Below are 288,358 nucleotides of genomic sequence, written 5' to 3'. Positions count from 1 at the left end.
AAAAATGGTCATGAAGAACCTAGGGGCAAGACGGGAATAAAGATGCAGACCTACTAGAGAATGGACTTGAGGATACGGGGAGGGGGAAGGGTAAGCTGGGACAAAGTGAGACAGTGGCATGGACATATATACACTACCAAATGTAAAATAGATAGCTAGTGGGAAGCAGCTGCATCACACAGGGAGATCAGCTCGGTGCTTTGTGGCCACCTAGAGGGGTGGGAGGGAGGGAGATGCAAGAGGGAAGAGATATGGGGATATATGTATATGTATAACTGAATCACTTTGTTATAAAGCAGAAACTAACACACCATTGTAAAGCAATTACACTCCAATAAAGATGTTAAAAAAAAAATGTCAACTATGGAATGACAAAGTGTGTTTGGAAGCCCCATGATAGAACTGTTTAGCAGGTGATAAGGATCCACATAAGAAACTAGTGACATTCTGTTTTGTCTCAGAGCTAAATATTTTTTAAAATTTCATTACAGAAATGGAGGATTAACGTAAACAGTAACTCTTTATGAAGGTGGAATATTTTTTCCTTTCTTCATTGTTGAAGAGAGTTGAAAGTTGTCTTCAGCATAAGTTGAGAATTTCTTCTTAACATGGTCTTCACACAGAGAAAGGAAGGCACATGTTCAACTAGAATAAGCAGAATGAAGACATTTATCCCAGTGGTTCAAGATTCCCCAGGCACGGTTAGTGCATTTGCTTTGGGGGCTAGTGGGGTGGTATTTAGTAGGGCCACAACCACTCCACAAAAGAGCAGTTGTGTGAATGAGAAAAAGACACCCCCTTCATCCAAGCAGATATATTCTCACATAGGCACATAGATTGCTAAGCCAACTGAGAGGTGGATTTAACCCCACTTGCCCCCTTAGCAGGTGCCCTTGGGTAGTGCACACACACGCAAAAAAAGCCAGGCAACCCTCAGGTTCTAGCTACATTTAAAGTGAATTTGGGAGGCTCCATTCCTCTTTGCTGTCTGACTTAGAAATAGATAGACACTTCAGATGACAATTAGTCTGTTTTCTGGCACAAGACATAAACCTGGATTCCCCACTCCCACGCCTATTTTTCCTGCTCTGTCTCTTTGAGATTGCATTACTTGTAGTCTTGAGTGTTGAAAAGGGAAGCTCAAACCCATTTATTTAATGTCACAATCAATATTGATCCCAGGTCTATCTACTGGAATAGATTCTCTGTAGGCAGTGCTTACTGTGGCTCTCAGGAGTTCAGGGAGAATTTATGAGCACAAATCTTTTTTCAGTTAGAGAGGAAGCACATTCAAGATGTACTAAAATAGCTGAAAAGAAGTGTAGTGCCCTACTTTATGAGCACAAGATGAGCTAGTATTTACTAGACAAAGAATTTATAGCTGGGAGAAGTAGATTTCAGCTTATAGGAATTTCTAACTGTCTTTCTCCTTGCTCCAATAGCTCATTGTAGAAAACTGGTTTCTGAGAGACTCTGAAAAATGATAAGGTCATAAACAACTGGATAATAGCATTCAATTACTAGCTTTCTCAATGAATAATATTGCCTTATGGTTTAGTGCAATTGCAATTTATAAATAGCCACTTAAAATACATTCTTCTATTACATATAGTGAAATATAACTTTTTAGATAGGTTATTACAATAGAAAGTAGCTACCTATAAACCATGCTTTTTTTTGAAAGATTTGCTGTAGGAATCTAAAGGAAGTGTGGACTGGAAAGTACTTTTTCAACTTACATAATTGTAAGACAAGATGAAGCATTTTATACTTTATGACATCTTTTAATTAGATGAGAAATTAATACCCTGTTTTGTTGTCTCTGGTATTCATTTGCGATTACATGCAAGGCTAGCCACAATTATTTTTAAGTTATAAAATACGGAAAAGATTCACAGTAGGGCTTTCTGTTTCAAACAACAAATGAACAAAGAAACTAGACAACTGAATCCTACCTTAACATCCTGTAGTATGACATTGAGCATGTCACTTCACATTTTGGCAATTTCATGTTTCAAATAGGTGTTTTAACTCCCATTACCCTAAGATCTACTGTCACAAAGTAAGAGCAATGATCACCTCATAAAGATTAGATAGAGTAAAAGCTCTGCTACTCTCTCCCTAACATAAACCCCTATTCTGCTCTCCTTGTTGTCTTGTAAGAGACAAGGGTCAGTTCTAATGGCAAACTAGTGCTCAAAATATCTCCCATCCCTGAATGTGTGTTTCATTACTTTCTACCTCTCCAAATTCTACTTATAATCCAAAGCCTCTCTAGCAAGCCCTCTCTAATCCATCCTCCCTCCTTTGAGATCTGACATCACTTATACTCATATACTCATCTATCTAATTTTAATGTAATCCTATGCCATCTTACAGTATGTCTGTCTAATATGCATGAGCTTTGTTTCCCTAGCAACACTGTAAGCCTCAGAATAGAAAACAAGATTTATCTCATTTTTGTTCTTGTATAGAGCTTGGTGTAGAGCTGAGCACAGAACTAGTGCTACTCAACTTAATTCAGTAAAATTGATTCAGCTTCCCTCCAACATACAGACTGTGTAAATTCCCAGGATGTTTGTTTTTGTGATCAATGATCACCCCCATATACACCTCCTCACCCACCACTACAAACTGTATATATATATATTTTTTTAACAACCAACACTCACCAGATTTAATCACCATTTAACCATAGTCTACCACTGAATCTCATCTAAAGAACAAGACACATAAAATTAAAATATGTCAAAGTAAATTTACATTAAGATTCACTTCCCTCAAGAGACTTATTAATGGTTTGAAAATTAAAAGTGTTTGAGAAAGCATAATCAGCATCATAATATGTGAACAGAGAATGAATGTGGACTACCTCACCAAATGCATGAAAAGAAGTAAAGAGGAGCTCTTAAAGTTGAAAAGACTGGATAAGGATATATCAAGAACAATACATAGGGGACTTCCCTGGTGGCACAGTGGTTAAGAATCTGCCTGCCAACGCAGGGGACACAGGTTCAATTCCTGGTCTGGGAAGATCACACATGCTGCGGAGCAACTAAGCCCGTGCACCACAACTACTGAGCCTGCGAGCCACAACTACTGAAGACTGCCCACCTAGTGGCCATGCTCTGCAACAAGAGAAGCCACTGCAATGAGAAGCCCATGCACCGCAACGAAGAGTAGCCCCCATTCGCCACAACTAGAGAAAGCCTGTGCACAGGAATGAAGACCCAACACAGCCAAAAATTTAAAAAACCAAATAAAATAAAAATTTTTAAAAAGAAAGTTCTGTTTAAAAAAAATAAAGATCTAAAAAAAAAAGAACAATACACAGGTTTAAGAATAGATTTAGATAAATTCATGAATGAAAGATGCAATATAATCATCCAGAGGGAGAGCAGGAATATAAAATAATGTCTAATGCTTACTGAGCACTTACTGCATATCAGACTCCATTTTAAATGATGTCTCCTTAATCTTCATAATGATCCTTGGTGGGGGGGGTGTACTGTCATCTTCGTTTTGTAGAGGAAGAAACTGAGGCACAGAGAGGTAAAGTTGCACAGTTAATCCATGGCAGAACTGGGATTCAAACCCAGAAAATCTGATATCAGGTCTGGAGTTTGAAAACAGGATACCCATTTAACCATGTGGGTTTACATCTGATGGCAACTACTGCACATTCAACAAGGCCCTGTTCTCTAAAAACCTGGAAGCCACTTTGATCTGAACTTCTTCCAAAGTTGCTCTGAGCACGGACTTTTTGTGGCAGATACAACGTAAGGTGACCCTCAGTGAGTCATACACCCTTGTATAATTTCCTTCCTTTCACTGCAGGATGGAAACTGCAACTTGCTCTAACTAAAAGAATATGGCAAAGATAATAGGATGTCACTCCCATGATTAGATTACATCATATAAGATTCTGTCTTAGTAGACTAGACAAAGATACTCTCTGACTGGTCTTCAAGAAGCAAATAGCCATGTTGTGAACTGCCTATGGAGATGGTTACATGGCAGGGAGCTGTGGGTCACTGCTGGGACCAGTGAGTGACTGTCAGCCAACAACCAACAAAAATCCAAGGTCCTCAATCACACAGTTACAAGTATATGAATTCTGCCAACAACCTGAATCAACTTGGAAGCACTTATTTCCCCAATCAAGCCTCCAGATGAGAACACAGCCTAGCTGACATTTTGATTACAGACTTGTGAGACTGACAAGCAGAATTCTAAGATTGTCCCCAAGACTCCCCACCCCCTGGTATACACACATCTTCCCCCAGTTATTCAATCAAACATTAAGCTAAGTGCTATTGTGAAGGGATTTTGCAGATGCAGTTAAGATCTGAAATCAGGTGACTTTAAAATAGGGAGATTATCCAAGTTTGGCCTAACCTAATTAAGTGAGGCTGAAAGAGGGACTAGGTCCGTCCTTGAGAGATTTGAAGTGTGAGGAGTATTTGACACAAGGGAGATTCTCCATTGGTGGCTTTGAAGAAGGCGAGGGCCACGTGGCAAAGAATGTAGGAGGTCTCTATGAGCTAAGAGAAGCTCCCTCCTGACAGCCAGCAAGGAAGTGCAAGCCTCATTTCTACAGCCAAAGGAACTGAATTCTGCTTGGAAAAAGGATCATGACATCCAGTTGAGAACACAGCCTGGCCAACACCTTGATTTTAGCCATGTGAGACTCTAAGCAGAGAATCCAGGCACACCATGCCCAGACTGTCCAGACTTCGACACAACAATGAGCTAATAAATGGGTGGTATGTGTCGTAATTTGTTTAATTTGTTACACAGCAATAGAAAACTAATATATGTCTCATATTTAGAGTTGACATAAATTGAATTCATAAAATGAATTTCATAAAATGAAATTGAGTCATTTCAATTAAGCAAAAATGAAAATAGCCAGTACAATTGCCTGGAACATAGAAGATGCTAAGCATTTGTGGGACTTTTTTTTCCTAACAAGCCTCTGAAATAGAGAATCTCTTCTATCATTGTCAAAGTGACCAGTAATGTTTGTAAGAAAAAAATGTTCACCATTCAGAACAAGTGAAAACTACTATGCAATAGTCTATGGAAACACAGTGTAGCCAAACTCTCCTTTGGACATCTGTGATTACCCAGGAATCAAAACCAAGAGAATAAAGTCACTAAACTTTACTTGCACATCTCAGAATTGGAATTCAAAGAATTCAAGTTACTATCCTGGTTTTTGAAAGGTAGAATTTTAGGGGGAATTCCCTGGTGGTCCAATGGGTAAGACTCGGCGCTCCCAATGCAGGGGACCCGGGTTCGATCCTTGGTCGGGGAATTAGATCCCACATGCATGCCACAACTGAGAATCCATGGGCTGCAACTAAACATGCCGCATTGAAGATCCCACATGCCACATCTAAGACCCTGCACAGCCAAAATAAGTAAGTAAATAAATAAATATATTTTAAAAAATAGTAGAATTTTAATATTTCATATTTTAAATTATTCCACAACTTACTATTTCTCCAACTTCCCAGCTTTTCACAGTAAAGTCCAAGGATACTGAGATCATGCGGAAAGTTTCAATAAATTGTCTCCTGACTGAATCATAAAACTTGGCGGCTGTGAATTTGTTTGTCATCTACATAAGATGATCTCTGTGCTGAGAATTCAAGTGCTTAAATTCTGGCCTATGTGTCATAGATAATTTGAGTATCAGTTCCAAGGTCTTGGGATACATTCCAATGTAAGTCTGTGTTGTCTGAAATTTGGAAATTCTCCTGCAGCTGAAAGCTTCTCACTTTCTGCTTTAAGAGAAATTACGCACCAATTTAGTTCTATCCGAGACTATGTGGCCTAGAGGTAATTTCACATCACTGGTAAAAATCAGTGATTCTCACATACATGTTTGTTGGCCATTTTAGCCCCTTGGGTTTTGAAACTTGTAAGTGATCTTGACCATTTCAGGATCCCAGGTATTAAGATTGAAATGAGGGCATTTAAATTTTATTCTTTAATAAGCAAGAAAGATTCAGCATGTTGCATGATGACTTCAGGAGGGTTATGACTGATATTTGAGCATTACAGAAAGGTGCCTTGTAAAGGAGTTCTTTTTCATTAGAAACAAGTTTGAATAAGGAACAAGGTACTTTTCAAGTTTGTGCTGGTAAGGGACAGGATTGGGTGCAATCTCCTGAAATTTTAACTCATGTAAAAACTTTATGACTCCCATAAAGATAAATTTATCCTTTAAAAGATAAAGTAAATTTCTTGAGACAGTGAGCTGTTTTATGTTGGTTGTGAGTTTATCATACGTAATGTTTCTCTTTTTTCTGCAGGCACATTTGTGTGTGTGTGTGTGTGTGTGTGTGTGTGTGTTGCTGCACTGTTTGTAGAATCTTAGTTCCCTAATCAGGGATTGAACCCGGGTCCCAGCAGTGAAAGTGCCAAGTCCTAACCACTAGACTGCCAGGGGACTCCCACATTTGCTTTTGAATGGAGAAACAGGTCAATATTCAGTTAAGTAAGAATGTTTTCTTTCTTTCTTTCTTTCCTTTTCTACTTTAAACATCAACTAAATTTGCTATCCAAACCTCTAGTCCTGTCCTTAGAAATAACTCTCTGCTGTGAAAGATAATGTACTGCTTTAGAAATGTAGAGGTTCATTGTTTTTTTCTTTTTTAAGGAGCATGGTGGCATCTTTTGCTTATGAAAATACTATCTTCAGAGATTCTGACTGGTACTTAGGAATTCACAGATTCAATTTTATAAAGCTTTATACTCATGCTCACCAAAAAGTGTGGTTCACAATTTGATACAAAAAAATATAGGAAAAGTGCTACCCATTAAGGATTCTGGAATGTCCAAGATGTTCTCAATATATGTTGAAAAATAATCTCCTGTTAGAATGACCTAGTGGCCTACCAGGGTTTTTTCTAAATTTTATCCTTTGGGTAAAAGGGATGGGGATGGGCTCTATAAGATCAGTAAAACACATGAAACGTACACCAGGTCAAGGAGCCTTTACATATGGGAAAGAATAGAGGATTCTGAAAGCAATCTTCTACACATAATATGAATATTAAGAGATTCTGGAAGCCTGAAAAAATTATTGGAAGGGAAGAATGATAGCCCAAGGTATGGAAAGATAAAGCACGGTTAAGTACAATGTAATAATCAGCTCTCTCTCGGCTCTCTAGCTATCTCTTGAATCACGTTTCTTCGATTGGCTTACAAGCCCCATTATTTCCCCATAACTCAGGTCCCAAAGCAGAATTCATTCTCTCTCCTAAGACGCTGCTGTCACGGATGGCAACACCACCAAATATCTAAGACTCGTCCTCCCACTCTTTCACGGCCTGTGTGCAGTCAATTACAAAGTCCCTTTGCTTAAAGCTTCTAGATATTTATCAGATCCCTTCTACTGCTTCATTCCCATTGCTTTGGCTTTAAGACAAACCCTAACCGTGTCTTGTCTGAAATATTGTAATAGCCTCCTCCTAATTGGTCTCCGTGTCCCCACTGTCACCATGTCTATCCCTTCCCCACACTCCCAGCCAACCTCTGCTCTGCCAGAAAGATCTGTCTAAAAATCTTATCTTTCCATTTCCTTGTATGATTTCCCTTGGCCTAAAGAATACAGTCCAAACTCTTCAGTGTGACATGGGAGGTTTTTGGGATTCGGCTTCTACTTGTTCAGCTGCTTTTCTCACGGTTCCTCCATATACTGAACGGCCTGCTCACACGAGGATGCCTTCCCCACGTGCTCTTCTCAGCCTGTGATTCCCTTTTCTCCCTTGTCTGTCTGATCAACCTCTACTTGTCCTTCTGTTTCTTCTGATTGCCTACTCAGTCGATCTCATTTCTTTCATTCATCCATGAGCAAATAACTATGAAGATGTAAAGCTGAATTAGCACACAGCCTACCCTCAAGAATCCTAGTCCAGTAGAGTTCAGTGTAAATACAGCAGCAGGTTGAAATGGGCACATGTACTGAGAGATGCCTGGCACTGTGCAGTGAGGGTTCAGAAGAGGGAAACAAAACAACGGTTTTTGCATTTGCATCCTATTGCCATCTTTCTTAGCAAAAATTTAAAACCACAGACTGCAGGCTGATCCAATATAGTGTCTCAGTTATTCCCCAAACATTACATATTTAAATTTATTCCTAGCATAAGCCATAGCTAAATGCAGCAATGGTGTTGCTGTAATATTATGTACAAGTGAATGTATTTCCTTTTTTTACTGTTTTTTTGCTAGGTACTAATATTCAACAAACATTTCACGTATAAACACGATATTGAAGTTCGTTCAGCTGTTTTATTGTGGTTTATCTTTTGTTCTGGTTCCTAATCAATGATTTTTTCCTAAATGTACTTCAGCTATCTGTATAATAATTCAGCCACATTTACTTTATATTGTGGCTTGGTATTAGTTAAAGTACTTGCTGAAATACTGTAGTGGCATTTGCTTTACTGTATTATGTGATCTCCAGTTACCAGTAAACTTGCTGTATGGCTGCCTGCTATATGCCAGTATTCCAGGAAATCAAAGCATTTCTTTTGAAATCTGCAATTGCCATCTTTCAGGGGTAAGAGTTCTGCATACCCAGAATTGATGCCTTCCTGCTGGATTACAGTATTAGTATTTGCATGAACCAAATAATACATTTTTCCTCACAAAATCAATTTCAATACATGTTTGATAATGTGCACTCATCCCCACATCCCATAACACAAATTTCTTTATAAACTGGAGGCATATTTTATATACCAGCAAATGTCAGCAGATAGAGCACTTCCAGTTAAGGGATTTGGGGAAAGATCTGTAGAGGAAGTTAACATTTCAGCTGGGCTGTGATGGACAGTTTTGTAGCAACACAGGACTTACTGAGAAAATAAAAGCAAGTCTAGGAGGAAAATTCGTGAAGGTAGAAAAGTTCAGGGTATAATTGTGGCCCCACTGTAACTCAGGAAGACTACGACCAGTGTGTATAAAAGGAATTTTAGGAGGAAAAATTGAAAAGCTAGATCGTGGAGCCAGATCATGGAGGCCCTGAATGAGAGGCTGTGAGTATAGAAGTTCATTCTGTAAGAAATTGGGAGCCATTTAAGGGGCTTTTGTTTTGTTTTCATTGAGCTTTAATTGAAATATAACATCGTGTAAGTTTGAGGTGTACAGTGTGTTGGTTTGATAATTTATATATTGCAATATGATTACCACCATCATGTTAGTTAAAACCTTTATCATGTCAGATACTTATTACTATTTTTTGTGTGTTGAGAACAGTTAAGATTTAGCCTCTTATCAACTCTGAAGTTTATAATACAGTATTGTTGACTATAATCACTATGTTGTGCGTTAGATCGCCAGGATTTATTTATCTACTTGTTTTGGGTTTGTACACTTAAATATCTCCCTACCCCTGGGCCCTGGTAACCAGCATTCTACTCTCTGTTTTTACAAGTTCAGTTTTTTCCTGTTCCACATATGTGAGATCATACAGTATTTATCTTTCTCTGTCTGACATCTCACGTAGCGTAATGCCCTCAAGGTCCATCCATGTTGTTGCACTTGGCAGGATTCCCTTCTTTCTCATGGCTGATTAATATTCCACATCTTCTTTATCCATTCATCTGCTGATGGACACTTAGGTTGCTTCCATATCTTGGCTCTTGTGAGTGATGCTGCAGTGAACATGGGTGTGCAGATATCTCCAAAGGGTTTTTATTTTAATAATGGAAATAGTACAATAGCTGCCCTTTGAAAGAGATTAACCTGGCAGCAGCACTTTAAATGGATTAGAGAGGAGCTCTGGGAGGTGGGGGACACCTGTAGAGAGGCCAGCAGTGCACATAATGTACCATAAATACGATGAAGGTCTAAACCTGAGCAGTAACACTGGGAGCCTGCAGAAAAAAGAAGAGAAAGAAAAATAGGGTAGAGATTGAGAGAATTCATTAGTTATTTGGATGTGGAAGGCAAAGGAAAGAAGAGGTAAAGTTTGCTGTTGGTACTTGGGAGAATGGTGGTATGAGTTAGGACAGAACTAAATGTTCATTTTGGAATGCACTGAATCACTGAATTTGAGGTGTCAGAGGTCATTCAGATGGAGCTTTCCAGCAGACAGTTCACAATTTAGGAGCAAGAAAGAGGCCAGATTTGGAGATGCTGATTTGGTGGTTGTGTCAGCCACCAGTGTCAGGAATGTGCCTGACAAATGTCTTACTATAGGGAAAGTAATTAACTGAAGGTCCCAGCTATTGGACTGTAAACTCACCTCAGTATCTGAGCTGAGGACATACATCTCACAGGTGACTTCCAGACAATGAGTAGATGCAGTAGCAATACTAAGGCAGACCAGCTCAAGAAGACAAAGCATTCTATGTAAATTTGTGCAACTGCTATGGAAAGCAGTATGGAGTTTCCTTGAAAAACTAAGAATAGAGTTACCATATGATCCAGCAATCCCGCTCCTGGGTAGATATCTGGAAAAGATGAAAACCCTAATTTGAAAAGATATATGCACTCCAATATTAATAGCACCACTATTTAAAAAAGCCAGGACATGGGAGCAACCTAAGCATCCACTGAAAGATGAATGGATAAAGATGTGGTACATATATACAATGGAATATTACTCAGTTGTAAAAAAGAATGAAATAATGTCATTTGCAGCAACATGGATGAAGCTAGAGATTATCACACTAAGTGAAGTAAGCCAGACAGAGAAAGAAAAATATTATATGATATCACTTATATGTGGAAACTAAAAAATAATACAAATGAATTTATTTACAAGATAGAAACAGACTCACAGGCACACAAAACAAACTTATGGTTACCAAAGGCAAAAGAGAGGGGTAGGGGTAAATTACAAGTATGGGATTAAGATACACACCACTATATATAAAATAGATAAACAACAAGGATTTACTGCATAGCATAGGGAACTATACTCAATATCTTGTAATAACCTATAATGGAAAAGAATTGGAAAAAATATGTATATGTATATAACTGAATCACTTTGCTGTACACCTGAAACTAACACAATATTATAAATCAACTACACTTCAATTTTAAAAAATAAGAAAGAAAGAAAGAAAGAAAGAAAGAAAGGAAGGAAGGAAGGAAGGAAGAAAGAAAAGGAGAAAGAAAGGCAAAGCATCCCAATGTCGGCCAACTTTGGTTCAAGGACTCACCCATAGCTTTGCTGAACCTTCCATTGACTGTAGTGAAGTCTACAAGGTCCCACCCAAACTTCCTTCTTCCCATTCTTCTTCTCTCTTCCTCATTTGGGATCAGACTTGCATCAGGGTCTGACTTGTCTCCCAGCCATATCTGACCTCTCCCCATTGTTTTTTAGCACAAGCATTTTACGCTGGCCATAATTTCTTCATTTAATGCTGTGTTGGCATCTGCTTCTCAGAGTACCTAGATTAACACAATAGTTATTTGAAAGAGATGATATATATTCCATATGCCATTTTGTTCAATTAGAATTAATGTTCAAAATAGTGATCTTGGGGCTTCCCTGGTGGCGCAGTGGTTGAGAATCTGCCTGCTAATGCAGGGGACACGGGTTCGAGCCCTGGTCTGGGAAGATCCCACATGCCACGGAGCAGCTGGGCCCGTGAGCCACAATTGCTGAGCCTGCGCGTCTGGAGCCTGTGCCCCGCGACGGGAGGGGCCGCGATAGAGAAAGGCCCGCGCACCGCGATGAAGAGCGGTCCCCGCACCGCGATGAAGAGTGGCCCCCGCTTGCCGCAACTGGAGAAAGCCCTCGCACGAACCGAAGACCCAACACAGCCAAAAATAAATAAATAAATAAATAAATAAATAAGAAAATCCTTTAAAAAAAAAAAAATAGTGATCTTAAAATTGTCTAAGATCTTGAATCATTAAAGCAATACAAAAATATCAAATTTAACTCATAAATTATAAAAATATATTTAGTAGGTTATAGCTTTACGTGAGGATATTATGCATTTATATTTAAAAGATTACTTTAAATGAAAAGGGGGAGTCATTATAAGAAATTCAAGCGGCTGGTTGTATTAACCTCCAGTAAATATTCCAGCGTTACAAATCATTGAGTTGGAGTCACAGATAAGAGTGATCTTTGAGGCAATGCAGTATCCCAGGTAATTAATATCTTTATTTTCCAGCTACTCAGAAAGATGAGGATCCATTTATGTTGTTCTTTGGAACACTTTTCCAACTTTTTAAAACTTTTGAGCAACATTACTGCTTCTAATATTAAAAAATAAATTCTGATAATAGATGTATTTTATAAATAAGATGGATAAATACATTAAAAAACTATCTGACTAACCAGTCACTATAGCATATTACAATAAGTTTAGCAAACACTGTAGGTCTTTTTTTTTTTTTTTAAATTATTCTAGGATAAACCCTTTTTTTTTTTTTTCTTTTAATTTTAATTTATTTATTTATGGCTGTGTTGGGTCTTCGTTTCTGTGCGAGGGCTTTCTCCAGTTGCGGCAAGTGGGGGCCACTCTTCATCGCGGTGCGCGGGCCTCTCACTGTCGCGGCCTCTCTTGTTGCGGAGCACAGGCTCCAGACGCGCAGGCTCAGTAGTTGTGGCTCACGGGCCCAGTTGCTCCGCGGCATGTGGGATCTTCCCGGACCAGGGCTCGAACCCGTGTCCCCTGCATTGGCGGGCAGATTCTCAACCACTGCGCCACCAGGGAAGCCCTGTAGGTCTTTTTGATTGCAGGCAGCAAATAATCTAATGTTTCTCCTACACCATTGTTTCAAAAGAAATCCATACTCTCTAAAAAGGAATTACTTAGAATCAATCAAAACAAATGATTTAATCAATGTAATAATTAGGTTAGCAACTGAATCATTCAAGCAGTTATGTATGGTGTTCAGGTTTATTGATGTGAGTATTCTAAAGGCCGGTGTAATTTGAGAATTGTAGCTTTGCTAGAGAATGGCAGTGTATTTCTTTAGAGGTTAGAATTTAACTTTGAAGAAAATGTCGTATGGATAAGCCTTTACTCGAAGGACTTGTGCTTCTCCACATTCTTAGGAATTGTCTACTTTCTCTTTTGCATTAAGCTGTGGTTTAGAATCAAGTTTGCTGTTAATTCTATCTCTGTTGGATGCCTTTTGACTCGGGAGACTAACAGACTCCTAAATGTTAGCAGGAACATCAGTTGAGCTTTTGAAAGGTAACCAATGAATTTGGAGTTTTCTTGGACAGGCAAGTCACAGGATCACAGCCCAGTCCTGAGCTAAACTTAAGGACAATAAGATTAGTTCTGATATCTAGAAAAAGAATGAACGTATGGGAAAGTGCTAGACTTAGAAAAAATAATATTCGCTGATTTTTCTTCACAGTTAAAATTAATGGAAAGTTAGAAAGGCTAGAAACGTTGGAAAAACTTATATATGCACAATTAAAGGGTTGAATAATTACATGGAAAGTTTGGATTATATAAAATTTTGCTATAAAAAAAGACCCAATAGGGCTTCCCTGGTGGCGCAGTGGTTGAGAATCTGCCTGCCAATGCAGGGGACACGGGTTCGAGCCCTGGTCTGGGAAGATCCCACATGCCGCGGAGCAACTGGGCCCGTGAGCCACAACTACTGAGCCTGAGCGTCTGGAGCCTCTGCTCCGCAACAAGAGAGGCCGCGATAGTGACAGGCCCACGCGCCGCGATGAAGAGTGGCCCCCACTCGCCGCAACTGGAGAAAGCCCTCACACAAAAACGAAGACCCAACACAGCCAAAAATAAACATAATAAATAAATAATAAATAAAAATTAAAAAAAAAAAAGACCCAATACAGATCTTTCTTGACTGACCATGAGGTTACATCCCAACAAACCCATCATAAATTGCAAATATGGTAAGTCAAAAATTCATTTAATACACCAAAACTACAAACATCATAGCTTACCCTAGACTACATTAAATGTGTCCAGAACACTTACATTAGTCTACTGTTGGGCAAAATCATCTATCACAAAGCCATTTTATAATAAAGTACTGAATGCCTCATGTGATTTATTGAGCACTGTACTGAAGCTGAAAAACAGAATAGTTGTGCGGGTACAGAATGGTTGTACCTTCAGGATCGTGTGGCTGACTGGGACCTGCAGCTCATTGCCACAGCCCACCACCACAAGAGCGTATCCTACCACCTATGGCTAGCCTGGGAGAAAATCAAAACCCAAAATTCGAAGTATGGTTTCTACTGAATACATATCGCTTTCACACCATTGTAAAATTTAAAAATCGTAAGTCAAACCATCATAAGTCGGGGACAGTCTGTATTTAGTCTAGTACTGCTCAAACTTGTTGGTTCATTAGCAACAGACTTATCAATAAACATATTTGATATTGAAATGCTTAAGAGAACAGTTTCTAGAAATAATGCATCTGTCACTAATGTAGACTACCTTTGGATATTGTGGATTACTTATTTGTAAAATTTCAGGTTTCAATTCTTTCCAGGATTTTTTTTCTTTTTTTTTTTTGGCCGTGCCATGCGGCCTGTGGGGATCTTAGTTCCCTGACAACGGATGCGTGGAGTCTTAACAACTGGACAGCCAGGGAAGTCCCCTGTTTCCAGGATTAAAAAAAAAAAAAATTCTTTAGCTTCTCAACCAGTAGGCTACCATGTTTTCAAAGATCTTCCACTAGGTGACCTCCTACAGGTTCCTCAACTCCCTGCAAATCTTTGTTCCTTGTGCTATTCTATTCATCCCTGGTGATAAAGTTAGCTTTCTCCACTCCAATTGCTATTTTTCAATATGCATTTCATACACACACCCATCCTTCTATCCCTATCCTGCTCTCTTACATTCTACCACGCCTCGAGTCCCACTTCCAACCACCTTACTAAGGTAATTCTTAATTGTTGTTGAACTATCATACATCCCTAAATCTAATTATATTCTCCTCTCTCTTACTGCTGTGCCATTATACATATAGTTTATTTCTCAACTATACTTTAAACTATTAAAAGGCAGGTACATATGCTACTTTTATATATACATAATTTGTAAAATTAACTTGATTTTATCTTGATGCTAATAACATATAACATTTTCTTTTCAACAACTTTATTTTTAATTCTCACTTCTGGCATCAACTCAGACAGATGCCTCCCCCTTAAAACGTTCCCTTCCCTTGGCTTCTTAGTAATCACAAACTCTGCTCATTCTGCAACTTCCCAGACAGCTTCTTTTCTGCCAACTTTTGACTGCTTCTCCTCTATCCAGCCCTAAAATACCATGATTTCCTTGGGACTTTTTATAGGCCTTCTATTCTCACACTTTCCTCTCACTTCAGGTAATTTCTCTTCTTCTGTAAGGCCCATTGTCTTCTCCATGGACGTGGAGGTTTCATTTTTATTTATTTTTTAACATCTTTATTGGAGTATAATTGCTTTACAATGGTGTGTTAGTTTCTGCTTTATAACAAAGTGAATCAGTTACACATATACATATATCCTCATATCTCCTCCCTCTTGCGTCTCCCTCCCACCCTCCCTATCCCACCCCTCTACGTGGTCACAAAGCACCGAGCTGATCTCCCTGTGCAATGCGGCTGCTTCCCACTAGCTATCTATTTCACGTTTGGTAGTGTATATATGTCCATGCCACTGTCTCACTTGTCCCAGCTTACACTTCCCCCTCCCCATATCCTCAAGTCCATTCTCTAGTAGGTCTGCATCTTTATTCCCGTCTTGCCCTTAGGTTCTTCATGACCATTTTTTTTTTTTTTAGATTCCATATATATGTGTTACCATACAGTATTTGTTTTTCTCTTTCTGACTTACTTCACTCTGAATGACAGTCTCTAGGTCCATCCACCTCACTACAAATAACTCACTTTCATTCCTTTTTATGGCTGAGTAATATTCCATTGTATGTATGTGCCACATCTTCTTTATCCATTCATCTGTTGATGGACACTTAGGTGGCTTCCATGTCCTGGCTATTGTACATAGAGCTGCAATGAACATTTTGGTACATGACTCTTTTTGAATTATGGTTTTCTCAGGGTATATGCCCAGTAGTGGGATTGCTGGGTCATATGGTAGTTCTATTTTTAGTTTTTTAAGGAACCTCCATACTGTTCTCCATAGTGGCTGTATCAATTTACATTTCTACCAACAGTGCAAGAGGGTTCCCTTTTCTCCACACCCTCTCCAGCATTTATTGTTTCTAGATTTTTTGATGATGGCCATTCTGACCGGTGTGAGATGATACCTCATTGTAGTTTTGATTGGCATTTCTCTAATGATTAATGATGTTAAGCAGTCTTTCATGTGTTTGTTGGCAATCTATACATCTTCTTTGGAGGAATGTCTATTTAGGCTTTCTTCCCATTTTTGGACTGGGTTGTTCGTTTTCTTTTTTAAAACTGAGCTGCATGAGCTGCTTGTAAATTTTGGATATTAATCCTTTGTCAGTTGCTTCATTTGCAAATATTTTCTCCCATTCTGAGGGATGTCTTTTCGTCATGTTTATGGTTTCCTTTCCTGTGCAAAAGCTTTTAAGTTTCATTAGGTTCCATTTGTTTATTTTTGTTTTTATTTCCATTTCTCTAGGAGGTGGGTCAAAAAGGATACTGCTGTGATTTATGTCATAGAGTGTTCTGCCTATATTTTCCTCTAAGAGTTTGATGGTGTCTGGCCTTACATTTAGGTCTTTAATCCATTTTTTTTTTAAATTTTATTTATTTATTTTTGGCTGTGTTGGGTCTTCGTTTCTGTGCGAGGGCTTTCTCCAGTTGTGGCGAGCGGGGGCCACTCTTCATCGCGGTGCGCGGGCCTCTCACTATCACGGCCTCTCCTGTTGCGGAGCACAGGCTCCAGACGCGCAGGCTCAGTAGTTGTGGCTCACAGGCCCAGCCGCTCAGCGGCATGTGGGATCTTCCCATACCAGGGCTCGAACCCGTGTCCCCTGCATTAGCAGGCAGATTCTCAACCACTGCGCCACCAGGGAAGCCCTTTAATCCATTTTGAGTTTATTTTTTTGTATGGTGTTAGGGAGTGTTCTAATTTCATACTTTTACAGGTACCTGTCCAGTTTTCCCAGCACCACTTATTGAGGAGGCTGTCTTTTCTCCACTCTATGTGCTTGCCTCCTTTATCAAAGATAAGGTGACCATATGTGCATGGGTTTATCTCTGGGCTTTCTATCCTGTTCCATTGATCTATATTTCTGTTTCTGTGCCAGTACCATATTGTCTTGATTACTGTAGCTTTGTAGTATAATCTGAAGTCAGGGAGCCTGATTCCTCCAGCTCCGTTTTTCTTTCTCAAGATTGCTTTGGCTATTCGGGGTCTTTTGTGTTTCCATACAAATTGTGAAATTTTTTCTTCTAGTTCTGTGAAAAATGCCAGTGGTAGCTTGATAGGGATTGCATTGAATCTGTAGATTGCTTTGGGTAGTAGAGTCATTTTCACAATGTTGATTCTTCCAATCCAAAAACATGGTATATCTCTCCATCTATTTATATCATCTTTAATTTCTTTCATCAGTGTCTTATAATTTTCTGCATACAGGTCTTTTGTCTCCTTAGGTAGGTTTATTCCTAGATATTTTATTCTTTTTGTTGCAATGGTAAACGGGAGTGTTTTCTTAATTTCACTTTCAGATTTTTCATCATTAGTGTATAGGAATGCAAGAGATTACTGTGCCTTAATTTTGTATCCTACTACTTTACCAAATTCCTTGATTTGCACTAGTAGTTTTCTGGTAGCATCTTTAGGATTCTCTACGTATAGTATCATGTCACCTGCAAACAGTGACAGCTTTACTTTTTCTTTACCAATTTGGATTCCTTTTATTTCTTTTCCTTCTCTGATTGCTGTGGCTAAAACTTCCAAAACTATGTTGAATAATAGTGGTGTGAGTGGCAACCTTGTCTTGTTCCTGAACTTAGTGGAAATGGTTTCAGTTTTTCACTGTTGAGGACGATGCTGGCTGTGGGTTTGTCATATGTGGCCTTTATTATGTTGAGGTAAGTTCCCTCTATGCCTACTTTCTGGAGGGTTTTAATCATAAATGGGTGTTGAATTTTGTCAAAAACTTTCTCTGCATCTCTTGAGATGATCATATGGTTTTTATTCTTCAATTAATATGGTGTATCACGTTGATTGATTTGCATATATTGAAGAATCCTTGCATTACTGGGATAAACCCCATTTGATCAGAGTGTATGATCCTTTTAATGTGCTGTTGGATTCTGTTTGCTAGTATTTTGTTGAGGATTTTTCATCTATGTTCATCAGTGATATTGGCCTATAGTGTTCTTTCTTTGTGACATCTTTGTCTGGTTTTGGTATCAGAGTGGTGGTGGCCTCGTAGAATGAGTTTGGGAGTGTTCCTCCCTCTGTTATCTTTTGGAAGAGTTTGAGAAGGATAGGTGTTAGCTCTTCTCTAAGTGTTTGATAGAATTCTCCTGTGAAGCCATCTGGTCACGGGCTTTTGTTTGTTGGAAGATTTTTAATCACAGTTTCAGTTTCAGTGCTTGTGATTGGTCTGTTCATATTTTCTATTTCTTCCTGTTTCAGTCTCAGCAGGTTGTACATTTCTAAGTATTTGTCCATTTCTTCCAGGTTGTCCATTTTATTGGCATAGAGTTGCTTGTAGTAATCTCTCATGATCTTTTGTATTTCTGCAGTGTCAGTTGTTACTTCTCCTTTTTCATTTCTAATTCTATTGATTTGAGTCTTCTCCCTTTTTTTCTTGATGAGTCTGGCTAATGGTTTATCAATTTTGTTTATCTTCTCAAAGAACTAGCTTTTAGTTTTTTTGATCTTTGCTATTGTTTCCTTCATTTCTTTTTCATTTATTTCTGATCTGATCTTCAGGATTTCTTTCCTTCTGCTAATTTTGGGGTTTTTTTGTTATTCTTTCTCTAATTGCTTTAGGTGTGAGGTTAGGTTGTTTATCTGAGATGTTTCTTGTTTCTTAAGGTAGGATTGTATTGTTATAAACTTCCCTCTTAGAACTGCTTTTGCTGCATCCCATACGTTTTGGGTCGTGGCGTTTTCATTGTCATTTGTTTCTAGGTATTTTTTGATTTCCTCTTTGATTTCTTCAGTGATCTCTTGGTTATTAAGTAGTGTGTTGTTTAGCCTTAGCCTCCATGTGTTTGTATTTTTTACAGTGTTTTTTTCCTGTAATTGATATCTAGTCTCATAGCGTTGTGGTCGGAAAAGATACTTGATACGATTTCAATTTTCTTAAATTTACCAAGGCTTGATTTGTGACCCAAGTTGTGATCTATCCTTGAGAATGCTCCATGAGCACTTGAGAAGAATGTGTATTCTGTTGTTTTTGGATGGAATGTCCTATAAATATCAATTAAGTCCATCTTGTTTAATGTATCATTTAAAGCTTGTGTTTCCTTATTTATTTTCATTTTGGATGATCTGTCCATTGGTGAAAGTGGGGTCTTAAAGTCCCCTACCATGATTGTGTTACTGTCGATTTCCCCTTTTATGGCTGTTAGTACTTGCCTTATGTATTGAGGTGCTCCTATGTTGGGTGCATAAATATTTACAATTGTTGTATCTTCTTCTTGGATTGATCCCTTGATCATTATGTAGTGTCCTTCTTTGTCTCTTGTAATAGTCTTTGTTTTAAAGTCTATTTTGTCTGATATGAGAATCGCTACTCCAGCTTTGTTTTGATTTCCATTTGCATGGAATATCTTTCTCCATCCCCTCACTTTCAGTCTGTATGTCTCCCTAGGTCTGAAGTGGGTCTCTTGTAGACAGCATATATACGGGTCTCATTTTTGTATCCATTCAGCCAATCTATGTCTTTTGGTTGGAGCATTTAATCCATTTACATTTAAGGTAATTATTGATATGTATGTTCCTATTACCATTTTCTTAATTGTTTTGAGTTTATTATTGTAGGTCTTTTCCTTCTCTTGTGTTTCCTGCCTAGAGAAGTTCCTTTAGCATTTGTTGTAAAGCTGGTTTGGTGGTGCTGAATTCTCTTAGCTTTGGCTTCTCTGTAAAGCTTTTAATTTCTCCGTCAAATCTGAATGAGATCCTTGCTGGGTAGAGTAATCTTTGTTGTAGGTTTTTCTTCTTCATCACTTTAAATATGTCCTGCCACTCCCTTCTGGCTTGCAGAGTTTCTGCTGAAAGATCAGCTGTTAACCTTATGGGGATTCCCTTATGTGTTATTTGTTGTTTTTCCCTTGCTGCTTTTAATATTTGTTCTTTGTATTTAATTTTTGATAGTTTGATTAATATGTGTCTTGGCGTGTTTCTCCTTGGATTTATCCTGTATGGAACTCTCTGTGCTTCCTGGACTTGATTAACTATTTCCTTTCCCATATTTGGGAAGTTTTCGACTATAATCTCTTCAAATAGTTTCTCAGTCCCTTTCTTTTTCTCTTCTTCTTCTGGGACCCCTATAATTCGAATGTTGGTGCGTTTAATGTTGTCCCAGAGTCTCTGAGACTGCCCTCAATTCTTTTCATTCTTTTTTCTTTATTCTGCTCTGCAGTGGTTATTTCCACTATTTTATCTTCCAGGTCACTTATCCGTTCTTCTGCCTCAGTTATTCTGCTATTGATCCCTTCTAGAGAGTTTTTAATTTCATTTATTGTGTTGTTCATCACTGTTTGTTTGCTCTTTAGTTCTTCTAGGTCCTTGCTAAAGGTTTCTTGTATTTTCTCCATTCTATTTCCAAGATTTTGGATCATCTTTACTATCATTATTCTGAATTCTTTTTCAGGTAGACTGCCTATTTCCTCTTCATTTGTTAGGTCTGGTGGGTTTTTGCCTTGCTCCTTCATCTGCTGTGTGCTTCTCTGTCTTCTCATTTTGCTTAACTTACTGTGTTTGTTGTCTCCTTTTCGCAGCCTGCAGGTTCATAGTTTCCGTTGTTTTTGGTGTCTGTCCCCAGTGGCTAAGGTTGGTTCAGTGAGTTATGTAGGCTTCCTGGTGGAGGGGACTGGTGCTTGTGTTCTGGTGGATGAGGCTGGATCTTGTCTTTCTGGTGTGCAGGTCCATGTCTGGTGGTGTGTTTTGGGGTGTCTGTGGCCTTATTATGATTTTAGGCAGCCTCTGTGCTAATGGATGGGGTTGTGTTCCTGTCTTGCTAGTTGTTTGGCATAGGGTATCCAGCACTGTAGCTTGCTGGTCGTTGAGTGGAGTTGGGTCTTGGCATTGAGATGGAGATCTCTGGGAGATTTTTGCTGTTTGATATTACGTGGAGCTGGGAGGTCTCTTGTGGACCAGTGTCCTGAACTTGGCTCTCCCACCTCAGTGGCACAGCCCTGACACCTGGCTGGAGCACCAAGATCCTGTCCTGCACACGGCTCAGAATAAAAGGGAGAAAAGAAAGAAAGAAAGCAAGAAGACAAAATAAAATAAAATAAAATAAAGTTATTAAAAAAACAACTAGTAAGAAAAATTTTTTTAAGTACTAATAATAATAATTTAAAAAAACGGACAGACAGAACCCTAGGGTAAATGGTAAAAGCAAAGCTATACAGACAAAATCACACACAGAAGCATACACATACACACTCACAAAAGGAGAAAAAGAAAAAAAAAATATCGTTGCTCCCAAAGTCCACCTCCTTAATTTGGGATGATTCGTTGTCTATTCAGGTATTCAACAGATGCAGGCACATCAAGTTGTTTGTGGAGCTTTAATCCGCTGCTTCTGAGGCTGCTGGGAGAGATTTCCCTTTCTCTTCTTTGTCCGCACAGTTCCCTGGGTTCAGCTTTGGATTTGGACCCGCCTGTGCATGTAGGTCGCCTGAGGGCATCTGTTCTTTGCTCAGACAGGACTGGGTTAAAGGAGCAGCTGCTTTGGGGGCTGTGGCTCACTCAGGCCGGGGGAGGGAGGGGTACGGAGGAGGCGGGGCGAGCCTGCGGCGGCAGAGGCATCGTGACGTTGCAGCAGCCTGAGGCGCGCTGTGCGTTCTCCCGGGGAAGTTGTCCCCGGATCACGGGACCCTGGCAGTGGCGGGCTGCACAGGCTCCCGGGAGGGGCGGTGTGGAGAGTGACCTGTGCTCGCACACAGGCTTCTTGGTGGCGGTAGCAGCAGCCTTAGCGTCTCATGCCCGTCTCTGGGGTCCGCGCTGATAGCCGCGGCTCGCGCCCGTCTCTGGAGCTCGTTTAAGCGGCGCCCGGAATCCCCTCTCCTCGCGCACCAGGAAACAAAGGGGCAAGAAAAAGTCTCTTGTCTCTTAGGCAGCTCCAGACTTTTTCCCGGACTCCCTCCCGGTTAGCCGTGGCGCACTAGCTCCCTTCTGGCTGTGTTCACGCCGCCAACCCCCGTCCTCTCCCTGCGATCCGACCGAAGCCCGAGCCTCGGCTCCCAGCCCCGCCTGCCCCGGCGGGTGAGCAGACAAGCCTCTCGGGCTGCTGAGTGCTGGTCGGCGCCAAGCCTCTGTGCGGGAATCTCTCCGCTTTGCCCTCCGCACCCCTGTGGCTGCACTCTCCTCCGTGGCTCCGAAGCTCCCCCACTCTGCCACCTGCAGTCTCTGCCCGCGAAGGGGCTTCCTAGTGTGGAAACCTTTCCTGCTTCACAGCTCCCTCCCACTGGTGCAGGTCCCATCCCTATTCTTTTGTCTCTGTTATTTCTTTTTTCTTTTGCCCTACCCAGGTACGTGGGGATTTTCTTGCCTTTTGGGAGGTCTGAGGTCTTCTGCCAGCGTCCAGTAGGTGTTCTGTAGGAGTTGTTCCACGTGTAGATGTATTTTTGATGTATTTGTGGGGAGGAAGGTGATCTCCGCGTCTTACTCTTCCACCATCTTGAAGCTCCTCTGACATGGAGGTTTTAAAATACAGCTGCAAATTCTTTAACACTTCAACACTGTCAAATTATTGGGATTCCAATAATGTTACCTGCATAGAAAATACTTAAATCCTTGATATTCACTGGTTACCACTTTCAGGGATTAAAGCAGAGCTATTTTCCAAAATCATGTTCTAATGTAACTTTTAGGTCACTACATCAGTTATCCAATGCCCCATGACAAACCGTACTAAACCATAGTGACGACAGTCATTTAGTTTGCTCACATATCTGCACACTGGAAAGGGCTCAGCCAGGTGGTTCATCTCTGCTCCATGTGGTGTCAGCTGGGCTGGCATGACACAAGGCTGGAGCATCCAGTTTCAATGTGGTTCAGTCACAAGTTGGTGCTGGCTGTCAGCTAGGAGCTCAGCTGTGGCCAGGGGCCTCCATTCCTCTTCACATGGGTCCCTTCATGGCTTTCTTGGGCCTCTTCATAGCACAGTTATTGCTCCAATAGTGAGAATTCCAAGGAGACAGGTGGAGATGGAAGGCATGTTTATGACCTTACTTTGCTTGAAACAGTCACAGTGGCTTTCCCAGGTTCAAAGGGAAGAGACTTACACGTTTTGGGTAGTGGCAAGGGTCTTGAAGAGCATGTGGATAAGAGATACTATTGTAATTGTCTTTAAAAAATCACAGCCTGCTACAGTGACAAAAGTGCCAGGTCACTATACGTAAGATAATTCTGGATCATTCACATAGTCCAAATGCCAACCCACATGCCTCTCCAATTCTGATTAGTGCAGCTATTTTCTATCTCTCCCCAAATGTTTGAAGGTAGTAGGAATCATACTGTCCAGCTATTTCACTTCTGGGTATTTATCCAAAGAATAAGAAAACACTAATTCAAAAGGATATATGCACTCCAGGGACTTCCCTTGTGGCACAGTGGTTAAGAATCCGCCTGCCAGTGCAGGGGACACGGGTTCGAGCCCTGGCCTGGAAGGATCCCACATGCCACGGAGCAACTAATCCCATCCCCACAACTACTGAAGCCCAAGTGCCCTAGAGCCCACGTGCCGCAACTACTGAGCCCGTGTGCTGCAACTACTGAAGCTTACATGCCTAGAGCCCGTGCTCTGCAACAAGAGAAGCCACCGCAATGAGAAGCCCGCGCACCACAACGAAGAGTAGTCCCCGCTTGCCACAACCAGAGAAAGCCCTCAGGCAGCAACAAAGACCCAATGCAGCCAAAAAAATAAACAAAAAGATATATGCACTCCAATGTTCATAGCCGCATTATTTACAATTGCCAACATATGGAAACAGCCAACCTAGGTCTCCATCTTTGGATGAATGGGTAAAGAAGGTATGGTATATGTACACAGTGGAATACTACTCAGCCATAATAAAAAATGAAATCTTGCCATTTGCAACAACATGGATGGACACTGAAGGTATTATGTTAAGTGAAATAAGTCAGAAGGTGAAAGACAAAAACTGTATGATTTCACTCATATGTGGAATCTAAAAAAACAAAAACAAAAATGAATGAACAAACAAAATAAAACTCATAAACCCAGAGAACAGATTGGTGATTACCAGAGAGGAAGGGGATTGAGAGGTAGGCAAAATGGCTAAAGGGGGGTCAAGTATATGGTGATGAATAGTACCTAGACTTTTGGTGATGATCACTGTGTAATGAACACCAACATCAAATCGTGGTATTGTACACCTGAAACTTACATAACGGTATATACTAATTTTACCTCAACCAAAAAAAGAGATAGTAGGAAATTGCTTTTATGTATTAAAATATCAAATCATTATACATTATATCATATATTATAATAATAATGTATTATTTTATATAATATATGATATACATTAATATGCATTATATTAAATATTATGTGTGTATTACATATAACATAATTATCACATTTTATAAGGTAATAGTGCATAACATGCATATAATTTCATGTATTACAGTATCAAATTAGATTCCATAGCACTATCTAGGTTAAATGCCGATTGATTGTCAAATCTATATTCTGTCAATGTATCATCTTTTTTTCCCAGGTTTTGAAGAGGGAAGAAAGTAAAGCAAGCAAACAAAAAAAATACCCCAACACGTCTTCAAAGAATGTTTCACAAAAGTGAGACAGTCAAATTGACAATCTTATTCAGTTTGTATCTTCTCTGCTGAGACGGCCAATTTTTAGAAATAGGCATCAATTTCCTAGAATACAAACTGTGTTCCTCAATTTACTTATGCTAGAACATAAGTTGTAAAGGGCTGGGGAAAATCACAATCAGCACCTAGGTAAACTTAAACCAGAGACCCTCAAAAGTAATACTCCATGTCTTCTGTTCAAATTTCATACAGTCTTATCTTTAACTCAGCATCACTACCTAGAATATAGCAGAATGTAACTTTTAAGATCATCCATCATCTATCACAGGCAGAAAATAACAAATAAATCAACGTGTGACAACTTTACATCTCCAGGGTCACAAAAATATTATTGTTTCGTAGGTCAGAAGTCTGGGCACTTGTGGCTGGGTTCTCTGCTCAGTCTCACAAGCTAAAACCAAGGGTTGACTGTATTGCACTTTCACCAGTGCTCCAGGGTCCTAATTCAACCTACGTGGTTGTGGGAGAATTCAGTTCCTTGTGGTTGTAGGACTGAGATCCCTGCTCCCTTGCTAGCTATCAGCCAGTGGCCATTCTTTTTTTTTTTTTTTCCACACACACTGTATTTTATTTTTACAAGAGATAAATAGACTGACACCAAGCATTGTACATGGATGACCACAACAAAAGCAACAATGATTGCAATTACCAAACATGAAACACACTCATACTATGTCATAATATTGACATTCAGTCCAGTAATCCTCCACTGTAACAGCTCCTTTATTTTGCAGTGAAAATTGATTTGTATATTCTTTGCCTCTGAGTCCTTGTGGGATTTTTTTTTTTTTAATTCAGACAGAAAGTCACAAAAATTATACTCATCCTCATCAGTTCACTCAGTCCCATGTAATTAATTTTTTTTTTATCTTGATCTTTTGTTAGCACTTTTATGAGTTCATCAGTTTTTCATTAGAGTTCTGAAAATGCTTATTCATTCAGTTCAGCAGTACAGTCAGTTACCAGAAACCTGTACTTGTCAGAGTCTTTTCCATGAATTTCTTGAAGATGAAACCCTTTTATAGGAACATATTTGCAAAATCATCAGAGTACACCCAGAACTGTCTGTAAATGACAAAAGACTTAAAAATGACCATGGTTAAAGATTTGATGAAAGTTCATAATAATGCAGTTGACAAGAAAATTAGTTATTTCTGAGATATACATTTTAAAGTAATAACTAGGATTATTACTTATAACATTATACCAGAACATATAAGATTTTTAGAAGTTTCCTGTAATGTCTGAAACATTTATATTAACATATTTCCATACAAATACAAATATAAGATTTTTAGAAATTTCATGTAATGTCTGAAACATTTATATTAACATATTTCCATACATATTTCCATACAAATACAAATATAAGATTTTTAGAAATTTCATGTAATGTCTGAAACATTTATATTAACATATTTCCATACATATTTCCATACAAATACAAATATAAGATTTTTAGAAATTTCATGTAATGTCTGAAACATTTATATTAACATATTTCCATACAAATAACCCAATGAAAGTTTAGTATTAGTTGTTTTGTTTGTTTGTTTTTTTATACTGCAGGACCTACAGAACAGGGAACTAGTAAATGGGTGTTGTTTTAAGCCACTAAGTTTATGGTAATTTGCTGCGCAGCAATAGAAAATTAATACACCCATTTACTATACTTATGCCAGATGTTATCATCAGGGAAAAGTGGGTGAAAGAGACACAGAATGTCTCTATACTATTTTTTTTACAATTTTCTATGAATCTATAATTATTTCAAATAAAAAAGGTTTTAAAATGGAAGATTGCACATTCTTTTCAAATACATGTAGAACAGTTACAAAAATTGACCATGTGTTAAGCCACAAGAACATTTAAAATTTTTCAGTAAGCAGAAATCATACAGGTCTTAATCACTGACCACAATGCAAAAATTAATCAATTAATAAAATATGGGCAATGAAAAATAACAAGAAAAAATAAATTAGAAAACACCCTTCTCAATAATTCTTGGATTAAGAAAGAAAACAATTACAAGCTACTTAAACAATCATGAGAGGCCCATGATGTAGCTACACAGTGGCATTTGAAAGAAATAGCCTTACCTGCATTTACAAGAAAAGTCTGCAAAGAATTGAGTTATGCTTTCACCTTGAGAAGCTAGAAAAAAATCAAAATAAGCCCAATAACAGAATTAGTAAACATGAAAGCATAAATTATCAAGATCAAAAGCAAACAACAGCAACAAAAATGTAGTTTTGGTGAACAGAGCAAAGATATGTGAGTAACATACAGCATGTCAAAGGACAGGATGTAACTTTAAAGCATTAAAAAGACTATATTAAAACATCCAAAATTTTAAAATCCATATAAAACAGATGACTTCCTCAAAAACTAAAAATGTCCAAAATTAGGGAAAAAAGAAATAGAAACACCATACAGACCAATCTCCATAAAGTATATTGAAAATATTTTCAAAGATCCATATCTGGGGCTTCCCTGGTGGCGCAGTGGTTAAGAATCCACCTGCCAACGCAGGGGATGTGGGTTCGAGCCCTGGTCCAGGAAGATGCCACATGCTGCGGAGCAACTAAGCCTGTGCACCACAACTACTGAGCCTGCGCTCTAGAGACCACGTGCCACAACTATGGAGCCCGGGTGCCACAACTACTGAAGCCCACGCACCTAGAACCCGTGTTCCACAACAAGAGAAGCCAGCACAATGAGAAGCCCGTGCACCACAACGAAGAGTAGCCCCTGCTCGCTGCAGCTAGAGAAAGCTCGCGTGCAGCAAGGAAGACCCAACGCAGCCAAAAATAAAATAAATTAAATAAAATAAATTAAAAAAAAAAGATCTGCACCTGTAAACAACAACAGGTCCAAGAGATTTCATGGCAATGGCAAATTCTATGGACATTTGCAATTTATATAAGCAGTGTCAGAGCATAGTAAAAATACATTTTAAAATCCTAAATAAAATATTTGCATATGAAGTCCTGAATTTATCAAAAGAACATTACATCATAAGCAACTAGAGTTTGTCTTAAGAATGCTAAAAGGGCTCAACATTAGAAAATCTATTAATATATGTTATTACATTAACAGATTAATATAGAAAATTTATATAATCATCTCAATAAATGCCAAAATACCATTTGCTATAATGTCACCTGATACATGAACAATAAGAACTACAACAAAACTCTTCAAATTATTTAATAATCTCAAAAAAAGGAGGTCCTAAGTAAGGCATGATATCCAGAAGCCATTAAATAGGAGACTCATACATTTCACTGCATTATAATATATGCTGGGCTAAAATATGGTATACACCACACCAATGCAAGATGTTAATAACAGGAGAAACTATGGGTGGTGGGAATAGGGGGGAGAGTGGGTATATGAGAACTGTCTGCTTTCTGTTCAATTTTTTATAAACCTAAAAGTGTTCTAAGAAATAAAGTCTATTAACATAAAAATATATATATATTATTGTTTCATAAAAGACAAAAGAAAAGAAATAGATAATATAATATGTGCCAGAGTAATTTTGTTATTTTCTTCCAAATACAAACTATATAAACTACCATCTTGTTTTCCCAAGAAAGCATAACGCAAGTCTAAAGACCACACATTAGGTTTCCAGTAACAGTCCCATTTCTATCCACTGGCATCCTACTCAGGTTATGGATCTTTTGCTGGCTTTGTGCGTTTACAGAATTGCTGTTTGCAGCTTGATGGTCTGCAGAAAGTATTTAAAAAGTGATTAACTTCCCTTTTTGTTTACACATAAGCATTTACTTTAAACATCAATTTCAGGTGAAATAAATAAAATTAAACTCTGTTTAGAAAACAGTAAACCAAGATATTTGTGATGCACTTTATCCTAATAACTTGTGCATTCTTCAGTTTGGGGAGCAATCAACTCTGCCTCATTGTTTGAAATGTTTTTATTATGTTCACGTATTTTGGGAATGATACTATGACTCAGAATTATGTGGTAAGAATTGTTTAGATGATACACAACACAAAAAGAATAAGTTAAGAAGAGAAAAACTTAGCTAACCAACTGATTATCTTATTTAGGTGCATAGTATCTGTATAAGAATGAGCTCTATACTTAGACGAACTGGGTTCAAACCCCATTTCATGTATTTATTGTGAAATGAGGCTGATTAATAGTATCTACCTTTTAGGGTTAGCGAGATTAAGTGGGAGAATTCCTGTAAATCCCATTAGCATAGGGGCTGACACATAGACAGGGCTTGATGACTATGAGCCATATTGTTATTGCCAAGCTCAGCTGTCACCTCATCTGTGAAGCTCATCTCCCAAATCTTCCAAATACTTTAATGAGAACTATCCCTTTCTTTCTGTACTACTTTGGCATTTTGTTTACATCTCTCTTATAGCAATTCTACTGTGAATTATGGTTATTAACATATACTATACCGGTCTTCTGCATTAGATATTAGGCTCCAGATGGCAAGGAGCACGTCTTCTTCATCTTTATATTTTAATCTCAGTACCCCTTTCCCAAGACCTAATACCAGGTTTATGCACACTGGACTTCAAATGACTGTTTATTAAGTTAACATGACATGTTCCTCGTCACCCTTCGGGTCTCATGTCAAATGTCACCTCTCTGTTGACTGATTCCAAGAAGCCTCCCCAGCCCTACCTACCCCCTAACCAAAGTAACTCTATTACATCACGCTGTTTATTTCTTTCACACTCCTTATCATTTGGGGAAATAATGTAATTAACATATATACTTGTTTGTTGTTTGTCTCTCCTGGCAGAATGTAAGCACCATGATAGTGGAGCTCTTGTTCACACTGAATCCTTAACCCCAGGACAGTCAAGAGTCAATTTAAGTACTCAGAAAGTACTTCTTAAATGAATCATTATACCTCCGAGGGCCCAGGTATGACAGTGGCAGTAGAAGTGATGTGTCCCAGTGCCCCTCGTTTAAAGAGTTAGTAAAGTTGCTGATGGCTTTTGAATGTTTAAAAAGGTGACATTCAGGAACAACTGTGATAAGGTGTCAGTCCCCACCTCACTCCCTTTGTCTTTGCCATCCGCAGCTCTCTCTGCTCACAGAGAGGCCCCACCTGCAGGCTTAAGCCCCATTGAATTCCCAAACCAATAATGGACTGAGGAAGGAAAGCCTCAAACAGCTGTTGGAGCCATGACTGAAAAAGTTAATGAGGCCCCAGTCATTCCTGCATGGTTTAGATGAGGTTTGCCTACATGCGAGGGTCTGCCAGATAATACTCCCCAGGCAAGCACTGTCTCTTCATGCAGGTAATGCAAGACTCTGGTTCACTAGAGTCTGGAACATTGCACCATTTGAATGATGCAGCCAAAGTTTTGAATTACTTTTATTAAATGTAGTAGATGAAGATGGTCTTCCACTTGGCTCATTCCCAAATTTGTATCGGGGTCTGGTGAATGACCTGGGGCCTTGAGAACTTATCCAAAAGATCTGGTAGGATCTTCCGTAGAAATAGTGTTGGAGCCTGATCGTCATTACAGAACAAGGGCTTTTTGTTCTTTTTCTGATTGAAGAATACAGGAGTCTTAACCAATTATATGGAGTGTTGTATATATTATGGCTTGGAAAGAAAATAAACCCTTTTTGGCAGAATCTGTGACCTTGGTTCTTTTGTTTTGTTTTTCATTTTTGGCTGCGTCAGGTCTTCGTTGTGGCGTTCGGGATCTTTTTTTTTTTGTTGCGGCGCACAAGCTCTTTGTTGCGGTGCTCAGGCTTCTCTCTAGTTATGCGTGCGGGTTTTCTCTCTCTAGTTGTGGTGCGCAGGCTCCAGGGCGCTGGGCTCTGTGGTTTGCGACAGGCGGGCTCTCTCGTTGAGGCGCGTGGGCTCAGTAGTTGAAGCGCACAGGCTTAGTTGCCCCGTGGCATGTGGGATCTTCGTTTCCAAACCAGGGATCGAACCCGCATCTCCTGCATTGGAAGGCGGATTCTTTACCACTGGACCACCAGGGAAGTCTCTGTGACCTTGGTTTTAAAGAAATTACATGAGCTATGCCATAGTATAAAACTATCAACTCAGCTTCTCATTAACTAAAAAATGGTATTACTTGGACCAGAAATCTTGACTCTGGAGCTTCCAGGTTGGTGACCATGTGGAGGTGCTGGGATAGTGACACTCCCAGAGAGGGCAGGGAAGCACCACATTCCTACCCACATACCTTGCCCTGTGCATCTCTTTTTCCGGTTGTTCCTGTGTTATATCCTTTTATAATAAACCAGAAATAATCTAAAACACAAGACACACCGACAGAACATCACATGGGGACAGAGGCAAGGACTGGAGTGATGCATTTACAGCCAAGGAACACTCAGGGTTGCTGGCAACACCAGAAGCTAAGGAAAAAAATAAAACAGATTCTTCCCTAGAACTTTGAGAGAGAGCACGGCCCTGCCAACACCTTGATTTCGGATGTCTGGCCTCCAGAATTGTGAGAGAATAAATTTCTGTTATTCTAAGCTACCCAGTTTGTGGTACTTTGTTTTGGCAGCCCAGAGAAACTAACACGGGTTCCTCTACATGCTGCCATGCCCATCTATGGATTAACCAAATAGTAACAAAATTTTCCTCTGAGCAAAACATTCACTACATAGGGAAAGAAGCACAAAAATTTTTTGCTTCTCAGAGGGTTTATTATAGTGGCTAGATTGTTGCTTACCGGAGAAGGATTGAATGCATTTTCAGTTGTGATGGATTCCCGTAATAAGATTAAAGAAGGGTACACGTTCTCTTCTGTGAAAATTGTAGCAATAGGCATGAAAAGAGGAGCCTTCAATGTTCATTATATAATGCTGGGTATAAATGAGAAGAGAATTGGTTTATTTGCTTTCCAGAGATAATTTGATGAGTCAGGATTTTAAATTATATTGTCTTTTCAGACAAAAGCTAGATCCCCATGTGCTCAATTGTATTCCATTGGAATTGCAAAGTTTTGCTGTAGGAGGACTTAGCAGGACAAATGAGTGATAAAACCGTAAGAAATTAGGTTTTAGAAAAATGAAAATTAACTTGCGGGAAGTTGCTGGAATAACAGTGGTCAAAGAATAACGGAAGTTGTATTTTACACAACAGAATAGGGGCATTTCATACATGTAAATAGGTCTCATTTTTTTTTTGGCCACACTGCGTGGCTTGCGGGGATCCTGACTAGGGATGGAAACTGTGCCCCCTGAAATGCAAGCGTGGAGTCCTAACCACTGGAGCACCAGGGAATTCCCAATACGTCTTTATTAAAAAACAAAACTTGACTTTCTCTCACAGCCTCCATCCAATCCATCAGCATATTTTGGCTATGTGTCCTTCAAAACATATCTAGACTCTGACCACCTCTTCTCACCCTCACTGTTCCCACTCTAGTACAAGTTTCCATCCTTTTTCCTGGGGGTTATTGCAATATGCTCCTAATTTGTGTCCCTGTGTTACCCCAGATCTTCTCACTCTTTCATTCAAAACTCTCCAGTTGGCTACTCAGTTCATTCTAAGTGACGGCCAAAGTCCTTACAATGCTCACAGAGACCAACGTGGCCTCCCCCGTGCCCCCGCCAGCAACCCGCTACTTCCCTTATGGTTACCTGCTACCGTCTCCACCTTGATCACTCCACTCAAGCCTTGGTGGCCTCCTTGCCCCTCCCACCCCCTGAAATGCTCTTCATGCAGATAGCCACAGGGCTACTCCTTAATTTCCCTCGGGACTTGGCTAAAATGTGACTTTATCAATGACCCTCCCTCTATCCCACTGTTTTTCTCCATATCTCTGATCACCACGTGCCCCACCATACATGTTATTTGGTTAGTCTGCCTCTACATACCCGCAGGTTCTGCATCTGCAGATTCAACCAACCTTGGACGGAAAACATTTGAAAAACAAAATTCCGGGCAAGTTCCAAAAAGCAAACCTTAAATTTGCGTTGCACCAGCAACTATTTACACAGCGTTTACACTGGATTTACAACTATTTATATAGCACTTATATTGTATTAAGTATTACAAGTAATCTAAAGATGATTTAGGGTATACAGGGAAATACGCGCAGGTTATAGGCAAATACCACGCTATTTTATAAAAGGGACTTGAGCATCTGCCGATTTTGGTATCTGTGGTGGGTCCGGGAACCCATCCCCTGCTGACACCAAGGGACCCCTGTATTTATCTACTCTCTGTCTGCCCCCGCTGAAACGTAAGTGCAGTGAAAGCAGAATGTTTGTATGTTTTGTTCACTGCTATACCCCCAATCTTTAAGACATCCCCTGGACCACAGCAGCACTAAACAGATATTTTTTGATATATTTCACTCTACATTTTTCTGACTCCTTCATTAGACTCTAAGTAAAGACTGTGTTTTATTCACCTATCTCTGTGCTCCACATATGTTCTTTGAATGAATTAATATAAAACGTTTTGAAAGAAATTTATAGCTCCATTTATTTTGAAATTCACTTTACACTTACACCAAATAGCAACTAATAGGCACAGATGGTGTTACTTTTAGGTTTGTTTGTTTGAATAAAAGAGGAAAATAATTGAAAGCAACCAATGTTCATTTCGAATATTGATTTCTAATCTTCTTATTTTAAAATTCAAATTATGCTCTGAAATGTCCTAAAGAATTGAAGCAGACATTTTCAATTCCATGGACATTGAATCCATATTTCTTAGGTTGATGCAAAACTGAGGCTCCCTGTTCTCTTATTTTAATTCTCTCTCTTTTACTCCCCATTTCTATACACAGGGGATAAAGGGAAACATTCATCCTCGCAGAATGGCATGGCATGCAGAAGTGATGAGGGTTGCACTCTAAGAGGATTAAGCACACAAAGAAGATAATTAACTTGCTGAGGCCCTACAGAAAATTGTGGAATAGTAAGAACAGCATTCAGGGTTTCTGTTATCCTAAGAAATATCGATTCAAATAGCTACAGTGCCTGCCTCAGAGTTCATTTGTAAGCCCCAAGTGTTAATATAAATGAAGGAGAATATTTAACCTTAAACGTAAGGCAAAGAAAATAAAATGTTAATAATTTAAAAGTGGCTTGTTTTTAAATATTGGCTGCCATCTAGTTTAAGACCAAAACAGACTATATTTTTGTTACTGTCTTTAAAATCATTCACAATAGCCACAGAACTCCACATTATAAAATTCCACTAGGGAAGAATGATGAGAATGCAGAGATATTAGACTTACTTCTCTAAATGCAAACCCTTAGAGGTGGTTTAAATAGCCTCTTATAGAGTACTTTCCCTGGATGGGGAAATTATGAGCAATTTTAATTTTCCTTCTTTGAGCTTTTAGAGTCTTTCAAAAATTTTATAAAGAACGTTTAGTTTTTAATCAGAAAAAATTATGACAATTATAACGTGCTTATATATTTTTTCTAATACATATAATGCTCAGCCCTTAAATTTAGACATTAGAAATGTACTTCACATGTTCAAAAGCAAAACGCCCAGTTGATTGGGCAGAAAAACAGCTCCAAGGCTACCGAATTTGACTCATTCCCGGAGTGTTGTTTATTGTAAATTGAAAATGTAGTGCCAGGCAGATAAGTCATCATCTAAGAAAAGTGAGTCAGAGAGCGGAACCATTTTTGACAAGGAATTGGACTTTGGAAAGAAAGGGCTAGAGAAAGAGAAACTAACTGGAAAGAATTTGAGATTTCTTTGATGCCTGTAATACCCTACATGCAAACATCAGTGAGAAATGGGCAATAGTTAATGTTTTAGATTTTGCCTAAGGCTCTAGTATCCTCTAAAATCTTGGGAATATTCATTAATACCCTTGAATACATTATTTCAGACAAGATTTAAAATCATTCTGACACAGACATGTACCTTCAGGACATTTCCCACAGGAATATCTTTTCTCCTTCCACTCTCTGGCTTTGGGAAGTTTGGCTCAATTTGACCCAACTCTTAGGTCTCTGCCGACGCAGAGTTGCTATACGCAGAAGGTTGGTGGCGGTCTCTTAGCCTTGATAATACCAGCTAGACTAAGTAATTCCTCTGGGTATCATCTGCAAGCCTAAAGGTGTAAATTAAGAAGAAAAAGCAAAAGGAATTCAAGGGTGAAGGGAATTTCTGCCACCTTTTAAGTAGTGAGATGGGGCTAATTGGAGCAGAATTGGTTGGGACAATACAAATAAATGTGAGGTGTTTATAAGGAAATTTATTTAAATTTTAGATAATTAAAAACCACAGTTTTGGGCTTCCCTGGTGGCGCAGTGGTTGAGAATCTGCCTGCCAATGCGGGGGACACGGGTTCGAGCCCTGGTCTGGGAAGATCCCACGTGCCGCGGAGCAACTAGGCCCGTGAGCCACAGCTACTGAGCCTGCGCGTCTGGAGCCTGTGCTCCGCAACAAGAGAGGCCGCGATAGTGAGAGGCCCGCGCACCGCGATGAAGAGTAGCCCCCACTTGCCACAACTAGAGAAAGCCCTCGCGCAGAAACGAAGACCCAACACAGCCAAAAATAATAAAATAAATAAATAAAAAAGGAATTATAAAAAAAAAAACCCACAGTTTTCTTAGTGTGTATTCAAATATCTTATAAATACAAACAATATAGTATAATGTGTCAGTTTAAAAATAAAAGTATTTATGTAAACCATGCACAATCCCTTCAGTTTCTTCGGCATTATAAATGGGGCAACACATGGGAAGAGTGTGCCATCTAGTGGATAAAGGAAAAATACATTTTTGTGTAGGAAGTGGGGGCAGGGTTAGTTAACCCTTTAAGCAAATGTTAGCATTCCTCATTATACTATTTTATTAATCAAACACTTCTTTCGTAATTCAGAATCAAGTCGATTCAGGTATTTTGATATATACAGTGCTTTAAAACACATAAATGATTTTGCCAATACATTTTATTACTTTCATTCTGTTTAAAACTGTTAACACATGCCATTGTAGAAAATTTCTAAACTACAGAAAGGTATAGAGAAGAAAGTAAAACCTATAACCCTGTTGCCTAGAGACAACACAGTTAACATTTTAATGAATGTCTTTCGACTCATTTTCTATGCATTCACAAATTTTCATATAACTGACATCTCAGAAAGTAATGTTTGAAGGGTGCTTTAAAACATTAAAGTTACACTATGTGTTTTTAACCCTGCGATTAAAACTTGCTATTGTTCGGGGAGGTTCCTTTCCTGGAGGGAATAAACTATGCATTGCATGGATAAGTGAGAGAATATCTTATGTTTAGGAAATTGCAAGTGGCTCAATACTGTTGGAAAGTGAAGTTAGAAGTTTAAGTTCAGTGAGAAGAATGAACAAGAGTTGGAGAGGTATGTGGAAACTGGACCAAGAAGAACCATGGGTATGCCAGTTGGATATGTTGTCTGTTGATAGGGATAACTATTGAGGAATTCGGGGTAATGGACTGATGTTATTGGATTTGGATAGCACACAGTAATAAAAAAAATAATTTGATACTAATATGGAGAGCAGACTGAAATAATGGTTCTCCAAGCTGGCTGCACTTTATTTTTTTTTAACTTATTTATTTTATGTATTTATTTTTGGCTGTGTTGGGTCTTCATTGCTGTACGCGGGCTTCTCATTGCAGTGGCTTCTCTTGTTGCGGAGCACGGACTCTAGGCTCGCGGGCTCAGTAGTTGTGGCTCGCGGGTTATAGAGCACAGGCTCAGTAGTTGTGGCGCATGGACTTAGTTGCTCCGCGGCATGTGGGATCTTCCCGGACCAGGGGTCGAACCTGTGTTCCCTGCATTGGCAGGCGGATTCTTAACCACTGTACCACCAGGGAAGCCCTGGCTGCACTTTAGAACTACCTAGGGAGCTTTAAAAATACTGATCCCCAACTCCAGTCCAAACCAATTAAATCAAGATCCTTGGGAATGAGATCTTTTAAATAGTTTCCCAGAAGGTATTATTATACAGCTTGGGGTGAGAATCACTAGACTAAAGAGAGATGAAACCAGAGACAGAAAATACCAGTAAGAAGGGAGTTGCATTAGGTCATGTGAAAAATTATGTGTGCCTAAACTAGGTTAGTGACAGTACAGGCGTGGAGAGGTTGCATAAGTGGTAGAATTAACACAAGTTGATAATTAATTGAACACAAAGTATGAAAAACAAAAGAATCAAAGATTATTCTCTAATGGTATCTTGGTAGACGGTGTCAGCAGGAAATACAGCTGATTGGGCATGTGTGGGGGAATCAGAAAGTGTCTTAAGAAGCAGCTACAGGGACTTCCCTGGTGGCACAGTGGTTGAGAATCTGCCTGCCAATGCAGGGGACGCGGGTTCGAACCCTGGTCCGGGAAGATCCCACATGCCGTGGAGCAACTAAGCCCTTGCACTACAACTACTGAGCCTGTGCTCTAGAGCCCGTGAGCCACAACTACTGAGCCCGCGTGCTGCAACTACTGAATCCCGCGTGCCTAGAGCCTGTGTTCTGCAACAAGAGAAGCCACCACAGTAAGAAGCCTGCGTAACTCAACAAAGAATAGCCCCCGCTCGCTGCAACTAGAGAAAGTCCACGCGCAGCAACGAAGACCCAACGCGGCCAAAAATAAATAAATAAAATTAATAAATTTATTTTTTAAAAAAAAGCAGCTACAATTTTCCTTTAGATTCATCACCAATGACACAAACACACTTAGATATATTTTGTTTGCCTGTTGGGCCAGATGATGTCTCTCAGCTTCACCCCACCCTCTAATTCTCTCCTTCGGTGACCTTGGGACCCAGACTACAAATCACATCTTTCCTCCACCAGGCTCTCCCAGCAGGGGCATGAGAGGAAGACTGCAACACTGGAGAAGAAGAGGGATTTGCTCTTCCCCGTTCGCCTTTTGGCGGCTTCCTGTCTGATAGGGCTTCTACTGAAAATCACTTAGGCCACACGTTTTTCACCCCTGTAGACGTCATGCCTTTCTGTGGCCACCGCTGACTCCAATTAGCAATTTTTTCAGCACTTGTAGAACCAGCCTCATCCTCACCCCACCCCCGCACAGACACCAGCGGCCAACAATCCGGTGTCTCCTCCTCAGAGGTCTGGGTTTCAGCACCCCAGGGACCCCTCTCTAAATTTCTAAGTTTTTCTCTTTGTTCCCTTTGCTCCTTCAGGCCTAGGGATGGTACACGCTTCCAGAAGTTGCTATTTCCACGATTCCTTAGAGTTATCTTTTTACTCATTTAGTTGTTATCACCTTTATATCTATATGACTATTCCTTATATTAAGTTCTTCCTACTCAAATAACTTGTGTAGTTTCTTCACCTTTATATCTATATGACTATTCCTTATATTAAGTTCTTTCTACTCAAATAACTTGTGTAGTTTCTTCACCTTCATATCTATATGACTATTCCTTATATTAAGTTCTTTCTACTCAAATAACTTGTGTAGTTCCTGTCTCCTGACTTGAGCCTAGAGGGCCACGTTGGGTGAAAAGGTGCACCCCCAGCCCTAAGTTGGCCTGAGCCGCTTTCTAAGGGCCACCACTCTATACTCTAGACTAAATAAACACTGAGCTACAATGGCCGTTTCAGCGGCTCTTTTTATAGAAGAGTTAAATAAGCATTTCCAAGCAGTACAAAGTATAAAAACCTAGAAGTTGTGGCTTTACCTAATTCTTTCTCTTGTACCACACAAGGGAGAGAGGAAGAGGGAAAGCCTCAGGGCTTCAGATTGCTGTCCTTTGTTTCTGAACTCTATCTCCCCAAACTCTAACCCTCTTCCTGCAGACCTGGCTCAAGCCTCCACCATCAAGGGTCTCCACCCATTTTCTCAGGGAAATTCAACCTCTCCCCACTTGAGAAAGGAGCCACGTTCTTGTGTGTGGTTAAATACACAGGCTTTGTTCACAGGGTGATGGGGTTTTTCTGGGCCTGAGGTTTCCCAGAGGGACAGAGGAGTTTGCCAGTGGCCCTGCGGGCTCTGGTTTTGTGGGGTAAAGATGGTGAGTGCTCTGATTCCAGATTGGTCTCTTCATCAGTGGGCACTCCTACCATTTTCCACTTGATTTATAAAAGAACAAAGGCAACTCACTTCCATGAGTTTTCTTCCCAAGACAACACAATCTAGCATTATATGAGGAAAGTATAATCTTCATATTGATGTGACTTTGACTCTACTTTTCCATTGATGGGAAACGTCCAGAACAGGCAGATCCACAGACACAGAAGGTGGGTTCCTGGTGGTGGGGCTGGGGGAGGGGATGGGGGTGTGCCTGCTCATGGGGATGAGGTTTCCTTTTGGAGTGATGGAAACGTTCTGAAAGTATTTAATGGTGAAGGTTGTAAAACCCTGTGAATGTATGAAAGATCATTAAATTGTACACTTTAAATGAGTAAACTGTATGGTGTGTGACTTGTATCTCAAGACCCCTGGTATCTGAAGAGAAAGAGAGAGAAACTCTCTTTACTGCACTCCAGGGAGCTGTCCAATGTCCGTATTCTTTTGCTATCTAGGAACTTACGTTAACTTGCTTTCACTCAGGAGTTGAGTGAAAAAGGCCAGAGGGTAAATATTTTAAGCTGGGAAAAAATAACCTTTGAATTCCTAGATATGGATCTTCTGGCTTTTTCCTGAGCATGTCCATGTTACTAGAACCATCGTTTTAGTTTGGAATTGCTCTGTATGAATCATTTAGGGAAAATGCCAGCTTCAAATGGATTCTTTCTGACAATGTAATATTTCCTCTCAGAAAAGTGTAAGTGATGGTGGAGGAAGGGGATCTCTTTTATCCCATCAAACTGTCTCTAACTCTATCTCTATCTCTATCTCCATCACTTTCTATCTCTGTCTCCATCCACAAAACCACCACAGTGGGTGGGATAGGGAGGGTGGGAGGGAGACGCGAGAGGGAGGGGATATGGGGATATATGTATACATAAAGCTGATTCACTTTGTTGTACAACAGAAACTAACACAACATTGTAAAGCAATTATACTCCAATAAAGATGTTATTAAAAAAAAAAAACCCTCCACAGCTGATCTTTTGTCCAAAACACTAAGGTAGAAGCAATATCAAAATTATCCATATTAACTGTCTCCCTTCTCTTCACTCGGAATATAAATTGAGATTTCATACCCTACAAGCAGTGGATTTCATTCTAAAATCATAAACTAAAAAGCTTCTGCACAGTAAAAGAAATAACAAAATGAATAGGAGAAAATATTTGCAAACCATATATCTGATAAGGGGTTAATACCAAAATATATGAAGAACTCATACACCTCAATAGCAAAAACTCAAACAATCTAATTTTAAAATGTGCAGAGGAACTGAATAGACATTTTTCCAACAAAGACATACCATGCCCCACAGGTACATGAAAAGGTACTCAACATCACTAATCATCAAGGAAATGCAAATCAAAACCACAAGGAGATATCACTTTATACCTGTTAGAATGGCTACTATCAAAAAGAAGAGATACAAGTGTTGGTGAAGGTGTGGAGAAAGGGGAACCCACGTGCACTGTTGTTGGGAATGTAAATTGGTGCAGTTACTATGGAAAACAGTACGGAGGTTCCTCAAAAAATTAAAAATAGGACTACCGTATCACCCAGCAGTCCCACCTCTGAGTATATATCCAAAGGAAATGAAATCAGTATTTCAAAGAGATATCTGCCCTCCCATGTTTATTTTAGCATTATTTACAAGTAGCCAACATATGGAAACAACCTAAGTGTCCATTGATGGATGCATGGATAAAGAAAATGTGCCAAATATATATATAAAATGGAAAATTGTTCAGCCATAAAAAAGAATGAAATCCTGCCATTTGTGACAACATAAGTGGACCTTGAGGGCATTATGTTAAATGAAATAAGTCAGATGGAGAAAGACACTGTATGATTTCTCTTAAATGTGGAGTATAAATTTTAAAAAAAAAGCTCATAGATACTGAGAACAGACTGGTAGTTGCCAGAGACGAGGAATGGGGGCAAAAGGTACAAAATTCCACTTATAAAATAAATCAGTGTTGGGGATGTACAGCATGGTAACTATAGCTAATAATACTGTATTGCATATTTGAAAGTTGCTAAGAGAATAAATCTTAAAAGTTCTCATCACAAGAAGAAATATCTGAACTTTGTATGGTGACTAATGTTCACTAGACTTATTAAGGTGATCATTTTACAATATATACAAATATCGAGTCATTATGTTGTACACTTGAAACTAATATAATGTTATATGTCAATTATACCTCAATACCTTAATTTTAAAAAATTAACAGCTTACAACACCACACATTTGTTATCCCAGTTTTTCTGTGTGTCAGGAGTCTAGCGTGTTTTAACTGGACTTCTGCCCAGCATTTTACAAGGCTGAAATCAAGGTGCTGGCCAGCTGTGTCCTCATCTGGAAGCTTAATTAGGGAGATATCCGCCTCCGAGCTCCCTCAGGAGCTTTACTGAAATTATTCTTTTCCAGCTGATCCACAGTGCAGCTTTGCCATTGATTGGATTTCTATCTATATGGACTATTATTTTGTCCCTTTTTTCTTTTCTAAGCCCTGTGCCATTGCCACAGTGTTTATTATAACATCAAAATATCTGTGATATCTAGCTAGAAAAGTCTTCTTTCCTTGTTTTTCTTCTTTTGGGGTGTGTAAAGTAGTTTTGGTCTTTTGCCATTCTATGTAACTATTAACAGGAGCATGTAAAGTTTTATTTTAAACAGTTGGGGCTTTGGTTTGGAATTCTATTGAATCTGTATATCAATTCGGGGATGTGTTAGTTTGCTAGAGCTGCCATAACAAAATACCACAGACTGGGTGGCTTAAGCGACAGAAATGTATTTCTCACCGTTCTGGAGGCTAGAAGTATAAGATCAAGGCGTTGCGGGTTTGAGAATTCCCTGGTGATCCAGTGGTTAGGACTCCATGCTTCCATTGCAGGGGGCACAGGTTCGATCCCTGGTCTGGGAACTAAGATCCTTCAAGCCGTTTGGTGTGGGCAAAAAAAATAAAAAAGTGTTGCAGGTTTGGTTTCTTCTGAGGCCTCTCTCCTTGGCTTGCAGATGGCTGGCTTCTCACTGTGTCCTCATGTGGTCGTCCCGTGGTCTGTGTTGTCTGTGTCTACTTCTAATAAGGCACCAGTTATACTGGATTAGGGCCCACCCATGCGATCTCATTTTGCCTTTATTGCCTCTCTAAAGGCCCTACCTCCAAAAACAGTCACATTCTGAGGTACTGGTGGTTAGTAATTGAACACATGAATCTGGGAGTGGGGGACACAGGCCATAACAGGGGAGCACTGACGTTTTCCCAATATTGAATCTTCCAATACATGAACACAATATAGCCATCTCTTCATTTATTTTCATATTCTTAATGCCTTTCAACAAAATTTATCATGCTCCCTAGAAGCCTTGAAAATGAATTGAATATTCTCACTTGACTTCACCAGATCCTCCCTTTTTCCTTCTGCACTATGGTTCATGTCCTAGAAGGCTGACATTTTTGGACTCCATCAGAGGGCTCCCTTGCCTTCTGGCCTCTGAAAAGGTCTGGCCAATGGGAAGCAGGGGCAGGAGATCTGAGTAGATACACATTCCCGGCCTTCTTGCGCACCACACTGATGATGGTTGGCTGCAGCTATATTCCTCTCTGGGGCCTTGCAGCTCTTGACCACAGCCTTCCCCTGCAGCCAGAGTTCTGCTCCCTTTCAGTTGCCCATTCAGATCTATGGTTAGTACTCCATTTTCTCCCCGGGTTTCCTCACCACTCCTTGTTGGTCAGGATCTTTTGATCCTGACCACTTAGTAAATGATCCGTTCATTAAACTCTCCTCAATTCCCACCTTTAAGTGTGCCAGCTTTTTCCTGCTGGGATACATACTTTGTCAGACTTATTCTCAAGTACTTTTTATCTCTTGATGCTATTTTATATTGCGTATTTTTAAATTACATTTTATGTTTGTTGCTAGTGTATAGAAATGCAATTGCTGTCACTGCACTTTTTAAAAAATCCAGCAACCTTGCTAAACTCTCATTAATTCCAATAATTTATATGAGATCTTTTAAAAAGATCTAAATGTAAAAATATGTATAGGTTTTTCTTTATATGTAATCTCCATAAATAATCTTTAAATAATCAGAGATTTGTAATTTTCTTTGCAACGTTTATGCCTTTTTGGGTTACCTAAACATCTAGTTCAATGCTGCATTGGAGTGATAGTGGTAATCATTCTTATTTTGTACCTGACCTAATAGAGAGTGATTGTTTCATCATTATGTGTGCTGCTTCTTTAGATATTCTATCAGGTTAAGGAGGGCCCCTCTAGTTCTGGTATCTAAGTTTTTATCATGAATGAATGCATATTAAATTCTGTCTAAAATTTTTTATACAATGAAATACATATTGATATCATTTTTCTTTTTTAGTCTTTTAATGTGGTTAATCATATTAATTGCAGTAATCTGTCTTCTAATGTTAAACTGACTTTGAACCCCACACGATTGATCATGATAATAATACTCTTAGAACTTAGAATCCAAATGAGTAGGAACTATACATTCTTTAGAGACAAAGAAGTTTTCAGTTGTAAACTTACCTACACACAACAAGCAACAAATGGACATATATTAATATTTTACTGACTAGTTCTAACTTGAGTTGTGTCTTTATTTACCTCCATCAGTAATGCATCTATTTATTTAATAATAATTTGTTGAGCATTCACTAAATGTCATTCACTCTTCTGGTAATAGAGTACAAAGATGACAAAGACATAACCTTTCCCATTAAGGAGCTCATAATTTAAATGTGAATGGAGTGTGTGTGTGGGCTGGAGCACAGGGTGAGGTTGGCACAGAGAGAACAAAAGATAATGGAAAACATATACAGTAAGTGCTGTACTATAGATGAACAAAATGCTAAGGAAATAAAATGGGGAATTACTTCAAGTCTTCATTCAAGTAATTAGACTTGAATCTTGAATGAAGATACACGTTTATCACGAAAAGACGATGCAGAAGGAAACACTGAGAGACTTTTGTGCGGATTAAATATGTGTTATATGCCAAGACACTATGGCCTGGGGGATAAAGCACTAAATAGGCCACAAAAATCTCTGCTGTTTTCGATTGACTTTCTAACCAACATCAAAGGAAAGAAACAACTTGCCCAGAGAAAGGACCTTTCCTGCTCAGGAAAGCTTTTGTATGAGCACTCCATCAACAGTTCTGGATGCCACACAACGCAGCGATATCCAAAGTGGGCAGCCTGCAGGAAGATAATACCAGTGTTTATATTTAGTTTTTAGATTCTTCTAGTATTTCTATTTTTGTCTATGCACTAACATGTACGTAATTTACAAATTATTATCCATAGACTTGGAGTGCGGACTCAAGTTTTATTGATGTGGGTATTTCATCCAAAACTTTGAGGACCACTGCTCTAGAGTCCTCCGAAGTCCTCAAAACAAAAAGTAATTTGAATTTAACTGTCTTCAAAGTTACATAACACTTCTAAAACACTAGCAATGGAGGAATGTTACACAGCATTAGGGGTGGCTGGGGAAAGCACTTTTCTTAAGGGCCTTGTAGACAATCCCGGAGGAGCTGCCTATATAATTGTCAATAAAGATTGAAAAAAAAGTTCTTAGTGTTCGCAGGTTTGGGCCGCCGCTGGGTACAACTCTGGTTGTTCAACTTAAATATTCTGATACTCAGCACAGTCCAACTGGTTGGACTGCTCGGTGCGTAATCCACATGGGCCGCCAGGTTCAGGGTCTGAGCGGAGAAGAACCCGCTTTCGCCCCCCCGCGAATTCCGCCCGAGAACAGCAAGGCCGCGACTGACCGCTCAGAGTTGGCCGCCGGGACTTTGATTCAGAGCCTAAAGCGCCGGCAGGGGGCCGTGCGTAGCGGGTGCAGGGCCAGCGTCACGTGCTCAACGAACGCTGATCTCGCTCCTGCGCGCTGCCTTCCTTCTGGCTCCACTAAGCCTCTTCTCCCTGGCGAGCCCGCCTTCCCGCCGGATCGTCACTTCCGGCGGACGCTCCGCGTCATTGGTGTCGTCACTTCCTGCCGGTACCGGTGTGGACGGTGTGGGTCGTGGCCGCCGGTTCTGCGGTTCTCCCCCTCCCCTACTCTCCTCCCTCCCTCCCTTTCCCTCCCTCGACGGCGGTCGGTCGTCCGTCGCAGACTCCCTGACCCGTCCCTAACCCCTTTCTGACCTCAGGGCCACCGGATTGGCCTTTTCCCGTTTCCCGGCTCAACCCCAGAGTCAGGGCGGGGGCCTTGAGGAGGCGGAGGCGGTGCCACGGAGGAGAGAAAAGACCAGACGACCCTCGGCTCCCCCGCCGGATCGCACGGCTCGCAGCCGCCATGGCAATGAGGCAGACGCCGCTCACCTGCTCGGGCCACACGCGGCCCGTGGTGGATCTGGCCTTCAGTGGCATCACGCCTTACGGCTACTTCCTGATCAGCGCTTGCAAAGGTGAGCAGGGCCGCTGATCGGGCCCCTGACGGCTGGGACTGGGCGGAAAGGGACTGGGGCCGGCATTCCCCTTTGCCGAGCGGACTGCGGCTCTCGCAGCCTTTGAGGTTAGGGCCCACGGTGGGCTGATGGGGAGAGGAGTAGTGTCAGGGTTTCCTCAGCTGACGCCGAGGGGCTTTGCTAAGTAATGGCCCTAACCAAGGTCTCTCATTTTAGCTTTATTGCTTTTTCTGGAGAAGCTGAACTGTGCACTTGCCTAGACGCCCCGGCCAACAGACACCGTAAATAATCTTTCAAGGATTCGGGGAATTCAGAAACTAGGCCAGGCCTTGTTTTACACCTTAGTTTACAAAGACTCGCTACTCCTATTATCTCATAGGATATTGTTTTGTTGTATGGAATTTTTCATTTCCATTTTTCATTTTTCAAATGGAAGCTGAGGCTTACTGTTAAGAAGTTTGTCCAAAATAAGACGCGAATCTAGATTGTTTTGACGCAGATCAGTAGTCTTCTTACCGAATTACAAATGCTTCCCAAAGAGAATGTCCAGCTCGGTTTTTCAGTTAATTTATTTCTGGACGTTCCTGGACGTCTCCTGTGAGTGAGAATAGACAGACAACAAAAGCAGTTTTCCACTTTGTTTTTCAATATGATCATTTTATGTTTGAATCTTAGATTTTAAGTAATCTAAACTTCTAAATCACATGTCTTCTTAAATATCTTTTAGATGGTAAACCTATGCTACGCCAGGGAGATACAGGAGACTGGATTGGAACGTTTTTGGGTCATAAGGGTGCTGTTTGGGGTGCAACATTAAATAAGGACGCCACCAAAGCAGCTACAGCAGCTGCAGATTTCACAGCGTAAGTGCCGCCAAAAATGGCCACCTTTGGAGTTGTCTGTGGATTGTGTTCAGAAATGATCAAAACTTCAATAAAAGTTATTCATGGAATTCTCACTGCCTGCCATATAGAACACATGGTGTTTGATCTCACCAAAATTCCACCCTGATCCTGCCTGCTTCTTTCTCTTAAATGGTTCTCAAAATGTTCAGAGACTTAAATGACTAAATTCTGTATGTCTGGGTTGGGACCCAGGAATCTGCATTATTAACAGACACTTCAGATAATGAATGTTGGTGGTCATGCTTCCAAATACTGCTCCACATGTGCTGGCTGAGTGGTATCATTAACTCCTATGACTTCCTAGGGCTAATGACCCCACGTTTTTAGCCTAATTTCACTCTCATTTTTGTTAGACATATTTAAAACTCCCCAACTCAATTATTCTTCATTTTTTAAGTTTTTTAAGGCTGAAATCTAAATCATTCTTGATTTTTCCCTTTCATCTAGATTATCATCTTCTTTGTTGATTCTACCAGCAGAATGCTTCCTGACCACATTGTTTCTTATGCCTCGGCCACTGCCGTATTAGTGCAGGTCCCTACCACTTGTCCTTTCCCATGTGTTCATCCTCCCTGGTGCCGCCAGTTGTGTTCCTGAACACAGATACAAATATCATCATGTCACTTCTCTGTCTCATGATCTTCTTGTCTTCCCTGTGCTTTGTCAGTGCTCCATGATCTTGGGTGTACATTAGAAGCTTTTAAAATACTCAGATGCATGCGTCTAGAAATTCTGATTTAGTTGGTCTGGGGGTGCAGTCCCGAACATCAGTTCTTTTCCTTCCTTGAAGTTCTAGGTGATTCTGATGTGCAGCCTTTAACCACTGGCCTAAAGGTTAAATTTCACTTGTTGGCTCTTGAAAATTTGGTCTCATCCTAGTTCATCATTATCGTCGTCTGGCACTGCACGCCGTATGCCCCACAGTCTAGTTATACTAATATTGTTGCAAGAAAGCACCTTACCTATTCTGATTTTTGCGTTTGTGTATGTTATTAAAGTGATTTGCGGTGGCCCACTTTCCCCATCTGAGCATGTGTCATATATAACCTTGGTACCTCTAGTTCCTAATTGTGTTTGTGATTTAGCAGGCACTTAAATGCTTAAACTAAGGAAGGCAATGTCAAGGGCTATTGCACATGTAATACTCTATTAATAGATTTGAGGCTCTGGAGAGTAAAAGTGGTCTTGTTGATTTTTTTTTTTTTTTTCTTTAACAGAATTTCACACTAGGGAGCAATTGTAAATGTGTTTGTTGCTCCTTTGTATTAAGCAAATTAAACATACTAAGTTTATTATGAAAAATGAAGGCAGATTGATTGAGTGGTGGATACATGACTATATATTTGTTGAAACTCGTAGACCTCTATATCATGGAGTTAGTTTTACTATATGTAAGTTTTTAAAAATAAAATTTTTAAAATAAGAAGAGGGAGATGTAATCCCATGCTTATGTGGGATTAAATTTTAGATGATGAGAGAGCAGTAAGAAAAGTTATAAATGTCAGTATGAACTTTTTTCCTGTGCCTTCAATGAATAGATGTTATTATGTTCATGAATAACCATTGTAAGGCTTTGCACCCTGCCCTATTGTGATTGTATGAAATTCTGATAAAATAAGGAACTGCTTGGTTTTATGTCAGTCCGTTAATGTCAACAGCTTCAGGTCAAATGTTGCTGTAGATGTCAGCATGTGTGCTTATAATGTGACAGAGACTCCTTTGATTGTTAATTATGGGAGGTGAAAAATAGGAAGTAAAAGTGATTCTCAGACAAGGAAGACTTGTGGAGTGTTGGAGGGTGAAGGTGCCCATTCCTTCTTTTTGCTCACACTGTTCCCTGTGTTAAACTTCTGGCTCTTACAGTACTTATTGACATCAGTGTCATTGCTTTTTGAGGCCAGGGGCCATGTTTTATATTTTTTTGTATCCCTGGTTTGTTCAGTACTTTATGTTTGTCAAATAAATAACTTAAGGAAGTTTTCTAAAGTAGAAGGATAAAGAATGGGCGAATTATAGATCTTGGTTTTGCTTCTAAGACATTTGTGTCTGCCATGAGTTCAGCTTTTTTTTTTTTTTTTTCCCTTTAACTCCTCCAAAGTTTGTTTTTTGCTCAGTCCAGTAGGAACATTGTCATTGGGAATGAATGTCATTGATTTTATAACAGAGATAGAAAATTGGAATTAAAAGCTCTAGATTTCAGATATTTGGTAAGTGGATTTTAAAAATGTCATTATTGAAACTAGGTCCCAGTTTGGTGGTAAGTTAATAGTTAATAAAGTGGTATTTTGAGTTAAATATAATTAGGTAATAAATGTAACAAGATCTTAGACACTATAGACATTAGCATTAAAAGAGACAAGCTTTTGAATTGTAGTTCTGGACAAATATATTTCTGTTAGTCTCAGTTCTGTGTTATCTGGCCCTAACAATGTTAATTACATGAGCAAAATGCTTTCTCTCCTCCTGCTTGACAGATGGTCTTGTTCTGATCTTTAAGAGACCTGTGCTAAAGCTTGTTAGGAAGGATGCCCATCTCTGTAAAGTCCGTGAAGACTCCTGGTTTGTACATTTAGCCAAATTGTAATGCCAGTCCTCTGGAAAAGAATAAAGTGCATTAGATAGAAATTACTGTTCATGTGATAATTACTCTGAAATGGAGAGAGGAAAGGGTGTGAAAAATATGGCAGTTTAAATACTTAAGAGAGTTCTGAAAAGAGTATTCAGGATTTTATCTTGCTGCCAGAGGCACAGCTATCTTTGTTTAGGTCACTAACAGCATTAATAGCCCAAACCATTCCTTTGAGGACATGTCTGTGTATGGGTATTGAGTGTTGCTTTTGTGCTTTCTTAACGTTTCAGGTCTCAGGGTCTATGTTTACAAGTGGTTATGAAAAGCATGAATGCTGGGGCCATATTGTCTGTGTTTGAACCCTGGCTCCATCCTTTAATAGCTCTGTGACCTTGTGAACTTTATTTAATCTCTTTTTTTTCAGTCTCATCATCTATACTAATGAGAATAGTAATAGTGCCTACCTCTGGTTGTGAATATTAAATAAGTTGATATGTTTCTAATATTTAGAATATTGCCTAAAATCTAATAACTATGTAAGTGTTACATGTGTAAGGTAACACTGGTAGCTACCACCCCTACTAGACCAAAATCATGTGTTGTTTTGGAACTTCTGTGCTGAAGCCATGAAACCTTTTGGTTTCATGCAAGGAAGTTTGAGTAGATTTAAATAACAAGAGGGAGTAGTTCTGGGTTTTTCCCCCTCAGTTAAGGCTCTCAGGTGCCGTCATATAGTGGGAAAGATGTAAGCATTTACATTAGCCAGGCCTGAGTTCCTGTGCTAGCCATGCCGTGTATTTTCAGTTTGATCATGGGATGCTTCTTAAACTTCGGTTTTCACATCTGTAAAATGAGTGTAAGTCTGATTTTGGTGCACATCAGAGAGATCTTTCTCCACTTACATGCCTGGAGTCTAGCGTAGTGTCTGTTACATAGTAGGTACTCGATTAATGGATGCTGAGTCTTACCCTTCAATTGCTCTGTGTCTGTCTGTGAGGTGTGGGAGTGTGTGCATTCTTTGTGTATATTCTTCTCGTTTAATGACTTGTATGGGGTCTGCTGTTATGGAACTTGACCCAACTAAAGAGCTCCCCAGCTTACCTGATTAATCATAGTTGGTATAAATTATTTTTAGGTGATTGTTTTTGTTCCCTCATTCTTAGGTTGCTCAGAAAATTCATTAATTTCATGTTTATCTAAAGGATAATTTTGTTCCTGTTTCTTGTGGAGAAAATACATTCAGCAGAGCCGGTCCGTGGGTCAGTTTAGAATGTTAACTTGAGGTAATTCGGGCAGTCGAGTCAGCTGATGTGTACACTGTCCCTGAAACACCATCCTCTTTATATCTTTTAATTCATAGAGCTAATGTTAGCACTACATCTCCTGATCCTCTTCTCGGTCCCTCTACTGTCTTCATCTGGAGAGTGCCAAACGTAAAGAAGATGCCTGTGCTCTGTCCAGAGAGTGCTTAAGTAGATCTAGTACAAGTGACTAGAACATGCTCTGTCGAGAGCGTCGAACTCAATTTTACTAGTGTTTCCAAATAGGAGGAAAACAGCTAGATACATGGGCCTTCTGGATGATACTACTACAGTCACACCGGTGCTTTCCTCCTCACCAGTGAATGGACATGGTCTAAGCAGCATATTAAGATTTTAAGGAGTTTGGGGAAGATGATTGAATATACTTGAAATTAGTATTTCTAAGGACATTGCCCAGAGTTCCTTTGAGACATGGCATCATGTGAACAGGATAGAGATTTCAGGTATATTTGATGTTTTCTTCACTTTTGACACCTTCTGTTATTGCAGCAGTCTAATCTTTGTGAACTCTTAGCACTGATTTCCCTGTGATTAAGAGTAAGCATATGTAAACAAAAGTAAAAGGAAAAAACAGAAAGGAATGGTTAACGGAGGCGAGATAAATAGAAGGTTTAGTGACAAGATACCATTTGCGATGAACCCTGAGGATGAGTAGAACTGTGATAGCTGAGAATATAAAATACATGCTTAATAGAACAATATGAGCAAAGACAGAGGAGCCTGGAAGAAAATACATGGCTTGTTTGAGGAATGGTCTATAATCTGGTGTGACTAGATAAGGAGAAATAATACAAAATGAGGTTGGGAAAGTAGCGTTGGACCAAGAGAGTTGAATTGGAAGCGGGAGAGATTAGAACAGGTTTCCTGTGCAAAGAGAAATTAATATTTGAGAGTTTAGTAGCAGTACCACTCATAGTTGACATTGTTTCTCTCAGAACATATTTACGCAGCCACTCATGACTCAAGTATATAATTTGCAAGAAATTTACAATTTCTATTGCATCATCAGCATTTATTCCTGTTAGATGGTTCATGTTTCTTTACCGTTGCACATGCTATTAATGCTCATCTACAATGGCCTTTCCCTTTTTTTTCCCCTGGCATATTTCTACGTGCTCTTTAAGGCTACAGGTTTTTATGTTTAGATTTTCTGGACTTTCTGGCGTAATTAGTGGTGTGTTTTTTGTTTGTGTTTCTATAGTCATGTGTGTTTATCATTTAATTATATTTCTTAAATGTATTATGTAATGGATTTTTTTTCATCTCAGCTAAAGCTAATGCTCTACTAAGGCAGGAACTTTCTTTGGGATCATTTTTTTTCTCCCTTTTGTGCCCTAGTACTGAGTCTAGAGTGACATACTTGATGTATTTATTGTGTGTTTAATGAGTAAATGAAGAAAAGATACTCCTTGCTTTTCTCTGTTTCCCACTATTTCATTGTTCACTTCTTTCCTAAAAGTAAATGTCAGTTACGTTAAAATGGAAATCTTTAGGGAGCGTAGCTTGTTCCTCATAACAGTTTCTTTTCCTGCATGGAAAGTTTTCTTGTTTACTTTTCAGTGACCTCTTCTGACCTAAAATGAATTGTTTTTTTTTTCTTCTTCTCTACTGTTTAAGCTTTTTTATTTGGGGAACCCCTTACAGTATTTTTGTGAACTATTATTTCATCATTATCCCCCAACATATATACACACATATGTATGTGTGTGTAATCACATATATATTTTGGGTTGGGATAGGTTAGGGAAAATAAGAGTTGAGAGATTTAAAATCGTCTCAACATTAGCATTATATAATCAAAGGCTGTTACTTTGTGTGGAAGTTAATTGGACTAGGATTTGAGAATTTAAGAGTCACCTTTGAGGAAGAGATGGGGAGAATGTTTTCTTCTCTACTGTCTTGATTTAAAATTTCATGTAACCTCTGTCAAGGCTTTTCATTCTCCTGTAAAATTCTTTTAAAGGATTTCTTGTTTTTCATTTCTTGTTTCTCATGTACATGAGAGTAAAGAATAGAGAAAAAAATGGGAAAGGTGAAACTGAACTGGTTAAAATGTTTACAGTCTTGCTAAAAGGATATTATGGCTACAGGCTAAAATGGAAGTAAGGATGGATTGGTTCATGAAACTTGTTTACTTAAAATTTGATATTTTCCATTGTCAAAATTAGATTGTTATATCGTTTTTACCTTATAATGTAGTTATATAACATTTCAAATATCTAACTTATTTGGTAATTAATTGTCAAAATTACCATGTTTATCTTTTAATTTTACTTTTCATTTTTAGCAAAGTGTGGGATGCTGTCTCAGGAGATGAATTGATGACCCTGGCTCATAAACACATTGTCAAGTCTGTGGATTTTACGCAGGTATCAGAAAATGGAATTTGTTTTAGGAAGTTAAATTGCTGTTATTATAGGATATGACAGTGGTTTTATATTTGATTGGTTTGTATATTTGGTTTTCTGGGGGAGTATTTGGTGTACATTGGCTTATATTTGATTTGACTGTAGATTAAACCGTACACCTTTACAGTTGACTCTTGAATAACACAGGTTTAAACTGTCTAGGTCCACTTAACATGGATTTTTTCACTGATAAATACCACATACTGCAGTATGACATGGTCCACAGTTGTGGAATCTGCGGATGTGGAGGAACTGCACGTGGGAGGAACCACATGTATAGAGGGCTGGCTGTTACTTATACGTGGATTTTCGACTGTGTGGAGGGTGGGTCCCCTGATCCCTTCGTTGTTCAGCTCAACTGTATTTTGTCTTAGTTGATCCTGTGAGGCTTTTAAGAACCCTGGAACTCTTGTATCAGTACTTCAACAATAGCAACAAACATCTAAAAAGCCCAAATAATGTTTCCCAGCCACTTTCAGAAGGGAGAGGATAAATTTGAGATCATCACAGATGTACTCCTCAGTAGGCAGCCGGATCAGGGCCGACTAAGAGAAGCCGTGTGGAGGTGGTATGACATTTGAACTGGGAAGCTTACAGGGCTTTGGCTATTATGAGAAAGATAAATGCTGTACAGTATTTTCTCAGGAGTAATTGGTCTGTATGCATCTCCTTGTGACATCTGTGAGCCTTATTTGGATTCTGTTTGGTGTTGAAGAAGTTTCAAAGAGATGTAGCTTTTAAAATGGTTAATCTAGTAAGATTTTACTTTTGTGTGTTTTCAGGACAGTAATTATTTGTTAACCGGGGGACAGGATAAACTGTTACGCATATATGACTTGAACAAACCTGAAGCAGGTAAGTGTAATTTATACGTATTTGTGGTTTTGTTTTCTTTTAATTTAAGTAACTTTTCCTGATTAAAGGAATTCATATTTAGTACTCAAATTAGGAAAATAAAGATAGTCACGAAGAAAAAAATTAAAATATAATCCATCATCCAGCATTATTAATTGCTGATAACGTCTTTAGCTTTTGGTTCATGTTTTTCCAGTTCTTTTTTTAATGCAGATATCTTTTGAAATATTGATTTATTTACTACATTGTGCTCGTATAGCCTTCCTACAATTTAAAAAATTATCATGGTAAATTTTTATCATGATACTAAGTCTAAAAAGGTGCGTAACAGTGTTAACTACCTTTTGGTTAGGAGTGGTTATTACCTGTAGAAGGTGAGAAGGGTAAGAATTCTCAGTGTGTATGCATACTTAGATTTTTGAACCACATGGGTATATTAGCTATTCAGAAGAATTTTAAAAATCTGTAATAGTTTTTTCATGTCTTTAAATATTCTATTCATTCTTTCTAATGACTGTATGGCTCTCTATTCTGTGGATAAGTGAACTAGCCAGTCTCCTGTTATGGCTTATTTGGTTATTTACAAATTTTAAAGATTATAAGCAGTGTTGTGCTCAACATCCTTATAGTTGCATATACTTCCATAATTGTTTCTGTAGGATACCTACATAGAAATAGAATTGTTGGGGCAGAAAGGAGGTACGCTTGGAAGCCATTGATAGATACTACCAAGGGGCCCTCCAGTGAAGTATAAAAATGTATCTATAGCTAACCTGTTCTAGCAAACACTGATAACTAGCTTTATCTTTGCCAATTTAATAGAAGAAGAATGATTCTGTCTTATTAATGTGCACTTGAAAAGTTATTCATGAGATTAAAATACTGTTGAATACCATTTTAATGTACTACTTCTTTTGTGAACTAAGTACCTGTACATCTTTTTATTACTCGTTTTAAAGTTTCTTTATTGTATTCTCATTAGTCATTTGCTTTTAAATTTTGTCAGTAAGGTTTATGGTATGCACATTTTAAAAAATTGGGTGGTAAAATCTATCATTTCCTTTATGAATTCTCTCATTGCACAGAAGTTGTAAGACATACCTTTTCTTCCCTAGTCAGACATTCACCTCTATTTTGTAGTACTTCAGTGCTTTTCTAGTCACATACTATGTATTTTAAAAGCTACCAAAATATGACAAAAAGAACTTTGTTTTATTTATTATATATTAGTTGGGTTCTTAAATTTTGTATTTTGGGTACTACTGTTTATTCATAACTCAATAAACTTTAGAAGTTTGTAAGAAAGTCAAAGCTACATTGGAAATTAAGCAGTTGTTCTCGAAATATCTTTTCTAAAAGTACTTCTAAGGTGAGGAAACAAACTACCTTTGTGGATTATTATCCTTTGGCACCTGGTAATTATTTTCTTCATTCTCTCTAATAACTTTATGCCAAAACATAGCAAACTACTCTGACCTCACTGAATCAGTGTATCTATCTGACTCAGCAAGATAGTTCAGGGCTCAGGTAGACATATTTCGTCTTTTACCTTTCTCAAAGCTGCCTTTTGAAAGTGGCTCTTCCACTGTCTTGCATTGAAAAGGAGCAATTAACTGAGCTTTTACTGTCTGTCAGAAACCCGATTAGAAACTTTAGATGATGGCTGCTGTAACGTGTGCATGGTTTTCATCTGTGTCTTGATAGCAGTGTCTGTCTGTGTTTTGCATTCAGCTCTTGCTATCCACTCAAACATCATGCAGCCAAAGAGTAAGTTGGGATCATAGTACTGGTGTAGTGTTGTCTCTTTGGACATATCCACCACTAGCCAGCCTCCAAATTCCCACACAGAGAACTTTGGGAATAGAGATATTGTCGCTTGGGGGAATTTAATGTGAAATACCTCTAGTAACTCTGTATTTTTTTTAAAAGGCAAAAAAAAAAAAAGAAACTTTGAATGTATATTCTCATTTGATTCTTATACTCAAATCCAAGGTATAGTAACTGTTGTTAATCCAGTTTCCAAGTGAAGAAATGTAGTCTTCAAAAGGTAAAGTGACTTGCCCAAAGTCAAAGTTGTGTTGAATGGTATTGCCTCCAACTTCTGCTTTTGCCCAGAGGTAACAAGTGGTTTTGTTTTGTTTTTTAAGTGTTTGGAAAGTCTCGAACAGAGACAGGTTCCCACCTTTTTGATGCTTTGCTCTGCCAACAGTGGCTTGGAAGAGGGTCCTAGCATTAGTGATAGCACTTGAATTAGCTCAGGCTGTCTTGTTCCTGGGTCCATATTCTTATTAAATTATGCCACCTTAGTTATTCTTTTATTTCACTGAAGTACAACAGTGCTTTCAAAAGCAGAAAAGTAGGCTGGAGGGAGTGGTGTATTCAGTCCCGTCTGCATGTATAGTTCTTGGGTTCCTTGTCATGCAGATACATTTTTGTTTCAGTATAGAAAAACTGAATGTATCCTAGGTAAACATCAAGTTTAAATTGTGGTGGGCTTTGAAAAGTTGCAGTCTAATTTAAAACATAGTTTTTCTTTTCTTTTTACATAGTTGTTCAAATATTGCTTAGTTTTAAAAATCAAATATTAACAAATGTATTTTAAATTGTTTTATCTTAAGAACCTAAGGAAATCAGTGGTCATACCTCTGGTATTAAAAAGGCTCTGTGGTGCAGTGAGGATCAACAGATCCTTTCAGCTGATGATAAAACTGTTCGGTAAGTAATTTTTCTTTAATAATTTAAAGTTTGAAAAATATTTGACCTTAGAGCTTATATCTGAAAGTTTTTTATAACTACTGTGTAGGAAGCATTGTGTCTGAACATTACAACTTTGACTGTGCAGGGGTCAGATTTTTCTGAAGCTATCCATTTACTGTTATAAACATAGAGCAGAATTCACAAGACAGTTAAGACTACTGACACCTTTATAAGCAGATGCTGTTAACCCGGGTCAGTGGGCAGGCTGGCCATAGGGTGTCCAGTAAACCCCTGAAATTCTATACACAGTTTTTTGAGCTGACACCTAATGTATTTTTCTGTGGAAAGATAACTATCAGACTCACAAAAATCGAGTGTAAGAACCATTATTTAGAACAGCGCTGAAATTGATTAGATTAGGAGTGTCTTAATAGCACAGTTTTGCTGAATCATTTGGGAAGTATATTTAAAGTATTAGTTTTGATTTCACCAACAAGCTACCAAATAATTTGATGTTTTATGGGAACCCAAAGTTTCTCAGTATCATCTGTAATTTATGAGTTGGAGTAGAGGTTGTTTTACAATTGTGGTTATTTCATTGGTTAATCTGCAGGTGTAATTTAAGCTATAAGCATTTTTCTTAAATGAGTAAATACCTCCTTATTGTCCTCTTTTCTTTTTTTTTCTTCAGCCTTTGGGATCATGCTACTATGACAGAAGTGAAATCTCTAAATTTTAATATGTCTGTTAGCAGTATGGAATATATTCCTGAGGGAGAGATGTTGGTAATAACTTATGGACGATCTATTGCTTTTCATAGTGCAGTAAGGTATGTCTAAGAAATACCTTCATTTCCTTTTCTGGTAATACAGGGGCAATTTAAGGTACTTAAAAATTGGAAGGCATATGCTAAGGTATTTAACTCTTTTAAAGGTAAATTTTGGCCTATATTATGTAATATGGAGGGAAGTGTTTCCATACCCAGTAATAATGAGTTTTTTAAGAATTTGGTATGCTTTAATCAGAGGAATTAATCAAATTAATTTCCAGATATTTAGGACACTTATTGGTAAAATTCACCAATTTTTAATCAGTATTTTTCTTAAAAGGATCACTAGACTGGTGCTGTAGTTTATATTGTTCATTACTCTATAAAACCTCTGTGATCTTGATTCTGCTATTTATTTCACTTTAAAATTTCAGAGAAATTAGTGATTTTTTTTTCTGCTTCCAAGTATGGTATAGACCTAATGATTTTTTTAAAAACAGACTTAATTTTTGTGGCTATAAATGTATTAAATGTTGATGTTGAAAATTTGGAAAATATAATTTTTAAAAACCTACAGTCCTACAGCCAGAAGGTTCGTGGTAGCTGTATTTTTTGCTAGTCTTTTTTCTTCGGGGGGGTGTGTGTGTGTGTGTATGTATTAGTGTTGGTTTTTTTCTTTAGTTACTAGTACCCTAATGAGCATAATTTTTATTTTTTTATTCTAAAATACTCTTAGCCATTAAACTTCTTTGCAAACAGTTTTCCTAGGTGTTTTGCATCATAGATTACACTAAATCATGTATCAGTTCCCCTGTTTTAACACTGCAGTGAGATTTGTGGTACATCTCTTGAATGTTTCTTTACAAGAGAATCCTGTAAATAGAATTATCAGTTCAAAGGTTAGGAATGTCATGGCTGGAGCAGTCTGCAGCCTGTGTGCTGCTTTGTTACCTGCCCCATCCTGCCTGCCACGGCCCTGGGTGGGTACCTTCCACACGCTGTGCAGTCTGCTCTCCAGTGGGTAGATTCACAGAGAAACATGACAACAGAAAATGGTGTTGGAACAGTGGGAATCAGCAATTTTTCACAGGAAGCTTTGGGAGATGTTGTTTAGTGTAGTCTGCCTGAAGTTGGAACAAAGTTGAACAAACAAGATGAGTTTGGTGCTTTGGAAAGTGTGAAAACTGCTAGTGAGCTCTGTTCTCCTCTATCAGGAGAAGTAAGTGAAATTAATGAAGCCCTTGCAGAAAAGCCAGGACTTGTCAGTAAATCTTGTTGTGAAGATCAAGACGACACTGAGTAAACCCTTCAGAATTAGATGAACTAATGGGTGAAGAAGCATGTGAGAAATACATAAAATGTATTGAGGAGTGAAAGTGGAACCCCTAAATAAACTAGTTTGAAACAAACAAAACAAAGGGTGGCAATGTGTTTAAAGTTCTTAGGAAACATGCCACTTACTTGATTTCCATAAGGAATATACCACATTATACTCTGACCAGCAGTCCTAACCTTTTCTCTAAAGGGCCACTTGCAGAGCTAAGCTTCACTGAATGGCAGAAGGAAAGAGAAGGCAGTCATAATGGAGACGAGCAATTAAGAATGTAAAAGTTCATACACACACAGTGAATTGATAATAATAGTAATGTTATTGATAATAATAATGTTATTGCTCAGAACCATTAAATTGTACAGCTATGTTCATTGCTTCTGGATTTGGGCAGCGTGCAGCCCTGTTGTAGAACGTTGCCTGAAATGGTGGTGGTGGAGGTTTGCTGGCCTGTTAAATATTCTGACATTTAAGTCAGAAAGTTGCTATTCAGTGATCCTGCATAAGTCAGCCTTAATTTTTCATGCTTTGTAGTGTGTGATGATGGGAGTAGGATGGCAGCATTTCGGAGCTGAAATACTCTAATGTTGTGTGTTGGAAGCCTTTCAGGATTTTTAGGGTTAGACTGGAAAAGAGCCGATGTCCAGACTCATTGATGTTCAGGTGAACCTACTGTTACGCATTGATTTTTGTTATGTAGCTGTAGTCTAAGACTTAGTTATTGTTTTATAACCTGATAGTTAAAAACGGATCCATTTTTAGCAGTTCTATATTTCACAGTTTTAAAGGTTTTTCCTGTTGCAGAAACTTATAAATTCTCAGCAGTTGAAAAATAATAATCCTTTATATTAATTACTTACTGTAAAAACTTTCTGTTTACAAAGATAATGCATGCTTGTCCTAGAAAAATTAGACAATGCAGAATTAAATTTTTTTCAAAGCAAAAATCCCAGTATATTAGCCCTACTGTTGTAATTAGCCAGCCCAGTCATTTTCAGGAAGGTGTTCACTGCACAAAATGTGGATATCCCTTTGTGGAAGTATCTTTGTATTTTGCGGATGAACTCCACTTGGGCATAGTATCCTTCTGAATTTTTTATTTTTTTGCTAGTATTATTTAGAGGGTTTTTTTTTTTTTTGGTGTTTTTACTCTTTTTTAAAAAAACTGAAGTGTAGTTGATTTACAAGGTTGTGTTGATTTCTGCTGTACAGCAAAGTGATTCAGTTATACATATACATATTCTTTCTTTATATTCTTTTCCATGATGGTTTATCACAGAATATTGAATATAGTCCCCTGTGCTCTACAGTAGAACCTTGTTGCTATCCATTCTTTATATAATAATTTGCATCTGCTAATCCCAGACTCCCACTCCATCCCTCCCTCCCTGCCCTGCAACCACCAGTCTGTGCTCTGTGTCTGTGAGTCTGTTTCTGTTTTGTAATTTCATTTGTGTCATATTTTAGATTCCATACGTAAGCGATATCATGTGGTATTTGTCTTTCTCTTTCTGACTTACTATGATAATCTCTAGGTCCATCCATGTAGCTGCAAATAGCATCATTTCATTCTTCTGTATGGCTGAGTAGTATTCCACTGTATATATGTACCACATCTTCTTTATCCATTCATCTGTTGATGGGCATTTACGTTGTTTCCATGTCTTGGCTATTGTGAATAGTGCTACTATGAACATAGGGGTGCATGTAGCTTTTTGAATTATAGTTTTATCTGGATATATGCCAGGAGTGGGATTGCTGGATCATATGGCAACTGTATTTTTAATTTTTTAAGGAACCTCCACACTGTTTTCCATAATGACTGCACCAAGTTACATTCCCACCAACAGTGCAGGAGGGTTCCCTTTTTTGCACACCTAGAGGGTTTTTTTTTTTTTTTTTTTAACATCACTGTGTTTGACCAAATGAATATTGGATTATTCCTTGAGTTTCAGAGTTTAGGAACAGTTTAAATGTATAATTGTTTCCTCGTATTATTTATTAAATATTAAAAATTTATAAATATTATCTAAATTTTTTTCTAGTTTGGACCCAATTAAGTCTTTTGAAGCTCCTGCAACCATCAATTCTGCATCTCTTCATCCTGAGAAAGAATTTCTTGTTGCAGGGGGTGAAGATTTTAAACTTTATAAGTATGATTATAATAGTGGAGAAGAATTAGGTGAGTTGTCCACTTTTTCTTAAAATGATGTAGGTACCTTGATCAAATGTTAGGTTTCAGCGATTAACACCTCAGCCAAGTTTTTAGCTGCTACTTTGTTTTTAGCTGTCTTGCTTTACCATCCAATGAACTTCAGCTTGTTAGAATTATACACAAAGAATAAAAGACAATTTTATGTTTTGTTTCTTTGGGAAAACTGATGGCTTTGGGTTGGGTAAATCGAACCTTGGTGAATAGACTAAATAGAATCTATTTTAATTGTTTATGGTTCATTCTTTATTGCTTGAATGTAAGTTACTTTTTTTTTTTTTTTTTTTTTTAAGGATTTTCTTATTTATTTATTTATTTATTTATTTATTTATTATTTTTGGCTGTGTTGGGTCTTCGGTTCGTGCGAGGGCTTTCTCCAGTTGCGGCAAGCGAGGGCCACTCTTCATCGCGGTGCGGGGACCGCTCTTCATCGCGGTGCGCGGGCCTTTCTCTATCGCGGCCCCTCCCGTCGCGGGGCACAGGCTCCAGACGCGCAGGCTCAGCAATTGTGGCTCACGGGCCCAGCTGCTCCGTGGCATGTGGGATCTTCCCAGACCAGGGCTCGAACCCGTGTCCCCTGCATTAGCAGGCAGATTCTCAACCACTGCGCCACCAGGGAAGCCCTAAGTTACTTTTAAAAATATTTTATTTAATTTTGGCTGCATTGGATCTTCGTTGCTGTGCGTGGGATTTCTCTAGTGGTGGTGAGCTGGGGCTACTCTTCATTGTGGTGCGCGGGCTTCTCATTGCGGTGGCTTTTCTTGTTGCGGAGCACGGGCTCAGTAGTTGTGGCGTGTGGGCTCTAGGGCATGTGGGCTTCAGTAGTTGTGGCACTTGAGCTCAGTAGTTGTGGCTCATGGCTCTTGAGTGCAGGTTCAGTAGTTGTGGTGCACAGACTTAGTTGCTCCGTGGCATGTGGGATCTTCCCAGACAAGGGATTGAACCCATGTCCCCTGCATTGCTAGGTGGATTCTTAACCACTGTGCCACCAGGGAAGTCCCTGTAAGTGACTTTGCCATTGTTTTTATTTAATGTCACTTTTCAGAGTTTTAGAATGTTTTGGCCACATGTTTTATTCTCTGAAAAAGAGAAGTAAATTATTTGCCTGGTATCTGAGGTCACAATTAGTGAATACTGAACCTTGGACCCAGACATTCTTATTCCAAAATCTCATATTCTTTCTATTCTCATGATAATTTTTTACACTCATGATAACATGATCATGATATTCTCTGGGGGAAGCTAATGCGTGAGTGTCCTTGAGTTGAATAGACATGGAGGCAGAACAGGATCACTGGTCTAGTAAACAGCTTTGAAAACTGATAAGGTGATAAGGCATTAGAAAGTAAGCGAGAAAAGTTCATAACTAAGGATATGCCTTAAACAGAACAACACCGCTACTAATCTGTACATTTTCTCTTTAAACTCCATACAGGATCAGCACTGATCCTATATCTTCATGTTCTGTGTGACAGAACGACTAGTGGACTCTAGGTAGACGGCTGGGAAATTAAGAGGCAGAGTGTGTAAAAGAGCTCCATCTGGTGGCTCTCTATAGGCATAATAAGAGTTGGTTCCCTAGTAAACAGACAGTGAGTTTGGGATTTGGAAATGGGGATTGAATTCACAGACTTTAGATCTGCTTTCTGTAGATTTTAGAGGGGTTTTCATTTACTCCCTTTCTTTATTTTTATTGGGACATGACGCCTCAGTTTTTTGTATTTTTTTTTTTTTAGAGACAGTGTGAAACCATAGTGTGTGCTAGGATTGCAAAGGACTGATCTTACAGAGATATTGTAGACATGATGAACCAGTTTGTGATGAGAATCACTTTATTTTTAATTAGGTATAATTCTTTGACTTTGCCGTCATGAATTTCACATCTTCCCAATAATGTAGACAATTATTTTCTCTAGTGTATCAATACTTAAATGTCATGTTTAAGTATTAAATTATCTAAAAGCCCTTCTCTTCTTTTTCAGAATCCTACAAAGGACACTTTGGTCCCATTCACTGTGTGAGGTTTAGTCCTGACGGAGAACTCTATGCTAGTGGTTCTGAAGATGGAACATTGAGACTATGGCAGACTGTGGTAGGAAAAACATACGGCCTTTGGAAATGTGTGCTTCCTGGTAAGAATTTTTATTCATGATTTTGTATCATTTTTCATTGTTAATTTTATTTCAGTATTTCTGTCTTTATAGATTTTAAAGTATATAATATGGTTACAGCAAAGAGAAGCCCGTGACTAATAAATCATCCACTGTGTTCTTTGGTTTAAATTTTTTTGTTGTACAATATATTCTGTTCCTAAATTTTTACCCTAGATCATTTGGTGAATGGAATACACCTAATTCAAAATTTGCTAGAGGACAGTATAAAGAATTTATAAGTAAATGTATTTAATCTCTGAATAATACTACTTAGTGATTCTTACTAGTAGACATGTTTTTTAATAAAAATACTTAGTTATTGATCCCAGAGTAGTTGTAGTATGGATCTAAAAGTATGAATCTAAAAGACATACTTTTTTAGAATCACAATTATTAAGAAAGCTGTTCCTCTCATGCTTTGTAGCTCATCGCTTGGCATAGTCTTGGCGTACTCTTCTTGCTTGTTAAATGCTAGAAATTGCTAGTGATATTATAATTCACATAATCATCATTGCTTTTATTTTCATAGAAGAAGATAGTGGTGAGCTGGCAAAGCCGAAGATCAGTTTTCCAGAGACAGCGGAAGAGGAGCTAGGTAAATGCTAACAATTAACTTCTGTAGAGTCCTGGTGGATTGAAAATTGAAGTGTTAATGTTAGCTTACTCATTGACAAAGGGAATTTATTCAGTATGAACATATACTTAAAGAATAGAAAGTTTAAATATGTGTATATTTATATATACATGTTTACAAGACAAATATTTAAATACCTACTGCATGGTAGTAGCCACGGAGATGTATTACGTATTATGGACGTGACTGATGAGGCTACTGTTACAGGACTTAGTGTCTAACTTAGGAGGCAGATGCCAAAATAAATAAATAGTTACAATTGTAGTTTTTACTTAACGCTTGTTAAGCACTTACTACATACCAAGCGCCCTTCCCCAAATCTAGAATTACAAACTGTAATGCGCTCTGATCATTATAATAATGTTTGAAGTTGGAATAAATAAAGGAGGGAGCCAGATCTTTCAAAGATCTGACTTTAATTCAGTGTTTATTAGGTAGTTGAAGTCACTGAAAATTTAGCCTGGAAGAGGGGGCCCTTGGAGGTTAAGTTATGGTGTGGAAGAGTTTGATGGGAAGTGTGTGAACTCTTTCTTCATTGCTTTTTCAGTGGCCTGAGCTCATCATTAGTGGCATGTGTGCCGTTCTCTTTTGCTTCCCCTCATCAGCATGCTTTAAAAACTTTTTCATTCACAGAAATGTAGAGTTGCTTCTTTCCTTTCTTAAATTGACTATTGTGACTTTTTGTTTTTGAATTGTAGAAGAAATTGCTTCAGAGAATTCAGATTCCATCTATAGTTCAACTCCTGAAGTTAAGGCCTGAGCATCAGGCAGATGTACACAACTTATGGACTAAAACAAACAGAGAAAAGCATCAGCCTCCAGAGTTACTCTCTGCTTAAGGCAAACATGAGCAGTAAATAATGAGGAATATGAATTAGCTCCAGTGCTGGAACTAACCAACTTGGTGATACCTATAAGTGAAAACACAAGAGTATCAGCTGAAGGCAGATGGAGTTATACTCTTGTAGTACGATGGTCTGTTGTCTTTTTAATGAATATGTGCAAACCAACATCCAATTTCTCTTATTACAGGTAGATTTCTTGTAGCTGTTTATGTTATTATGAAGAGGGAAAATATATTGGCTTATTTTTCTGACTTTTCCCTTAAAGCAGAAAGCCATTTTTTTTGCTTTAGTTATAAAGAAGAGGGGGATACATGATAAAGTGACTGGTTTGATTTCTCTTTCATTGTACACTGTTTCTGAACATCTAATTGTTTTTAGTTGTCTAAATAAAATGCCTCTAAAACAAAACTGCATTTGTTTCTTGGGAAAAATTGATAGGTTTGAGTTTTATAAATGGAAATTGCCAGAAAGTTTTTCTACATCATAACTATATGGAAAGACAACCTGGTTGAAGAATCTGTAGTGAACATAAATTGTTTCCTGATTTTGAAATTCAATTACTTGTACTGGAGTTTTGAAATTTTTATGTGCTTTGGTAGGGTTGAATATACCTTTCTTCCTCCTAGATTGGATAGGGATACTTGACCTGCCTTTTAAAAAAAACTTTCAGAATAATGGCTTATTTAAATGATACTTGCTGGTTAAAAGAAAAAAAAAAAAAGCAATTCAGAAATAGCAGAAAGATAGCAGAAAAATCACTCAAAATCCCACTATCCCAAAAAAATCTATTAAAATTGAGTGAACATTAACACACATGAGTGTACCTCTGAATGTGTATATGCAGATAGATAGGAAAGATTTTATAAAAATGGTGTAATTGTAGACCTGCAATGTTTGTTTTACTTTATCCTTTTAAGTTCAGGTGGTATTCAAAAAGCCTTTTTTTTTTACCAACCTTTTAAATGAATCAACTGAGTTTAGATTTGTGATACATTTATTTTTTAATATGGAAGGAATATATTGAACTAGTAGTTTGGAAATACTTTAGAGAAATGAATAACATCTCTGCCAAATTGCTTTTTCTCTATCTTGTGAATGACCCTTGATAACTTTCCTTCAAAGGAATAACCAACCCAAAAATAAGTTTTTGAGGATTTCTGGTAAACTGGCAGAAAGCACAGTAGGCTGTGACTGCCTTAGAGGGCCAAGAGAGGTGTGTTGTGGGGAGAGGCAGCTGATAATTCACACAGGGTCTCACAGTGTGAGGGTGTTTTCTTGTCAACTTGCTACGTGCCTGGTTCTCTGCTTTGCAGCAGCAGTATTGTCAGTGTACCACAGACTCTAATCCTCGTCTGACTTACCTTAAATACAGTTGAGATTTATATGCACCAGATTGGCATTTTGAAATCGCTTGGTATTTATGAAGTTTATGACCAAAGGAAGTTTCTTCTATTCAGGTTTCATGAAAGTCAAAAGAAAATACAGATGCATACTTAACACCATCACTGGGTGGCATATAGCTTGAAATCTGTAAAAGTTGTTTTAAGTTTATGAGTTGAAGAATTTCAGGCCATGGAGCTCTGTCATACCATAGCTTATACTTGCGTGATTAGCGAGTTCATGTTGGTCAGATCTCTGGTTGACCGTACTTTATTAATTGTCAAGTTCTTAGGTTTTTAGATTCTGGTTACCCAGTCAGGTCATTTTAGGTTTTGGCTTTTGCTGTATTAATAAGAGTTGCTTATGATCGTTAGCTAAAATCAAGGTGTTGGCAGAGCTGCATTCCTTCTGGAAACTAGGAGAAAATCTGTTTCCTTTTTCCAGCTTCCAGAGGCCACTGGCATTCCTTGGCTCGTGGTCCTTTTCTCCGTCTTCAAAGCTGGCAACATAGCATCTTCAAATCTCTGAGTCTCCTGCTACCCTCTTTCACTTATTAAAAGGACATTTGTGATTACATTGGACCCACCTGGATACACTCCTCAGTTCAAGATCCTTAATACCATCTGTAAAGTCCCTTTTGCCATGTAAGGCAACATTTGCAGGTTCCAGGGATTAGGATATGGACATTTTTGGGGGGCCATTAGTCTGTTTTCCAGACCTTCTAATGGTAGAATCCTATAGTAGAAATTTAGCAAAAAGTTCAAGTATATATATACGAAAATTGCATTTGTCAAAGTCTCAAGTGTCCTGCGTGTTTCTAACCCAGTGGTCACTTTTCTATTCTCATCTTACTAAACCTTCAGCAGCATTCAGTAGTTGTCTACTTCCTTGTTTTTGAAATACTTAATTTTTTTCACTTCTCTGCAACTTCTATCACACTCCTGGTTTTACTTAAATCTTTCTGGCTGCTTCTGAATTTGCCAATTCCTCCTTTTCTGCTTCAGGTCTGATCTGTAGTTTCTAGCCCTGCTCTCCAAAGGGAAAACTCATTGTGGGATTCAGTGTTTTCTGAAATCTTTCAAATTCGTATATCCAGCCTGCTGCCCTGAGCACCAGAGTTTAATGGCATAGTTGATGTTCTACCTTAACCTTTAGTAAGCATTTAAGACTTACCTGTGGAAAACAAATCTTAATTTCTCAACCAAACCTATTTCCCCCTCAACTTGTTACCCATTCTGATAATGGGCACTGCCTAAACTGAAAGACATAAATCCTTGAGTCTGTTCTCTTATCCCTATTTTTAGTCTACATGTAAGTCCTGTGGGTTCTCCTGAGTCTGTGCTTGCCTCGTGTCCACTGTTACCACCCTAGGCCAGGCTCCCTCATATTTCTCACGTAGACTGCTGCAGTGCCTTCCTAACTGTTCCCTCTTGCCCCTACTCCCTCACCCTGCCCTCATGCCATCCATTTTCTACACAGTAGGAAAGGTAATTGCTTTAGGACTTGAAGAGGCTGAGTGTCTTGTTTAAATCCGTAGTGTCTTCCTATCATACCATGTTTTTACTATTTTCTGACTCTTGCTGCCTTTGTGACTTCATTTTTCCCTTGCTTGTACTGCTCTAGCCTCAGTGGCTGCATTTCACAAGCCCTTTTCACTTGGCTTGCTATTTCTGCTACTTGAGACACTCTTACTTAAATATATGCATGGCTGACCCTTTCTTGTGATTCAGGTATCAAGTCCTGTGACCCTCTTGTCACTTGCTATTTTGCCCTATTTTATTCAGAGTTCTTACCACTGTCTGAAATGACCTTGTATATTTTTTGTCTTCACCAATATTGCTTTGCTTAGAAAGGTGGCTGGTATATCATAAGTGCTCAATAGATGTTGAAACAAGTCCCTAAATGAGCACCAGATCTTACCAGACCAGTAAGATGATTTTTCAGTTATGCAGCAGACCATCCTCTCCACTGAAGAGTCAGACGTGGCCGGAACCTACTCAAAGTACTTGCCTCTCCAGTGAATTCATGTACAGCTTCATCGGACTTGAGATCCAATAAACTAGGAGGACTTCAGCTTGTGTGATACAGTCTCCCCATCTCCACCCTGCTTCCCATTCCATTCTTCCTCTGGCGCTTCCTCTCTATGTCCTAACGTCATGGTAGCTCAAATCCTGCCTAAGTTTTAGTAATTTACCCTAGGAATCATTGCATCTCCGTGTCATCTAGAGGTTTCTTCTAAGAAACCAGGATTGAGTACAGTCAATTCTCGTCAGTAAAGAAAAGTTGAACACATTCGTTTTAATGTCTACGAAATAGTAAAGATGTACCATAATAACTTAAAGGTTACATGTTTTAATAGTTCAAATTCAATGGAATTATTCATTTAGCTGCCTGTTTTTGAGACCAAGGTGGAGGCAAATGGATGTAACTGTTCAGGATGGAGCAACAAAATGGGGAATTGAAAATGCAGACCAAGGGAAAATATTTCTCTTGTAGGAACCTTATGTTTTACACCTGAATATTTTCAGACAAACAGTGATTCTGTTGAGTTACATGTGGGTCTCACACTAGGGGGATTTCTGAAGAAAAAGAATTACTGGAGCAAGGACATTCTCAGACAGGCTTAGCTTTTCTTTGCTTAGCTATAGGAATGCACAATTGCCAGTGTGACAGTGTCACCTAGATCAGTGTGACTTTAAAATCAACAGAGTTCTTGAAGAAACAAATGAGGCATCTAACAAATTTACCTGTGGAAATAAGGCCGGAGTGTGCATCTAAATGATAGCTAATGAACAGTAACCATACTTTATAGGTTGAATCACTTTATGTAATTAATGAGAGAATGGAATTTGGTCAAGTGGAAAATAACTGGTTAAAGTTTACAGATGTCTGTAGAAATAGTATTTATTAAGTGCCTTATGTTAGATTTTCTGCTTGGTTTTAAAGTACTGTTACTTTTTTTAAAAATATATTTTATTTAATCCAGTATATTTTATTTATTTATTTGTTTAAATTTATTTATTTATTTTTGGCTGTGTTGGGTCTTCGTTTCTGTGCGAGGGCTTTCTCTAGTTGCGGCGAGCGGGGGCCACTCTTCATCGCGGTGCGCGGGCCTCTCACTTATCGCAGCCTCTCCTGCTGCGGAGCACAGGCTCCAGACGTGCAGGCTCAGTAGTTGTGGCTCACAGGCCTAGCTGCTCCGCGGCATGTGGGATCTTCCCAGACCAGGGCTCGAACCCGTGCCCCCTGCATTAGCAGGCAGATTCTCAACCACTGTGCCACCAGGGAAGCCCAAAATACTGTTACTTTTTAATCTCTCCAATAACCCAGTGGAGTTAGGTAGTATCTCCATTATACATATGGGAAACTATTTCAGAGGTTAAATGACTTGTCTAATGAGTTTGGCTTCAAAGAAATAGTTGGAACAGTAAGTGTGTGGTCTGTAGGTTATATTGCCTGGGTTTGAACAGATTTGGTGGGGAGGGATCAAATAATTGATGGAATGGGCTTAACTCATACGAAGCACTTAATATTAGCTAGTGTTATGTATTTATCAGTGATTCCCCAACTTTGGGATTTGGTGGAAAAATAGATAAAAAAGGCAGGGGTGGTTAGGTGGAGGTCGGTGGCAAGACTGAGTGGTCTGACTCTAATTTTGCCAAGTGAGGCTATGAAAACATCTACCAGAACAATATTCATAAAAGAAAGGTCATTTTAAAATCCAAGCTGGTAGTGAAGGGCATAGTGTCAGGACTGTTCTTTAAATTGAATAAAACTTCATAAAAGACGCAGTATAATTCTTATTTTTCTTATTTCACCATGAAGTAGGAACTAGATGTTCTAGAAGTCTCTCTGCAGTTCTGAAATATTTTGATTCTAATATTCATACTCTCCCCTAGTCCTCCCTGTTTCTACACTTTCCCCCATCCAATTTAGAAATACTGTTGACAATCCATAATCTAAGTGAATTTTTACCTAAGGAACCTATGAATGACTGCTCTAAGAAGTCGTAAAGACTGCAGTCGAATAAAATTGGACTTGTTAAAACAGTGGGCACTATAAGAAAGCAGCACAAACAGTAATATACGATCATTCATCTAACAAATACTGTAGTAGGCCCTGGGCGTATGACCAAGCGAACACAAGTATTGGGCTGGCCAAAAAGTGCCTTTGGTTTTTAAGTAAAAATAAAAGACACAGTCTTCATTTTCACCAAGAACTTCATTGAACAACGTATTCACCCTTTTGTTCCACTACCTTCTGCCATTTTCCAGGCAACTTTGTAATTCCATCTTCCCAAAACTTTTTATCTTTTTGAGCAAAGAACTGTTCCAGGTGCCTTTTACAGTCTTCCAGGGAATTGGAGTTTTTTCCATTAAGAGAATTTTGTAAACACCGAAATAAATGGAAATCTGAAGATGCAACATCTGGTGAATACGGCAGATGAATCAGAACTTCTCAGCCAAGCTGTAACAGTTTTTGCCTGATCATCAAAGAAACATGCGGTCTTGCATTATCCTGATGGAGGATTATGTGTTTTCTGTTGACTAATTCCAGATGCTTTTCGTCGAGTGCTGCTTTAAGTTGGTCTAACTGGGAGCAGTACTTGTTGGAATTAATTGGTTTTCCGGAAGCAGCTCATAATAGAGGGCTCCCTTCCAATCCCACCATATATGCAATATCACCTTCTTTGGATGAAGACCAGCCTTTGGTGTGGTTGGTGGTGGTTCATTTCGCTTGCCCCACAATCTCTTCCGTTCCACATAATTGTACAGTATCCACTTTTCATCGCCTCTCACAATTTGTTTTAAAAATGGAACATTTTCATTACGTTTAAGTAGAGAATCGCATGCAGAAATATGGTCAAGAAGGTTTTTTTTTGCTTTACGTGGAAACTAAACATCAAAGCGATCAACATAACCAAGCTGATGCAATTGATTTTCAATGCTTGATTTGGATATTTTGAGTATGCCAGCTATCTCCCACATGGTATAACGTTGATTGTTCTCAGTTAATGTCTCGATTTGATCACTATCAACTTCAACTGGTCTACCCAACTGTGGAGCATACACCAGGGAGAAATTCACAAACTACTTTTGACACGTTCCATCAGTCACAGCACCTTCTCCACACACTGCACAAATCTTTTTTTGCATTTCAGTTGCATTTTACCTTTCTTGAAATAATAAAGCATATTATGCCGAAAATGTTACTTTTTTCTTCCATCTTCAATATTAAAATGGGTATACAAAAATTCACCAATTTTGATGTCTTTTTTTAAATGCATGCTGATAGGACAGCTGTCACATACAATCTAACAAAATTGTTTTTTTTTTTAATTTATTTATTTTGGCTGCGTTGGGTCTGTTGCTGTGCACCGGCTTTCTCTAGTTGCGGCGAGCGGGGGTTACTCTTCGTTGCAGCGTGCGGGCTCTAGGCGCGCAGGCTTCAGTAGTTGTGTAGTGCAGGCTTAGTAGTTGTGGCTCACGGGGTCTAGAGCGCAGGCTCAGTAGTTGTGGTGCACGGGCTTAGTTGTTCCACGGCATGTGGGATCTTCCCGGCCCAGGGCTCGCACTCATGTCCCCTGCATTGGCAGGCGGATTCTTAACCACTGCACCACCAGGGAAGTCCCACAGAATTGTTTTGCATGAAGTTAAAGACAACTAAGTGCCACTAGAGCCATCTTACAGAAAAAACTGAATGAACATTTTGGCCAACCCAATAGTTCATGCCCTTTGGCCTTTAACTTTTGGATTATTCCTGTCTCCCAGGCCAGGTATGTTCTTGAGGTTTCAAGATAAATATGACATATTCTTAGAGCTTTAATTTTCACTGAAGGAGAAGTGGGGGTGGGAAGATAAGTAATTTATCTGGTAACTTTTTATTTAAAAACATATCCACAAAAAGGAATGGCATGCAAAATGGGTTAAAAGAATACAATAAAGACAATTTTACTCTTGTAAGAGCCAGTTTGGTCTTTAGCTCCAGATTGCATGCATAGTTTCTCTGCATCTAGGTTAGTGATTCTTTGCATTTAGCTTGCATAAACATCATCTGAGGGAATCTGTTAAGAATACAGATTCCAAGGTCCTAGAGATTCTGATTCAGTAGCGCTGTGGTGAAGCCTAGAATCTGTTTCAGGAAAAAAACTTTTGGGAGATTCCAAGGTAGTAGTGGTCCAAAGAGCTGAGAGGCCTTACCTTAAGGATGGATACTTCAGAAGTTTCAGAAAGCAATACATTTAAAAGGGAAGTCCACAAAGTGAAACTTAGCAACATTTCTTCATTAAAAAAAACCTCACTTTTTGCATTCCATCCCTACTGTCTCTGAATGCTGCCAATTTGACATACGTTCAAACTGTAGAGATTAATTCCAGGTTAGTACTGTGCAACAGGCCAGTTTTAGAAAAAGTCCTTGAGAAATTCTTGTCAGATATATTGCAAAAATGTTTGCTAGAGGAGGCTGTCCTGATTCTGGTTTTCCAACTAAGGATCTCACAGCTTTTTTGGGTTTGTTTTAATACATTTACATTATCCATGAATGCATAATGAATGGCTTGGAATCTGGCTTAGAGTTGTTATCTGCCTCTAAAAAATAGAATTCCATTTATTGTCTTTGTATCTTTTAGGGATTTCAGGCCTCTCCAGCCAAAGATCACCAGGTATAAATTTGGGTTTACTGACTTGCTGCAATAAGGGAGAATACTCACCAGGGGAACTGTGAGGTGTCTCAGTTAGAGGGTGTCAGAAATGACATAGGATTTGGGCTTGTGTTTGGTGATTTGGGGAAAGTTCAAGGAAGTGGGCCATTGCTCTGCATTGATGTTGGCAGGAAGGGGTGATAATTCCGACAGGGCATTTTAATTCTTATCTAAAATACAAGAAGAATGGGGTGAGGCTAAAACTGACAAGTAAAGAAGTGACAGTCACTTATAACAGCCAGGATTAGGGGGTTGTTTGGTCATTTCTGTGGTTTGGACAATGTTCATTTTTTGTGTTCAGACGTGATTACAAGGGGTCTTGCTTCTGTTGATTTATCAGGGGCACAATGGCCTTGCCTGATGTTGGTGTTCTGTGAAACTGTTTTATGTTCTACTGGGGAACACGGTGGTCTAGCTGTGAATGCTAGGCCAGCTCGGGGCTTTCAGGGTGAAGACAGAAATAGGTAAAATGCTATTATATAAATGAATGGGATGTAGACACTTTCAAAATGTTTGACAATAACTTTGTGCTGACAAGGCTGAGAGACAGCTATGTGTGGGGGGGAAAAGACTGGGATTACCTTTCCTATGTAGCCTATAATTGCTGTGTGAAGCTGACAGTAACATTCGTAGCTTCCATTTGTTGAGCACCTACTATGTGCCATGATGTGTGTTGTACTAGATGCTTTACACATGTACAACACCTTTGCAACTCAAATCTATTTTGAACATCCCCATTTTACAGGCAGTAACATTCCTGGAACCAGCTAGTCATTAGGTGGAATTGCTGGTGTATTGAGTTGGACCCGTTTGGAGTCTGCTCCATTACACCAGGATGCCTCTGTTCATAACTTTGGTGTCTGTAGGTAGAGCAATGGACATACAGTACATACTTGGCAGGATTGTTCTGGGATTCGAATGCTATCATCTCTCTGAAAGTACCTAGCGTATTAACTGGCTCATGGTAAACAAGCCATAACTAAGAGATTTCCTTCTTTCAGCAGAGTGGAGCTGTCTCTGACCGTGAGTACAGAGTTGATTAGTAGCCTGTGTTGAGTGACTCCAGATGACTTTAACCTCCTGCTCACAAAAAAAGTCAGGCTGAAAAAATTCTTCGTATCACAGAATCAGAATTTTAGAGCTCCAAGATGTTGTCAAGGGACTTCCCTGGTGGTGCAGTGGTTAAGAATCCGCCTGCCAACGCAGGGGACACAGGTTCGAGCCCTGGTCAGGGAAGATCCCACATGTCGCGGAGCAACTAAGCCCGTGCGCCATAACTACTGAGCCTGCGCTCTAGAGCCCGCGAGCCACAACTACTGAGCCCACGTGCCACAACTACTGAAGCCAGCGCACCTAGAGCCCGTGCTCCGCAACAAGAGAAGCCACCGCAGTGAGAAGCCAGCGCACAGCAACGAACAGCAGCCCCCACTTGCCGCAACTAGAGAAAGCCTGCACGCAGCAACGAAGACCCAATGCAGCCAAAAATAAATAAATAAATAATAATAATAAAAAAAGATGTTGTCAAGGTGCTTTCTTACAGATAAGGAAACTGAAGCTTAGAAAGGCAGTTGATGGCCCAGTGTCACACTTAATCGCTGCCAGAGCAAAGCTGAGACCCCAGTTGTTCCCACTCCTAGGCCCCCTGGTTTTTCAGGCCACAGGGTTGCTTCTCTTCAGGAAGCCAAGCGTAGAAGTCACAGGGCACCGGGCCCCAGTTTGCTGGTTGGCCGCCCTTACCAGGCTAAGGGATCACCGCTCCCGTTTCAGGTGTGTGGTCCTCGAGCTCTGGTCTCAGGCAGTAATTGGAAGGATCCTCTCCCTTCTTGTTCTGTAATCCTACTGTGAAAAGTCTCCAAATGCTTTTATTCAGTACAGTCAGCAACTTAAGGGTTTCACCACGAGTTCTGGCAGCATGATTTGCGGGAGTTAGTACGCGAGTTCCGCACCCGGTGGAGAAAACCGAGTAACGCGCGCATTGGATTTTCCCGGGAGAGAAAAGAACCCGGGATCCCGCCTCCGCGTCCCGGCCGGTGGCTCCGCCCCCAGAGCGGAGAGGGCGGGGCGTGCGGTGCGCGCGCGCGGAAGGAGGAAGGGCAGAGCTAAGGCGGGCGGGCGCGTGGGAGCCGGCGGTGCAGTGGTGGTCCAGCCATGTCGGCGCACCAGCGGGGCACGGAGCTCGGTAAGGGCCCGCGGTCGCTCCCTCTCCTCTCCGTTGCTCCCAGTCCCCTGTCTCTTCGAGCCTCGCGCCGCCCGGTGCCCTGGCCAGGGGTCCCCGTGGCGCGTGCTCCCCAGGGCGGGAGGCGCAGGCTCGGGGGGCCGCACCTGGGAGACACAGCCCTTGCGCACGCGGACCCCGCAAGCCTTGACTCCCAAGCCTTATATTTATAAGCGGAAGGAATAGGAAAAGATTAGACTTTTATCTTCCAACTCATTAGCTCACCTGGTTGCGAAGAACAGCAACAACAAAAAACCCGCAAAGACCCCCAAACAAACCAGATGAAAACCTCCCTTCCACTCTCCTAATAGAATTATCTTGTGCGATTTAATGCCGGGTTTCCATAGGTAATTGTTAACACAGCCGTATCCCCAGAGTGATCGTGCTGTTGGAAAAGTTGTCTCTGGACTATATCACTTAATGTAAATTGTATGATTTTTAGAAGTACAGCGACTTCTAAAAGTGCTTGGATTATTTCGCCATTTATTTCATTTCATTGATGTTCTAAAATATTTCTGGCAAGAAAACTTAGTTTTGATTTCCCAAAATGTGAAAAATTTGTAACTCAAACATAGCAAAACCATGATGGAGCCAAAGGTTAAGGATCTCAGTTTAAGTATTATAGCTTGCATGTCGGTATCCTGGATCTTCAGTTTAGCTCTGTGACTTTGGACAAATAATCACTCTGTGCTTAAATTTCTTAATCTGTAAAATGATTATAATAGTAGCACTTACCTCAAAGTGGTTTGGAGATTAAATGAGAAGATGTTGTTTGGCACATTGTGAGTACGTAGTAAGTATATAATAGTATTTTATATATATATATATATATATATATATATATATATATATAGTAAGTATATAATAGTTTACTAGGTACTCACAATGTACCAAGTAAGTATGTACAGTAATAGTATTAAAAGGAGAGTTCTGTTTTTAGGGGCCAGTTTTGAGAAAATTAGCTATAAATTGTATGTAAGTCATACGGGTACACTTTTTTCTTTAAAAGTGACTGTTTTAATTGGAGTCTAGGCTTCATGAGATGGTCCAGAACTTTTGTCGAATGGTAAGAGCTTGTCTTTATAAAGGCAGGTGATTTCCTCACCAAACTGATTCTCCTTGACTCACTGCCCTTTAGCAGGTTATATTTTAAACTCTAGTTCTATCTTTGGAATGTGGACTTTAGTATAGTAATAAGGGAGTTCCCTAGATTGGAAGATCCAGAAAGATGATGGGCGGGGGATAGGGTTGGGCTGTGGGTCTTAGTCACCTTGGTATCATCAGGGTATGGCTGTGTGACTTTGTTCGCCGTTTGATGCACTGTTATTTCCCCAAAACTTAGCAGTTTATTTTTCTTTCAAGAAACACAAACCTTTTTCTCTTTCTTATTGAGGTATAGTTGACATAGAACTTTTTTTACTTTATTTGCGAGAATTAGAATTACATCCATTCATTTGTTGAAAAGTAACAGTATAGACAAAAATCAATTGCTATGTAGAATAATAGTAAACGTGATTTTTATGCAGCTATTTAAATGATCATAGTTTTGTTTTATTTTCTTTGTTTAAATAACATCAGATATATTTCAAGGGTGTTTTTCCTTCATTGGTATTAATCATTAATCCAGACAGAGATTTGGCCTAAAATGCTAAAATAAATTATTTGAAATATTTATGTACTAGGAAAAAAAATCATTCAGTATTAATTTATGCAGTTTATTAGTTGATGCCTTTTATAGAGTTTTCTAATTAAAAGTCTTTTAAAATAAACACTTTCTTAAAGAAATAAACTTTTATTCCCTTATTACGAAGGAATTCATGTTTATTGTAAAAATTTTAGAAAATACAATTAGAACAAAAAAACTAAAATTATTACTGATACAGTCAATAATTTATATTGTAGTGCATGTATATACTTCTAGTTAATAGACTTTTTTTTTTTTAATAAATAGGTTCATTTGAGACTGAATCTGACCCTCATGATAAAACCTTCAAGGAAAACATTCTTTTATGGACCCATTGGACATGAGAAAGAAAGAACAGACCCTCTAATGTTCATTTTTATGTCAGTGTTTAGTGATCAATCCTATCTGTTTAAGATATTTTCTACTTAAAACATTAATTTCTGATTTTCTCCAACTTATACATAAAGCTAAAAACCTCTTTTTCTTTGGGCAGTGTTTGCCGTTAAGTGGGTAGGTGACAGCTGTGTCCTCCTATGGAGAAGGCTTGACCAGTTTGGAATCAGAAGGAAGAAGAACACTAAATCTGGTCTAGCTCCAGCCTGTGGCTTTGGCCAGGCTACTTGCTTTATTTGAACAGTAGATCAGCGGTTCTCAGAGTGTGGTTCTGGGACCTACAGCATTAACATTAGGTGACAGCTCATTAGAAATGCAAATTCTCAGGCCACACTGACCTCTTAATGAGTCAGAAACTCTGGGGGTGAGGCCTGGCATTCTGGGTGGTTTTGAAGTGGTTCTGAAATGCACTCAGATTTGAGAACCACTGGCTTAAAGATCTTTATGGCTCTATGGAGTGCTTCTGGCCCTTTGCATTCTATTAAGATGGACCGATGATGTTCTTTTCTTTATTCTGCTAGATGCCTGTTAAGTTTTGCCTGAAATGTAGGTGCAGCAGGGGCAGTGATCTTTCTTTTCTTCATTGATGTATCCCAGGCAGTTAGGATAGTGTCTGGCACACGGAAGGCCCACAAACATGCCTGCTGAATGAAGGAGTGAATTTAGAACTACTCCTTGCTTGGGGGCACTGGGGTGTCCACCTGGGCCCTTGTGTGTGGACAGGTGCTGTTCAGTCTCTATCTTCTCCCTCTTTTCTGAATAACGTTACAATTCAATTTTGTTACTTCTGTCTTTAAAGAGACCTCAAGAGGCTTACGAAGGATGTTGGCAGTGTGGCTTCCTTTCAAATGTGATTTTCTTTGGAGGCATCTGGAAAATGGGGGTGTTGTATTAGGTGACTTCTAAGGGTCTCTGCTCTGTATCTGTCTTCATATCTGTAAGGTCTTGTGTACAGAAAGGAAATTTTCAAAGATATCTGAAAAACAGAAAAAAAACTAATTGAAAACTGATTTTTAACTGGGACGGGATGGGGACAATTCTACGAATTTCCTGTGTTGCAGTAAGAAGAGATTGTTTTAGGAATATATCCACAATTGGAATGACCAGGGACCATGATTACTGAGGAATGTTTTGCTCCGTAGGGGCATTTTTTGTAATCCAAGTCGGAACAAACAGAAAGGGCAGTTTATTTGCTTAAAATACAGATAAACGAGATCAGTTTTGGATTAGTTGCCAAACCAAGAAGCAGGACGGGATTTTGTATTTTACGAAGCACTGTTATTCATCCAAAAAATAGTTATTGAGTACCGACTGTGAACTGGGTAGTATTACCCTGGGCTCTGGGGATACAAGACGGACAAGGGTAGTCCCTGCCTTCACAGAGCTATGTCCGATCTCTAGCTGGGCATCGAGCCAAAACTACAATTAAAATAAGTGCAAATGTGATATGCAGTTACTTTCCATTTATTTTTGTCTATTTAAGAAATTAGATAGTTGTGCCTAAACTGTACCTTATATGAGTTGCCATAACAGAGTTCTGGCCCTCTTGGCATTGTAACTTTTATTTTCCCTTTAAGAACTTAGATAAGAATCAAAATGTAAGGAGCTCATTTCTGCCACTTGTGCTAAGGCATAACTTTGGTGTAGAATGCTTCTGATTTTGGTGATGGTGATTTTTCCACTGCAAAGTTATCTTAGAAAAGTTAAAAAAATTTTTTTTGACTGGAATCTTAAACTTTAAAGTTAGGCAAAGCATGGGTTGCTTGCACGATAATTCTTTATTTAACACTAGACACTATGCCTAGGTGCTGGGTATAATGATGGTGGTTACCATAGAGCTTTAGTTTTTATTTATTTATTTATTTATTTATTTATTTATATTTTTTGGCTGTGTTGGGTCTTCGGTTCGTGCGAGGGCTTTCTCTAGTTACGGCAAGTGGGGGCCACTCTTCATCGCGGTGCAGGGACCGCTCTTCATCGCGGTGCGCGGGCCTCTCACTATCGCGGCCCCTCCCGTTGCGGGGCACAGGCTCCAGACGCGCAGGCTCAGTAGCCGTGGCTCACGGGCCCAGCCGCTCCGTGGCATGTGGGATCTTCCCAGACCAGGGCTCGAACCCGCGTCCCCTGCATTAGCAGGCAGATTCTCAACCACTGCGCCACCAGGGAAGCCCCGAGCTTTAGTTTTGTGCCAGGTACTATACTGAGTGCTTTTTGCATTATCTCATTTAGTCTTCACCACAGCCCTGTGAAGATTTTATTATGATCTCTGTTCTACAGATTTGCAAACTGAGGTATAGAGAGTTTGAAGTAACTTGCCAAAAGCCAGTTAGGCAGAGCTAATGTGGCAGAGCCAGAATTCACATCTAGATGGTTTGGTGCTAACACTACGTGCTTCCCCACTGCAGTTGGTCTATTGGTGCTGCCTGGGGCACTCGATCTGTGATGTAAGAGAAGGCAAGTCGATAGCTAGTGAATAATTTTACTGTGACTTTCTTAGCTTTGATTTGCCTATGTCTATGTGAAAGATTTTTGTTTTATTGCCATAACCTACATCTTTTTTTTTTTAACTTTTTATTTTATATTGGAGTATAGTTGGTTAACAATGTTGTGTTAGTTTCAGGTGTACAGCAAAGTGATTCAGTTATATATATATGTGTGTATATATATATATATATATACACACACACACACACACACACATGTATCTATTCTTTTTCAAATTTTTTTCCCATTTAGGTTGTTACATAATATTGAGCAGACTTTTAGGAAAGTTTTAAGTGCAGTAGAAAGAACTTTTTCCTTTGAACCACCTGAGGAATACGGTTGACTGACATGATGCATCACCACCCCTGGATACTTGAATATTTCCTATGGGTAAGGGCAGTTTCCTCAAAGGCTGCAACAACCCTGCAGTCCTCAAAGTGAGACCTTTAACATGGATACATTATTACCATCCAATCCACCAACTTCATTCACGTTTGGCCAGTTGTCCAAACAATGTTTTTTATTTAAAAAGATCCGTTTCACAATCATATGTTGCCTTTAACTGTCGTGTCTTTTTAGTCTTCAGGCTGAAATGATTGCTCAGTGTTTCATTGACTTTTGCAGCATACGGGCCAGTTACTTTATAGGATGTTCCTCCGTTTCTGTTTGCAGTGTTTTTTTCGTGGTTAGATTCAGATTATGCATCTCTGGCAGGAATTTCACAGAAATGATGCTGTGTTCTTCTCATTGCATCCTGTTAGGTAGCACATGATATTGATTTGTCTCATTATTGATGGTGTTCATTTTGATTATTCGATTAAGGTGCTGTCTTCTAGGCTTCACCACTGTAAAGTTACTTTTTAACCTTTGTAATTCATGTGTATTTTGTGTGGTGGTACTTTGAAACTATTTAAGTACCCTGTTTCTCTGCAGATTTTCAATTTATTTATGTTTGTTTATATTAGTATATATTTGAGGTTTCCTATTTTTTCCAAATGGGTTGTAATTGTTACTATTATTATTTAATATTCAAATTGTTTAGATTTTGCTAAGGGGAGCCCCTTCATCCTAGTTTCTCTCTCTTTTTGACGTGTACCATTATTTTTGAAGTACTTCATTCTTTTTTGGCTTAATAAAGTGTCCCAGGCTTATCTTATACTTTCCCTGCCCCAGCACTAGAGTCAGCTCTTTCTCCAAGGAATGTTTCTTTCAGTGGATAATGGTATTTAGATGCCATGATCTGGGCGGTAGGTATGCTCATGGTGACTGGAATGTCTCTGCTCCTAAGCCCCTTACTTGGTAGAGCTAGAGAATGTGTACACACATACACCCACACATTCACTTCTGTTAACGGTCTACTTATCATCTATCTATATCTCTCTATATAGTGAAAACCATGAGTTCAGACTGATTCCTCCAATTCCAGTACAGTACCACGGATTTGTTCCATTTTTCTCTCTTTGCATATTTGAAACCTTTCACAGGCTGGGCTCTACATACTCCACTGCCAGTAGACATTCTTCTTGACTTACTCAGGTTCTGACACTCTGAGCTGGGTACCTTCATCCAGCCTGGGCTCCGCCTGCCTGCATCAGGCTGCTGCCCACATTGATACCCCCCAGCAGGTCTATGGCTCTCTGGACCGGGCTGCGCATCCATGTAGACAGCCTCCTTTTCCTGCTTGTCTCGACTCCCACGTCTGGCTACCCCGTCCCTTCGTGCAGACACCCTCCGTGTTGCGATTGGACTCTGGCCTACCCTCCCGTGCTTAAGTGCCCCCCTAGCTTGTTGGGCTCCCATAGCCCACTCTGGACCATAGTGAGTCCCCCTCCTGACCTGGCTCAAATGACTCCCACCCTCCCGGGGTGGGGGGTTAGGACAATTGTTTAGGAGGGGAGGGGACCAGAATACATTTAAAAAATTTATTCTTATGTATTATAAACTTATACACATTTTAAAAAAACCAAAAAAAAAACAAAGTAGAGTTCCTGCTGTTCCTGGCGCTGGTTACTTGTTGCTCATGGTAATGACTGGGATACCAGAGTGACCATGGCCTGGTCTCTGGTTTCCTGAAGCTCACCGTCAACGCAGGGACACTGTCATGTACGTCATCACAGGAGGATGCAGGTGACCATATAGAAGGAATCAGATTGGAAAGTGATGGAGGAATTTACAGATAGTCCAGGGGAGGTTTTTGGAAAGGATGGCTGTGACAGGGAGTAGTTTCTGCAAAGGAACTTACCCAGAACAGCCTGGCATGTTTCATTAACTATAGGAACCCAATTTTCAGATTTCTAGTGTAATCTTCTCATTCTGTAATGGCTAACAGTAATATTTTAGTGAAGAAAGAAGGAAAAAAAACCCTTCGTATTCTACGTATGAAATTCATCCACAGAGTCAATATAATGATCATGTACGCTTTTAGGTTTTAAATTGGGCATCCTTTTCTGAACTCGAACTTTGATTTTACCTTAGAAGTCTTTTACCATTTGCTTATAAACATGAATGGTGAGGCTGTGTTTTATTGTTCTGATACTGTTTTGGTAAACAGAAAGAACTATAATCATGTGGGTTTGTTGTATAATTAAATAATTAAAAGTTTTCCATGGTGCCTGCTAATTAAAAAAAAAAACATTTTTTTTTTAAAGCATCTGAGCTCTGTGGATTTTAATTGTTAGGAGGGAAGGCGAACTTCAAGCGCTCATTTGTAATGGGATACCTCTGCTGGGAAAGAAAGACTAGTCAACGAGACAGCGGAGAGAGCCCTGGAGGATGCGATTTAGACGTGTCACTAGAAATTGTTTAAGTGGAGAGCGCTGGCCCTTTTAAAACGCTGCCTGTCACTGGAGGATTGGGTCACCTTGAAATGTGTTCATCTTTGAGTTAAAGGCATAAAAAGGCACTTTGAAATTTTTCAGTTAACTTTGGTGTGTGGTGTGTGTGCATCTGTGAATGTACCTCTCCTCTGCCTGCCTCAGCCATTAGTAGTCATTTCCCTGGAAACCAAAGTGGTCGCAGGAGAAGGATAAATGTTTCATCTCCGCTCCAGCAAACTATACAGATTTTTAAGTGTTGAGACTCTCCTGGGCTGCAACTTCTGTCTTTGTAGAGTCAGGCCTACTTCCCCTAAAGCAAAGTCTGAGATAAGAGCAGCCTCTGGTCATTACTTCCTAAAAAGGTGCTGCTTAAGTGGTGCTTTGGTTCTCCTGGAATGTGGTTAATAATGTCAAGATTGTGGTGTTTAATGTCTGGTAAAAATATCCAAATTAACTGCTCTTGTAATTCAGATTCAGGTAAGCTTTGCAACTGAACACCTAGTGGACACAACTCCTGCCCCATGGCCACAAGGCAGGGGTGTGTTTGTGGGTGTGTAAGTGTGTGATTTCATTCAGTGTCTAACATTTGGCATTGAACTAGGTGTCTGGCATGTTTAAGGTCTGCAGACTATTATCTCTGATGTAGAGATCCTTGTATAAACATTACTTAGGAATATGTCAAACACTGTTTCCTAGGGAAATAAATAGTGTCCGCATTTATAAAGCTACCTCTTTTATTTTTTTAAACATGTCACAGTTTCACAGCAGGAAGGCATCTTAGGTATCAGTCTCACAGATAATACCTTGTATTACAGACGAGTAAATGGAGACCTAAGGAAGGTAAAGCTATGGTCACAGGGGCTGGTTAGAGGCAGTACTGGACTTGAGACTCAGGCTCTGTCTTTGCTGATTTATTCCAATACATTGCGTTACCTCCATTTACCGTTAGCTTTGTAGGAGCTCGGCTGGGCTCTGGCCCTGAATCAGGATCACATGAGATGCTTGTTAAAAATGCAGATTCCTGAGCTCCACAATAGCTTTCATTACCCATATGAGAGGAGGAGCCCAGGAATCTACATTTTCACAAGCTCCCCAGGTGGTTCTCATGAACACTGCAGATTTAGAACCCTGCAGTAAGCCAGAGTGACCCAGATCAATTAGAGTTTCAGGGAATCTTCCGTTACTATATTCAGTTGGCTTGTATCTGCGGGTTCCGCATCCCTGAAGGGCTGATTGTACAGTGCCATTTTCTGTAAGATATTTGAGCATCCGTAGATTTTGGTATCCGTGGGACTCCTGTGATGAATCCTGTGGATACTGAGGGACGACTGTATTACTTTTTTGAGAAATCCTTTCTCTGTCACTTTTACCTTTACGTTAATATCTTTTATATGTCATAGTTTTTTGTATTTGGTTACCAAAGCTTCTGCAAGCAAATTTGGGGAGAATTTAGCCTTTTATTTTCTAGTCGAAATATGTCACCAAACGTTCAAAGCATATTGTGAAGGCATATTGGAAAAATCAGGAGTGTAAGGCAGTTACGTAGGTGTATATATCTGAAAAGTGCATTGTATCTGAAATGGAGCATATTTTATTCAAATAATTCCAGTGGCTAAATGGAAAAATATAATCAAACAGTGGTCCTGATGATGATTTTGGAAACTTATCCGAGAGTATCTTCTCCATGGTCTCAGAGACTGGAGGGGGAAGACCCTAAAGATCCCAATACCCGCAGATGTGATATTGTCTACCAGAAAGAGTAATTTAGTTAATTTTCTGGTAGGAGAAAGAACATATTCATATTTCCTTGGAGATTATTAAGTTTGTGTTGTGGACTCAGGGAGGAAGGGGACAATCCTCTATATATTTGTATTTGACAAAGTAGCTCCAGCTCTGTCTATTTTGGCGTTTTGAGGGGAGATTTTTTTTTTTTCTTCAGTATTTAGGGAGAAACTGAAATGCTTCTGATAATTTTCCAAAGAAACAAGAAATGTATTTTAGCCTTGTATCTTTATAAGCAGAGTTTATTTTCCTTTTTCAAAAAGTTTTGACTCTTCAGGAGGTAATTATTACTATACTCTCAAACCCTTCCATCCAGCACGTATATGTAGAGTACCTAGTGCGCACTCAGCACTATCCACATCTTTGTGAAAGAGACGAGGGCCATAGAAGTTGGGAGGCCCCGGCCTTGAGAAACTTCTCTTCATCAAACTTTGAAGTGTCACTGGGAAAGCACAGAGCTTTACTGTTGCCAAGGAAGGCAGACTTTGCTCATCCTTGGGATATGCAGTTGCCCTGTTTCAAACAACGAACCTGTCAACATTGTATTGATATTTATTACTAACCTTTGGATAATCATTTAAAAATACCGTGGGAAATCTCTTTCGTGAGGCAGAGATCTCGTATGGGTTTTATCAGTGAAAACACCTCATGGATCTGGCTCCAGGAAGAAAAAAATCACAGTTTCATTCTGCAGATGAGTATTGTTTGACTGGTTGTAATATTATGCCAGTAATTACATAAAATAGAGAAGCTGTGGGACTTAGTGATTAGCATGTAGAGTCTAGACAATGGGCATTGGTGCTAATAATACGGAAGATGCCTCAGAGAAAAAGCAGACTTCTCTCTGCTTCTGAAAGAGAGTTAAATTGTTTTGGTGCTGACAATAGTACATTTACAGGTCAAGTGAAATCAGGCATCCTGTGGAGTGAATGTCGGGGGATCTGTACTTGGCCATGTATGCTTCACCCAGTGCATTGTGGTTTATCAGGAAAGGATACAGGATTGGGACCCAGGCATTTTGGTCCTTTCTCTGACAGCATCTGACCATGTGACCTTGGGTAGGGGACTCCAGTGCCCTGGCTTGTGCTTTCCAAATCGGTGAAACAGACATATGACAATGTTCGTTGATCTGTTGTAACAAATGTGCCACTCTGGTGGGGGACGTGGATAATGGGGAGGGTATGCCTGTGTGGGGCGGGGGGTAAATGGGAAGTCTCTGTACCTTCCACTCAGTTTTGCTGGGAACCTCAAACTTCTCTAAAGAGTGAAGTCTATTGAGAAAACAAAACAAAATACAGACACATGATCTCTGAGAGTCCTTCTGGTTCTGAAGTTCTTTGAGTCTTCTGGTCATTACTTAGAGTTCCCATTCTGTGGAGCTGTAGGTCTGCGATGGTCTCTGTGCTTGGAATTCATACCTTTCCCTCCTTCTCCAGTCATCACAGTCCTCCCGGGCTTTCAAGGCTCTAAGTTCCAGTGGTCAGTTTTTATCCCCCCCATTCCGTGATGATTGGACATAATGAAATACACTATTATGTATTTTCTTTCTCTCTAGATGTTTCATGAATGTACATCTGGACTTCACAAGTCTTTCATGCAAGCAGAGCCTTTTATTTTGTATTCATTCCTCTGCATGGCAGAGTATTGTTCAGTCTTAGTGTTTCATTCATAAAAAGTACCTTGTAGATTCACCTCTTCCTCTTTTCTTCTATTCCTACACTTTGCTCATTCTATCACAAAGCTAAGTCATGACAGTGGTCTTTCTCATCTGCCCCAGGAAAATCCATATTTGATTAAACTTTTCCTTATAGCTGTTTGTTCAAGTAGAACAAATTACGCTTATCTTCTCATATTTGCTATTTTGATTATTTGGCTCCTTTAGGATGTATTTCCGTTTCATGAAAAATAAAAAATCTGACTTAGTCAAATTAATGTAATTGCGGTCTTTAGTAGAAAGGCGTAATTGAATTGGGGGGACAATCAAATAGTGCTGTCACCTACTGTATGGCTCAGGGAACTCTGCTCAATATTATGTAACAACCTAAATGGGAAAAGAATTTGAAAAAGAATAGATACATGAATATGTATAACTGAATCACTTTGCTGTACACCTGAAACTAACACAACATTGTTAATCAACTATACTCCAATATAAAATAAAAAGTTAAAAAAAAAGAATGAATCCTTTTAAGTAACTGAACCATATATTAAAAAAAAGAAATGGTGCTGTCAGGAGGTGATGAATGCGTTTAGCCACATAGGAATTCTTACAAGACTGGAAGTGGAAATGTCTGTTACAATCTGTTAAAGTTGCATGTCAAATAGTTGAATTAAGTAAATATGCTTTTCACTCTAAAGATTTTATATACGGCATCGTAGAAATAGCTTGAGTTTGGAATCATAGAGACCTGTTTGAATCTTAGCCCTGACATGTGCTGTGTGACCTTGGATAAGTACTTTAATCTCTGAGGTTCAGTTTCCTCATCTATAGAATGGACCTGTTGTCTTCGTGGCAGAATTAGTGTGAATATTCAATGAGAAATATAGTTACATCACGCTTAACTTGATGAGTGACCAATCAATGGTAGCCATTATTCCAGTAATCTTCCGAAAATACAGCTTTCATGATTTCACCTCCTCTGTTAAAGGCTTGCTTCATTTCCTCTGCTGTTCACCACTCATCTCCCGAGGTCCTTTGCCTTGTCTTTTGGCACCTACTGACTTCTGTCCTGTGTTTGCATGTTGTAGTGATGCTTTATATAATAAGCTGCTCGAGGGTAGCATCTGTGTTTGTTGGATCTCTGTGTCCCTCGTGTTACATAGAACAGTAGTTTTCATGGTGCCTGTAATTGTTTTTATTAGTGTTTGTTAAGTGAATGAATAAAGAAGCATTAGTGCCTTTTCTAGCAACTTACAATGCCTGTTGTGCGAAGCCCAGACATTTTGCTCTCTCTTTGAGGATCCTGGATCATTTGGCCTGTTCCTGTTACCCACACTTTCCCCCTTGGAGGTCAAGCTTAAATCCCTCCACTCTCCTGAAACCTTTTCTTATTCTTCTTGTTTAGTAGATGTCTTTTAAATTATTTTGATTTTTTTTTTCTCTGTAACTTTGCTTCTCACCATATTGATTACCTGTTCCTTAACACCAAAGATGATAACTCCTACATAAGAGGCATACCTATCTGAAAACTTTGGAAAATGAATCAGTGTGGAGGTTTTACTCTTTCAAAGTACGAATGAAAAATGTTTAAAATTTATACCATTTAGGATGAAATTTTCCTAAACTTAAGTATCTTTAAAAGATGTTTTTGCCTAATAGGTAGTATATAGTCATCATAGAAATTTAAAAAAATGTATAAATAGAATGATATTAAACTTGCCCAGTATCATACCCGTGGAGAAGCAGAACTCTGAAGGTTTAGTCTCTGTGTGAAGTAGAGTGCACTGGGTAAAATTTAGTTGTTTTTTGGCGACTTGGAGGGTCATCATTACAAGCATGTAAGTCCTTATAAGTACTCTGTATCGTAAGTACTCAGTAAATATTAACTTTTAGAAATAAAAGGAAAAAATGGACTCCTGAGGCTTGTAGAGCCACTTTTCTCTGAAGTGCCTGGGCTGCTCTGCTTTTTTGGTTCGCTGAGTGTATTTTTAATAAAGTGTTTGATTCCTCTCGTGTGATCAGGATGTCAGTCTTCTGCTATGGAGATCTCCACCTTCTGATTTGCTGTTTTGAATATGCACTAGGCGAGAAACAAGAGCATCGAGGTTTCTAGAATTGTGAGAAAACTAAGAGCAAGAGGGTTCTGAGTGGAGGTTCCAGCAGCCTTCCACAGTTGGGGTCTGCAAGAGAATTAAGCCTTAATGCCCTAAGGCATCCATCATGTATAATGAAACAGTTTTTCTCTGATGCATTTGGAAGGGTACTAGTTCTCTCCTGGGAGGAATGAGAAAGTAGTCATTCAGATTTATTATTTGTTCTCTGGTTCAGATGAGGAACTGTGGTTAAGAAAGGCTAAGGCTCTCCAGTGAGTCGGGTGCATAAACGCCATCTGTGATGCTGTGAAATCTCTATTCACAGATCAGAGCCCTTCTCTTTACTTAGCCTGTGCTTCTTGGTGACATGCCAGAAAGGTACAGTTGCTGCTTGCCTGATTTTTTTTTTAAAAACAATAGTTACTTTATCTCATCGCACCAGTTCTGTGTTGGGCTCCTGGAGTGTTCTTAATAAATATCTGTTGACAGACCAATTGATTGTTTTTTACCTTTTTATTATGAAGGTTTTCAAACATTCACAGAGATGGAGAGATGGCGGTAATGAACCATATACCTATCCCGTAGATTCAACAGTCATAGTTTGCCACACTTGCTTTACTAGTCCCCCTTTTTGCTATAGTATTTGAAAGTAAATCCAAAATGACATCATACCATTTTGCCCCTACTACTTTGATATATATCTCTAGAAAACCGCATTGTTACAGAACTACTTGATCATTCTCATGCTGACAAAGTTAAACTTGATTTGCTTAGAATATTTTGAAAGGGAGATGGTCTTGCTTTCATGAATATGGTACTATGAATACCATTACAATAAAAGTTAATATTGATTGAGTCCTTAAAATATACAAAATCATATAGCTAAGTACATGCATTAGCCTGTACTTTCTTCCCCCCAACAATTTTATATAGTCAGTACCATTTTTATCCTGATTTTACAGAGTGAGGGGGCTGGGTTTTGAGAGGTAAGGCATCTTGCCTATAATTGTATAGCTGGCAAGAGTGGTGGGCTGGGACTCAGCCCTAGTCTGTGTGACTTGGAAGACTGCTCTTAACCTGAGAACTACCTTGCCTCTTTATATACTTATTTTTAATATTTCATACTTATGTTTGTTATTCTTCATATAACCTCACATTCCATATATGAACAACTGCTAATTACCAGTCTTAATTGGAAACCAGTGAAGGTAGACAGGAAATCTATAGATAATCTCCAAATGTTATTTTAATTAATAATTTTAAAATTCTTACTCATTATTCCTCTTATATAGGGGTTTAAAAACGAGACAAAAAATGATTACTTTAAAATTCAACTTTTTATATATTTATAATTTGGATTATATGGTGGGCATGCCATGGGCAAGCAATGGGAACAGGAAAAGGCCAGGGGCCTAGAGCAACCTGTTTGGATCATTAACCCCTGGGTAATCAAGAGTCAACTGGTGTTGTGGATACTGCTTATAGAGCAGGGGAAATTCTGCCTCTGGGGCACCTGCCTCTTGCTGTGAGCTTTCCCCTGAGCTGTCTGTTTGGAGGGTGCCTTTCCCCTTGTTTAAGAGCTGTCTGGGAGAAGAACAGAACATTCCCTTCCCACCAACGTGTGAGAGATGGATGGTGTAAAGAGCCACTTTTCCTAGGAAAGTTACCTTTAATAAGTACCAAGGAATGACAGCTGTGCAATTTGAAACATTTAACCAGAGGGAACATTGGGTGGTGGGGGGCCGTCTTGCTATTCCCGACATCTTTCCATTTTGACTTCTGTCCACTCTGCTGGGTATAGTTGACCTTACGTAAGTCTCTCAGTCTTCTAGGGCTGTAGCTGTTAAATCCTCCCCTGCAGACCGGAGTAGCCTTGTCTGTGAAACTTGGACCAGACCCAGCTCCTGTGGAGAGCTGACTCAGTCACGTGACTGCAACAGGTGCTTCCAGTTCTGGAGCAGGTGGGGGGTGGGGGGGTGGATTGGGGAGGGGGTCTGTGTTCCTGGGGTGCACCCCCAGGGGGAATGCTTCCCAAGGAGCGTGGCTGCAGAGATACTCTTGTAGAGCTGACTCAGCCTAACTTCCGAGTTGGCAAGTCTAATCACTTCTTGTTTGAAGTAGGGGTGCTGGTGCTTTCACGTTTTTGATGACTTGTCACAGAGCATCTCAAAGCACCGGCAAAACCAGCCCCCTTGTTAAAAACCTGTGCCACAAAAGAACTTCTTCCCTAAGAGAAATTGCAGAAGGCGATCAGGTGCTGCTGTGGGAAGCAGTGTTTTGAATCAGCACCCAGCACGTGGTGATTGCCACTCGAATTCAGTTTTGAACAGAGGTTCCCAGGCAGTGTTGGCAGTCATGGTGCTTCATAATGTGGTGGGGTTGGTTTGTTGGTTTTGGAAGGCAGTGTCAACTGGAGCCCTGTCTGCTTACAGTCAGGGTGTTTTATTTTATTTTATTTTATTTTTTTAACATCTTTATTGGAGTATAGTTGCTTTACAATGGTGTGTTAGTTTCTGCTGTATAACAAAGTGAATCAGCTATACATATACATATATCCCCATATCTCCTCCTTCTTGTGTCTCCCTCCCACCCTCCCTATCCCACCCCTCTAGGTGGTCACAAAGCACTGAGCTGATCTCCCTGTGCTGTGTGGCTGCTTCCCACTAGCTATCTATTTTACATTTGGTAGTGTATCTATGTCCATGCCACTCTCTCACTTCGTCCCAGCTTACCCTTCCCCCTCCCCGTGTCCTCAAGTCCATTCTTTGGTAGGTCTGCGTCTTTATTCCTGTCCTGCCCCTAGGTTCTTCAGAAGCTTTTTTTTTTTTTGGATTCTGTATATATGTGTTAGCATACGGTATTTGTTTTTCTCTTTCTGACTTACTTCACTCTGTATGACAGACTCTAGGTCCATCCACCTCACTACAAATAACTCAATTTCATTTCTTTTTATGGCTGAGTAATATTCCATTATATATATGTGCTACATCTTCTTTATCCATATTTTAGCACATGTTAGATGCCTGCTGTTTTAGGGGTACACCTACATCCCAAGCTCCTTCTGCATGTGTTTAAATATATGTATTTAAACATAGATAAAGGCATTACTGGAGAGCGGGCGACTGGTGTGTAGGGACATGGCAAGCGTTTGATATTTTCTGCAAATAAGAAGGTAGTGAGAAGGTGATAGAAGGCATGTATGGTACGTACAGTAGCTATGCAATAAATGTTTATTTTTAAAATTTTTATTTTTCTTTCAAAACTTAGTTCACTTTGGGTTCAAAGGTAGATCTCTTGTCCCAGTTTGAGAATTTGGGTATGTAGTTCGAGACCACCCAGATTAAACTTTTCTGCAAATAAATATATATGTTGGGAAGTATAGCCTTTTATTTATTTTTTTTTATTTTTTTCTGGCTACGCCGCACGGCATGTGGGATCTTAGTTCCCCAACCAGTGATCAAACCTGGGCCCCCTGCAGTGGAAGTGTGGAGTCCTAACCACTGGACTGCCAGGGAAGTCCAGTATAGCCACTTTTTTGAAAGGAAATTGGCCTTTGAAGTCAGACTGCCTGGGATTCAAATCCTGATTCTTCTACCCATGATTTTTGAGTTTTCACACCTAAAAAAACGTGGTGAATAAAAGCTAGGCCACAGGGTGAAGATGAAATGAGGCATTACATGTAGAGCAGCAGGCATGGTGCCTGGAACGTTGTGAGCTACAATAAGGATTACTTACCCTTCTCTTTACACAGGATATAATAGGAATGTTGGAAAGTTCTGACCTCAGCGCCGAGGAATAACTGATTGTGAACAAGGATATTTGCCAACCGGAATATAACGTGGGGTTGTGAGGGAGAAGTTCAAAGGGTCTAGGGCAGGTGGAGCCGCAGTGTATGCTAGAGTGTAATGGGGTTGAAGTTTGTGCTCAGTACTACCCTTATAGTGATTTGCTTCCCTTCATATGGAAATATATTAAAGGTAGTTATCATTGGGGGCTTTTCCCCCCAGTGGGAATTTATCCATCCTAAGTTCTTTTATTTTTTTAAATTTTTATTTATTTAGGTGATCAGCGGGGTTGTTTTTGTTTTTAAATTTATTTATTACTTATTTATTATTTATGTTTGGTTGTGTTGGGTCGTCGTTTCTGTGCGAGGGCTTTCTCTAGTTGCTGCGAGTGGGGGCCACTCTTCATCGCGGTGTGCGGGCCTCTCACTATCGCGGCCTCTCTTGTTGCGGAGCACAGGCTCCAGACGCGCAGGCTCAGTAATTGTGGCTCACGGGCCCAGCTGCTCCGCGGCATGTGGGATCTTCCCGGACCAGGGCTCGAACCCGTGTCCCCTGCATTGGCAGGCAGATTCTCAACCACTGCGCCACCAGGGAAGCCCGGTGATCAGCGTTTTTGAAAACTGATAAATAGCCGGACTGTAGAGTGTTTGTTGGCTGAGTCTCATTGGTGCTATCCTATGACTATTTTAGGTAACTCATCACAGACACGTGCTCATACACTGTTACTTGAGAACAGCGATATTTTTTTGGTAAAAGTGGACATTGGTTTCAAAATCGAAATAAACAAATTTTAATAGCAAAATCGTAGTGATTCTTCAGAGGTCATTTAAAAAGTATTTGCCTAAAAAGGTGACGTGTCAGGAATAATATGAACTCACAAACTTCCATTAACATATTTATTCTTTCTTTTTTGGGGGGAGATTAACATACTTCTTTAAATTTAAATGAAGTAGTTTTTATTATTATTTTTAGTTCTATTATGTAGCCTTTAAATTATGCTTATGATATTTTGATAGGATTAGTTGTGTGCAGGTCTGTTCTAGCATGTAAGGATCCTTGCAGACTCTAGCTTGTGTGACTAGCACGACGTCCAGCATGGGTAGCAGCTTTATGAATAATGTTTTCTGTTAAAAAAAATAAAATGCCCAGAGCATTTTGGGATGCTTTCAGATTTTAATTTGGGAAAGTCTGTAATCAAGTCTCTCATCGAGAGGAAAGAGTTAAATAGGTTTTCTCTGAGGCTCTTAGCTCCTAGAGTAATTAATCAAATCTTCTCAAAGGACTGAGAGATGGATCTTTACCAATAGGGGGCCAAAGTTTTCCAGCTGCTTGATGAATTTCTCTGAGGCCTAACGATTGCTTCTGAACACTAGGCACACTTAGGGGCTTGGAGAAACCGTTTAGAAGTTTTCTCAGAGTACATTGAATTGAAAGGCTAAGTATTTGGAAATCCAAATGTGGTTTAGTAAGTTTTATGATGTGTCTTTACGAGAGTGTACAGTAGAGTGGTAAAACCAAGATCTTGGCAATGAAATGTCTTGTAATATGGGACACTATTAACATAGTTATTTAAGATGTTAATTTGTCTGAAAAACATGTGGTTTCCAAATTCGACAAGCATATATGAGCCCATGAAGGTTCCTAACTTGCTTTGCCTGGCAAAGTAACATGTATAGAGACTGAAGAACCAATGCTTGATGTAGGCTGATAGAATGAGTCTGTTTTATAAAGGCAAAAAATAGGCCAGGTAGAGTGTAAAAGAAAATGTAAAGGACTTTTTGTTTTCTTGCTTCTTAGATTTTTTTCTGCTATCCTTATAAAGCAAAGCATCTGGGATATGGTGAAATGTCATTTATATTGTAAGTCCATATGTTAACTCTGAGTCCAGAATGTAAGTTCTGGTGGTCTATAGAAAGGAGATGTTGCGTCTTTTAGGAGTATAATGGTATACTCTCTAATGACATTTCTGAAATAGAGGGAAAATGAAATATAAGTGTTTTATTGCACTTAAGTGTACTTGGCAGAAGTTGTGCTTTTTACAAATTGAAGGTTGTGGCAACCCTGCGTTGAGCAAGTCTATCCTCACCATTTTTCCAACAGCATTTGCTCATTTCTTGTCTCTCTGTCACGTTTTGGTAACCCTCGCAATATTTCAAACTTTTTCATTGTTATTATATTTGTTATGGTAATCTGTGACTTGGGATCTTTGATGTTACTATTGTAATTGTTGTGGGGCACCACGAACCACACTCATATAAGATGGCAAACTTAATCAGTAATCGTTGTGTGTGTTCTGACTGCTCTACCGACCTGCCGTTCCCCCATCTCTTTCCCTCTCCTCAGGCCTTCCTATTCCCTGAGGCTCAACAGTATTGAAATCAGGCCAGTTAATAACTCTACAATGGCCTGTAAGTGTTCAAGAGGAAGGAAGAGTCGCACATCTCTCATTTTAAATCAAAAGCTAGAAATGATTAAGCTTAGTGAGAGAGGAATGCTGATAGGCCTCTTGCACCGAACAATCATCAAGTTGTGAATGCAAAAGAAAAGTTCTTGAAGGAACTTAAAAGTGCTACTCCAGTGAATACACAAATGATAAGACAGCCGAAGCAGCCTTATTGCTGATATGGAGAAGATTGTAGTGGTCTGGATAGAAGATCAAACCAGCCACAACATTGCCTTAAGTGAAATTCTAATCCAGAACTAGGCCCTAGCTCTCTTCAATTCTGTGAAGGCTGAGAGAGGTGAGGAAGCTGCAGAAGAGAAGTTTGAAGCTAGCAAAGGTTGGTTCATGAGGTTTAAGGAAAGAATCCATCTCCAAAACATCAGAGTGCAAGGTGAAGCACCAAGTGCTGATGTAGAAGCTGCAGCAAGTTACCCAGAAGGTCTCGTTCAAATAATGCAGGTGGCTACACTAAACAACAGATTTTCAATGTAGATGAAATAGCCCTATTTTGGAAGAGGATGCCATGTAGGACTTTCATAACTAGAGAGGAAAAGTCAGTGCCTGGCTTCAAAGCTTCAAAGGGCAGGCTAATTAACTCTCTTGTTAGGAGCTAGTGCAGCTGGTGACTTTAGTTTGAAGCCAGTGCTTATTTACCGTTCTGAAATCCTGAGAATTATGCAATATCTGCTCTGCCTGTGCTCTATAAATGAAACAACAAAGCCTGGATGACAGCACGTCTGTTTATAATACGGTTTACTGACTATTTTAAGTCCACAGTGAGACCTACTGCTCAGAAGAAGAAAATATTCCTTTCAAAATATTACTGCTCATTGACAATGCACCTGGTCACCCAAGAGCTCTGATGGAGGCGTACAATGGGATTAATGTTGTTTTCATGCCTGCTGACAACAACATCCATCCTGCAGCACATGGATTAAGGAGTAATTTTGATTTTCAATTCTTATTATTCAAGAAACACATTTTGTAAGGCTGCCACGCGATTCCTATGATGGATCTGGGCAAAGTAAATTGAAAACCTTCTGGAAAGTATTCACCATTCTAGATGTCACTAAGAACATTCATGATTCATGGGAAGAGGTCAAAATATCAACATAAACTGGAGTTTGGAAGAAGATGATTCCAACCCCCATGGATGACTTTGAGGGGTCTGAGACTTTGGGCGGGGGAAGTAACTGCAGATGTGGTGGAAATAGCAAGAGAACTAGAATTAGAAGTGGAGCCTGAAGATGTGACTGAATTGCAGCAATCTCATGATAAAACTTGAATGAATGAGGAGTTGCTTCTTATGGATGAGCAAAGACAGTGGTTTCTTGAGATGGAAACTACTCCTGGTGAATATACTGTGAAGAGTCTTGAAATGACAACAGAAGATCTAGAATATTACATAAGCTTAGTTGATAAAGGCGCAGCAGGGTTTAAGAAGGTTGAGTCCGATTTTGAAAGAAGTTCTTCTGTGGGTAAAATGCTATCAAACAGCATTGCATGCTACAGAGAAATCATTGGTGAAAGGAAGAGTCAACTGATGTGGCAGACTTCATTGTGGTCTTATTTTAAGAAATTCCCACAGCCACTGCAGCCTTCAGCAACCACGACCCTGATCAGTCAGCAGCCGTCAGCTTCACGGCAGGACCCTTTACCAGCAAAAAAGATTACGATTCACTAAAGGCCCAGATGATGGTTAGCATTTTTTAGCAATAATTATTTTTTAATTAAGGCATATACATTTTTTTAAGAAATAATGCTATTGCACACTTAACAGATTACAGTACAGTATAAGCATAACTTTTATATACACTGGGAAACCAAAAAATTGTATGACTTTATCGCGATATTTACTTTATTGCAGTGGTCTGGAACTGCACCTGCAGGATCTCTGAGGTCTGCCTGTAACAGGATGGAACTTAGAGAATTACTATAGAGAATTTAGTCTTATCTAAAGAGAGTTCTGGTTTTTGCCTTTGGCTTTGGAAGGTAATCTCTAAGTCCTTGAAATGTCCTGCCTGATAAGAGTGGTTTTGGGCCACACCAGATGACCTAACGATGTGGTTCATGGTGAATACTTTGGGTCATGGGTATCAGGGGCACGGTGACCATGTCTTTGTGACCAAGTCCTAATAAGAGCTCTGGATGCCGAGGCCCAGATGAGCTTCCTTGGTTGGCAGTACTGTGCATATTACCACGCATTGCTGCCAAGAGGAGTTAAAGCTGTTCATTATTCCACTGAGAGGGGACAGCTGGAATCTCTGTGTTTGGAACTCTCCTGGACTCTGCCTCCTATGTCTCTTCCTTGGCTGATTTTAATCCATATTCTTTTGCTGTGATAAAACATAACTGTGAGTATAATATTGACAGCTTTTTAGCTTTCAGTGAGTTCTAGAAGTTCTTTTAGTAAATTATCAAACCTGAGGGTGGTCTTGGGGGCCTCCCCACCCCACTACTTATAATTGATGTGAGAAATGACTGTTGGCCTGGGAAAATTCCTCCAATTTTTGTATCAGTAAAAAGCTCATTAGGTGCTTTTTGGGCATGAGTGGGGCTTATCAACTATAGGATGATCCTGCTGGGACATTTCATTGAAAGACTCCCAGTTGTTCAATAACTTTGGGTCTTTCTTCTTGGCCTGGTCCGTTTCTGCAGAGTTGAATCCTCCAGTCTTTTGCCTGGGGGAACAGAAGCTAGACTGCTAGTGTTCTCAGGGTAGAGGAAGGGAAGGGAGCTGGTGGTAGCTCTGGATTTCAACTTTCACTGTTCCTTCTGTTTTCTCTATGATAATCTTGATGGCAGAAGTAGTGCAGGGTGTTGAGAGAGCACGTTATTAGGGGCACCTAATGTATATGGGGTGTCAGGGAAAGCTTCAAAGAGAATGATGAAACTGATATCTGAAAGATGAGAAAGGAGCTTGCCAGGTGAGAATGAGGGAATAGTGTTGTAGGCAGAGGGCTTATAAATTGGAGTAGATATGTCAGTATTACTTGGGAAAGGGGAGCAAGTAAGTTGTCAATTTGTTACAACCGTCTATATAATCAGAAAAATAGCACCAGGGATGTAATACCAAAGGCGATTTGTAGATTGAAGGGAATCCCTCTTTTGGTGGTTAGTTATATTAACTAATTAATACCATGTCTTTTTCAGATATGTAAATAAAGGCAGTGAGGTTCTAAATGAAAGTCTTGCTTAGGAGTCAGGATTTAAACTTACCACATTGGGTGTGAGAAGTTGGACTTTGTGAAGAGTTGAATGTTTACATTAGTCATAAGTTTTCTTGTTAATTTGTCTTAAGTTGCTTGTTGACTTTGTCTTCTAGATGTCACTTGAGGTTTGTTTGTTTTTTGTAGTGGTAATATGACCAATTAGAGTAGTTTTAAGTAGATGCTGAAATTTAGATTAGCTGTTACTTGTACCTAAGTATTCAGATGGCAAACTAACGGTTTGCAAGAACTTTTGAATTTGCCTTTAGAATCCTAGGGCAGATTATAATGACACTTCCCAGGTTTAAAACTTTGAAATGTCTCCCGTTTTTCTGTTGAGTTAGATATAATTGTCTCAGTCTGCCAATCTTCATCTTTTAGGCTTTGTTTCTGTTTCTCTCTGATATGTGCTTTTCTTCAGAAAAGAAAAAAAAGTTTGATTTTTCCTGAACTAAATTTGAGTTCTTCCACCTTAGGGTCTTGCTTCGAATGCTGCCCTTTGCCTTCTCAGCTACCCGCCACCTCCATCTCTACCTCTTCATAGCTGTTGGTGCAGTTCTTCCAACATGACTTTTTTTTTAGTTCCCCCACCAGCAAACCCTCACTTTCTCTTAAACTTCCATAGCACCGTGCCCCTTGTTTACTCATTAAAAAGGCAGAATAAGGCTTAAGGTCCTTATTTCTACTCTTATTTTCACATCTCTTGGTTGCAAGTTATCTAACTGATTTTGGCACCTGGTGTGATAGGACTTACTAAATCTGTTTATAGCTGACTTGAATTCAGATTCCTGTTTATTTTCCCGATGATCTGTTTTCAAGTTTTCTCAGTCTGCTTTAGAGAATGCATATGTGTTCTAAGTTATCCTTGCTCTGATTATCTCTTCAGAATATCCCCATTTTATTTACATCTATATTTGACATTGTAATTTGATATCAAAGGCAAAAGAGCCTACCCATTTGGCCCTGTTTTTTTTTCCTTTTAACTATTTCTTTCAACTGTTTTAAACTAACTTATTTTTTTCCTCCCAGATTTTGAAAGAAGTAAATGTTCGTTATACAGAATTGGCAGAAACTGGGCTGTAGTTTACCCCCCTTTCCATTCTATCTTACATACCAACTGATCAAATCAATTAACAGGGGTTCTCCAGTATTTCAAATGTGGGGTCCTCTGTCTAAATTTCAAGATTCTCTGTGACCTGATACCACCTTATCTATGCCACCATATCTTTACTCCCAAACACAACTTTTGGTCATTGTTATTGTTCTGTGAACAGACCATCACCATTCCCATATTGGTCTTTATTCATATTATACCCATTTGAAATGTCTTCCCTCTCCTTGACTTGCAGTTAATTTCTGCTCATCCATCAGGGCAAGTAGGATTGTTGAAAGCTTCCCTGGCTGACCTCGCCTTCTCATAGTGACGGAGTATAGTGACGGAGTTGGAGCCAGAACCCAGTGTCCTGCCTTTTTCTGTACTGTCATGTCCTCTGTTCACCACTCCTGCTCAGATCCATTGAATGATGACTGTCCCACCAAGCTGGCTGGTTCTTTCCTCCTTGTCAGTGATGGCTTTCTAACCTGGTGGGTTAGTTAATCAGCAAAGACCTATATCATCACACCAGCTGTACTATAAAAACATTGTAAAAGTGCCTAGCACAGTCCGTGCTCCATAAACAGTTGTCCGTGGTTTCCCAACTCCAAGTCCAATAATGCCCATATCACAGCACCAGAATGTGGAATTCCTTTCTTCCAGGGCCGTGCCGTGTATCCAGAGCTTGTGCCCCTCATGCTGCTCTGAATCTCCTCACGTGGCAGCCTAGTGTAAGGCCTCAGTGGATGGCCTGTGGGTTCAGTCGTGTTACCACTGCGCTGTTAAAAGTTTTACAGTAAACTCGCTCGGAACTCTAGTAAATTAAAAACGAAATGGGTGGGAACTGTTGGATATTTTAACCACCTCTTTCTTTGACTTCTTGATTCAAGCCAAGAGTACATTTCTCAAACAGCTTTGATAAGTGGACTGCTGAGGAAAACTATACAGTCCCAACCTGGCAGGTTAACAGTTCTTTGAACTAGTTAATGAAATGCTTCCTACTGGAAACCTGGAGAAATAACTTAGTTTTCTGAAAAACCTTTTGATAATGCTTCCCCTAAGAGTTTAATAAAAATGCCAACAGAGTAAAAAGTACTGCTTTTTTCATAGATTTCAACATGTTTAAACAATAGCTGAAAAGAGTGCAAGGGAAATAGCTGCTGTTTGGTCCCCAGGGAGGTCAGTCATTGGTTGACACCAGTTTTATAATGGCAAATAATATTTTCAGTGCTAACAGAACTCTTTGGAGGAGAGCTTAGAAAAACAATTGATGGACATCAAGTTAAAGGTATTTTGAAAAGTGAAAAATATGTTAGCTTTGTAAATAAATTGAGGTGAATTTAAAAACATGGGCACCCATTGCTATGCTATTTTAACCTATAGAGTTTCACTGTAATTTTAAAAAACATTTAATTGAGGTATGTCTTAGTCTATTCAGGCTGCTATAGCAGAAATATCATAGAATGTGCAGCTTATAAGAAACAGAAATTTATTTCTTACAGTTCTGGAGGCTGGCAAGTCCAAGATCAAGGTGCCGGCAGATTCAACATTTGATGAGGACCAGCTTCCTCGTTGGTGGCTGTGTTTTCACTGTAACCTGACAAGGGAAAGGGGCAGGGGATCTCTCTGGGGCCTTTTTTTTTTTTTTTAATAGTCTTATACTTTTTTTTTTTTTTAAGTATTTATTTATTTATTTATGGCTGTGTTGGGTCTTCGTTTCTGTGCAAGGGCTTTCTCTAGTTGTGGCAAGCGGGGGCCACTCTTCATTGCGGTGCGCGGGCCTCTCACTATCGCGGCCTCTCCTGTTGCAGAGCACAGGCTCCAGACGTGCAGGCTCAGTAATTGTGGCTCACGGGCCCAGCTGCTCCGCGGCACGTGGGATCTTCCCAGACCAGGGCTCGAACCCGTGTCCCCTGCATTGGCAGGCAGACTCTCAACCACTGCGCCACCAGGGAAGCCCTGGGGCCTTTTTTATAAGGGCAGTAATCCCATTCATAAGGGCTCCATCCTCATGACCTGTTCACCTCCTAGGGGCCCCAACCTCCAAATACAATTACTTTGGGAATTAGGTTTCAACATATGAATTAGGGTAGAGGGAGGGCACAAACATGCAGAGCTAGCAGGGCATAATATATACAGTAAAGTGTTCTAATCATAAATGTATTGTTTAGTTTTTACATACCTATATAAGTGAGTTTCAGTGTAATTTGATTTACACATTTGTATTAGTGGAATGTCAAATATTTACATTTTAAAGCTTGAGAAGGAAAAAAAATCATTCTTAGTCTGCCATTTTGTACTTGTGAAGCAGTTTGCTATTACAAGCTTTTCATATTGGTTTCTGTATGTTATTTATTGCTATAAAGTAAATTACTGCAAAACTTAATGACCTAAAACAACAATAAACATTCATCATGTCACACAGTTTCTGTGGGTCAGAAATTTGGGCGTGGTTTAGCTGTGTGGTTCTGGCGTGGGGTCTCTCATGAGGTTGCAGTCGAGCTATCAGCCCAGGCTGCAGTCACCTGCAGGTTTGACTGGACCTGGGGATCCACTTCCAAAGCGTCTCCCTCCATTGTTTGCAGTTAGTGTTGGCAGCTGGTGAGAGCCCTCAGTTCTTGGCCATGTGGACCTTTCCCTAGGGCTGCTCGAGTGTCCTTATGACATGGCCTCTGACTTCTCCCAGATCCTAGATAGTAAGGCAAAAGCCTCAATGTGTTTTATTACCAATTGTTGGAAGTCACACACTGATATTTCTACAATATCTTATTGGTCACACAGGTCAGTCCTATTCATTGTGGAAGGAGCGTGAATATCAGGAGATGAGAATCACTGAGGGTGATTTTGGAGGCTGACTACATTGGTTTCCCTTATTCATTGTGTTATTTATTTAGCCTGTGTTTGTATATAGTTTCTTTTTTTTTTTTTTTTAAGATTTCAAACATTCAAAAAAGTAGAAGGCCTGATATAAAGAACACCCATATATACCAGTCACCTAGACTTAAGAGCTGCTAATAATTTGCTGTGTACTTTGGCAGTTCTTTTTCTGAAACATTTTAAATTAAAAGTACAGACATCGTGACATTTCACTTATAGTTTTTGCATCTTTAAGAAATAAAGGTATTTTCTTGCAGTACCATAATACCATTGTGAAAATAACCAAATTTAAAAAAATTTATTTATTTATTTTTATTTTTGGCTACGTTGGGTTTTCGTTGTTGCATGCAGGCTTTCTCTAGTTGTGGCGATCGGAGGCTATCCTTCGTTGCGATGCGCGGGCTTCTCATTGCGGTGGCTTCTCGTTGAGGAGCACGGGCTCTAGGTGCGCGGGCTTCAGTAGTTGTGGCACGTGGGCTCAGTAGTTGGGGCTCGTGGGCTCTAGAGTGCAAGCTCAGTAGTTGTGGCACACGGGCTTAGTTGCTCTGCGGCATGTGGGATCTTCCCAGACCAGGGATCGAACCTGTATCCCCTGCATTGGCAGGCAGATTCTTAATCACTGCACCACCAGGGAAGTCCAGACAATAACCAAATTTAAAATAATTCCTTGATATCCTATAATACCAAGTACACATTTAAATTTCCTTGGTTATCCCCATAGAGTATTTTATAGCTGGTTCGTTCAAGCCAGGATCCAAAGAAGGACCGTGCATTATATTCAATTGTTGTATTTGTCTCCCTTAATCTGGAACACCCCCTTTTTATTTAACTGCCATGAGTTCGATGACACCGGGTTACCTGACCTGTAGATTGCCCCAACTTCTAGATGTATCTGATTATTTCCTCATGATGTCGTTTAACTTATTTCTCTATCTTCTGTATTTTCTTTAATTTGGAAGTTATATCTTGTGTTAATCTGGGTTCTCTAGAAAAAAAGAACCAATAGTAGATAAATGGATAGATATATAGATCGATAGATAGATCGTTATATACATACATACATACACATATATATATATATAGAGAGAGAGAGAGAGAGAGAGAGAGATTGATTGATTTAATATAAGGATTGGCTCATGTGATTTTAGAGGCTGAGAGGTCCACACCTGCAGTTGGCAGCTGGCGACCCAGGAGAGCTTATGGTGTAGTTCCAGTCCAAGTCCAACTCCAGAGCTAGGAGAATCCTGATGTCTCAACTCAAAGACAGGTAGAGAAAGAGAATTCTTTGTTACTCAGCCTTTTATTCTGTTCAGGTCTTCAATAGATTGGATGAGGCCCACCCACCTTGGGGAGGGCAATATGCTTTACTCAGTCTTCAAGTGTCGACCCCATCCATAAACACCCTCACAAGACACGCCCAGAAATAATGTTTAACCACATATCCGGGCACCTTGCAGCCCAGTCAAGTTGACACATAAAATTAACCATCACATATCTAAAACTTGATTAGATTCAGATGAACAGTTCTGATAAGAGTACTGCATAAGTGGTGCTGTTTATTTCATTTTATATCATATCCTGAGGCGCAAAACAAGGCCTGAGTTGGATTTTGATAGGGGTGACCTGGCATTCAAACTAAATACTTTTGATAGTGAAAAGGGGCACTATAAATATTTAAAATGGTATAATTGAAAAATATCTATTGATTGACAAATTGTTTTTATTTTTTGGTGGGCCTTCTATTCAAGAGAAAATAACTATTCAAAAACTTGTCAAAAATTCATCCTAAAAGAAAATATATTCACGTGCATCAAAATAAAAACTGTATTCCTATTAATTTTTCAGCATTATAAAATAACATAAGTTGAATTATTACTCAGCTTTAATTAGTTTCTTAGCTGTATCAATCTCTGATATCATGCCATTGGTAGTTTTTTGAAGAATAGTTTTTTCAATTAAAGTATTAAAATGTTCAGCAATTTTTTCAAACTTTCATTTTATATTTCTTAATTTTGAAAGCCTTGACACCTTCAATTGATTTTTCTCTGTGGAACATAATATTTTTAATTGACAAAATACTTACAAATGCTGAAGGTACTTGGTAAACTTAGAACACATTCTGTAAATGGAGAGTATTCTCAATTCTCATGGGTTTTTGTATTGAAATGTGTAAATATTTCAGCACAAGTAGTTTCACAGTTAATGTATTTTGCTCCATTCTGAGGCAAAATAATATATATTTTTATAAGACAAAACTTGTCAAATAAGATGTCTCAGTTTATGATTCTTTTGAAGGTTTTGTTAAGTTTATATACTGTAACGTCACAGGCCCTCTCAGTTTCATTTCTGTGGCATTGTGATTTATAGTAAGAAATATATATTTAGTGTTCATCCTTCCTCGGCACAGAGCTCCTAAACCCTTCAGATTTCCTATGATGAGAGCTATGAAGGTGTCTGGTTATGTTAATGAGGTGGCTTTTGAGCCTCACCTAAGCATGGGGCCTGGCTGCCTAGAGAACCAGCCACTGATTAGGTTGTTGGAACTTTCTCTGCCACCCCTTAACTGACCTGTGGGTTAGGGAGAGGGGCTGGAGGTCCAGTTCGATCGCATATCATGGCTAGTGATGTAATCAATCATGCCTGTGTAATGAAGCCTCCATAAAACCCAAAAGGGTTAGGGTTTGGAGAACTTCTGGCTTGGTGAACATGTGGTGATTCAGGGAGTCATTCTCTTAGAGAGGACTTGGAAGCTCTTTGCCCTTTCCCCTGCCTTTCCCTTTGCATCTCTTTCATCTAGTTGTTTCAGTTATATCCTTTTATAATAAACTGTTAATCTAGTATTCCTGTGAACCGGTCTAGCAAATTAATCGAATCCAAGGAGGGGGTTGTTGGAACCTCCAGTGGTAGGTCGGAAACACAGGTGGTAACCTGGACTTGCAGCTAGGTCTAAAGTGGAGGGAGGTAGGGGGCTGGGCAGTCTTGTGGGACTGAGCCCTTAACCTGGGGAATCTGATGATAATATCTCTGGGTAGATAGTGTCAGAACTGAGTTGAATTGTAGGACATCCAGCTGGTGTCTGGAGCATTGTGGTAGTGTAGGAAACCCTTTCTCCCCACACTGGAATTAGGTGTAGAACCTTTAAGTTCTTAAGAGTAGCCAGTCTCCAAAGATGGACCAGGTCTCCAGGATTGATGTCTTTGTGTCGTCCTCTGCTGCATTGATTCAGGCTCACCCCGAGACCCACTGTAACCACAGAAGGTGAGAGAAGTGATAATAGCTGCTCTATGATTGGGGAGCCCTGAGCTGCTCTGTGAGAAGTTCAGCTGCCCTGTTGGAAATGGCACGTGGAGAGGGGGGCATTGGGGCCGACATGGAGGTGTCCCGGCAGAGCCCAGCCTCCTGCCGCTCCTCTGAGGCACCGGACACGTGAGTGCAGCCATCTCGCATGTTTCAGACCCATCATCATCTGGCGGCCGCCACACGAGGTCTCAAGTGAGAGCAGTAGAACCGCCCAGCTGAGCCCCAGTCAACCAACAGAATCCGGATAAATAATAGAAGGCTTGGGCTTCCCTGGTGGCGCAGTGGTTGAGAATCTGCCTGCTAATGCAGGGGACGCGGGTTCGAGCCCTGGTCTGGGAAGATCCCACATGCCGCGGAGCAGCTGGGCCCGTGAGCCACAGCTGCTGAGCCTGCGCGTCTGGAGCCTGTGCCCCGCAACGGGAGGGGCCGCGATAGTGAGAGGCCCGCGCACCGCGATGAAGAGCGGTCCCCGCACCGCGATGAAGAGTGGCCCCCACTTGCCGCAACTAGAGAAAGCCCTCGCACGAACCGAAGACCCAGCACAGCCAAAAATAAATAAATAAATAAATAAATAAATAAAAAAAAAAAAAAAAAAAAAATAGAAGGCTTGCTGTTTTTAGGCATGACATTTTGTGGTGGTTTGTTACACAGGGATAGATGGTAATCAAAACAGCTAAGTCGAGATATTCCAAAGTACAATGTTAGAATTTTAAAATTAAGCCTGTATGCTAGCTGAAGTCTCCTCATTTAATTTGGCCAAGTCCTCTCATTTGTAGAGGGATAAATTTCAGTGTCTTCCTGTTTGCAATATTTACAAACAGGTGTCAACAATCGTTGTAGTTCACTAAGTTTCCAAAGCTGGAGGCTTTGGGTGTTTTATTTATTTAATAAGTTTTTTTCAAAAAAGATTTTTCAGCTGATATTGAAAAAAAAAAGTAAAAGCCCACATTTAAAGGTCTCATTTATAAAATAGTTCGAGACCTGTGTATGTCAGCTTAGGCTGATTGACAAAATGGTTCTTCCTCTTCAAAGAGTCAAATGTTCCTAATAATTAACTGGTGATGACCAGCAAAGAGATAGGGCACACTGCCAGCAAGAAGTATTTATCTTTAATTAAACATCAGCTTTCTCTCAAAGATCAGGTAGTTCACTTACTGTGTGTATATATAAAATATTTAAAATTTGACAGCTATAGCTTGTACTTTGATTGTTAGACTATGGAAGCTTATTTGGATGAAATTATAAGTTAGGTGTCTATCACAACCAGATCCAAGTGTATTTCTGCTCCCGGGGTTTCTTAATAAGAACATTGTTTTTATTGTGATGCTATACTCCAACAAAATTTGCATCTGTGTCATCTCTGCAAAATCAAATAATTATTTGTTCAGTGCTAACCTCTTTAACTGAATTTACAGTGGCAGTCATAATAATGTCAGGTGTTTTACCTTCAACACATAGATTTCTGAAATTTTTTTCTTTGATTTAATGTTAGGTTTTTAAAAATGAGCCAATATTTGAATTAATTTAACTCATTTTTCTCTTTAAAGCACCCATGACTTATATAAAACTTATATTTTTTAGTTGTTTGTGAAATTCTTCTGCTTCTGGAGCCAACAGATTAATAACTACTGCTTTACTTCTTGTACATACAGTAGAATTTTGGTTGTGAAAACAAGCACTATTTAGAGTACTCATTTTATCTCAATGAAAAGTCATGCTTCAGAGTTTTATGTAACTGTATCTTCTGAGGCTTCTGTTAAATTGCCATCTTTAAGTACAGGCTTCTTAACTGCTAATTTTTTAAGTAAATATGAATGTTATTTAGCAGATTCGGGTCTTGTAGAGATATGCTGGCCTATGATAAATGTTCAAAAACATTTTGTATAAATTATAGATCATCAACTTTTCCAAGAAATGGAAATTCAGAATTTAATTTTTCATTAAACATTTTTTTTTTTTTTTGGCTGCACCACGCTTGAGGGATCTTAGTTCCCTGACCAGGGATTGAACTCAGGCACTTGGCAGTGAAAACGTGGAGTCCTAGCCACTGGACTGCCAGGGAATTTCCTAAACATACTTTTTTGAGTTCATTGTTGCTGATAGATTTTTTTTTTTTTTAAATAAAAAAGCCTGACCCCAAATACATACTTTCAGGCTTACAGAATATAAAAATGATAAAAGCAATGCTTTCAGTTTGCTGTCCTTCAGGAATCTAGAGGTCCCCTACACATACGCCGTGGTCACCTAACCTACAGGTTCTTTTGCTTCTCATGCTCTGCTGACTGCTGGCATGGTGCGTCTGTGTCTCTTGCAGGCTTGGGCTCAGGCCAGGGCCCTAGCAGCTGGTATGTTCAGAGGCACAACATCATGCGTATTTCTCCCACCACCACCCAAGACTGGAGGGCGCCCCCAGTATTGCAAGTACCTGCCCTCATCAACGTATGTCCAAAATGCTGGTAGTGTTAGTTTTGTAATGGCTGGAGGAATGGTGGGGACAAGAGTGAAGTTTTGGTCTCTACAGAGTGACCCACGTGTCCAGCTGAGATCTCTGTTCACTGCTCTTGTCTCTCACACACTTGTACTGGTGATGGAGGTAGAAGCTGGAGTCTACCAAACCCATGCTGGTTTGTTTTAAGTTTGTTAAAAAACGAAATATACGGGACAAATGCTAAACCAGATGGGACAGGGGGTGTACACTGGGCATGTCCTGGGTGAACTAGGATGATGTGGTCCCCCTAGTGAGGACCGATATGTATGTATATGTTTATCTGTCTCTTCTCATTAGAAGAAGCTCTGTGAGAGTAAGGGTTTGTTTGTTCATCCGCTGCTGAATCCGCAGAGCCTACATCAGTGCGGGCACCATCGTGGGTACTCCTTTGGTGTTAGTTGAATGAATGGATAAATGTAATTCATAGCCAGAATTGCATTTATCAAGCTTCCCAAATGAAGAAAGTCCCTTGTCTGTCTCGTACCTTACGTCTAAGCTGTTGACTTTGGGATGGAGACCCCCGTAGACTCTGTAAGTAGGCCTAGAGCCATTTACTCTGGAAATGCTGGGGTCCTGTGCACCTTGAGCCTGGACCAGAAGGGGAATGTGATCTTGGGGAAAGTCTGTACTCTTGGCGCCACAGACTCCTTACCTACGGGGAAGGGCACTGCTATGGGAGGGCCAGAGCAGAGCAGGCTCTCTAGAGTGTGGGCCCGTCTTGCCCAGGTGTGATGTTGGTATCATATAGGATTCATGTAATAATCAGCTTCTGTCTGGTGGCCCATGGTGCTAAGGTTTTGGTGATCTTTTCTATGGGAGCAGTAACAGTGGCATCTGGTATTATCATTTCTGCCTGGCACTGTGCAGTTGTGTCAGGCTGGCCTTGTGGAAGATCTCTGTGGCCAAGGATTGGTCGTGAAAGGTTTGGTGGGGTGAAATCCCCCAGGGAGACATTGCACATGCCAATGCCTGGGCTACCGCAGCAGCCGTCTTACTGGTCTACCTACTCTTGTCTCCCTCCCTTTCCACCTGTCCTGCACACTGCTACTTGGCAGTGCCTCTTAATTCCAAAGAGTTAAGTATATTTTGTTTTTCCTGCTTGATAAGGTAATGCATGCTCTTTGTAAAAAGTTTAAAGTATTATGTAAATATATAACATGGGAAAGTAGAAATCTTATGTAATTCTACCTTGGGAGAGAAACACTTTTGTCAGTTTGGTATATGTTCTATTATTTTTTTGCACATATGCCAACAGATACATGTTTTATATTTTTGGGTTTTTTTAAACATCTTTAATTTAAAAAATCACTGCTGTGCAGGTTACTTATTTTCACTGAGTAATGAATCATAATCAGTGTTCCGTGACAGTGCTTACTGATCTACCTCATTCTTTTTAATGGCTGGATCATATTCTGTATTATGGATTTGCTGTGTTTCATTGAGCTGATCATGGATCTTGGTGTCATTTGCAACAATACTACCATAAATACCTTTTCATATTTGCATTTGCATACTTGTGTAAGCATTTCTATGGGACATATACTGTATGCTGATTAATTTTTAGTAAATACTTCTTTAATTCTGTTACAGCCCAGTTTGGAAATTTTCAGTGGCTCTGATCACTTTTAGGGTAAAGTCTAGAGCAGTGCTGTCTAACAGAAATATAATGTGCAACACAAAGTAATCTAAAATCTTCTAGTATGCATGTTGTAAAAAGTAGAAACAGGTGAACATACTTTTAATAACACTTTATTTAACCAAATGTGTCCCACATATTATCGTTTCAATGTGTAGTCAGTATCAAAACATAGCTAAAATGATATTTTAGATATTTTACATGCCTTTTTTGTACTAAATCTTTGAAATCTGCTGTGTATTTTGTACGTAAAGCACATCTCAATTTTGATGATCCACATTTCAAGTTCTCGAAGAGTTGCATGTGGCCAGTGGCTACTGATGGGCTAGCACAGATCTAGACTCCTTAGCCTGGTACTTAAGGAGCTTTACACACAAGCCACTGTCAATCAAATAGAGCCAACCTGCATTTGTTCCTGATATTCCTGTTACCCACAAACCTCTTGTACTTCCTCTATATTTTTAGCGAATCCTGCCCATCACTTGGGCAATAAAGATAATTCTTTATTGTGGGAGGTGGTACCATCAGTCCCGTGCATTGTAGGAAGTTTACCAGCATTTCTGGCCTCTGCTCACTAGATGCAAGTGGCAGTTTCCCACCCGAAGCTGTGACAACCAAAAGTGCCTCCAGGTTGAGAGCCATACTTCAGGGTCAATTTCAAATCTCTGCTTATCCATGAAGGGTTTTTTTGGGCCAACTGGATGAGCCTACTCTAACCTACCCTTCCTCTGAACTTGACTTATCATCCAGCCAGTGTGGTATGTTTTAGGGAAAAAACATTTAGTGGTCAAGTTTGAGAAGTGCTGGATTAAAGAAAATTCCAGAGGTTTCTTAAATGTGGGCTTTCTCATAGAGTTTAATAAGCTGCTGTGCCTTCTGCATCTCCAAGAGAAGTTTTCCCATCTAGCATGGCCCGAACTTATTGATCATTGTCATAGACATTTATCCTTTTCTGCTCTTCAGCAACCAACTCACATCCTTAGTGTTGGGAGATCTCCTAGTATGTAGACTCGGTTGGGGCTACTACAGAGGAAGGAGGAGATCTTTCCTCTCCTCCCGGGCCCCGCAGTCACACATGGGTCAAGTACCGGGTGTGTTTATATGGACTTGGGGCCCCGAGTGAGTTAAAGATGGCAGTGGTGTTCAGCAGCAGCTGCTGGTGGCATCTTGGCCAGACTGTTGCTCTTAAACGCTGGCATTATTCTTCCAGCTTTTGGCTCTCTGTTATTATCTTTGGTTCCTGTCTGTTTTCTGAGCTTGTTCTTCTCTTCTCCATTATCTGAGTTCTTAATATCCTTCCTTTTTTGTTTCAGTCAACAAAGTCAGTTTTCATCATTTTTCAACTGAAAGATTCCTAACTGATGGAACCTGTGGAATCAGTTGGGAACCGCTGGTTGAAAGCATTGCTTTTTGCTCTCATGTGTGGGCTTACATTTTGTATTATTCACTTCCTTTCCTCCCCAAGCTTTTTCAGGAGAGGAACAACCTATTTACTGCCATTGCATTCCTCACACCGTTTAGCACAGCGCCTGTACTGAGGAAACGCTAAGTGGAGAGCTTGTAGGACTTGCACGTGGGCACTCCGTTCCACCGAGGAGTTATGTTTATCTAGCTACGTAACTGCAGCCACCAACTGCTGCTAAGCTTTTGAGGCTGATAACCAAGTGATGATGGGCATCCTGGGAACAAGAGGAGCTGAAATAGCCAACTGAGGACTGGACCAAACAGTATTTTAGGTGCCACAATAAACTATTGGGTTCTTCTTTCAGCGTCCAGAGTAACCTGCTGACAATAGCTAGTAAATGGAGGAGTATAATTGACAGAAATAGGCAGCTGATTACTAAAGAGCAGCAATAGTTGAGAAATGGCTGATGTCTCAAGGAGGGATGAAGCATAAAAAGAAAGTGAGGAAGCTTTAGAATCCTGATGTGACACTGCTGTGCAAAGCCAGGTGCAAGAATGCACACGCCTTGTCACATGAACCCGAACTATCTTCCGCTGTGATGATGTATTCTGAAAGAGTGGTATAACCCATGTAGCTGGGGATGCAAGACCGCCTGATGGAAGAGGAGTGTAAGCAGAGAACAGACAAGACTGGTGCAGAGGAAACCAATTGGCAGATCAAGTTGGCCTTCAGCTTGGTGCCAGCAGTCTAACTGAAGTATTTCAGAGGGTGTAGTAAACTCATCACTCACCTGGACTTGGGTTGGTAGCCTGAAGAGTGGTCTGGTTGGTGAATGTATGTGGGTTGGGACTTCGAGATTTAGGAGCAGAGTTGCTGTGGGGAGATATCATAGTAGCAAGGCTTTGTGGGCTGTGACAATAATATGCTGCTAGGTTGCTGGTGTTTTAGTTCCTGGACTGTCCACCTGTGTTCTAAGGACTGGGCTTACACAGAAGACTGTTAGAAGAGTTGGCTAATGTCCAGTGGGGACATGGATGCTCTGGAGGGCTCACCCAGGGTTTATTGCATGCTAGACCACACCTTGGGAAGAAGGCTCATTCCAGACCCCACCTGCTGGAAGGCATGAGGCTCCCAGCACAGTGTCTGTCTTGTATCTTTATGGCTTAGGACCTGGGCAAGGCTGAGTCTCCTTACTTATGTAAATTGAATATCTTCTTAGCTTGGCTGGATCTGGCATATATTGACCTTCAGGGCTCTTTTTTTTTTTAAACATTTTTTTTTCAATTATTAATTAATTTATTTATGGCTGTGTTGGGTCTTCGTTTCTGTGCTAGGGCTTTCTCCAGTTGTGGCAAGCGGGGTCCACTCTTCATCGCGGTGCGCGGGCCTCTCACCATCGCGGCCTCTCTTGTTGCGGAGCACAGGCTCCAGATGCGCAGGCTCAGCAGTTGTGGCTCACGGGCCCAGTTGCTCCGCGGCATGTGGGATCTTCCCAGACCAGGGCTCGAACCCGTGTCCCCTGCATTGGCAGGCAGACTCTCAACCACTGCGCCACCAGGGAAGCCCTCTTTTTTTTTTTTAAACAAAGCTAACCAAGGCTAAGGTTGAAAGACTAGACATGATGAAGTTGATATTTCACCAGTTTCAGTGTCTGAGGTAAAAAATAAATTTCCTGTGATGCAAGGGGTTTATTGAGCACCTATTTCTGTGCTAGGCACTTGTAACTGATTCCTGGGAAGTTGCAAATTAGAATTGAAAATAAACAACACAGAAATAATAGACATCTGGGTGCCTACAATAGGAAGGGGTACTCAGTAATAGACTCTGGGATTAAAAATGTACTGCACAAGAAAGGGGTGGGGTGGGAGGAATTGGGAGACTGGGATTGACACATATACATTATTGATACTATGTATAAAATAGACAACTTATGAGAACATACTGTATAGCACAGGGAACTCTACCTAATGCACTGTGGTAACCTAAACGGGAGGGAAGTCCAAAAGGGAGGGGATATCTGTATGTGTATGGCTGATTCATTTTGTTGTGCAGTGGAGGCTAACACAACCTTGTAAAGCAACCACACTCCAATAAAAATTAATTTAAAAAAAAGTACTGCACAAGTGCATATGAAGAAATGACTGGAGACAACACTAAGGCACAAATTTGGGTGGTACAATTAAATGTAGAAACCCAGAAAGAATGAGGTAAAAACATTGGAAGTTTAATTTTTCTTTTCCAAATTTAGGCAAGTCTCTAATGAATTATCACAATTGATTTTTCTCCATTGGGAACAAAGGTGAAATAAATACAACATAAACCTCCTTTCGTGGAGTTGTCATTGGTGTTACACGTTTTAGGAATATTGTACAGAAGTACAGGCATATCCATGAAGACAAATGGAAGTGATGGAAAGGCTACGAAGTAGATTTGCAGGGAAAATGATCTCTGTCCCCACTGAGACTTAAATAGGAAAAATAATAATAATAAAAAATTGTGAGAGGAGTATTTGAGAACAAATTTATAACGAAAGAAGGGCCTGAAAGCCACCAAAATGGCTTACTAAGAGGAACACTGGGATTTTCTTCACGGGAGAGTTTTCAGAAAGGAGTATCATCACCTTCCAATTGTGGCTTCACGTCTGTTCTCCCCAAAGGCCCGTGTACTTGAAACCCCTCCTGGCCCCATAAGAGAAGCTTCTATGATCCTGATGAGATTGTGTGCCTTAGAATCACTTCTCCTGGAAGAAAAGACGCTAAAGGGTACTCGAATAAAATATTAAAAATGGTGAAGGACATAACAAAGGCCAGTCAGTCCTTTCTTTTCCCCAGACCCCATAATAGGAGAACAAGGGTTATTTGATGAAATTAAGGAGTAGCAAATTAAGTGCTAATAAAATGGGATAGTCACTTATATAATTCATTACCGTGGGAGGTCACAGAGGCAAATTCTGTGGCTGGATTAACTATGGGCTGGATGATTTTACGACCACTAAAGATATTTTTAGCAGTGATACTGTGGGAGAGGTAATCCTATTACATTCTCCCAGAGATGGTTTGCAGGGACCTCTCTGTCAAGTGGTGTCTGAAACGTGTGAGAGCAGGCCTCGTGGATTCTAACCTTTGGTGAGGAGTTGTACTAAAAATTAGTTTTTAAGGGGAATGTCCTCAGGTATTCCATTCGTGTCTCAGTCCCAACTTCTCTTGTGGAGATCCAAAAGCCTTTAATCAGAAGCAGTTGGGGTACAGAGTTTCATTATACAAGATGAGGAATTCCTGGAGATCTTTTGTATAGCAATGTGACTATAGTTAACAGTGCTCTGTTGTGTACTTGAAATTTGCTGAGAGAGTGGATCTTAAATGTTCTCAGCATACATAAAAACAGAAAGAAAAAAGGATATAGTAAATGTGTGAAGCAATAGATAATGTTAATTAGCTTGACTGTGGTGATTATTTCACAGTGTGTACATTTATCAAGACATACACCTTAAATATATACTATTTTTATTTGTCAACTATACTTCAACCAAGCTGGGGGGAAAAAGTAAGCACTACAAAAAACAAAAATAAGAAGAAGCAATTTGGGAAGACATCGCCCAGATCATTTCTGGTCTTCGGGAACCCTTAGTTTATTTCTTGAATGCCATCCGTGTGTCAGGTACCTTGCTTGGAGCTTTAAAAATCTGTTGGGAATACGCACATCTGGACAAATCAGTGCCATTCAGAATGCACTAAAGATGGACTGTAAGTTTTGAAAGCATGGAAGCACAAAGAAGCAAAGGAATAGCTCAGCCTGTGTAGTTCAGGGAAGGTTCACAGAGAGGGCGGCAAATGAACTGCCAAGATAACGGAGGGCATTCTAGGCGGAGGGAGCAAACAGCACACACAGGTCCAGAGACAGAACACGGTGTGATGTGTCAGTGAACTCCCAGGAGTTTAGGAAGGCTGTGCCTCAGGGTTGGGGGGCGTGGAGAGGGAGAAAATGGCACGTGAGGGAGGATGGAGCCCGATGGTGAAGGGTCCTGGGGTGGCCTGAGACCTCCCTCCTGCAGCAGGGCCTGGGGGTGGGGAGGGGAGCTTCTAGGAGGTGTCATGTGACTGATTAAGGACCATCCCTCAAAGCCTTGCCCTACCGCCTAGGCTTCCCTCTTTTGGCCACTGTCAGCAGTGTCTTGGCGGTCAGCCTTGTATTTCACGCCACTCCTTACTTCAGTAATTTTGACTGTTGGAGGGGAAACAATCTTTACCAGAAACCTAATCACCATTATTAGTAGTTAAAAAAAAAAAGAAGCCTCTCCAGCCTTTGGGTAGAGAGGGGTTGTTACAGGTCTTAGGTAAATTGGGGTGAGTCTAGTGTGTCTGCCTGGTCTGACTCTCTTGGGCTCTACCTAGACCCAAATCAGTCTTTGGGTGGAGAAGAGGCAGATTTCATGTCCCTGACCGTAGACTCCCATTTCCTCTGTGAAGCTGGGTCAGCAGACAAGCTGGAAAACATACAATGTCTTCAAGGAACAGATGGATTGAAACATTAAAAGTCTGTTTTGTTACAAGATTTTGACTAACAAAATAACCAGAAAAAAAAGCGCTCAAACTTTGTTCCTTCTTCAGTGATATTTATTAATTTATTTTATTTTTAATTTTTTAAATCCTTTTTTTTTGGCCACACTGCCCAGCTTGTGGGATCTCAGTTCCTTGACCAGGGATTGAACCTGGGCCATGGCAGTGAAAGCTGGGAATCCTAACCACTAGGCCACCGGGGAACTCCCATTATTCAGTGATATAAGAATATCATTATTAATCACTCAGACTCTAATTTGGAATTTCTACACCGTTAATATTGATAAGAAGAATTGAATGAAAATGAGAGAGAATGTCTTTTGTAGAAACTGGTTTTCTTGGTGGTCTTATCTCTGAGGTGGATGCAAATACTTTATTACTATTATGACATATGTTGTTACGTAGTACAGTATGCATTCAGTAGTAGTTTTCTCCATCTCATTATAAAGAATTGTGTAATTGTGACATGTTTCCTAATGAATCACCTTCCCCACAAGTCTTTTTTTTCTTTTTTTAATAAATTATTTATTTATTTTTGGCTGCGTTGGGTCTTCGTTGCTGTGCGCGGGCTTTCTCTAGTTGCGGTGAGCGGGGGCTACTCTTCGCTGTGGTGCGCAGGCTTCTCATTGCGGTGGCTTCTCTTGTTGCGGAGCACGGGCTCTAGGCGCGCGGGCTTCAGTAGTTGTGACTCGTGGGGCTTCAGTAGTTGTGGCTCACAGGCTCTAGAGCGCAGGCTCGGTAGTTGTGGCGCACGGGCTTAGTTGCTCCGTGGCATGTGGGATCTTCCCGGACCAGGGCTCAAACCCGTGTCCCCTGCATTGGCAGGCGGATTCTTTTTTTATTTTTTTAAACATCTTTATTAGAGTATAATTGCTTTACAATGGTGTGTCAGTTTCTGCTTTATAACAAAGTGAATCAGTTATACATATACATATGTTCCCATATCTCTTCCCTCTTGCGTCTCCCTCCCACCCTCCCTATCCCAACCCTCTAGGTGGTCACAAAGCACCGAGCTGATCTTCCTGTGCTATGGCAGGCAGATTCTTAACCACTGCGCCGCCAGGGAAGCCCCAGTGCACTAATTTCTAATACACTTTGAAAAATTCTTCTTTGAGGAAAGAATGGGCTGTATCCTGTCAGCATCTAGTAGTTATTAATTTTATCAGCAAGGAGGTCGTGATCAAGGATTCCTTTAAGCCCCAATATTAATTCATCTATGTGTTTATTAACCATTCATTCTCCTGGACTGGACACTCACAAATAAGTCTCTGCTGGCAGAAGTGAGGCCCGTGGCAATGAGTAGCACATTTTCCTCCATTGTTAGACATATCTGTGTAATGAATCAGTACAGGTTCTCCTAGTTCCAAACGTACTTGATTTTACATGAAGTAGGCCTTTTCATGGCTGGGCTTCCTTCAACGAGGTTAGTTATTTGTAGTTCAGCAAAAAAGAAATATAAGGCTTACAAGAGCTTTGCTACTTAGTGATAAATCTATCCTTTCAAGGACCATGTAAAAGCAGGTGAATATGTTTAATAAAACTTTTAAAGTGTTCTTCTTTTGCCTTTAGACCTTAGCTGGATCTCCAAAATACAAGTGAATCAACCGGCAGTTCTGAGGCGTGCAGAACAAATCCAGGCCCGCAGACCCGTGAAAAAGGAGTGGCAAGTAAGGGCTCTTCTTGAGAATTCTCTCCCTGTAGTTTACAGCCCTGGTCTCTTCCCTCAAGGCCACGAGATTGAATTTTGCTCAAGATGCATCTAAACTTAAAAGATTGCAGCTGTCCATGACTTGTTTTAATAATTCATATATGATGATGATGGGTTGGAGAAAGATAACACATTTATCCAAACAAGTTAAAAATCTTATCACTCTTGAGTGGCAAAGCCACAAATGAATTTGAGGTATCTTTATTCATGAGTGAATTAAATGGCATATTTTCTCAACGTATTTATTCAGTTTCTTAGACATACCTTCTTTGGTTGGCTTCTATTTTAATTTTAAAACTGTAACACCTAAACCTGGTGTGTCCGCTGTTGAGGCCCTGAGGTATGAGTTGACCTTCTTTGACCATCATGTTTACCGTACTAATTAATTTCCCTAAATCATTTTTCAAAATTCAAAAAATGATGTTTCATAGAGTACTTGTGGTCAGCATATTCTTCAGTGTGTACCAACGAAAGACGTGGTATGCATCTCAGGACTAAAAGGAATTCAGAGTTTATTTCACAAGTGATTGAATCCTTTAGGATGACAGGTCACATTTTGCTCATCCTTAGAAATAATCTGATTGAAAAGATAAAAGGAATGCATCAGAATGAGTTGTGAAATATGAATATTGTTTAAAAATTATAATTGGATTAAACTGAAAAGAAACAAAAAACAAAGAAGATGGAGACTCTTTTTACAGTGTCTCATTCCAGACCCCAGGCTGGAGGTAAAATGTACGACAGAAACTCTTGTTCCCAAGTTCTCGCCTAGTGGGTGGCCCTCTGAGGCTCCTTGTGAATGAAATGGAAAAGTCACATGTGGGGAGACTTGATCTATTAGGGATTTCAATTTGTGTTATCTACGGGAGAAAAAGCATTTATAAGCTATTTTCTCCCCTTTTATTCTATGTAACATTCATCTTTTTGGTCACTCTTGAGCATATATCAGAACATATGCCTTAGAACAGCATAGACAAGAGATTTTAGCACCCTTATGTGCCTAATGGTTCTTTACTAACTAACTGGGTTGGAGATTAATTATTTCTTTAAACCTTGTTTTTAACTTTTCTTCAAACCAGGCTGCTTGGCTCCTGAAAGCTGTTACCTTTATAGATCTTACTACACTTTCAGGCGATGACACATCTTCCAACATTCAAAGGCTCTGTTATAAAGCCAAGTATCCAATCCGGGAAGATCTCTTAAAAGCCTTAAATATGCACGATAAAGGTAATGTGTACAGTCTGTCCGGTGTTTACCTTTTTTACAATAACAGTCACTAAATCTAAGAGGACTTAAGATTCAGCTGTTAAAATGATGGTAGCAATAAAATCCATGATAGAATTGTGTACATAGAGAAATAATTGAGATTCTTCTCTGAAAAACAGCAGAAGGAGAATCTGAGTCTCATTTTTAGGTCAGTTCTTTCCCATCATGGATTAGAGTTGCAAGTATTGAGTTTCTTTATTTTTCTTTCTAGTTCTTCAGTTTTGGAAGTTTTCTATCTAGTGACTCTCAAATACTGATTCTGATTCCCTCGCCACATATGAAAAAGCCAGTCTCATTACTTAATAATCACACCTCATACATAAAGTATTTTCTGTGAGTAAGTGAAATGCTTTTGAGAATAAAATACAAATGGGAAATATTGCAAGCTTGTATATTAGGTTAGATCTTTTGAAAAAAAGTTATACTCACTCTCTTCGTATACATGAAAGAAAAGACTTTCTAAAGTTGCCGTTAAGTTTAGAACCTTAACATTTTAGAAATGGAGGAGATTTTAAGAGTCGATGCCCTTGTTTCTAAATGAGGAAACTTGAGACCTGGAAGGCGAAATGGTATTTCCAGGACAATGTGTGTTGTTACTCAATGGGCAGGTTTTAGGAACCAGATCTAAACCATGAAGGGATCCTTCATGGTTCCCAGATGCCTGTCTATAATGGATGCAACAAGAGATGCTGCATTGGCCCAATGCAGGTATTTTATCCAAATAGTTTGTAGATAACTTATAGACCTAAACAAACCTACAGCTTTTGAAAAGTAGTATTTTTCTTTTGAGTTGACAATAAAACACCTACCATTTATAGCACTTAAAAGCAACAGCTTTATATGAGTCTTTTGCTATTGTTTTACAGTGGCTATTTGATTTTTCAATTTAATTTTTTCAATTTAAGATCTTATTCCTCAAAATGAGGGCTTCAGATCCAGATTTTATTATTTTCTGTAAAAGAGGGAATAGTATTCGTTAAATGTTGTTTTGCTAAACAGGTGTAACTTGTTTTATTGCACTTTGCAGATACAATGTGTTTTACAAATTGAAGGTTTGTGGCACCCCTGCATTGAGCAAGTTGATCAGCACTGTTTTTCCAACAGCATTTGCTCACTTCATGTCTCTGTCACATTTTGATAATTCTTGCAGTATTTCAGACTTTTTCATTATTGTTATATTTGTTATGGTGATCTGTGATCAGTGATCTTTGGTGTTACCATTGTAATTCTTTGGCATTTTTTAGCAATAAAATATTTTAAAATTAAGGTATGTACTTTTTATAGACATAATGCTATTGCACAGTTAATAGACTACAGTATAGTATAAATGTAACTTTTATATGCACTAGGAAACCAAAAAATTCCCGTGACTCACTTTATTGCAATATTTGCTTTATTGTGGTGGTCTGGAACTGAACCCGCACTATCTCCAAGGTCTGCCTGTACTACCCTGTAAGATTCACTTACATTTTTCTTCATCTGCTGTCCTGTTTGAATGCAGTAAAAACCTGGATTTTATTATCTGCGTGAAATAAAGCATTTTCATTGGATCAAGGCCACCAAGTTTACTATTTAGGAATTTTTTTTACAAATGGCACTCTTGTTAACCTCCAAGAACAATGTATCAAAAATATTTTATTCTAGTGCTTGCTTTGGCAGCACATGTACTAAAATTGGAACGATACAGAGAAGATTAACATGGCCCCTGTGCAAGGATGACACGCAAATTTGTGAAGCATTCCATATTTTTTTTAAAACAAAGAGTTAAACATAAAACATGACACCATAAAACTCCTAGAAGAGAGCATAGGCAAAATATTCTCTGACATAAATTGTACCAGTGTTTTCTTAGGGCAGTCTCCCAAGGCAATAGAAATAAAAACAAAAATAAACAAATGGTACCTAATCAAACTTGCAGGCTTTTGCATGGCAAAAGAAACCATAAAAACAACAACAACAACAAAAACAAAAAGACAACCTATGGAATGAGAGAAAATATTTGCAAATGATGCAACAGACAAGGGCTTAATCTCCAAGATATACAAACAGCTCATACAACTCAACAACAGAAAAACAAACAACCCCATTGAAAAATGGGCAGAAGACCTTAATAGACATTTCTCCAAAGAAGACATACAGATGGCCAGTAGGCACATGAAAAGATGCACAGCATCACTAATTATTAGAGAAACGCAAATCAGAACTACAGTGAGGTACCACCTCACACCAGTCAGAATGGCCTTCTTTAAAAAGTCTACACATAACAAATGCTAGAGAGAGTGTGGAGAAAAGGGAACGCTCCTAGACTGTTGGTGGGAATGTAAGTTGGTGCAGCCACTATGGAAAACAGTGTGGAGGTTCCTCAGAAAACTAAAAATAGAATTACCGTATGATCCAGCAATCCCACTCCTGGGCATATACCCAGACAAAACTATAATTCAAAAAGGTACATGCACCCCTATGTTCATAGCAGCACTATTCACAATAGCCAAAACATGGAAACAACCTAAATGTCCATCGACAGATGAATGGATAAAGAAGATGTGGTACATATATACAATGGAGCACTACTCAGCCATAAAAAAGAACAAAATAATGCCATTTGCAGCAACATGGATGCAACTAGAGATTATTATTCTAAGTTAGAAAGACAAATATTATGTGACATCACTTATATGTGGAATCTAAAATATTGCACAGATGAACCTATCTACAGAGCAGAAACAGACTCAGAGACCTAGAGAACAGACTTGTGGTTGCCAAGGGGGGGGGATGGGGGAGGGAAGGACTGGGAGTTTGGGGTTAGCAGATGCACACTATTATATATAAGATGGATAAACAACAAGGTCCTACTGTATAACACAGGGAACTATATTTAATATCCTCTGATAAACCATAATGGAAAAGAATATTAAAAAAAGAATGTCTATATGTGTATAACTGAGTCACTTTGCTGTGCAGCAGAGATGGGCACAACATTGTAAGTCAACTATACTTCAATTAAAAAATATAATAAAATTTAAAAAATATATATATTTTATTCTGTAACCGTGATGATGAGAAAATGATCCACGTTGTTAAGAGCCAGAAGGGAATGTGGAAAGTAAAAACCTTTTAATTTGTTGCAGCATCGTAGGGGAATTATTTTTTCTCTCATTTTGATTTCTGCCAATGTTGAAATATAAATAATAATTAAAAGCATATTGTGTGACTTGAACTTCACATAAACTAGGCTGTTATGATTTCTTTCTTCATAGGCATTACTACAGCTGCCGTTTGTGTTTATCCTGCCTGCGTATGTGATGCAGTAAAAGCACTAAAGGCTGCAGGCTGTGATATCCCAGTGGCATCAGGTAAAATTTGTGGCTTCTGTTGTCGTTTTATCAACATGTTTCCAGTTCTTCAACTCAGACACTTTGGGGTATTATCTCTATAGTTTTATACTATGATTTTAATTAGTTTTATATATTTAATTGGTTGTATTTATCTATTATTTTCATATTTATTAATTGCCTGTTGAGTAGCAGACATTATATATATTAATTCCTAAGAGTATAGAACTGTATCTCTGTCCTTAAAGGAAACTTAGCTGTTTAGGAGGAATAGTCAAGTTTAAAAAAAAATTGTAACACAGGACATGTAATATTATTTATATGTAAAATATAACGATAAAGATATGCAGAAGAAGGGCTTCCCTGGTGGCGCAGTGGTTGAGAATCTGCCTGCTAATGCAGGGGACACGGGTTCGAGCCCTGGTCTGGGAAGATCCCACATGCCGCGGAGCAGCTGGGCCCGTGAGCCACAGTTGCTGAGCCTGCGCGTCTGGAGCCTGTGCCCCGCGACGGGAGGGGCCGCGATAGAGAAAGGCCCGCGCACCGCGATGAAGAGCGGTCCCCGCACCGCGATGAAGAGTGGCCCCCGCTTGCCGCAACTGGAGAAAGCCCTCGCACGAACCGAAGACCCAACACAGCCAAAAATAAATAAATAAATAAATAAATAAATAAAAATCAACTAAAACTTTAAAAAAAAAAAAAAAAAAGATATGCAGAAGGTACAGTTGTAACTCTGAGTGGGTAGTGATTTATTCTGCAGAGGTTGATGACACTCACCGGGTAGGGGGATGCTTCATAGAGGAGATAGTAAGACCCCTGCATTGGGTCTTAAGGTTAAGGAAGAGTTTAGAGAGTTGATAAGCTTAGGAATGGCATTTTAGACAGAGGAACTAGCACATGTGAAGGTGCAGAAGCACAGTTCAGGGAACTGAAATGGGTTTGCAACTGTTGGATCCTAAGGTAGGACAAAGGCAGAGCTTGGGAGTTGAAGCTGGAGAGGTAGATTGGGGTCAGATCCCATGGGGAAACCATATCAGGCCGTGGCATCTGGGTTTTATTTTGGTGACGGGGAAGAAACCAAAAGATGTTAAGCAGAGACATACCATGATCCGCTTCATGACGTGGTTAAGTTAGGGGATGGTAGTGGACAAATTATAGAAGGGTGAAATGGAGTTAGTTAGACTAATCACAGGCCGCGTGGGAGATGATGAGAGCCACCCCCAAGCCTGAAAGATAAAGAAAAGAGAGTGTGTTCAAGAGTTTTTGACTTAAGATAGATGTAGGGACTTCCCTGGTGGTCCAGTGCGTAAGAATCCGCACTCCCAATGCAGGGGGCCCGGGTTCGATCCCTGGTTAGGGAACTAGATCCCACATGCTGCAACACAAAGCAGCAAAGATCCGGCGCAGCCAAATAAATAAATAATAAAAAGAAAAGAAGAGTTACTGACTTAAGATAGATGCAGTAGGAGGATGAGGCATGAGGGAGGGAAAAGTCTTACTAAAAGCTTCCCTGTATGTGTGTGTGTGTATTTACATATGGATAGATACATATAAAATTAGATTCTCCTTTTAAAAGGTATTAGAGGAATATCCTGGTGCTTTAAAGAAGGAAGCTAAGAAAATCACTAATTTATTTTATTAGGGATACATCAAAAGAAACAGACTATACAGTATTTATATACAACCCATTTGTGAAGATTCCCAGAGTATTTGGCAGCTAGCTACACCTTTATCAACCTTCATTTTTCATTAGCCCCAGTCAATTCAGCTTTTCCTTTATACAACAGGGAAACATGCTTTCCTCTAAGGCAGCAGACCCAAGGAATTTAATAACATCAAGGAAACATGAAAGGTTATCTTCAGACACAGGAATGGAATTAATGATTCGCATGTTAAAAATGTTAATACTTTTTCCAAAGTGTCATTGTGTTTTTATTTTCCTTTTATTTATGCGTGGCCCTGCTCTTCCCAGTTCACCCCTGCCCCAGTTTTGTGGACGAATTAGGTGCTTTTCCATCGTGCAACATCTCCCCTTTATTCTCATCTGCTTGGCTGTTCATTTTAAAATAGGCAGTGGGAGAAACCTATATTACAGTTTGGTTACAACAGCTATAAATGTGAATGAGTAAATCATGACAGTGATAGCCAACTTGGTCATGAGTAGGATCCAGAATTAACTAGTGTCCATCAAGACAGGGCTGTAGCTACTATCTTATGACTTTCACTTTGACGATGACATATCTTCTTAATTGCTATTTACTTAAAACACCCCCGTGAGCATCTCTGTAGCAACTTAATTTCAGGTCTTCCAAAGGATATAATGCTAATATTTATCCTAACGTCAGTACTATATAAAATTGCATTCAGTTTCTTTACACTTCACTTTGCAAGGTAGGCATGAAGTTCTAAAGTGTCATTCATGCTTTGGTCTAAACGCTCATTTTTTTGGTCTGAAATTCTTTGTTGAGATACTGACCAATTGAAATTTGTCTCCCTCCCTCCCTCTCCCCCTCCCTCCCTCCCTCCCTCCCTACCTTCCTTCCTTTCTTTTTTTTTCCCCTTCTTTCTCTACTAGTGGCCACTGGCTTTCCAGCTGGGCAGACTCATTTAAAAACACGATTAGAAGAGATCAGATTGGCTGTGGAAGATGGAGCTTCAGAAATTGATGTGGTAATTAACAGGACCTTGGTGCTGACAGGCCAATGGGAAGGTAAGTGCACACACATCCTTACCCAAGAGGGAGACTTAGTTCTTCCCTGGTCAGTCAGATGGCAAGGATCTGATAAGAGGCAGCATGGTTTGGAAGTCACTGTTCTAGATTACAAGTCACTAGATCAGAGGGTGAATTGAGGAGAAAACTCGACCAAGATTGCTCATCCTGCCCACCTGCATGAACTTTTTAGATCCCTTTAGGTGATTAGTTATTTCCATGCAGTGGATTATTAACTTTTATTCTATTCTCTACTGTTTTGTTACTCAATACAAAAATCACTCCAGGCAAGTCTTTTATGCAGAGTTTATTTTAATATGATGGAGGAAACTTCCCTTTTTTATGTTAATCTTTGTGGATTTTGAGGATGTGGGATTATTAATTAGTCTGCTAAGTCTGTTTTCACTCCTGTTCTTGAACGTAGCTCCTCTGGGTATTATTACATATTCACCTTCGAGATTTCTGATTTACTATCATGTCAATTACAATAGGACATTTCCCATTCCAGTAACAAGCTATTATTTTTTTGAAGGAATTGATTTTAGCTCTGCCTTAAATGTATTTTGTATCCTTAGAGTTGTTGATAGCTAAAATAAGTACAATTCTGTATTTCAGAAAAATCATTGTAACAAGTAGTTTAACTAAAAATTTTTAACAGTCATAGGATAAAGCCAGAATAATGTGTTGTCTCTTTAGATATGTGAATATCAAATAATTGGCGTATTTTATTCTAATTACAAAGGTTATACCTTCTCACTGTTAAAAACAAAAGTTCTAACCAGTAATAAAGTGGATGTTCTACATAATCTCATCCCCTACAAATAACCCTTGATAACACTGCAGTGCACAACTTTCCAAACTTTTTTCTCTTCGTATACACACATGCAACTCCCATCCTTCTGTTAAGTTTAAAATCAAAATTTTTAGAAAGTGAAAAAATTAAAATTAAAAATAGGATTATATTTAATGTATTTTTTCTTAACCTACCTATTGGTCTTGCCAATATCTCATAGATATCTATGACTCTATCCATCAATCCATCTATCTCATCTTCTGTAAATTATAATTCCATTGTTTATCCATTAAGAATTGCTTTTAGTTATAGAGCAACAAAGATTGAGTCAGTGGTTTAAATGCTCAAGGATTTACTTTCTCACATAAAGTTGGGAAGTAGGTATTTCAGGGGTATTGTGAAATACAAAGTTCTTGGAGACCTGGACTACTTTTATCTTCCACTTCCAAAGAGTGTGGCTTCTGTCCTCATATTCAAGGACACTCCATTGTCTGTGATGGCTTTTGAAGCTCCAGCTTTTACATTCATCTCCCAGACAACACGAAATAGGGGCTTGTCCTGTCCCCAAATCTCACACACCATCTTTGCTTACACCTCATTGGCTCTAAGTGAGTTCCATGGCCAGGCTTGGCTGCAAGTGAAGCTGGAAAAGGTAGTCTTTTGGCTTAGAATATTAGCTACATTCCCATACATTCTTTTTTTTTAAAATTTATTTATTTTTGGCTGCTCTGGGTCTTTGTTGGTGCACGCGGGCTTTCTCTAGTTGCTGCGAGCAGGGGCTACTCTTCGTTGTGGTGCGCGAGCTTCTCACTGTGATGGCTTCTCGTTGCAGAGCACGGGCTCTAGGTGAGCGGGTTTCAGTAGTTGTGGCACGTGGGCTCAGTAATTGTGGCTCGTGGGCTCTAGAGTGCAGGCTCACTAGTTGTGGCGCACGGGCTTAGTTGCTCCACAGCATGTGGGATCTTCCCGGACCAGGGCTCGAACCCGTGTCCCCTGCATTGGCAGGCGGATTCTCGACTACTGTGCCACCAGGGAAGTCCCCCCATACGTTCTTAATATGTTAGATGGTGCACATTTCTGTGCCTTAATAGAAAGGAGTTGGCAGGGAAAGAGAGTGGGCTGCGTGAGCCAAACAGGATGTGATCATAAAAAGCCTCACAGCAAAGGTTGAGGCAAAACAACAATAACAACAATGTTTAAATAAAAAGATTTATGAAGTCAAAAGGCACAGCCGTCTGGACCGTGAGCTATGAGGCAGGTCATCTCAGAGATTCCAGTAGCCCCTGGGAGCCTCCCTGTATTCCAGGAGAATCCAGTCACTAGTACAGCAATTCTGAAGGATCTAGGAACAAAAATGTCAGGCCATTCCCATTGCCTGATACTCCCATCTGTACTTACCAACATTTTTTAAGCCTTGCCAGGTTAAATTCTTGACAGTTCATAAATATCTTTTTGTGCTTTTGATTTTTGATCCTTTTCTTATAGTTCATGTGTGCTTTGGGCAGTTGCAATCATTCTTAAATGGCTTATTTTAAGTAGATGTCCCTTGTCCCTGTATATTAATTCTGCTTGTCTGTTCCTTGTCATAGATTTCAGTTAAGATTTAAGGCCTAGAGTAAGAAAAAAATGAGTAAGCATAATAACTTAAAACAAATCTAGAAATAAACTCTATGTCATTTAGTTGGATAAAAAACTGTATGTCTTTTATCTTTTATTAAGTAGTTACAGACATAGAAGTATAGTTTATATTTTACCTTGTGCTCTTGTCTCTAGAATACTACTAATTGGAAAATAAAATACAATAGAAGATGAGATTTGATGTAATTGCCTTTCCCTTAATGAACTAGGAATGGTTGTTTTTAAGAACTGATAATTTCCCAATAACAGACATTCATGCAAAATATAACACATCTTTGTCCCAGACCATACTTTTCTATTAACTCTTTTTATGGTGTTAATAACCTCTTGACCCAAAACAAATTGAAAAGGAACATTTAATACTAGAAATTTAATTCTAACTAGAAACCTGCAAATGTCTTAGGCCTTTTTTCACTGCAGTGTTTTATCTTAATTTCAGTTCTCAATTTGATTACGTATTGTATTTTTCGGTGTTGTGTTTCAATATTAGCTGTTTACTAAAATATGAGCCTAACATTGATTTCTTGGAATTTGCTGATGGAAGTGCCTGTGAGGCTGTTACACCTTCTAATCCAGGATCCTCTTCTCTGTGCACTGAGGTGTGTAGGACACTGGTTAAAGCACAAAAGAAAGAATCTTGTTTTCTAAACCTGGCCATTCAGAGTGTATCTTCACCATTTCTCATGGTCACAAGGGTCCACAGCTTAGGGTATGAACTCAAAGGGGAGACTGGAGAGGGCTCGTATTCCTCTTCTTGGATTCTCCTTGATGACCATTTAACATCTACTCCCTCAAACTTCTAACTTTTCCACCCACCTTGAGGCTCCTTAAGTACTGGCAGACAACCTACCTGCTGCTTCTCGGGAGAAATAGAATCTGTTACGCAGGGACTTCTCACTGTCCTTGCATCAGATCTACTTCCCTCGCTCCTCCTCTTCTCCTTCCTCCTGAGTCCAGTCCCTGGGCCGTGCTGTGGTCCCCACCTCCTCCCATAGTTTCACAACCTTGGTCCTTTTATGGGCCATTCTTTTCTCCTGTAGCCTCCACCTCTCTCTGGAGCTCATCCCATCAGCATCCAAGCATACATCCAAACATTCTGTTTTTTTAAAAAATAAATTTATTTACTTATTTTTGGCTGCGTTGGGTCTTCGTTGCTGCGTGAGGGCTTCCTCTAGTTGCGGCGAGCGGGGGCTACTCTTCGTTGCGGTGCGCAGGCTTCTCATTGCGGTGGCTTCTCTTGTGGAGCACGGGCTCTAGGCGCGCGGGCTTCAGTAGTTGTGGCACGCGGGCTCAGTAGTTGTGGCTCGCGGGCTCTAGAGCGCAGGCTCAGTAGTTGTGGCGCACGGGCTTAGTTACTCCACAGCACGTGGGATCTTCCCGGTCCCTGCACTGGCAGGTGGATTCTTAACCACTGCGCCACCAGGGAAGTCCCCATCCAAACATTCTTATCCAGTAAAAGAAAAAAAAAGCCTACATGTCACCATTCCTCCTCATCCCCACCTGAGTCTCCCTTTCCATTCTCCCCTTTGTGGCTGAAATTCTTAAAAGAGCCGTATGTACTTGTTTCTCTTGAATCTGTTCTTTCCAAGATAACAATGCCCTGTTATTTTGCTATGCCCGGGAGATACTCTTCAGTCGTTTAGCTTTGTCGTGCAGCAGCAGTTGACACAATGGACCGTTTCCTCCTGGAAACACTCTCTTGTCACGGCTTTGGTGACCCTACTTTCTTCAGGTTTTCCTCCGTGTTTCTGATTACTCCTGCGTCTTGTTTGCAAGCTCCTCTGCCTCCTCTGTCATCACTAAAGTGTCGGGTCCTCAAGTTCTGTCCCAGCAAACTCTCAGACTTCTCAGACTCTGCACAGTCTCCCTTGGAAACCTCCTATCCTCACTGATTTCGGCTGTTCCCTGTGCTGAGGACCAAACCTCCAGAGCACGGAACCCGCATCTGTCTGACTCTGGAATCCGCGTTCCATTTCCCCACTAAAATGATTCCCCATGAAACGATGCTTTTCATCGATTAGTTTCACATAAGCAGACATTCAAATTCAGTGAATCTTGACCAAAGCAGAGAATCTAGCCATTTTAGAAAGAAATTCATTAAAAAATATTTACATTTCCCCGACTTTATTTACACTTTCTATTAAATACAGTTTTTTCCAGATCATTCAGAACTATTGTATCAGTGATTATAGGCACCTCATTTTATTTCACTTCTCTCTGTTGCATGCCACAGATTTTTGCAAATTGAAGGTTCGGGGTAACCTCGTGTCAAGTAAGTCTGTAGGCACCGCTTTTCCAACAGCATTTGTTCACTTCATGTCTCTGTGTCGCATTTTGGAAATTCTCAATATTTCAAACTTTTCCATAATTATTGTTATATTTATTATGGTGATCTGTGATCAGTGATCTTTGATGTTACCATGACAAAAAGATTATGACTTGCTGAAGGCTCAGATGATGGTTAGCATTTCTTAGCAATAAAATATTTTTTAATTAAGGTATGTACATTGCTTTTTTAGACATAATGCTATTGCACATTTAATACATTAAAGTATAGTGTAAGCATAACTTTTATATGCACTGGGAAACTGAAAAATTCATGTGACTCGCTTTATTCTGATGTTTGGTTTATTGTGGTGGTTTGGAACTGAACCCGCAGTATCTCTGAGGTTTGCCTGTATATTATCCTGGAATCTAGTGATGTTCTTAGGGGCTACTGAAGTGTCCAAGGTGACTTGCCCCATAGCTAATGGTCCAGACTGCTGTGCTGTTTTTGGATTTTGTATATCTTTTTATTTAAACATCTTTGTTATTGTTGTCGTGCCTGGTCCTTTGCTGTTAGGCTTTTTACTGTCAGCTCGTTATACTGTCCTTCCCTCACTCCTTTCCATCTGGGTACAGAAATGTGCACCATCTAACTTACTGCTCCGACAGTGGTTTTAACTGGAGAGGGTGTGGAATGTATTGCTGGTTCTCAGAATTATCTGACAGACACTTTCCGATTACTTGCCCCAGCTCCCTTCCTCACAGAATCTAGCGCATTCCCCTGAGTATGTGTGATATCAGAATTGGGGGTTGGATGTAAGGGAGGAGTAGGAGTCTACATTGAAAATCACTCCAGGTGACTTTAATTCCACCCCTTCTTCCCCTGCCATCCCATAGTCCTAAGGAGAAGCACTAACTTGGAGCATCTTTTTTTTGTTTGTTTGTTTTTAATATACTTCTAGTTCTTTTTTTGGCCCTGCCATGTGGCATGCTGGATCTTAGTTCCCCGACCAGGGATTGAACCTGTGCCCCCTGCACTGGAAGTGTGGAATCTTAACCACTGGACTGCCAGGGAAGTCCCCCAAAACTTCTAGTTCTTGATTCTACATAGTTTAGGTGCCGCATAATCGAAGCATTGCTGGATTTACATATTGATTAATTAGTCCAAATCGTATCTCCCACGTGTTGCCATTTATTTAACCTGCTCTGCAGTTAGCCGTGAACAGCAGGCTTAAGGAACAGTGTTACTCTGGTGCGTTCAGCCAGAAGGACATCTACTTCTGTGCTCTTGGGGGGATAGTTCTCCTCTCCCTGGGAAGACTGTGCTCTGAGATGAAGAGAGCAGCTCTCCTGTGCTCTACCGGGAGAGAGGGGGAGTACCTAGCCCACCAGATGGGTCAACTGTCATTGGAGGCACAGACCAAGAACATACCCAGAAGGGATACATTGTGGAGGAAGAAGAGGGGGTCACTCTAGGAGACCTGAAATAGTTGGTCTGTGCAGGGTCTTTGCATTAGACAGAACTTGGTTGGAATCCTGGTGCTATCGTCAGTAGCTGTTTGCTCTTAGGCAAGTTACTTAACTTCTCTGTACCTTCTGTTCCTTCTCTGTAAAATAGGAATAGCGGTATCTACTTCATGGGGTCATAATAGGGATTAAATTAGATAACGTACGTAAATTGGTTATCCTGTTGCTTGGCCCAGATGAATCCCTCCTTGCCAACTGCGGTTTCCTCTCTTTCCCCCTCTTCCTCCTGATGAGGATAGTATGTTGTCAAGGGAAGTATCGACACAGCACATGCATTGCGTTAATGAAGAGGAACTCACACGGGTTTTAGTATTTATAATTTTGCTAATTTACACTGAGTCCTTGGGCAAATACTTCACTTCTCTCTGCCTCCATTTAAATAAGCTACCAGTGAGGGGATAAGACATAAGGACTTCTGCAGTCTTTCAGAGCTACAACGGCCTGTGATTTTATATTTCGTGTTTTCATTGTCTGTGTGTATTATTCCAATGATAAGGACTTGTAACACGGTATTTTTTAATGATGATATTGAAGTTGACACCTCAGTTGCGTTCCATAAACAGTTCTTTGAAGAAAGAATTCACCAGAAGAGGTTCATCATCTTATAAACCTTTATTGAGCAGGTTTTGAAAATTAAATGCATTCCATGTTCTGTAAATATACAGAGGTGTTCGTTTTTTACTTTTTTATGACCTTTCTCTCTCTGCTGCATGTATTTACCTAATACATTACCAGTGACATGGAAATGCTATCAGATTCAAGAATCTTCCAGGACCTTGAGCTTATTAAGAACTAGAACTGGCTTTACTAGTTTTTGGAAACCCATTCCACACTGGAGCACCAGCACACATGACTCCAAAGATGGCTACTTCTGTGACATTTTTCCAGCATTGTGTGTTCAGAATCACAACTGGAAATATTGTTTGTCTTCTGTATCGAGAGCCTCACGTACTTTTTTTACCCCGTTCAATTCTTCAGCTTTGACTTGCTTTCCCAAATTTGGTTTGTGGAGTACATGCCTCATGACTCTCAAGAGCTTTAGGGTGAGAGAATGAAATATTCCAGCCGAAGCCACAGTATCTATCATTGTGTTGCATGCAAGTAGATCTTGAAAATCTTGACTCTGGGCAACAATTTATTTTTCTTATTCGCTTATTTTTACAAAAGAAGGGTGGTAGAAAGAACATCTCTTAAAAGAAGTTAGGATTTTTCTTTGTTTTGGAGAGCTGTTAATCATAGTATCTTATGAGAAAAGCAATCTCTAAATGTATAGACACTTTTTGGGGAGGAATCACATAACTCATAATCTGTGCTTTCCGTTTTGAGGGTTGTTTATAAAAGAAAAAATCTGGAGATACTTACGGCAGCTGTATGCTTTTATTTTATTATTATTATTTTTAATGCTAGGATTCTTCAAAACTTCAAATACCATTGACAAAAATGTGTGTGTTTTATCTCTTGCAGGTTATTTTACTACCTCGTGTTTTAACTCATCTCTGTTTTAGTCTTACAAGATTAATTAGTTGCCTTAGTGGATGAAAACTGTTCTTGAACATTTTGTGGCTTTTTTAGATGAAAAGGTTGCTGTATAATTTTATATTAAGTGTTTGACTGTACATATAATTATCTTAAGAGTTATTTTCAGGCCACTCATGTGCAGTGTTGAACATCTTTCCGGTACTCAAAAAATAATTGCTTAGATATGTTCGTTAACAATTATTTTTTAAGTGACTTTGAATAGCATGAAATATAAAGGGAAATCTACTTCATGGCTTGTAGATAGGAGATACTGTCTTTAAGCACTTGGATTCTTACTCAGTTCATAATTCCTATACATGAAAGCTTCACTAACATAGTTTTCTATGTCTACAGCAGTGCTTTTTCCAGAAAACTTAACAAGTTGCCAGCAGCCACAAAATTAGGAACCTGTTTTTCCTTTTAGGTGGGAGCCGGAAAGAAAGAGGATAATTTTAGGTAGAGAAAAGTAGAATGCTTTAGATGAGAGTTCCTGCTAACGCGGGGAAGCAGAAGGTGGAGCCAGTGGTCACCCTGTTTCGGATGCTGTTTGAAACTGATGCAGTGTGAGCCCCTCCACCCCTTGGAGCAGCATCCTCATGCACACAGGCCTTTCCCAGAGTGGCTGAGTTCTCTGAGTCCTACCAGGGACCACTCCACCAGCACAGCGCCGCCTGTTGTTCCCACTGGCAGTGACAAGCTGAAGGTCAGGCTATGACCTCCGTTCCTCTTCCTCAGTGTAGCACCAGTAGGAGGGATGAGACGGGACAGACAGGAGACCACACCTCTGCTGGTTGTGCTGTTGTATTGATTAAGCATCTACAATGTAATCCATCCTGGGTTTCTCGTATACCCACTCTCACTACTCCTGAAAACCTCGTTATAAGTCAAAACATTTATTATCAAAAAAAACAAAAAAACAAAAAAAAACATTTATTATCGGGTTTTTTTTTTTTTTTCAAACATCTTTATTGAAGTATAATTGCCTTACAATAGTGTGTTAGCATCTGCTTTATAACAAAGTGAATCTGTTATACATATACAATATGTTCCCATTTCTCTTCCCTCTTGCATCTCCCTCCCTCCCACCCTCCCCATCCCACCCCTCTAGGTGGTCACAAAGCACCGAGCTGATCTCCCTGTGCTATGCGGCTGCTTCCCACTAGCTATCTATTTTACATTTGGTAGTGTATATATGTCCATGACACTCTCTTACCCTGTCACATCTCACCCCACCCCCTCCCCATATCCTCAAGTCCATTCTCTAGTAGGTCTGTGTCTTTATTCCTGTCTTGCCACTAGGTTCTTCATGGCCTTTTTTTTTTTTTTTTTTTTCCCTTAGATTCCATATATATGTGTTAGCATACTGTATTTGTTTTTCTCTTTCTGACTTACTTCACTCTGTATGACAGACTCTAACTCCATCCACCTCATTACAAATACCTCCATTTCATTTCTTTTTATGGCTGAGTAATATTCCATTGTATATATGTGCCACATCTTCTTCATCCATTCATCTGTCGATGGACATTTAGGTTGCTTCCATGTCCTGGCTATTGTAAATAGAGGTGCAATGAACATTTTGGTACATGACTCTTTTTGACCTATGGTTTTCTCAGGGTATATGCCCAGTAGTGGGATTGCTGGGTCGTATGGTAGTTCTATTTGTAGTTTTTTAAGGAACCTCCATACTGTTCTCCATAGTGGCTGTATCAATTTACATTCCCACCAACAGTGCAAGAGTGTTCCCTTTCCTCCACACCCTCTCCAGCATTTATTGTTTCTAGATTTTTTGATGATGGCCATTCTGACCGGTGTGAGATGATATCTCATTGTAGTTTTGATTTGCATTTCTCTAATGATTAATGATGTTGAGCATTCTTTCATGTGTCTGTAGGCCATCTGTATATCTTCTTTGGAGAAATGTCTATTTAAATCTTCTGCCCATTTTTGGATTGGGTTGTTCGTTTTTTTGTTATTGAGCTGCATGAGCTGCTTGTAAATCTTGGAGATTAATCCTTTGTCAGTTGCTTCATTTGCAAATATTTTCTCCCATTCTGAGGGTTGTCTTTTGGTCTTGTTTATGGTTTCCTTTGCTGTGCAAAAGCTTTTCAGTTTCATTAGGTCCCATTTGTTTATTTGTGTACTTATTTCCATTTCTCTGGGAGCTGGGTCAAAAAGAATCTTGCTGTGATGTATGTCATAGAGTGTTCTGCCTATGTTTTCCTCTAAGAGTTTGATAGTGTCTGCCCTTACACTTAGGTCTTTAATCCATTTTGAGTTTATTTTTGTGCATGGTGTCAGGGAGTGTTCTAATTTCATACTTTTACATGTTCCTGTCCAATTTTCCCAGCACCACTTATTGAAGAGGCTGTCTTTTCTCCACTGTATATGCTTGCCTCCTTTATCAAAGATAAGTTGACCATATGTGTGTGGGTTTATCTCTGGGCTTTCTATCCTGTTCCATTGATCTATATTTCTGTTTTTGTGCCAATACCAAACTGTCTTGATTACTGAAGCTTTGTAATACAGTCTGAAGTCAGGGAGCCTGATTCCCCCAGCTCCATTTTTCGTTCTCAAGATTGCTTTGGCTATTCGGGGTCTTTTGTGTTTCCATACAAATTGTGAAATTTTTTGTTCTAGTTCTGTGAAAAATGCCAGTGGTAGTTTGATAGGGATTGCATTGAATCTGTAGATTGCTTTGGGTAGTAGAGACATTTTCACAATGTTGATTCTTCCAATCCAGGAACATGGTATATCTCTCCATCTATTTGTATCATCTTTAATTTCTTTCATCAGTGTCTTATAATTTTCTGCATACAGGTCTTTTGTCTCCTTAGGTAGGTTTATTCCTAGATATTTTATTCTTTTTGTTGCAATGGTAAATGGGAGTGTTTTCTTAATTTCACTTTCAGATTTTTCGTCATTAGTGTATAGAAATGCAAGAGATTTCTGTGCATTAATTTTGTATCCTGCTACTTTACCAAATTCATTGATTAGCTCTAGGAGTTTTCTGGTAGCATCTTTAGGATTCTCTATGTATAGTATCATGTCATCTGCAAATAGTGACAGCTTTACTTCTTCTTTTCCGATTTGGATTCCTTTTATTTCTTTGTCTTCTCTGATTGCTGTGGCTAGGACTTCCAGAACTATGTTGAATAATAGTGGTGAGAGTGGGCAACCTTGTCTTGTTCCTGATCTTAGTGGAAATGGTTTCAGTTTTTCACCATTGAGGACAATGTTGGCTGTGGGTTTGTCATATATGGCCTTTATTATGTTGAGGAAAGTTCCCTCTATGCCTACTTTCTGCAGGGCTTTTATCATAAATGGGTGTTGAATTTTGTCAAAAGCTTTCTCTGCATCTATTGAGATGATCATATGGTTTTTCTCCTTCAATTTGTTAATATGGTGTATCACATTGATTGATTTGCATATATTGAAGAATCCTTGCATTCCTGGGATAAACCCCACTTGATCATGGTGTATGATCCTTTTAATGTGCTGTTGGATTCTGTTTGCTAGTATTTTGTTGAGGATTTTTGCATCTATGTTCATCAGTGATATTGGCCTGTAGTTTTCTTTCTTTGTGACATCTTTGTCTGGTTTTGGTATCAGGGTGATGGTGGCCTCGTAGAATGAGTTTGGGAGTGTTCCTCCCTCTGCAATATTTTGGAAGAGTTTGAGAAGGATAGGTGTTAGCTCTTCTCTAAATGTTTGATAGAATTCGCCTGTGAAGCCATCTGGTCCTGGGCTTTTGTTTGTTGGAAGGTTTTTAATCACAGTTTCAATTTCAGTGCTTGTGATTGGTCTGTTCATATTTTCTATTTCTTCCTGGTTCAGTCTCGGCAGTTTGTGCATTTCTAAGAATCTGTCCATTTCTTCCAGGTTGTCCATTTTATTGGCATATAGTTGCTTGTAGTAATCTCTCATGATCTTTTGTATTTCTGCAGTGTCAGTGGTTACTTCTCCTTTTTCATTTCTAATTCTATTGATCTGAGTCTTCTCCCTTTTTCTCTTGATGAGTCTGGCTAATGGTTTATCAATTTTGTTTATCTTCTCAAAGAACCAGCTTTTAGTTTCATTGATTTTTGCTATTGTTTCCTTCATTTCTTTTTCATTTATTTCTGACCTGATCTTTATAATTTCTTTCCTTCTGCTGGCTTTGGGGTTTTTTTGTTCTTCTTTCTCTAATTGCTTTAGGTGCAAGGTTAGGTTGTTTATTCTAGATGTTTCCTGTTTCTTGAGGTAGGCTTGTATTGCTATAAACTTCCCTCTTAGCACTGCTTTTGCTGTGTCCCATAGGTTTTGGGTCGTCGTGTCTCCATTGTCATTTGTTTCTAGGTATTTTTTGATTTCCCCTTTGATTTCTTCAGTAATCACTTCGTTATTAAGTAATGTATTGTGTAGCCTCCATGTGTTTGTATTTTTTACAGATCTTTTCCTGTAATTGATATCTAGTCTCATAGCATTGTGGTCGGAAAAGATACTTGATACGATTTCAATTTTCTTAAATTTACCAAGGCTTGATTTGTGACCCAAGATATGATCTATCCTGGAGAATGTTCCATGAGCACTTGAGAAAAATGTGTATTCTGTTGTTTTTGGGTGGAATGTCCTATAAATATCAATTAAGTCCATATTGTTTAATGTATCATTTAAAGCTTGTGTTTCCTTATTTATTTTCATTTTGGATGATCTGTCCATTGGTGAAAGTGGGGTGTTAAAGTCCCCTACTATGATTGTGTTGCTGTCAATTTCCCCTTTCATGGCTGTTAGTATTTGCCTTATGTATTGAGGTGCTGCTATGTTGGGTGCATAAATATTTACAATTGTTATACCTTCCTCTTGGATCGATCCCTTGATCATTATATAGTGTCCTTCTTTGTCTCTTGTAATAGTCTTTATTTTAAAGTCTATTTTGTCTGATATGAGAATTGCTACTCCAGCTTTCTTTTGATTTCCATTTGCATGGAATATCTTTTTCCATCCCCTCACTTTCAGTCTGTATGTGTCCCTAGGTCTGAAGTGGGTCTCTTGTAGACAGCATATGTATGGGTCTTGTTTTTGTATCCATTTAGCCAGCCTGTGTCTTTTGGTGGGAGCATTTAATCCATTTACATTCAAGGTAATTATCGATATGTATGTTCCTATTCCCATTTTCTTAAATGTATTGGGTTTGTTATTGTAGGTGTTTTCCTTCTCTTGTGTTTCTTGCCTAGAGAATTTCCTTTAGCATTTGTTGTAAAGCTGGTTTGGTGGTGCTGAACTCTCTCAGCTTTTGCTTGTCTGTAAAGGTTTTAATTTCTCCATCGAATCTGAATGAGATCCTTGCTGGGTAGAGTAATCTTGGTTGTAGGTTTTTCTCCTTCATGACTTTAAGTATATCCTGCCACTCCCTTCTGGCTTGCAGAGTTTCTGCTGAGAGATCAGATGTTAACCTTATGGGGATTCCCTTGTGTGTTATTTGTTTTTTTTCCCTTGCTGCCTTTAATATGCTTTCCTTATATTTAATTTTTGACAGTTTGATTAATATGTGTCTTGGCGTGTTCCTCCTTGGGTTTATCCTGTATGGGACTCTCTGTGCTTCCAGGACTTGATTAACTATTTCCTTTCCCATATTAGGGAAGTTTTCAACTATAATCTCTTCAAAAATTTTCTCAGTCCCTTTCTTTTTCTCTTCTTCTTCTGGTACCCCTATAATTCGAATGTTGGCACGTTTAATGTTGTCCCAGAGGTCCCTGAGACTGTCCTCAGTTCTTTTCATTCTTTTTTCTTTATCCTGCTCTGTAGTAGTTATTTCCACCATTTTATCTTCCAGGTCACTTATCCTTTCTTCTGCCTCAGTTATTCTACTATTGATCCCATCTAGAGTATTTTTAATTTCATTTATTGTGTTTTTCATCATTGCTTGGTTCCTCTTTAGTTCTTCTACATCCTTGTTAAATGTTTCTTGCATTTTGTCTATTCTATTTCCAAGATTTTGGATCATCCTTACTATCATTATTCTGAATTCTTTTTCAGGTAGACTACCTATTTCCTCTTCATTTGTTAAGTCCAGTGTGTTTTGAGCCTGCTCCTTCATCTGCTGTGTGTTTTTCTGTCGTCTCATTTTGCCTATCTTACTGTGTTTGGGGTCTCCTTTTCACAGGCTGCAGGTTCGTAGTTCCCGTTGTTTTTGGTATCTGTCCCCAGCGGCTAAGGTTGGTTCAGTGGGTTGTGTAGGCTTCCTGGTGGAGGGAACTAGTGCCTGAGTTCTGGTGGATGAGGCTAGATCTTGTCTTTCTGGTGGGCACGTCCACGTCTGGTGGTGTATTTTGTGGTGTCTGTGGCCTTATTATGATTTTAGGCAGCCTCTCTGCCAATGGATGGGGTTGTGTTCCTGTCTAGCTAGTTGTTTGGCATAGGATGTCCAGCACTGTAGCTTGCTGGTCGTTGAGTGAAGCTGGGTCTTGATGTTGAGATGGAGATCTCTGGGAGATTTTTGCCGTTTGGTATTACGTGGAGCTGGGAGGTCTCTTGTGGACCAGTGTTCTGAAGTTGGCTCTCCCACCTCAGAGGCACGGCCCTGATGCCTGGCTGGAGCACCAAGAGCCTTTCGTCCACACGGCAGCTCAAGAAGAACTTCAGTTTTGTCTTACAGAAGGTGGGCAGATATCTCTTCACGTCCTTTGGGGCGTCAGAGAACGCTGGTTTTGATGTAAGACGATGGGAGAGAACGCCCGCCAGAGAAAGACTCAGGCTATTATCGGTTTTTTTAATGTGACATCACTATGACAGCCACTTCTCTGCTGTGTGTGTTTTGTTAAATTTTGCATTATTCGGACTAATTTGCAGTCGTGGTATTTGAATTCCATTTTCATTTGTCAGTCATCTTTTATAATAGCCTTCCAAATTATTATTTTTCTGGTATGTGAAAGGATTGTTCTTTCTTTTTTTTTTTTAAGTGGGGAATTTTCTGTTTCTGTAATGTTTGAATTTTTAACAATGAATATGTATTGTGAGTATGTGAGCAGAAAAATTAATAAATGCTCTAAGGAACATGTCATGATGTATGCAAAGACTTAACTATAAGGGTGTTTGCTGAAGTATTGTTTATAAGAGCAAAAAATCTGAAACCTTAAATATCCAATAATAGAAAGATGATTGAATATATTATTTATGACCATGCAATGGAAGATTGTACAGCCATTAAAAATTGTGCTACAGACCTGTATTTATTAATTTGGAAAGATGTCTATGATATATCAAAGGGGAAAAAAGCAGGTTATAAAATAATATGTGCCACATGTAATCACACTTTTTTTTTTTACAAAACAGTAGAATGGTTGATAGTTTCAAAAGCCCTCCCATGAGAAAAATACCTGGATGCTAAATAAATTACAACAGCATTTGTTGTAACTTTTTAACTTTTATTTTGAATAATTTAAAACTTACAGAAAAGTTACAGAAATAGTACACAAAACTCCTGTTTTCTCTTCACTCAGATTCCCCAATTATAAAATTCTACCCTGTTTATCTTTTTGCCTTCCCTCTCTCTCTCTGTCTCTCTCTTTGTGTGTATGCAGATAGATATCAATAGATAGATAGATTAATAGAGATATAGATATAATTTTTCTTCGAATTATTTGAGATTAAGTTGCAGTGACCATTGGGGTGCATGTGCGTTTTTGAATTATGGTTTTCTCTGGGCATATGCCCAGTAGTGGGATTGCTGGATCATATGGTAATTCTATTTTTAGTTTTTTAAGGAACCTCTAATAATTAGTGATGTTGAGCAGCTTTTCATGTGCTTCTTGGCCATCTGTATGTCTTCTTTGAATAAGTGTCTATTTAGGTCTTCTGCCCATTTTTGGATTGGCTTCTTTGTTTTTATTAATATTGAGCTGCATGAGCTGTTTATATATTTTGGAGATTAATCCTTTGTCCGTTGATTCATTTGCAAATATTTTCTCCCATTCTGAGGGTTGTCTTTTCGTCTTGTTTTTGGTTTCCTTTGAGGAGCAAAAGCTTTTAAGTTTCATTAGGTTCCATTTGTTTATTTTTGTTTTTATTTTCATTACTCTAGGAGGTGGATCAAAAAAGATCTTGCTGTGATTTATGTCATAGAGTGTTCTGCCCATATTTTCCTCTGAGAGTTTTATAGTGTCCTGTCTTACATTTAGGTCTCGAATCCATTTTGAGTTTATTTTTGTGTATGGTGTTAGGGAGTGTTCTAATTTCATTCTTTTCCATGTAGCTGTCCAGTTTTCCCAGCACCACTTATTGAAGAGGCTGTCTTTTCTCCATTGTATATCCTTGCCTCCTTTGTCATAAATTAGTTGACCATAGGTGCGTGGGTTTAACTCTGGGCTTTCTATCTTGTTCCATTGATCAATGTTTCTGTTTTTGTGCCAGTACCATATTGTCTTGATTACTGTAGCTTTGTAGTATAGTCTGAAGTCAGGGGTCTGATTCCTCCAACTCTGTTTTTTTCCCTCAAGACTGCTTTGGCTGTTCGGGGTCTTTTGTGTCTCCATAAAAATTTAAAAATTTTTTGTTCTAGTTCCGTAAAAAATGCCATTGGTAATTTGATAGGGATTGCATTGAATCTGTAGATTGCTTTGGGTAGTATAGTCATTTTCACAATATTGATTCTTCCAATCCAAGAACATGGTATATCTCTCCATCTGTTGGTATCATCTTTAATTTCTTTCATGAGTGTCTTATAGTTTTCTGCATACAGGTCTTTTGGCTCCCTAGGTAGGTTTATTCCTAGGTATTTTATTCTTTTTGTTGCAGTGGTAAATGGGAGTGCTTCCTTAATTTCTCTTTCAGATTTTTCATCATTAGCGTATAGGAATGCAAGAGATTTCTGTGCATTAATTTTGTATCCTGCAACTTTTACCAAATTCATTGATTAGCTCTAGTAGTTTTCTGGTGGGATCTTTAGGATTCTCTATGTAAAGTATCATGTCATCTGCAAACAGTGACAGTTTTACTTCTTCTTTTCCAATTTGTATTCCTTTTATTTCTTTTTTTTTTTTTTTGGCTGCGTTGGGTCTTCGTTGCTGCACGCGGGCTTTCTCTAGTTGCGGCGAGCAGGGACTACTCTTTGTTGCGGTGCGCAGGCTTCTCATCACAGTGGCTTCTCTTGTTGCGGAGCACGGGCTCTAGGCATGCGGGTTTCAGTAGTTGTGGCATGCGGGCTCTAGAGCGCAGGCTCAGTAGTTGCGGCGCACGGGCTTAGTTGCTCTGCAGCATGTGGGATCTTCCTGGACCAGGGCTCGAACCTGTGTCCCCTGCATTGGCAGGTGGATTCTTAACCACTACGCCACCAGGGAAGCCCTCCTTTTATTTCGTTTTCTTCTCTGATTGCCGTGGCTAGGACTTCCAAAACTATGTTGAATAATAGTGGTGAGAGTGGATATCCTTGTCTTGTTCCTAATCTTAGAGGAAATGCTTTCAGTTTTTCAACATTGAGAATGATGTTTGCTGTGGGTTTGTCGTATGTGGCCTTTATTATGTTGAGGTAGGTTCCCTCTATGCACACTTTCTGGAGAGTTTTTTATCATAAATGGGTGTTGAATTTTGTCAAAAGCTTTTTCTGCATCTATTGAGATGATCATATGGTTTTTCTTCTTCAATTTGTTAATATGGTGTATCACATTGATTGATTTGCATATATTGAAGAATCCTTGCATCCCTGGGATAAATCCCACTTGATCATGGTGTATGATCCTTTTAATGTGTTGTTGGATTCTGTTTACTAGGATTTTGTTGAGGATTTTTGCATCTATATTCATCAGTGGTATTGGTCTGTAATTTTCTTTTTTTGTAGTATCTTTGTCTGGTTTTGGTATCAGGGTGATGGTGGCCTCATAGAATGAGTTTGGGAGTGTTCCTTCCTCTGCAGTTTTTTGGAAGAGTTTGAGAAGGATAGGTGTTAGCTCTTCTCTAAATGTTTGATGGAATTCACCTGTGAAGCCATCTGGTCCTGAACTTTTGTTTGTTCGAAGATTTTTAATCACAGTTGCAATTTCATTACTTGTGATTGGTCTGTTCATATTTTCTATTTCTTCCTGGTTCAGTCTCGGAAGGTTGTGCATTTCTAAGAATGTGTGCATTTCTTCCAGGTTGTCCATTTTATTGGTGTAGAGTTGCTTGTAGTAGTCTCTTAGGATGCTTTGTGTTTCTGCAGTGTCGTAACTTCTCCTTTTTCATTTCTAATTTATCAGTTTGAGTCCTCTCCCTCTTTTTCTTGATGAGTCTGGCTAATGGTTTATCGACTTTGTTTATCTTCTCAAAGAACCAGCTTTTAGTTTTATTGATCTTTGCTATTGTTTTCTTTGTTTCTATTTCATTTATTTCTGCTCTGATCTTTATGATTTCTTTCCTTCTGCTAACTTTGGGTTTTGTTTGTTCTTCTTTCTCTAGTTCCTTTAGGTGTAAGGTTAGATTGTTTATTTGAGATTTTTCTTGTGTCTTGAGGTAGGCTTGTATTGCTATAAACTTCCCTCTTAGAACTGCTTTTGCTGCATCCCATAGGTTTTGGGTTGTCGAGTTTTCATTGTCATTTGTTTCTAGTTATTTTTTGATTTCCTTGAATTTTTTTTTTTTTTTCTTTTGGCCACACAGCACAGCATGTGGGCTCTTAGTTCCCCGACCAGGGATCAAATCCCTGTCCTCTGCCGTGGCAGCACAGAGGCTTAACCATTGGACCACCAGTGAAGTCCCTAGCCTTCTCGAATTTTTAGATCAAGAGATTTCCTTGTCATTAGTTCTTAGAGGACAACTTTCTCTTTTTAGATTTGGTAACTCAGTAAATGTCATTCCATCCAAGATTTATGCTCTGAGTTAAAAGAGTACAAACTGTTATTGCCACACAGTCTTTGGCTGTTTATACCATTCTCACATGTTGTCATATTGGATGTGTGGGTAAGATGATTTTCTCATAGTTTACGTGGGACAAACAGGGTAAGGTGGGAGGTGTGGCATCTCATCGTCTCTAATACTCAAAACTACTGATTATCAGGGATTTGTGAAAATATTCAATTCTTTCTTAAAAAGCCTGTGGGTACCTCTTGGAGGCAATGAACACTGGACTTTACTGTGCATCTTGTAATAGAATCCTTGCCTTTATTTGTGTTCAGTTTTCACTGTCGAGGTTCAGGTTAAGTTCAAGTTTTCTAGGATTGAGAAGACAAGTTTTGTTTATCTTGTTATGACTTTCATGGTTTGACTGAGTTTGCTGACTTGAGACTAATTTTTTTTTTTTTTTTTTAATCCAACTGCTTTCAGAGTGCTATATGGAGTTCTAGAAAGCCAAATGTGCTATTGGGGTCAGGGGTTAATAGATTCAAAGCTGCATCTCTGAATTCCTCTACAGCTGGATTTGTGTACGTACATCCATCACTACCTGGCCAGGCTTAACACTTTATAGTCCGATATATAGACACATACCCTGGCAGATAGTGGGGCAAGCTCTTATGTCTTTATTACCATTAGCAGAGCTCTCAGGAAAGGCCTGCTTTATATTCCAACAAGAGAACTTATTTTGTGTGAATGTAAGAATAAATAAGGACCTGAGGATTTTTTTCTTTAGCTTGCAAAGTAGCATACCCCTGTATATCTGGTAGATGGATTTCTTTTTTATTCTAAGTAACCATCATATGGAAGCGGTAAAAACTATTTGTAATTTGCATGTCATTATAATGATATTTTAAAAGCTCCATGGCTCAGGACCTTGGGCCAGGGCATAGAAAGAGTTTCATGGTAGCAAACTAAGCATTCCTTGTAACAGGATGTGAACTGCAACAGAATGCTTGAGGCGATATTAAATTGGGGTGATTTTTAGAAAGTGACAAATGGTTTATGTTTCCTAAATCTGAGATGGGTTCTACCAGCTCTGAATGGCTGCCAAGTAATGTTATCACTTGCCTGCTTTGTAACTGCCTCAATTATTTCCTTCCCCAGCCCTGTATGATGAGATTCGTCAGTTTCGCAAGGCCTGTGGGGAGGCTCATCTCAAAACCATCTTAGCAACAGGAGAACTTGGATCTCTTACGAATGTCTATAAAGCCAGTATGATAGCAATGATGGCAGGTAAGCCAGGTTTTATATTGAAATGATGGTATATATTGATGTTTTTAGAAGAAATAAGTGAGTCAGAGCATTTGGCTATTAGCTGAAAGTGCTAACCACTTGGAGTTTGTTTTGGTCGGGGATCAGATACTTTATGAATACATGTGCAGTGGGAAATGGTCGCAAACTTGGCTTTCTTCCACATATTTTGGTGGCATTTCATCACTGCACTATCCTTGTAAGGCAGTAGATGGCTCTCTTGTTAGTGAATTGCCTTCTGCGTTATTCTTTGATTATTCATTCATCAACATACGTTAGACAGGAATTTCTTTAACTGACTTATTCCTCTCTGTGAATTTAGGATTTGATTTTTCTCAGAGATCCATATCCATACTGTCTAAGGCAGCCTGTGCTTTGTTTGTGTTAATTTTTTCTTCTTAAATTTAGGGCAGTGTCATTGTTTTTTATATTTTGAAATGTACCTTGACTTATTCTTTATCTTTACAAACAGCATGTCTAGCCAGTCATACGCCCAAGGTTGAAACTTGGGAGTCATGCTGGATTGCTTTTTCTCACCTTCATATGAATCAGTGAACGAGTCTTGAGAGTTCTACTTTTTTACCGTACCTAATACGTCCTTGCTCCATTCTGTGTGCTGCTCTCTTAGACCACAGTCATTCCCCACATGGATCACTTCAACGGTCTCCTAACTAGTTTTCCCTGTCTCTACTTTTGTCCCCTTTCAATCTGTTCTCCACACTGTTGCCAGAATCATCTCTTTAAAATGCCAATTTGGTTGTGGTACTGCTTGCTGAAAATCCTTCAGCGGCTCCCCTTCATTTTCAAGATACAATATAAATTCCTTCAGCCTGACTTTAAAAAAGGACCTTCCCAGGGAATTCCCTGGTGGTCCAGTGGTTAGGACTGCACACATCCACTGCAAGGGGCCCAGGTTCGATCCCTGGTCGGGGAACTAAGATCCTGCAAGACGTGTGGCACGGCCAAAAAAATAAAAGTGAAAATAAAAAAGGTCTTTCTCAAGACCCTGCCTGTGCCTCTGCCATCGCCTCATTTTCCCTGCATACCATATGCTCCAGCTCTATGGAATTACCCGCTGTGGTCTGCACATGGTACCGTACAATCCTCTGGAGTCTTTGTACCTGCTGTGTGCCTGCCTGGAATGCCTTTTGCCCAAATAACTCTTGAACATCTTCAGATTCAGCATAGTTGTCACTCTTTTCGAGGATATTTCCCCAATACTGCTTCCTCCCCCACCACTTGGTTTGTTATCCCCTCTGCATGCCCTCATAGTGTTCTGTTAAAACGTCTATCAGATAACTTATCATACTATACTGTGACTCAGTATTGGACTTTTAGGTGCCCTACTAGTGGCTCCGTGTTTGGAAGATACGTGACTCTTCAGGTCTTAAATCTGGGCCTTTGTTGTGGTCACCCTCTAGATTTTTCTACTCGTGCGCTTTTTGAAGACTCAAACGAAGCATCGTTCCCTGGAACTCTACTGAAAATCAGCCAACTGGGCATTAATGAAGCTGTTACTCTGGTCACTGCTGCTGTATCCAAAAGATCTCTGCCCTGCTTGTTTCATTTAGAGCGAAATCTCTGAAAACCCAAGGATAAGGAAGAGTGGAACACTTTAAAGAGTGGGACATCAGTTATGTTGGTGTTTCAAAGGCCCCCAGTAATAGAAGATGCTGCATCTCTCAGGAACCTGGGCAAGGCCCGTTGGAGTCTTAGGTAGACCAGTAGCCTCCCTTTTCATGCTCCTCACCAGGACAAGGGAGTTAGCCCAGAATGCCATGATCCAGGTCACAGTGAAAGTATATTCATTCTGGGCCGGCAGCCAACCCTGTCCTACTCACTGCACCTACTGCATAGATAGGAACATGGTATTAGGTCCTCATGCTTGGACACTTCTGTTCCATCCTCCATCCCACCCATCGCAGCCACAGACAGAAATGTGACTAGAAACACGCTCTCCCCTGTTCCTGCTGGCTTGTGTCCGTGTCCATGTCATTGTTTATCTCCTTCATTTCTTCATCTAATCAGTGTCTATTACTGTGAGTAATATAACTTTGTCTGTGAGGTGTTTTACCAGATACTTTAGAATAATATTTCTTCACCTTCACACCAGCCCTGTAGTTGATGAAGAAACTTAAGATGGAGAGACTTGCCTAAGGTTCAAAGCTAATTGATCACATAAGTCATTATTTGAACCCAGGTCTTCTGGCTTCAGGTGTATTGCTTCTTCAGTTGTAACCCAGCTGTCTCCCAAGGCACTGTGCTAGATCTTACCATGAATTAAAGGCACATATTTGTGAAGTATCATGCACTTCCTGGCCCACAGTTTATGCTTCCTGTTTTGTTAAGAAGGTATATAACATAAACGAAGTATGTTTTGAAAGATTTTTTAAATTAAAAAAATTTATGGGCTAAACTCGTGTTTCATCCTATTTCTGTAGTATTTTTTAAAACTGTTTTTGTTTTCTTCAAAATCAACTTCACTGAGGTAAATTTACATTCAATAAAGTTCAAGTGTTAAGTGTACGATACGATGAGTTTTGACAATTTGTATATTCCATCATACCAGAAATATCCTTTGTTCCCCTTTGCAGTCAGTTCCACTCTTTTTTACCTTCTGCTCCAGGTGCAATAACTGATCTGCTTTTATCACCATAGATTAGCTTTGCCAGTTTTAGAACATTATACTTATATAGGATGTACTCTTTTGTGCTTGTTCCCCTCCCCCACCCCCGAGGTAATAGCTGTGAGATCTGTCACATTGTTCTGTGTATAACGAGTTTGCTTAGTGGCTTTTCATTGTACACATATATGAGTTGCTAAATTTATTGGTCTGAAGTGTTTGTAATATTCTCTTATTAGTCTGATGTCTGTAGGGTCTATGGTTATGTCTCCTTTTTTATTCCCGATATTGGTCATTTTTGTTTTCTGTTGTTGTTATTGTTGTTCTTTGTTTCATTTTGGTAGAAAATAGTCTTGCTAGGGGTCTGCCAGTTTTATTAGTCTTTTCAAAGAGCTCAAGTTGGTTGATCACACTTTTTAGATCTGATTTGCTTGGTTTCACTTTGGTATACTTGTTCTTTTAATTGCTGAGAGGGCTGTTAAAATCTCCAGATATGATTGTGGATTTGCATACTTATCCTTTTAGTTTTGTCAGCTTTTTCTAACTTTATTGTGGAGCTCTGTTGTTAAGTATAGACACTTTTAGGATTGGTATGTTTACCTGTTGAATTAGCATATTCATCATTATGACATGTCCCTTGTTATCTCTGGTACTAGACCTTTGTCTGAATGTCCACTTTGTCTAATATTAATCTAGCCACACTGGCTTTCTTGTGCTTACCATTTGCATGGTATATCTTTTTCCCATCCTTTTATTTTCAACCCATCTGTGGTTATATATTTAAAGTTATCCCTTAGAGACAGATGTTTAAAAAATTCATTGTGGTAATCTCTGCTTTTTAATTGAAATGTTTTGTCCATATACACTTCACATAATTATTGATATGATAGGATTTAAGTCTATCATCTTGCCATTTGTTTCCTCCTTGTTCTGATCTATTTTTGTTCCTCTTTTCCTGCCACCTTTTGCGTTCATCAGATACAGCACTTCATTTTTATTTTTTCTATTGGCTTTTTATCTACAGCCTCTTTGTATTTTTTTAGTAGTTGCTCTAGCAAATTACAGTATGCATTTTTAACTTATCACAGTCTACTTAGAATTAACATTACAGATGTACCATAGAGATAGTGCAAGTTTGGGTCCAGACCACTGCAATGAAGCGAATATTGCAATAAAGCAAATCACATGAATTTTTTGGTTTCTCAGTTCATATAAAAGTTATGTTTACACTGTACTATAATCTATTAAGTGTACTATAGCATTATGTCTAAAAAAACAATATACATACCTTAGTTAAAAAATACTTTATTGCAAAAAATGCTAACTATCATCTGTGCCTTCAAAGAGTTGTAATCTTTTTTGCAGTAGTAACATCAAAGATTTCTGATCACAGATCACTATAACAAATATAATAGTAATGAAAAATTTTGAAATATATCAAGAATTACCAAAGTGTGGCACAGAGACACAGAGTGAGCAACTGCTGTTGGAAAAATGGTGCCAATAGACTTGCTTGATGCAGGGTTAACACACACCTTCAATTTGTAGAAAATGCAATATCTGTAAAGTGTAATAATGCAAAGCGCAATAAAGCAAAGCACAATAAAATAAGGTATGCCTGTATTCCACTTTACACTTCAAACGTCACAAATGTAAAAACCTTACAGCAGTTCCATTTACACCCTCATTAGTCCTTTGAATTATTTTAATGTACTTCTTCTTCCAACTATTTATAAACTATTCCTCAAAATGATGTGATTTTTGTTTTGACAGTCATTTGTCTTTTAAGGAAATTAAAAGGAAAAAAAACTAAGTAAAACTAGTCTTTTACATGTCATTTCCATCTTTTATCCTTCCTGTAGTCTGCTGGTGATTAATTCTCTCAGATTTTGTTCATTGGAAAATGTCTTTATTTCACCTCCATGTTTCAAGGATGGTTTGCTGAATATAGAGTTTCAGGTTACAGTTTTATTTTTATTTCAGCACTTAACCATATCATTCCATTTCTTGGAATTCTATTTCTTCTTGTTTTCCTATAAGTAATGTTTTATCAAATACCCAGTCAGTATTTTCTCTTTATCTTTGTTTTTCACTAATTTGACTGTGATGTGCCTAAGTGTGGTTTTCTTTGTATTCATCCTGCTTGTAGTTTGCTGAGCTTCTTGGATTTGTAGGTTGTTGTTTTAGGACTTCTCTGCCCCACTCTCTTTCCTTCTAGGACCCAAGTACCTGAGTGTTAGATATTGTCTCACAGCTTACTGGGGCCTATTCATTTTAATTCTAATCTTTCTCCCCCGCCTCTGTTTTTCTGCTTGGCTAATATACGTGGATCTTTCTTCAAGTTCATTGACCCTTACTTTCCACCTTAAATTTACTTTTATGCCCATCCATTGAAATTTATGCTCCTGAACATTTTTAGTTTTAGAATCCATTTATTCTTTTTTAGAATTTTAAGTTTTCTGCTATTTCCCATTTTTTCACTCATTGAGATCATTCTTTCTTTAAAATCCTTGAACATATTTGTAACAGCTGATTAAAGTCCTTGTCTGCTTATTTGTCTATCTTAAGTATCTTAAGGTCTGTATCTTGAGCTGGCAATTTCCCAGTGCCTAAAAATAGTTGCCTTATATATTTTGCTCAGTTATATAGTTATTTATAGCAGGAGGGCAAGTCTGGTAACATATCTTCTCTCATGTTTGGAATTCTTCATGGCTTTTGTTTTCCCATTAATTTAGCATCATAAATCTCAAAAGGAAAGGGGTTTGCCATTTACATTCATAATAATTTTTATCTTACAATTTCGATAGCCATTTCTATTATTCTCTCAAACACAATTCTCTAAAGAGAGAAAGGTGGAAATACGTAACTACGTTAGTCTAGTATTATACATCATTGTAAGTAAAAACTTAGCCAGGGTGTGTTTACATTTTTGCTCAACTAAGTGATTCGTAGCCTACTTTTGGTTTAATCTTGTTTAGGAATCTCTCAAAATGTTTTAGGGGAAGGAGCCACGTTCATAGGAGTTAGAAGACCTGGACTCTTGTTCTATCTTGCAGAATTTGTGACCTTGAACAAATAAATTAATCTGATTATAACTTCAGATGAAGTAATGTATATGACCTTTGGTGTAACTGTAGGAGATAAAAGCTATTGAGCTGGATTACATTCTGTACTGATCCCAAGGCTTACTGTATTAGTAGGATTGTTCAGTGAATCTTACATATGAACTTGTTTTGCCGGCTTTTGACTCTGTCTTAAAAAAGAAAGGTGCAGGGCTTCCCTGGTGGCGCAGTGGTTGAGAATCTGCCTGCCGATGCAGGGGACACGGGTTCGAGCCCTGGTCTGGGAAGATCCCACATGCCGCGGAGCGACTAAGCCCGTGAGCCACGGTTGCTGAGCCTGCGTGTCTGGAGCCTGTGCTCCGCAACGGGAGAGGCCGCGATAGTGAGAGGCCCGCGCACCGCGATGAAGAGTGGCCCCCACTTGCCACAACCAGAGAAAGCCCTCACACAGAAACGAAGACCCAACACAGCCATAAATAAATAAATAAATAAAATTTAAAAAAAAAAAAAAAAAAAAGAAAGGTGCAAAAAATATCTGATTCGTTGAGAATCGCAATTAGATGTGGCCCAGTTTATTTTTCTTATGGTACACTTCTTAGCTCTGGTTGTCATTGCTCCTGATTCTTTTACAGTGGAGGCTGTAGCAGCCACCTCAGCTCTTCAGACATGTATACGATCACTTATTCAGCAGCTACAATGGTCCAGAACCAAGCCAGGAACCAGAAAAAAATAAGTAAACAAATAAAATATTTTGAATAGATGAAATACATGTGATTATAATCTATAATACAACAGTAATAATAAGTAACATTTCTTGAGCATTTACTGTGTGACAGGTACTATTTTAAGGGCTTTATATATATTTACATTTAACCTTCACAACAACTCTATGAGGTCGGTACTCTTCTATGGTAAAATAAGAACATCAGTTAAAAGGATATCTTTGCTGCTATTCTGTATGGTCATTTTTGCTATTTGTAAACATCCCAGGTATTTCTGTCTTTGTTATACCATTTTCTGTGTCTGTTATAGCCTTCTCCCCTCCTGTTAGCTGTTTTTAAAGATTTAAGTGAAACTTTCATACTCTGTCAAATCTCTCTATGATCCTTTAAAGGCAGAATTAATTGTTCATACTGTCCTTCTCTTAGGTATATAATACCAGGAGAATTAATTCTGGTATATAAATACCAGTAGCATTTGTCATGTAGTATCACCATCAGTTGTTTTACCTCTTATTTTTTTTTTATAAAACTATGAACCTCCTTGAGGCCAAGAATTATCTTCCTTATCTGTTTTCCCCTGTGATTGCTACCCTGCCTGACATCTAGGAGAGCCTAAGGAAGTATTTTGGAATACACCAATGAGTCAGTGAGAGAGACAGACAGAGGTAAGGAAGAGTGAAAATAGGCAAAGTGAAATTAGATTAGATTAGGTCTAGATTCATCTTCCCAGATGTGCCACCACCTTGTAGAGTTTGGACATGTTATTTTGAGAGTTTTTATTTTAATTGAACAAAAAGATAGAAAATGTATACCTTTGACAAGGAGATTGTATATACAAAGTATGGCTTAGGCAATCCAAGCAGTGGTATGATGTATAAAAGTTTTGTTAGGATTCTCAGAAAGTTCTAGAAGCAAGGAAAAGACCAAGGAGAACTTTTTGCCTTGGCTTTTTGGTCACTGAAAATGGATCTTACTTTTACATTAGTGGAAATGTGGTGAGAGAAATATAAATAAAGGAGAAGGTGAGGTGGGAATAAACAGTTTGAAGGGAAAATAATCAAGGAAGGGAAACGAGAGCCATATTTTTTTCATCAAACAAGCCAAGAACAAGGTGATAGGAAGTAAGATAGAAAGGGAAACATGCTTATAGAAAAGAGAAGTCGAAAGCTGACCTGCTAAGGGATTTCAGCCCAGCAAATGAACACATTAAGAATAATACCGGAATGTAGAAAAGTGGCTTTATCTTTCAGTAGCCTGGACCGTTTGCACACGTGCAACAGCTAACAGGCTCTGCTCTGAAGTTATGCTAGACCTTATCTTTGGAAATAATGCAGGCATGATAAATAAGGTTGGAGTAGAAAAGCACTAAAGATGCAATCATAATGTCATCAGGTTTGAATTGCTGATGAAGATCTGTGGGAAGAGTACTAACATGAAAATATGGGCTTGAGAAAAGCAGACCTTGAAGGGAATGCAAAATGAGTTTCGAACTTGGCTGGGATTTTGTAACATATAGGAAATGAAAAATGAAAAAAGTAGGAACCAGGGGAGGGAATACTCGAAATTCAACCCAATAAGATCAAAGTAATACAGAAACAATGGGATGAAGCAAAGAAGTAGACAAAAATAGGAGGGAAGCCATTAAGTAAATAAAATAAAGGGGAAGAATAGTGGGAAACTTGCTATGACTAAAGGAAACCAAAATCCTAACAAAATGCTGTGATTAATAGCAAATTAACATCTAAGATTTTTTTAAAAACATTTAAAAAATTTAAAAATATGACTCAAACAGTAGAATAAAAGACAGTGTAGATTTATTTTTCTAAAGATTGTCAGAAGTCGCACTGAGTCCTTCATCTTAGGCTGCAAGTCTTTGTATTCTCGAGGAGTATTGGTCCAGATGGCACATACAGCCCCCTGGGGTGTTCCAGCCTGGTTTTTTTGTTTGTTTGTTTGTTTTTGTTTTTTAAGTAAGATCTTGCCTTTCATAGGAAAGCATTTAATTTATGAGAAAGTATGCTTCAGTTGAAAGTTTATCACTGGGGAAAGCATAAGAATATAGATGTGCATTAGGTTAAGAAGTAAAGAATTTAAAGTGTAAATTTATTTACAGTTCCTTAAACTAGCCCTGAAAATTAAACCACTTACAGGGTAAAAACTAAATAACTTGCCATCTCATTCAAGGAGTCAATTTAAATTCAAGGCCCCAAGCAAAAATATCAGAAAGTTTACCTTCACTCACCCACGCCCTCCCCATCCTTTCTTGAGTGCAAAATAAAAAACTGCAGAAGAGAGGAGTTATCATGTTTTCTGGCCTCCCAGCAGTACAGGAACTACTGATGGTGCATTTTGGTCTATGAATGTCATTTTTATAAAAGGTTAAGTCTATACATTTAAGCATAAAGCATTTTCTGTGGCTCTTCACGGCTGGGCTTCTGGAGGGAAAAGGAAAAAAAAGGGAAAGCTTGAAAGCTTAGTTTTTTTGTATTGTATACTAGCCTGTGTAAAATTTTACTGTGTGAAATTTTTTTTACGTGTAACCCACCTTATTCCAAAAGCACATAACTGCCTTCTACAGACCTGGCTTGCCTAGAGAAATTCCCGGCACAAAGGCTTGCACATAACAAGTGCCTAGAAAATGCTCATTGATGGGTTAGGTTATCAGGTACAAGGGCATCAATAGATATATTTGTAAACAACATGCATAAAATTCATTTTTTTAAATAAATTTGTATTTTCTCAGCAAAAGAATAAGGGATTTTTCTTAATGAAATTCTGGTATATGACATAGAGGTGAGACCTGTAGGTAGTTGCTCATGTCTCTGAGATTCTGTTATTCATTTGTCTTTAATTCCTAACACGTTAACTTTTGTTACTTACTCTTTAATGTCTGTGCCAGCTAGTTACTGATCTTTTAGCAAACTCTTAAATGCTGGGAAATTGGAGTCCTCAAATGGTTCCCTCAGTACTTTGCACCAGGTAGACACTTGGTAAACGTATTTGTTGAATGATTTCGTGAATAAAGGTTAGTAAATCATGTGAAGTTAGTAGTTTACTGAATTCTTTTTGCCGTTGTTTTAAGAGGGAAGTAGGGGAGGTACCTTATCAACGTTGAGTGGCTGGAGACCTGAAGCTCGGAAGTTAAGTGACTAGACCAAGGCCACGCATTTAGGACGTGGCGGATTCTGAAGGGCTCTTGACTCCAAGTTCCATGCTTTAGTTATCGTGCAGTTCTGCTCTCCACCCTGCGATTGATCTGAATTATGTAAGATATGTTTAAGCTGTGTTTAACCTTTGGAGGCACAGACGTCTTTCTAGAGTCACTGAATGAGATTTATATGTTGAGCTGTACTTTTCTATTGAGGACAAGGAAAATAAGACAATAGACTGTTTGGAGAAAAACTCTAGGGGGTGGTGGACATGAAGTACACATGAAAGAGCAAGTTGAAAGCAAGCCTAGAGCCCAGCCTATGATAGACCCACAGCAAATCCTCGTTGAAATGAAAGGGAAGGTTGCAAGAGGACCCTGACCTCAGGCAGCTTCCACTGTAATTTTGCGTTCACCTGCGCTGCTGATGGTTCCATGATGATACACTTGGCAGTGAGCAGGGTCATGCTTATCAACTGCTACTTGAGTTCTGTACTAAGGTTCTTGTTTGTTTTCAGATTCCCCTCCCTGGGGTGCCCAGGGAACAGCTAGGGAGTGACAGTGGAAGTGGACCTTTCTCTTGTCCACCTGAGGAAGGAGAAGGAGAGAGGTCAAGGCTGAGGCCAGTGTAAGAATGAAGGCGCAGAGGGATGAGGTGAAAGGGTGCGGAGGACGGGAATGGTATTGGAGCGTGTGTAGAGGGACGTCCCAGCGTGGGATGAGGGAAGTTGAAACCTTCCCATGAAGAGTGATGGAAAAGATAGGGGGCGTCTTATTTAGGAAAAGCACGATCATTGGGGCTGTGTTATTGTGTTCAAATACTTGTACACACATATATACGCAAAAAATGATGAAAAAGCATGATTGTTGTCTATTACCCCAAGGTAGGAGGGCTGGGACCATCTTTTAGAAGTTATAGGAAGATGGATTTTGGCCTGGTGTAAAGCAGAGTTTTGTTAAAGTTCAAGTATTCTGGAACTTGGATGGGCCACGTCAGGAAGTAGGAGGTGTTCAAAGCGCAGGCTGGGCGACAGCCCGATGGAGCCAGTGTTAGATACATGATAGTCAGCAGCCATTGGGGTGCTTTCTGCTTTGGAGTTAAGTGTGATCCTAGAAGAAGAAACGTTTTATGTGAACCTTTGGACCTAAACATTAAATGTGATCCTTTGGAGTCGAGTCTGATCCTAGAGGAGAAAAATATTTTACACGCACGCATGCACACACACAGGTTGTGTGTGTGTGAAATTTCTGGGTAGATTTCAAGCCAGGATAGACAGGGCCCCCAAATATGGAATTAATGGGAAAAGAGGGAGGGTGTTGGTTTTCTAGGATTGCCATAACAAAGTACCTCAAACTCGGTGGCTTAAAACAACAGACATTTATTCTCATGGTTCTGGAGGGTAGATGTCCAAAATCAAGGTGTCCATAGGGCCGTGCTGCCTCTGAAATCTGTAGCGGAGAATCCTTTCTTGCTGGCAATACTTGGCATTCCTTGGCTTATAGATGCATCACTCCAATCTCTGCTTCCATCATCACATGGTCATCTTCTCCCTGTGTATTTCTGCGTCTCTTCTCTTCTTATAAGGACACCCATTATGTAATGGCCCACCTTACTTAGTAAGACCTTACCTTTACTTAAGTAATTGCATTTGCAATGATGCTATTTTCAAATAGGTCACTTTCTGAGGTACTGGGGTTTGGAACTTCAGCTTATATTTTTAGGGGGCACAGTTCAACCCATAACAAAGAGAAGTGGGGTTCTTGCACTGTGGTTCTATTATTTCCTGTAAAGACCTGAAGAAGTTCGAGAAAAATACTTTGAGTCAAACCAGCAAACTTAAATTCAGGTACAAAAGATTGATTTTTCCCTCTAAGCAATGTTGGATGGCTTTGTGGATAGGGGAAATCTAGCAGATATTAAATATTTTTATCTGCAAAAAGCATTTGGTAAGGTTCTCAATGGGAGATTAATGGCTAAAATAAAGAATGAGGCATTAGGAGATAAATTTGCTTATGAGCAAGAGACAGAGACTAACAGTAGAAGGAAATACTTTTTAGATTGGAAAGGAGTGACATACAGCACAAGCCAGGAATCAGTTTTGGGACCTATGGGTTTTTCACTTTATCTTTATTGGACTTTGTAATAAAAATACAGATCTTCAAACAGTCCAAGACACAGAGTGAGTAATACTACAAGCATCACTAATCAAAAGTTATTCTCTGTCATAAACTAAATGACTGATAATCAATACTGACACAAGAGTACACAATGTGCCGTAATATTATAAAATGGAGCAAGCAGTTCTCCTGTGTTCCCTTTTCTTCCGCATTTCTTTATTTGTTTTTCAAAAAACATTTGCAAGTTTCTAGGTTTACTTTATAAGCCAAATCAATGAAAAAAAAATATTTTTTTAAACTTGGAAAGATGTGTTAACTAAGAGAAAAATTGGTTGAAGCAAGACAAAGGTTATAACGCCGTCCCTAGAATAAAGAAATTAGGGACCCTGTGTGTTAAATTGCTCAGTGAGCTATTGAATCAAAAGATTTCAGGAGCGAGGGGGCGTTATTGAAATCATCAGCTTATTCTGCAGTCATGGCTTTAATGGAAGCATGTGCAAAAAAGTCATTGTCAGACTGATAAAACTACATGTCTGAGGGAGTGAAATATTATAGTATGGAAACATTTTTCTTTTCTTTTCCTTTTTAAAAATTTGAACATAATGGCTCTAAAAAAAAAATCTATAAAATCGAGTGATTGTATATGTAACTTTTGTCCTCCCAGGAACTAGTTGAGTATGTGGGAAACATACTTTTCAAATTGGAATTTTGCCTGCAACTCCTTCTGTCTCAGTCACTAAAAGGTCTTTGCAGATTCCTCTCTGTTTTTTCTTGATTTGTACATTGTCAGATAAGCCAAGAGAAATAGAGCAACTAAACATTAAAGAATTAACTCATAAAAGTTCTAAATGCTTTGAAAACTGGAAAGGATTATAAAGAATCTTGTTCATCTCAAAGCTCTCATTTTATAGGTGAGAAAACCGGGATCCAGAAAAGTCAGATTCGGAAGGAATTTACCCCAGAACAAATAAGTCAAAACACAGTCTAGAACGAGGTTCTTAACCCGGACTGCAAGTTAGAATATCCTGAAGAGCTTCTTCCATAAACTGTTGAAAAGATCCTACCACCCAGAGATTCTGATTTTAATGGTCTTGAATGGAACCAAGAGAATCAGTACTTTTTAAAAACTTCCCCTGGTGTGTCTACTGTGTAGGCAGGAATGAGAGCCTCTGATCTGGAATCTAGGTTTCCTGGTGTTAAGACAAGAATTTTTTCCACTTACCCTGATAGTTTAGAAATTATTCAGAGAGAGAATTTCAAATTCAAGGGGAAAAACCTTCAACAAAGATACTCCACAATGAACAGGCTGATTGTCCCTGTAGTTAGTTGCCTTACAGATGGCTTGTTGGGAACTCTGAACCTATATTCCCATAGAAACAAGATAGTAAGTGGTTATTTGGTCTCTCTGCCAAGCCTGAGTTTAGCAGACAGAATAACTGAAGTTTAGCTCTGCAGCAGTAGTTCTGTAGGTCCTAACTGACACGTGACAATGTTTTTTTTTGGAAGGACGTGAATTTGTATTTCTAATTAGGTCTCTAAGAACATTTTTCATCCTTTCACCACCTTGATAGTACTGAGGTCTCTCCTTCTTCCATCTGCAAGTTATTAGGTTTAGATCCTAACTGACACGTGACAATGTTTTATTTTTGGAAGGACGTGAATTTGTATTTCTAATTAGGTCTCTAAGAACATTTTTCATCCTTCCGCCACCTTGATAGTATTGCGGTCTCTCCTTCTTCCATCTGCAAGTTATTAGGTTTAGGGTTTGAATGGGGACTCCCCCAGTTCCAGGCTGTGCTGGGGGGGGGGTGGAAGGAAATGAGGGAGTGAGGGGTGGTAACAGCTGTGGTGAAGACGGAGGGGCTGGGGGAAAGGCTAGTTGGAAAGAGAAGGGCTAGGTTTTCTGTCATCCTAATACCTAGGGTGTTTGTTTCCCTCGAATGCGCTCATCCAGCAAGTATTTCATGAACATCTAGTGTTTATCAGTGCTATTCTGGGCATTGGAGAAGGATGAGACGAGAGAGGAGGGAGAGAAAGATAAGTAAGATGTAGCTCCTTCCCTTTAAACACTGACAATCTCTTAGTCTGGTGAGGAGGTGAAAATGGGGTTTATGGTTTGCCCTGTTGGGAACCCAGGGGCTGAAGGGACACTTATGCTGGGGCTGCAGGAACCTGGCGAACCCTCTGGAGGACTCATGGATGGGTTGGCAAAGCAAGTGGCCTTTGTGGAGGAGTCATTAGGTGCAGAGGTAGAGGAAGGGCGTTTCAGGCAGAGAAGCACATGCCCTTTTATACCCGCGAAGAACATGTCATGGTGAGAACGCTGGTATGATTGGGGTGGAGAAGTGGTGGGAGAAGCGGAGGAGGAAGCAGATAAGCTGTCTGGGGCTTACGGCCATGCTATAGAGTTTGTGTTCCCATCTGTGGGTGTGGAAAGTTTTTAGCCTTTGAAAGTTTATAGCCGGGAAATGAGCAATCACTTAATTCATTCATCCATTTATTCCTCCACTATGTGCCAGGCACGAGGGATAAATAAAGATCAATAAGACATCCTAACTCCAGACTCCTCTTCCTCCCTTACTGCTCTCTGCGGTAGTGGAGCAGTGATCAGATTTTCACTTTAGGGGCAGTGGATTTGGGCTGGAGACAGCGAACCTGTTAGGAAGCTGTTGTAGCAGTCTGGCCAACCAGGATGAGGAGCTGAACCCGGGCAGTACGGTGGGGATGGAGAGGAGTGGACGGCCATGGGGGGTATTAAGGGGGCAGAATGAATAGTACTTGGTGAATGGTTGTCTGCTGAGCAGGGAAGGGAGAGGACAAAACAACTCATAATGGTGCAGTTTATCAGGTTAGGGAATTCAAGAGAAACAAGGCTTTTTTCCAGCCCAGGAAGCTGAGCCTCTGCTTCCCATTACAAGACCTCCACCTGTTCATTCTGTTGTCGGCTTGTTGCAGAACCCACCATAGTCTCACCACTTTTCCCCTACCCTTCTGTTCTTGTAACAAGGAAAAGAATTTTTAAGGAAATCTGAGTAAGACTATGAAGATAAAAGAGAGGCTATTTTTCTGTTTAAAAACATTAGCAAGACAAAGCACGTAAAGCAAAACAGAGAATGAATACAGTTATTTTAGTGATTTGGGAGGAAAAGGAAATTCATGTTTTTACTTGAATTATCAGGATGATGCTTTGCTTTCCTAGTGACCCAAGAATGAGTGTTATAATATGCTTTTTGTAAAAAATTTATCATCAACTGGGGCATCAAAAGTTAAGTTTCCTATGTTACAAAGCTGCTAAATTGGGCAGGGACAACGGGGGAGGCACTGAACAGTCAATGAAATGGGAAAGAATTTAGATCATCCATGTCACATGAAGCCAGCAAAAGGCTGTTTGTAGAACGTTAGCTGCTATCACACTGGTTTTATGTTAACATTCTAGTGAATAATTAAAATTTTCCTGTTTATTTTTTAATAAAAAGGAAAAGCACATAAATTACCTCATAGAGTTTATAATATTATCTATAGTCGCTTTCACAGATGTAGAGGTTTCTGAGTAGGATTGCAGATTAGATAACTTAGACAGTTTAAAAGCAGATTTTCTTCTGCATTCCGGGTGTTTTCATCTCACCATGTTCATTATTAGAATGCCTTTCAAAAATATAAAATGAAAATCCTTAAAACTACTACTTGGAGACATTTTCATTAGAGGTGGTGTTTTCTAAATTGAGTGGTTATTACATATATTTTTTCTGCTGAAATTATTTTTGAAGTACATTTCTCATTTTCATCCTGTGTCTATAAGCACACACCCAGGCATGGCTGATACTCTCTCTCTTCCTGCTTAGCTTTTTAACAGCTGGACTCCCATGAGGTGATCAGGGACTCCCTTATAATTCAATATAGTTTTTAGTTAAACCCACCCTTCTTCACTACTGTTTTCTTTGGTTGTTCCTTCAGGGCTAGACTGGAAAAGCTCGGGGGGTTTTATTTAAGCAATTGACTCAGACAAAAAGCAGCTTACACAGAGATGGGGAAGAGATACAGCCTCAGAAACAAAGAGAAGGAGACAGACGTTGGGAAGCCACAGTCTTACGGTCTTGGGTGATGCTGTATTTGATGCTTTTAAGGATGTATTCTCGGCCCCAGAAGAAGAAGAGAAAAACAAAGGGACTGAGAAAATATTTGAAGAGATTATAGTTGAAAACCTCCCTAATATGGGAAAGAAAATAGTCAATCAAGTCCAGGAAGCACAGAGAGTCCAATACAGGATAAAACCAAGGAGAAACACGCCAAGACACATATTAATCAAACAATAAAAAATTAAATACAAAGAAAAAATATTAAAAGCAGCAAGGGAAAAGCAACAAATTACATACAAGTGAATCCCCATAAGGTTAACAGCTGATCTTTCAGCAGAAACTCTGCAAGCCAGAAGGGAGTGACAGGACACATTTAAAGTGATGAAAGGGAAAAACCTACAACTAAGATTACCCAGCAAGGATCTCATTCAGATTCGATGGAGAAATTAAAACCTTTACAGACAAGCAAAAGCTAAGAGAATTCAGCACCACCAAACCAGCTTTAAAGCACATGCTAAAGGAACTTCTTTAGGCAGGAGACAAGAGAAGGAAAAGACCTACAATAACAAACCCAAAACAATTAAGAAAATGGGAATAGGAACATACATATCAGTAATTAGCTTAAATGTAAATGGTTTAAATGCTCCAACCAAAAGATATAGACTGGCTGAATGGATATGAAAACAAGACCCGTATATATGCTGTCTACAAGAGACCCACTTCAGACCTAGGGACACATACAGACTGAAAGTGAAGGGATGGAAAAAGATATTCCATGCAAATGGAAATCAAAAGAAAGCTGGAGCAGCAATTCTCATATCAGACAAAATAGACTTTAAAATAAAGACTATTACAAGACACAAAGAAGGACACTACATAATGATCAAGGGATCAATCCAAGAAGAAGATGTAACAATTGTAAATATTTATGCACCCAAATAGGAGCACCTCAATACACAAGGCAAATGCTAACAGCCATAAAAGGGGAAATCGACAGTGATACAATAATAGTAGGGGACTTAAAGACCCCACTTTCACCAATGGACAGATCATCCAAAATGAAAATAAATAATATAGGACATTCCATCCAAAAACAACAGAATACACTTTCTTCTCAAGTGCTCATGCAACATTCTCCAGGATAGGTCATATCTTAGGTCACAAATCAAGCCTTGGTGAATTTAAGAAAATTGAAATCGTATCAAGTATCTTTCCCAACCACAATGCTATGAGACTAGATATCAGTTAAAGGAAAAAAAAACTGTAAAAAATACAAACACATGGAGGCTAAACAATACACTACTAAATAACCAAGAGATCACTGAAGAAATCAAAGAGGAAATCAAAAAATACCTAGAAACAAATGACAATGAAAACACGACGACCCAAAACCTATGGGATGCAGCAAAAGCAGTTCTAAGAGGCAAGTTTATAGCAATACAGTCCTACCTCAAGAAACAAGAAACATCTCAAATAAACAACCTAACCTTACACCTAAAGCAATTAGAGAAAGAAGAACAAAAAAACCCCAAAGTTAGCAGAAGGAAAGAAATCATGAAGATCAGATCAGAAATAAATGAAAAAGAAATGAAGGAAATGATAGCAAAGATCAGTAAAGCTAAAAGCTGGTTCTTTGAGAAGATAAACAAATTGATAAACCATTAGCCAGACTCATCAAGAAAAAAAAAGGGAGAAGACTCAAATCAACAGAATTAGCAATGAAAAAGGAGAAGTAACAACTGACACTGCAGAAATACAAAGGATCATGAGAGATTACTACAAGCAGCTATATGCCAATAAAATGGACAACCTGGAAGAAATGGACAAATTCTTAGAAAAGCACAACCTTCTGAGACTGAACCAGGAAAAAATAGAAAATATAAACAGACCAATCACAAGCTGAAATTGAGACCTTGATTAAAAATCTTCCAACACACCAAAGCCCAGGACCAGATGGTTTCACAGGTGAATTCTATCAAAGATTTAGAGAAGAGCTAACACCCATCCTTCTCAAACTCTTCCAAAAAATTGCGGAGAAAGGAACACTCCCAAACTCATTCTACGAGGCCACCATCACCCTGATACCAAAACCAGACAAAGATGTCACAAAGAAAGAAAACTACAGGCCAATATCACTGATGAACATAGATGCAAAAATCCTCAACAAGATACTAGCAAAGAGAATCCAACAGCACATTAAAAGGATCATACACCATGATCAAGTGGGGTTTATCCCAGGAATGCAAGGATTCTTCAATGTATGCAAATCAATCAGTGTGATAAACCATATTAACAAATTGAAGGATAAAAACCATATGATAATTCAGTAGATGCAGAAAAAGCTTTTGACAAAATTTAACACCCATTTATGATAAAAACCCTCCAGAAAGTTGGCATAGAGGGAACTTACCTCAACATAATAAAGGCCATATATGACAAATCCACAGCCAACATCATTCTCAATGGTGAAAAACTGAAACCATTTCCACTAAGATCAGGAACAAGACAAGGGTGCCTACTCTCACCGCTGTTATTCAACATAGTTTTGAAAGTTGTAGCCACAGCAGTCAGAGAAGAAAAAGAAATAAAAGGAATCCAAATTGGAAGAGAAGAAGTAAAACTGTCACTGTTTGCAGATGGCATGATACTATACATAGTGAATCCTAACGATGCCACCAGAAAAACTACTAAAGCTAATCAATGGATTTGGTAAAGTAACAAGATACAAAATTAATGCACAGAAATCTCTTGCATTCCTATACACTAATGATGAAAAATCTGGAAGAGAAATTAAGGAAACACTCCCATTTACCATAGCAACAAAACGAATAAAATACCTAGGAATAAACCTACCTAAGGAGACAAAAGACCTGTATGCAGAAAACTATAAGACACTGATGAAAGAAATTAAAGATGCTACAAACAGATGGAGAGATATACCATGTTCTTGGATTGGAAGAATCAACATTGTGAAAATGACTGTACTACCCAAAGCAATCTACAGATTCAATGCAATCCCTATCAAACTACCACTGGCATTTTTCACAGAACTAGAACAAAAAATTTCACAATTTGTATGGAAACACAAAAGACCCCGAATAGCCAAAGCAATCTTGAGAAAGAAAAATGCAGCTGGAAGAATAAGGCTCCTTGACTTCAGACTGTACTACAAAGCTACAGTAATCAAGACAGTATGGTACTGGCACAAAAACAGAAATATAGATCAATGGAACAGGGTAGAAAGCCCAGAGGTAAACCCACGCACATATGGTCACCTTATATTTGATAAAGGAGGCAAGAATATACAGTGGAGAAAAGACAGCCTCTTCAGTAACTGGTGCTGGAAAAACTGGACAGCTACATGTAAAAGAATGAAACTAGAACACTCCCGAACACCATACACAAAAATAAACTCAAAATGGATTAAAGACCTAAATGTAAGGCCAGACACTACAAAACTCTTAGAGGAAAACAGAGGCAGAACACTCTATGACACAAATCACAGCAAGATCCTTTTTGACCCACCTCCTAGACAAATGGAAATAAAAACAAAAATAAGCAAATGGGACCTCATGAAACTTCAGAGCTTTTGCACAACAAAGGAAACCATAAACAAGACAAAAAGACAACCCTCAGAACGGGAGAAAATATTTGCAAATGAAGCAATGGACAAAGGATTAGTCTGCAAAATATACAAGCAGCTGATGCAGCTCGATATCAAAAAAACAAACAACCCAATCCAAAAATGGCCAGAAGATCTAAATAGACATTTCTCCAAAGAAGATATACAGATTGCCAACAAACACATGAAAGGATGCTCAACATCACTAATCATTAGAGAAATGCAAATCAAAACTACAATGAGGTATCACCTCACACTGGTCAGAATGGCCATCATCAAAAAAATGTACAAACAATAAATCCTGGAGAGGGTGTGGAGAAAAGGGAACCCTCTCGCACTGTTGGTGGGAATGTAAATTGATACAGCCACTATGGAGAACAGTATGGAGGTTCCTTAAAAAACGAAAAATAGAGCTACCATATGACCCAGCAATCCCACTACTGGGCATATACCCTGAGAAAACCATAATTCAAAGAGAGTCATGTACCACAATGTTCATTGCAGCACTATTTATGATAGCCAGGAATGGGAGCAACCTAAATGTCCATCGACAGATGAATGGATAAGGAAGATGTGGCACATATATACAATGGAATATTACTTAGCCATAAAAAGAAATGAAATTGAGTTATTTGTAGTGAGGTGGATGGACCTAGAGTCTGTCACACAGAGTGAAGTAAGTCAGAAAGAGAAAAGCAAATACCATATGCTAACACATATATATGGAAAAAAAAAAAAAAAAGGTTCTGAAGAACCTAGGGGGCAGGACAGGAATAAAGTCACAGATGTAGAAAATAGACTTGAGGACACCGGGAAGGGGAAGGGTAAGCTGGGACGAAGTGAGAGAGTGGCATTGACATATATACACTACTAAATGTAAAATCGATAGCTAGTGGGAAGCAGCCGCATAGCACAGGGAGATCAGCCCGGTGCTTTGTGACCACCTAGAGGCGTGGGATAAGGAGGGTGGGAGGGAGATGCAAGAGGGAGGGCATATGGGGATATATGTATACGTATAGCTGATTCATTTTGTTATACAGCAGAAACTGACACAACAATGTAAAGCAATTATACTCAAATAAAGTTGTTAAAAAAAAAAAAGGATGTATTCAGTCATTGTTCGGGTAATTGTACACCCATATGGGGTTACCGGACCCCACCAATTTCCAGAGGATTTGCCTGAATTTAGGTCTGTTAGAATGGTGTTAGTAGGTAAGAAGAAGGAAAATGCAGCTGAGCAAGGAGAAGAAGAGAGTCATGGTATTAGAGGAAGAGTCTTCTGAAGAGGACGAGAATACTAACACTTAATGCTATGTCTCCTGCTCCCCAGGGTCAGAAATGGGGGGAGGAGGCATTTGGCTGGAGACTTGTGAAGAGTTCAGGTGCTTTGGAAGCTTAGAAAGGAAATCCCAGTGTGGACTTTTCAGACAAAACATTCCTTTCCTTAGTGCCCCAAATAGGTCGAATCAGATACAAGTAGGATAATTGCTACTGGGCACTTTATAACAGCAAGGTTATAAACTCTGAATTATTTGCTAGAGAGATTCCAGTTGGAGGAAGAAATACCAGGTAGGACCCAGTGTATATAACTTGACTTCAGTGTGGCTTTTATGCACAGCCAGGAACTAGCAAGAACTTTAGCAGAGGACATGGGGACACCCTGGCTCTTCAGAGCCCGCTGCCCTCTGGGAGTGGCTTTTTTCTCCCCTTCCCCTACTTCCTTAGCTAGTCCCTGCCTGTGACTATTTCCTTGTCCTCTCCTGAAATTCCTGAAATTCCACCTTGTCTTGGGCAGGACAGTCCATCCTTCTCTTCTCTTCCTCTGCATCTGATGCTCTGCACAGCCCAGTGCTGCTTTGTTGGCTGTGCCGTCCTTTCTCATCTCTTTATTTGTCCCCTACCTCGCCCTGGTGAAACACCCTGGAGAGTTGAGTTTGGATTTGTTCTGAAACATAAGTGACCTAACCTTAGTCTTGGAACTGTTCAAGACCCACTTCTTACCACCTGTGCATGTGATGTCTTTTTTTTTTTTTAATGGATTCTTATATCAGTTTCCTAGGGTTGCTGTAACAGTACCACACACTGAGTGGTTTAAACAATAGAAATCTATTGTCTCAGAGTTCTGGAGGCCAGAAGCCTGAGGTCAGGGTCTCGGCAGAGTTGGTTCCTCCTGAGGGTGAAGAGGGTGAATCAGTTCCATGCCTCCCCCTAGCTTCTGGTGGTCTGATGGAGTTCCTTGGCTTGTAGAAACATCCCCCCAGTCTCTGCCTTCATGTTCACATGGCATTTTCCCAGTGTGTCTTCACATGGCATTCTTTTTACAAGGTCGCTAGTCTTATTGGATTAGGGGTCCACCCTACTCCAGTTACTAATTATTGATACATCTGCAGTGATTCTGTTTCCAAATTAAGTCACATTCCAGTATGCTGGGCTAGGTTAGGACTTTGACATATGAATTTGGGGGAAGACACAATAAATCCCTAACAAATGAGTTCTAAATAAGGAAAGCAAAGCTAGAATTTAGGGAGATACACTATTTCATTGAAAACTACTCTGATGAAGGGGTCTCATGGTCAGACAGCTTTGGGGACATTGCATTATATGTACCCTGTAAGCCATTCACAGTGCACACGTGCTTAGCAAAGACCTCGAAAGTTTACAGAAAGGACAGTTCTGCGTTTTTGTTTAAACCCATCATACAAAACTTAAGTGTGGCAAAGTTTTTCTTGTGTATCATTATTAATATTGAACCAAAGAGTAGAGTCAGTGAATACTTACTAGGTTCTGTGAGGTCCTGTAGACACAGAAGATTATACTCTGTGGCACTGAGAAAAGATTGCAGTGAACATGTAACCGTGGGAGCATAAGCATTCCAGGGTAAGTGGTCCAGTTTTAGAAAACCTCCCTTGCAATCTCTTTAAACATCGCCCCCGTCCCTGCTCATGTGGCTAATGTTTGAAATCCCCCTGTTAGGGCCTCATTTTTTAGTTTAAGCCTATGAAAATTTAAATCCATTTGCAGGAGGCCACAGGTTCAGTAACTGTGTGACATTACTTGTGCCAAACTAGTCAATAGAAGAGCGCTGGATGTGGACTTTTCGAAAATATTTGACTTAAAAAAAAAATCCACTGAGTTGAAACCAGAGGTTACAGTTCCCAGTCCCTTCCTCGCTGTGTGTGCGCGCGCGTGTGTGTGTGTGCGTGTGTGTGTGCATGTGTGTGTGTGTGTGTGTGTGTGTGTGTGTGGTGGGACCTCCCACTGAAGAGGTGTCAGGACATTTGTCCAACCAAAATCAGAAACTCTTCAAGAAAAGAGAAAATTTCTCCTTAGGCTGCAAGCAGTGTTGCCAATCAAGATATTTTACGTTAATGCTCTGACTAAATAAAAAGCTTAGAAACGGACAGCAGAAAAAAAAAATTTAATATAAATTTGCTTAGTTACACTGAATGAAACTAGGACTAAAATCAGAAAAACAACATGCAAATTTCACCAGTGAGTTAGTGGAGAGCCCTAAGGTAGAATGTGCTGGAACTAACTGGCTCTCTCCCCGTTCACTGCTCCTCTGACTTCACCACCGGCTGAGGACAGAAACCTCAGCCATTCACTTCCTCACGTTATAGCCCCTGTGGATGGCAAATCCGCCGCTGCACCCTGATTGCACCTGTTGACTGCTCTGTGCTCCCCAGCACTTTTTACACACCACCCAGCACATATGCCTGCCTCTTTCTCAGAAGGGAGGGTATTAATCATCGCTGAGCACAGCCTCGAATACAGCAGTCATTCACAAGTACTTGTGGTGGGACAGACTAGGTCAAGGCAAGTCCTTGGAACCAGAAGCAGAAGCTTGGGCTGCCGTCAAGGATTTCTCTCAAGATTTCTTCTTGGATACTTCAGCTTTACAAATATGTCTTCTCCTTTGACTCCTGAACGTCCTCAGCAAGATAGCTTCAGTTGAAGGTTGAAGTGTCAGATAACTGATTTATTTTTCAAGATATGTCAGGTGACTTATAAAGCTCTTAGGACGATGCCCAGCACATGGTAAGTGCTGTGCAAGTGTTTATTAAGGAGATGAAAGAAAGAAAAACCCATTTATTTATACAAGTAGGCAGCTGTTGAAGAGTTTAGTTACATTCAGTATAGACATCATGCTTTATTAAAGCTTGCCTAGCACTGAATTCATTCAGCTTTTGTATTTATTAAATTTATGATTTGACCGCTGTGCCACCGAGATGTGGTCAGTATCACGATGATGAGTGGGTGTGTAGTTCACTCGGATGGGGAGTGAGGGGCAGGCCCATAGAGAAATTTCTCAGCTTATTCACTTCCAGTATCTTCTCCAATTAGATTGAAAGACTTGAATTTTAGTTTCTTCCTCCATATTTTACTCTTACTCAAGCTCCTTGTATTTTCTCTTTGTTAATAAAACAGTTCCTTTCTCTCTGTTTCTTCAGTAACTTGTTCAGATGGATTGGTGTATAGAGGCTTTGTTCACGAGTCTCTTAGGTGGTTGCTTCTCCACCAGAAATCTCTGCTGTTCTGTGACTTTGTCCTTTTAGCTTTTCTTAGTAATTCCTGACAGCTTTCTCAGATCCCTGTTTATCTGCTACTTTTCCTTCCACATTTTATTCAGCTGGACTCTTGACTCCTTCTGTCTGATTTGCCCGTGTGGATAGAGTGGAGAGTTGGGGCCTGGATAGGCATAGCTGGTAGTTTCCTAGAGGTCTCAGTCCTGCAGAGCAGAGCATGTGTAGGGGGTGATACTTTGTGTCCTTGGCTGCAGAGAGCAATTGCAGAGAGAGCGACATTAACAGATGTAAGATGTAGTGCACCATTGAATTTCTAGGTCAGCAGAGTGAAAGTAAATAGTCTAGGGACTGCATCAGTTAGGATGGAGTGTTACAAATAGCACAGAACTTGAGAACGATGGCTCAAATAAATAATGACTTATTTTTCTCATATAACAAGAAGTCTGGAGGTGTAGCCAGCCACTGCTGTTGGTTCATCATCATTGTCAAGATTGGTGCCTATGTTATTCTCTTGGCTTTTCCCTCATGGTTGAAAGATGGCTGCCACAGCTCCGGTCATCACATTTACATTCAAAATGGGAAGAAAGCAGTATCAGTGCCATTTCATATTGAAGGAAACAGTTGAACTGGGCCAGGTAGGATTTTGACGGGGAGAAAAGGTGGAGAGTAGAAAGTTGATAAGGTAGAGGGTGTTTCTGCAAAACAATAATGAGTCTGATTTAGGAGGTAGAAGTGTGTAGTGGTGAAACGCCTGGACTTTGAGTGAGAAAAAGCTGTGTTATTCCATTTATGAGACTTTTTTTAAAAAATTAATTTATTTATTTATGGCTGCGTTGGGTCTTCGTTGCTGCGCGCGGGCTTTCTCTAGTTGCGGCGAGCAGGGGCTACTCTTCATTGCAGTGTGTGGGCTTCTCATTGCGGTGGCTTCTCTTGTTGTGGAGCATGGACTCTAGGCGTGGGCTCAGTAGTTGTGGCTCATGGGCTCTAGAGCTCAGGCTCAGTAGTTGTGGCGCACGGGCTTAGTTGCTCTGCGGCATGTGGGATCTTCCCAGACCAGGGCTTGAAGCCGTGTCATCTGTATTGGCAGGCAGATTCTTAACCACTGTGCTGCCAGGGAAGTCCCCATTTATGAGACTTAAAAACTGTTGTCTTAGACAGTTTCTTCAATATCTATATCCCCTGGTTTCATCATTTGTAAATGGAGATAGTAAGAGTACCTGTCTTTCAAGTTATTGTGGAGATTAGATGAGAATAGATACATAAATCCAAGCACATAGTAAGTTCTCAGAAAAAAAAAGCCCTCCTCCTCTTCTTCCTCCTCTTGTTGTTGTTCTATTATCATCATCAGAATTAGCTGGAGTCCAAGATACTTTAGGGCCGAGCAACAGAAGGAAACAGTGGACTATTAGGCTAAATTCAGATCCTGGAGAGCGGAAATTCTAGGATTTTACTCTTTAAGCAGTTGAAGGTTTTCAAATGAAAAATGCCACAATTAAACCCGTCTTACCTGTTCATTCCATATTTCAACACTTTTTAGCTCTTCATACTTAAAAATTTTTGTGCTCTTTTGTTTCCATGTATTAAATATAAAAACCTGGGCCAAGTCAACCCAGAGAACCATATTCTTTCTCAAGAATAAATTTATGATATTTGTGACAGAAGCACAAGTAAATGGATCTCCAGCATAAGCTGACACTGTTAGCTGTCTCTAACCCAGTTTTCTAAATGCCTTTTTCCCTTATAGGTTATCATTGTGAATCCCATTGCCCATTTTTGGTAATCAACTTAACAGCTGAAATTTTTGCTTCACTGAGGTTTTACATTTTAAAGTTACCTATATATTCACTTTGAATTTTGACATTTAATAACTCCCCTGAAATACCTGGGAGAAATTACATCTATGATAAAACGTACTTTAGGGGGAGGAAATAAATGCCACACTCAAGGCAGTTTTACAGGCAGTATTAAAAACATTAAATATGTGTCAAAATTTTTAAATATAGGTCTAAAAGGAATGTAGATGAAGACCTAACATATACATATTAAGAAACTATTAATATTCTGCTTTTTGGGGGAGGAGATCTCCTAAAAAAGGAGCAGCCTTAAATCAGACCTATTAGTTTTGTAATAGGAAGTTTTGTTAAAGACAGATAAAGCCCCTGTATTTAGTGTGTGGTGTAAACTATTTGTCTGAAATACACATTCTTACCATATGGTTATATGCAATTTCTGTTTGAGAGTTTTGGAAAAGGAACCTGTAGCCCTTCTGCTATGAGGGGAATACAGGATACGAGCATATATATTTATTTATTCACTGTCAAGGCAGTGCCTTGCAGGGAAAAAAAAGTGTGGCGTCCAGGGAGGTCTTACATGAGTTCTGGTTAATATGTAAAATGGATCCAGCATGCAGACACGTTGTATTAACTCATGACTTCTGCACAGTCTAGGTCAGAACCATTCTTCCTGCCCAGTTCACAGACTTCTTCTTCCTCCTTTTCCCTGCCTGGTGCGTTTTCAGGAATTTGTGAATGACCCTAACATCCTGATGGTGCATATGACTTGGCAAAAGTTTGTGGTGACCCATTCTGATTATACCCTCACCCACAGATGAGATCTGCTGGGCTCTGTCACTTTTTCTTTTACCAGCATATCCGTCTTTTGTTGACGACTCAAGGTCTCTGGTGGTGGCTGAGTGAAAAGGAATAAAGATAAAAATGAAGGTGTGACTAGTTGAAAAATAGCGAGAATTTAAACTTGAAAACGATTTGTGAACAGAGGCGGCATTGTCTTTGTAAGTGGTTGGTAAGTGCTAACTGCATAACCCAGATGGCTGGCCAGAGAGCTCCACATGGTAAATACTTTCCATTCAGAGCTTTTCAAGGTTCACCCATCTATGGATCTGCTGATGGGAAGTACACTCCAGGTACAGTGAAACAGTCACCTAGAGATAACACCCCTTAGGAAAATTAACACAACTTCTTTTATGAAAGGCAGGTCACTGTAAAAAGTCACTCTACATACTTATCATCAGTTGTTGGGAAAAAAAAAAAAAGATTTATGACGACATTGAGGTATGATAATCTCAAATATGCTCTGCATTGTTTTTAAAAGCTTTGTGTTTAAAATTCATAGCACTTTCTAATTCTGATAAAGTAGCCTAATTTTCTAGCTTGCTTTTGTTCAGTAAAATGTATTTCTAAGTCCATTTGAAGCAGCTGTTTCTTCAGTTTGAGTAATTTTCTCTCAATTTAATAGATTCCACACAAGCATTCCTGACTTTTAATGTTAATATATATTCTATATATTCCAAACTTGTTAGTGACAATAGAAAGCGCAATCAGAATGAAATTCAGCTGTTATTTTGTTAAAACACTTTTTCATTTTACTCTTCTCTGCCAAAGTATAGTGATACCAAATCGCATTTTACCCTGTATTGAGGTTCCATCTGCCTCTTCCCTCCCAGCAGATGGGAAGGAGAAAAAGATGTGTTAGGTATGGTTGTGTCATTTTAAGATAAGATGACTTTAAAACTACTATATCAATAGAGGACATTTACTTACCATAGTAAATCCCTACGTCGTAAGTTCAGCTGTAGCTGGCCCAAAAGGAAAGCATTTGGCATTGGTAACTTGATCTGCAGATTGATGTTTTCATCTTATATTGAGTCTAAAACACTTTACTGTTTTATCCAAACTATTATACCTCTACCGTGACAATGCCTGTGCATATTTTTGGCATCTTCTTTTGATCATAGGCTACTGGCCTAATGTCATGAATCTTTTTTTTTTTTTTTTTTCTTCTCACAGTGCCACCAGCTTTCTGAAAAAGAGGGTAATGTGCTGGAGACAGATAAAACATTTTTTTAGGTAGCCAGACCAAGAGAAAGAGAAAAACAGGTATAACTTATATAACTAAGTCGTTGTTGCCTCTAATGGTGCAGAGCCCCATAAAGGAAAGCCTCGTCTTGTACTCTGCTGTGTCCCCCATTTTACAACAATACTAACACATAGTAGGTGCTCAGTAAATATTAGTTGGATGGCTATCGAAGGGTTGGGATACAGTGGTTGGACTGAGCACTGTCATGAGTTTGTAAGTGTAGTTTTAGAGTTACTCCCGTATGTTTGAAAACTAAAAGCAAGGCCAGTTTCAGACAGGATTAAGGGACTAGTCAGCTGGCCAGTTTCCCGGGGTGCTAATCCATAAAAGGCATTGATAACACTGAAAACATTGAAGACGGAGAAAACTGAGTTTACTAGAATTCCTCTACAATATGTGATTGGGATTGGGCCTAAGACATTCTAGGGACATGCTCTTTTGTTCTCCAAACAGATCTTCTCTGTTTTCTAAGGAGAATGGGTCCAGTTAATTACAGAGCTTTTGTTTGGCTGAGTGAAGTATTCAAATCGGGAGGGGCAGAGCCAAAGTTTTTGGGCAAGAGAGAATATAGTTTAGTGCTATTACCAGGGATCTTCTTATTCTACTTCTAGGCAGAATTAAGCCTTTTTTTTCCTAAATGAATTTAAAGCAACATTTAAAGAATCTTAGTTTAAAAGGATATCAAATTGTAGCCTACGCAAGGTGATTACAAATTTTGGTGTCTCGTTGAAGCTCTGGACTAGTGCTGTCTTATAGAGATAACTAATTTTTAAGAGATTTAATAGCCACACTAATAAAGTAAAATGAAACAGGTAAAAGTAATTATAAAAATATATTTTATTTAACCCAGTAAATCCACAATATATCATTTTAGTGTATAATCAATATGAAAATTACTGGTGAGATATTTTACATTTTATTGTTTGTATTAACTCTTCAAAAACCCGTGAGTATTTTTGGACTTAACTCATGGCACATTCCAGTTTGGACTTAACCACTTTTCTGGTGCTCAGTAGCCACATTGGTTAGTGACTACTACATTGGACAAAGCAGTCCCAGACTGTGTCCAGGATAAGAGTCAGTGACCCCAGTAGGCATCACTGAGCTGGTCGTAAAAGGTCTTTTTTTTTTTTTTTTTTTTAATATTTATTTATTTATTTATTTATTTATTTATTTTTGGCTGTGTTGGGTCTTCGTTTCTGTGCGAGGGCTTTCTCTAGTTGCGGCAAGCGGGGGCCACTCTTCATCGCGGTGCGCGGGCCTCTCACTATCGCGGCCTCTCTTGTTGCGGAGCACAGGCTCCAGACGCGCAGGCTCAGTAGTTGTGGCTCACGGGCCCAGTCGCTCCGCGGCATGTGGGATCCTCCCAGACCAGGGCTCGAACCCGTGTCCCCTGCATTGGCAGGCGGATTCTCAACCACTGCGCCACCAGGGAAGCCCGTAAAAGGTCTTTTAAACAAAATTCTCTCTTTGGCCCGCATGAAATTCTCAGTGGTGGTCCCATTCTTTAAACAAAAATTTTTAAGGAACTATAATGATAAGTGTGTTGAAGTATTTTCCTTCAGTCGTGATGCTGTAGATTGTTTAATGCTTAAATAAAATGAATGTCGTTCATTTGGTTAACCTCATCCACAGAGTAAAGCATTACCAATTGATAACCACATCTGTTTAGACCAGTGACAGCTAAATGTTATGTTACAGTCATTAATGGCGATGAGAGAGGAGGCCTGGTTTATGGATGCCATACTTGGGAGCTAGTGGGAAACTACTTACGGAGATGACTGGGAGTAGCCTTAAGATGTGAGTTCAGGGAAGGGGTGAGGGTACAGATGATTATATGTACTCAGTTTGTCAACTGATTGATAATTTTACCTAGAGTTTAGTTGTACTAGTTTTCCTTTTTCTCCTCCTTTCTCCGTCATTATCACACGTCCTTTGTTTTCTTTTTTTGTTTTAAATTGAGATATAATTCCTGTAAGATGAAATTCACCTTGAAAGGGTACAGTTCAGGGGTTTTTAGTATATTCACAAAGTTGTGCAACCCACCCCCACTATCTAATTTCAGGACCTTTTGTTTTAACGACATAATCTTCTAGGGTTTACTTTCCCAACTCTCCTTCCTTGGTAACTTTACTCAAAAGAGGGAGAAGGAAGGAGAGAGGTGAAAACTAGGAAGGACAGTGTGATTTTAGGAAGCCCATTTCTGAATTCTTGACTGTATGCGGATACATCCTCAGGAGCATTAATACAATAGTAGAATTAGGAGGTTTAGAGATTGGTTTAGGAGACATTCTGCTGTTTCCCATTTCCCGTCTTGGCCCAAAATGCTGACAATATGGTCTTATAAACATTTGAGTTAAATAATCTTTTTATCAAATTGGAAAAAAAAACTATTTAAAGTTGTTTGAAAAATTACACACTTTAAATCCACTATAAAATAGATGTTATTTGCATCGATTGGTTACTCATCTCTAGCATTATTCTAGTTCTAAAACTCATTTCAAGTAACCTAAGTTTTAGAAGTGAAAGGAAACTTCTGGCATATTAGACATAGCTCAAGGACTCTTGTTTGTGTCAAGCCATTCTACCATATATCTTTGTATGGTTACCATAATTGTTTAGAATATTCTCCTAGGGACATTATTGTCAATTACCAAGGATTATATAGTCAGAGTTCCCACCTGGCATTTCATTTGGATCATACTGTTCTGCATTGTTTTAAATGGCTACCTTTTTATTTTTATTGAGGGGAAGGCAACTGCAAGGAATGTGGTTATCATGAGCTAATCTTACCCTTAGGGTATTTGAGATATTTTCCAACTCTGAGATTGTGATTGCTTTCTGATTGCCATTCTGCTTGAACATGCCTTACTGCTTAACTGTGATCTCTGTTGCTTTGTTCATGTGATGGACTGGACCAAATGAGAAGTATTTCCAGAGCTCACTCTTCAGATTGAAGGAAAGAACTGAGAGAGCTTGTGTTTCTATTTTTTTCTTTCCTTCTTAGGCTTTCCTCTTTCTTCTGGAAAACATTTCCACCACTTTTCACAAGGTTAGCCAATATCCCTGGATCACATAAGGATGGCTTTGTGGTGTACTTCCAGACTGGGCAGGAACACCATGTTGATATCTCCACAGGGGCCTTCTGCTTCCATCCTTACTCTGGCCAGCTCTTCAGCCATACACTGGATCTTTATATCTCACCCCAAATTATTTTCAAGCCTACGATGAGTGAAAGAATACAATATCTAAGAATATGGTTTTAATTGGGGGCTTCCTATTTTTGTACAGTACCTTTGTTTTTTGGTTTTTTTTTAAAGTGTCCCATTGCAGATTGCAAGTATAAATTAGTGTCAGAATTACCATACAAAACTCTCTTGCTAACTTGAATCGGTGATTTCTTACAGAGCAATAGAAAACATGGTGCTAATGAATAATGTGCCCAGAAGCTCTTATTATAGGGTTGGCATGAATTCCACTTAATGACAAGCTTTCTCAAGCGACAGTTGATTTTAAATCCTATTTTTCATTAGTGAGGTATAAAATGTTCATAATACCTTCCATTGTGCTGTTCTTTTGTAGCCTAGTAGCATATATCTTCCATGTTCACCAAGACGCCCTTTAAGATCCTACCAGTAACTTCCTATCTCATAAGTAAGATTTGTTCAGGAAATAAAAATGTATGTTTTCCCATTGTTAGCTGTATGTTTTTCTAATAATCACATCTGAAGCTTATTATGCAGTAATAGCCTTAAGATATTATTTTTTTAAATGTACTACTTTGGTCTTAATACTAGTTTTTAATCTCTTCTTGTTTCTATGAAGTCTGAATGAGATTTTAAAATTGAATAATAATTTGATCCGTTAATCTTTTGAAGCTAGTAATTTTATTTTCTTCTCTTTGCAGTCTCTGAGGTTCGCAAATGAATAGAGCTTCATTACTGCAGTCTGCATTTAATAACCATTATCCATTATCTTGTAATTAAGACTCCCTGTAACGAATCATGAGGACAATGCAAAAATACATAGTACATTTCTTTAATGAACTGGAAAATGTTCATCTTGTTCTATTTAGTAATGAGTTGCTGAATAGTCATTAAATCCACTGGAGAATAGAGCTAGATGGATTTTGAAGACTGTCTTGAGTTTGTGGTTAATCTATTAGAATTAGAATTTCATCTTCTATTTTTATCAACAGCTGATTAGAAGTCATTCTGTTTGACCGAATTGATTAGAAGACCGTATACAAGGGCAGCTGTTGCTTAATGAAAGTTTTTAATGAAACTGTACCAGGGAGACTTGCAATTATAGGCCTTAGAAAAGCTTTGAGTTGCTTTAGACCACGAAAAAAGTCTTGTGCTAGAGATTTCAAATTAGGAAAATAAAAAAATACAATATAATATCATACTATAAATTTATTATTAATTTTAATTTCAGCCAATCACATTTGAATACTAGTCTATTTAATGTGTTACTTTTGACTCTTCAGGCCTTTCATCTCCTAGTTTAGTTATTTCATTGAAATTATGGGCACTGATGAAAGAACATTTATATGGACAGCTATTTTAATTGTGAGATATTTTCTCATAAGGCTTTTTTCCCCAAGCTGAGCAGACGTGAGCTTGGTTAATGTTGGATTTACATGAGCTCTGAGGAGAATCTCTGGTGCTCTGTGGTGTTGGTAATTCGAAATCTAGCATTTATTTCTCTAAGGTAATTTTGTTTTAGCAGAGGAGGCAAGGGAAGCAATATTAAAATAAGTAAAACAAAGTGTGTGCCTACCTAGTCCCACTGGAAAATCCATTGTTCTTTTGACAGTTGTAAAATACGAGTGTACTTTCTAAAGTATTTTGTGTAATTAAAGCTCGGCCTTATTCCTGGATTTAAAGAAATGGCCAGGGGTGCCTACCTCCCTGCTATTTGAATCTCTTATGTGGTCTCTGATTCTCAATTGTCCTTCCTCAACCTCTCCAGCACAGACAACCAATTTAGTACCTTAAACACTGATCTCAGGTGATCAAGGGATTTTTACAGTCAGTTTTTAAAACACGCATTGACACACGTGCCCCAAATATCACCACTCCCTGTCTCTGCTCTCTGTCCCTCCCAGAGATTCCTTAGATGCATCTGTTTATTATTGTTGGGATGCGTCTTGCACTTTCTGTGCTTTTGGTGTTTCTTCTAAGGGTGGTTTTCTTCCATCTGCCCTCTCATCTTCACATTTTATCTCTCCTTCAAGGTCTCTCCCAAATTCCCCGTTCCATGAAACCTTCCCTTGTTTTCGCTGAAGTGAACCTGAACCTTTCCATTTCTTGTTGACTATAATACTTACTTGGCGTCTGTCCAAAACACTGTAAATACTGTATATAATTTGTATGTTTATCCATATGTGATTTCCAGACAATAAAGTCTTGCATTAAAATTTAAGGACTTCTGGTGTCAGCTTTGACTTGTGAAGAGCTTGGAAACTGTCATAACTGTCCTTGGAGCAAGAAAAAGCCAAGTAAACTGAAAATCAATGACTTTTCTCAGACCCATTAAGGAATTTAAGTCACAGGGCAAACTGCCACCTTGAAATCTGTAGAGACAGGAAGATCCTGAGAGTCACAGCTGAGATCTGCTTACCCGCTAGAGCCATAAACTGGTAGGAACACTTAAGCGGTAATTTTGACAAAGTGCTGGAGGCTGCATGTGGCCCCCACACTTTTGTGGCTTTTCCCTCCAGGAACCCCAGGTTCTCACAGTGAAGAGCCAAGAAAGATCCTCTCTTGGCTGTGGCAGGGGAAGGGGAAGATAATCATTATGAAATACGCCCAGAGCATTCTCCCTGTCAAAGGTCCACTTTCCAGGGCAAAAGACTTTATTAGAACCTTATCCTACCTGGGAGGGCATTTCACTCTAGTCTTCCTACCTCACCAAAGTAGGAGAGAAGAGCCAAGACACACTCATGAAGGTTACAGCCCAAGGACAAAGGCCCACTTAAAGACTGAAATTTAATAAGATTATAAAATACTTCCTCTCTCCCATACACTATCATCACAGCAATAGGGCTCCAGTAATCCAGTGGATTATGACTGACAGAGCTAAAAGACATAGGCTGTCTCTAAGTAGGAAGACTTAGGAAGCCTGAAGTAAACATGAGAGACAAAAACCAGGATGTTATAGGACGTGAAGTCTCCAATACCTGTGGCTACAACAGATACTAAACACAGCCCAACTCTTAGCCAGATTAACATAAAATCTCACACTGAAGTCCCATCTATCTCAATTCTTATTACCTGATGTCACGACTGGCATTCAACAGAAAATTACAAGAGAGGGACTTCTGCAGTGGCACAGTGGTTAAGAATCTGCCTGCCAATGCAGGGGACACTGGTTCGAGCCCTGGTCCAGGAGGGTCCCACATGCTGTGGAGCAACTAAGCCCGTGCACCACAACTACTGAGCCTGCATTCTAGAGCCAACGGGCCACAACTACTGAGCCCATGTGCCACAACCACTGAAGCCCGCGTGCCTAGAGCCCGTGATCCGCAACAAGAGAAGCCACTGCAATGAGAAGCCAGCGCACTGCAACAAAGAGTAGCCCCTGCTCACCGCAACTAGAGAAAGCCTGCACGCAGCAGCGAAGACCCAGTGCAGCCAAAAATAATAAATAAAAATTTAAAAAAATATTAAAAAAAGAAAATTACAAGAGATGCTAAAAGGCAAGAAAAAACACAATCTGTAGAGACAAACAAACATCAGAACCAGTCAGATATGTTAGAATTATCAGAAAGAAATTTAAAGTAACTGTGACTAATATGTTAATGATTTTAATGGGAAAAGTAGACAACATGAAGGAATGATACGTAATATAAACAGAGAGATGGAAACCCTAAGAAAAACTCAAAAGGAAATGCTAGAAATCAAAAACACTGAAACAGAAATGAAGAATGCCTTATCAGTAGACTGATAGGGCTGTGGAAAGAATCAGTGACTATGAAGATAGGTCAAAAGAAATCTGCTAAATTGAAATGTGGAATGGATGAAAAAAAACAGAACATTCAAAAACTGGAACAATTTCAAAAGGTGTGGCACATGTAACCGAAATACTTGAAGAAAGAGAAAATTGAATAGACAGCATATTTGAAGTAATAATAGCCAAGAATTTTCCAAAATTAATGACAGATACCAAACTGCAGATCCAGGAAGTTCAAACACTTAGCAGAATAAATATCAAAAACAGACAAACAAACAAAAAACACTACATCTAGATATATAATATTCAAACTGAAGAAAACCAAAGACAAATAGAAAATTTCAGAAAAAAGCCAGAGAAAAGGAAAAGGAAACAATTCCAGTGGACTTCTCATTGGAAACTGTGTTGGCAAGAAGCAAGTAGAGTGAAATAATTAAAGTATCAAAGGAAAAAAACCCCACCAACCTAAAAATCTATATTCAGTGAAATTACCCTTCAAAAGTGAAGGACTTAGACATATTAAAAACTGAGGGAAATCATTGCCAGCAGATCTGCCCTATAAGAAATGTTAAAATGTTCTTCTGGAAGGAGGAGAATTATATAGGTCAGAAACTCTGATTTACATTAAAAAGGAAGGCCATCAGAGAAAGGATAAGTGAAGAAGAAAAAGAAATTATGTTTCTTTCTCAGTTGATCTAAAAGATAACTGTTTAAAGATTATACCATATGGATAAGTGAAGATGAATTACAGCAGTGTTATGGGGATGGGAGGGAGAAATTAGGAATACTTGGTTGAAAGGTAACTGCAGTACTTGTGTAGCAATATAGTGTTATTTGAAGGTAGATTAGTTAAAAATGTATATTGAAAGCTCTAGGGCAGCCACTAAAAAAATATACAAAAGAAGTATAATTGATATGCTGAGAGGAGATAAAATGGAATCATATAAAATGCTCAGTTAAAACCAGAGAAGGTAGAAAAAGGTGTAACAATTAATAAAAAATACAACAAATAGAAAAAGGTATAATTAATTATAAAAAATAAGACCCTATTATATGTTGTCTGTAAGAAAGCCATTTTAAATATAAAGACTTTGAAGGTTCAAAGTAAAGGGATGGAGAAAGATATACCCTGCTAACATCAGAGGAAAGCAGAAGTAGGGGTATTAATTTCAGACAAAGCAGACTTCAGAAAAAGGAACATTTTCAGGGGTAAAGAAGGACATTGCATAATAATAAAGGGGTCACTTCTCCAAGAAGACATCCTAAACAATCCTAAACATGTATGCACCTAACAACAGAGCATCAAAATATGAGCCAAAATCTGGTAGAACTGAAAAGAGAAATAGACAAATCTGCTATTATAGCTGGACTTCAAGACCCCTCTTTCAGTAGTTGATAGCTCAAGAAAGCAGAAGTATCAGCTAGGACGTAGTTGACCTGAGTAGCCTTATTAATCAACATAATCAAATTGATGTTTATAGAGAACTCCATCCAACAGCAGCAGAATACATATTTTCAAGTTCACATGGAACATTCACCAAGAAAGGACACATCCTGGCTCTTAAAACACACTTTAATGTTTAAAAGAATAGACACCATACAAAGTATGTTCTTGGACTACAGTGGAACTAAACTAGGAATCAATAACAGAAAGACAGCTGAAAATCTCCCAAATAGTTGGAAATTAAACAACATACTTCTAAATAATACATAGTTCAAGAAAAATTTTAAAAATTTCTTTTGAATTAAATGGAAATTAAAATATAACTCATCAAAATTTGTGAAATGGTGCAAAAGCAAAGCTTAGAAGGAAATTTATAACATTAGATGCATATATTAGAAAAGAATGATCAAAAATCAATAATCTCAGCTTCTACCTTAGGACATAGAGAAAGAACCATAATTTATGTCTAAGGCAAGCAGAACAGCAGAAATAAAAATTAGAGCAGAAATGAAATGAAATTGAAAACAAAAACAATAGAGAAAATTTTAAAACCCTAAAAGCTGGTTCTTTGAAAAGATCAATCAAATTGATAAACCTCTAGTCAGAATAACCAAGAATCAAAGAGAGAATACTAATATCAGAAATGAGAGATCATAACTGTTCCTATGATCATTAAAAGAATAATAAAGGAATACTATGAACAACTCTTTGCCCACAGTTTGAAAATGTAGGTTATAGGGATCAATTTCCTGAAAGATATGAACAACCAAAACTCCCACAGAGAGAAATAGTCTGAATAGGCCTATGCCTATTAATGATGTTATTTTAATTTTATTTATTTTATAAAATGTTTTAATTATAGAGTGTTATAAAATAATGAATTTGCTTATTTATTTAATAATATAATGATATTTAATACTTTAATAAATTATTAAAGAAAAATAATTAAAACCTTCCAAAAAGGAAAGTACTAGCTCTAGATGGTTTAACTGATGAATTCTACCAAACATTTAAGGAAGAAAATAATACCAATTCTCCACAGTCTCTTCCAGAAAATAGAAGAGAGAGCACTCACTCTGTGAGACCATCATTACCCTAGTACTAAAACTAGATAAAGACATTACAAGAAAGAAAAACTATAGATAATTGTCACTCATGAACATAGATGTGAAAATCCTCAATAACATAGTAGCAAAATGAGCCCAGTTTATAAAAAGAATAATATACCACAGCCAACTGGGATTTACTCCAGATATGCAAGGCTGGTTCAATGTAATGTAATCCACCATATCAAGCTAAAAAAAAAAAATGTATGCCAATACCAATTGGTACAATTTTGGCATTTGACAGATTCCAACACCTATTCATAATAAAATCTCTCAGCAAACTAGGAATAGAGGGAACTGCCTCAGCTTGATAAAACATATCTACAAACAAACTTTAGCTAATATGCTGGGGAACTGGATGCTTTTCCCCTAAGACCCCTCTAAGAACAGGGAAGGATATGCTTTCTCACCACTCCTACTCAACATTTTACTGGAAGTCCTAGCTGATGCAATAAGACAAGAAAAGGAAATACAATGTATAAAGATTAGGAAGTGTGGTAGACTGATAATGGCTCCCAAAGATAGGTTTACATCCTAATCGCTAGAACCTGTGAATATTACCTTTTTGGGGGGGGGAAAAAAGAGCCTTTGCAGATGTGTTTAAATTAAGGATTTTGAAATGAAGTTATTATTCCGGCTTATCTGAGTAGACTCAAAATGCCATCACATACGTCCTTATAAGAGAAAGGCAAAGGAATATTAAGCTTACACACAGAAGGAAAGGCAATGTGCAGGTGGAGACAGAGATTAGAGTGATGCAGCCAAGGAATGCTGGCAGCCATAAGAAGTTGCAGAGACAAGGAACATGTTCTCCTGAGAGCCTCCACAGGGAGGGCAGCCATGCTCACACCTTGATTTTGGACTTCTGGCCTCCAGAACGGTGAGAGAATAAATTTCTTTTTCTCTAAGCTACCAAGTTTGTTATAATTTGTTACAACAGCCACAAGATATTAATACAGAAAGAAAGATATAAAACTGTTTTTCTCTGTAGATGACCTCCCTGTCTATGGAGAAAATCTCTCCAAAACAACAAACTCCTGAATCTACTAAGTGAGTTTACCAAGGTTTCATGATTCAAGATTAATATACAAAAGTCTGTTTCTTTCCTATTTACTGTAATGGACAAACAGAATTTGAAATTTAAGAAAACTACCATTTACAATAGTAATTCATAATTGACATACTTAGGTATAATCTAATCTAACAAAATATAATCTGTACTTGACCTATTTGCATACCTGTTAGATTGCCTAAAGTTCAAAAATTGATGCCACCAATTGCTACTGAAGATGTAGAGCAACAGGAACTCTCATTCGTTACTGTTGGGAATGCAAAATGGTGTAGCTACATTGGAAGATAATTTGGTAGCTTTTTTCAAAGCTTAAATGTTCTTACTGTAAAATCTAGCAATTGCCCCTCTAGTTATTTACCCAACTGATTTGAAAATCTATGCCCACACGAAAACCTGAATATGAATATTTATAGCAACTTTATTCATATTTGCCAAAAACTGAAGCAACCAAGATATCGGTGAATGGATTAACAAATGGTGGAACAATTATGCAATGGAATACTATTTATCAGTAAAAAGAAATGAGCCAGGAAAAGACAGAAGTGAATGTTAAGTGCATGTTGCTAAGTGAAAGAAGCCAGTCTGAAAGGCTGCATGATTCCAATAACATAACATTCTGGAAAAGGCAAAACTGTTGAGTTAGTAAAAACTTCAGTGATTGCTGGAGTAAGGGGGAAATGAAAATGTGAAGCATAGGGGATTTTTTAGAGTGGTCGAAGTATTCTGTATGGTACTGTAAAGATGGATATATAACACTATACATTTTTCAAAACCACTAGAAGGTTCACTACGAGTGAACCTTAATGTATGCAAATGAACACAGCCATTTAGGGGGTCAGGGGATTCCAGGATGGAATGCACACTGTGGCCAAAGAATCAAACTGTATTACAAATGTACAAAACAGCCTCACTGAAGGAGGTGGGAGAAAAGGTGCTGAGCTACATATCTTTATAAATGAATTTAGTCTATAAAGCTTAGAGGCCAGTGAAACTGCACGTTAGCGCTAGACAGTCGTTGATGCAGTGGTTTTCCATAATGGTGTGGTTAACAATTCAGAGAACACGATACATGCATACTGGATGTGCACAATTAAATAAATGGATCATGGATGGTGGGTGCAAGGTTCTCACTGTTGGGGTGGGAGTTTACAGATAAGCAAGGGGAGAGGGCTAGAACAATCCTTGTAATGGGTCAGAGTTGGAGACATCAGTATAACTCGTCTTTAGTTTAATATAGACGTAGATAGTTAAATATGGAATTGTAAATATATATGTATATATAAATGGGTTAGAATATACACACACATTTTTCCTTGTTCAGTCAGCTGAGAAGGCCTAAAAGCAAGATCCCTACAATAGCAATGAGTACACCTACCACCAAGATCTTGGTTTCTAACACTATTTTCCAATAAAAGGAACCAGGGCTCTTTGGAGAAATGCCTTATTCTTGGACTGGGGTGGAAAACATATAAGACGAGCCTGGAGCATCTGGTAGTACCAGAAAGTAAGTGCTTAAAAAAACAAAAAATCCACATGATGGTGGTGTGTCAAAGGAAAACAGGAAGCAACTGAAAGAACTCCCAATGGCCAAACCTAGAGCCATTTGAGCAACAAAATAAATTAAGTAATATTGGATTATAAACCCAAGTAAAGAATAAATATCTTTGAGTCTATACTCATAAAAATAAATGATTATAAATAAATGAATAAATGGAGAAGAGACAAGTCTCCCATGCAAAAACATCCAAAGAATGTATGTAGCTGCTCCACCCTGAAGGAAGTGGCTTGCAGCTCCCATTCCTAAAGCGTGGGATACACATAAGGACTTCTTTCCAAAGAGTACAGTATGGAAAATAGGAAGAAAGGAGTGACTTTTCACTGGAGAAACCTAGCAAATACCACCTCCACCAGTGTTCAAGGTCAGCTTCAACAGTGGGAAGTGATATCATTAATATGTACCCTTGATGTGAAGTGATGAAAATGGCCCATTACCTCTGTGGTTTTCGTCCTCAAAAAACATGTAACCCCAGTGTAATCATGAGAAAAATGTCAGACAATACCAGTTGACAGAAATTTTATGAAATACCTGACAAGTACTCCTTAAAATTGTCAAGGTCATCAAAATAAGGAAAGTCTAAGAAGCCGTCACAGCCAGGAGGAACCTGTGGGGACATGACAAATGTATTATAGTATCCTGGATGAAATTGGATTCTGAGTAAAACTAAGGAAATCTAAATAAAGTATTATTTATCTAAATAAAGTATTATTTTGGTTATAATAATACATCAATATTGGTTCATTAATTATAACAAATGTACCATACTGATATAAGTTGCTAATAATAGGGGAAACTGAGTGTGGGGTATATGGGAACTCTCTGTAATGTCCTCATAATGTTGCTGTAGATCTAAATCTGTTCTGAACTTAAAATAAATAAATAAAATGATATTTTCTTCTAAGCCACCTGCCCAATTTTGTTACTGGGACTGGAATGAAACCCCAAACTGTCTTCCTTTCCCCATTAGTCAGTTAAACATGAAAAATATTATAATTTGCCTTTTCTTGGTAACTGTGGCCACCCACCCATCCACCCACCCAAAATTTATTAAGCTTCTCAGGTGTGTCACGCTCTGGGGATACAGAAGTGCACAAGAAAGGTATAGCACCTGTCTTCAAACAATACAGTCAAGAAAGGGGCACAAACAATGTGTAGGCCACCATTACAGCTCCTGGGCTGCTGTTGCCACCACGGTAGGTGTTTTCTTCTAGGTGTACTAGGAAGACAGTCTCCTCCGTAAGGGAGTTTGGCTCTTTTGGTTAACTTTAGATGGTGTGATTTTTAAGTGACCGTACCTTTTTTTTAGGCCTCTAAATATGGCCTTGGTCTTCTGTCTTAATAATCTTCTCTTCTGAGATGCTTAGAAGAATTCAGATAGATCCAGTGTTGTACCCCAAAGCCTTCTAGTGGATCGGAAGACAGTGTCACCTATTAGGAAAACACATCACGGTTTCAGTGTGAATTGTTTAGTAATGTTCCTCTCACCTCTTACATCTATTTAAGGGCTTTCATTTCTTCTCTTTGCTTGTTATGTCTGATGTTATAGGGGCCAGGCATTGGTTGTGGAGTCCCATTTATTCACTCATTCATCAACTTATGCCTACTTCAGGGCCTTCGCACTTGCTGTTTCCCTGCTTGTGGTACTCTTTTCACAGATTCCCTTCATCAGTCTCTGAATTTTACTCATCAGAGATGACTTTATGATGACTATTTAAATACAGCTACCTCTCCCCAAATCCATCACTCTCTTTCTCATTATGTTGCATTATTTTTCTTCACCACACTTCACTCCACCTGGCCTTCGTTATATAGCTCTTTGTTTATTGTCTTTTTCTTCTAGAGAATCTAGTCACAAGGGCAAGAACTTTGTTTTGTGTCATGATCTGTTCCCAGCATGTAGAACAGAATCCAGCACATAGTAAGCACTCAGTAAATACTTCTTGAATGAATGCAGGCATGACAAGCACATCTCCATTTCCCCAAATGGGCCTACAGGCCCAGAGGAAAGAAGGCTTCCAATGACCTGCTTGGATAGATCAGAATTCCTGTGGTTCTTACACAGAGGGCGACTCTACCTAGGTCTTTGCTCCATTTCTGTTTGTATAACACTTGACAGTTTTCACAGTCTTTTCACAGAGATTGTCTCTTTTGATTCTTTGTATAACACTATGAAGAAAGTAAGAATTTCCAGACATGTTTTATAAATGAGAAAGGTTAGGTGATGGAATTTGCAAGGTAAATACAGTATCTGGCAGAGCTGGAAACCAGATCTCCTGACTTCTGGCTCATCAAGTGATTACCCAGGATTTATGTTTCTTCTACACCTGCTCATAGCATGTATGCTTTTGAGGGAAAGGGCTTGAATGATTTGTTTATATTTCCCACTGTGCCTTTCACAGAGTGTGCTTGCTGAAGGCGTGTTGATTTGAACCTTTCTATCCACAGGGTAGTCCTGGGCATGTCTTTTGCAGTTGAAACCAGAGGGGAAAGTTTTGGCCACTTCTTGTCTCCACTTCTTTTGACCATTTCTTTGACAGACCTGGGAGAATCTCAGAGATTAGCCTTACATAGAGTTCCACAGATTCCGTGGGCGAGGGCCATGAACTGGCCCAGGAATCACCTAGGAACCTTGTTTCTATTCAGATTATGATTCAGTTGGTCTGGTGTAGGGCCTGAGAGTCTACATTTTATTTTTTTTATTTTTTAAACAAACTTTTTTTTTTTTAATTTATTTTATTTAATTTACTTATTTATTTTTGGCTGCAATGGGTCTTCGTTGCTCTGTGCGGGCTTTCTCTAGTTGCGGCGAGCGAGGGCTACTCATCGATGCGGTGTGCGGGATTCTCATTGCGGTGCCTTCTCGTTGCCGAGCACGGGCTCTAGGCACGCGGGCTTCAGTAGTCGTGGCACGTGGGCTCAGTAGTTGTGGCGCACGGGCTTAGTTGCTCCGCGGCATGTGGGATCTTCCTGGACCAGGGCTCGAACCCGTGTCCCCTGCTTTGGCAGGTGGATTCTTAACCACTGTGCCACCAGGGAAGTCCGAGAGTCTACGTGTTAAACACGTTCCCTGGTAGTGCCTGTGCTGCTGATCTGTGGTCTGCACGGAGCATTGCGAGGATGGTTCACCACCTGAAGGATGGAGTCTGTGTTTGGCTGTCTGACTGTGTGACCCTCAGTAAGTTTCTTAGAGACTCTATAGCATATGGGTTAAGCTATATTGCTTTGGTTAGAATTCTACCTACCCCCTGCCCTTACTGTGTGACCTCAAGCAAGTTACTTTACATTTCTGTGCCTTAATTTCCTCTTTAAAAATGGGGATCATATTAGTACTTATACAGTTATTGTGAGGATCGATTGAGTCCGTACTTAGAAAGCACCTAGAATAGTGCATAGTGCACAGCACTCAGTGACTCTTAACTATTATCATCCTCTCTTTGTCTCCTTGTGCTATTTTGTTTTGGGTTTCTCTTCAGCAGAAACCTACATCAATAGGTTTAAGATACATTTGAGAGACAGGGAGTGTTTAAAATATTTGCAAGTTGAAAAGGCATGGTGTCTTTCATGAAAATCACAATCTGGTTGGAAGACAGAGCTTTCGTTAGCTAACAATGCAGTAGGAATCAGCTAATGGTGATTCTCCTCGTGCTGTCACAGCTATACTGTGTACTTTCTATCACACGTAAGAATATGAGTAGGCCCTACAGTTTTGTCGTAAAATGTTATGATATATGATGCTAAGCACAGGGCATGAAATTGTTTCTGTTCCTCTCAGTTTTGCATTAAATAAACCAACTTGATTTTAATTGCTGATATGGAAATATACAGGCAAGAGCGCTAGGGATCAGTGAGAATCCATTTGTGCCTGATTTAATCCATCGTGTGGTCAGGGGGAAAAATATGTGGACAGAATGATCTTAAAGAGAGATTTGGTTTTAGTTTTTCAAATAATTGATGAAAAATTAAAGTCGTGTTCCTCAGGAAAAAGAATTTACACAACTCGTTTCTTCCACCGACTCAAAAGTGTGAAAAATAAGTTTTTGAATTAACATGGAGTTTTTTCTTCCTTTTGTTTTAGGATCAGATTTTATCAAGACCTCTACTGGAAAAGAAACAGTAAATGCCACCTTCCCGGTAGCTATAGTCATGCTACGGGCCATTAGGGATTTCTTCTGGAAAACTGGAAACAAGGTACATTATTGCCAGCAAATCTTTCTTTGGAGTAAAGATAATGTTATTTACAATACTTGTCACAGCCACGATAACTGTCTTTATAGGCAGATGGTGTGAGTGCGTTACCTGTATTAAGATAAACGTTTAATTTACCTTTCACTACAAAAGAATACATTCGGGGGGGAAACTGTGTGATTCACAGAAAGTGAGTATGAGTGTGGGCGTTAGGATGTGTGATCAAGGTGTAAACTCGCTTTATGTCCTTTTATTAACCGAAGACAATTTTATCACTGACGAGAGATTCCTAAATGGGTTCCTTAACGAACTAATTCTGCTGCAGCACAGAAGCTTTCTGGTAAGGGGTTGGCCAGAGAAAACAGGTTAATGCAGAAATTAAACTTCCTTGAGGAATGGAAAGAATTGCAGAGTAACATTTATTGAACGATAAGCTGTGGTGGTGATATGAAAAGTATGCAATATAATGGGAAATAATCTTTTCCTGTCATTATTGAAGGACACACATAAATTGGTTTTTCTGTTGGGAAACCCCCGGTCCAGAAAAACTTATTACTTTTAATAATATGAGGTGAAGAGAAAATTCTCGAGGAGATGAACTTATTAAACAAAATAATGAAATGCTGTGAAACAGCAGGGAAAAGGTAGCTAGACGTTATATAGCTCTTGAATTAAATATCCATTTTTGCGTTTTATGGCAGCTGGAGGTGCTCTTTGGAAGACTGTTAAGCTGAGGAGGGTATACGCTCGCTTTTGTCAGCTTTTCGAAAAATAATACATATTTTTTGAAACATATGAATTTAAAAGGAAAAATGCGTATGAGGTGTTTTTTTTTAAATGAGTTTGGATTTTCCTTTTCACTTCAAGTTGCTTGTTTAGCTGCAAATTATCTCAAAGGATTTTTTTTTTAACATCATTGGCGAGAAAGGTAATTTTTATTTTTAAATGAGACTTTCCCTTCCTGAAAGGCATCTTTTAAAACCAATCTCTTGATTTCTGCTGAATAGAAACCCAAAAAAGAACTTTAATCCTTTGCCAGCTGGATGTGATGACTTTATATGTGACTGTATTTCAGTTTATTTTGGAATCGGAGACCTTTTTTAGAAGGTACCTGGGTTTGAGAGGAAATGAACTCCTTGCAGCATTTGCTCCTTCAGAATACCTTCATATCTTAGAAGAGTACAAATAGGATAAATATCTACATGGTGACCTACATATGAAAGTTCACCCAACTGAGTAACCTCCTCTTGGTAGCCTTTCTGCAATGGTCCTAATTTAAAAAAAAAATATATATATATATATAAGAAAAGCTGTAAAAATGAGAACTCCAGCTTTGGACCCCCCAAATGAGACCACCACCACTCACTAGATCAGTGGTTCTTATTTTCAGCCAAAGAACATCACAATAGATGTGAAGCTTTTCATACTTCCAGATGCCTGGCCCCTCACCCCGGCAGTCCTGGATCAGTCTTCAGGCATCTCTACGTTTCATAAGCTCCATAGTTGGGGCTAAAATTCTCCAGTGGGGACCCAGTCCTGTTTTGTTTTCAGTAAACATTCATTGAGTTGTTACCTATGTGCTATGTTAACCTATGTTAAGTGCTAGGGATACAAAAGTGAACATGTCCCTTCTCAAAAGAGCCCTTACACAAGAATTTCAATAAAAGTTTCAAGTGTTCAGTGTTCTAGATCAGGGTAGTGAGGGAGGAACATTTTGCTGTCTTTCATTACTTTCTTTTTAATTGTATCCCCCCTTTCCTCAGCTAATAAATAAAGTTCATCCTGGTTTTATTGAGAAACAGGTACAAGTCAATTCATATTCATCTTGATCACATTTGATTTCACGTAGGACCTGTGTGTGTATCTGCAAATCAGGGGCATTTTGTTGGATTGTTGACAAGCTGCCCGGGCAGCCCTTAGACTATGAAGCTTCCACGTCATTGATTTAAGGGGTGTTTTAAAATGTGACAGGCCGCCTTCCAGACCATGATTAGTGTCACTCCTGAGAAGCAGAGGCTTGATATTTCATAGCTGATTTCACTGCAGATTCATGTTTTCCATATTCTCTCCCTTAAAAAAAAAAAAGGATAAACTTAACGCTAGAAACTGTCTTTCGAAACCTTGCCAAATAGACTTGCTGACACAACTGAATTGTATAGGAAAATCTATATGCAGCACTGCCTGATTAACAGAAAATGCTCCTGTGATTAACATGTATGCTAATATGAGCTCAAATTGATTTTTTTTTTTGCCTCATCTCAATAAATAACCTGACTCCACCTATCTCCCCCCACTACCCCCCCCCCCCACTCTTACAGGGTCGCTTGGGCTCCAGAACGATAGGCAGATATGGTTAGAATCTCTGCACGACTGTTGCTTAGCTGTGTGACGTGTGACCGAGGCAGGGAAACCAGTTGGGAGGCTTCTCCCGATGTTCCAGTGAGGGCTGACGAGGGTCTAAACTAAAACAGTGGAAGGGAGAGTAGAGAGGAAAGTACATGTGGAGATAGACGAGTTCAGAGGGTGGGATCGGTGGGACTTGACTTGGTGGGTCACTGGATGTGATGTGAGGGACGTGGTAGAGTCCAGGTTAACTAGGAGTTTCCGGGTTGGGTTTGCTGACTTAAAGCAAGTAGACCGCTAGCTGTTTCTCCGCCAAAGATGGGCTTATTTGGGATCATCCACCATGGCGAGCCACATGCAAGTCCCTGCAGGGCAAGGAAAGAAGTGTGCTTTATAGAGAGGAAAAGGAAGACAGCGGATACTAAGCGAGGAGTCCGGGGCTTTTCATTGGCTGAGTCCTTTGCAGAAAAGGAGTCTTTCTTCTTCCTGTCAGGCTCTGTTATCCAGGAGTAAGAGCCCCTGCTTCTGGTCTCCTGACTCCATTTAATCAAGGTTTCTGTTTAATCATTTTTTACAGGTTGGTAATGGGACCATTCATTTATTGTGTCCCTTCTCTGGCGTTCTGTTAGCAATCACCCCCTGTTGGTGCCACCTGTCAGAGCAGCCAAACTCTGAGTGGTCGAAGGCGTGAGCTTTAGTTCTTGGGCTTTGGGTGTTTACTGTACCGGATAGTCAAGTTCTTGAGACAAGTATATCCAAATAAGCAGGTTTTACTGTGTATAGGACACGTTTATCATTTTCGAATGGACCCAGGGACATCATTTCTAAACATCAGATATTGGCCAAATTGTGCTGTTTTGTGGTCACCTTCAGAGACTACTGAAGTGTGAAGGTCCCCTACACCGTCTTTTTCACCTGTACTTTTTTAACTGTTTGGCTGCTTTATGTAACTTGGTCTACTTACAACTTAGAAAAAGAGTCCCTGCAGTTAAGTTGATTAAAGTAACTGTCACCTCTCCTTGCTGGTTGCTGCTAGTTTGTTTAGTGTGGCCTCACTGAGTCTCTCCTCTTGTTTTAAATCCACATATGTCTCTTTTGCAGCTCAGGATGGAGGGCTGAAAGGTGTACATTTCTTCTGGCCTCCTGGTAGAAACAGAGAATGAATGGGCTTTTGTGATATGTTTTCCTGTTTATTGACACCTCTCTTGTTTATCCCAGGTTCACAGCTATAGTCTAGATGGTTGAGGTTTATGACTTTCCAGTAAGTGAAATGTTAATGAGGGTTATTAACTCTCATTAGTGTCTCAGAGGCAGTGACATTCTTCCCATTAATCTTGGAAAAGTCGTTTTGTAGTGTAAATGGGCATGAGTCAGTGCTCTAAGGTCTTTTGCGGGGGGGGGGGGGGGGGGACACATGCGAACTAGGCTTTAGAAAAGAGAGGATGGAGACCCCGTATTAACACAGGACCAGTTTTTAAAGCAACCCAACAACAATGCTAAGCATTGCTCTCTTTCCCGCCTCCCCTTTTAGATAGGCTTTAAGCCGGCAGGCGGCATCCGCAGCGCGAAGGACTCCCTTGCCTGGCTCTCTCTCATAAAGGAGGAGCTAGGGGATGAGTGGCTGAAGCCAGAACTCTTTCGAATAGGTGCCAGCACTCTGCTCGCGGACATCGAGAGGCAGGTGAGGAGCACCCCCTTGTCCTTGGAACAAACTGACAAGTATTTTTGAGAAAGGAATAAAAAGGCACTTATTGGGCTGTGAGAACTGGAGGTGAAAACTCATCTGATGACCTCATTGTACACAGCCTCTGCCTTCTTCCAAGCAAACCTCCACCTCAATAGGTTGGATGGAGATTCTGCTGAGTGCATAACAGTGGGGCTTTATAATGAAATGTTAACTAAAATTATAATGTAATGCTGTAATTATTAATTGATATGTATAGTAATATAATAATTCATGACTGATTAAACTCTGCTTTCCCCACAGATTTACCATCACGTGACTGGAAGATATGCAGCTTATCATGATCTTCCCATGTCTTAAATCAGCGACAAATTCCAGAAAAGTCCTTTACTATTTTTTCTGCGTGATTGCTAAAATTATTTCATTAAAAAAATGAGGGAATAGGTAACTGACTTTTTTCCCTTAAAATTTCCATTGAATTTAACTCAAAGAATGAAAGGGAAAAGCCAGGTACACACATGGTGTGTACACACATGGTCTCCGTTTCAGGCATGTCTGAAATGGTCTTGATTACTAGAAGATCTCCATTGTTAATTTTGTGAAGATTTTCTCTTAAGAACTCTGAGTAAATTGTTAATGATAGCTTTGACAACATTAAATTCTAAGGAAGCAAAATGTTGACTTACCCAAGAACCATGCTGTAGCAAAAGAAAATGCAGCACCCCTGAACTGCTCTTGTTCTCCCACTGACTTCAGGACTCACTTACTTGGCACTAATTTCCTGCCCTGAAAATCCATCTTTAATTTTTGCAGCAGATACGCCCTTTTACTAATTGTTTTGCTAATGAAATTTCTGTCATTGTTATATGAAACTATGGATATCATTGAATTTTTTAATTAAAAAAATTCCTATAGTTGTTTATTTTTAAAAAACCTTTAAATTGTAATAATACATATTGAAAAGTTAATCCATTAAACATATAAAGAGGTTTTATCAATGACTTTCTAGTAGAGTCCTTGGGTATTTATCTCAGATAAAGCACCTCAGTACATTATTAATAAATACAACTTATGTCTATATTCTGAAACTTTCTCTGATAGAGTGAATAGGGAAGAAACAGCAGACACTAACAGCACTTAGTATGTGCTAAGCTCCTTATATATATCAATTTATTTCACCCTTGTTTAATCTCTGTTACAGTAAGGTTAGTACAGTAAGGTTTTTAATCCTCACAACAGTCAGTACTGATGTTATCATCCTTTTATACAGATGAGGGACTGAGGCACAGAGAGCTTAAGCAACTTGCCAAAGGTCACAGAGCTCAGAATTAGCAGAGTCAAGAATCAAGCCGAGGCAGGCAGTCTGGCTCCTGAGTCTGTGCAGTCACCCCAGGTACGTAAAACTGTCCCCTGGCACCCAAAGACACGTAGACAGAGCCCCCGGTCAGCTATGGGGAATGGTCATCTGCTTTGTGGGCTACCTGTTCCTTTACTCTCTGTCTCTCTCAACTGCCCACCTCCACCTTTTTGGCTTGCTAGTACCTCTCCCACATTATAGAACTTAAGATTTCTTAAATGGTGATTTTCACGGAGAGTGTCTTTTCTTCCTCCCTGAACAAGTCTCCAGCTACTCATAAGTGGAAAACTCTGGACTGAGGAGTTGGTTTTGGTTTCATCTTCTCAACTGCTGAATTCTAGCCCAGCCTCTTCCTCTTTCCAGCTTTGTGACATTAGTCCAGTCTATTCACATCTCTGGACCTCGGTTTCTTCATCTGTAAAATAAAGGGGTTGATGCAGGTGATATCAAGAGTCACTCAGAGTTCAATTTGTGTTACCCTAAAGATAATGATAACACATCCAAGAAAATGGTACATGGTTCTAAAGAGAAAACACTTTTGCAGCAATCTAAATTAGAATTTGCCTCTCAGTCGTCAATTAGGCACGTCCCTCAAAGCACCTCTCTAACTGTGAGTGAAATGATTAAAAATAAGAGCAGAAAAGAAATTCTGCTTTCCCCTAACACCCTAGCAGAAAGCGAACTTTTGACTTAGGCCTTTGGATGTGGTCAGTGGCCCTGAATGCCGTTTCCACCTTCATCACGTGCTGGTCCATGTGCCCACCAGCACAATGGCCAGTCACCTTTGGAGAAGAAACTTTTCAGAAAAGTAATTACATTCCATCACCTTTGAAGCTATTCCAATTTCACAGGGGTTTCTGTTTTCCTCCCATTAAACTCAGCTGGTCATTTCAGTTGATCAAGTGAACAGGCATCATTATCTTCAGTTCTAATTTATATGAGGCATCCACTGAAATTGACCTCTGCGGACAATTATAGATTCACATAGGAAATTAAGACCAGTGAGCCCCTCAAACCTATTAGAGGCTGATGAACATGGCCTGATCCAAAGGTAAGTCATCATATATTTGGGAGGACAATTTATTCCAAGGACTATCGGACACTTCATCAGGAATGTCTGCCCCTTACCTGGCTCTTGAAATCAAATGTAACACAGATGACTTTAATAGGAAGACAGTAGTAAATGTTGGTTGCTATGAAAACATAAGAGGAAGAGGTCATTTCTGAGGTGACCGTGATTTACTACAAGCCGATTTGGATACTTCAGGACACAGGGACCAGATGCTTTATACAATCAGGAGATGAGTCACCCTATTCTGTGTTTAAAGCTTCTAAGTTAATGAAAGCAACCCCCAGCCCTTCTCACAAAAATTACTGCAGTTGTTCAATAAGGCATATTTAAGCCTTAAAGATGTTTTTAAACAACCAATCATATAGTTTAGGGGTCTAAAGAGACTTTAGAGAATATCTAGTTCTATGTTTTCATGAGAAAAGAAACTCAAAGTGGGGACGTCACTTATGCAAGGTCACACAGAAAGTCAGAGCCGAGCCCAGAACCTAGATCCACCTCATGCCATGACATATTTTACAAGACAGAGCCAGGGCTTTGGAATGAAAAGTGTCTTACTTGTTCATACACTGCGCCATCCCAAATATTATGTTTGTTGTCATGTGAATTTCAGACTTTCAAAAGACTCAGCTTTTGTCTCTAGTCATCTTCTAAATGGTGTCTTGGAGAAGACCAACCATCTAAATCTAACCGATAGTGTGGTTAATTTAATCTGTTAGACTTTCACAATTTTGGGTGATCTCAAGAGTTGACTTTTTTAAAGAGAGTTGAATGTTGCTTTGTGAGTTATTATTATTTTTTTTAATTTTATTTATTTTTGGCTGTGTTGGGTCTTTGTTGCTGTGCATGGGCTTTCTCTAGTTGCAGCAAGTGAGGGCTATTCTTCGTTGCGGCGCGTGTGCTTCTCATTGTGGTGGCTTCTCTTGTTGCGGAGCTCAGGCTCTAGGCGCGTGGGCTTCAGCAGTTGTGGCGCGTGGGCTCAGTAGCCGTGGCTCGCGGGCTCCAGAGCGCAGGCTCAGTAGTCGTGTCGCACGGGCTTAGTTGCTCCACGGCATGTGGGATCTTCCCAGACCAGGGCTCGAACCCGTGTCCCCTGCATTGGCAGGCAGATTCCTAACCACTGTGCCACCAGGGAAGTCCCTTTGTGGGTTATTTTTGTTTGTTTTGTTTTTAAGAGAAAAGAGGGAGCACTTATTTGAATTCTAGTTGGTCTACCAATGGAGAGAAAATGACTAGTGTAATCACAAAACAATTTTGTAATTACAGTATCTTTGCCTCATTCTGGATTGTTTCAGCACTAATGGGAAATACAGGCAAATTAGTTTGCATAAACTATCACTTCTAAGGAGACCTGTGCAAAAGCAGGAACTGTTATAATATCTATCTGGAAGGGCAGCCTCACAGTGACACAATGGAGTCTCCGTCCTAATTGAGCAGAACAGTGGCTATGTCACACACATATGTCTTAAACCAAATCAGTTTCTTTGGAAAAGTCAGCTTACACTTCTAGTACAGACAAAACCAACATTAATTTTTCTTCCATCAACTTGATCCTTTTTTGACACAACATAAATAGGACCAGGATGCAGACTTAGAAGAAGAAAGAATTTGAATAGATCCTACTTTCAAAGGAAATGAAACGTTATGCCCATCTTGGCACTAGAAAAAAGGTGTGAGGTGAAATCCATTTCTACATTTGTTTTCCTGATCGTGCTCAAGAGTCTTGCTTCCCAAAGGAAAATATATATTTTATAACCACCACCAAATGATCCTTTCCAGAAATGACCGCAGGTAACATCTGGCTGATATATAAAATACATAGTAAAAATAATCATTTTTAATTAACTAAACCCTGCTCAGGAGAGAGAGAGGAATGTCCATCTGGTCAGTTCTTATTTAATGGGGCAAATGAGGATTGGAATGTTTAATCCAATATATATGAAATACTTAGTGACCTTACGATGAACTAAAACTTTCTTTAGGAAGAGGAACAGGGTGAAGAGGAGGAATCAGGATATGTAGAAAGGACAGACCTAAAATTTGATTTTTTATTTTAAGAAGTACATCTCATACTGTAAAACATAGAATATAAGAAACCTAGGTTTTTTGGCATTAATTTCTATGGTTCAGTGATACAAAATGTGTTTCAATTAAACTGAACAGTCAAATGAGGTTATGTTTTACTCTAGCTTGACAAGGATGATGAGTTTTAAAAAAGTCTTAAATAAAGGTAAAAGGGACTGAGGTTATTTAGCCTGAGGAGAAGATTGATGGGTACTTGATGTCTAACAGTCCCCGGGAAAAGAAACTTCCCTGTGGGATCTTAGTAAGCAAGAGTCCTATATCCCCTCAATGAAGAAGAAATGAGTTTATGCTACATGTGAAGTTAAGCTAGTTCTAGGGAAGAACTCCTTTAATGCTCTGAAATGTGTAATTGAGAAGGTACATCTTGATATTCCATCCTCAAAAGTAAGTTCTCCTTTGATTGGAGTGGTTTAGTTGTGCTGCCAAAGAAAGTGGTTCTCAAACTTCAGCGTAGGAAAGAAAATACCAGGAGAGTTTATAACACAGAATTCTGGACGCCACCCCCAGAGCTTCCAGTTCAGTAAAATTTTCATTTCCAAGAAATTCCCAGGTGATGTCGATGCTCTGATTCAGGAACCCCACTTTGAGAACCACTGTCTGCAGCTCCTAGATTCCAAAGCAACTGTATCCGTTCAGTGGTGAAGTCCACCAGCAGCAGCCCTTCTTTATCATGAAACTCCAGGATAAATGTGTATGTTTTATTGCTTTTCACAGCCAAGAACAAGAGAGGGAACAATGGAAGTAACATTATCCCTTCATCCTTTCCCAGTAGGCAGTGAACTTGATCACACTTTGGGCTTAAAAGCAAGCTTTGGAGATTAGCATTAAACATTTTAGATGAGTTTAGAATCACCATCCATGAAATCTTCCAAAGGATTTCAGCAAGTCTAGATAAGTAAGATTCAGCGGTATTTGATTTTACCTCTTCGGAATGCTTTAACTTTTGGTGCTTCTCGTATAACTGCACTTAAAACCAAGACCTATTTTAACAGAGCCCATTCTTTAACTTATATTTAAAACAGGTATAATGTTCTAGGAGAGGGACATATCACAGATACTTGGCATCTTAGTGTGAAGTTACTGTGTATACGTGATCTCTAGACTGGGAGCTAATGAAAACATTAGGTCCTTGGTCTTTTGAAGATTAATGGGTGTTTTAAATTTTTTTGGTTTTGGGTTTCTCCTGTTTGTTTTGCTTTTCAAATGTGTGTTCTGCCAGTACTATACATAGTCAAGCATGGTTCTTAGTGGTAAATAACAGAACTCCCTGGTACCTAGATTAAGCAGAAAGTAAGTTTTTGGTTTTTTTAATTTTATTTATTTATTTTATTTATTTTATTTTTGGCTGCGTTGGCTCTTTGTTGCTGCGCGCGGGCTTTTCTCTAGTTGCGGTGAGCGGGGGCTACTCTTCGTTGCAGTGCGTGGGCTTCTCATTGCGGTGGCTTCTCATTGCAGAGCCCGGGCTCTAAGCGCGTGGGCTTCAGTAGTTGTGGCTTGCGGGCTCTAGAGCACAGGCTCAGTAGCTATGGCGCATGGGCTTAGTCGCTCCGCGGCATGTGGGATCTTCCTGGACCGGGGCTCGAACCCGTGTTCCCTGCATTGGCAGGCGGATTCTTAACCACTGCGCCACCATGGAAGCCCAGAAAGTAAGTATTTTTAAAGCATACTGAGTACCTTACAGAATATCTAGGAAGGCCAGATAGGCACAGAGACAGCCAGCTTGGAATAACACCCAAGACATTCTTTAGAACTGCTCCAGTGGAGGTGCACTCCTACCACCTCTGGGCACTTGAACCCAGAACCTCTGCCGTTGCCACCCCTGAAAGCTGAGACCCTCATTTATCCCAGCGGCCAAAGATGCTCTCTTGGTTGTCAAACTCCAGCGTGGTTGTGTCTGACGGTTGGAGCCTCTGTCACTTGCCTGTTCTAGCTGTAAAGGAAACTGGGAAAGCAACCTTGGCCTTTTTGTGGAGAAGTGGCACATAGTATTCAAAAGATGTTGGATGGTCACTAGTCATAATAGTTGTCAACTACAATATAACAAGTTGGTACTGGAGAGATGGTTTGTGGTAGGGAAGGACTCATTCTCCTCAACTGTATTTTCACTTCCAGTCAGTCCCTAAAGCTAAGCTCTACAAAGTTGCCCCTTATCTGTTGGTCCCGTACAACAGGTCTAGAGATGTCCTATGATGTCCTTTTCACACTCTTTCTCACCAGCAATATATGACAGTGCCCCTCCCCCCAAATACTTAAACTTGTATTTCTTTAGACAGCTGTCTATTGACTTCCTGACATGAGGAATGGTAAAATTAGTTTTTTCCACTTTCTCCCAAAGTCACCTGATTCTTGATGATTACATAATTTTTCATATCATATTCTTTAGACTTTGAGATGTACTTATAGGTCTATTACATGATTTATCAGCTTCAATAACCTTTCAATCCTCTGCTCTACCAGACGAGAAAATCATCACGTTGACATTACTACCCACCATCTGTCCTCTTCCCCTCCAGACCTTTGCTGTATTATTTCTACATCATTAGCGTTTATAACATTTAAATTCTGTTCTGTGACCATAATCTCCAAAAAAGTTTTAGTTTTAGTCCTACAGTTAAATGAGGTCAATACTTAGGACCAGTATTCCATTTATCTCTTTGCTCTTCAAAGTTTGGCTTGTAGCAGTTTCTTCAGGAAGGGTTTGGGGTATATTCCCTGAGTTTTGCAAGTTCAAAAATGTTCATTTTCATTACTCTTTGATGACTGTTTGACTGGGCACAGTTCTTAAATCATGCACTTTATATACCCGAGGACTTTGTACCACTGCTCCAATGTCTTCTGGCGTTAAACGTTGCTGTGGAAAGTAACATTCTGACTCAAACTTTTTGCCTCAGTGCACAACAGTTTGTTTTTTTTTTTCTTTCAATTCCAGTAACTTTACTAAAATGTGATTCAGTGTTGAATGTTTTGTGTCAATTTTTCCTAGGGTTCAGCATGCCCTCTCAGTCTGTAGATTTGTGACATATTTCTGGAAAGTTACTCTGAAGTATATCTTTAACTTTTTTCCTGTTTTGTTATGTTTTTACCTATTCTTCAGGATACCAGTTATTGCATATGTTAAGACCTTTTTAATAGTCTTGTCTCACTATTATTTTTTTCTAATTCTTTTGGATTCCTTTTTTTCTACTTCTTTGAATTTTCTACTTCTTCTTTTTCCATTTCTGACATTCTTGTTTCTTTCCATGTTTTTATCAGAATCTGGTTGCTGCCAGTGAAATATTTGTTTCCTGGGCTCTGCCAAATCACATTTCACTTCCTGGCATCTTGCAGCCTCTTCCCTGAGCTCTTGTATATTTGATATGATCTCTTCCTTTATAGATATGGTAGCTTTATTTTGGTCTTTTTCTTTGTTTTTAAGTGTATGGCAATATGTTTGGCCCAAATTTTTATCTGCTGTATGGAAACATTTTTTCCGGGTACATATCTGTCTTCCATTTTATCTGGTTTTCTTCTCTTATTTTCTTGTAGTAGCTATGCAGAGGTGCTCATTTTTGAATGAGATGAGGGTTTTTTCTGGACCAGCTACTGGCACAAGATTTGTGTGGGAGAGATGTCATGTCCAGGTTCTTCACAGACACATAAGTTCTTCATGACACAAGATTGTGTTTTTGAGTGAATTCTTTTGGCTTGAACTCTCCCTAGCCACCAGAGATCAATGACTTTTGGGCTACTCACATTGCATTCTTGTTCTCCGGTGCTGCCTCAACAACAGACTGCTTCCTGCAAATATGGGGGTGCTATATGATTTTTGTTTTAGCTCTATCTCCTCTGCATTTTTTATGCCACACTGGTCCAGGAAAACTGCTGACAGTTTGTGCACCTACCCGTATTGATCCATAGAAGTTATGGATGGATATGCCACCTTCTTTGATCTGCTGCCTTTGTCTGAGGCCAAGGATTTGAAATTTATATATGACTATTACATTTGAAGAGGAAGAGTTGTTAATTGTGTTTGGGATGAATACAAATTCTGGTTCACTTTGAAATCTGAACTCTGAAACTGAAAGTGCTAAGAAAATGGGAGTTGAAGTTGTAGCACCTGAGGCATCTAGTATTATTCACTATCTCACCCTTAGATAAAACATCTTCCCCATCAGAAGATGGAGGGGAATAATAAAACCGAACTTGGAAAGTGCCTGGCATGTAGAAGCTGTTCAAAAACTTCTAGTTCTCTGTTACCATGATGACACTACAAAAAAAGGTGGAAAATCACATGTGTAAAATTATACTATTTTGGTAATACAAATCTGATCTTTTTTGAGTATAAACATGCTCCTGCTCCAGTTCCTCCTACTGGGATCCTTGAAAACCATCACTAAGCAGCATCAGGAGATTCAAAATCAGAAGCCATGTCTCACTCTTATGACCTACTGTAATGGCTGGTTTCTATCATTCTTATAATAAAATTACTGCCTTGTGTCTTTTTTTATTTTTCCTTTTATGGCAGGCAGGTTTTGCGGGGAGGGAGAAGTGAGGGGTGGGGAGGGGTCTAGGCTAAGTACAGTTGGTCCTCTGTGTCCATGGGTTCTGCCTCCCTAGATTCAACAAACTGTGGGTCAAAAATATTAGGAAAAAAAGTACCAGAAAGTTCCAAAAAGCAAAACTTGAATTTGCCATGCACTGGCAACTACAGGCATACCTTGTTTTATTACATTTCACTTTATTGTGCTTCAAAGATATTGTGTTTTTTACAAATTGAAGGTTTGTGGCAACCCTGTATCAAGAGAATCTATCGGCACCATTTTTCCCACAACCTTTGCTCACTTTGGGTCTCTGTGTCACATTTTGGTAATTTTTGCCATATTTCAAACCTTCCACCAGAGAAAGATTAAGATTCGCTGAAGGCTCAGATGATGGTTAACATTGTTTGGCAATAAAGTATTTTTTAATTAAGGCATGCACGTTGTATTTTTATTTATTTATTTATTTATTTATTTATTTATTTATTTATTTATTTATAAACATCTTTATTGGAGTATAATTGCTTTACAGTGGTGTGTTAGTTTCTGCTTTATAACAAAGTGAATCAGCTATACATATACATATATCCCCATATTAGACTTAATGCTATTATTGCACACTTAATATACAGTGTGGTGTAAATATAACTTACATGCAATGGGAAACCAAAAATGTTTGTGATCCACTTTACTGCAGTGTTTGCTTTATTGTGGTGGCCTGGAACTGAACCCACGGTACCTGAGGTATACCTGTATTTACATAGCATTTACATTGTATTCAGTATTATAAGTAGTCTAGGGCTGATTTAAAGTATACGGGAGGGTGTGTGTAGGTTATATGCAAACACGACACCATTTTACATAAGGGACTTGAATATCCTCAGATTTTGGTATTCTCCGGGGGTCTGGGAACCAATCCTCTGTAGATACCGAGGGACAAAGCAGAACTGGCAGGTCTCTTACCTGGAGTTTTGAAAATCTGGGACTTGAGAGTGGAGAGAAACCTGAGCGAAGAGGCTCTAAATGTGTGTGTCACCAAACACACAAGCCTAGGGTGGGTATAGAGAGCCAGATTTTAAACTAGGAGGTCACGGAATAAGAAATTGGGGGTGTGCGGCAAACAGGTCAAGCAGGGATGGTCTAGGACAGAAGTGTGGTTAGCCTGTGGATTCTCCCTTCCTCATGGTGACCCATGGCCTGGAACTTGTAAAGTGACAGGGACAGAGCAGACTGTCTTGAATTCAGTCTATTCGTCAGCGTTGCCTTTCTGCCCACCCTGAGTGGGAACCCTCAGGGGTAACACTGTTGCAGCCAGCTTTAAACCCCGTACAGTATCCAACAAAGTACCTTACAGAGAGTAGGTGCTCCAGATTTATTTGTTAAATTAATTTAAAAGATAGTTATCACTTTGGATAAATACAGGGAAGGTATGATTGTAAAATAAGGCTGATCCACAAGATAAGTTAAAAAAAAAAATCAGTACCATTAGGTAGACAAAAGTACAGCTTGGCTAGTGACTGGAATTCCAAAGGAAATGCACGATACATATTTTTAGGGGAGTTTTTCATAGAATAACCACACCTTGAGTTTAATGCATTTTAATTTTTTGTAACAATGATCCATTTTACCAATGGTTTCTGTAATTTCAGACTTAAAACTGGCTGGATGAGTTGCAAATGTATGAAAAATGGTCTGGGAAAGCAATTTTTATTCAAAGTTGTTTGTTTTGATGGGTTAAAAAAGCACGTATCTTTTTAAAGCAATGTTTATTTCATGTTTTGAGTGGCAGCAAAAATAATTGCATGTTTGAAATCTTTGAAATATGTTTTAATGCTTTTAAAATGACTTAAGAGCAAATGTGCCAGGTTTACCCACTGCTTTAGCCATTCCATCGTTGAAAGTCAGCTTCACTTTCCATGTTTTATGGAACTATTTAATATGCTCTTCGATTATGTCTTTTAAACGGCAGTCAGTGTCTGTACCTGGTGGACTGATTAGAACATTTGACACACCTACAGCAAGATTTTGTGAAGAAGAGATAGTACAGTTTTGTAGATGCTTGATTCTACTCTAAAAAAAATGGATATGTGTATTTTTAATATAATATAAAAGAATTATGCAAACATGGTCTTATAATAGGATTTTATTGGTAGATTCAGTATGTATATGCCTGGAGTATATGCTGAGAATTCGTTTTCAAAAAAGACTAACTGCCTTTCTAATTTAAAACCTTTTCATTTTAATGAGACAGGCATTTAAAAGGATTTGGATAAATCTATAAAATTCAGACCCAAGATCGCTCTCCAGCATTTCCCGAGTGCCTAATAAATGTATATTTTAAGTTACTGGGAATTCATGGAATTGTAGAATTCTTTGAACACATATTCGCCGGTACGGACTGGTAATTGACAGTTGATTATACACTTAGTATGTGGTAGGCAGTATTCTAAAGTGCTTTACATGGATTAACTATTTGATCCTCACAATATGCCTATGAGATAGGTGTGATTATATTCATCATTGTATAGATGAGTTAGCTGATGGAGGCGTAGAGAAATGAAGTGATTTGTTTTAAGGGCGCACACAGAGCTGGAATGGGAGGCCGGTTACTCTTGGCTCCAGCGTCCGTACTTTTTTTTTAAACATCTTTATTGGAGTATAATTGCTTTACAATGGTGTGTTAGTTTCTGCTTTGTACTTTTAACTACAGTGACAGAGTATGCGTCAGGCACTTTGGTGGAATGCTAACTTTGTGACAGACTTGCAAGGAAAGGAAACTCACTAGAATTATAGAATTTCAGGGGATAAAAACAGACCCCCAAAGGTCATTTAATCTAACCATCCAGCCAATGATAGCGCTCTCAAGCAGTCTGCAAGCTGCCGTGGGGATGGGGAGGAATAGCAAGGCAGTAGAATCTCTATAATGAGCTGTTCAGGGACAGAAGCAGTGCCCTCCTTATAGGTTAAACATGTTATATCAGGCTTTTATTATATTTACTGCTGGGTCTTAGATCTGGGATGTGGCCCATGTTGTTTCCAAATCCTTATATAATGAGCTGTGTTACTGCAGGTTTCTACCGTTACAACTATAAATTCAAAACCCACAAACACACAAAGGCATCCATCCAAGTATAAAATTACTAGGGAAATGGGAAGGACAAAAAGTGAATTGTTAGGTTTGGGGGATAATTACCGGTGGCACTGGTGTGGCTCTGTCTTGATAGGAAATGAGAGTAGTTTGGAAAGATTTCAGGGGCATCGTGAAAGTCAAGTACAGATTTGCGAGGGTCAAATGATGTGGACAGATTTCAGATGCTGCGATGACATGCCTAAATTATTCCATAGAAAAAGGGTGCCTGTGTGTTTCGTGCTTCCGAATTGGTCGACAGAATGAACGTTGGGGATAAAAATCTGAGAGCTATATTGGAGCTGCTGTTGTAGATATCGTTTCCCCAAGTTTTTGAAAGCAGAAATAGGACCTTATTTGTATTTGTATCCTTTGTCCCTTGCCTGTTATGGTCTTAATATCACTTGTTGAATTTATTTATATGTACAAAATGTTATGTAAGCAGAGGGGAGACTATGTCAGGAAGTTACATAAAGCTTCATACAATAAGTAATGTTTGAGTATGACTAGGGATTTTATAGGTAGAGAATGTTTTTGTGGGGTGTGTGTGTGTGTGTGTGTGTGTGTGTGTGTGTGTGTGTGTGTATGTGTAGGTGGGGTGGGAGATACTCTTCATCCCCATTCCCGTTTTCTTTTGTATAAAAGTAAGCCACTCGCCCACCACTTGTGGTTTCTCCTCTGAGTCATCCGTCTTCAGCAAACATGGAGTGATTTACCTGATTGTTGGTTATTGGATAAGGAACTGGGGATTTGACTGTAGCTCCAATCATTCCTCCTCTCCTCTTGGGAGTGAGCCCTTTCTCCATTCTCAGAATATAATAATGGAGCAGGGGGCTGTGTATGGGAAGAGCTGCTGTTGTCCAGCACCGTGGGTCTCTGGCTGGTGGGTCTGTAAAGTTCTGGGGGTGGAATATGGGAAAGCCCACTGTCGCCATCTAGTAAATTACATTCTTCAGAATCAGCTGCATTGGTAAAAGTGATAACTTGGTTCTCTGTGTTTGCTTTTTTGTTTTGCCTCTCAGTTTATTCAGAACTTGGATAAGGTTGTAATTTATTGAGCTCCCTCAAATCCCAGTATAGCCACCAGAGACAGGCATTCTTGGAAGAGAATAATACATGTGAAAGCATATAGAACTGAAAATGCATAATGTCAGAATTCTGTCTGGCTGTAGGAAGGAGCACAGCAGAGGATAATCGAGGAAGGGTTAAGGTTGAATGAAGAAAGGGCTCATATGGCATGCTAAAGAGCTAGCCTTTATGCTTTGCACTTTATGGTTCTCAGAGTATGGTCTGGAGACCGCTAAGGTCTCTAAGAACATTTCAGGGGGGGCCCAAAACTACATACATAATAACACTAAGACATTGTTTACTTTTTTCACTCTCATTTTCTCATGAGTGTACAGGGGAGTTTTCCAGAGGCTACAGGATGTGCAATATTGCAACAAATTGAATAGTTATGAGACTAAAGTAGATATGAGTCTCAAAGTAGATATGAGACTTCGGCTTCTACTAAAATAGAACATCTTCTTTTAAGCCAGTAATTAAAGAGATTTGCAAAAATGTAAAGCAATGCCACATCTCACTAGCGTTTTTAAAAAAATACTTATCTTTCATTACAATGTTACGTTAACATGTGATGGATTTATCATTTTTAATGAATTAAATAAATTAAAATTTTTGTTTATATTAACTTACAATAATATATCAATTTATAATACAGCAAATATTAATAAACATAATTCACATGAACAAAAGCTGTATGGGGCCCTCAATAATTTTTAAGACCAAGTTTGAGAATGTGTCCTATGCACAAAAGAGAACCTTTGGAGGTTTTAAAGTAGGGGATCAACATGATCTGGTTCATATCAGATATTTAATTCTTCAAAAGTTACAAAGAATGGCCATGCCCAGTGTTGGTAAAGATGTAGGAAATGAGTGTTCCACTGGTAGGAGTATGAATTAGTATGGCCTTTAAATAGGGTGTTTTGGCAATACGTACCAAAAGACTGTAAATAAGCATACTTTTGGCTTAGGAATCCCACTTTCAGAAATTCATCCTTAAGGAAATAACTGAATAAATATTAAAGATATAAGTACTATATTTTAATATTTATTGTAGTATTGTTTATAATACTTTTTAAAAAAATGACCTAAATGCTCATGTTTTAGGTTCTACAAGTTTTGGAAATCACTCCACTTCCTGGGCCGGACTGAGCCTTGATTCTTTATTTTAATTATAATGAGATCAAGAGTTCAGCATTTCAAGAGGTAGAGGCTGATTAAAGGATCTCATGTACCCTTTGTTCTCCATCAGATTCAGCACCCAAATAATATCCCAAACTTACTTGCACTGTGTTCAGCCGTCTCCCTCAAGGTGAGAGATTTAAAAGTCCAAAGGATCCAGACACCCAGAGCGGACATTGTTCCCCCAGAGGCTGAGAGAACATTGCAGTGAATGAGAATCATCCATGGCCACACAGCTGTACATTTGCAGATTTGACTGGGCTACCTTTCCTGTGATTAAATAAAATTCTACAATAAAATTCTTTTACACCTTCCTGTTGCCATATTAAGGATATAAAAATGTGAGTTTCTCGTAAAACTTCATATATATATGTTTAAAAAAGAAACATAGTTCATAAAGTACACAGGTTCTAATCAAAGGATTCACAGCAGTGACTCATTTTCCAACAGTGCAAACCTACAGATTTCTTAGTGTAAGAGCACAGTGATCCTTGACAATATTAGATCTGTTCCCAAAAGAAGAAAAGAAAGCTCGCATGTTTGGCGCCAGAATTTTCAAGCCCATTTAGTATTTCCCCAAGAATCTCCAACAATAATCCAACAATAAGGAATTCATAAAGTTACAGTACATAAATATAATGGGCTACTAGTAACCTCAAGAATGAAGAAAGATGTAATTTTTATCTTTGTGCCTCTATAAGTAAGATTTTTTTCCCTTTGGTTTCTTTCAGGATTTTTTATCTTTGATTTCCTGTAGTTTGGAAACGATATGCCTAGATGTAGTCTTTCTGGCATTTATCCTATTTGGTGTTTTCAGAGCTTCCTGGATCTATGGTTTGGTGCCAGATAATAATTTGAGGAAATTCTCAGTCATTGTTTAAAATATTTCTTCTGTTTCTTTCTTCTCTGGCATTTCCATTATGAATATGATACACCTTTAGAGTTGTCCCACAGTCCTTCGATATTTTATTCTATTTTATTCAGACTTTGTTTTCTTTGCTTTTTGGTTTTCAAGGATAGTATTGATATGTCATTTAACTCACGGGTTCCTTATTCAGTCACGTCCAGTCTATTAATAAGTCCATCAAAGGCATTCTTTATTTGTGTTACAGTGTTTTTTTTTATCTAGCATTTAATTTTGGTTCTTTCTTAGGATTTCTGTCTCTCTGCTTACATTGCCTATCTGTTGTTGCATGCTCTCTACTTTATCTACAGAGCGCTTAGCATATTAATCACAGCTGTTTTAAATTCCCCGTCTGATAATTCCGACATCCCTGCCGTGTCTGGTTCTGATGTTTGATCTATCTGTCTCTTCAAATTGTGTTTTTTGCATTTTGGTATGCCTTGTCATTTTTTCTTGATAGCTAGACGTGCTATACCAGGTAAAGGGAACTGTTGTAAATAGACCTTTCGTTGTGTGGTGAAGTGTGGGTAGGGGAAGCATTCTGTAGTCCTGTGGATGGGTCTCAGTCTTTTAGTGAGCCTGTGTCTCTGGACTGTGAACTTCACAAGTGTTTCTCAGGTTTTATTCCCCTCCAGCCCACCTTAGGTGGCGTAGGGTGGCTAGGGTGGGCTGGAGTTGGATATTTCCCTTCCCCAGGTCAGTTAGGCTCTGATGATACCTGAGTAAGTTAGGCTTTCATTAACCAGTTTCCCTTGAAGGCAGGTCTTGTTAAAAACAAGGTGCTCTGAGGTATTTCAAAATGGTTCCTCCCCCTCCCAACCCCCTGCAGAACCCCAAGGGGATTTGTCTTCAGTATTTACTGTGGGAATCTGGTTGAGCTCCTGGGGGTAAATCTCACAATATTGTTGGGGCCCCCCCCATGACTGGGTCCCTTAGGAGTTTTTAATTCTCAGACTTGTCTGCACTGAGGCGCCAGCAATTCATTGATTACAATTCAGGTCTTCCTACCCCAGCACTGGTTCCCACAGTGCTTCTGCTTGTGAGTCTTGATTCTTTGAAGCCACGACTCTTTGTATTCGCCTGTCTCCAATCTTGGTGGCAACAGTTGGCCTGTTAACTGCTCTCTCTTATGGATCCAAGAATAGTTGTTGACTTTCAGTATCTTCAGTATTTTACTTCTTGTTAAGAGGGAGTGGCAACTTCCAAGCTTCTATCATGTGGAACCAGAAATGGGAGTGTAAAGAATGAATGCATTAAAATTTATGATTCAAATTTCCATTAATAGATTTTAAAACACATGAAGAAATCCATATAAGTCTATAGTCTGTTTAACTGTTTTGTACCAATGTTAAGTCTGTTTAACTGTTTTGTACCAGTGTTAATTTCTTGGTTTTGGTAATGTACTACAGTTAATGTACGATGTTATCAATGTAGGAAACTTGATGAAGGGTTCACAGGAACTCTGTACTGTATTTTACAACTTCTTGAGTATCTATAACTATTTAAAGATAAAGTTCTTTTAAGTAAATGGAACTAGAAAAAACATTTGCAACACAAGAAGGAAAAAAGAATCAAAGCTTTGATATATAAAAAGCTTACCAATCAATAAAAAATACATCCTAGCAGAAAAGTAGGCAAAAGGCATAAATAGGTATTTTGCAAATCATGGGTGGCTAAATTTATGAAAAGTTGTTCAAACTAACTCAGCCAAGAAACAGCAAACAGAAGATATATCGCTTTCTATTTATCAGCCCGTTAATGATTAACAATGAACATAATACCAAACACTGCCAAGCATGTAGGTAATTGGGCACTCCATCTACTGCTAGTAGAAGGGTAAGTTGGCACAATTTCATAGGAAGCCAATTTGATAACACACAAAGTCACAAAGAGTTGCAATTTCATATTACAGGAGTTTATTTTTAGGAAAATAGGATGTACACAAATATATCTATAAAAATGTTCATCAAGCATTATTTATAATAAAAATCTTAAGGACCAATAATAGGAAAATGATTAGATAACTATAGCAGAATATCATCATTGTAGAAGAATATTAAATGGCATGGGGAAATGATGCCAAGTATAAAAAATCCAATTAAAAAACAATATGAAAGGATATATACAGTATGATGCCAATTATACTTCCAAAGTTTATACATAATGAAAAAAACATGGAAATAACAAAATAGCAATAATTGGATATCCTGGGGTAGTGGGATCCTGTATGATTTATTTTCTTCTTTGTGATTGTATTAGGTTTTCATCTTTTAATGTTGATCGTGTATTACTTTTATAAGCAAAGCAATAAATAAAACAGATCATAATAAAATCTGTTAACCAAATTTATTAGACTCCCATTATTCTAGGTGATACAGGAACAATACTCTTTTATACTTTTAAAGCTTATAATCTAAAGGATAAGCTAATATAAGATGGCAGGAACACCTAAACACGTATATAATCTAGTAGAGTTATTATAGGAGAGCTAAGAGGAAGTTTGTGTAAAGAAAAGAATGTGAACTTGGCTGTCAGTCAGATCTGGCCTTAAATCCTACCTTTAAAGATTTTTTTAAAATATTTATTTATTTATTTGGCTGTGTCAGGTCTTAGTTGCAGTACGCGGGATCTTTTTCATTGCGGCATGTGGGATCTAGTTCCCTGACCAGGGATCGAACCCGGGCCCCTGGCACTGGGAGCATGGGGTCTTAACCACTGGACGACCAGGGAAGTCCCCTACCTTTAAAGATTAAAAAGAAGTTCAATTTTCTCATCTAAGAATGGGGGTAATAATACCTACATCATCTGACCTATGATGAGAATTAAATGAAATAAGGTACAGAAGTGCCTGGTATACAGAACATGTTCAATAATTGTTAGTTTCCTTTCCTAAAGAGAGTTTTGGCAATAAAAGAAACATATCTTGAAAAGTTTGGAAAGAGAAAAATAAAAACGCAGTGAAGAGGTAAGAGGTCATAAGTTATCCAGACTGGAGTCAGGGTGGGATGGATGTTGTTGTGGGAGGGAGAAAGAAGGAAACTAACAAAGACTGAAATGAAATGGAAGAGAGCTGCCCCCTGAGCTCACTAGAGCTTCTCTGGTTAGGAGGGGATGGAGAGGGGATTATAGTAGCAAAGGAAAAGGGAAACTTGCTGAAATATTTATTGCTGTTCCACTGGAATTAAGCTTCTTGAGAGCAGGTACCTGTCTGTCTGGTTCACTCTTTTTTTTTTCTTCCAGTTTTATTGAGATATAATTGACATACAGCACTAAGTGTAAGGTGTGCAGCCTAATGATTTGACTTACCTACATCATGAAATGATTACCACAGTAAATTTAGTGAACATCTGTAATCTCATATAGATACAAAATTAAAGAAATAGGAAAAAAATTTTTTTTCTTGTGATGGGAACTCATGATTTACTATCTTGACAACTTTCATATATAACATACAACAGTGTTAATTATATTTATTATGTACATTCCATCCCTAGCAGTTATTTATCTTATAGCTGGAAGTTTGTACCTTTTGACCACCTTCATCCAGTTCCCCCTCGTCCTGCCACCCACCTTTGGTAACCACAAATATGATCTCTTTTTCTGTGAGTTTGTTTGTTTGTTTTTGAAGAATAATTGACCTACAACACTGTGTCAGTTCCTGTTACACAACGTAGTGATGCGATATTTCTATACATTTCAAAACGATCACCGCAATAAGTCTAGTTACCATATGTCACCATACGAAGATATGACATAGTTGTGACTATATTCCTCACAATGTATGTATCTATCTATCTATCTGATTATCTTAAGTTACTGATTTCTTAAGTTCAAACGATTTTAATAATCCTGCATTTTTACTCCTTCCCCACCAACTTTACTGTTTTGACGTCATATTTTAAATCTTTCTGTTCTGTGTATCTCTCAGCTACTTATTCTGGATATAGATGATTTTTTTACTTTTGTCTTTTAACCCTCCTATTAGCTTTATACATGGCTGATTTATTACCTTTACTAGTAATATATTTGCCTTCACCAATGAGACTTCTCCTTTCATAATTTTCATGTTTATAGGTGTGGCCTTTTTTTTCTGCTTAGACAAGTCCCTTTAACATTTCTTGTAAAGCTGGTTTGGTGATACTGAACTCTTTTAGCTTTTTCTTGTCTATAAAACTTTTGATCTCTCTATCAAATCTGAATGAAGCCTTGCAGGGTATTCTAGGTCTTTCCCTTTCATCACCTTAAATATATCATGACACTCCCTTCTGGCCTGCGGATTTTCTGTTGAAAAGTCAGCGGATAGCCTTATGGGAGTTCCCTTGTATGTAACTTGTTTCTTTTCCCTTGCTGCTTTTGACATTCTCTCTTTATCCTGCATTTTTGCCACTTTACTTACACCGTGTCTTGGTGTGTTTCTCTTTGGGTTGATCCTGTTTGGGACTCTCTGTGCTTTCTGGACCTGGATGTCTGTTTCCTTTCCTAGTTTTGGGAAGTTTTCAGCTATTATTTCTTCGAATATGTTCTCTGCCCCCTTTCTCTCTCTCTTCTCCTTCTGGGACTCCTATAATGCAAATGTTAGTATGCTTGATGTTGTCTCAGAGGTCTCAAACTCTCCTCATTTCTTTTTATTCTTTTTTTCTTTTTTTCTGTTCAACGATTTGCACTGCTCTGTCTTCCAGCTCATTGATCTGTTCCTCTGTATCATCTCGTCTACTGTTAATTCCTTCTAGTGCATTTTTCATTTCAGTTATTGTATTCTTCATTGCTGTTTTTATTTCTACGTACCTGGTGGCTTGGTTACATTTACTGACCTTGGAGAAGTGGCCTTTTGGAGGAGATGTCCTTTATGTCCCGGCAGCACAGTCCCCTCTGGTCACCAGAGCTGTATGCTCTAGGGGTGCCCCCTATTTGGGTTGTGTGGGTCCTTCTGTATGACAGTCTGACTACTGTGGGCAGTCTGGTAGGTGTAGCTGGCCCCCCGGTTTGGTTGGCTGCCAGGCACTGCCTTGTGCAGAGGCTGCCAGCCTGTCCGACACTGGTGGACAGGGTTGGGTCACGAGGCTACTTGCTGTGGGATCCGGCGTGTCCCGAAGCTGGTGTCAGCCTGCTGGTGAGTGCGGCCAGATCCCAGCGTGACTGGCTGAGGGGTCGTGTTGTCCTGTAGCTGGTGCTGGCCTGCTGGTGTGTGCGCTGGGTCCTGGTGTGGCAGGCTGCAGGGCTGTGGTGGTCCTGGAGCTGGTGCCCACCCACTGGTGGGTGAGGCCAGATTCTTAGGCTTGTGCTGGCTCACTGGTATGTCCTGGGGTCTCTGGCTTCAGAGCCATGGGGGTTCTGGAGTTGGTGTTTTGACCCTCTCGTGGGTGGGGCTTGGGCCGGGGGTGACTTGAGGCTGGTGCATCCCCATTCGTGGGAGAGGCTGGTCCCGGGGCTAGTGCTGGCCCACTGGAGTACAGGTCTGGGTTCTGGGCCCTCTGGTGGACAGGGCAGGGCCCCAGGGTGACTGTGGGCTCAGAGGGCCTTACGGCAGCAAACCTGCTGGTAGGTGGGGCTGTGTCTCCACCCAGCTAGTTGCTTGGCCTGAGTCACCCCAGGACTAGTGCCAATAGGCTGGTGGACAGGGCCAGGCTCCAGTGCTAATAAACCAGAGGAAGGATTCCAAAGTGGTGCTTGCCAGCGCTAGTGTCCCCGTGGTAGAATGAGCTCCCAAAACGGCTGTTGCCAGTGTCTGTGTTCCCAGGGGGAGCTGCAGTCACCTCCTGCCTCTCCAGGAGGCTCTCCAAGATCAGCAGGTGGATCTGACCCAGAATCCTTTCAGATTACTGCTTCTGCCCTGAGTCCCAGAGCGTGTGAGATTTTGTGTGCACCCTTTAAGAATGGGGTCTCTATTTCCCACAACCCTCTTGTTCTCGCAAAAGAAAGCCCCGCTGGCCTTCAAAGCCAAATGTTGTGGCAGCTTGTCTTCCCAGTGCAGGACGCCTAGGCTGGGGAGCCGATGTGGGGCTCAGACCCCTCACTCCTTGGGGAGAACCTCTGCAATTGTGATTATCCTCTCATGTGTAGGTTGCCCACCTGGGAGTATGGGTCTTGATTATACTGCAACTCCGCCCCTCCTACCTGTCTAGTTGTGGTTCCTTCTTTATGTCTTTAGTTGTAGAAGATCTTTTCTGCTAGTCTTCTGGTTTTTCTCATCAGTAGTTCCTCTGTAAATACTTGTAATTTTGGTGTGCCCACGGGAGCAGATGAGCTCAGGTCCTTTCTACTCTGCCATCTTGGCCACTCCCTGTCTTGTTCACTCTTGCCATCCCAGCTTCTAGAACAGTGTAAGGCACGTGGTATCTACTCACTGAATATTTATGGAGTGAATAAATGTTCAATTGTAATATTTATTTATGTGAAATGTTTATTTATACAATTTCCAAAGAGCATACCAAACAGAGGCCTCCTTTTAGTGTGTTAGAAGTTTATTCCTTTAATTCTTTGATTGTAATAGGTTTACCAAATGCCTACGTGTGCCCTAATGTAGGACTTAACAGTAACGAGTAACAAGGGGACCCGTGTCCTCGAGCAGTGGTGTGCTGGAGCCAGTTAGCATTTCCTTGTGAGAGTCAATTGTTTAAATTTCAGGAGTTTTTGAAAGCCGGTTGTTAAGCAGAGCCATTGTAAAAAAATTAAATTATATGACCTTACCAAAACCAATAAGTTATATTGTAAATAAAGTTAATAAACCCTCGATACTTATTACTTCCCAGTTTATTTACAACATTTTACTATCACTGATACTTTTGAGGTTCTTTATTCTGTTGTATCTGAATAGTAGAAATACTGTATGTTAAGTGCTGCTGTTCATTTCTTCCCAACTTTATGATAACTGAGGCCATGTTGGTGGCTTGAATTTGTTCATGGTGGAATTATTTATACCACAGGAGTTGATAAACACTGTAAATCAGGGTGTTTTCCTAGGAGAATCCATTTTAAAACATTACCAGAACACCACTGCTCTCAAAAAAAAGAGTGCATTCCATGCATAGAGACCCATAGAAGGGAACCTAGTTTGTGAGGTTTTATGGCCAGGTAGGCAGAAAAACGTGGCTAATTAGGGGTTCCCCATGTATAGCAAGGCTTGAACCACTATATGAGGCTAAGAGATAAGGCTTTAGTCACCAAAGAAGGGGGACCAGGAAGACCAGAAGGAAGCGGGGGGAATCAAAGTGGCAACCCATTCCTGAGACCTGATACATAGGGCAAGGGGAGCTTCTCCCAAGGCTGCACGGCGGATGCCAGTGGTTGCCCCTGGGCCACCAGATCCTAGGATATGGGGGTCAGCAAAGGGACTTGGGAAGTCCCATTGGTCAGCGTCAGAGTACATGGACGAATGTCTAATATGAAGCCCCTCTAAGTATACATGGATTTATGTACTTGTGTCCATATGTGTGTATGTACATATATATGTATATATGCATGTATGTATGCATTTGTATGTATGTTGTGGGAAGAATGGAGGTGAGGCTATTTAAATGCTTCTTGTACCTTGCCTTCGTTCCTAGAGGAACTGAAGTCTGAGTCTTTGAACGCCACGTGGGAACAAAGATGGTTTGACTCAGCTGTGTGGTGTGAGAACGAAGATGAATTGATGTAGCTGTGACCTCTGCGGAGGCAGAAGGCGAGGAACTAAGGTAGGTGGATGCAGCCTAGAAACCGGCAGCCCACGGGTGGAATCCAGTTCCTGTATTCGACTCCCGCAGTCAGTTCTCTTATGCCATCACTGTAAGAACCTTTTCTTGCCAGTGACCTGTGTTCTTTGTTTCCAGATTGGGTGGGACTTTCTCTTTCTTTGTGACTAGTACATCCTGATAAATGTCAAATTTATCAGTAGACAGTCTACATTTCATGACTCATTTTCTCTCTCTCTCAACGTGATAAATCACCATGGTTAACAAGGGCTGATAGACTAGGTTCTGCATTTCTGTAAATACAAGGCTAGTACTAAACGGTGGAGGGCCAGCTGATGGCATTGGTTTTTCTACAGGTTTTGGACTCAGATTGATGTGATTTTGAGTCCCAGCTCTTCACTTTTATTGTGTGACTTCATTGCCCTCTCTAAGCCGTAGTTTCCTTGTCTATAAAATGGTGATAATAGTACCTTACCCATTAAATGATACAATGCATATTAAACAACTACCATAGTGCCTGGCATATAGAAAGCACTCAAAAGTTTTAAAATTATTTTTATGGATTTAATCTTAATGTAATGATTCTACATTGTTACATGCCACAATCTGTATGTATGTGTGTGACAATAAATATATTTTATGACTGGAAATGGGAAAGAATGTTTGTGGATGTAATAGCAGAATAGTTATTGCCAAGCTGACACGTTCCATTATCTGGTTTCTTTCACACAAGATAATATCTATAAGATGTATCCATATTGTTGCCGTATCAGAAGTTTTCTCCTTTTTATCTGCTGAGTAGTATTCAATTGTATAACCATACCATAGTTTATTCACCTGTGCAGAGACGTTTGGGTTATTCCCAGTTTAGGACTATTATGAGTCAGTTTGCTATGAACATCCTTGTATAAGTCCTCTTGCGGATATATGTTTTCATTTTTATTGGGTAAATGCCTAAGAAATGGAATTGTGGGGTCATTGTGCAGATTATGTTTAACTTTATAAGAAACTGCCGCACCCATTTCCCAAGGAGTCATTCCACTTAACACCCCACCAGCAACTTATTTGTGTTCTGATTGCTTCACGTCTTTACCAACTTTGGTAATGTTATCTTTTTGCTTTTATCCATTCTACTGGGTGTGTAGTTATCTCATGGTGGTTTAATTTACGTTTCTCTGGTGACTAATGATGTTAAGTATTTTGTCAGATTTTTGTCTTCTGCACTGATTTGATGTCCTCAAACGAGAATGACAATAATGTAAAATCAAACACATCAACTGTGTAAAATACCTCCTACAAGCAGTTTGCTTATCGATTCACTTTTATTCCCACCCCAGTTAAAGTGTTATTGTTTATACACCTTGAGGACATATGTAAGTTTCTGTCTCTTCCATGCATTTTTTTTCATTATTTAGCTAGATTTAGTACAAAGTAACTGTTCTCTTGGTAAAATCCCCCTGATTATTTATAGGATAATCGTGAAATGGTGCTTTTCAGCTTACTTATTGCCCCATATTTGGAGGCATTCCTTTCTTTAGGAGAATTCAAAGTCTTTTGATGTTGATATTCACAAAATCTTTGTGAAATGGATGGGAAGCACTGAGAGAAGAAACCAAAATTCCAGAAGGCGAAGTGACTTAACCCAAATCTCAAAGCGAACTGGTGAAGTGCAGACTGTAACTTTTTTTTTGTTTTAAAGGAATTCCTTTATTTTTATTTATTTATTTATTTATTTATTTATGGCTGTGTTGGGTCTTCGTTTCTGTGCGAGGGCTTTCTCTAGTGGCGGCAAGCGGGGGCCACTCTTCATCGCGGTGCGCGGGCCTCTCACTGTCGCGGCCTCTCTTGTTGTGGAGCACAGGCTCCAGACGCGCAGGCTCAGTAGTTGTGGCTCACGGGCCTAGTTGCTCCGCGGCATGTGGGATCTTCCCAGACCAGGGCTCGAACCCGTGTCCCCTGCATTGACAGGCAGATTCTCAACCACTGCGCCACCAGGGAAGCCCCAGACTGTAACTTGAATCACAGTCATCGGATATGTCATTAGACGTACCACAACCTAGCAAACCAAGGTACCTCTCCTCAGGCGGTCAGACTGATAAAGGTTTCAAATAAAGTCAAATCGCTTCATCTGCTCATGTAAAGTTAATATCGTTTCCCCCTAAATCTTTCAGAACTAGAAAGTTATCAGGAGGCGTGCCATGTAGATCCCCATGGATCTGTAAAGAAAAACAGAGTCATTCTGCCCCGTGGAAAAAGATATGTGAGAATGCAGTAATGCAGGAAACAAAAGTTTCAAAGAGCAATACGCAGAAATCTCCTATCCTCTTGTATACACATAAATATTTTCAAATAAGAAGACTCTGTGTTTTGAGAAAAACAACAAAGAAAAGGCTAGGACGTCTAGCAATAAAGAAATAAAACACACCAGTGTTCCAGGTTGGTTTTTCCTGCATCTGAAAATACTGCATATTTAAAGAGTCACTCTGAAGGAATATGTCTGATGTTTAACAACTATGCCAGAATTCACACACCCAAATCTGGTGCTTTTTTCCCTCAAAGTAGGCATCTCGGGATATTTATACACTTATTTCAATGTCACTTTGTCACTGATGAAAACATTTTTGGAATTGCTATTTTGGAATTGACTTCAAAGCCTTAGGAGCATTCTTTTGAATGTCTTCAGGGTCCTGTGGCTCCTTAAGAAAGGATGCTTTCAAATACTCTCTCGCCATTTGACTGCCTTAAGTCTCAGACCCCTCATTCTGGTCTCTTCTAACTCCACATCCTCACCCAATTCTGATCCTCCTAGTTTTTGAATTTATTACTTAATCTCGCATTTGCATCTCATTTTGTAATTTAGACACGACAGCGAGCTCACAGTCTTAGCTGTAACCTTCACTCCTTTCCCTGACCGCGCTCTTGACCTGTCTTCTGCCTAAGGCGCTATGGGGCAGCTGTAGGTGGAAACCCTCTTTGTCCAGCCTGACTCCAGGGACAATTCTCCCGCCCACCCCCAGGACACATGACTACACACCCAATGCATCCATCATCCCCGGAACGGTGGCTAAAGACTCGGTGGCAGTGACCCTCATCATCTAAGGGCAAAATTAATTTGTTAAAATGGCCTGCGGTCATTTGCTACCAACGACTGATATGTAGGGAATAACATGTCAGCTCAAGCTGCGTAAGGAAAATAGAGGTTGGAAAGTGGCTATACAGTGGAGAGACTAGAGTTGTCCCATGGCTCTGAGTGCTGCATTGAATCCCTCCCCATAGCCTAGGGGATACTGCCCTGCATGGCAGCGTGGGCTCATCTGTTGCTCCCGCTACAGTTGGGTCAGCTCAGGCTCTGCTCCACATCTTCTTCTTCATGGGACCCACGCTGCTGGGCCTTGTCTCTTGATGGAGGAAAATGTGACCTGGCGAACCACACACTCACAAATATTTTGGGTACTGACGTAGAGTTGGAATAAACACACAGCTTGCCATAGTTGGTTGAAGGGAAAACTCATTTAGATTTATTCAGAAGGCTAGATTTTTGTTGTTTTTGTTTTAAATATCTTTATTGCGTGGAGGGCACTTCTGTTCCTATCTCCAGCAACTTTGAAATATTTACACCATAGAAGGAAAAGTTATGTAACAGTACATAAAAACGCCGACAATAAAAATACATTAGTGTTTTCTTTAGGGTAGTACATTTTTATAGTGGCATTTATCAACTTATATCCCTCATTGCATTTTGCCTGAATTGATAGGAACACAAGTTGTATTTTCCACGTGCAGGGAAACAAATTATCCCAAATATAGAAATGAGGAAACTGACTATGTCTGTGTGTTGGTTCACAGTCTTAGGAGTCTCCCCGGGGGGAAATCTGAACCTGGACGTGGAGGGCAAGGAGAGAACAAAGAAAGAGGCAGACCCCTCCAGACTGGTAGGTGGCAGCTTTCACAAGCAAGGGCACTTAACAACCAGGCTCCTCTCGGGCAGCTGCAAGATGAGTAGATCTCTGCCCCCACCAGCCAGGATCTTAGGAGTTTACATAGAGGCCTTAGTGGGGTTCAGTCTCATGTACCGTCCAGATGGTCTCAACACCACTTCACTCTCTCAAGGTTGCGTCCTTGAAATGGCCCCAGCTATGGGAACGGGGGGCAGAATGCACGAATACGTTCCCAGGACGGGAGGGGAGGAGCCTCTGATCGTCTGAGTCCCTCCAGCTCACAAGTCAGCCACCAGTCACACCCCCTTCCTGACTTGTTTTCAACGCTGTGGTCACTGCTCACGTGCAAAGATGACCTCTTTGTGGGCCACCAGTCACACCCTCTTCCTGACTTGTTTTCAGCGCTGTGGTCACTGCTCATGCGCAAAGATGACCTCTTTGTGGGATCCTGGATCCTATGTCGGGGTAAGTCAAAATCCCGTGCACGGTTTGCAATATTTCTCACGCCAGCTTCCCCTGAGGAAGCTGACATAAAACCAAAAGAAAACCACCTAATTAATAAAAACACTAAGATGCTAGTGCCAGGATTTCGGCTAATGCCTCAGAAAATCAGATCGTTCTCCGAGCATGTGTGGGAAAGGGGCAACCCTGAGAATTTATGGGGAGGGCAGGGCAGGGCAGCCTAGGCAGGAGAGGGTCGGAGAGCCCGGGCAGCAGGGGCCTTGTCTTCATCAGCAAGGCTGCCACAGACCCACAAGGAGGGAGAGAACAGTGAAGGCGGGACGTTGTAGTGCATTCTGTTTTCTCTCTGCACACTGAGCTCGGGGTTCCTGACGTGCAGGGGAGAGGATGGAAAGGGCACGCTGTCAAAGCTCCATCATCGCGATCCTACAAAGGAAACAGATTTTAAAAGCCACGAGAAGGATTTATGACTTCAGGGACATTTGTGAGTCCTTTTATTAGCCTAGTACATCACTTTCCTCCCATCTTTATGCTGACAACACTCCTTAGCCCTTCCCTGGATTTCTTGTCAAACTGGGCAAGTATATAAAATGAACAGACCAGAGCTGCAGGGAAGGGCTGATTGATTCCTCCGTGTGCCTGCACATTAAGAAGCAACTGTATGGCTAAGAGGTTCTCTTACGCAGGCTTCCAGTGAGGGAATCTCGGATTGTTTCTGACAACTATGTGTTTTTAAAGAGTTTTATTTTTTTCTTACAAGGGTCTTCCTGAGAGCATAAATCAACATGTAAAGAGAAGAGCATGCTAGCCTAAACAGTTTCACAGAAGTTATTTGAAAGTTTCGAGAGGGCTCTGATGAATGTGGCTGGCCCATCACAGTGAGTGAATGGTGCAGGCCCTTCCTTTCAAGCCATCTATGTAGCTGGCTTTGCATTTCTACTAACTTTATGAACGTGAAGTTCACAAGGGACAGCTCAAATGTTACCTCCTCTATAAAGGCTTTTTTTTATTGAAGTATAGTCAATTTATAATATTGTGTTAGTTTCAGGTGTACAGCAAAGTGATTCAGTTATACGTATATATGTATATATTTCTTTTTTCAATTCTTTTCCATTATAGTTTATTACAAGATATTGAGTATAGTTCCCTATGCTATACAGTAAATCCTTGTTGCTTATCTATTTTATATAAAGTAGTGTGCATCTGTTAATCCCATCCTCCCAATTTATCCCTCCCCCCACCCTTTCCCCTTTGGTAACCATTAGTTTGTTTTCCATGTCCATGAGTCTGTTTCCGTTTTGTAAATAAGTTCAGTTGTACTGTTTTTTATATTCCACATATAAGTGATATCATATGATATTTGTCTTTCTCTGTGTGACTTACTTCACTTAGTATGATAATCTCTAGGGCCATTCATGTTGCTGCAAATTACATTATTTTATTCTTTTTTTATGGTTGAGTAATATTCCATTGTATATATGTACCATATCTTCTTTATCCATTCATCTGTCGACGGACACTTAGGTTGCTTCCATGTCTTGGCTATTGTAAATAGTGCTGCAATGAACGTTGGGGTGCACATATCTTTTCAAATTAGAGCTTGTAAAGCCTTTCTTGATTTCTCCAAGATTGAATTAATTTCTTCTCTGTATTCCAACAACAAAAACAACAATGAAATTAACAGTTGCGAAAATGTAATGAGCATTTACATGTTCTATAGGCTTTATTCTACATGTGACTCACTGATTCTCTACAACAACCGTGTGATGTCTGCCTGTTATTTTCCGAGGCTCAGAACAGTTAAGTGACCTGACCAAGATCACACAGCTACGAAGAGGAAGAACATGGATTTTTACCTAGACATAGGCAGTCTGACTCAGAGTACACATTCTTTCTTTTTATTTCAAACGAGTTCTCGTTCAAAGAGTAAGAATACCCTCTCAGGCTGTCAGTACTGCCACTTTTAGTCAGTCATAGACATAATATGCTCACCGTGTACTTTGAATCTCACTGAGCTCCCATGCGTGGTGGGTCCACTGGAATTCTGTGCTCACGGGGATCCTGACTGTTGTACACCAATGGAGGAGCAGGGCATTCACACACACTGAATAGCACACTCAGTGTGCATGTCTCCTCTGCCCACGGGCACGCTCCATTGTCACTTTGGACTTCACTCACAAAACACAAGCTAAAACAGAAAATTATTAACAATTTCAAGTTAGTGACATAAGAGCATTAAACCAAGTGTGGGCCCCTGCTGAGCACAGGGTCCTGTGTAACTAACTACTCAGGTTACGTATCCAAGAGGTCGGGCCTGGTTACGAGACAGTACTTTATTTTTTTGTTTTTCAGACGAGATAGTGATGGTGTGAGAGGTTAAGTAACATACTTAAGCTCAAACCAACAGAAATTGGAGGAGCCTGGATTTGAACTCTGGGCTGTCTGATGCCTGAGTTCACATTCCCAAGAGTTCAGTCCTGTAATAACTCAGCTATGCAATTGCCTGCCCATAACCATTAGTGGATTTTAAAGAGTGGATTATCAATTGTGCGTTATGAAGTGTCCAAATTGCTCTCCCTCTCTATTCATTCTCCTGTGTAGCACTTGACCAAAGTACCTTACCTTTACTGCACTTGATATTTTTCTAAACACCTTCTTTGTCAATACCTTTGATCATCACCACAATCTTAGGAGAGACTTAGGGTCATGAGTCTTTTTGTAGGTGAGGACATTGAGGCTCAAATGCACAAGGTTACGTTCCAAGGTCACTCCATCAACAGCGGAGACAAGTCTGGAGTTCTTTCCTAACAAGTCACCTTTTGAGCCAAAGTTCAAATTAACAGCAGGACTTGTGACCAGGTGATAAGGGAAGGAAGAGTATTGGCCCATAAAACAAAATGAGGTTTTCCGATTTCCTTTACATAACAGGGAGCATGATTTAGTGGAAAGAACCTGTGAATTGAGGTCAGAGAGCCTGGACTTTAACGCTGCCATCTAGTAGTTGTATAAACTTGGCAACTTCCACTTCTGAGCACTAAAACCCTCATATGCAAAAAGGGATATCTGTGCTTACCCCGAAGGACAGTTTTATCAAATGAGAAAACTTGTGAGACTCGGTAAATGTGAGTTTCTCTGTTCCTACTGTTCATGATCTATTGGTCATAGAGATAGTGGAGAACGCCGTCTAACATCCTCTACTCCAGAGAGGTGAGGCTGGCCTAAGGCAAATTCAGAGTGAAGGAAACACCTTGTCTTACTATGTTTCATTCTTCCTCTTCACACAGTCTCTGCTTCTGCTTCTATCGTGTCATCAATATTAGGTATGAAGAAGAGACAGCACCAGGTACTATAATTAATACATAAAAGACGTGCTAAATGTGTGAGTCTTACTATGTTTCATTCTTCCTCTTCACACAGTCTCTGCTTCTGCTTCTTTCGTGTCATCAATATTAGGTATGAAGAAGAAACAGCACCAGGTACTATAATACATAAAAGACGTCCTAAATGTGTGAGGCCACAGACATTCTGATCTTTATATGAAACCAATTCAGATATTTCATTGTGAAGTCATTTAAAAGTATGAACTAATGGGCAGTTTGACCACACTTACCAGACTTGAAATCACTATTAATTGCTTTAGTACCATAATAACATTGATTTAGATGAACTTTTATAACATAGAAAGTGTATGGTATTTAGCAGTAATTAATATCCTTTAATTAGGAAGAATTGCCAAGTAGTTTTCTCTCTTGTGTCTGTTGTTGGCTAAGTATAGCTGGATGCAAATTCAGCTTAATCACAAAGGGGACAGCTTGTGTTTTACGTTAAATTTGCCTTTAATGGATTAAAAAGTATTCTTTGGTATTACATTTTGTCATAAAAAGGCACATTTGAATCACCAGTGTTATAGAATGTGAATAGTCCAAATGTCATAAACCTTATGTATAAAACTATTCACCTAGAGATGCACACATAAGATACAAAGTGAGTGTAGAAATTTGATATGTCTGTCCATATGCTCATTGAGCTGTGTAAGTCTTAATACTGGCTTTGCTATTATTATTCCTCTAGAAGCACAATATAAAATTTCATATTTTCACGTGCATTTATAGCAAATGTTACTCCTTGCTAACCAGAGAGGCATTTAGGCAATTGCTGGGTATGAAAATTGCTGCCATTTTCTGAATTTCAAATGACAAATGAGATATTCCTGTCAGTTTACTGTGTAACTCCATAGCATATGGTGCTTCTGCTGGTGGGTGTTATTTCAAAGTTTGCAGATCACACCACTAGAAGGTCCCTCTGGTGGGCTCCTGGAACACTTAGCAACTGTGAATCTGAAGTGACAGTACAGAGGGAAAAGACTAAAAAAAAAAGGAGTTATTTTTTTCTTTGACAGTGAGAAGGCAGTACAAAGTGAATGATAAGTTAATACAGGGAAGTGGAGTGTAGAGACACCAATCTAGTAAAAGAAAAAAAAAGGAAGCAGTTTTCCCTTTTATAGGACAAACCAGGAAGTTATCTGAATTCTTAAAACAGAGTATTATGGCAGGTTTCAGAGAAAGAATAAGAATTAAGGGACTGACTAGAATTAGAATAATTGTCAACTATGTTACACAGAAATGGAGGGTAGATTGTTTCGAGGGACAGAGAAGAGTGTCAAAATTATATCTATACCAGAAATCACAAAATAACTCTGAATAAGGAAGATTTGAAAAGAAAGCCTCTGCTATTCAAAATGGGGCAGCTTATTTAAAACCACCTCTCAGCAGAGCCCTGTTCCTTTCATTGCAATCTATTTTAATGGGTCACTCTGTTTTGCTTTGTTCAATAATGCCTGCATTCCAGAGTGTTTATGTACAGTGGTCAAGCTACCAGTCAATTAAATGGAAAAGGCCAGTGAAATTGGTTGCTGGAGCTAACTGACTGGCCAGTTCCATTACAGTAGTTCCAACTGCCCTAAGAACCACTGCCCAAGACTCATTTTTCTATATGTTCCTCCTTGGAATCCAAAAGCTTTCCATTGTTTATCAACCACCAAAATTTTTATTGATGCCTAAAGAGTGCAGAAGAATGAGTGACTTAAACTGATGTGTTTTTAAAAGACTTCAACTTCCCATTCCTCTTATTCTGGAATCTTTCAATATTTTCACCCCCAAATCTATGTAACACTAGATTTTTCACATAGGAAAGGAGAAATTATCCAGTAAAATAAAGATTGTGCCGAATGGTATTGAGTCTCTTGGTTAGTGAACTTACAGGTGCTAGGAGTTGACGCAGACAATAACAACAGACATTAATAATAATAGGTAAAATGTATTCTATTCTAAGCATGTCATGTGAATGTAATCACATAATCCTCACACAAAAAAATTTACTATCTCTATTTCACAGATGAGGAAGTTGAGGCACACAGAGACCAACTATCTTACTCATATTCTCTTGGGAAGTAGAGTAGCAGCAACCTTCTTCAAGTATTGATGAAAAATAGGTGTTGATTAATTTGTCTGCAAAACCTTGAACTCCCCTCTCCCTCATACACTCCTTAGCCCCAGGTTGAGCCATTACAGTCTCACATTTATACTTTATGACTCTGACCTCTCAGGTCACAGATAATTGGCTATAAAGGGTGGATCATCCAAAGGCTGGAACGGGCCCAATATTTTCTTTCTCCCAACACTGCTGGGCTTATCTTAGGGTTGGGGTGGCCCAGAGGCACCTGAGCAAGGACACGAGGCCAGGAGGCTGACAGGGAGAAGAATCCCTGAAGAGAGCAGTGGGAATGAGAGGAACCCTTGGTGAGAAGGAAAGAGCAAACTCTAGCAACATTTTTACTCCCCAGTTCTTGTCTGCAAGAGACCTGGATGTCCTTCTTGCCATTGAGTTCCATGGGAGACCCCTATGGCTTTCTACCAAGCCTCTTTTTATATTTTCTTAACCATGCTTGAGTGAGTTCCTATTATATACAAACAAATGATTCTAAAGAAAACTCTGATTCTTCTTTGAGGGGATTCTGTTCTGCTTCACCCCGAACCACTCTGAATTGCTACACCAAAACACATGTTCATTCGTGGGCTTCCAAAACACCTATTGTATCCCCCCGACACTGATACTGTCATCAGAAGGCAGGATTGACAGAGGGTAAAAACAAAGATGCCGGGAATTCCCTGGTGGTCCAGTGGTTAGGACTCTGTGCTTTCACTGCCGATGGCGCAGGTTCGATCCCTGGTGGGGGAACTAAGATCCCACAAGCCGAGCGGCACAGCCATGTGGTTTTTAACAAGATAGTATATGTCAAATCACCCATCATGGTGCTCGGCAGATCAGAATCCCTTAAATGTTTGTTTTCTTTTTCTTCCCATTTATTCAGTAAACCTTATAGCAACAGTGGGTTCTATATTTTGTAGGTTAAAACCAATGGAAATCTCACGTTCTTCCATAAATATGTGAATGTGTGTTAATGTGTGTGTCGCTGTTTTCATTTGGGGAAATATGCAGTGGAGCAGTGTGATTAAAGGAGTCAGATTGATAATGACAGTACCCACCTGTGATAATGGTTAATTTGACGTCAACTTGGCTGGGCTAAGGGATGCCCAGGTAGCAGGTAAAACATCATTTCTGCATGTGTTTGTAGGGTGTTTCTGGAAGAGACGAGCATTTGAATTGGTAGACTGAGTAAAGAAGAAAGTCCTAATCAGTGTGAGGGGGGCATCATCCCATCCCTTAAGGGCCCGAGTAAAACAGAAAGGTGGAGGAAGGACACATTCACTCTGCTTGAGCTGAGACATCCATCTTCTCCTGCCTTTGGACATCAGCACTCCTGGTTCTCAGGCCTTTGGCCTTGGACTGAATTATACCCTAGCTTTTCTAGGTCTCCAGCTTGCAGAGAGCAGGGCATGACACTTTTCAGCCTCCATAATCACTTGAGCCAATTCCTATAATCAATCTCTCTCTCTCTCTTTCTCTCTTCCCACCCCATGGAGAAAGATTTATTATATTAAATAATATATATAATAATGCCCTCTGTATATGTATTTATATCTATATCTATCAATATATATCTATATCTATACCTATATCTGTTTCAGGGTTCTCTAGAGAAATAGATTGGTTCTATTTTGTCTGGAGACCCCTGACTAATATACCATCTAGAGGCTTAGAACGGTGCCTGGCTCAGCGAAAGAGTTCAGGGAATGTTAGCATTAATTCTCATTTTTATTATCATCATTATACTTCTGACCCCTTTCCTTTCTCAATGACATCATTTCTACATCTTTGGATTAGTACTAACCAAGCTTATTCTCTAGATTCTGTGGAAAGATATTATTGATGAGTAAGTTTGATTTACAGTAGCTGCCTGTGTTTCTTTTCTTAAAAGTAATGGTTATTAGGCCCACTATATCTTATTTGCTTGCAAATCTTATTTTTTCCTCTGTTTCTCCAAGAAATACAGCAAAACACTGAAAGCTTGTGTATAAATTTGTTTTGTGTGACACTTTCCTATCATATAAAGAATTGCTTATCAAAGACATTTTAATAGAACTAGATTTAAGTTTACTTTCCAACTGTTTACTTTTTCTGAGTTTCTTTAGTAAATGGGGATATATATATTTTAAAATAAAGGAGATGGTTGTTTATAGTAATGCTTCACAAAATCCGGATAGTCAATGGTGTAGCTTTCCAGTTTTCTGCTTTCATTTAATATCAAAGTATCATAGAAAAGAGGGGAAATAATGTAAAAAAAAAAAAAAAGTGCAGTATACAAAATCCAACAGAAAGCCATGACAGGAAATATTAGATTGTATGTTACTTTTGGGCAAGGATATAATCTCTTCTTCTTTCTTTGTAACTTCGCCAGACTCCATAAATTTTGACTGAACTAACTGACATTTATTCTGCCCTAAGTACATTAGAAAGAGAACCTTTCCTTCAACATATAATTAGTGTATTTCTTGAGATCAACAGGATAAACAGACTGCTAGGTGTTTATAGTAATGCTATTATTTCATTTTAGAGAAAAGTGATACAAATAGGAAGAAATGAGAAGCCATAGTTTTATGCTGTGTAAATCTAGGCAGGTATCAATTACTATAATGTCCTTATTAGTGGAGATACAATTGTGATTTGATGTCACAAAACATTACCCTTTCCTGACAGATGTTATAAGCCAAACTGCTTTTAAGAACCAGTCAGCCTCAAAATGACAGAAGTCCTGTATCCTCATCAGATTCCGCATGGGGAAGGGTTTCGTCTTTCATCTGTCACACTTACTTGATGTACGTGATGTCAGTTGCAAGGCCTACATTTGTAATAACAAGGTGTCCAGGTGTCCTGTTGACATCAGAGCTCAGAGAGCACAGGCTGCTGTGTCGTTGGAAAGGAAGCCACTAGGATAGGGAACCAGTTGCCACATAGGTCAGTTCAGTCTGATGTGAGACACGCAGGAGTGCCAAGAGGTTACTAAGTTCAGTTTGAAGGCGTGGTCAGTAGAAAATAACTAAGAGATTACACTCCCACAGATTTTCTCCAAGAGGCAGCCATCTGAGCAGAACAGTTGCTAAGAGCAAAGCAGACTAAGAACAACCTTTGAACACCAGGTACCCCAAAGCATATTTCCATGACTCTTTCAAAAACCACTAGGGCCATAGAGTGCCTTCTTGAGAGTCTGAAAAAGGCATCCCTATGGGTGGACAAATTAGAAGAAGGCTGCTGTCTAGTTGGATGGGCCAGTTAGTTACCAGTGTGTGGCCTCTCAGCCACAGACCCACTCCTCCTCGCCCTGCTAACGACTCTGGCACATTTCTTCCTTCCCAGCTGGCACTAAATTAAGCCTGTCAATGGAGGGTGCTAGAGGGACACGGGGGAGAAAGCCCCGCTTCCCGGGTCCGGTGTGTGCTCTCTTCTGGCAGTAAGGCACCTCCCCATCGGTATCTCCCTCCACTTCTCCAAAGGGTGGCTTTCCAGCAAGTTCTGCTCTGGCTGCACCGCAGCAGACTTCTCTGCCATTTCGTGGACCCCCGCAGTACTCTCTCCAGCAAAGTCTGTATCTCAGCCCTGGTGGACAGGGGTCTTTCTTCTAGGTTCATTCCTTATTTGGGTGCTTTGCCTCAGTCGTCGAGGTAGTGGCTGATGCCTACATCAGTGATCTCTGTATTGTTTCGACTTCTCTTTACCCTTGGTAGCTAACCTGTTACTCCAGTCCTCTATTGTGGTTAATTATTCTGTATATCAAACTTTCCCTGTTCACAGTATGTATGGTTTCTGTGTCCTGAATGGACCCCGACTGACACAGTAGATGAATTAGAGTGGTGGCCCTTTGATAAGATTTAGTGAGTACAAAGGAAAAAGCTCCTCTCTCTCCCATGGCAGCAGCCCTCAGCAGGACATGCCACTTGCTGGGTGAGCAAGGCCTGGATTTCCGCACCCATTTGCTTCAGTACATTGGCAGGTATCTTTGAGTGCTTGCATAACCTGTACAATTATCAGGAATTGCCCTTTGATGAACCATTGACACTCTATAAATCAAAGCATGCATTGCTGTCTCTGCTCTCAAGATGCCCTCAGGCTAAGTGGGAGAGACACACAAGTAAACAGACAATGGGAAATAGGCTTTGGTGGAGGGAATCACAGGGTACTCTGGAAATGTTTAGGCATAGGTGAGAGACCCTGATTGTATTGCTGCATAGAATACTCCAGAACACAGAGGCTTAAAGCAACAGTAACTATTTATTATCTTACAGAGCTTCTATGCATCAGGAATTTGGGAGTGGCTTAGCTGGATGATTCTGTCTTGAGATCTCTCATGAGGGTACAGTCAAGGTGTCAGCCAGGGCTGCAGTCACTTAAAAGCTCAACTGGGGCTGTGGGATCTACTTCTAAGATGACTCACTTGCTTGGTGGGCAAATTGATACTAGCTGTTGGCATAAGGCTTCACCATACTGACCTCTCCATAGAGCTGACTGAATGATTTCAAGATAAGGCAGTGGGCTTCTCCCAGAGTAAATGATAGAAGAGAAAGCAAGGTAGGATTTACTATTTTTATTATGACATAGCCTCAAAAGTCACATATTTGACTCAGCCATAAAAAAGAAGGAAACGATGCCATTTGCAGAAACGTGGATGCAACTAGAGATTATCATACTAAGTAAAGTAAGTCAGAAAGAGAAAGACAAATACCATATGATATCACTTATACGTGGAATCTAAACTATGACACAAATGAACCTATCTGCAAAACAGAAACAGACTCACGGACAGAGAGAGCAGACTTGGGGTTGCTAAGGAGGGGTGGCTGGGGGAGGGATGGACTGGAGATTGGGGTGAGCTTTTATATACAGAATGACTAAACAACGAGACCCTATTGTATAGCACAGGGAACTATATTCAGTATCCTTTGATAAACCATAACGGAAAAGGATATTTTTAAAAAAAGAATGTATATATATATATATATATGTATAACTGAGTCACTTTGCTGTACAGCAGAAATTAACACAACATTGTAAATCAACTATATTTCAATAAAAAAATCACATATTCGACAATTTCCTATAGGTTACACAGGTCAAGCTTACTTAATTTAGGAGGAGACCGCAAGAGTGTGAATATCAGGAGGTAATATAATCAGCGGCCATTGTAAAGACTGGCTACTGCAGACCCCCTACAACAAACCAGCGGGAGGAAAGCTTCCTGCCAGAGAGAATATTGGAGGTGGGAATGGCAGGCTGCGGTAGCAAGTGATGTAGAGTAAAATAATGTCCCAAGCAAAGGTATTAGCATGTGCAAATGTCTGGGAAGGTGAAAGGTATGGCAAGTGTTGAAGTATCATTCTGTTACACAATTTAGGATTTTGAGGTAGGAGGGTAGTGCTGGGCAAATGCAGTGAGAAATGATTGGATAAATTGTCAGAGGTAAAAATCACAAAGGACCTTGTTCAGCATTCCGCTTGGAGGCTATGGGTAGCCATGGACAAATTTTAATCAGGGTAATGATTTTTAATACTTGTACCTGGAAAGAAAGCCACTCAGATTCAGCGCACCTATTTCAGTGTTAATTTCCAACTCTTCTTAGAAGCACAAATACCTTCAGTGTGGACCTCCCGCCCTTTTCTCTGTTCCTTCTCTCATTTTCTTGTCCTTGAGCACATCTGAAGCATAACGGGCATGGCCAGGGTGAATTGAGAGGTTATGTTCCCTGTTCCTACAGCCTTCCTGGGAAGCCCCCGTTATGGGTCTGCTGGCTTGCTGGGCGTTGCAGGCACTGTGGTTGAAAACAGACTAAGTGACATCGGCTTCAGTCAGTGACAGTGCTGGAGTCAAGGGACATCATTGCTCTGAAAAGGCCGTTTTATACAAGTGTCTGTGTGGCAGGCCAGCTGGGGATTCTTCAGTCTTTTCCCCAGTAATCATAAGCAAGGAAAATAAAACTGTTGACATTAGCATTTTCAAAGATAAAGAACAACGGTGTGTGTGTGTGTGTGTGTGTGTATGTATATATAATTTGTATTATATTACACAAATATTATATGTATTATAGATATATAGTATAATTTTATATTATATATATAAATATAAACATAAATATGAATAAATTATACACACACACACACGTATATGTTAGGTCTGAGACCCTGGATTAGGACACATTACGTGTCTCTTCCAGGAGTAGAAGCAATCCATCAAAGTCAATTTCCAATTTTCCGTAGAAGAAGGAATAAGACAGAAAATTAAAATCCTTACATAATCCTAACTCTCATTTCTATTGTCATAGTCTTCTCTTGGAGCACCTTAGAGGTGTAAGCAAGTCAGTTTACAAGTAACAAATTGCCTAATTTTAATCCCTTCCACTAATTTATTCACATGCCTTTGCAATTTACTTTCCCTTCTTAAGACAGTTGGCTCACTGCATAGTTAGGGAGTAGGCATGGTTAGCCTTTAAAAATCTCTTTCAGATTGAAAAGATCCCGTTTTATGAATTTCAGTCGTCAAAGCAACACTCTTATTGGAGATGCTAATGGCTGTGGGAAGTGTGAGGTATGAAAAGAGATCCAGTAATTCCCAAGCCATATAATCAGTCTCTGAATAATTTAAAATTTCGTGTGCTACTAGACCCTGTGTTTTACTTGCTGTTGACATAATTAACAAAGGAAAGAGTCATCAAAAACTCCTAATGAAGAGGAAGTCCATCTTGCTGATTCCTGGTCTAATTTTTTTCGAGAAGTACCCTAACTGGATTAGTATAGCTCTTAGGAAAAGATCATACACATTTAAAATTCACTGTCCATTTAAAAGAAAATATAGATAATTTTTTAAGATAACCTGGGGGGCCTTATACCTCCTTATTTAGTCCATTCTTCCCAAGATATTTCTTGGTTCCTTATACGTTTTCTCAATGCTTTGATACTGACTTGCACTCATGGTCTGTAGAGGCCCAAGGACTGAAGAGCCATCCCAGCAGCCAAGAAAGATACAGGAAGCTCTGGCCGACAGGGTAAAAATCCCAAACAGGAAAGACACATGAAGTTCACAAAGCAGGGGCAGGATGGAAGGGAAAAGCTCTGATGAACACTGAATTACCCCAAAGTTCCTCAATTACAGCTATTTGAGTTGACTGTGGACGAAATCTCAACTAGTCACTTATTTTGTTAGCAAATGTGGTAGTTAACTTTATGTATCAACTTGACTGGGTCATGGGGTGCCCAGGTATTTGGTGAAACATTATTCTGGGTATTTCTATGAGGGTGTTTGTGGATGAGATTAACATTTATATTGGTAGACTGAATAAAGCAGATTGCCCTCCCTATTATGGGTGGGTCTCATTCAATCGTTTGAAGGCTTGAACTGGACACAAAGTCTGATTCTCCCCCAAGTAAGAGAATTTCTCCTGCCTGTGGGCAGAACTGGCTTGCCTTGGTAGAGTATAATTATTTGGGGAGAGGGGCAGGGAAAACGTCTCTTTTTCTAACCCCACGAAAGTCTTTACTGCCTACTGATAGATGCCTAAAATTCTTCTTCGCTCTTCCTTCTTGATATATTTCCAAAACTTCCAAGAATATAACATTTTGAACAGTTATTTATAGCATTTTGGGGTCTGTTAGCATCCAGACAGGAAATTAGAAACCACATTAGGTATTTCAATAGAGAGAGTTTAAGATAAGGAATTGCTTAAGCAAATGTTGGAAGAATGAAAAAGCAAAGGGTGAGTATTTATGTTACACCAAGATAGTAATTGTAGGAAGTAGTCCCCTTAGGAACAAAAGGAAGAGGTTGGAGTTATCTAAATCTACAAGCTTAGGGAGGAGGCCATGCAGAGTTGGAATTCATACTTCTTGGTACGGGTAGCTGTCTAGCAGCATCTGGTACCCAGAAGTCAGAGCAGTGGCCCCATGGACGCAGGACTCAGAAACTTGAGTGGGAGAACTTCCCAGCTTCACCTCTCGGGTATCTGGGAGTGATGAAGAAGGCTGGGGACTGGGTCCACTAGGCTATTGCCGGCAAGACGTGAACACCTGGCATATAAAAAGCAAGTCCACGTTCCATCTCTCCTGTCTCTCTCTCTCTCCTTCCCTCTATTGGCTATGCGTAACAGACAAACGATAAACAGTTTTGCCAAGTCCTAGTCCTAGCATCTCAAAATATAGAGGGATGGATTTACATCTGGGAGATAGGAGTTTAATAACCATTATGAATGGAAAGATTTTAAAACAGGTTTTGATGGAGAAGAAAACCTAAATAGATAGATTCTAGTGGTATTAGAGGGGAGCATGAATGAAATTACAGGAGGGTGGACAGCAGAATAGAAAGGCATCCTTGTGACAGTTTTGTACAGTATCAGCCTTGATGCCTCTAGATAATAATAGTAACAAAGAAAGATTAAAGCTAGTGGTAAATAGTAGTAAATCTATAAATAACAAAACAATAATATACACTTATATTTAAAATCTGTATTGCTTATCCAGCTATGCTAAGCATGGTGTAGAAATACTTTATACCCATGCTGATACTTTGTAATCTTCAGTGACTCTGATAAAAATGATTAAACTTATTGTAGATATAAGAAATAACTATAGTATATAAGAAATAACTATAGTAATATAATTGAAACATTAAAACATCATCACCTTTGGAAATTATACAATATTCCAAATATTTAAAGAGTTAGGGCTTCCCTGGTGGCGCAGTGGTTAAGAATCTGCCTGCCAATTCAGGGGACACAGGTTCGATCCCTGGTCTGGGAAGATCCCACATGCCGCGGAGCAACTGGGCCCGTGAGCCACAACTACTGAGCCTGTGCATCTGGAACCCATGCTCCGCAGCAAGAGAGGCCGCAATAGTGAGAGGCCTGCGCACCGCGATGAAGAGTGGCCCCTGCTCACCGCAACTGGAGAAAGCCCTCACACAGAAACAAAGACCCAACACAGCCAAAAATAAATATAAATAAATAAATAAAAATAAATAAATAAATAAATAAAGAGTTAACACTGGATAATTACAATGTTCCTGGCAATGTTTTAAGGGCTTTACATGTATTAACTCACTTAGTTCTCACCATAACCCTATTTCTCTTATTTTACCCATTTTATAGATAAAAAAGACTATGACAGAGATGAGTTAAGTAACTTGGAAATAATCACACAGCCCCAGGTGGCAGAGCTAGGATTTTACCCCAGTATTCCGACTCTTAAGCATTCCAGTTTACACTGTTAGTAAAAACATTTTTGGATTTTAAAAAAATCTCTTTCAGTCATATTGTGAGCTTTAGTTTCCTTATCTATAAATAAGGATAATAATTTCTGCGTGATAGGATTTTTGTAATGATTAGATAATACATTTGTTAAAAGTTCTAGTACAAGGTTTAGCATGAATTAAGTCCTTAATAAGTGGTAGTTGTCATTTATACTTCTGAATATCTTTATTGAGGTAGGTGAAATGTAAGTCATCTGGTGGCTCACTTAATATTTTGGAAATAAACAAAAATACCTCCTGTAACCAAGATTCATGAGCAAAGGGAGAGTTCATATTAGCCACTAATACAGACTGATAAACAACAATGTGTTCTAGGAAGGACAGCATGGATTTTCTTATACGCTTTTTAAGCCGTTAGTTATATTAATAGATCATTATCTGAATAATCATCCTAACTTTTAAAATCTCAGTTTCTTAAATAAATGGGAAGCATGAAAACAAAACAATTACTAGCAGAGACCTTTTGGCCTGCCCCACTAGCCCTACCCAATCTGCACTCAAGAGGGAAAATACCGTTTAGGGACTTGAACAGTGATGGGCTCTAAGGTGATTTATTTTTCTCTTTGCTTTTAAAAAAAGAGAGATGAGAGGATAATGCAGTGTAATGGCTGCATTGTGTAATTGTGGATACAGCAAAGATAATAATATGCTTCTCTAGCATGAAACAATAATTCTGATTCCTTCTCATTATTCTGAAAGTGGATGAACACATATATCCAAATGTTCTAAATGAAAGCCTTGTTTTGTATGGTTATTTACTGAAGAGACCTCGTACAAATACCCATGTAAGACTAGACCTCCATATTGATTAAAAACTAACTCAGATGGGCCACAAAGAAGGAAAAAAAAAAAAAGAATGCAACGCTTTGCTCTTGGGGTGTTTTAGGAAATTTCAAAACATGGCTAGAACTGTAATAACCAAAAGCATCTCAGGTTTGTAACCAAGGCAACTCTTCCCGCTCTGCATTCAGGCTTCCCTGTTTATCTATTGTAGTGCCAATAATTGCAGCTGAGAGGAGTCTCTGTTTGTTGTGAGAGACAATTAGCACTTGAAATAAAATAACAGATTTAAATAAATTGGGGGACTCAACAGTGTGACCTGATCTCCTAGAAACAAGCAACAGCTTTGGAATAAGATTGTGTTTGCAGCAGTCTCCAGAGTGAGAGAGTCATCATCCAAAGAAACTTGAGGTCTTATTGGTGATTACTTTAGTTGTTATGGTTGAAAACCATTTGTTTCTCCTTAGATTCTGTTGGAAAATAGTTTCATAAATCCAAACCTGTAAGAAGCCTGCAAGAAGGCGATACTGAATTTCCAATGATAGGCTTCTTCAAACAAGTTGTCTCTACATGTAATGCTTCATTAAAAATATTTCCTCCAATTACTGTCACAATTACCCTTCTCGGTTATATAGGCTGTATTTTAAATGACTGTTTATTTTCATTCAGATGCAAATGGAAAGCTTTGCAACTCTACGTCTTTGCCTCACCTGCAATTTTTGCTTTCAAAACGAAACTCACCGTTAGTATTAGGACCATTTACAGAAATCATTCCATGACACAGTCTCTCCAAATCAGTGTTAATGAACTCGTGGACCCGTGACTCTTAGAGACTCTCCGAAGTCTCAATAAATCTCAATAAAGTGTTCCAAGGACAAATAAGTTTTCCCTGACTCTACTTTCTTTCAGAGTCTCATTTATTGTTTGTTTAACCAGCACTCTGGTCTCCTTTTCCATGTGATGAGATTTCTGCCAGAATGATACTCCTAGCCTCTCCCTTCAGCTCTCCAATTTGTGAGTTCAAGAGAAGAAACGGAACGAGCCGGACTCAACCCGTTCTGGACTTTTCTTTTTCAGAGTGAACGTGTCCACAGGCTTCATGAATTCCCATCCACCCTCAGCCATGTGGTAAAGGCTCTGTTTCTAGGGGGGGAAGTGGCCTGCAGCTGTCAAACTATCCCATGAATAAAGAATCTTTTAAATTCACCGATAAAGGCAGATCGAAAGCCACATTCTCCAATCAACTTTAACAGTAATAAAGCTGTTGGTTTGATCTCCATATGTCTATCTCTTCTATCTCTAAATTGGTTCTGAATTCAACTGGGAAGGAGGCATGTTATGTATTGGCTTCTCCACGCACCTAACATATGTCTTCCCCATCAAATGTAGTTGCTACATATTAACTAATGACGACAAAGTCATAGAATGTAAATTCCACGAGAGCAGAGCCCTTGCTTGTGTTATTCACTGCCATTTTTCTAGTACACAGAAGTTATTAAAAAATACCTGTTGAGTGGCGGAAGTTACAGCTTCTTTAGCTCAGATCGCAAAGATTCTCACGTTTCAGAATAAAGCATCTGGGGTGTTTCATTTTTTTTTTCTCACTAACACCCGAAAGATTGATGAAAGGTGGTCTCAATGTAAATGAAAGGACTGGAACCACGGCAGAATGGTTGAATTTTTCACAGGAGAGATTGACTGTCTGGTGTGCCACGGGTTGGAATTGAGGCTTATCTAAGGCTTCTTCTCTGGCCCAGGACCACAGGACTGGGAAATCTCGAAGGATGGAAAAGGAACAAAGAGCACTGACATGGGCCAGTGATAAAGGCTGGTCCTAAGGAACACAAGGAAGGGATTTGAGGATGTGAAGGGTAGATTCTAAAGTAGATAGGGAGCTCACACAACGCTGGGTATGAAGCAACGGAAGAGAATGTCTCTGAGCCACTGCCCCCAGCAGGATGTGTAGACCGACAGAGAATAGGGTGGCACAGGACCCTGGGAAAGATGTTTTCAGAACAGGAAGCCATTCCTGATGCCGACGACAGTGGACTTCAAAATCTACACACTTTGATCCTGTCTGCCAGCGACACAGGAACTGCCTGTGAGAGCTGTAGCAGGATAGACTACGCTGAGGCAGAAACAAGTGAAGAGGGCGAGTGCCTAAAGCTCTACCTGCTGGAGGGGAGGAAAGCCTGCCAGAAACTCAGAAAGGGGACACTTAAGAGAACTACAGGCAGCTGCAAATGAAAAGACGGAGAATTGATCCTAGAGACCTCAAAACCAAAAAGACAATCCCACAGCACAGGAGTGTAGAACTGGGGCAACACACAGTGAAGAAGATTCGAGCCCAGAGCTGTTCTTTTTTTTTTTTTTTTTTTTTTTTTTAAGATTTCTTTTTTTTTTATTGACTGATTGATTGCTATGTTGGGTCTTCGTTTCTGTGCTATGGCTTTCTCCAGTTGTGGCAAGTGGGGGCCACTCTTCATCGCGGTGCGCGGGCCTCTCACTATTGTGGCCTCTCTTGTTGCGGAGCACAGGCTCCAGACGCGCAGGCTCAGCAGTTGTGGCTCACGGGCCCAGCCGCTCCGCGGCATGTGGGATCCTCCCAGACCAGGGCTCGAACCCGTGTTTCCTGCATTAGCAGGCAGATTCTCAACCACTGCGCCACCAGGGAAGCCCCAGAGCTGTTCTTTTGCTCACACGAGCTCAGGGTTCCTAAGAGGAATTGGTATGTTATCTCCACTGTATAGTGTTTATAATTTGTTGTCCATAATTAGGCCTAAGAATAGCAAAATGTTTATAGCTCTCATTCCTGTATATGGATTCAGGCATTCCCCAGAAATCTCTTAATGAAGTCCCGAGGCTACCTTTCGGGTACTGTCCTATGTAGGACTCAACTATTAGTTAATATTATGGTGCCTAGCATGGGTAAGAATGTGCAAACAGAAGTGCATCGTTCTATTTTGATAAAGCACGTTACTTAAGTGACAGAGTCCCGGGAGTTCAGGTGTCGTGCCTGATTTCAGGCTCTGCAGTTAGAGCACCTGGGTTTGAACTCTGCCCAGCCATTTACTTGCTAGTTGTAAAAGCTTGTGTCAGTCACTCCTCATTTGTAACTTCAGTTTCCTCATCTGCATAAACGTACACATGGAGATTGGAAGAGTGTTTGTAATATAGAGCTGTAGCAAGAATCCAATAAGGTGAGTCACATACATTAAATAAGTGTTTATATAAAATGAATTGATTACCTGTTTATATAAATTTCCTGAGTTTTTCACACTAGGTAATTCACATAAAACCCTTTGCTCTGTGACTGGCATATGGCTAAGTTCACAGAAATGGGGAAATGTTACTGTTAATGGGTCCCAAACGTGTGCTGAGTGCCTGCTGGGTACTGAGTGACTGTCGAACATCTGCTGAATATCCAGCTATTGCTCTCCAACCACACTTTATATTTCATGCTTGGTCCAGCCTCTTTCAAAGCTGCGAATTTTCCTTTTCTCTACAGTATCACTGACTTTTTTCTTCCAAAGCACATAAGCAGTATATGACTGGTCTGCCTCTCGCAATCTACCTCGTCTCTTCCCTATTGAAATTTTAGTGACAAGTGACTTGGTAATATGATCCGTAATCCCTGGACCCCCTGCTTTTCCCATCCTTGTATTATTCAAAGGCTCTGATTCCCATTGCCTCTTCCCGTCCCCTTTCCCCCTCTCCCTTCTTTCTTCATGTATTTCTAAGCCTCTATTATGTACACTGTATATTGCTAGAAGCTGTGGAAAATCCCAAGAAGCACACTCACATGTATACACACACACACACACACACACACACCATGTTCTCAAGCATTTAGAATCTATTTGAGGAGACAAGACATAAAAAGTTAAATATAAGACTTGAATGGCCATGCAAGACTCTATTGTAAGATATATACCAAAGCTGTTTATAATATGTGATCAGTGATAGTCCTTACAAACCTAGCATATCACAGTGTCAATCTCTGTTGTGAATAATTTAGAGTTTCTGATTCCTTCTTGAACACAGCGATGGCTTTACTCAATAGATCATGAAGATGTAGAAATCATCGAATTCCAGTGATGCTAGATGAACTTAAAACCTTAAGCTGGAAGAAGGTAGAGATCCAAACGTCCACATAAAGGAAATTCAATAGCAGTTATATTTTTGGAATTTGATGCAATTATTTGTTAGAGGGGCTCTCTAAATCACCACCAAATTCCTACTAGAGTGTGGATGATCATAAAATATGAACAGAAAATTTGCCAACTAATGATATACAGAGAATTATTCCAAGTAGTGATGTTTTGATAAATGGAGCTATTGTGTTTGGAAAATGTGAAATGAAACACATATGCAAGTAGGAGGAAAAACTTGGGAAGCAGTAATGCTAAGTGAACTGGGGTTATAACTGGTGGCAAATTCATAGGAACATGGAATGCAAGGGGTGCAGAAAAGAAAGACAATATGACTTTAGACTAAGCCAAGAAGTCACATTATAGATCAAGGGAAACATAGGCAAGTCTGTTTACATCTCCTTGGTGAAACACTTTTGGAATAATACACATGATCTCGGGGTTTCAGCACAAGGAAGACGTTGAAAAACAAAGGAGATTCCGATGTGAAAAGCACAAGTGATTATAAGGACCTGCCAGATTGATTTATGAGGTGTGACTGGCACAGTCACCACCTAAATCTGTGCACACATGTGAGCCTCTCGCACAGAAACCCAATGATTATCAAAACAATTATAGTCTTCTTTCTCCGTTCTGTTGTCAAGGATAAGCTTTTGTTGGCTTAAGATCCCTTGCCTTGAAAAGGAGATTATTTTAAAATTTGTCATCAGGCAGGCCCTATCCAGGAAATAAAAATACGTGCAATTCACATACAATTGTCAAATTCAAGCTCATTTGTAATGAGCTAAAGAGACTATAGTTCTAAAAACAAATGGTTCTAGAGGCAACAGAAATGAAAAATAACCTTAGCTGATGGATAAGGAGTAGTTGTTGCTAGACTTAGTCTTGGCCAATAACCCAAGTGGGAGAGGAGAGGTAATAGAATGCAGAAAGAGATGAAAAACAAGCAAACAAGGCTGAAGGATGAGATGTGCGCATTCAGTGACATAGTTTCTTAGGAAAGATGAGAGAGCTTGAGCTAATTTAATGATCATCAGGAAGGTGCTTAAAATTATCTTGTTCACTTAAAAAAAGGTAACTATATTATAAGCCATAAATTACTGAAATCATTATACCAGTATATAAGGAAAACACGAATGTTTTAAATATAGGGTAAAAGTAGTTCTTGTTGGAGATATTGTTTACTCAAAAGGCTGACTCTGCATATATAAATGTTACGAAAGAAATCACTTTAAATTCCTTATGTAGTCAACTGGCATTTTATAGTGAACTGCAAAAAAAGTCAACAGCAAATGCAAAGAATTTTAGAATACATATATCTCAGAAACGATTGCCTTTTACTTATAAATGCACTTTAGAATATATTCGGCATGAATTGTTTTCTGTTTGGAAATAATTGCCTGTAAGTGGTATAAAGAAAAGGAAAGTTATGGGCAAACACACAAGTTGTAAAACTGAAGTATTTTAATGATTGTGATTCCACATATACTTATGCTTGATTTTAGGGGAAGTGTTTTGAAATTCATGTAGAGCACTGAAAAAAAGTTATAGCACAAATGATTCAAACTGAGGTCAACCAAATTATAAATCAAAACATGTACCTCACAGTACGTTTATTTTCAACATAGTCACAAAATAACCTGTTTAGCCGCTGAAACAAAGCTTATACATTTAAAAATTTATTTTAGAATTAACATCTTTTGAAAAAGTCAAAATTAGCTCCATCTGTACAAAAACCTCCCATTGCTTATCATTGTTTATCGAATCAAATGAACAATTTTCAGCTTATGGGCAACTCAATTATCTATTCCAGGCTGCTCCACAGTATAGATGACTCAACCTATTTTTCCTATTTCATTAATTCATGGCTTATAACTTAATAGTTGGTTACTTCTTTGTGAAGTGAACAGAATAATTTTAAGCACCTTCCTAATCATAAAGAAATTCTTTCAAGTTCTTAGAAGATATCTCATATGTTTCTTCTTGACTAGCTGTTGCCCTTCAGATGTCTACGCAGTCCATGTAGGTAACATAAGTAGATACAGTGGATCTGGAGGGGACCAGACACGTGGGAAGGGTCACACCTGTCTGAGGGTGAGCCTCTGCACAGCCCTGATTGTTGGCATGCAGTAATGGTCGGCCTGGTTGCTAGCTCTTCCAGTTCTTTAAGAGGAGCCTGAAATCTAACGCTTATGTGAAATTTCCAACTTTTGAAAGTGGGAATTGATTTTTTAAAAAAATACTATGTAAACTCCAAAAGAAAATAAAGTTTCCAGGCTAAATATGGTCCTTGGGCTTTCATCATTTTTTTTTTTTCTTTTTTCAGCATCCAAAATCTTTTTCATAACAATGCAGGATCTGGAGTTAGTTTTTGTAGCCACGGCTGGCCTGTTGGCCTTTGGGCCCTTGGAGCATATGTGGCCATGTGGGGTTCCTGGGGCCTTGCCGAGATGCCTGGACACCTCTCGGCCCTTTCAAGGACTGGAGAGGAGGACAGGGCCACAGCCCTTGGGAGGGGGGCGTCCAGGGCCAGCTGGTCAAAGGGGAGGATCTTGCCCCTGGCCTTGGGGATGTGGCTCTGGTGCGGCTGCCTGCCCTCAGTGTCCTGGCCGGGACGCTTCATCTTCCGGATCATCCGGGAAAGCGACAGAGGCGGCCGGTGGGTGCGACTCACAAACAGCCTCTTCAGGCCAACATGGTTGAAGGTGGAGTCAGTTTGTCCAGAAGCCTGTGCAGATTGGCCAACAGCCTTAAGGAGGTGTCCTGGCTCTTGGGCTTGTCAACGAAAATAATCAATAAACAATAATAAGAATAAAAAAGAGTTTTATATGAGCCAAACTGAGGACTATCCTGGAAGCCCCCTTCCCAGAGTAGTCTGAGAAACTGCTGTGGAGAAGCAGGGTTTTCAGCACGGTTTTATATCTTGTCAGAACAAAGAACATCAAACAAGTCAGGGTTAGGACTTCCCTGGTGGCATAGTGGTTAAGAATCCGCCTACCAATGCAGGGGACACGGGTTTGAGCCCTGATCCAGGAAGATCCCACATGCCAGGGAGCAACTAAGCCCGTGCGCCACAACTACTGAGCCTGCGCTCTAGAGCCATGAGCCACAACTACTGAGCCCACGTGCCACAACTACTGAAGCCTGTGCGCCTAGAGCCCGTGCTCCGCAACAAGAGAAGCCACCGCAGTGAGAAGCCCACGCACCGCGATGAAGACACAATGCAGCCCAAAATAAATAAACAAATTTATTAGACAAACAAACAAGTCAGGGTTACATTTCTTCAAGGTTTCAAAAAAAAAAGAACAAAAAACAACACATACACAGTGAGTCAGCATGGCCTTGACATCTGGGAAGGGAGTCTTATTGTCAAAGGAGGACCAGCATTGGTGTCCCAGGAAGAGGGCATTTAATCTTTACTTTTAACGTGGACATTCTTTACTTTTGGTCAATGTGACCTTTTTCTTTAATAATTAAAGCAGATGTGTAATGTGTGTTTGATAGGCCACCAACAGGCTATTTTAGTTAGCATAAAATTCAAGTTAACACATGTATAAGCCAGAATGACTTCCCTATATCTCAGTATGTGAACATTTCTTTTATCAGGCTCCTTGTGTCAAACCTTTCTGTCCCTTGGCCAGGTCCCGAAAGAGAGAGCAGAGCCAGGGTGGGCGGGGAAAGCCTTTAGCCAGTGGCATCTTGGTCCTTGAACTTTTGGTTTTAACCTCTATGGCAAACTCTAAACCAACTAACTCCCAACCTCCAATTCAATTTTCTGCCCTTGTGTCTTTGTTCACACCAGTTCATGGGCCAGGACAGCTGTCTTCCCTTTTTTCCTGCCAATTCACTCTGAAACTTCCCCTGATCCTCTTCTTCATGAAATATCCCTTCTTTTTCTCCAGATCTCTTTTTTATCCTCTGGATCCATGTAATAGTAAACCCTTTCCTACACCAAAGTGTTCTTTGTGTCTTATTCATTTATATATGTATTTTATTCTGACTGCTAACAGTATAAAGTCCTTGAAGGCAGAGATTATTTTACTATGCCTGACACTTAGGAGACCTTCAGTAAATGCTTGTAGAACTGAAATGAATTGGATATGGAGGATATGACTTACAGGTGCCCTGTTGGCAGTGTTTTTCATGGAGACTCTTTTTTGAGCTGAACCATGTAGAGTTAATATTTACAAGGCTAAAGTCTAGGAAAAAAATCAGTTAAATCATGTTTCCTTAACAGATGGTGCATCTGTGTTTCCTAATGCAATATCCTGACTCTGTATAATTGTCATAATTAAGTAATAGTTGCCTGCACAATCTTTGGTAAAAAAGAATCTCTCCTATATGTGGAGTTTAAGGTAATGTCCCAATCCTGATGAATAAATGCTCTTGCATTTGACTCAATGTGGGCTGTTTCTGGTAGATTTCCTTCTTTGACCCTAAACAATTGATGAAGTCCTTCTTGGTTCAGTTTGTGAAGGTAGGTAGTTTAGAGCAAACCAGGCCTATGTGGTTAATTTCTGAAATGATCCTGGGACCCAGGACACAGAATTTTCTGGCTTTCTGGTCACTCACAGCTTGGTCTAATGCTTGAGTTAGTATCGGGGGGACTCAGCAGAGCTTGAGGAGTGTTGATGGATTTTTTTTTTTCACTCACTTGAACACTAAGTACATTTATCCATAGGATAATGATAAGAATTAGAAATTGTTATCATTCATACTTCTTTCTGTTTGATCTATATAAGTGCATTGTTTACAGGACAGTTGGGTGTGTGGTGGAAAGATCATTAAAAGAGACCAGCTGTTTGAAAAGCAAGGAGGTCACCTGAGCACCCCAGGATTAGTTTTCTCATGTGTAAGATAAAAAATGATATGCCTGCCTCTTAAAGTAATCCTCATTTCAGGATTAAATGAAATAATGTATGTGAAAACAACTTTGTGAACATGCTTTCCAAGTGTTCACCGTTGTTTATTTGAAGAACTTACGCACTGTTCCTTTGGTGGTTGATATCTAATTTCTTGGGAACCCTTTTGAGTCAACAAACAATGGCAGGACCAAATCAGGCCAAACCCACTGGTTTACTTATTGTCTAAGGCTGCTTCACTCAAGCATGGCAACGCTGAGTAGTGACAACAGAAACCTTAGGTCCCATAAAGCAAGAAATATTTAATATCTAGTTCTTTACAGACAGAGTTTGCCTACTTCTGCATAGTTTTTCACTTGCAGGAGATATTCAGACATTTGGCTTCAAGTCTGAACTTGAAGAGTGCCCCACCTAGACCTTCTTAGGTTTACTGTTTATTTTTCCTGTGGTCATGGGGGCAGGAATGAAAACACCTGTGGGGTTTGGGACCAGAACAATAATTACTTCTCAGTCTTATCTGCTGCAGCCAGAAGAAAACATCTGCTTTTTTAATTTTGCAGAGAAGGGCAGAATTAAAACTCTCTGGGGACTTCCTCTGTATCTCTGACACAGAGAGGGAAGGTTGGAAGGCAGGTGAGAACATTTCCCGTGTAACAATGCAAACTTAGCACAAATCAAATTAGCTGAGGGTGAAGCCTGGGCTTTAAAGTTTAAACCTAAATAGGTCTCATTGCTGTTCTTGAACCAGTGGATATATGTTGGCAAAAGTGCCACTAATTCTTCGATTTGTTTAATAAAAGTCATTTTAAAAAAATCAAATGGATCACTGGGCAGAAATTTGACCAGAAGCACCTTCCAAGTGATAATTAGCTAGCCAGTTTTTTTCTGAGTTTTATGTTACCATAAATATTCATGACACATTCCCCATCAAATTGTAAGTTCTTCAGGAAACACTGTTATCAGTTTAAGAACATGAATCAGACTGATAAAGCTAATTGGTTAGGCTTCTTTTTTCTCCTTCATTTTAAATAAAGCTGTCCAAGGTTCCCAGGGTAATGAAGAGCTTTGTTGTTATGACAACTGCTTATTCCTTTCCCTTTGAAGAAGCTTGTGATGTGATAGGCAACACATCAGGAATAATTAAAACAAATGATAAGCGAGACACATCCGCTTAGAGGAATAAACCAGCACAAACTTAAACCATTTTACTGGTTTTCAATTACTGTTTTCATCGCAGGAAATTCACATCATTTGAGCTGGTCATTTGTGCCAATTTCCATCATTTCTTCATCCAAAAATCTTGTCAGTCAGGGAGGATTTAGTTATATACCGAGACCTTTTTTGCCCAGTGCCTCTCACTGTCTAACTTACTCTTCTCCAAATAGTCTGAAACACCAGAAGTGATGGTTTATCAGGGCAAAGGGGCACACTTTAAAATGATTCTGAAAGCTCACATGATTTACATGCTCTGATTTCTTCAAGGAAAGGGCGGTTGTAGTACTATGGCTTTAGAGCTCACTCCCTAGAACCATAACACAGCTTTCACTTGTTGCTTTGTGCCAAGTTCTTCCACATCCCTTTCTCCTTTAACTTTTACTTGTTGATATCATGTCCATTTCACAGCAGAGGACTCCAATCCCCCAAAGTCCAAGGGACACGCTCAAGGTAACTTGGCTGAAAATAATTAGGCGAGAATTCAAACTCAAGTCTTTTGACTCTAGTTGCTCTTTATAAGATGCTAAACTGAAGGAAAACATTGATTTGAATAATTAAAATATAATTCTCTACTGAGGTGGGCTATTACTCTTCAATTCCTCCTCATTTCTTTGCTAACCCCTTCGACTAGCTAGCCTAATGCATTCTTCCCCCAACTCCAGGGCATGAACTATTGGGGGGTTATAAAAATTTTAGGGATAAAACACAGATTCTTTTATTTTTAAAAAGTTAATGAGAGACTGGGATATAAAGTGTCAGGGTTTCTTCACATGTAATGAGGGTTTTATGTATGGTTTTATCATTTTTTTTCATTTTATATATTCTCGTGTATACTTGGTTATAAGTCATGGTCTAAAAAGCTTGAAAGTCACTTCTCTATACTATCTTTGTTCACCTCTTAATTCTCTAATTTTATTTCACTTCTCTTTTTCTGCCTTTTTTGATGCTGATAGACATGAAATACACTGTTACATATTTGTCTTTAATAAATGGTAACTGCAAAATCAGACTTGGCTACCTCTCTCTAAAATAGTAAGAAAACAAAGAAAGCTGTCCTTCCTACATGAACTTTAAGACTCCGTTTTTCCATTGTGAGAGTCGGGGAACTAAGATCTCAATGAAAAAAAAAACGATGCTGCAGCCCTCTAAGTTAAATGCTATGCATATATTGACAAGATTTTCTTCCATACTTTCTGTGAACCTCTTCAATTTTACTGTAGGGTTCCTGGCTTAATTGCTGCTCTTCTTGGAAAGAGCCACAGAGGATTGGGAAGGAATGTATATGAGAAGAGTGAATACGGAAGTGTATTGGAGAGATGTAAACATAGGATAGACTTCTATAAAGTATTCTTGCCAAAAATATTTAACCCGAATTCATCAAGCCTCTAGACCTAATCTGTAGAGTAGAGGAAATACAGGGGATGGAGGCACAAGTTAAGTGACACCGTAGAGAAACAGACAAATTCAGAGTGTGTGTTGCTTTAAAGACAAATTTGTCTAGACTTTCTTAAAAGGAAAGGTCATGGAGGGAAAAAGAGTGGGCTTAGGTACTAGATTAAAAGAGACTAAAGAGACAGTTAACAACCAAATGTAATAAGAGAGAATTGATTGAATACTACATAGAAAATGAATTTATAAAAGTCATTTTGGGCATAATTGAGGAAAATTAAATATGGACTGGATATTAGATATTATGGAATTGTTAATTTTCTTAAGTGTGATTATATTATGGTTATGTAACTGAATGGCTTTATTCTTAGGACATGCATGGTGAAGTATTTAAAAATGAGGTGTCATGTCCATAATTTGTAATTTACTTCTTAATAATTCATTTATCTATCTATCTATCTATCATCTATCTACCAATCCTGCATCTATCAAAAGAGAGAGAGATAGGTTGAGCAAGTGTGGTCAAATATTTACAGCTAGTAAATCTAGGTTAATGATATATGGATTTTAAAAAATACAATCATAACTTGTCTCTAGGCTTAAAAAGTTTTCAAAATAAGAAGTCAGGAGAACAAAAAATACATATGGTATGATTCCATTTATATAAATTTCAAAAACAGACAAAGCTAATTTATGGTGTTAGACATCAGGATGTAGGTTGCCTCTGGGAAGGACTGAAGGGATTATGATTGGGAAGGGACACAAGCGGATTGAGGTCTAGGACTATTCTAATCCTTAACTTGGGAAGTGGTTATGTGGGTGTGTTCCCATTGAGACAGATCACTGAGCTGCATATTTTGTATATGCCTTGTGCTTAAAAAGTAAAAAGACAGAGTAGATAATTAACATTCGAGAGTAGTTTATTTCTGCTGGGGTTGAAGGGATTGATTTTTCAGTGTGAGAAAAGGGAAAGTAAAAGGCTGGACTTATATCAAAGGCCATGTCTGAGTTTGGGCAAGGCCTTCAGAAATCTCTTGAGTTTGGGGAAATGGGGGCTTAAGCTAATTTGTATAGTTTCTGCACGTGGCTAATTAAAAAATATTTTGCTGTTAAAATTGCTTAGATGTAAAAAAAATTAAAGTAATTAAAAATTATTGCTTCAGATGTTGAATTTTTTTTGGGGGGGGGGTTGCGTTGGGTCTTTGTTGCTGTGCACAGGCTTTCTCTAGTTGCGGCCAGGGGGGGCTACTCTTTGTTGCGGTGTGTGGGCTTCTCATTGAGGCGGCTTCTCTAGTTGTGGAGCACGGGCTCTAGGCACGCAGGCTCAGTAGTTGTGGCGCACGGACTTAGCTGCTCTGCGGCATGTGGGATCTTCCTGGACCAGGGATCGAACCCGTGTCCCCTGCATTGGCAGGCGGATTCTTTACCACTGCGCCACCAGGGAAGTCCCAGATGTTGAATTTGAAAGCCCTACTATACCATATATGGTTGTCACACTGCTTTAAGCTCATTATTATACAGTTGTGTTGTAGCTATTTCTGTAAGATTTTTACAACAAGATCCAAAATACTATGTATTTTTTATGCTAAGAGAGTATGTGCTTATCTTCCAAAGGTACTGGTACTGCCAGGCAGAATGGAATCTGGTTTATGGGCAAAATGGCTATTTCTCAGTTGGTATTTCTCTAAGCTTTTAACTTTGGATTAGGAAGGGAACCAATAATACTCCCCACATTCTACTACTTCTCTCCTATCATGGGTGGTTGCAGGTTTCCTGGATGATGGTTTAGAACTCATTCATGTACTGGGGCATTTGCTACCCAAAGGGGGTTATGAATCAAAAAAGTACTGCTAAGCTCCTACAGTGGTATAAGATGGTCTTAACTGATATTATGGTGATTCTTATGTATTACGACAGTTTCTGGGAAGTAAAACCATCCACTCTGACCTGGGTGCTGTTTATTTTTCTTCTGATATATTCATCTCTTCTTTCATTCATTTATTCAACAGAGTCCTTCACTGGAATGTATGTTTCATGAGGGTAGGGACTTCATCTGTCTTGTGCACTGCTGAATCCCTAGTACCCAGTAGCTGGCACATGGGAGACGCTTAGAAACTATCTGTTGAAATAATGAATGGATAAATGTGCTTTAAGAACCTAATATATGTTCAAAGCAGGCGTAGAACAGAGAGAATTGGAGGTTGAGACTTAGTATGAGCAGAACAGTGGAATCCTCTGCCTGTCTTAAGGGATTTCAGCTCAGAGTTTTATCTCCTCAACTCTTGTATTAGTTAAGGTATCGCTGGCTGCCATAACAGGAAACTCCCAAGTCTTAGGGGCTTATGATATCAAACATTTATTTTTTACTTAACTGACATCCAAAGTTTGTGTTTGGTACCAGCTGAAGTGGAGGGTGGGGAAAGCAAGATATGTGGAACACAGTTATTCTGAGATCCGGGACCATGGAGGCTCTGACATGCACAACCCAGGCATCCGAGCTCACTCTGACCAGTGATATTCAGCTGGTGGAAGAGAGAGGATGGAGAAGACACACGTGTTTCTTAATGATCTTGGCTTGAAGTGATATCTACCACTTCTGCTCACGTTCCGTTGTCGAGAACTAATCACACCCTTCTTTATCCCCAACTCCAGATGCAATGGGGGCTGAGCACGTAGAGCGTCACGGGCTGATGACCTGGGCAGCACAGGGCCTCATGCCTAGAAGGGCTCCATGCTGGGTTTAATGCTCTGTTATCATTATCTTGAAATTATTGATAATTTTTTAAAAGTGGAGTCAGCATTTTTATTTTACACCAGGCCACACAAATTATTTAGTGGGGCCTGAGGCTGAGAAATGTACTCTTTGACAGGGCAGGCTCTTCCCAACAATTGCTCTGCATTATGGAAGGGAATCATAAATATTTGGTGGACAGCTAGCTATCTCTGCCAGCCCTAAGCATTGTTTCCAAGTTTGAAGCAAATAAGGGTCCATATGATATTTTAAAACATCCAGTATTTAAGAATCCCCAGTAACCAAGTGAAAAGAATCAAAAAAGTACTGCTAAGCTTAAAGCTTTTTTAAATGACAGAATGCCACTAGCTTGGCTAGGAAAAATTTACAGCAAGGGCATATCTTAATAGAATGGGCATCTGTGGAAAAGCAACATGGCACAGATATATGTGACAACTGTAACCACATGCCAGTTCTAGTATTTTGGATTCAAGAAATATTTAATAAGTATATAGTAAGTGTCAGCCATTCATCTATGGTTGGGAAACCACAGTTAAGATAGACCAAAAAGAAAAAATCCCTGCCAATAAATTTATATTTAGTGCCATTCTTTTATATGTATATGTATATATGTATATACGTGTATATATAAAAGAATGGCATTAAATATATATTTTATATATTTAATTGTATATATATATATTTAATTGAAGTATAGTTGATTTACAATATTGTGTTAGTTTCAGGTGTACAACAAAGTGATTCAGTTATACATGTATATTTTTTTCAGATGATTTTCCATTATAGGTTATTACAAAATACTGAATGTAATTCCCTGTACTATACAGTAAATCCTTGTTGCTTATCTATTTTATGTATAGTAGTTTGTATCTGTTAATTTCATACTCCTAATTTATCCCTCCACCCCTCCCTTTCCCTTTTGATAGCCATAAATTTGTTTTCTATGTCTGTGAGTCTGTTTCTGTTTCATAAATAAGTTCATTTGTGTCATATTTTTAGATTCCACATATAAGTGATATCATATGAGATTTGTCTTTCCCTGTCTGACTTACTTTACTTAGTATGATAATCTCTAGGTCAATCCATGTTGCTGCAAATGGCAATATTTCATTCTTTTTTATGGCTAAGTAATATTTCATCATATATATATATGTGTGTGTATATATATATATATATATATATATACACACACATATATATATCTCACATCTTCTTAAACCAGTCGTCTGTTGATGGGCACTTGGGTTTTTTCCATGTCTTAAATGCCATTCTTTTATATTTCAAAAACAGCTTTATAGAAGTATAATTGGCACAATAAACTTCATATGTATAAAGCATATAGTTTAACTTTAATTTAAAGTAATGTAATTTAGCATATGTAATACCTGTGAAATCCCCTTCCCACCCCATTCAATCTCCAAACAACCATTTATCAGCTTTCTACCAATATGGATTAGTTTGTATTTTCTAGAAGTTTATATATATGTACTATTTTTTGTCTGACTTCTTTTTCTCAACATAATTATTTTGATATTCATCCATGTTGTTGCATGTATCAGTAGTTCATTTCTTTTACTGCTGAGTAGAATTCCATCGTATGGATATACCAACTTGTTTATCCATTCATTTGTTGTTAGACATTTGAACTGTTTCCAGTTACTGACAATTACAAATAAAGCTGCAGTGAACATTTGTGTACAAGTACTTATGTGGACTTAGGCTTTCATATATCTTAAGTAATACCTAGAAATGAAATGGCTGGCAGGTGTATGTTTAACTTTTTAAGAAATTGCTAAACTGTTTTTCAAAGTGGTTGTACCATTTTACATTCCTGCCAGCAGTGCAAGAATAAGAGTTACAGTTGCTCTACACCATCAGTATTTTTTTAAATTTAATTTTATTTATTTTTTTATACAGCAGGTTACCATCAGTATTTTTAATTTTAGAGATTTTAATAGGTGTGTAATGGTATTTCATTGTGGTTTTAATTTGCATTTCCCGAACTACTAATGATGTTTAAAATCTGTTCAATACATTTTTATTATTTTTGTTTTAAATGCAAATTATCTTTGAGGGAGCATTGCATAATAAGAAAAAAGTTTTATATTATCCACATAGCTTATAAAATATTATTTCAGCTTTTGCATTTAAAAAATATTTGCCTTCATTTTTGAAGTACATTTTTACAGGATATAAAATTGTAGGTTGAGAGTTTCATTCTTCCAGTACCTTAAACTTGGCTGCTCCACTGTCTTCTCACTTGTCTTAATTCCAGTGAGAAGTCTGTTATCCTCCTTATCTTTGTTCTTCTGTACATAAAGTGTCTTTTTTTCCTCTGGCTGCTTTAAATTTTTGTCTTTTTATGACTGGTTTTAAGCATCCCAATTATGATGTTCCTTGGTGTAGTTTTCTTCATGGGTATTGTGCTTGGGGTTTGTTGAGATTCTAAGACTTGTGGGTTTATAGTTTTCATCTAATTAGGAAAAAATTTGATCATTATACCCTTAAGTATTTTATCTGCCCCATCTCTTTCATGGATACCAATTACTTGTATATTAAGCCACCTGAAGATGTTCTACAACTCATGGAAGATCTGCTCCTTTTTTTCCAGTCTTTTTTCTTTCTGTGTTTCTTTTTGGATAGTTTCCAGTTCTTTGTCTGAAAATTCACTACTATTTTCATCTACAGCATCTGATCTATTATCATCCTCATATGGTGCATTTTTCATCTCAGGGATTAGAGTTTTCATGTCCAGAAGTTTGATTTGCATTTTTTATATATTTTCATGTTTCTGCTTAACACGTTCAGTCTTTCGTCATAGTGAACATAGGAAATACAGTTGTCATAACTGTATTCTTGTCTATTACTAATCAGTGTTCTTGTCTATTACTAATCCCATCACCTGTGTCATTTCTGGGCAGAATTCCATTATGGGGTGTAATTCTTTTATACTCCAGGGCGATCCACTGTAGATCTTCAGAGCTCTGTCTGCAGCTCTCTCCTCTCTGGTTACCCTTCTTTGTGAATTCTAGCTGCCTTGGCCTATGTGGACTTCCAGCTTCGTTTCCTCAACTCAGGCACACCTCAGGGTTCTACCTGGTGTCTCCTCTCCTGTGCTACAGCCTGGGAACTCTCCCCAGCTAGGAAACTGGGACAGTTGTTAGGCTCACCTCATTTCTTTCTTGTCTCTCAGTGGTGGTTGCCTTTAATTTTCTGGTGTCCAATTTCTTGAAAACCTCTTTTTTAAATATATTTTGTCTTTTTTTTTTTTTTTTTAAAGGATTTTCTTATTTATTTATTTATTTATTTATTTATTTTTGGCTGTGTTGGGTCTTCGGTTCGTGCGAGGGCTTTCTCCAGTTGCGGCAAGCGGGGGCCACTCTTCTTGTCTTTTTTTTAGTTGTTTCAGGCAGGAGGCTAAGTCTGGTTACTGTTATTCATCTTGGCTGGAAGTGGATGTCTCTATGACATTCTTTTTTTAAAAAGTTTTATTGTATAGTGGAGTATAGTTGATTAACAATGCTGTGTTAGTTTCAGGTGTACAGCAAAGTGATTCAGTTATACATGTACATGTATCTATTCTTTTTCAAATTCTTTTCCCATTTAGGTTATTACAGAGTATTGAGCAGAGTTCCCAGTGCTATACAGTAGGTCCTTGTTGGTTATCTGTTTTAAATATAGCAGTGTGTACATGTCAATCCCAAACTCCCAAGAGTTTGGTAGACATTCTTGACTACCTCTTAGAATCTCACAGCCACCACCAACACCAGCACACACAAAAAAGGCCCTGTCAGAGAGTTGAATCGTAGTGAAGAGTATAACTTTCTTGTACACAATTGATGCTCAATAAGTATTGCACAGGTAAACAAATGAAGTACTGGAAGGGATACCTCTGAGAAGAAATACAAAGGAGGAGGAGAAGCAGAGTTGTATTTGCCTTCTTCATACCACACCTTGTTGGTGGGGATAACAGAAACGAAGCCTTCAGTTATGTCGTTTGTCAGGTATTGCTGGTTCAGAAAGCAAGTGGCAGGTGCAGGTGCCAGGGAAATGAAGCATTGCTACTTAGCAGAATGGGAACACTTCAGTTCCTCATGCTAATGTCGTCATAGGGATAAAAGCAAATACAGTTCAGCAGATTCTAAAAAAACGGTGGGGTGAAATTGATCGTGTCTACAGTATGAAATATCTTTGGATGGAGATATACAGTTTGTGAAATAATGTCGTTGCACTTCAAAGTCTCTTGCTGCCCTGATCCCACCCTGAAATTTCTCTTTCCTCACCAATGAAACAATGTTTCGCATAAATGCCGTGATGTTTGTGGAGCACCCAGTGTATCCGTGCAGAACATTATCTTAGCTGTGTGTAATGAGGAATCCTGCAGCCTGAAAAAATGGGAGACTGCTGTGCCCGCCAGCAGTACTATTATTCTCCACATAGAGCTGGGGGCCATTTCGAGTTTGGAAAAAATAAAAAACACGGACTAAGCCAACCGAGTATAATATAATTCTTGAAATACAAACAGTCCTACACTTTTCTTTTAAATCCACTTAAGTACCTGAAAAGCTTTAAGGAGGGATTTTAATGACTTAATGCAAGAGCTGTGCACAGAATTAGCATGTCTGAAATTTTTTTCTTTCTCCTTTAAACTGTTGAAGAGAGGACTGTAGAGAATTTCTGAGATTGGGATATGTGGCTTATTGACATCAAAACCATGTACCACAAGGGCAGTTTAGACAAAGTGAACGTGGCTTCGTTTTTAGCCCTTAGGGAGAGGCTTCCTCTCCACCAACTTTCAGAGCACAACCCCTGTTGGCGACACAGAGGATGAACCTACGTCCATGGTTTCTGTCTAGTGGACGATAAACACTAAATCCCCTTGTCACTGATTTGTTTTTGTGAAATTGTGTGATCGCATTGACCTCTCAATATGCAAATATTCCTAGGAGAGGTACCACAGTGAAAGTTTTTATCGGATCATTTCTTCTCGTTCACAAAAGAGACTGGTCAGCGTGAAAGGCCTGAGGACATTGGGAGAGGAAGGAATAATAGAAGGGATGAAGAAAAAGAAGGCAGGACCCAAGGATGTACCTCCAATTTCAGAATTCTGCTAAGGAGCAGTAATGTCATCACTCATTCATCTATTCATGTATTCAAGCCAACAAAATTTTACTGAGTGTAAACACATAATTTATTATTTTATGTCCTTCCTCATACTTAAAAGGATTTTTGTGTTTATGATACACAACCAGTTCCCAGTGTGGACATGACATAGACCCAAAGGCCACAGAAAAACAGTTTATAGAAAAATGTAAACAAAAAGGCCAATCATATATCAAAATGTAAAGTGCTATATAAATGAAGGTATTATACGTTATGACAGGCACCGTTCAGAGGAAAGGAGAACTCTAAAAAGAAAAGGGATAGGGTTTGGTAAATTACTAGAAGTAGATATGGCCCCAAGATCTCCAGTTTGGGCAACTAAGAATTATCATAACTGTGATATAAAATGCTGGCAAAGGAACAAATTTGGGGGAAAGATAATGAGTTCAATTTTGAAAATATTGAGTTTGTCTATTCTATAGGCAACATCCAATGGTGGTTGGATATACTGGTCTAGAGGTAAGAAGAGGCTTTTCTAAACTGGAGGTAGAGATTTTGGAGTTATCTGTTTTTATGTAGTAGTGTACTATGTGAGTTGATAAGATTGACCAGGAAGGTCAAATACACTGAAAAGAGGGTAAGGGCAGAAGAACAATTTTAACGGGAAGCATAGGCAATGTGGAAAAACTGAATTAGGAGGTAGGGGCACAGAAAGGCAAGAAAGAAACCAAGGGACAGTGATGTGACAGAAACCAGGGGAGGAGAAAATTTCATGGGGTTGGGGAGTGGTTGTCAATAGTGCCAAAGGCTTTAGAGGGGTTAGGGAGACCAATGTAGGAACTGGACAGGACAATTCAAAAAAATCCAATAATGTGATGGAAGTGGAAGCTAGACTTCAGTGGATTGAAAAGTGAGTGTCATGGAAGCAACCTAAATGTCCATTGACAGATGAATGGATAAAGAAGATGTGGTACATATATACAATGGAGTACTTACTCAGCCATAAACAAGAGTGAAATAATGCCATTTGCAGCAACATGGATGGACCTAGAGATTATCATACTAAGTGAAGTAAGTTAGACAAATATATGATATCGCTTATATGGGGCAACTAAAAAATGATACAAATGAACTTATTTACAAAACGGAAACAGACTCACAGACATAGAAAACAAATTTATGCTTATGGTTACCAAAGGGGAAAGGAGGGTTAAATTAGGAATTTGAGATTAGCAGATACAAACTACTACATATAAAATAGATAAACAACAAGGTCCTACTGTATAGCACAGGGAACTATATTCAGCATCTTGTAATAAACCATAATGGAAAATAATATGAAAAAGAATATATATATATGTATAACTGAATCACTTTGCTGTACACCAGAGACTGACACAACATTGTAAATCAACTATACTTCAATAAAAACAAACAAACAAACAAATAAATAAAGAGTTACATGGTTAGTTTAAAAAAAAAAAGGAGTGAATGTCAGGGAAAGAAGTGTAGATGCTAAGTTTACCCTTTCAAGGCAGGTTAGCTGTGAATCTATTAAACCCCTCCAAAATGTGGTCTCTGGCCAAGAAATTGTATTGTGTTCCTAAGGAACTTATCTGAGATAAGCACAAAAATGTACATATACCAGTACTGATCGCAGCATTATTTATGATGATACAAAATTGGAAACAACTTTAATGTTCAATTATAAGGCATTGGTTAAGTAATTTATGGTTCAGTCATATAAAAAAATACCACCATTAAATTTATATTGAAAGGAATATACAGACATAAGAAACGCTTACAACATGTTTTCTAAGACTTCTGCATTGAGACTATATTCATTTTTTAATTTTGGGAAGTCACTAAACATGCCGTCTCTACCCAAAATAAGCCTGGCTGTGAATGCAGAACAGAGATAAGGCAGTTAGTGGAGGGAATCAGTCAAGGAATGGTTTTCCTTTGCTTCATCTTCCTCTCCCTCCTCTGTTCCCCTTCTTCCTCTTTAGTTAATTAGAGACCCTGGAACATGCTTATTTGCTCGGAGGATGGAGCCAGCAGTGAAAGGCTTAAAATACTGGGGACTTGTTGTGGGACAGGGAGGAATAAGAGAGGAAGCAAGATTCATCTGAAGATGGGAGAAAATCAGATTCGGAGAAGAGAGGAAGAGTGTAATGGTAAGAAAGAGTGAAGAGAGGATGGGAGAGGGAGAGAAATAGATGGGGATGTAAATGTGTAGATTGATGAGGAATGGGGGGGAGACCATTTGAGAAATGTTCATTCAATACGCTTTACTTTTTCTGTGAAAGAAAAGCTAGATCACCCATCTGCAGAATATAAGGAGGTCATGGGTGGTGCTGAAGGCTTGAGAAGGGTTAAAGTTTAGTAAGGGGACCGTTTGTAGGGAATGGGAGAGAACACATCAGTACTTGGAATGAAAACTTATAATGCTAATGCGTGCCTTGTTTCCTTTCATGTCAATTCCATGATGAGACCAAAAAAAAGGGGGAACAGAGTGTGAGTGTATTAGTGATAGGAATTTAACTGTAAGTGTGTGAATAAGTAAGCTTCTGCCTCTCCATCTCATTACAAGCATTAACATGTATTTATTAAACTCTTATGATCAAGGCACCGAAGAAACTACAATGATGAGATATGGTGCCCATCCTTATGGAACTTACCTCTGGTTGGGGAGATGAATCACGGCCACTTGAAAAATTAACTGCATTACAAGGTAATTTTGCCATAAGTGATGAAAGCGGCATAAAGAATCAGACAAATGATTGATCACTTACAACTGGAGTAGTCAAGGAAGATTTCATATTATTTTTACATTGCCTTTGTGTATTTATTTATTTCTCCTTTCCGATAGAGTAGGCACTGCCATGTTCATCTTTAACCCCTGTCACATTTCTTGGTACATGACAAGCACTTAATAACCATTGCTGAATGAATGGACTAATGAATCAACAAATAAACAAGTCAAGTAAGATTTGACTAACTTGAAGGGAGGAGGGGTGGAAATTCATTTCAGTAGGGTTATGGTAACGTAAAAATGTAGAAGAAAGGGGAAAAGAAGAAAGGGAAAAGAACAGCATTTACTGAGTATTTATATACCGGCACTGTGTTATATGCGTTTACCTACATTATAGAATCATTTAATTGTCACAATAACCCTGTGAAATAGCTATAAATATCTCCGCTTGAAAGGATGAAGAGTTTCAGAGGGATGAGGTGACTTGCTCAAGTAGTGAATAAATGTCAGCACTGGGCCCTGAACCTCGGAACACGAGGCTGGTCCTTGGGCAGTGAAGAGGTGGGTTTGCAGTGAAGAGGTGGGTTTTCATACACTCCCTTGTGAGGACGTGGCTCTCTGCAAGTGCACTCCAGCACATGTTATTCCTCTAGCCTTAAACTCCTGTAACTACTGGTTACATCTCCGTGCATGGCGGTGTTGTTGACCTGAATTCCCATCTCCCGAGTCTTCACTCTGACAAAAGGGTCCCAAGTGTCCAGGTCCCTGCTCTCTCCAGCCTCATCTCAGGTGACCATCCCTATTCACCAACATCCACGCTCCAGGTTCCCTGAATTATACTTGCTCATTCACCCTTTTCCACCTTCCCTCGTGCTATTCTCTGTGTCCCAAAGGCCCTCCTTGCCTTGGTACCTATTCACCTTTCACAATCTAACTCCCTGGCCACTTCCTTTTTTCTTGACTTGCAAATAATATTGGTTGCATGAACTGATTCTTTTGTCTTCCTAAGTTTCCATCATATTCTCTTCTCTTTTCTTTTCTTGCAAATGGCTATGTTCATGGATTCTTCTCTTCTCTCTCCTCCCCTAAAGAAGCCCTCAGCCAAAGTGCAGTTTAATATTTCTACTGTGACTTCCAGTTGTGAAAGACAAGGGAAATTTGGGCACTTATCCCTGAGGCCAGGACTCTGAAATATTGTGCCTTCTGTAATTACAGGACCTACTCCCCTAATTCCATGGGATAATGGAAAAAGAGAATTGAAGTTATGTATATGTGTGTTGATTCATTCGGAGCCCATAAAATTGTTCAGTTTTATCAAGTTCTGGAATTCCTAAACTGTTCTATCTGCATTCTGTCTTGCCCCTATATATATTTCTGTCCATATTGGGGAGACCTGCTAGGCTGCTCGAGAAAAGTAGAGAGGCCACTTCTGTGGGCTCTGCCCCAAGGTGGTGGCCAGCATGCAACTCCGCAGGCTTCATTGAGCGTTTGAACCTCGGAGCTGGGAGGAAAGTGCTGGTGCCTCGAGAGAGGCTTTCTCAGGAACAGCAGGAAACAAGGCATGTTTCTAGCTTCAGGGATTAATTAACACTATTCTAAAATAAATCCTTTAGAAGAATTTCCCTCTCTTCGACAGAAATCCATTTTCAAATGTGGACTAATTTTCTATTAAATGAGCCTAAGGCTGGTCTCCTCACATGGTCTTCTTCTGGAAGTAGCTGATGACGGCAGAGCTAAATACCACCCTTACTACCACTCTGACCAGGGCATGCAGAGGGTGTGGCGAGTGTGGTCTCTGCCACAGGCTGGGCCTGCAGTTAAGTGTTCCTGGTAGTGGTGCCAGGAGAGATTGGGATTGATACACAGTTTAACCTGACTCCAGTTCAAGAAGATTTAGAAGTAGCCCAGTGGCAGTCACCTGGGCCAGAAGGGGAAAGAGGATTGTTCTAGGAACTCTTAGGAGAGTCTGTGCTGATCCCTTTCTCTATAGTTGGATGGCAGCTGGAAGAGGGGAAGCAGCCACCTGTGCCCACAGCCCACCAAGAAGTTAGTCCAGCAGGATTCCCAGCTCATCCACTCCTCCAGGCCTTCCATCTCTCCCTCATGGGTGCAGAGGAGCTCCCTAAGGGGCCCCAGCCTGCAGCTCTTCTGCCAACTTGCTCTAGTGAAATGGCATCACAGAACAATTGCAGGTCACCTCTTGCACCTCATTTTTACAAAATCATATGAATGTTGGCTTCTTATCAAAGAGAACAAGTACCGCCTTCCAACAAACACGCAGGCCAAATCAGGATGTCAAACTAAGGATATTGTGACTAGAGAAGGGAAGGACAGGGGGTGGAAAGGTAGAGTAAGAGGCCGTTGTCAGAAAGGATCAACATTACACCTTGTTTGTTTGTTTGTTTGTTTCTGGAAAGATAATCTATTCGGTAAGTATTTTCTGAATGTTTACTATTTTCTTTTTCTTTTTAAAAAAATTTTTATTGGCGTATAGTTGATTTACAATGTTGTGTTAGTTTCTGCTGTACAGCAAAGTGAATCAGTTATACCTATAAATATATCCACTCTGTTTTAGATTCTTTTCCCGTATAGGTCATTACAGAGTATTGAGTAGAGTTCCCTCAACAATACATCTTTAAGTGCTCATTCATCAGTTTCTAAGAATCACCTATTCCTAAAAATCTCTGGGTATTGAACAACTAAAAGCCATACGTTACCTAAATAAATATCTAACCTTTTTGCCAAAAGTAGAGTTTTGGTTTGTTTTGTTTCTTTTTGAGTTTGGAAAATGAAAATTAGGTCATACTGGAAACCCTTTTTCTATACAAAACATATTATCTAAATTAGAGGAAGTGCAGTGACTAAAGATAACATGGACCATCCAAGTTTGTTTATTAAAGAAATAAACACAATTAAAAACTCAAACATCATTTTGGCTCCATATTTGTGTACAAGTAAGATTATTTAGGATAAATTCTTAGATGTGAACTTGCTGTGTTAAAGTATGTAAATTTCATAGATACTACCATCATATTGCAGTTCTGTGTCTTCAAGTTTAATTCATTTTAACATGCTTAACACATTAATATTTAGTACATTTATGGAGTCCTTCCCATCTTCAAGGGACCACATTAAGACTGGAGACAAAAAGGTGAATACAATGCAGTCCTTACTCTGGAGGAGTTCCTAATAGCGTGGGGGACACTAACATGTAACTCAATCATAATAAAAAGCCAGAGAGGGTGTCCAGTATATGGGTAGTTAAAGGAAGCAGTGACTGATTATACCTGAAGGCATTGAGAAAATCTGTTCAGGTAAAGTGACATTTTAGTGAGGACCTTGAAGGATGAGTAGAAATTCACCAGATGGAGAACAAGTTGGCAGAGGGATGGCGGAGTCACCGTGAAAGAGCAACAGCCATGAGTACCGGGTTTGACTGCATGTGGGGTGTCTGGTGGGGTGAAGTGAGAGAGAAGCTGGAAAGCACGTTGGAGTCAGAACGTACGTTTTGTTCTTTTGACTGTGGGGAACCTTAGAAGACATTTAAGCAGAGGAGGGATACTATCTTGTCTTTGTTTAGAATAACACCTCTGTTGGCAGTGTCGTCGTGACGCAGGAGGTGGGAGGTCATTGTCATAAAGGATGAGAAATAAGGCAGAAGAGTGGGGAGGAGGGGATGAATCTAAATGATGCCAGTTGGGTAAAATAGTAAGGATTTGGTAATCGCTGAATGTAGGGTACTGGTAAAGAAGGGTTGAAGCCACTTTGTGTTTCGGATGACTGGGACAATGATGATGATGGTAATGATGATGATAATGATGGGAATAATGTGCTTCCTCTTTTTTTTTTAACAGCTTTATTGGAGTATAATTGCTTTACAATGGTGTGTTAGTTTCTGCTTTATAACAAAGTGAATCAGCTATACATATACACATATCCCCATATCTCCTCCCTCTTGCGTCTCCCTCCCTCCCCACCCTCCCTATCCCACCCCTCTAGGTGGTCACAAAGCAATGTGCTTACTATTTTTTTTTTTAACATCTTTATTGGAGTATAATTGCTTTACAATGGTGTGTTAGTTTCTGCTTTATAACAATGTGAATCAGTTATACATATACATATGTTCCCATATCTCTTCCCTCTTGCGTCTCCCTCCCTCCCACCCCTCTAGGTGGTCACAAAGCACCGAGCTGATCTCCCTGTGCTATGCGGCTGCTTCCTACTAGCTATCTATTTTACGTTTGGTAGTGTATATATGTCCATGCCACTCTCTCACTTTGTCCCAGCTTACCCTTCCCCCTCCCCATATCCTCAAGTCCATTCTCTAGTAGGTCTGTGTTCATTGCAGCTCTATTTACAATAGCCAGGACATGGAAGCAACCTAAGTGTCCGTCGACAGATGACTGGATAAAGAAGATGTGGCACATATATACAATGGAATATTACTCAGCCATAAAAAGAAACGAAATCGAGTTATTTGTAGTGAGGTGGATGGACCTAGAGTCTGTCATACAGAGTGAAGTAAGTCAGAAAGAGAAAAACAAATACCGTATGCTAACACATATATATGGAATCTAAGAAAAAAAAAGGTCATGAAGAACCTAGGGGCAGACGGGAATGTGCTTACTCTTGAATAAGTCTGAAGTGCATGCAGGCATCCAGAGAGAAACACCTCCTAGACGACGGGGAGAATGTGTATGGATCAGAAGGATGAATACTTACAAAGGTGAAGACTGGGAAGACAAAGCAAATACACAGTAGTTGAAGTTGAAATAATATTCCACTGGGGAACAGAGTACGGAAAAAGAAAAAGGAATCACTTTAAAATATCAACTTTAGTGAACGTTTGAGAGGAGGAGAGCCAATGAACTGGGGTCAGAAAGGTAAGATAAGAAGTAGAAGAAAGGGGTGTGACAATACTAAGAGAGGAAAGAGTTTGAAGAGGAAGAGTTTGGTGAATGACTTCATATGCCATAAGGATGTGAAGAAGAACTAACTTGGACCTAGTGATTGTATTAGTTGTGGTTCCCCAGAAACACAGAACAAACTGTGTGTGTGTGTGTGTGTGTGTGTGTGTATATATATATATATATATATATATATATATACACACACACACACACATAACAGTGTATGATGTATATATGATATATATATATATGAATTGGTTGATGCAATTATGGAGAGTGAGAAGTACCAAGATCTACGCTTGGCAAGCAGGAGACTCAGGAGAGCTGAGGGTCTAGTCCAGTCTGAGTCCAAAGGCAGGAGAAGACAGATGCCCTGGTTCAAAGATAGTCAAGCAGAGAGAGAGACTTCTTTCTTACTCAGCCTTTTTGTCCTAATCAGGCCTTCAGTGGATTGGATGTGGCCCGCCCACCCTGGGGAGGGCAATCTGCTTTGCTCAGTCTCCCAGTTCAAGTGCTGATTCTGTCTAGAAGCATCCTCCCAAGACACACCAAGAATAATGTTTAATCAAATATCTGAGCACCCCCCCCCCCGCCATTGCCCAGGCAAGTTGATACATAGAATTTACTATCACAGCAGAGAAAAGTCACTGGTGACCAGAGACCTTACCAAGAGGAGTTCCAGATGAGTGGTTCTGGTGATATCCAGATACCAAAGGACTGAGAAATAAACCGAAAGTGAATAAATGGAGACACTAGGTGCGGACTGCTCATTCAAGAATGTTAGTTGACTGCACAAGGAAGGAAAGAGAGAAAGCAACACATTCAGGAGGAAGATAAGTTGAGGAGGATTTTTTTAAGGTGAAGGAAATTCGAGTATGTTTAATATTTATTGGCCGAGACGGATGCATTTGTGAAGAGCAAATGATTGAAGTAACAAATGGGAAGAAGAATTAATAGGGCAGGATATTGAAAAAGGCTGAAAGGAAAGTGATGTGTATGCAAATAATTAGAATATAGTGCAATCTGAGGTAATAATAATAATATTACAAAGTGAGAAATATATTCCATTGCCCAAGTATTAGATTTAGGCTTTAAACCTACAGAAAGATCCATGGAGAATTATATCCTAACATATGTTCTATGCATTTATGCAAGAAAGTGAATAATATCAGATGATTACAAACACAGGTGGTGATTGTTTTTTCAACTGTCCCAAAGAGTGAAACTTGATCATTATAAAGGTGTCAGGAACACTATCCTGAATTGCTGTCTAAAGCCCCTGCCTAATTCATCTGCCTACTGTCTCAAATAGACATCAAGTCAAAGACTCCACTTAGCTCTGGGAAGAAATGTCTCAGAAGAATCTTGTCATGGATTTTTCAAGAATGACATAATGATCTTCTGTAGCATCCAACCCCAGAAGGGAAGTAACATGAAGGATTACTCTGCACAGATGCAGAGTGTCATCATTATGCAGAATTGAACAACACTGAATGACAGGTAGCTTTAGCCAAAAGGCGACTCTATTCTATTCACTACTGTGGTCCTCCTGCTTAGCTCCCAGGACTTGGCACCCAGAAAGCATTCAATAAATATTGGTTGTACGAGTGGATGAGAATGCTGTGATCCTAGGAATGCATTGTCAGTCTTCACTTGAAGGTCAGTATGCAAAGAAAATTCTTTAAAGGCCAAATTCCCAGGCATCTTTGGAACTTTAAGGAAAAACTCTCCTTCTTCTTCTTTTTTTTTATTGTAATCTTTTATTTATTTATTTTTATATTTATTTTTGGCTGTGTTGGGTCTTCGTTTCTGTGCGAGGGCTTTCTCTAGTTGCTGCAAGCGGGGGCCACTCTTCATCGCGGTGCGCGGGCCTCTTCACTATCGTGGCCTCTCTTGTTGCGGAGCACAGGTTCCGTAGTTGTGGCTCACGGGCCTAGTTGCTCCGCGGCATGTGGGATCTTCCCAGACCAGGGCTTGAACCCGTGTCCCCTGCATTAGCAGGCAGATTCTCAACCACTGCGCCACCAGGGAAGCCCAAAACTCTTCTTCTGAACATAAGGCCAAAAGGCACTGAGGGGCCAGATGAAGTGCAAGCTTGTAGAGACAAAGTATGCATGATCCATGGGTTGACTGAAGAGGAGTGAGACGATTGCTCTCTGTAGTGGATTGTGGTGTTCCGTCCCTATCCTCCTTAGGACGGACGCACTCCTGTCCTTGCACCTGGGGATACTGGTGACTAACAGCTCTTACCTGAGGGACTCTCAGGGAATTACCCTCAAAGGAAGACAGAGCTACTTAGCCTAAGGTCACACCGCTTCCCCAGGAGCAGCCCGCATCCAATGAGTGGTTAACGGCAGGGGTGGTAGGGGTGCTGGTGTCCGTGGTGGGAGTGAAGTCCCCATGTGCCCCTTACCTCAAGGTGAGACAAGCCTGAATAGCTAACCCAGCTCCAGAGCTTTCTGTGGGATTGTCTGTGGTCTGTATTTTGCCTGCATCACCACTCCAGTCTTTTCTCTGCGCCATTCTTCTCCTTCACTCCCTCACAGACGGTGGTCCCTGTGGGCCCCCTCTGTAAACCTCATGCATGCAGCTCTCGGTTCCAGGGTCATCCTGCTGTGGAGACTGACCTGAGACATTCTATGTCACTTAACTGTTTCTAGATAGACAAGAGGGCACTCTTTTAAGAGCTAAAACGTTCCAAGGAGCATTAGACCAAGGGCCTTGGTTCCAGCTCAGTGCTAGGCACCTGCGTGTTCCAAAATACTAAAAATGGGAACCAGAGAATCAAGGAGGCCTGGCTTGGCTTGCATGGGTCAGAACAAGTGTCTTTGTCCTGTCACATAGAGGAGGTCACATCCTCACACCTGCAGCGTGCATCTGCTGGCTTCTCCATGTCCGTGCCTCTCAGCCCCAAAACGTACCTTGCTTGGGTTTTGACTGATTATTTCAGTTGTTCCTAAGGTTATTCCCCTTTTGTTCCTGTCGTTCCCAGCACTTAGAGTTAATTTTTTCATCCTTTTGAGAGCTCTAATCCTGAAGGATAGTCAACTTCCCCTTCCAACCCAGGAAGAAAACAGAACTCTTCGATTTCATATCTTCCCTAGAGTCAGTTCCCAAGATTCAAGCCAAATCTAGGTATTTCTTGAGACTTTCTCAGAACGTCTTAATTTGGAGTCTGTTTTCCACCACTTGGCTGTTTATTATGATGTTAGGACATTTAAAGATGTTTTCAGTTTAATTTTAAGTATAGCTAATATTTATTTAGCACTTATTATTTGGTTGACATTTCTATTGTAAAATATAACACAGATACAGAAAATCACACAGAAAAGCAAAGAGTAATGAACTGTGTGTACGTTTGTAACCCCTCCTCAGGTTTAGAAATAGAACTTTTCTGGGCTGCTACTCCAGCAGCCCCTCTGTGTACCCCACCCCAATCTCAACTCTCCTCCTTCTCTCCAAAGTAACTGCTACCCAGATTATATAATAATCACTTCTTTGCACTTTAGAGTTTTATCAAAAAGTGTGCATCCCCAGACACTGTACTTTTGTCTTGCCTGCTTTTAAAAATTTAAATTTCTTTGAATCTGCAATCTACCCCTCCATCCGTTTCTTTTCCTCACACAATATCTGTTGAAGAACTTGGGGCATTTGATTTGCAGCTTCCCATAGTCTGGATTTTTCACTTTAACATTTTCTTCTCTCTTCTGTATTCCCTACAAATCGGCAACTGGATCCACACTTGACCAGACTTGTGTTTGATCCCTTCTGCAAGTGAAGGGATTTCAATCCCCATTCTGTCCATTCAGATATCTTTATTGAAGCTCAAATTGTCCTGTATTTGGCTAGTGGGGGACCTCTTCAAGTTGGCTTCTGAGTCTTCTTTACATGACTCTTTGGTAAGTTCTTTGCTATTGGGTGTGTCAAGATTTTCCAGGTTTATCTTGTACGTTTCTGGCCCCAGATATGGAAATAGCTACTTCTCTAAGAAGCCTTGGACATTTTTTTAGGGAAAATGATATTTCAAAACCACAGTCTCTTTGCTTGGGATGATCATTGTTTCAAGGCTTCGTCAGTGGACACGTTACTTTATGAGTTCATACTAATAGTTCGAATTTAAATTCAGGAAGACAAGGCTTTTTACTTAACTTCTTCTGTATAGCATCTCTATTTCCTTTCTTTTATTAAAAATATTTATTTATTTAATTTGTTTATTTTCCTTTTTTTTTTTTTTTTTTTGGCTGCATCTGGTCTTAGTTGCAGCACACGGGATCTTTGTTGAGGCATGCAGGATCTTTTTCGTTATGGTGCGCAGTCTGCTCGGGCTTTAGTTGAGGTGTGCGGGTTTTCTCTCCTCTAGCTGTGGCGCGTGGGCTCCAGAACACGTGGGCTCTGTAGTTTGTGGCACGCAGGCTCTCTCGTTGAGGCGTGAGAGCTCAATAGTTGTGGCACACGGGCTTATTTGCCCCGTGGCATGTGGGATCTTAGTTCCCGGACCAGGGATTGAACCTGCGTCACCTACATTGGAAGGTGGATTCTTTACCACTGGACCACCAGGGGAGTCCCTCCATTTCCTTTCTTCCATACCAAAATCCTAGTTCTCAAGGACACAGGGAATGATAGAATCAGAATATTGCATCATTACTCATCATCATTACTCAATTCCAATAGTATATACACAAATGATACTAATACTACCACTGGCAATATGATCATTGAAAATAACTACAAATTTTGTCGCATGTACTTTCCCCGTCTCCCATTAATTTTTGTAGCTGTACTGTATCTATATTGCCTAAGCATATAGCCATTAATACTCTACTTTCCCCTTTTAATGCTCATTTGCTCATAGTTCTATAATAACTATATGTTTTATATATTTAGTTCTCACCATCAGTCCTTGTGTCTATGTCTCTAGTGATTTTGGTTCTCTGAAGCTCATTTCTAGTATATTCCTCAGGCAAGGCTCATGGGAATAATATTCCTTGAGTTTTTACGTGTTGATAACAGTTTGTGTATGCTCATTATGTCTGAAAGTCAGTTTTGCTAAATAAAAATTCTTTTCTTTATATTTCTTTTAGACACTTCTTTCCTTGAGTATGTTAATTAGGTCACTCTATTTTTTTTTTTTCCTGTCATAAAGCATTGCTGTCGTAAAGTCTTACGGTAACTTAATTTTTTCCCTTATAAATCACTTGCCCTTTTCCCCTAGATGCTCAAATAATTAATTTTCTTTAAAATCCAATGACTTTATTAGAATATGCCTTGGTGTTGGTCATTCTGAGTTGATATTCTCAGATGTGTGGTGTGTTCTTTCAATATATAGTTTCAATTTTCTTTTTTAATTTCAGGAAAGTTTTCTTAAATTATTGTTTTTAGCATTTGTTCTCTTTCTTGCTTTGGTTTATTTCCTCAGGGATTCTTATATTATGTAATTTGAATCTTCTTTGCCTATATCCTTTACTACTTTCTCTTTAATCCTTATCTCTTTATTTCTTTTTGATTTTTAAAACCTTCCTTCTTTTCACCTCCTATTTTCTTAAGGTGTATTTTGTGCTTATTTGCTTTTGTGTTCCTTCCAGTTTAGTCTTTGTTCCAGAAATGTCTTTTCATTTATTTATAATTCTTTCCTATGCTCTGTCACCTCATTTCTGAGTTTTTCTAATTCTGACTATACTGTTCTTTTACATCTTGTATCATTTTCTTAATGTCTTTTAGTTTATTTGAAATAGGTTACAGTTTTGATCTAGCCCTGTCTTTCTGATATGCTTTTATTATCTATAGTGATGTTATTCTGCTTTCTATTCTCTTTTATCATATAATAACTTTGCATAGGACTTGACTTCGATGCTTTTCTGCAGCTCATTTTCATGTGAAATCAGTTTTCTGAAATATTAGAGGCCTGATTCAGGCTAGCTTTTCTAACTTCAGAGAATCCCCTCTTCTGCTGTTTTCCAGGACTTCTTGGTTCCGTTCTCCACCACCACTTTTATCTGGATCTTTTCTTTCCTTTGTCTCAATTGGGCCAATTCTGTTCAATTTTGATTACATTCCAGAAGTTTCTCCTTAGTGCTGGGCCCTTTCCTGAAAGGGACCCCTGTCCTAGAAGAAAGCTCATAAGTGCTAAACTCTTCTAGTCCCAGTTTCTACCGAGAACCCCCTTGCACTTGCCCATTACTGGGTTGCATAAAGCCCTCCTGGTTTCAGTGGCTGTTCCCAAGTGGGTCCATGGTGCTTTGTCTTTGCTTCTCTCTGCTTTCTGCTGCCTAGATGCTGGTGCCACTCTGGTCCTGTGACTGGTGATTTGTCCTCCCTGGCTGATATTTTGAGGTTTCTAAAGAAGTCTAGTCATCTAGTTTCACAGTAAATGTTGACCGTGGATTTTTGGTTTACTACCTAATTGTCTTATCTGTTTTAATAGAGCGATTCAGAAAGAAAAAGAAAATTATGCCATGTCCACTGCTACCATCTTCTCTGGAGCACTAAGTGTTTGCCAAGCACTCTACGTGTATTGTCCCATTCAACTTTCAGGACATCCCAGTGGGATAGGAATAATTATTATCCTTATTTTACATACAAGGAAACTCAGGCTCAAGAGGTCAAACCACTTCCTAAGGTCACCAGCCAGTAAATGGTAGCTTTGGGATTTGAACCTATGTCTGTTTGAGTCCTATGTTGGCTAAACTTTATATCAAAAATGTTATAAGATCATGCCTTTAACATTTAAAATGTGCATTCCCAAAAAAAAAAAAAAATGTGCATTCCCATAGAATGTTTTCCTAACCAAAATGTTGTAATTTATGATTAACAAAATATTAGAAAGTATTCAGTTTTGTTTTTTTTTTTTTTTCCCTCCAAGGAGACAGAAGCTCACTGCCCCTGAGACGCCAGGTTCTTTTTTTTTTTTTTTTTTTTTTTTAATTTATTTATGGCTATGTTGGGTCTTCGTTTCTGTGCGAGGGCTTTCTCTAGTTGCAGCGAGCAGGGGCCACTCTTCATCGCGGTGCGCGGGCCTCTCACTATCGCAGCCTCTTTTGTTGCGGAGCACAGGCTCCAGACGCGCAGGCTCAGCAATTGTGGCTCACGGGCCCAGTCGCTCCGCGGCATGTGGGATCCTCCCAGACCAGGGCTCGAACCCGTGTCCCCTGCATTGGCAGGCAGATTCTCAACCACTGCGCCACCAGGGAAGCCAAGAAAGTATTCAGTTTTAAACCTAAGAACTTGGATGATTTTTTTCTTTTCTCTTCTTTTGTGCATATCCCCAAATTTCCCTAATGAGGAGATATTAAATTTAAATTGGAAAACCCAATACACCTTATTTAAAAAATTAAAATGAGCATGGTTGAAAGGTTCTTTGGCTAGTCCCAAAAGTCTATTTAACTTATTATATACATGAAATACAGTACAAATATGTGTATGCATGTGTGTACACGTATACATGTAATACACATATACGAATTTGATTAAATCAGCAAAACATGCATCTGCAATATTAAGTTAGAGCACAATTGTTAGGCGCATAATGGTTAAAGTTGTAGGATCTGTGTTCAGACAAACCTGAGTTTGAATCCTAGATCTTTATCTAATTTGGGTTAACTGGGACAAATTTTTCAGGTCATTCATTCAAGCTTCAGTCTCCTTATCTGTAAAATGGAGATAATTTCATAGGGTTGTCCTGAACATAAAATGACATAATGTGTGTGAAGCAAAGCACCTAAGACAGTGCCCAGCAAGAATAAGCACTCACTAAATATGAAAGGTTGTTAAATACAACCAGGACAGTAGAGAAACTAGGCTTAGTTAGGGGAAGTAGATGGAGAATTATAGCCACTCTGAAAATAATTTCTGCATAATGTCAAGCCTTTAGAAACAGGTGGGTTTTTTGTTTGTTTGTTTGTTTTAGAGGGGAGGGTTTTTTTAATTTATCAAAGATCAGTGAGTGCCTTTAAAATTGTTTCACAGCTGGAAGAAACAATAGTTATAGTAAGTAGCCTTAGAGGAGGTGGTCCAGTGTGGAAATGACACCTCACACATCACATAAAAAGCATGTATAGGTCAGATACTTGTTGTAACTTGGAAATTGACCTCCTGTAGTATTCTGGGGCCAGATTGAAAACTGCCCTGCTGGGCCAGTACATACTTGACAGAAAACTTTGTCAGACCTCCCCAGGATGTATTTGGAAGGCCATTTGTAACCCTGATAATTGTAAACAAATTGTACTGAGGTGGTAGCTTGAACTGTGCACTGGTGACAATTGTTAGAATATTCAACTGCAATGAGCTTAATCGGTTATAAAAGAGTGGTTCCTCTTGGACGATGTAATACACACTGTCCATCCTGCACTGTGTTTGCTATTTTGTGACATTTGCTGTAGAGATAATAGAAGCATTTAATTTTATTGAGCAAAAACGTGTGAGTTGAAATATGTAAACCGTGATGCCTCCCTCTGTAATTTCCAACTGTAACATCGTTTGTTCAGTGATAAGATGCCAGTTAACATCCAGAAGCTGACCTAGAGGTCATTTTCTGTGCTCGGAACCTGGGGAAGATGGAGAAGGGGTGGGGATGGTGCTAGTACTGCCACTGCAGTCACCCGGTGCCTTAGGCAATGGCGTCAGTCGAGGTGCATTTTTGCCAATTAAAGATTTTGCATTAGTACAGGTCCAGCTGCTCCTCGTCATCCCGTCTCCCTGAAACCAGCTGGGAAATTTGAGTAGCGGTGACAGTAAGCAGGGGTGAGAACAACTGCACCATTGGCCCCAGTGCATCCTACGAAGGGAAACCATGATGTGAAAGAACTTCTTAGCTAACGTTTGGTGTAGAAAACCTCCGGCTACAAATGTTACTTGCAGTCTATACACAACAGATGATTTTCAGCTCCAAGAATTGAGAATGGATTCTTCTCAGGTTCCCGGTTTCTAGAAAAGGTGCATTTCTCCTGAGCAACTGGTAGTTTTTATTTTCTGATAGGCATTATGTGATTTTGAAACAAATAATGCTTTTCTCTTTGTTTAGGTCACTAGGCTGTCACATTTGTGGCATCTCTACAAACCCTACAAGATCTAAGCCCTAAAGACATGAGCTCTCATGTAGTCAGTTTTCTGGAGAACAGGACTACACCTCTGGATATTTCTCTCTTCATTTTCCCTTCATCTAGCATTTATTCCCCAGTATATATATATATATATATATATATATATAAATTTCTTTAAGTCATTTCAAATCCTTTTTGAATCATGTTCAATTAGATCTGCACCTAGAATTTTTCAGGCCAGGGCAAGAATACAGGAGGACTACATTTCTTCTCATTGTTTGATCAGTAATGAAGTCTTCACTTAGTAAAGAAGATGAATGGTCTGTTGCATTTATTGTCTTCTGAAAAAAAAAAAAAACTTTCTTACTCATTTAATTGTTATGATCAGTAATTGCATCTTTATCAAATGAGGAATTTGCAAGGTCCTGTCCCTGAATTCTATGTGTGGGTGTAATATAGTTTTAAAAAATTCTGTCTTGACCTAGCATTGAGGCTTTGGCTAGAGGCTGGTCAGTTCCTCTTCTTGAGAAGCTAAGTCCACACCCCCAATCACCTGCTTTATCTGGGCCACATATACCCGTTCTCATTGCCCCAGGGCCAGGTACCAGGCAACCAGGGACAGTCCCTCTGCTCCAGAGCCCACTGGATTTATTCAAATTAGCCAATCCTCAACATGCTTGCCAGGCTGCATCCTTTCCTTCCCATAGAAATTACAGTGGAGGCACTTGCCCCCCACCCCCCTTTCTGCCTCGTGATTGACCTATGCTTCCGCTGCTGTGTTCTCCTCAGGGAACTGGGACCATTCTTTCCGGCTTCTCTCTCTCCATCTGCATCTGGCCTCACCACATCTCACCCAAGATAATGTGGTTCAAACAGGGGGCAATGCTAGACAGATGTCTCCTCATTTTCAGTGCTCCTAGTTTTTAAAAATTTAAGCAGTCCACCTTTTAAAGATTTTCCATTTATGCTCTTAGGCGCTTTGTTTGGTTTTATTTTCTGAGATTTGCTCTGGTGTTTTCTATTTCTCTCATAATCAATTCATTAGAAAAATTAAAAATGTCATCCATGCAAAGTATATTTCAGTATATTTTTTTTATCAAAAGATGTAAGCTAAGGTGAATGTAAAACCAAAAATTAACATTTCTTTTCATATAGGTTTTATATTCTCCTAAAATATCCAAAATAGTCTGTTAAACATTCAAGGTAGTCTATTGAAAAGTAAAATACAGAATATAGTGAATAAATATCAAAGTTTTAAATGTAATTTAAGAGAGATGACATTTTAAATTAAATTTTAAAACATTTAATTCAATCGTATTAAATGTTTTTATAAAGATAGAACAATGCACAATTCTAGAGTTCAATACCCAACAGGTTACCAACGTAGTGAAACCATGTCATGTTTCACAGGTAACGTCAAGCCTAGTGCTTCTCATGTGGGGAGATCTGGCAATTTCTGGAGATATTCTTGGTTCTCACAAGTGTTGCTGGGGAGAGAAACTATTAGCTTCTAGTGGAGAGAAGCTTGAGATGCTGCTAGGTAGGGTTCCAACGCACAGAAAAGCACCGGCAACAGGAGGTACCACGGCAACAAAAGCAAAGAATTATCCTATCCCAGATGTAAATAGTTCCGAGGTGGAGAAATCTGAGTGTGTGTGTGTGTGTGTGTGTGTGTGTGTGTGTGTGTGTGTGTGTGTGTATGTATATATTTGTATTTATATATCGAAATTATACACACACAAATGTAAGAGTAATGTGAACATTTAAGATTCTAGAATGTTTCTCAGCTACCAGGTGCAGTGGTTGCACATATTGTACTAATTTGTGAATACCTCTGGAACCATGAATTGGAACACAAAAGCAAAAAACAAAAAAACAAAACAAAACAAAAAACCCCAAAAACAGCATTACTGGGAAACAATACTTTGTTATTCAATAATCTGTCGCATTCACATTCCCTCAGAGGAAAGATTTGACAGGTAAATTAATTCGACTCGTCTCAAGTACTTTTGCCACTGGAATCTCCTCCGTGCTCTAAAGCAGTGTCCATTCATCAGCAGTGGCACAACCCACGAACTTTTACAGTAATTGCATGAAGTCACCTTCTGTGTGGAAGTTGCGGGCAGGAGATGCAGAGTGTTTCTCTGGGGTCTTAACAGCGTTGGTCATGAGGGTGGACGATTAAAATGCAAGCTGTCCCGTGCCAGCGCCATACCCCGAGAGACAGAAGCTCCCATGCAGTCCGTAATAAATGTGCGTGCGTTTGTGTGTGTATGTGTGGGTATGTGCATGCTTGTGTAGGAACGCAGTGTGCTATGGGGACCCTCTAAAGCCCTGACCCAGTACTGCGGCCCCTTGTGCTCAGATCTGAGTACTGACATAAATACTTTTAAAAAATGTGTGAAATTTGAGGCCTTGGATTTTCAGCTTGAAGCCAGAAGGTGTTTAGGTGGGAACCAAGTCAGAAATAAGTTGGAGCACGAGGTACTATTAGAAGAATTCGCTTACATTAATACTTGAATGTTGTAATAAAGGACAAGCATTTCTGTATGTCTGATAGCCTCCTGGGTAAAGGGTAGCATAGCACAGGTGTAGCTGAATCCCAGGTGAAGCTGTTTGTGCCTAGAGCAAGATTAGAGGTGAAACAGCTGAATGTGGGTGAGGCCTGGGGGCACAAGGACCCTGATCCTGAGGCTGCCTTTGCTTGATTCTACCCAGGGGATAGCAAAGGCAAGAAAACTTAGGTTTAAATACTTTCACTTTCCAGGATCTTATTTCCCTTCCCCACTCCAATTTCCCTGGTTCATTTTCTCTTAATTGGTCCTGATTGGAAGTCATCATAAATCAGAATAATTTCTCTTTCATGCTCTTCAAATTTTAACTCACCAAAAAAAGTCTTTAGATGGAAATGTCCATAAAAAATGAATGTCAGTGGTTTCATCTTTAACAGGGAGAAAATGAAACTCAGACATTTTGGAGTCACAGTCAAACTATCTGAGTATGATTGTGAATTGATTTATACAGGGCCTTTAAGAAACTTCATGTCCTTTTTGGAATATACTAAGTAGGAATCACTCTTTCGCAGATCCAGAAATTATAGCCACCCGTGAAGTTAAATGCTATATCTGTCTTAGCCTAGGTCTGTACCAGGCTGATAATTTACTTCGAGACTCAAAAAGGCGATTTGACTCTACTATCGAGTTCTCAAAATGACTTATTCAATACTGAGTATTTAGATAAAGACTAAAGATTTCTTTCTTTTCCCCTTTCCTTCCTTCCTTCCTTCCTTCCTTCCTCCCTCCCTCCCTCCCTCCCTCCTGTCCTTCCTTCCTTCATTCCTTCTTCCCTCCCTCCCTCTCTTCCTTTCTCCTTCTTCTTCCCTTCTTTCCTTCCATTTTTTTAAATCCACATGCTCTGGGGTGACAGCCTGGTGACAGCCCGCTATCACACAGGAGCTGCGTGGGAAATACTAATTTATATATGGATAGAGATTACACATGTTCCCTTAGCTCCGAAGTTGTAAATGGAACGACCTGCTTTCTCGTAATTTCTAGTCCTTATTTGAGTAATTTAAAATCGAGTATGTTAAAGACCTTTATACATCAGTGTTTATGAGTTTGTTCGACACCAACTACCAAATCTAGATTGTTGAGATAGAAGAGGGGTAGGGTACGGATAAGTTCCTTCATTTCATTTGAATAGCCACTGGATTCATTTGATCTCTCCTGTTAACTTCTTCAGGTAGTAGAGTCTGGGCATAAGCATCATAAGGAACTTGAGAAGACATTTCAGTGAAACAAACCCAAGTACCCAACATAATTCTCAGGGTAGTTTATTTTTTGGAGCAATTTTTAAATTTTTAAAAATTCACTGTATTAATGCTGTAGAGATAAACTGAGAAGGTCAACCAGAAAGGCCTAGAAAAGACGACTGTCAAGAGAGTAGAATTTTCATGTTGGAATCATGTTTCACTCTTTATGGTGCAATAGAGACCCTTCCAAACAAAGCTCCTTTCGTGCTGTCATCTCAGTGAAGGCAAATAGGAAGGCTACCTTACATTATTTTTTATTTTATGGCCATTTGACCTTGAAGAAGCCCTGAGCTTCACTTTATCTATTTGTAAAATGGGGGCAACTGCTTTCCTTGTTTTGCAGAGTTGTGAAGCCCAAGAGTGGTAATTATCAGTTATAACCCTGGTCAAACACCAAAGCTTTATATTGATGTAAGGCAGTAGTATTGTGACAGACATCAGTGGTTTTAAAGAATAACGAAGAAAAGATAGTTCTTATTTTATGGAAAGCAAAGGGTGCAGGATAGAATCCCAGGATTAGGCAGGTGGAGTGCTAAGGGGCATTGTAAGAGGAGAGGTAAAAATGTGAAATATAAGTTTTTCCCACTTCATATTTTGCTCAGGCTTTGTTTGGCATTTAGTCATTCTTCTCACCTGATGTAAGGCCATTCCATCTACTGAAGGAAACACAGAGATTTTAGGGTCTTCAGATCTGGGGAGTGGCATCTACATGAGATACAGAAATATTTTCTCCTCCAAGATGCGTAAAAGGCTGCCTGGCCAAGAAACTATGTTCCTCCCCTTAGCCTTCCAACACTTCTTTAGAAGAGTTTGAAGTCTTCTAAGTATTCATGTCTTGAATAGGACTTCTCATCTTACTGAGCTAAAGTAATTTGGCTTCAGCCTATTTTCTGCCTGTTAGTCATGTACAGCAAGGTAGTAATAGAAACAGATGGAAAGGGAAGGAAAAGGAGGGAACAGAGAAGGAAGGGGGGAGAGAAAGGACCAGAACATTTACTGAGTACCTGCTCTGTGTCAAACACTGCATCAGACATTTTATACTTTAGAAAGTTAAACCATATAGTCTGGTACTTTCTTTGCCTACTCCAGTGACTATTGGGCATTTGAGATTCATTTATTATTTTCAGATTAAGTGGTAATAACTTAAAAATTTCCTTTCTATCTCTCTGAGCCAAGTGGTATCTTTGGACGGTATCTTAGTCAGTTTGGGCTAGTATAACAAAAATACCACAGACTGGGTGGCTAAAACAACATTTCTTCCTCTCAGTTCTGGTGGCTGGGAAGTTCAAGATCGAGGCATAGGCAGATTTGGTATCTATATGGTATCTGATGAGAGCCTACTTCCTGGATCAGAAATGACCATTGTTTTCCTATGTCCTCAAATGAGGGTAAGGGGTAAGAAAGCTCTCTGGGCTCTCTTCTATAAGATCACCTCCCAAAGGCCCCACCTCCTAATACTGTCACATTGAGGGTTAGGATTTTAACATATGAATTTGGCAGGGGGTCACAAACATTCAGTTCATAACAGACGGGGAAAAAGAAATTCTCCCTGCCATGCTATTCTCTTCAACCAGCGTTTGGTCCTCTTCAGGGTAACTCAGCAGCTGAGTACCATAGGCACTGACAGAATGCTAAAGTCCTGATAAAGCTACTCACCAGCTCTTGAGAATATTTCTGTGTCTCCTCTTTAGGAGCAACAAGTTTAGTGATAAGAGATAGATGAATAAAGCCTAGAGACCAATTAACAGGCTAGATGTGTCTTATCAAATCAGGCTGTGACATTCAAACCAAAGCTTTCCTTGTGTGCCTGCCTAGAAGGTGTTTGGTGGAGAAGACAGATGCTTACAAATGAGCACCTGCTTTTTAGATGAACAGAGTGGGATAACAGACGGGATTTTTTTTTTTTTTTTTTTTAAGGAGTCCTAGCTTTGGGCTAAAGGGGTTTGAAGTCTTCAGTGAAACTTAATTTTTTTTTCACATTTTAGGTAGGCTCTCACTTGGCTCTACTGGCCTGCTGAAATTCATAGACCAAGCAGAAAAATAAGAGAAAGAAAGAGAGGGATCAAGCCGAATTTGGCAGTCCAAAGGATTTTTTTTTCAATCAGCATGGTGGGGTGCTTTTGCATGGTGATCCGCACAGTCTGCTATTGAAAGTGTTTAATAAGACCAACTCTCTGGTTAAAAAGTCCCAAATCTCCCTTTCTTGTATGAGGATGAAGAGCTTCTGTTAAAGCAATAGAATTCTGGGACCAGGGTTACTTTGACTTTCCATCAGTCCTTTACTTTAAAAGACCTCTCTCCTCCAGTGAACTAAGATCAAGAATGCAAGAGATGGCATGGGTTTAGGAAGGGGTGGGTTGGGAGAGGGGATGAAAAATGAATTCTGTTTGGACACATCAAAATTGTACAGCTCCACATGGAGATACCTAATAGATGGGTTTAGAAATAGTTCTGGAACTCAGAAAAGAGGTATGAAGAGAGAGACTTGGCTCATTAGGCCTAGATGGTTGTTGACGCCATGAAAGTAAATGAGATTTTCTGGAACCAGTGATGCATAAAGTAAGAAATGGAATCTAGGGTAGGACTATGGAGGGAATGCCAACTTCTTGTGGTGTCGATGGCAAAAGAAAATCAGTACAAGAAAACTACCACTAAACACACGATACCCAACTGAAATGGAAATGGAAAACTTCTGCTTGTCTAAGTCATGATGATAACATTTTAGCCCTCTTCATAACTTATACTCTGAGATGGATGGTCCAATTAGTGGTGGTTGGTAGCGAAACAGGGAATCTGTCAGAGTTCAAGGTTGCGGAGAGATTTGTGTGTGAGAGGGTCAGGGGACCAGAGTATGGGAGAGTGAGAGAGGGAGAGAAAAATATGCTTAAAAGGAGGGAAAAAGAGAAGTATATGTGTATGTGCGTGTTGTCAACTACAAATTGGCCCTTGCCATTGGCACTTACCGTCTACCTCTACAAGGATTTAGTTATGTGCTGCTACAGCTGCTGATTTTCAACACCCCCTGAAAGGAGTTCAGGGTGGAGAGCTGAAATGAGGCACTCTGTGCTCTGGGAGAAACTGGCAGAGCAGGTCTTCAGATAGATATTTTCAGGTGCCAATTTTATGAGCCCAATTCTTGTATCTCCTCATATCTAGAAAAATACTAAAATCCTTCATGGTGACAACTGTTCCTTGTGACTAACAGAAACCTTCTGCAAAAAAATATGTGCTCGATTGCATGTACTCCCCCTTCACCAAAATCACATATATACTGACCTTCCCCCCTACCTCTTTGGAGCAGTTTCTCGGAGCTATCTGAAATGCTGTCTCCTGGGCTGCAGTCCTCATTTTGCCCCAAATAAAACTTAACGCGCAACTCTCATGTTGCACTTTTTTTTTTTTTTTTGAGTCGACAGTGTGTATGCAGAGTTCGAGCTACAGAATATTCAGCGAGTACCCCTTTATGTTGATCAGTCTTTTATAAGACTAACTAATAAGTTGAACAGAAATATACTCCAGAAATAACTGATTATATACTTGATTCTTTGGTCGTGTGCATCGTCTACCTAGTAAAAGCATTGCTGTGAGGTTTAAAATTCTGTCTCCAATGTTCACCTCTGTCAACAACATGCATTTGAAATTTTAGAAATTCAAAATCTGAGGGTTCCTTTCCTTCCTTGGGTTCATTTATTAATTTTCAGTTTTTTCAATCAGATACTTATTGACTTTGATCTTTGCCCAACATTTACTTAAACATATACAGGATCAGGGAAAATGATTTTTTCTTTTTGCAGGGCAACAGGGGCACAGAGCAAAGCAGTACCTGGGCCTGGAGGTGAGAGCCGTGGGGATGCCTCTTGTGGACCCAGCAGATTTCTCCGCAGATGGGCCCCCCTAGAAGGTCATCTCTAGAGCCAAAGTTCAGATCTTCAGGCAACTGTATACAGTTGGCCCTCTGGATCCTTGGGTTCCATATCCACGGGTTCATCCAGCCATAGATCCAAAATATTTGAAAGAAAAATTCCAGAAAATTCCCCAAAGCAAAACTTGAATTCGCTGCAAGCTGGCAACAATTAACATAGCATTTATATTGTATTAGGTATTATAAGTAAGCTAGAGATTATTTAAAGTTTACTGGAGGATGTGCACAGGTTATGTGCAAATACTACACCATTTTATACAAGGGTCTTGAGCATCCTTGGATTTTGGTATTCCCCAGGGGTCCTGGAACCAATCGCCATGGAAACTGAGGGATGACTATAGTCTGAATCAAAGCCGCCCAGAGAAGCTTTAGTCCCAACACATCAAAAGCAAAGTATCTAAAACTTGACTCTTCATCTTCCCTCCTTTGCTGCAACTTCTCCTCCTGTGTTTACTTTTGTTGTGACAGTGTTACCATCCCCTCAGTAAGTGATTTCCTAAACACTTTCTAAATTGTGACACATTAATGGGTTGTGAAATTAATTTAATGGGTTGTGACCAGTATTTATTTATTTATTTATGTTTATACTGTAGGAACAGTAAAACGTGTGTTTTTTTAAAATTGAAGTATAGCTGATTTACGGTGATTCAGGTGTACAACAAAGTGATTCAGTTATATATATATGTATATATATATTCTTTGTCAGATTCTTCTCCATTATAGGTTGTTACAAGATACTGAATGTAGTTCTCTGTGCTATATAGTAGGTCCTTATTGCTTATTTTATATATAATAGTGTGTATCTGCTAATCCCACATTTCCAATTTATCCCCTCCCCTCTTTTCCCCTTTGGTAACCATAAGCTTGTTTTCAGTGTCTGTGACTCTATGTCTGTTTTGTAAATAAGTTCATCTGTATCATTTTTTTTTTTTAGATTCCACATATGAGTGATATCATATGATATTTGTCCTTCTCTATCTGACTTACTTCACTTAGTATGATAATCTCTAGGTCCATCCATGTTGCAGCAAATGGCATTATTTCATTCTTTTTTATGGCTGAGTAATATTCCATTGCATGTGTGTATATATGTATATATATATATATATATATATATATATATATATATATATATATACACACACACACACACACACATATATATCACATCTTCTTTATCTATTCATCTGTGACCAGTATTTAACAACAGAAACAGAATTGAAAATATCAGAGTGCATTACATATAGTAAGGCTCAGTATTGTTTTGTGAAACTTTAGTCTCAGTTATTCATAAGTGTGAATGCAAGTGTGGTGTGTGGATGTGTGTACACAGTGTCTCAATGTAAAATGCTTCCTAACACGGATCACAGTCAAAATGCTGAAAGCTGCTGCTCTTGGTCATCCAGCTGAGAAAACCGGAGGTTGTATTAACTTTCTCTTTGTGATTAGATATGTTTCCTTTCCATCCCTCCACGACTGTCTTCCTTCAGGTCTCCATTGTTTTAGAGAGATTTATTGCAGTAATCTAACTGGTCTCCATCTCCAGTGGTGCCTTTCTCACACTCTCTTTCACGTACCTGCTGGAGTCATCCTTCTGACATCCGCGATCTGGCCGCAGCCCACCTCTCTAGCCCCATCCCTTTCTCTTCCTCATACAACTCTTACATCAAGTCATACTGCAAGAATCCCAGTGCCCTGAATACTCTTACTTGACTTGTGCCTAAGCTCACGTGGTTCTCTGCCAGGAAGGCCTTTGCATTTTTCTTATCTCTTATTGCTGTGCATTTAACTTTTACTCTTCCTGAGGGGCTTAGCTTAAGGCCACTGCTTCTGAGAAACACTTCCTAGCCCCTCAGTCTGGTTTCCCTGCTCTTCTTTGTGCTCCAAAAATATTTTGTACATCTCCTCAAATGTATTGTCATGTGTCTGAATTTCAGTCCACTACCTAGGAAAGCAAAATGTATAAGGAGGCTACAGCTCAATTTATATATTAAGACCCTGTTTTCTCCCAAGGTGATTGATACTTAATGTCAGTCCATTGGAGATTTAGCCTTCTTTTTCTGGAATAGAGACTGAGTTTTAGGGCCCTTGCATTGTGCTCAAGCTTGGACAGAGGGGAGGGTCTGGAGAGGCAGAACATGTGATCTTTGTTATGGACTGAATGTGTCTTCCCTCAGATTCATGTGTTGAAGCCCTAACTCCCAGTGTGATGAGATTTAGGGATGGGGCCTTTGGGAGGTAATTAGGCTTATATGAGGTCATGAAGGTGGGGCCACCATGATGGGATTAGTGCCCTTATAAGAAGAGCAAAAGAGTGCCCTCTCCCTCTGCCACGTGAGGACACAGCAAGAAGACAGCCATCTACAAGCCAGAAAGCTGGCCTTCACCAGAAACCAAGTCTGCTGGCACCTTGTTTATGGACTCCCAGACTCCAGAACTTTAAGAATCAAATGTCTGTTGTTTATAAGAAGAAAAAAAAAAACCAGCATCTTCTAAATATCCGTCACCCCATGTGTGGATTGAATTCTGTCCCCCAAGAGATATGTTAAAGTTATACTCCCTAGTACTTGTGAATGTCACCTTATTTGGAAATTGGATCTTTGCAGATGTAATCAAGTTAAAATGAGGTCATACTGGATTAAGATAGGCCCTAAGTCCAATGACTGATGTCCTCATAAGGAGAGAGAGATTTGAAGAAACAGAGGAGGCATAGGAAGAAGGCCAAGTGAAGATGGAGGCAGAGATTGGAGTGACGTATCTACAAGCCAATGGATACTAAGGAATGCCAGCACCACAGCAAGCTGAGAACATGGAGCAGACCCTTCCCTAGAGCCTTCAGAGGAAGCACAGCCCTGCTGACCCATTGATTTTTTTTTTTTTTTTAAAGAATTTTTGGGCTTCCCTGGTGGCACAGTGGTTAAGAATCCACCTGCCAATGCAGGGGACATGGGTTCAAGCCCTGGTCCGGGAAGATCCCACATGCCACGGAGCAACTAAGCCCGTGCACCACAGCTACTGAGCCTGTACTCTAGAGCCCACGAGCCACAACTACTAAGTCTGTGTGCCACAACTACTGAGCCCGCATGCCACAACTACTGAAGCCTGCGTGCCTAGAACCCGTGCTCCGCAACAAGAGAAACCACCGCAATGGGAAGCCCATGCACCGCAACTAAGAGCAGCCCCCGCTCGCCGCAACTAGCAAAAGCCCACGCGCAGAAACGAAGACCCAACGCAGCCAACAATAAATAAGTAAAATAAATAATATATATATATATATATATATATATATATATATATATATATATATATATAAAGAAAGCAGATGCCTGCAACATTGCTAAAAAAAAGATTTTTAAAATGTGGACCATGGGCTTCCCTGGTGGCACAGTGGTTAAGAATCTGCCTGCCAATGCAAGACACATGGGTTCGAGCCCTGGCCCAGGAAGATCCCACATGCCACAGAGCAACTAAGCCTGTGTGCCACAACTACTGAGCCTGAGCTCTAGAGCCTGCAAGCCACAACTACTGAGCCCACGTGCCACAACTACTGAAGCCTGCACGCCTAGAGCCCATGCTCCGCAACAAGAGAAGCCACCGCAATAAGAAGCCCGTGCACTGCAACAAAGAGCAGCCCCCACTCGCTGCAACTAGAGAAAGCCTGCACACAGCACCAAAGACCCAACACAGCCATAAATAAATAAATAAATTTATTTAAAAAAAATGTGGACCATTTTTAAAGTTTTTATTAAATTTGTTACAATATTGCTTCTGTTTTATGTTTTTTTGGTTTTTTGGCCGCGAGGCAGGTGGGATCTTAGCTCCTCGACCAGGGATCGAACCCGCACCCCCTGTATTGGAAGGCAAAGTCTTAACCACTGTACTACCAGGGAAGTCCCTGACCCATTGATTTTGCACTTCTGGCCTCCAGAACTGTTGAGAGAACATTTTTCTGCTGTTTTAAGTCACCTAGTTTTTGGTGTTTTTTCAGGAAATTCCCAGAAAAAGAATCCACTCCATCATCCACATGGCCCCTTCTGGCCACGGCTGCTCTCATGCCTTGATAGGTAAGAAATCTTTCTGATTTCTTGTGGCTCTGTGTAGATTTACCATACAGGTCTCACTGTCTCTCTTCATCCTTCCAGCATTTTACTCCAATTTGAGAAAGTTATTAAAAAAAATAATATCCTGCCACATAATTAACACACTTCCCTATAGTCCATGACTTACTTGACTATTTCTTGAGGAGACAGATTATATCTTTTTGACATGATAACTGCAGTGCCCAACCCACAGTGTGTGTTTAATAAGCGAGTCTGGTCGACTGTGTGTCTGAAGGAGAGAATAATGAGCAGAGGTTCTCATAAACCTGTGTGTCAACACCCTTCGTAATACTGGAATTTCTGGCAACACACTTAAGGGGATTAAAACAGAAAAAGTTGTTTAAATAAGCAAATTGGGAAAACTGAGAAAACAATGTGCCTTGTTATCATGCATTCACTTGCTGCCATTCAACAACGTAGGACTATTTACTGCCCTAACCATGTTTTCTTATTTATCTAGGAAGCAAAGTTCTGACAGTTTTAGTAATCACATGATGTGAGGTCACAAATATACTCACACTATAGTCAGATGCGCAAAGAAAATGTAAATTCTTCATTTTTCAATAGTAAGCTGACCTTCTTCACAAGCTCCCACCCACTGGATAGTGGGGGAAGAAAACTCCAGCTATTTTTTAGTCTAGTGTTTAAATAGTCTCTTTATGTAAATCACCCTCTCTGTAGATTGCTCAAATAAAATGCTCAGTCTTTCGGAATTCCATCTCCAAGCCCATTAGATTAGTTTCCTTGTTGCCTGCTACAGCAACGTACCAAAAACTGGGTGGCTTAAGACACAGACATTTATTGTCCACAGTTCTGGAGGACAGAAGTCCGAAATCAAGGTGTTGGCAGGGCTGTGCTCTGCCCAGAACTTTTAGGGGACTCCTTCCTTGCCCATTCCTAACGTCTGGTAGTACGCTAGCAATCGTTGGCATTCCTTGGCTTGCAGCTGCATAACTCCAGTCTCTGCCTTCATCGTCACGTGGTGTCCCCCTGTGTATCTCTGTATTCATATGGCCATCGTCTTATAAGGACATCAGTCATATGGATTAGGAGACCACCCTACTTCAGTGTGACCTTGTTTTAACTAATTACACCGGAAACAGCCTTATTTCCAAATAAAGTCACACTCTGAAGTACTGGGGGTTAGAATGTCAACATACCTTTTTAAAAAAATTTTATTGAAGTATAGTTGATTTACAATGTTGTGTTAATTTCTCCTATACAGCAAAGTGACTCAGTTATACATATATATATATTCTTTGTCATATTCTTTTCCATTATGGTTTGTCACAGGATATTGAATACAGTTCCCTGTGCTATACAGTAGGACCTTGTTGTTTATCCATTCTATATATAATAGTTTGCATCTGCTAATCCCAAATTCCCAATCCATCCCTCCCCGATCCCATTCCCCCTTGGCAACCACAAGTCTGTTCTCTGTATCTGTGAGTCTGTTTTTGTTTCGTCGATATGTTGATTTGTGTTAGATTCCACATATAAGTGATATCATCAACATATCTTTTTGGGGGAACACAATTCAAACCTTAATAACCATCTTTTCTTTACCATGGCATTGAGGTACATGAAAGAGGGTAATTGCTTACCTGACCATGAGTCACTGTGTTTTGTACCTTGCTGATCTCTGCCGAGGGATGGCTGTTCTGAGCTGCTCCTGGAACTGAGTGCTCAAGTACAACTTTTCCTATTCTTGTTCTAATAGTACCAGGGCTGAAGTGTGACACTGGTGTAAGCCATCCCCCATTCTCTTCTGCTTGGTTAAGACTCAACTAATTTCTAATTTGCAGTTCAATTTCTCAATCCCATCTCCATCAGCAGGGACTGAGGGCAGTCAGGGGAGCTGACTTCTGGCTTTCCTTTTGCCTGAACATGATGAGCCATTGAGATTACATTACTGTTGCTTCTCGTAGGTAAGGAGAACGCATAAAGCAGCCTCTTTCAGCTTTCTTTACATCTAACCCCTTTAATTCTACAAAGTCATGAGGAAGGTAAGGTAGGAGACGAAAATAATAAAAGACTCTGATATCTGCTTTCTTTTTCTACCTCTGTCTTCCAAAATTTTCCCACAATCCCATGGACTGAAAGGGGTGGGCCTTTTCCACTATGTATCAAATGGGCCTTCTACCTTAGCACAATAAACCTTGTTGCCAGATCATCATGGAAGAAGGCATATGCCCTTTTCATTTTGGAAGGAACCCTATGATTTGAGTCCTCCTGACATGGGTTTAATATAGGAGATTTAAGATGTCTTTGAATTGGGAATAACCAAATAGATTGGTTTAGCAGTCCTCCCCCCACAAATCATCTTATGTGCTTATAGCTTGAATTGCAGTGTATACATTCAGAGAATAGGGGGTTGGAATGAGACTTCCTGGGTTCAGATTCCAGTTCTACCACTTACTGTTGAAATTGGGAAAGTTACTTAACCTCAACAAGTCTCTTTTTCCTGGTCTTGAAAATAAGAATAATAACAATATGTCCCCTGAGGGTTATTGTGAAGATGAAAAGAAGTAATAAAGAGTTCCAGAAGCACCTGATACGTAGTGCTTGCCCAGTAAACATTGGCTGATATTACTAGTAGCATTTATTTGGCATTACCCACTTGGCCATTTGCTATACCTTTTACTTTTTTACTTCCAGCGCACTGTAGTCCTCTCTATAAGGCATTTTATCTGACGAGACATTGCCTTTCACACAACAGTTTATATCCTCAGTTTTAACCCAGACACATTTCACTCTTGGATCACAAATTGCTGATATGTCCATGGAAGGTTGCAGCCCCTCAGCACATGGTAGAGGTCTTATTAAGAGCCACCGATCCAGTGTTGAATCACTCCATGCCCAAGCTTAACCGTGAACTTTCTAAGCTAAAGAGGAAAGGTTGGCCTCTTAAATGATAAAACAGACATAACATAATTTACTTAAGTTTTTTTTGTTTTAATTTGAAGTAGTGCTTTTCTTTGTGTTCTGAATATATAGAAAAGATGACATTGGAGGACAGTTTTCATCTTTCTGTGTGATGTATGTATCAATTTAAAATAAGCATAGTAGAAAATTTTATGAAACAAATCTTATCCTTCCTGGTGGAAAGAAGATACTTTGATGTCTGATTTCTAATTCACATTTTTATATGGAAACTCCCCGATGATTTATTGATCTTGAGAATAAAAGCTCAACTGAGAGAGAAAGTTCTATAAGGACAGGAGGCTGCCATAGCCACATTTATATTTAACTTATTACTTTTGACAGAGGACTTTTACTTTATTAGTACCATTATGTGGGACTCTACCTCGCAGATATTCCTGCAGCATATTTTGAAGAGTAATAGAACCTAGTTTGTGAGAGCTCTTTATCTACCTTTGTGCTATTAAATGCTTATTGAAATGTAGCCAAGACTACTAGTTTTCTTACTGGAAATTATAGGGTTTGGAAATTATTGAAGTGAGAATTAGTGAGGTTCTGCTCTATTTAACCCAAGTTTTCCCTACTACAGCTAAAAAGCCATTAGTTCTTGTTCTGTCCTTTTGACTAATGAGAATAATTGATTCCTGTCTTTGTTTTACATTATTCATTTATGTATTTTTGTCCATTAAGCTTTCCCTTTTAAAGTAGTGTTTCCAAGAAATGCCATATAGATGACCTGTGAGTAGAGGTTCCTGGTTATACTAATATGAAAAGGTGAGTAACCTTATTTCTGGGTCATTAAACCAATTGGTGGATTTGGAATTAGACAGACAGATCTTTTCCATCTCTAACTTTAGCATGTCTATCAGACTGGAGTAAAATGCTTTGCTTAATGCTTTTCATTTCCCTATTTACCCACTAATTACTTGAGTCTGTTCTTTATAGAATTTTAGAGCAGGAAGTATCATTTGAAACCATGAAGTTCGAGTTCATCATTTCATAGATGGCCCAGGATGGTTAAGTTCTTTCCAGCCCCAGGTTTTCTCATATACCTGTAACACCATCTTACCCATCAGGTCTTAGCTGAAAGCGTAAATGTTAAATGTCACCACTTTAAAGAGACCTTCTCTGACTCTCCTGAGAAGGCTTTTTCCTTCCTTCCCCTGTCACTGTACCTCCTTGATTTTCTTCCCAGTACTTACTATATGAGTCATGATAGGTTGTGTACTTATTTATTTTCTGCCTTTTCTGCTGTACTCTTAAGATTCATGAAAGCAAGGTTGGTGATACCACCAGGAATTGCCAGGTGCCCAGTGCCCAGCAAGGTGCCTGATGCTGTGTAGGCACTTGATATGAGAGCTGGACCAGAACTTTATCTTCTCTCTTTTCTTCTTTAGTTACACACACACACACACACACACACCCCTGATATAAACCAGCAATACTGTTTACATAAATTCTTGGTCATGTGACGGCTATTAGGCTTTTGCAAATATGGTGGCATACTTACGCCACACAGGAGTTCTTACATTAGTGTTAAGTGCAAGGGACTAATACGATTATGCAGAAATCCTTAGCTGTAGCACCTGGGAAGTGCAGTGTTCATGATTTTTCTCCCAAAAGGGAATGTAGATTCTGAAAGTGGAAAATGCAGGGTAAGCTAAAGACCCAACTTTTGAAACAGTATGTAGACATGCTAAAGTACTAAGTTGAAGCCAGTGATTTTGGAAATTGTTGCCATAAGAAACTATGTTGAACCATAGTCTGCAATTGTAGTGCAATTTAGGATCACCCGTAGAGTTTCCGAAAACCCCTGATGCCTTGCTATACCCCTGGATCCACTGGAATAGAAACTCCAGTGGTGGGTCCTGAGAGGGCATATGTTTAAAAATTGCCACTCGTCATTCTGCTGTGTATCAGCATTCAGAACAAAATACAGGATGCACTTTGGTCTTGGGCAACCCAATTTGTGTTCAGTGTGTTGAGTATGTCTTTCCAAAAATCGATAAGCCAGTAACTACAGTGAATGCAATATTACTCATGACACTGAAGTTTCTTAACTGAAGGTATTTCGTAGGTAATTATTGAGGGTGTTACTTTAGGCTGCAGTCTATATAACTGGTTGTAGAACAGTTCTGAAAATGGTTCTGACATTTTAAATGTGGTCCATCTACACGGTGACTTTGTTGCAGCGATTCCTTTTCCTGGAAATAGGCCAATTGTGCTTTCATGTAGATTTGTAGCCTCTCTCTGCCCACTCACCATATGGATTTCTTCTTCTGTTTTAAGTCAGAGTTCAGGGCTTGTCTCCTTCAGAAAGCTTTCTATAAATAGCTCCTCTACCCTCCTGTAGCATACGGTTGGTCCAGCGGATCCTGGTTCACCTTTGTAAACCACTATGTCTTAGGCATGTACTCCTGGGAGTTGCGTATTGGTTACAATGTCACCTTAACAGCCATTCAGCAACTTTTTAACATGGATTACAAGGATGCAAAGACCTGATGACTGTCCAGTAAATATTTGTTGACTAAATGAGTAGCCAGGCCTGTTCCTTCCATGCAAGCATTCTTACGAGCGCAAGTTTAAAGAAAAAGTCGGGGGAGGTCGTTGGCAGTTTGTTCCTGTGAAATAAAAATGAAATAGAGTTTTTCTTTTTCTTGTGGCTGATTTCCTTTAACAGGTTTCTTCACCAACTGGCTAGTGTCCAACTTTGTCAGAGCTGAAACATCAGACAGCTAGAAAAGAGGTTCTCAGTTGATAAATATTTGATTTACAAGGTATCGAGGGGTTTAAAGAAATGGAAGGGAGTTTGCCGAATGGGAGTTGTGTTTAATACGGTGACGAAGATCCCCAATAACCAGGTCTGTTTTTCCTTCCAACGGCCAGTGGGTACCTAACTTTATCACCCTGGTTGCACTACAGATTGTTCTGGGTTGAGCGGACGACTAAACAAAACGAGGAAGACGGGGACGCTCTGGTTCCACAACATAAATACAGCTGAAGGGAATATTCTTAGATTTTTCTTTTCTTCTTTGCTATAACCTGTGATAAATATTATATGTCTCAGCAGCATAGGGAAAAAATGATTGATCCTTTCTCAGTGATATAGATATGTGGCTGTGTATGTTATATGCAGAAAGAATGATTGAGAGAGAATGGGAGACAGGGGCGAAGAGAGAAATGCAAGGCACTATGTATAGAATTGCCAATAGCAATCTATCAAAGGCATGTCAGGAGTGCTCAAATAGATAGTGAATTTTATCTCTAATTTAATCATTTGCTGCTTTTCTATTGTCAAAGTTTTCTTTTCTTTCAAAATTTTACTTCTCACTATCCCCCCCAACCCCAAGTTTCAAAGAAGTAGGAACCTTTTGGAAAAAAAAATAAACTGATAGAAATGCTTAAGAGAATAATGTGCTGCCTTTTATATATGC

At 39.5% G+C, this 288,358-nt stretch overlaps 2 protein-coding genes, 2 non-coding genes and 1 pseudogene across 6 annotated transcripts; 4 read left to right on the top strand and 1 right to left on the bottom strand.

The window, feature by feature from the left end:
- The first annotated feature begins 44,989 nt into the window (after positions 1 to 44,989).
- On the top strand, positions 44,990 to 68,491 carry STRAP (serine/threonine kinase receptor associated protein). 2 transcript variants are annotated; one of them, XM_007196024.3, is made up of 10 exons: positions 44,990 to 45,426; positions 46,154 to 46,289; positions 52,510 to 52,591; positions 53,413 to 53,485; positions 56,104 to 56,200; positions 56,874 to 57,011; positions 60,327 to 60,463; positions 62,476 to 62,625; positions 63,179 to 63,241; positions 63,979 to 68,491. In XM_007196024.3, the coding sequence occupies exons 1-10, from the start codon at positions 45,315 to 45,317 to the stop codon at positions 64,038 to 64,040; spliced, it is 1,050 nt and encodes a 349-aa protein (XP_007196086.1). In that variant the 5' UTR covers positions 44,990 to 45,314; the 3' UTR covers positions 64,041 to 68,491. The 2 variants fall into 2 exon arrangements, with proteins under 2 accessions (XP_007196086.1, XP_007196085.1); XM_007196023.3 differs by having other exon boundaries at positions 44,991 to 45,426; positions 63,176 to 63,241.
- LOC114235766 (small nucleolar RNA SNORA23) lies at positions 55,151 to 55,335 on the top strand. Its single transcript, XR_003621866.1, has one exon. It is a non-coding gene; the product is annotated as a small nucleolar RNA SNORA23 (small nucleolar RNA).
- Positions 68,492 to 74,265: 5,774 nt separating the features above from the next.
- DERA (deoxyribose-phosphate aldolase) lies at positions 74,266 to 192,100 on the top strand. Of its 2 annotated transcripts, XM_057556173.1 has the most exons (9): positions 74,266 to 74,384; positions 115,694 to 115,791; positions 116,912 to 117,059; positions 120,356 to 120,451; positions 123,006 to 123,140; positions 142,831 to 142,959; positions 186,963 to 187,075; positions 190,947 to 191,096; positions 191,403 to 192,100. In XM_057556173.1, exons 1-9 carry the CDS (start codon positions 74,354 to 74,356, stop codon positions 191,457 to 191,459), a joined length of 957 nt encoding a protein of 318 aa, XP_057412156.1. In that variant the 5' UTR covers positions 74,266 to 74,353; the 3' UTR covers positions 191,460 to 192,100. The 2 variants fall into 2 exon arrangements, with proteins under 2 accessions (XP_057412156.1, XP_057412157.1); XM_057556174.1 differs by lacking the exon at positions 142,831 to 142,959.
- Positions 118,742 to 118,848, top strand: LOC114235608 (U6 spliceosomal RNA). The gene has a single exon (XR_003621742.1). It is a non-coding gene; the product is annotated as a U6 spliceosomal RNA (small nuclear RNA).
- A 48,412-nt stretch (positions 192,101 to 240,512) lies between the features above and the next one.
- On the bottom strand, positions 240,513 to 256,943 carry LOC114235598 (ribosomal protein L18-like; annotated as a pseudogene).
- Positions 256,944 to 288,358: the final 31,415 nt, after the last annotated feature.

The sequence above is a fragment of the Balaenoptera acutorostrata genome, chromosome 11 (genome assembly GCF_949987535.1).
Source record: "Balaenoptera acutorostrata chromosome 11, mBalAcu1.1, whole genome shotgun sequence".
Lineage (NCBI taxonomy): Eukaryota > Metazoa > Chordata > Mammalia > Artiodactyla > Balaenopteridae > Balaenoptera > Balaenoptera acutorostrata.
This window is presented reverse-complemented; position numbering and strand designations above follow the sequence as displayed.

Excerpts from the sequence above, each read along its gene's own strand:
- STRAP (XM_007196023.3), top strand. The coding sequence starts at position 45,315 with ATGGCAATGAGGCAGACGCCGCTCACCTGCTCGGGCCACACGCGGCCC. Across the intron at positions 46,290-52,509 it reads GCAGCTGCAGATTTCACAGC|CAAAGTGTGGGATGCTGTCT; the intron begins GTAAGTGCCGCC and ends TTTCATTTTTAG. Across the intron at positions 63,242-63,978 it reads GACAGCGGAAGAGGAGCTAG|AAGAAATTGCTTCAGAGAAT; the intron begins GTAAATGCTAAC and ends TTTGAATTGTAG.
- DERA (XM_057556173.1), top strand. The coding sequence starts at position 74,354 with ATGTCGGCGCACCAGCGGGGCACGGAGCTCG. Across the intron at positions 142,960-186,962 it reads TATGATAGCAATGATGGCAG|GATCAGATTTTATCAAGACC; the intron begins GTAAGCCAGGTT and ends CTTTTGTTTTAG. Across the intron at positions 191,097-191,402 it reads TCGCGGACATCGAGAGGCAG|ATTTACCATCACGTGACTGG; the intron begins GTGAGGAGCACC and ends CTTTCCCCACAG.